The 254,997-nt window shown below is 38.1% G+C and overlaps 2 protein-coding genes and 1 pseudogene across 3 annotated transcripts; all 3 read right to left on the bottom strand.

The window, feature by feature from the left end:
* Positions 1-37,510: 37,510 nt before the first annotated feature.
* Positions 37,511-38,447, bottom strand: LOC113897533 (annotated as a pseudogene).
* A 4,862-nt stretch (positions 38,448-43,309) lies between these two features.
* On the bottom strand, positions 43,310-155,957 carry SAMSN1 (SAM domain, SH3 domain and nuclear localization signals 1). Of its 2 annotated transcripts, XM_027548097.1 has the most exons (10): positions 155,937-155,957; positions 141,670-141,796; positions 139,863-140,212; positions 75,546-75,617; positions 70,773-70,922; positions 66,267-66,396; positions 63,454-63,605; positions 58,211-58,414; positions 55,499-55,649; positions 43,310-44,096 (listed from the first exon to the last, which is right to left on the bottom strand). In XM_027548097.1, the coding sequence occupies exons 2-10, from the start codon at positions 141,692-141,694 to the stop codon at positions 43,912-43,914; spliced, it is 1,419 nt and encodes a 472-aa protein (XP_027403898.1). In that variant the 5' UTR covers positions 141,695-141,796; positions 155,937-155,957; the 3' UTR covers positions 43,310-43,911. The 2 variants fall into 2 exon arrangements, with proteins under 2 accessions (XP_027403898.1, XP_027403993.1); XM_027548192.1 differs by lacking the exons at positions 139,863-140,212; positions 141,670-141,796; positions 155,937-155,957 and adding an exon at positions 101,368-101,519.
* A 4,289-nt stretch (positions 155,958-160,246) lies between these two features.
* On the bottom strand, positions 160,247-225,360 carry LOC113897529 (putative uncharacterized protein ENSP00000383407). The gene is made up of 10 exons (XM_027550282.1): positions 225,244-225,360; positions 224,648-224,768; positions 222,910-222,983; positions 208,306-208,425; positions 202,262-202,393; positions 179,849-179,886; positions 176,945-176,982; positions 170,392-170,478; positions 162,187-162,266; positions 160,247-160,264 (listed from the first exon to the last, which is right to left on the bottom strand). The coding sequence occupies exons 1-10, from the start codon at positions 225,358-225,360 to the stop codon at positions 160,247-160,249; spliced, it is 825 nt and encodes a 274-aa protein (XP_027406083.1).
* Positions 225,361-254,997: the final 29,637 nt, after the last annotated feature.

The following is a 254,997-nucleotide window of genomic DNA, read 5'->3' as shown; positions in this document are numbered from 1 at the left end:
AAAAGTTGGCCAAGTTCACAGTTTAAAATTTCTTGTAAAAGACCAATGTTGTGTGGCATTTATCTAAATAGACATTTCCTGTAACCACTTACCCCAGTAACGAATCAGCAGCTTAATGGGGGTTGTGCAATCTTGTCTATTGGTTAGGCTGTCTTACTGAGAATCTTCATTTGCTTTTTCCAGTTCTTCCTATCCCACCTTGCTTTTTATTTAATTTTTTTCGAGATTCAATACTTTTCCGAGGTACATAAAAGTACTTTTTGGTTTTCAAAGCTCAAGGTCAATTTAAAGACTGGTCTCTGAGGAAATGAGCATTTGTGATGGGGTCATCTATTTCCCTGAATCTGTTACAGCTTTTGAGATATGTGTGAGGAGGAGAAAAACAGATAAGCCAAATTGGTTTTTGAGACAAGGGGCACCTATAAATGGAGAGCTATTGACCATGAAAATGTAGCATACCAATATTTATTTGGAGAAAAGGTCTATCTGATTATTGTATTCTCTGTCTTGAAACCAAAATGTTTTTGTACTGTTTTTATTAAAAATTTCATCATAATGTAAGCCATCCCCACCCCCTTCAGCCACACCCCAAACCACTCAGCCCCAGTTCTGTCTATGAAATGCATGCCATTTTGAGGTCATTATTTTCCCCAAGTTTCCCAGAATTACCACACATACCCCCTCCCAAAGCTGTTTTAATTTGTGTAGCCAGGCTCTTGCAGAAGGGATATTTGCTAGCAGTGGTATTGATTCTGTAATGGAGTTGCAGTTCAATTGTGGTGACAAGAAAACTGATTTTTTTTTTTTAAGGATCATCAAAATAGGTAGACTCCAGAGGATAAAATTTGTACATAAAATCATCTGATCTTTTTTGTGCCCTTTCTTTTTACCACTTAGGCAATACACTTGTCTTAGCACTTTGCTGGAAGTTCACACATTTGCACCTTTGAATTACTTTCAAAAAGAAGGCCGGCATTGCCTCGTTTGAAAATAAAAATTGCCTTCTAACAAGTGGGAAGTCGATGTTCCCCCTGAGACCACCAGTCTCCTCATAAGTGACAATATTCCCATTACCACTCTGGGACTCTTACTGACTTTATCTGAAGCACAGTCTGCTGGAGGGAGGACTAATTAGGAGCCAGGAGAACTAGATCTGATAGCTGCTGAAATTGGACCTGTACTTAACCTTCGCAGGTATCCTCTTCCTCTGCCATTTGAAGCAGGAATGAGGAACCCTGTGATCTTATGGGTCCATTTTAGTTCAAAAGGCAAAAGTATAACAAGCCTGAAATATTTAGCTTTGTTGTGAATCTAGAATGCACAGTGTCAGAGGAAATACTTAAATTTTTTTTCTTCTGTTTAAATGTACTCCTTAATGTGGATTTATATGACTGATTTCTTTCATCTGAGATTTTTTTAACCAAGAGCTGGTCCTATCTGCCTTGCTTCTCTGATGGGCTACTCAGAGAACCTGCACGGGACGGGGGGCGGGGTGGGGGGGAGGTGGGGGGGTGCGTATGGGCAATGCTGAGCTGCTTTTCAAGGCTCAGTCACCTTCACTCCACACGGCAGCATTTCCAATCAGACTCATGTTCACAGTTCTATTTCTGGCGGCAAACTGCTTGGCCACAGGGTTTGTACAATTTCTCTTTTCTTTCTTTTTTTCCCCCTCAACACAGCACTTTCCCAGTTCATGTAAACTCTGTGTTAATTATTTTGGCTGTTAGCTGAGAAAGAAGACGAGCTCCACATTTGCTAAATCAAGAATGACAAAGTGGATTCAGAAGTGCTCGCTCCACAAAATGGTTTACACTCTGGAACTAATGCAGACTCTCTTTGTTTCAATGTGTTGCACACAAATATCGATTAATCGTTTTTCTTTATTAGTTTATGTCCCCTTGGTAGTATAATGCATTTGACATTCCTTCCATATTGTAGAAGGAGCGGGCTGCTATAAACCCAGGCTGACACTGTCAGCAAAAGGATTTCAGCAGTTTCCAGAGGTGGGGAAACAGATAATTAATGCTAGTCTCCTCTGCTAAAAAAAAAAAAAAAAAAAGAAATGTCAGAGAGGAATGGTGTTTTTTCCCATATCCTATAAAACTTTGTGTTGTGAATGTGTGGCCAACAGTGAAGCAGGCGGCACTAGTGGCATCAGCTCAAGATTCTAACCTTGTGTTGTGAATGTGTGGCCGACAGTGAAGCAGGCGGCACTAGTGGCGTCAGCTCAAGATTCTAATTCTTCTGTTAGTTCCACCCTGCTCCCCAGCAAAGACTTCTGTGCCTTCTGAAGAGGGACCAGAGACGAGTTCTAAGACGTGCACAGCTGTCAAAGAAACATACGTGTCTAGGCAAAGGAGAGGGTTTTCATGAGGTCTTTAACTACCTAAGAAAGGTGTATTTGTAGGTGTGAAGGAGAGAATTAAACTGCCTTTTTAGGTCCCAGTAGATAAGTATAGTTTTAACAGTCAGAACTTGCTGGCTCTGAGTCTGGAAAAGTATTAGTTTACACATTTAAGAAGATGAACTTCAGAACCAGGAACTGGGGTGTTAGAAAGACCCGGGACGTGTCTCTGTGTGCACCTGTTTTTTTCCTCTCTTGTCTCACACTGACTTTTGTTATTTAGTCAATACTATGGGGAATACAGACACCTCGCAGCTCCTAGGATCATGCTGTCTTACAAAAAACAGAAACAAAAAAAGCAACACCAACAAAAAACAGATCATGCTCTGCTGAGTGTCTTTTAGTCTCAACTCCAAAATAAGGAGCAAGGAGTTTCTTTTGTCTTAGCTCATGTTGGTTGAATACTCCTCTGTGAATTAACTGTGGTAAGCGGGGTTGGTAAGGAACACATATCTGGCTGTTAGGAATGTCCTCCCCCTATGTCTTCACCTCCTCCTCCATTGTGCATCAGAGAAGCCACTCAAGTGTAATTACCTAAGGACTTCTGACCGTTAACAAAAACCTGAACTTACTCACACCTATGAAAATAAAACCTGTTTTATTGTTTTACTGTTCTCCATTGATGTGCTTATTAAGAGGGGCTTTTCTTTTGTGGCCAAAAAGAAAATAAAGCTGAAGACAAGACAAACTTCTTTTACTAATTTTTTGAATTTTAGGCACTATTTTTTGACGTTCCACTGTGGAGGAGGGGACTTCTGTACTCTTTGACTCCCAGCCTCTCCACCACATAAATATATATGCCTCACTCGCGGACCCCACACAGCACTCTCACAAAACGCATTTCCTATCCCTGCCATAGAGTTATAGTTTTGGATAGAACAATCATCACTGTTTTTATTATTATGAACATGCATTCACACATGTTCATATCACAGTAATAGACAACACCAGAATCCTAATGGGTTTGGCTCATGCAAAGTCCATTCCAGGATTAAGTGACTCGCCCAGGTAGTTGTCCTTACAACCGTTGTCACACACTTACAAAGCAGTCCACAGTGTCCTCACCACGTGACTGTGCCAGCTCAGGTAACAGTCCAAGACAAAGAAGAAAGAATGGAATAGAAAATCCAGGGGCTTTTCATTGCTTCAGACCAGAAGTATTTAATGTATTTACATGTATTACATGTATTTAATGTATACCACACTTGCTTACCTCTCTGGCTGAGACTAGTCACATGACCTTGTCTAACTGCAAGAATATTGGGATGTGGAATTTTTTTTTAATTGAATTACAGTTGATTTATAATGTTTCAGATATACATAATAGGCAAGTTTGGCCTTGCAGTAAAAATGAGGCTGGGCAAAGTCTAACAGAGTTTTGCCAAGAAAACGCACTGGTCATAGCAAACACCCTCTTCCAACAACACAAGAGAAGACTCTACACATGGACATCACCAGATGGCCAACACCGAAATCAGATTGATTATATTCTTTGCAGCCAAAGATGGAGAAGCTCTATACAGCCAGCAAAACAAGACCTGGAGCTGACTTGGCTCAGATCATGAACTTCTTATTGTCAAAATCAGACTTCACTCAGGGAGAACCACCAGACCATTCAGGTATGACCTAAATCAAATCGCTTATGATTATACAGTGGAAGTGAGAAATAGACTCAAGGGATTAGATCTGATGGACAGAGTGCCTGAAGAACTATAGACAGAGGTTCATGACATTGTACAGGAGACAGTGATTGAGACCATCCCAAAGAAAAAGAAATGCAAAAAAGCAAAATGATTGTCTGATGAGGCCTTACAAATAGCTGAGAAAAAAAGAGAAGCTGAAGACAAAGGAGAAAAGGAAAGATATACCCATCTGAATGCAGAGCTCTAAAGAATAGCAAGGAGAGAAAATAAAGCCTTCTTCAGTGATCAATGCAAAGAAATAAAGGAAAACAATAGAATGGGAAAGACTAGAGATGTCTTTAAGAAAATTAGAGCTACCAAGGGAATATTTCATGCAAATATGGGCACAATAAAGAACAGAAATGGCATGGACCTAACAGAAGCAGAAGATGTTGAGAAGAGGTGGCAAAAATACCCACAAGAACTATCTTCATGATCCAGATAACCATGATGGTGTGATCACTCACCTAGAGCCAGACATCCTGGAGTGCAAAGTCAAGTGGGCCTTAGGAATCATCACTGTGAACAAAGCTACTGGAGGTGATAGAATTCTAGTTGAGCTATTTCAAATCCTAAAAGATAATGCTGTGAAAGTGCTGCATCAATATGCATACTCAATATGCCAACAAATTTGGAAAACTCAGCAGTGGCCACAGGACTGGAAAAGGTGTTTTCATTCCAATCCCAAAGCAAGGCAATGCCAAAGAATGTTCAAACTATCTCACAATTGCACTCATCTCACACACTAGCAAAGTAAGGCTCAAAATTCTCCAAGCAATGCTTAAATGGTATGTGAACCGTGAACTTCCAGATATTCAAGCTAGATTTAGAAAAGGCAGAGGAACCAGAGATCAAGTTGAAAACATCTGCTGGATCATCAAAAAAGCAAGAGAATTCCAGAAAAACATCTACTTCTGCTTCATTGAAGGAGAGAGATGGCAACTGGCTCCAGCATTCTTGCCTGGGAAATCCCATGGACAGAGGTGCCTGGTGGGCTACAGTCCATGGGGTCACAAAGAGTCAGACATGACTTATCAGCTAAACAACAACAACAAGATTATAAGGAGGAAATTTGATTCGTTTTCAGATCTGTTCACTGCTACTTTAGGATTTAATTTCATATGGTTTCTAAACATTTATTATCCATTCTGCTATTCCAAATGTTGTGGCTTTTTTCATGTACTATTTTATTTGTGCATTTAAATTTTAAAATTCTTATGTTGACACAAGAATTTTATTATGGAATTTTCCAACATGTGCAAAAGTAAATATAATGCACAATAAATCTCCAATTTTCACCATCAGCTACAATAAATACCAATATTATAGCCAATATGACCTCAGGTATTCTGTACTCCCTTCTCTCACTACTCCAGCTCCTCACTAAAATATATTAAAGCAAATCCTGGATTCATATAATTTCATTTGTAAATGTTCCTAATGCTAATGTAACAGATGAGGACTTAAAACATATTTGAAGAGCAATTATCACACGCAACCAAATTAACAATAATGGTGCAATATATCTAATGCCCAAATCTATGTTCAGTTATTTCTATCAAAAAAAGTTGTTATCCTCGCATTTTTTGTTTATTTTGAACAGAATTTGCATGCTATTTAGTTGAGCAGTAAGTGAGCACAGTTGACCCATTCATCATACGAAGAAATGTGACTGCACGATTTCTGCCATTTCTGTGCCAGAGTGGTGTAGTAGGCATGACCACATATCCATGATCACTTTAGACAGCCATGGTTTAAGCCTTATATACAAGCAAAATTATCATCAGTACCCATGCTCATGTTCCAGAAGTGTCTTGGTTTGGGCAAGCAATTATGTGGTCACTTTAAGCACAGGGACAGGTCTTGTCACCAAAGGAGGTGCCTATATTGAATTTCAATCCTTTATAATTATTTCCTCTACAAGTTTCAGGTCTTCAAAAGACTTTACTTAAAAAAAGTTAGGAGTGGTGCTCAGATCACTGTTTCTGCTGGCTTTCCTCAAGATTTGAGTGGGGTATAGCATATACCCCTTATAATGAGTGCATTTGTTCTCCAAGGTACAAGACCCCAATTTTTCAGTCTAGAAGTTCAGTCTTGTCATGGAATTCTCATTCTACTTCTCTGTACTTGGGAGCAGAGATTCAGTAATTTGGTAGTGGGAAGAATTCCTGGCATAGCGGTTTAAACATTCTTTGTTTAACTATCCGGACAGCTCCCCATGGCCAGCACCGTCTCTCAGAATAGGCTCTTTTGTTCTTTATGTGATTTGGTGCTTAAAAGAACTCATCTATTTTGAGCTCCTCTTTGACTGCCTAGGATTTAAAGTTCCTCAGCTTTGTTAGGTTTGACTGTCAGTCTCTTCCCACTTGTTTTATAATATCTTCCAGGAATTCTTCACTTTTCTGGTTTTTAGTAGCCTACCACCCAGCTTTCAAGTGCTGTTATGGATTTATTTTTATCGTTTTAGTTCTGTGTTATTAGAAAAGGGATTTAAGGGAGCAGGGAAGTTAAACTCAAGAGCCTTTGATAAGCCATCTTGAGTGAGAGCCTCTATGTCTTTTTTTCTTATTTTTCCATATAGACTTCTTGAAATATTCCCTGCTTCCTCATCCCGCTTTTCCCAAACATGCTTTTAAAAAAAAACTTGCAGAGACAAATTTCTAATGTAAAATCTACTGAATATGGCAACAAATGTACATAGACCCAATTCATGACTACTCACATGCCTCAACTAAGGAGGAAGATAAATTGTGACTGTAGAGGTAGGTTTATTCTTTGTCATTATAAGAAGAAATTCTACCAGAAAATTGAAGTTCTTGCTCCTGGCAAGATAGGTACAAGTGATGTGATTCAGGAAAATGCAAGTAAAAATGGTAATGAATTGTACACACATCAAAACAGCTAAAATGAAAAGAGTGATGTTATCAAGTGTTGGCAAGGCTGTGCAGCTACTAGAACTCCTTTACCAGATGATGGTAATGAAAACTAATAAAAGCATTGGTGAAACTGGCATTGTCTACTAAACATGCACATACACAAAACCTGTAACCTGGAAAAGTCACTTTGAGGCATACATTCAGTAGAAATGCATATACAGCTACAGCTAAAGACCTTTAAGATAATGTCATATCAATATTATTTTTGGTTGTTCCCAAACTGGAAACAACCTAATGTCCAGCAATCACCAGAATAATGTATAAATATATTGAAAATACTCATATTGGGCTTCCCTAGTGGCTCAGTTGTAAAGAATCCACCTGCCAATACAGAAGATGTGGATTCTATCCCTGGGTCAGGAAGATCCCCTGGAGAAGGAAATGGCAACCCACTCCAGTATTCTTGCTGGGTAAATCCTATGGACAGAGGATCCTGGCAGGCTACAGTGCATGGAGTCTCAAAGAGTTGGACATGACTTGGTGGCTAAACTACAATAACAACTTATTTATTATTAATGGTATATACAGCATATGACTGCTGTAGAGCAAGGCAATTGGCAAACTGCTGTTACACACAGATCAATCTCACAAAAGTTACAGTGAACAAAGAAAGTCAAATAGAAAAGGATATATATTGTATGATTTTATTTAGAGAAAGTTTAAAAGAAGCCAAACTAATCTATGGCATTAAATTTCAGTATGGTGATCCCCTCTGGGGAAGAAGAAGAAGAGTGGGTGTTCAGAATGGGTATAAAGTGAAACTTATGTTGCTGGAAAGATTCTATTTCTTAACCTGGATGGAGATTTCATGGGTATCAGTTTTGGATAATTTATGTTGTACATTGATTAGTGCGCTTTTCTGAGTGTGTACAATACTTTGATTAAAAAGTTACAAAAGAAACCACCCTGCTTGAAATAAATTCCCAATATGTCTAATATACATGAGCCAACCCTATCTCTAAATTATTTCCATAGATATAGTAGTGATACTCTGTACTTGTACGATATTCAAAATTTTTTACAGAACTCTCAAATTATCTCACTTGACTTCATGAAATTATAATGAAGTATCCTGCAAGTAATCTTTGACTTCTTGAGTTAGAATAACTCAGAATTGTCCTCTGCCACATATGGCAAGTAACAGAACTGAGACTGGAACCCAAGACTAATGGCTCTTCTTTCAGTTTTCTTTCAATATATTTAAGGACTCCACCCTGGAATCTTGGGACCTTGGATAGATTTTTTTTTTTCTTAGCTTTCATTCCCTAATGAGTCTTTCTGTTTCATAGCTATTCTACAAAATTAGACTTTTTTTTTTTTTTAGTGATTGTAAGAGTTAACTATGTTTTGAAAGAAATCATAGAAAATTTTTCTCACTCACAGGTGAAATCAAGCATGATATTATTTGATCACAGTCATGAGGAATACTGTGACTTTTGCTGTGTTACTTCAGATGTATGGCCTTACTAACACATTATAATAGCTAATAGCTATAGCTAATAGCTATAATAGCTAAAGGTCATGTGTATGTGTAGACTCATGTCTGCTTGAGCAAATCATCCACAAAAGAATACCTTTGTTACTCTGAATGCTGTAAGGTAGCTGACCTTTTCCACTCCAAACACCCGAAGTATAGAGTGAAGGAAGTGGTAGTGGTTTAGTTGCTAACTCATTTCCAACTCTTGAGGCTGTGTGGACTCTAGCCTGCCAGGCTCCTCTGTCCATGGGATTCTCTAGGCAAGAATACTGGAGTGGGTTGCCATTTCCTTCTCCAGGGCATCTTCCCGACCCAGGGTCAAACCTGGGTCAGGAAAGAGGTCAAATACAGAGGTCCACATTCTCTAGCCATCCTGCTCTAGGTATACTTGGATCTTAAAAAAACATTCTTCAATTTACATTTAAGTTAAAATATCTGGTAGGAGGTGATACTAAGAGAGGATAGAGAAATAAATCCTAACTTGGGATGAGGTTGGGAATGCTTAGGAGGTGGGCTATCAGAGGGCAGGTAGAAATGAGGAGGCTGGGAGGCTATATGATACTTAAGAGTTGAGGTTTACATGGATACAAATAAATATGTTTATACTTTGCAAATAAACTAGGCCTATGGTGGGGGAGGGGATGAAGGAGGGCAGTGGGAAAGAATGTTCCTGCCAATGAAGGAAATGCAGGAGACTCCAGTTTGATCCCTGGCTTGGGAGAAATCTCGAGTAGAAAATGACAACACACTCCAGTATTCTTGCCTGGAAAATCCCATGGACAGAGGAGTTTAGTGGGCTACAGTCCATGGTGTTGCAAAAAGTTAGACACGACTGAGCAACTGAGCATGCACACAAAATGAACTAGAGTTTTTAACTGTACCGATAACTCATCTAGATACCGGGAGACAAGTACCATTGTCCTTTTCTTTATGTTCCAAGTTCCTCTTCTCAACATTCAAAGTGTTCCAAAATTGTGTCCTGTTTTCCTCTTTAAGAATTCCCTTGATTCCTCTGTTTCTTGTCTTCATGTGCATGGTATGTCCCTACTACGGCTGAATTTGCTTTAGACTCTTGGGAGACACCTGAATTTAACAGTATTTCTGACTTAGGAAATTTCCAGAGAAAGGCTTAAAGACAACTGGGCTTAAGATTACCAAAACAAGTAGATGCATGGTTAGGCATCGGTTTGTTTTGTTTATACTGTTCTGCTGCTGCTGCTGCTAAATCACTTCAGTCGTGTCCGACTCCGTGTGACCCCATAGACGGCAGCCCACCAGGCTCCCCCGTCCCTGGGATTCTCCAGGCAAGAACACTGGAGTGGGTTGCCATTTCCTTCTCCAATGCATGAAAGTGAAAAATGAAAAGGAAGTCACTCAGTCGCGTCTGACTCTAGCAACCCCATCAGCTGCAGCCCATCAGGCTCCTCCATCCATGGGATTTTCCAAGCAAGAGTACTGGAGTGGGGTGCCATTGCCTTCTCCGTTATACTGTTCTACTCCTCATCAAAAATTGTTTAAGGACCATTGTTTTATAAAAGAAATGTGAACTAACAGTTTTATAATGCTTTGTAAATCTTACAAAGAGGAAAGACTTATTAGAAGTGTAATTCAGTTTGTAATATTCAGAATCGATGCCCATATGATTTAGTCAGATTAATGACATAATCAGAATAATAGCCTACAAACTAAGGTGGGGTGCAAAGGGGGTGGAAGGGAGGTTAAAGAAGGAGGGGACTTATGTATATCTATGGCTGATTCATGTTGATGTATGGCAGAAACCATCACAATATTTTAAAGCAATTATCCTCCAATTAAAAATAAAAAAAGAATGAATCTTACTCTCAAATACTACCTGAACCTTATGTTATCTGCAGCACATTTTTTACTGCTTTCATACTGAATGTTTTTTCTCAATCAACCTCTGAAGCTCTGAAGAAGCCATTATAATTTTACAAGTAAAAAATGTTTAAATCTAAGTGCAATGTTTATTCTCAAATATAAATTTGAGTCTTGGCATCGTCATTTTAGTCTGATTAAATGTGAATTTCTCATGTTTAGTTCTAGATTAAGAAATAACTGTGAAATTTCTTGTTTCCCCTGTTTCTTTTCCCTTGTTAAATTATAGGAAAGCAATTAAGTGTAATTTGTAAATAGTGATCATAGTGATTCAAAGCATGAGAAATTCAAACTACTTACATACCTTATTTCTATTTTGATTTCTTACAGATCAACTTTATTTTAGTGTCAGATTTAAAGATGAGTTTGAGCTTGTGCAAACTTCGGGAAATAGTGAAGGACAGGGAAGGCTGGCGTGCCGCAGTCCATGGAACTGCAAAGAGTCAGGCACAACTTAGCGACCGAAAAACAACTCTAGAGACTGCAAAATGGAGGAAGGGGGAAAAGATGAAACTCCATGAACTGTTCCTGCCTTCAAAACTTCTGCCAATGCTTGCAGCTCCAGAATCCTAAATTCCTTGGCAGTTTCCAGCCCATCTGTGGGTTTTGTGCCTAATTCAGGACACGAGAACAGAGATAAAAGGGTGAATTCTGCTTTGTTTGCCTTAAACTGTGGCAGACTGAATCAATGAGAAAAAAATAGACAAGCTTATCTTTGAAAAATCATTCTTACTGTAAAAGAAATACATGTTCACATAGAAAAACTCAGAAAAGTCTAAAAAAGAAAATAAAAGAAATATCTATAACGTATGTCCTGGAGAACCACTGTTAACATCATTTTTTCAATTTCTGTACAGGTTCTTTTTTTATGTATGTGCATGAGAAGAATTGACTCATTGGAAAAGACTCTGATGCTGGGAGGGATTGCGGGCAGGAGGAGAAGGGGACGACAGAGGATGAGATGGCTGGATGGCATCACTGACTCCATGGACATGAGTCTGAGTGAACTCCAGGAGTTGGTGATGGACAGGGAGGCCTGGCGTGCTGCGATTCATGGGGTCGCAAAGAGTCGGACACGACTGAGCGACTGATCTGATCTGAGATATATATATATATATATATATTACATAATGCATCTACATTTCATATATATATGCACATATATAGGGCTTCCCTCATGGCTCAGATGGTAAAGAATCTGCCCACAATGCTGGAGACCTGGGTTTGACCTCTGGGTCAGGAAGATGCCCTGGAGAGGAGAATGGCTACCCACTCCAGTATTCTTGCCTGGGGAATTCCATGGAGAAAGGAGCCTGGTGGGCTACAGTCCGTGGTGTCACAAAGAGTCGGACAGGACTGAGCGACTAACGCATACATATAGGCACATACACACACGCACACACACACACACACACACATATATATATATATGCATTTCTTCAACTATACATTTTCATCATCTTAATAAATTATTAATAAATAGTGGATATATTCCAAGATTGTTATATACAGTCTAAATAAACAAATTAGCCAACCATTTCTCCACTGCATATTTTAGGTTATTACACATTTACTATGTGTTGGATCTTTACTCAGTGCTAAGGATACAATTTTGCTCCAGAGAGCAATCAAATTAATAGAGTAAACAGACAATTTTGCAAGAGTGATACTTCTGTAGTAGAATGCCCAAGATTATATGAGAGCACAAGGCAGGGGTTGTGATTTACACTGAGGGTATGCAGGTTGTCCTTTTAGAGAAGGTTAATATCTGAGCTAAGTCTCAAAGGCTGAGTAAGAGTTTCAGTAAAAGGAGTGGATGTGATATATGGAAGGGAAGTGGATTAGTTCAAATAGTATGAGAAAAAACCACATTGGAAAAATTGAAAGCAATCTCCAACACCAGAGGATTGGGTAATGAGGTGGGAGTGGTAGAGTGATGAATGATAAGGCTGGAGAATTAGGTAGGAGCAGATAATTAAAAATCAGTTTAAATGTTTGAATTTCATTTGGAAAGTACTTGAGAGCCAAGGAAGAATTTTCAACTGGGGAGCGATGTAATCAGATTTGCATTTTAGAATGTAGTCTGGGGAATGAATTGGAGGAGATCAAGTATGGAGTTAAGTTAGAATCCTGATGATAATAACTCTGTGAAAGGAGATGATTCCAGGTCCTGAGGCAGACGAAGTGGAGATAAAGGGTAAGGAGCAAACTTGGAGAGTTATGCTTTGGAACTAATATCGATGGGACTGAGTGACTGACTGTGTGTGAAATATGAGGGAGAGGGAAGAGTCGATGGTCTTTTCTGGATTTTTAAATGGATAGTGGAGCTCTGAGTAGAGGATAAGATTTTGGAATGAAAATGATGAATTTAGTTTTGAACAGGCTGAGTTGGAGATTCATGTGAGACACTGAAAATAAGTCATTGGAGAGAAAGTCTGGGCTGAAAATTTCGAGTGGATAGAAGCCCTGGTATCAGTGGAAGTATTTTTTTCAATGTTGGATACATACCTAGGAGTGGAATTACTGAATCATAGAGTAACTCTACACTTAACTCTATGGGAACTCTTTCTGAAGAACTACCAAACTGTCCTCCAAAATAGCTACACCATTTCACATCCCCACTGCAATGCACGAAGGGTGCAGTTTCTCTGCGTTCTTAACATTTTTATCTGTCGTTTTGATTTTACCCACCTTAGTGTGAGTTAGTATCTCAGTGTGATTTTGATCTGCATTTTTTGAAGACCAGTAATACTGAACATGTCATGTGTTCATGGGTTGTTACATATCATCCTTGGAGAAATGCGTGTTGAAATCTTTTATATATTTTAAAACCTGGGTTGTTTCTTACATTGTTGAGTTGTGAGAATTCTTTGTATTTCATGGATACAAGTCCATTACCAGATATGTGTTTTATAAATATTTTCTTCCAATCTGTATGTTGGCTTTACATTTTCTTCCTGGTATCCTTTGTAACACAGAAGTTTTCAGTTTTGACGAAAACCAGTTTATCTATTTTCCTTTTATTGTTTGTGCTTTTTGTGTCATATCAAAGAAACTATTGCCTAATCTAAGGTTTGGAAGATTTACTCCTATGTTTTCCTCTAAGCATGTTATAGTTGTAGCTCTTGCATTTTTGGATATGATCCACTTTGAGTTAATTTTTATACATCGTGTCTAGTAGACTCAGGCTCAATTTTATTCTTTCCATGTGGGTATATAGTTGTCAAGCATCATTTGTTAAACGCAGTATTCCTTTCTTATTGTATTGCATTAGCACACTTGTTAAAACTCAGGTGGCCATGAATAGCGGCTTCCTAGGTGGCGCGGTTGGTAAAGAATCCACAGTGGTAAAGAATCCACAGTGGTAAAGAATCCGCAGTTGCTCAATGCAGGAGACACAAGAAACACAAGTTCAATCCCTGGGTCAGAAAGATCTCCTGGAGGAGGGCAAGGCAACCCACTCCAGTATTCTTGCCTAGAGAACCCCATGGGCAGAGGAGGCTGGCAGGCTGCAGTCCTTGGGGTTGCAAAGAGTTGGACACAACTGAACAGAATGTTCTGTTTGGACTCTATATTCTACTCCACTATGTGTTATATGTATATATGAATATATAATCTTATGCCAGTGTTGTGAAGTCATGAAGGGTGAGTAGCTCAAATTTGTTTTTTTTTTCAAGATTGCTTTGTCTACTGTGTCAAAGCAATAGACAAAGCAATTTTCATATGACTTTTAGAATCAGTGGGTCAGTTTCCCCCCAAATGGTAAGGAATGATGCTAAAGCTGAAACTCCAGTACTTTGGCCACCTCATGCGAAGAGTTGACTCATTGGAAAAGACTGTGATGCTGGGAGGGATTGGGGGCAGGAGGAGAAGGGGACGACAGAGGATGAGATGGCTGGATGGCATCACTGACTCGATGGACGTGAGTCTGGGTGAACTCCGGGAGTTGGTGATGGTCAGGGAGGCCTGGTGTGCTGCGATTCATGGGGTCGCAAAGAGTCAGACATGACTGAGCGACTGATCTGATCTGATCTGATCTGATACTGCTTTGGATTGCACTGGATGCATAGATCATTTGAGGGGGGTTATTGCCATCTTAACCATGTTAAGTCTTCAAATTTGTGAATGTCCATATATTTCCATTTATTTAGGTCTTAGTTTCTTTCAATGATGTTTTGTGATTTTCAGTGTGCCTATCTTGCACTTTAAACAAATTAATTGCTAAGTATTTTATTCTTTTTCACACTATTACAAAGGGAGTAGTTTTGTTAATTTCATTTTCAGATTGCTTATTGTTGGTGAATAGAAATGCAATTGGCTTCTAAATATTGATCCTGTTTGCTTCTACCTTGCTGAGCTAATGTGTTCATTCTAATACTTTTTAATTTTTTGGTAGATTTCTTCTGTGTGTGCTCAGTCTCTCAGTCATGTCCAGCTCTTTGTGACTCCATGGACTCTAGCCTGCCAGGATCCACTTCCCATAGAATTCTCCAGGCAAAACTAGTAGATTTTGTAGGATTTTCTGTATAGGAGAACATGTCCTAGGCTAATAAATACAGTTTTACCCCTTTCAATCTGGATGTCTTTAATTTTTTATTACTCCTATAATATTAAACTCCTATAATAATACAGTATTGAACAGATATAGCAAGAGCAAATATCCTTGTTTCTGATCTTAGGAGGAAAGAGTCTTCTATCAGTATATGTGATGTTCAGTTCAGTTCAATTCAGTAGCTCAGTCGTGTTGACTCTGTGACCCCATGGACTTCATCTCCTTGCAGTCCAAGGGACTCTCAAGAGTTTTCTCCAAACCACAGTTCAAAAGCATCAATTCTTTGGCACTCAGCTTTCTTTATAGTCTAAATCTCACATCCATACATGACTACTGGAGAAAACATAGCTTTGACTAGACAGACACTTTTTGGAAAAGTAATGTCTCTTCTTTTTAATATGCTGTCTAGTTTGGTCATAGCATTTCTTCCAAGGAGCAAGCATCTTTTAATTTCATGGCTGCAGTCACCATCTGCAGTGATTTTGTAGCCCAATAAAATAAAGTCTCTCACTGTTTCCATTGTTTCACCATCTATTTGCCATGAAGTGATGGGACCGGATGCCATGATCCTATTTTTTTAAATATTGAGCTTTAAGCCAACTTTTTCACTCTCCTCTTCTTCACCTTCTTCCCTAAGGGTGGTATCATCTGTGTATCTGAGGTTATTGATATATCTCCCAGCAATCTTTTTTTTTTAATTTTATTTTATTTTTAAACCTTACAATATTGTATTGGTTTTGCCATATATTGAAATGAATCCACCACAGGTATACCTGTGTTCCCCATCCTGAACCCTCCTCCCTCCTCCCTCCGCATACCATCCCTCTGGGTTGTCCCAGTGCACCAGCCCCAAGCATCCAGTATCGTGCATCGAACCTGGACTGGCGACTCCTTCCATATATGATATTATACGTATTTCTCCCAGCAATCTTGATTCCAGCTTATGCTTCATCCAGCTCAGCAGTTTGCATGATGTACTCTGCATATAGATTAAATAAGCAAGTTGACAATATGCAGCCTTAATGTACTCCTTTCCCAATTTGGAACCAGTCTGTTGTTCCATGTCCAGTTCTAACTGTTGCTTCTTGACCTGCATACAGGTTTCTCAGGAGGCAGGTCAGGTGGTCTCATATTCCCATCTTGAAGAATTTTCCACTTTGTTGTGATCTACCCAGTCAGAAGCTTTGGCATAGTCAATAAAGCAGAAGTAGGTGTTTTTCTAGAACTCTCTTGCCTTTTCAGTGATTCAATGAATGTTGTCAATTGACCTCTGGTTCCTCTGCCTTTTCTAAATCCAGCTTGAACATCTGGACATTCACACTGAACATTCACAGTTCATGTTTTGCTGAAGCCTCCCTTGGAGAATTTTGACCATTACTTTGCTAGCATATGAGATGAGTGCGATTGTGTGATAGTTTGAACATTCTTTGGCATTGCTTTTCTTTGGGATTGGAGTGAAAACTGACCTTTTCCAGTCCTGTGGCCACTGCTGAGTTTTCCAAATTTGCTGGCATATTGAGTGCAGCACTTTATAGCATCATCTTTTAGGATTTGAAATAGCTCAGCTGGAATTCCATCACCCCGACTAGCTTTGTTCGCAGTGATGCTTCCTAAGGTCCACTTGAATTCACATTCCAGGATGTCTGGCTCTAGGTGGGTGAACATACCATCATCATGAAGATCTTTTTTGCATAGTTCTTGTGTGTATTCTTGCCACCTCTTCTTAATATCTTCTGCTTCTGTTAGGTTCATACTCTTTCTGTCATTTATTGTGCCTATCTTTGCATGAAATGTTCCCTTTGTATCTCTGATTTTCTTGAAGAGATCTCTAGTCTTTCCCATTCTGTTGTTTTCCTCTATTTCTTTGCATTGATCGCTGAGGAAGGCTTTCTTATCTCTCCTTGCTATTCTTTGGAACTCTGTTCAAATGGGTTTATCTTTCCTTTTCTCCCTTGCCTTTAGCTTCTCTTCTTTTTTCAGTTATTTGTAAGGCCTCCTCAGAAACCATTTTGCCTTTTGCATTTCTTTTTCTTGGGATGCTCTTGATCACTGCCTCCTGTACAATATCATGAACCTCCGCCCATAGTTCTTCAAGCACTCTGTCTATCAGATCTAATCCCTTCAATCTATTTGTTGCTTCCACTGTATAATTGTAAGTGATTTGATTTAGGTCATACCTGAGTGGTCTAGTGATTTTCCCTACTTTTTCAGGAAATTTTCCTATTGCTTGAATTTGGCAACAAGGCGTTCATGATCTGAGCCACAGTCAGCTCCTGGTCTTGTTTTTGCAGATTTTACAGAACTTCTCTATCTTTGGCTGCAAAGAATATAATCAATCTGATTTTGATATTGGCCATCTGGTGATGTCCACGTGTAGGGTTTTCTCTTGTGTTGTTGGAAAAGGGTGTTTCCTATGACTAGTATGCTCTCTTGGCAATGCTCTGTTAGCCTTTGCCCTGCTTCATTTTGTATTCCAAAACCAAGTTTGCCTGTTACTCCAGCTATCTCTTGACTTCCTACTTTTGCCTTCCAGTCCCCTACAATGAAAAGGACATCTTCTTTGGGTGTTAGTTCTAGAAGGTCTTATGGGTCTTCATAGAATCTTTCAACTTCAGCTTCTTCAGCATAACTGGTTGGAGCATAGACTTGGATTTCTGTGGTATTCAGTGGTTTGACTTGGAAACAGAGATCATTCTGTCATTTTAAGAATGAACCCAAGAACTGCATTTCAGACTCTTTTGTTGACTATTAGGGAAACTCCATTTCTTGTAATGGACTCTTGCCCACAGTAGTAGATATAATGGTCATCTGAGTTAAATTCACCCGTTCCTGTCTATTTTAGTTCGCTGATTCCTAAAATGTTGATGTTCACTTTTGCTATCTCCTATTTGACCACTTCCAATTTACCGTGATTCATGGACCTAACAGTCCAGGTTCCTATGCAATATTGCTCTTTACAGCATCAGACTTTACTTCCATCACCAGTCACATCCACATTTAGATGTTGTTTTTGCTTTGTCTTTGTCTTTTCGTTCTTTCTGGATTTATTTCTTCACTCTTTTCTAGTAGCATATTGGGCATCTACCAACCTGGGGAGTTGATATTTCAGTGTCCTATCTTTTTGCCTTTTCATACTGTTCATGCGGTTCTCAAGGCAAGAATACTGAAGTCATTTGCCATTCCCTTCTCCAGTAGACCACATCTTGTCAGAACTCTCCACCATGACCCGTCCATCTTGGATGGCCCTATATGGCTTGGCTCATAGTTTCATTGAATAAGACAAGGCTGTGGTCAATGTGATCAGTTTTATGTGATTGTGGTTTTCATTCTGTCTGCCCTCTGATGGAGAAGGATAAGAGGGTTATGGACCCTTCCTGGTGGGAGAGACTGACTGTGGAGGAAACTGCATCTTTTTCTGATGGGCAGGGACATGCTCAATAAATCTTTAATCCAATTTTCTATTGATGGACAGGGATGTGTTCCCTCTGTGTTTTTGTCTGAGACCAAACTTATGATGGAGGTAATAAAGATAATGGTGACCTCCTTCAAAAGTTCCCATGCATGCAGTGCTGCATGCAGTGCCCCCAACCCTGCAGCATGCCACCACTGACGCAGGCCTCTGCTGGAGACTCCTGAAGACTCACAGGCAAGTCTGGGTCAGTCTCTTATGGGCTTACTGCTCCTTTCTCCTGGGTCCTGGTACGCACAAGGTTTTGTTTGTACCCTTCAAGAGTCTGTTCCCTCAGTCCTGTGTAAGTTCTGGTGATTCTATGGTGGGGTAAATGATAACCTCCCCCAAAGGGCTTATGCGATACCCAGATCTACTGCACCCAGAGCCTCTGCCCCTGTGACAAGCCACTGCTGACCTGTACCTCCACAGGGGACACTCAAATACTCAAAGGCAGGTCTGACTTATTCTCTGTGGGGTCTCCAGGTGTATACAAGGTTTTGTTTGAGCCCTCCAAACATCTCTGGTGGGTATGAGATTTGATTCTAAACGTGATTCTAAGGGCTTCTCCGTTGCCCTCAGACATGGGTATCTTTTTTTGGTCTGATCCAATATTCTCCTGTTGATGGTTGTTCAGCAGTGAGTTGTAATTTTGGAATTCTCGCAGAAGATGAGCGCACATCCTTCTACTCCACCATCTTATGTAATGTGATGTTAGCTGTGGGATTTTTATAAATACTCTTTTACCATATTGAAGAAGTTCCCTTATGTTTTTAGCTTAATGAGTATTTTTTATCATGAAAGAGCTGGATTTTTTCCAATGCTTTTCCTGTTTTTGTTGAGATTATTGAAAAAATTTTTCCATTCTATTAAGGTGATCTATTACATAGACTTATTTTCTTATGTTGAACCACACTTGCACTACAGGGGTAAATCCCACTTGGTCACGGTGTATAGTCTTATTTGTATACTGTTGGGTTTGTTTTGCTGATATTTTGATTGAGGATTACTATCTCTATGTTCATAAAAAATATGGCTCTGTAGACTTCTTTCTCTTGTGGTACCTTTTCAGCTTTTGGTATAAGAATAATTCTGTCCTTACATAATGAGTTGGGAAGTATTCCATTCTTTTATTTTTAGTATAGATTTTGGGAATGTGTTAATTAGTCTTTAAATGTTTCATAAAATTCACTGGTAAAGCTATCCTATTGTGGACTTTTCTTTGTGGGAAATTTTTGGATATTAATTCAGTATGTTAACTTGTTATAGGTGTATTCAGGTTTTCTATTTCTTCTCAAATATGTTTAATAACTTGTTTCTTACTAGGAATTTTTTTCATTATGGCCAGAGAGCATAGTTTGTATTACCTTAAATTCTAAATTCAATCTAGTTTATTTTACCACCTAACTGTATAATGAAGAATGTTCTAACTGCACTTGAGAAGCATGTGTATTCTATTTTGTGTGGGGTGAAGATATATTTGCTCTGAGATTTTGAAAGCCAGTTCAGTTGTCTCTGGTGCACTATTTGCATGGTATCTTTTCCCATTCTTTTACTTTCAACCTGTTTGTGTCTTTGAACTAAAAATATGTCTCTTGTAGACAGCATATTGTTGAATCAGATTTTAATCCATCCTGCCAATTGCTGTCTTTTAATTGCAGTATTTTAATGATGTAGTTAATGGATTGAAATACACTGATTTCAATGATCTAAAAGGCACTGTGATCTTTGAGCAATTGCAGTGGTGGGTCAAATTCCTGACTATATTAAATTGTGCCATAATTAGAAAATAGAAAAGAGAAAACAAGTTTAGACGACTTTGAAGAAACTGGGCTGTGAAAGGAAAAAGAGATAATATAGGCCAGTCACTGGAAAAGAATGTGGATTCAAGAAAATTGCTTTCATCCAAGATTCAGTTTAACCTCTTTATTTATTATTCTCTTTTGTCTTCCACCTTTAGATCATAGGGCCATCACTAGTGGTTTGGATTCACAATGAGAAGGATGACCTTTTTTCACATGGGATTGGAAAAGAAATGTGATCCTAGATAGATTAATTATGCCTCAGATCCTCAATGAAACTGTATGACTGTATATTGATGAAGGACATTGGACTGGAACATACATGAAGTCTGAGAAAACTGAGATTAAACCTCAGCTCCACCACTTTACTGGTACTAACTATGTGACTGAGCCAAATTACTGTATTCTCTTAGCTTTACTTTCCTCTTATGGGTAATACCAGTCTTTCAAGATTTTGTGTGGAATAACTGAGATAAAGCCAGGAAGTAATAAAGAATCCCAGTTCTGCCTCTTGGATGCTATTTGGGAATGGAAATGTTAGCTTTGGTTTTCTTATCCATAAAGTAGAATAGTTGGATTAGATAATCTCCATACTCCCTTCCAGCTCTAACCAAATAGTTGTTGTTCAGTCCCTAAGTTGTGTCTGACTCTTTGCAACCCCATGGACTGCAGCACACCAGACTTCCTTGTCCTTCACTATCTCCTGGAGTTTGCTCAAACTCATGTCCATTGAGTTGATGATGCCATCCAACCATCTCATCCTGTGTCATCCCCTTCTCCTCCTGCCGTCAATCTTTCCCAGCATCAGGGTCTTTTCCAATGAGTCAGCTCTTTGCATCATGTGGCTGAAGTATTGGAATTACAGCTTCAGCATCAGTCCTTCCAATGAATATTCAGGGTTGATTTCCATTAGGATTGACTGGTTTGATCTCCTTCCTGTCCAAGATACTCTCAAGAGTCTTCTCCAGCACCACAGTTCGAAAGCATCAATTCTTTGGTGATGAGCCTTCTTTATGATCCAACTATTACATCCATACATGACAAAAATCATGGCTTTTACTATATGAACCTTTCTGTAACCAAATAGGCCTCCAATATCTTTTCATTTAGTATTATTTTTCATACACTTTGTGGGCTTGGATTGATCTGGAACTTAAACCAATCTGTGTAAGATAGTTTACATTAGAAAAGACATCTAAAATTCCAAAGGGTCTTTGTAAGATAGCTTGCGTTAGAAAAGACATCTAGAATTCCAAAGGACTGATTTACAAATAAACTTTGGAAGGTAGCTCTTCTGAGCTGGGGAATACTTTTAAACAGATGAACTCATCCCAGAACATATAAGAGAACACTTAGCAAGGCATGTTGTAAGATCCCTTAGCAATGAGCTTAGTGGAGAGGCACATCTATCATGACATCAGATCCCAAAGATTAGGTCTGTGTTTTGGGGGCTCTTAGATTGATTGTTCTGCCTAAAATATTTGTAAGGGTTTGTAATTTCTGGGTTTCGGTGGCTAAGGAGACTTTGAAACAATAAGCTGCAAGGAGAAAGGCAGTCTGGAAATAAACCAGGTGGTGTTCGGGGAAGAGGTGAACAGGGGAAATGAGAGCAAGCCATTGGATGCAGGAAGATTGGTGAGACCAACAGAACATAATGAGACCAGGATTAGATAAGGGACTAAGAGACACAGGAAAAGGGGGGAACTGGAGGCCAATTAAGGCTGAGCTGGGCTGGAAAGGAAGAACACAACAAAAATGATTTTTCTCCTCAGAGACTGATTTCTTTGTCCCACCAATTCTCTCAGCTTGTTTTGTCAAATCCACTGATATATTTTGGTATAATTTATTTGGATAGACATAGTCAGTATGAAATTTAACCTCTCATTTCAAGGTAAGAATCGAAACCTTGCACATTTTCTAATAGATTAATGCTTTGAAAGTTAAGGAAAACTGGTTCTGTTTTTTAGAGATGAAATGATGAGGAAATAAGAATACTTAGAAACAAAATCATGTTTATTGTGACTTTATTAAAAATTATTTCCCATACAACTTTCAACACATGGTGTCTCATCTGTGGTCTCTGCCAAAATTGTCAAAGAATTGTGAAAGAATTTTGTGCTTTGATTTTAAACTCCCCCTGCTTATTACTCCCAAGTGGCCTGTGCCATAACTTTATTTTTAGAGTTAAAATTGAGTGTGTTAGTTGCTCAGTCATGTCTGACTCTTTGTGACCCCATGGACTGTAGCCCACCAGTCTCCTCTGTCCATGGGATTTTCTAGGCAAGAATACTGGAATGAGTAGCCATTCCCTTCGATCTTCCTGACCCAGGAATCAAACCTGGGTCTCCTGCATTGCAGGAGGATTCTTTACCATCTGAGCCACCAGGGAAGCCCATTGAAAATGATTGGCAAATTTTCCTTTGGGGATATTCCAGTTCCACAGTGCTTGAGATAACTGGAACTGTCTAGAGGGACCTGGGAATCCTTCATCAACACTGTCTGCTTTTAGAGGCTACATATCCACTCAAGACACTGCTCACTTTTGCCTTTTGGCATGAGAGAATGACTGGCAGGTCATTGGATGGCCTATTGTCTAAGTGGACTCGTTGGATGAGACCTTGATCACTAGGGACTTTGTAGGTAGCCAGGCAGCACTGCAGCTCTAGAGAGCTTCCTTTGCAACCTGCAAATGACAGTAATGTTATGAAAGATTTCTCCAAAGACAGACATTTTCAATTAGCCAAATTACTCTAACAGGGCGTAGCTCAGGAAGATTTAAGGCAGAGCTAGTTGCTGTGCCAGCCAAGAGGCCTGCTCTGCCAGTTGAAAGGCTAGCACATCCTCCCTGCCAGCTTGCAATGAAATGATTCTTGCAGTGACAGCAGATCTACTCTGCAGGTTTGATTTAGGGCCTTCAATTACCATACCTTTGTAATTATCATTGGGCCATGATGAATCCTGGGGAAAGCATGGGTCTAAAATGCAGGGATACAGGAGCTTAATCAGAATGCAGTGTGTAGAATGAATTTTTCTTCTTGATGCCTCACCTCTTTTCAACCAATTGTTCTTGGTTTGAGTAAAACTGTAACACAACTCTTTGCCAGTAATTGTGATTCATCTTCACTTTGCTAATCAAAATGTTGTTTCACAGGCTCTGATGGTGTTCAAAACACCGTATAGGAAGTATGCTATTGCTTTAAATTGGCTAGCATAGATCTAGTATTTTGCATGAAGTGGTGGGAAAAATTTTAAAGCCTCCTGTAGCTCATAAACCCTTTTATTCTGACATAGAACACTCACAAGGATTCTAAAAGACAAACATTATATTGCTGATATATATATACATGTATATATATATATTTAATTTTTCTGTTACTAAGATCAATGATATCTGGGCTAGTGATTCTATTTTCTTTCTACTTAGGGACCATATCTTATTTAGGAAACACGCATTTCAGAGGGTTTGCAAGTACTAGAGAAGTTGCTTGGTACTGATGGGCCATAACTTCAAATAGCAGTATTATGTTAAATATCCAACTTTGTCCAGTGACCTGTGTTTCACCTAGGGTGAAGCAGAATAGTATGAAGGAAGGAGAGTGGACTTAATTCCAGAAGATCACAGTGCAAATCTGAATTATTCTTATTTGTGAACAGGTGTGACCATGGATATATCTCTTCACCCTTCTAGGCCTCAGATCTTTTCTACAATGTGGTTACATTGGCATAGATCCTCTCCAGGACCTCTCCGTCTCTGATATCTATGATTCCATGAAAACAGGACTCCCTCTTCTTGACCATCAGCATTAAAGTACTTTGTATGCAATTTTTGGAAAACAGTTATTTATGATACTCAAGTTACTAATGTTTATAAATTCTCTTCTCCCAGGATTTCACCCCTGTCTTATATTATTGCAGATAATAGAAATTTGGGGAATTTGAAATCAGAGAAGGGTGTATCAGCATCATTCCGATGTTCACAGAGTCAGTGAAGAATGGAATCAATTCCTTTTTGGTTTGGGAATATTATAAACATTGAGACACCTAGTTCAATAGAATTCTTTGGCCACGTTGTATCTTTGTATTATTATATTGCATATAAGTCCTGACTTCCCAGTTAAATGATAAGTCCCTAAAGGTATAGAATATATTTTTGGCCTCTAAATATCCCTTTCACCTACCATCTAACAGGGCCCTGTAACTAATCACTGAGTAAGTTATACAATATAATTTTTAAAACCTTATGAAAAAATTGTATAGGCTAAAAATTTCCTAATTACTAAAAAAGTAAGCAGTTTTCCACAAAACTCAACAAAAAGGGTATATAGAAATGAATCATTGATCTTCTGTTGTAAACTGAAACTCATTCTGGTGTAATTAGTGGTTATTTGATTTCTAATTGACAGTACCCCCCATAAATCATATTGTATACAGCTAAGTAGTTGTTACTTCAAAAATAGCTTAGCTAGTATATGATCATATTTATTACAATTTGATATATTCTGAATTTATGTATTCAATTTAAAGTTTTAATGCACTGAAAGTGGGGACTACACAGCTACCTAGTATATTTATGTGTGGTTTCCCCTTCCCTCTAAAACTATAAATTGAGAACCAGAATATCTCAGTTTAGAAGGTAAGTGTCCAAATCTTATAGTCTTAGGGATACCTTCCTCTCTGAACTCTACAGCTACCACTCTGTCCTGTAGGTTTGGCCTTTTGTTACAGGGCTGTTATGCTATTTTAGTCTTTGGTATTTGTCCTACCTCCCCAGCCAGATTACAGATTTATTGAAAGCAAAGACCACGTATCTTACAATTCTGTATTCAAAGAGTTTAACAGAGTTTTACTTATCCGGAAAGTAATCAGTTAATATTTTCTGGAATCTTACAGGTAGGTCTATAGACACATTTCCCATTGCAAGTGTAAGTTTATTTATTGAACTCCCAATTCATGAAAAAGGAAAAGGAATAGGAACCATAGATCAAATTGCCAACAACTGCTACATCATAGAAAAAGCAAGGGAATTCCAAAATAAAATCTACTTCTGCTTCCTTGTCTGTGCAAAAGCCTTTGACTGTATGGATCACAAGAAACTGTGGAAAAGTCTTAAAATAATGGGAATACCAGACCACCATACCTGTCTCCTGAGAAACTTATATGCAGGACAAGAAGCAACAGTTAGAACCGGACATGGTACAAACACAGTGGTTCCAAATTGGGAAAGGAGTACATCAAGGCTGTATATTGCTACCCTGCTTATGTAACTTACATGCAGAGTACATCACACAAAATGCCAGTCTGGATGACTCATAAGATGGGATCAAGAATACTGAGAGAAATATCAACAACCTCAGATATGCAGAGGATATGTCTTTAAGGGTAGAAAGTGAAGAGGAACTAAAGAACCTAGTGATGAAGGTGAAAGAGAAGTGAAAAAGCTGGCTTAAAACTCAACATTCAAAAAACTAAGATCATGGCATCCGGTCCCATCACTTTATGGCAAATAGATGGGGACAAAGTGGAAACAGTGACAAATTTTATTATCTTGGTCTCCAAAATCACTGCAGATGGTGACTGTAGCCATGAAATTAAAAGACACTTGCTCCTTGGAAGAAAACCTATGACAAACCTAGATAGCATATTAAAAAGCAGAGACATCAGTTTGCCCACAAAGATCTGTGCAGTCAAAGCTATGGTTTCTCTAGTAGTCATGTATAGATGTGAGAGTTGGACCATAAAAAAAGGCTGAGAGCTGAAAAACTGATGCTTTTAAACTGTGGTGCTGGAGAAGACTCTTGAGAGTCCCTTGGACTGCAAGGAGATCAAACCAGTCAATCCCAATGGAAATCAACCCTGAATATTCACTGGACAGACTGATACTGAAGCTGAAACTCCAATACTTTGGCCACCTGATACAAAGAGCTGACTCACTGGCAAAGACCCTGATGCTGGGAAAGACTGAGGACAAAAGGAAAAGAGGGTGACAGAGGATGAGATGATTGGATGGCATCACTGACTCAACGGCACGAGTTTGAGCAGACTCTAGGAGATAATGACAGACAGGGAAGTCTGGTGTGTTACTGTCCATGGGGTTGCAGAGAGTTGGTTTTTGATCAAACAACAGCAATTTATGAAATAATCTTAATGCAGAAATAGCTGTTTTCCTTTTATAATAATTTAACTGCTCTAAAAATATTTAGGTCTTTTAGTTACTGTCATACAGTTTAGTCTGTGATCTTATGCAGATGTAGGATGTTCAAGATTTAAATTGCCTTTAGTTCATCTAAAATAAATTTATTGGATAACTGAATTTGTTCTTTATCAACATTTCAGTACACATTAAAATATGTTGGCTTTTTAATTATTGAAAAAAGATAGTATATTTTCTTAATAAAAATTTATGTGTTGCCTGACTCACGGGGGCAGAAATGTACTTATAATCCTTAAATTTATGTAATTAGCCTAGATTTTGAAGAATTCGGGGGCTTTGTTCAGGGGAACCTGTCCTAGAGCTCTGAAAGTATAGTAAATACAACATTTATAAAGGCTGTATAAAAAAAACACTGTGAAAAACTATATAAATTGGGATCCACAGAGTCCTTTTTAAGATTTAGGATAAGGACATAATTTCTCTCATTAAACTCCTTTGGTATGGATATGATAGTTCAATATTTCATAAATATTTAATGAATTATTTCCTACAACTTTTGAGTGTTTGGACAACTGAAGTTTTATTTGGAATATAAGTCTAACTGCTAGGGGAAATAGGTAATTATGAATGCTTGGCACTGTGTCTGGAAAAATAATTTCTAAGTTTTAGAGTGGTCAGGAAGGATGTTTAAGGGTATTCTTTATGGTATAAACTTGAGAGTGCCCAGCAAGAGTACTTCTACATTCTTAATTCTTAAAGTATTACTCTTATTAAAAACAATATCACTGACACAAATAGTGAAACTGACAGAAGTAAAATGTTGTAGAAATCATGCCAGGTGTCTTTACTTGTTTAAGCTACAACTCTGCCTCTGCAAAGCATTAACATCTTTTTGGTTTTTGTTTTGTACATTGGAATAAATTAAAGGTTAGATGCCTAAGAATTGAAGCAAATAAGTCCTGAAACTAAGTCTGATGCTAAATCTCTCATATTTCAGAAACCTGGGTTCTTAATTGCTTCACGTTGATTTCCTGTGCTGAGGAAAAGTAATTTTTCCTCTTATCTGCAGTATAGGTAGATCTTTGCATACTAGTTCTGGCACCATATCATACAGGAGCTTCCAATAACTGCCAGTCACATGGTGACAATTATGCTTGATTAAGCAGATCCAGTAAGTACTTGATCGACTTTTTCCCATAAATACTGACATTCTGCAGCCAAAGGGAAAAGAACACTTGCTATTATTCTAAGCACCTTGGCTATCTCCGCTTGTCCCTAACAATAATACCAGGCTCTGAGTTTCCTGAGAACAGTATTCCCAGATTCTTGCTTCAGCCTGATTCCACGGTGTCTATTTCAGAGTAATTTGAATTTCTGAGGTCTGTAAGTCTACCAGCAGACAGTGATGATTTATGAGGTTTGCGGGGATGTTTGGCAAAGGGTCATTGTTGTTATTGGTCATTCTATCCCTGATAATTCATTTTTTTTTTTAGAATCCTCTAAAAATATATAGGAAAGATGCTTTGAAAATTACATGTGCTAAGTTGCTTCACTAGTGTCTGATTCTTTGCAGCTGTAGGGACTGTAGCCCACCAGGCTCCTCTGTCCATAGGATTCTCCAGGAGAGAATACTGGAGTGGGTTGCCATGCTCTCCTCCAGGGGATCTTCCTGACCCAGGGATCTAACCCGAGTCTTTTGCATCTCCTGCATTGGCAAGTGAGTTCTTTACCACTAGTGCCACCTAAGAAGTCCTTTGAAAATTATAAATGTATGCTATTATGAGAATCTAAGCGACTTCACAACCCACTCCAGTATTCTTGCCTGGAAAATTCCATGGACAGAGGAGCCTGGTGGACTACAATTCATGAAGCCGCAAAGAGTCAGACACAACGGCACAGGGCAGGCAGGCAAACAACCTCAAAAGATAATACGAATAACACACTGACTTACAACCCACCGAAAAGATGACGTTAGCAATGGTTTTCAAAAGTTGTATCAGAATTTCTTAAAGGACTTGATACAGCTCTGGGTACTATGCTCCCTGCCTCAGAATATTATATTCTCAAACATAGAATATTAAGGGAATGCATGCATGCATGTGTAGTCAGTCATGTCCAACTCTGTGACCCCAGGGACTATAGTCTACCAGGTTCCTCTGTCCATGAAATTTCCCAGACAAGAGTACTGGAATGGGTCGCCATTTCCTACTCCGGGGGATCTTTCTGACTCTGGGATTGAACTCACACCTCTTGTGTTTCCTTTGTTAGCTAGCAGATGAATTCTTTACGACTGTGCCACCTGGGTATCCCCAGGGGAACATAAGTGGCTTAAGATAGTATTTTATGTGGCACTCTAGCACAGACCATGTCCATTTCTAACTGTTGCTTCCTGACCTGCATAGAGGTTTCTCAAGAGGCAGGTCAGGTGGTCTGGTATTCCCATCTCTTTCAGAATTTTCCACAGTTTATTGTGATCTACACAGTCAAAGGCTTTGGCATAGTCAATAAAGCAGAAAGAGATATTTTTCTGGAACTCTCTTGCTTTTTCCATGACCCAGCAGATGTTGGCAATTTGATCTCTGGTTTCTCTGCCTTTTCTAAATCCAGTTTGAACATCTGGAAGTTCACGGTTCATGTATTGCTGAAGCCTGGCTTAGAGAATTTTGAGCATTACTTTACTAGCATGTGAGATGAGTGCAATTGTGCAGTAGTTTGAGCATTCTTTGGCATTGTCTTTCTTTGGGATTGGAATGAAAACTGACCTATTTCAGTCCTGTGGCCACTGCTGAGTTTTCCAAATTTGCTGGCATATTGAGTGCAGCACTTTCACAGCATCATCTTTCAGGATTTGGAATAGCTCAACTGGAATTCCATCACCTCCACTAGCTTTGTTTGTAGTGATGCTTTCTAAGGCCCACTTGACTTCACATTCCAGGATGTCTGGCTCTAGGTGAGTGATCACACCATCGTGATTATCTTGGTCGTGAAGATCTTTTTTGTACAGTTCTTCTGTGTATTCTTGCCACCTCTTCTTAATATCTTCTGCTTCTGTTAGATCCATACCATTTCTGTCCTTTATCGAGCTCATCTTTTGACGAAAGTGAAAGAGTAGAGTGAAAAAGTTGGCTTAAAGCTGAACATTCAGAATACTGAGATCATGGCATCTGGTCCCATCACTTCATGGGAAATAGATGGGGAAACAGTGGAAACAGTGTCAGACTTTATATTTTTGGGCACTGTAATCACTGCAGATGGTGACTGCAGCCATGAAATCAAAAGACACTTACTCCTTGGAAGGAAAGTTATGACTACCCTAGACAGCATATTGAAAAGCAGAGACATTACTTTGCCAACAAAGGTCCGTCTAGTCAAGGCTATGGTTTTTCCAGTGGTCATGTATGGATGTGAGAGTTGGACTGTGAGGAAACCTGAGCGCTGAAAAATTGATGCTTTTGAACTGTGGTGTTGGAGAAGACTCTTGGAGAGTCCCTTGGACTGCAAGGAGATCCAACCAGTCCATTCTAAAGGAGATCAGCCCTGGGTGTTCTTTGGAAGGAATGATGCTGAAGCTGAAACTGCAGTACCTTGGCCACCTCATGCGAAGAGTTGACTCATTGGAAAAGACTCTGATGCTGGGAGGGATTGGTGGCAAGAGGAGAAGGGGACGACAGAGGATGAGATGGCTGGATGCCATCACTGACTCAATGGACATGAATTTGAGTGAACTCCGGGAGTTGGTGATGAATAGGAAGGCCTGGTGTGCTGCGATTCATGGGTTCGCAAAGAGTCGGACACAACTGAGCGACTGAACTGAACTGAACACAGACCAAAGCAGCATTCCTCAATGGCTCTCTCCAAGTATAACTCAGTGGTTCAGACTTTTCCTGTAGTCTCCACAATTCAGAGTTAATTGCTTTCAGGTATATAGCTAAAGCGGAGAAGGCAATGGCACCCCACTCCAGTACTCCTGCCTGGAAAATCCCACGGACGGAGGAGCCTGGTAGGCTGCCGTCCATGGGGTCACTAAGAGTCAGACACGACTGAGCGACTTCACTTTCACTTTTCACTTTCATGCATTGGAGAAGGAAATGGCAACCCACTCCAGTGTTCTTGCCTGGAGAATCCCAGGGGCGGGGGAGCCTGGTGGGCTGCCGTCTATGGGGTCACACAGAGTCGGACACGACTGAAGCGACTTAGCAGCAGCAGCAGCAGCATATAGCTAAAGGGGTAGGGAAGCACAGAAAGAGTGTGGAAAACCTAATGAGGGGAGAAGATGAAGCCCAAAGAAGATCTTATGGTGCAAGCCCTAATTTTACTCAGAACTGGTCACATGGACTGAATTGAATGCAAGAAGGCTCATGATATGCCTAAGAGCCTAATAGGCACAGTTTGGTGAACACATGGCCTTTTCTCTGCCTTATGGATTATATGAGTAAGGCTGGATAGAACAGATAAAAGCAAAATCAAGTAAGCATGAAAACTTTGGTCATAATAGAATTTTAATGGATGCCCAACAATGCCTTCATAGTTAATATAGGCTGGTGCAAAGACTATTTGATCATAATGTGACTTTTGGGCAGGTCATTTTCATTTTCATCACCTGTAGTATGGTCCTTGGGAGAATGCAAACAGAGACTATTGACAAGGAATACCTGAAACCAGGGCTGGCTTTATGGGCATGTAACCTGTATTGTTGCATAGAACTCTGTTTTTACAAAGGCCCCACATTCAGATTAATCCTCTGCTATTGCTTCCCTGGTGGCTCAGATGGTAAAGTGTCTGTCTGCAATGCGGGAGACCCGGGTTCAATCCCTGGGTTGGGAAGTTCTGCTGGAGAAGGAAATGGCAGCCCACTCCAGTATTCTTGCCTGGAAAATCCCATGGACTGTGGAGCTTGGTAGACTACTGTCCATGGGGTCGCAAAGAATCGGACACAACTGAGTGATTGTACTACTGTACTACATTGCTGTCTTAAACTTCTCAGTAATTTCGAACAAGGGGCCTTGCATTTTCGTTTTGCACTGGGCCAATATTCTAAGCACTCTGGCCATCTCCCATTATGTAGCTAGTCCTACTTGAAATTCATGTCTAATCAGAGATTAGAACTAGGTTCAATGATAAAATGAAGATACAATCTTTATGATGAAGTTAATGCTAATCGACCTTTTAAAGAAGACAAGTTACAATGGCAAAGCTTTGTGTATGTGTGTGTGTGTGTGTGTGTATGCATGCACACATACACTAGCACATGTGAAAACGTGCATAGGCAGGATGTATTTTCTCTTAGGACAAAGTTTATTGGGAGCAATTTGTTTTAATTGATATTCATTGAGCATCATTCCATTGTTTATTGTTAGCTACTCATGTGAAGAGTTGGTTGATGTCTATAGCACAAACATTTGTTTCAGATAAATGGGCGTTTCAGTTGGGTAAGTTTTAATTAAGCAACCTTTATTGGACAAGAAGTTGTTTTTGAAACTATGAGAAAATTACTCTAGTTTGCTAATTCTGTTTTCCAGAAACTAAAAATATTGAATCTTATCTACTACAACACTGAATATGATTTTGACTACAAATGACCCAAGTATTTGGCATCAAAATAAGGAATAAGAAACTTTTCCAATGTAATGTGTTAAATATTTTTCTACTGCATCTACCTAGACACCATTTAACTGTTCTCAAGCATATCGAGCCATTTGATTCTGAAATGAATTACTTATTTTTAAACCCTACTTCCACACCACTTACCTATATTGCTATTCTAGCATATCACTTTTCATAGGTATTTATTTATTTACACATTTGCCAAAAGAGAACACTGAACTCTTAACTCTTTCAGAATAGAAGCTGTTGCCATTCATCTTGCTATTTATTCCCAGAGCTGAGTAGAGTTTCCAGAACTCTACTAGAGTTTCCAGAATCTAGAACATGTTTAGTAAATATTTAATGAATAAACTAAGAAATAAATCCGGAGAAGGCAATGGCACCCACTCCAGTACTCTTGCCTGGAAAATCCCATGAATGGAGGAGCCCGGAAGGCTGCAGTCCATGGGGTCGCTCAGGGTCGGACACGACAGAGCGACTTCACTTTCACTTTTCACTTTCATGCATTGGAGAAGGAAATGGCAACCCACTCCAGTGTTCTTGCCTGGAGAATCCCAGTGGCGGGGGAGCCTGGTGGGCTGCCGTCTATGGGGTCGCACAGAGTCAGACACGACTGAAGTGACTTAGCAGTAGCAGCAAGAAATAAATCATTATAAAAAATGTCATTTTTCTTTCAGCAAAATAAATATTTCCAAGGCTTAAAGGAAACTTCTGTTCTTAATAAAACCAAAATCAGGATATTTTTGATTTGTGAGAACATTTAATCTTACGTTATGCTCTTAAGTCCATAGCAGTTATGTTCCACATTGGGATGAAAGAAAGCATATTCTTAAAAAGTGAGATCCTAAATCATCTTAAGGGTAAAAATAGCAAATACTTAACTGTCATATTCAGGGGCTTTCCAGGTGTCTCAGTGGTAAAGAATCTGCCTGCGAATGCAGGAGATGCAGGAGACTTGTGTTTAATCCCTTAATCAGGAGGATCCCCAGAGGAGGAAATGGCAATCCACTCTAGTATTCTTGCCTGGACAATCCGGTGAACAGAGCACCCTGGCAGGTTACAGTCCATGACCTTGCAAAGAGTTGGACATGACTTAGTGAATGAGCATGAATGTCATATTCAGAAGTTAATTATTTTATTGAAGGAGATTTTTGTCCTATTTAAAAGAAATGGTTTGCTTGAATACATTCACACAACACATGTGTAAGTAAAGAATAATATATATATGTATATATAGTTTTCAAAGGATTTATATGTTGGTATACTTTGGTATTAAACTTGCTGCTAATAATATAGTTTTTCCCATGGTCTACTAGTAATGACCATGGATAGTGTCAGTATCCTTTTGTTTAAGACTAAACCTGGTTTATTTACTGTATTAGTTTACTGTGACTATAACACAAAATCCATAACTTAAAACAACAGAAATTTCTTTTCTCCTAGTTCTCAAGGGCAAAAGCCCAGGACAATATCACTGAACCAAAATCAAGGCATATCTGCAGGGTCACACTTCATTTGGAGGGTCTAAAGGAAAATCCTTTCCTTGCCTCTTCCAGCTTCTGATAGCTTCTGACATTCCTTGGCTTGTGGACACATCCAGCCATCAAAGCCAGCATCCTCAAATCCGTTCTGTGTCTTCACATTGCCTTCTCTTTGTGTGTCATATCTCCTTCCTCTCTTTTACAAGGACACTTGTGATTGCATTTAGGGCTCGCTCAGATCATCCAGGATAATCTCCCTGTCTTGAGATCCTTAACTTAATCACATTTGCAAAGACCCTTTCCCTAAATAGGGATTCCCTGGTGGCTCAGAGGTAAAGCCTCTGCCTGTAAGAGACCCGGGTTTGATCCCTGAGTCAGGAAGATCCCCTGGAGAAGGAAATGGCAACCCACTCCAGTACTCTTGCCTGGAAAATGCAATGGGCTACAATCCATGGGGTCGCAAAGGGTTGGACACGACTGAGCAACTTCATTTTTTCACTTTTCCCCAAATAAGGCAACACTTTTGAGTTTCTATGGATTAGGATCTTCTGTCTTTGGAGGCAGTTATTCAGCCTGCTACATTTGCTCTGTTTACTCTTGTATTAATGACTATGTAGTGCAATGCTGGCTGATGTAAAATGGTGTACTTTTCTCTATGCTCACTGACACAGGAATGAGGATGCTGTATAGAGAATTATAAACTAAATAACACTTTAAGGAAAAATGCTGCCTAAAGAAGTAGGCTTTGGCAAGTAGAGCTCAGAGAGGGAGCTCATAACTTCATGATAATACCTCACATAAATTAAAGTAATGTTAATTGTCTCCCCCACAGCAAGGCCATTAAGCAGTTTATTGCTCCTACCTTTAGAATTTATTCTGGTATTTCTTGTGGTCCTACCTTTTCAATGGTATTTTACTTTTTACCCAGAAGGGATATAAACACTTCCTTGACAGTCCTTTCTGGTATATTTCATCTCTAAGTATAACAAGAGGAGGAAATAAATGACCAAATAGGTGCTGATAAGCTCTGCAGCAATCAAAGATAAAAGGCTCCAGAAAGACATCAGGATGTGGAGTTTCATTTTGAAACACAGTTCCTAACAACTGGAGAGAATAAGTGTGTCTACATTCCCTAGTTATGAACAGCTAAACTGTCAGTGACCTTGTCACTAACCAGGGAGGAATTTTCTATTTCATTTTCCCTCTGTGTTGAGGTAGGACCCTCAGCACCAGGAAAAAGGAGGTTGTATTCCTTCACCACATTTTATTCATCTCCTACTATGTGTCAGATATTATGTATGAAGCCCTGGCTCATACAACTCCCTTCTTTCTGTTGATAGCTTTCCACCTAATTTTCACGTCTTCAGAACTTAGCCAGATTCTATGCTTGGACATTTGCAATTGGACCAAGGTCACAAAAGGACAGCTTAGTTGGAAAGGGGGAAAAGGGAGAAAAAAAAATGCTAAGAAGTTACATAAATGTCCTCTAGCACATTCCCTGTTCTGAGGGCTAATGTACTGTAGCAATTCATCAGTCATTCTAATAGTCTTTTAACTTCTGTCTGAAAGCCTACTAAATGCTAACATCTTAAATGTTTAATATTCTAAAACATATTTTCATTAATCATGCAAATTATCTAGGCATCTATATTTTACTATAACTCTCTTCGGAGATTGCAGCCTAAGGCTTTGTGTATGAGAGACCCACATTGGTGAATGATACTGTAGATGAAATATAACATACAGAATTTTAGAAATGAAAAGTTGCTAGTAAAGTTTCAGTAGCTATATGTTGTCACAGTTATTAAAAAAAAAACCAAAATGATATTAATGTCATGTACTTCTGATTAAGTAGCAAGCAACTAAAATATGCACTGCTGCTGCTGCCAAGTCATGTCAGTCGTGTCCGACTCTGTGCGACCCCATAGACAGAAGCCCACCAGGCTCCCCCGTCCCTGGGATTCTCCAGGCAAGAACACTGGAGTGGGTTGCCATTTCCTTCTCCAATGCATGAAAGTGAAAAATGAAAGTGAAGTCGCTCAGTCGTGTCCGACTCTTAGCGACCTCATGGACTGTAGCCCACCAGGCTCCTCCATCCATGGGATTTCCAAGGCAAGAGTACTGGAGTGGGGTGCCATTGCCTTCTCTAAAAATATGCACTAGCTTCATTCTATTCTATTACTTAGTTGGTGGATGGGTATTAATGGGGTAGAGGTTTTTTTTTTTTTTTTGGTGAAGTTGTCGGTCATGTCTGACTCTTTGTGATCCCATAGACTGTAGCTTACCAGGTTCCTCCATCCATGGAATTTTCCAGGCAAGAGTACTGGAGTGGGTTGCCATTTCCTTCTCCAGGGGATCTCCCTGACCCAGGGATCAAACCCAGGTCTCCCACATTGCAGGCAGGTGCTTTACCATCTGAGCCACCAGAGTAGATGGTATATTGTCCTAATAGAAATGACCCTATGTTTCCTCACAAAATGGACTGTGGACTCCGTTGTTATAAAAGGATAGAATATGAGTCCCTTGCAGTTAGGTTGGCCTGAACAGCACCATGAAAGCTTCCCTGTATATACTGCCAGTCACCCCAATACCAAGGATTCTTAGTTGCTTGGGAAAAGGAGAAATATAGTGGTGGGCCCCCTGAAACAGATGAATGAGGAATTGAAAGAATAAAGGCCATGAGTTTTGGTAGTGTTAGTGGAAATGCTTTACCTTGAAACTATTTGATTTCAGCAGGGATGGAGGTGGGTAGTGAAATAGAAATGACCTGTGACCATGGAAATGTAGAGCCACGGAGGAGGGCTCACTGGACTCAAGAACATGACCTAAGTAACTGGAACTGAGAGCGATGGTAGTGGAGTGCACTTGCCCACCTCCCAAGAGGAAACAGATGGCACAGTGGCATTAGGACAATTCAAAAAAGTCTTCTTTATAAAGGGACTAATTACAAACGCGTGGGCAGAGTGGAGAGTAGGGGAACCATTTGTGGCCATGCAGGTAGTGAAAGCTAACAGCTGTTGTTAAATACAGGCCTTAGGAGATGAGAGAAAGGAGCAACTACCAGAATTTGAAGGAAAGGGAGTCATTATAAAAAGTCACCTCTGAGGGTTTATTGACCTTTGATTAAGGGAGACGGCCAGCACAAGGTGATCTCATGCAGAGAAAAAACACCCTGACTTCCCTCCTTTCTCTCCCTTCAGTCTTCCTGATGGGACTTTCCATTCATTGAACCAAACAGGAACCTGAAAAGACAAATTAAGAATGTGGTCCCCACAGATTAGCTTCCCTGAGTGGATACCAGGGCTTCACATACGGAGAGTGGGGGTGATACAGGGAGTCAGAAACAGTATGAATACCACTTGTTTAGTTATGTGACCAAAACCATAACCTCTCTTTGAATGCTTTTCTTATGTTTCTTTTCCTAAAGCATTCCTTGTATGGTTAGTTTCTTTCACAGTATCACCTGATACTACATATCTTAACAAAATTTCTAGTAGCAGTGCTGCTTCCCCAGTACATAAGCATGAACTACCTTAGCCTCTGAGTAATCAGCTATTTTAAGGAAACACATAGCTACTTGCCATCCAGACAGTTCTGAACTTTGTTCTGAACGTTCCTATACCGTTTGGTATGACAGTGTGCGTCTAAATATCTGTTGTCTGTACCACTAAAGGAACTCCAAGGTCTTCACTTTTTTACATTGTTGGCCTTCTCTATTTTTCTTTTTTTTTCAGAAGTATGGAAGGGCTTTATGGGGCTACTCTGAGCCCCTCACAGTGTTCCAGGAACCTACTGGTTTTGCCGTTGCCTTTGCTCTTTGGATATTTGGGAGGGAAGGCAGGAAGACCATCCTTCCTGGGAGAGAGAAGGCCCTTCTTGGGGACTGAGACAAGGTGTGGGAAAAGTAAAAAATTCAATGGGAGCAGAGTCTGGTGGGGCCTGGAAGTGGCCAGGGCTTCCTCTGGGAGAATGGAGGTCATGGAGTGTTGGCTTCATGAGAGAGAAGGTGGCAGTAAGAGGGCCTAGAGTCAGGAAGAGCAGATAGGTGGCACTTTGGGCGCTGAAGGTGCGCACCACTCAGGACATAAGGGCCATGACCAGCTGTGGCCAGAGAGTGTGCTTGTGGATGTAGAGAAGGCTGATCTGATGAGAGTAGCCCAGCCAGTCCAGGGACCCAGCAGCCCTGTGGCCAGTGCAAGGCAAGCTAGCTTCTGGCCATGTCCCAGGTGTACCCGCCATACCTGGGCATGGCAGGGAGAGTTCAGGGTTCAGGGAGAGTTCAGAGTTCCCAGGTTCAGGGAGACAATGGGCTGACTGTCAAAGTGTACCCACTTGGGCTGTTTACACCACTTAGAGACTAGGTTGATGGACCAAGAAAGATCCAGGCCCAGTGTAAAGAGAGTCAATAGACATGGCTGGCAGCCAGTGAGGGCACCGGTAGGAGCTTAGCTTCCATGCTATGGGCACGCAGGGGGCATCAACCCAAGACAGCACCAGTTATTAGGCCAGTCAAGCCCTGGTGAGGGAAATATGCTAAGAGGAAGACCTAGGACAAGCCAATTGCCAGCAGGATGGTCAATAAGCCAAGCTAGGTATCACCCTCACCCAATGACTGTGGATCCAAGTGGCCACCTGGGAAGAGATAGCCATCGTTATGGGCCAGAGGGCTGTTCCCACAGAAACAGTGTGGGAAGGGCTGCCAGGACCAGTTTCATAAGAAGAGGGGAACAGGTGAATCTGGGCTGGAGTCTAGCTCAGACTCATCGACCCACCAAAAGGGCCTGTCTCAGAAAGAAACCACTTGAAGAGGAGGTTGAGCCACTTGGTGAAGAGGCTGATCCATACCACCATGATGCCCACCTGGTGAGAGGAATAGTAGGCCGTGGGATGGAGAACAGAAAGAGGCTCTTGGAGTGTCCCAGAAAGGTGATCCAGAGCCACACGTTCTCCAATCAGGGCAGCTGGTTCGCAGCACCTCAACTATCATGATCCCTGTGCCTGGCATGGACTCCATGGCCACCAAAGAGCTGGCCTGACCAGGGTTTGGTCTGAGGTGGTGCATCCCTTGTTTGCTACTGTGAAGATGGAAATGTAATATCCAGGGCAAGATTCCTTCCAGACCAGACCTTTCTCCTCCAGTGCTTTTACCCTCCAAAGATATTTCGAGATCTCTTGGCGAGAAGGCTAGAGGCTACTCCTATTTTGGGGAGCCAGGCATACCCAGCAGGTGCTGAAGTGGGACCCTAAGTTTGCACACACAACTGGTTAATTGGTCCGTGCCTTCCTCCCCCCAGCTCAAGACTCTCATGCTTGAGTTCATTCACTATTGATTTGGAAGCTGACAGATTTGGAAGCCTCTTAATTTTTAGGGGTTGTCCCTAAAGTCTTGAGAGTTCTTATATATAGCACAGAATAGTCACACTTCTTCCCAGTCTAAGCTTGATTGCTTTGCCCCTCTCTTTTCCATAGTTTGCTTCTAATTATATTTCTCTAGTAAAATATTTAACCATTTATTCCTGAATCATGGGTTCTAAGGTGCAATAAAAGTCCAAAGGGAAATATATATGTTGTTATACAGAAAGACAGATTTTTTTTTCCCCCAGAGCATTTTCAGTCATTTCTGCAGGAATGAATGAGTAAAGGTTTCAAGAATGAATAGTGGCAGAAAACCAACTTACTATTGTATACAAGTCTCTGCAGCCCCTGGGTACAAGTACTTCTGTATCTCCTTTTGTTGAGTTCTCTATTTTTTTATGAATATGCATATTGGGGAAAAAACTTCCATCTGCTCCCTTTTAGCTGATTCTATCACTTTTTGGAGCTGTGCATCATTATGAAGCTTCAGAGAAAAATGATCATTTACATTACATACGGATGTAAAGGAGAGAAGGAGTTGATGAATTGCAAACAAGTATAATCTATATGGACAAATTGTGCCGGAAGTGATGTCACCCCATTTTACTCTGCAAATAGAATGATTCCTGCCCAATCATTTGGCCAAGTGCCCATGAACTCAGAGAAGAAAACCATCCTGTTGGCCTGTGCAGCAGGATTTCACCTCTCCCTATGAAGAAACAGGGACTTCCCTGGTGGCTCAGACAGTGAGGAATCCTCCTGCAATGCAGGAGACCCAGGTTTGATCCCTGGGTTGGGAAGAGGCCCTGGACAAGGAAATGGCAACCCACTCCAGTACTCTTGCCTGGAGAATTCCATGGACAGAGGAGCATGGCGGGCTATAGTTCATGGGGTTGTGAAGAGTCAGACATGACTGAGCAACTAGCACTATATGAAGAAACAGTGCTTTGCACTAGGGCTCACCAGGGACTCCAGAAGTCAAAGGAAATCTCTGAACATTCTAATGTTATTCTCTATAGGTTCTTTTGTCATGGTTTCTTAATTTATAACATCATGTGGACACATTGCATGATGGAGTAAGAAATGTAAAGTAATGAAAATATTTTCATGGTAGCCTCTCCCCCTGCACTTTGTTTCCCAGGGTAGATCATTTACCTAAGTGTCCAGGTAGCGCTAGTGGTAAAGAGCCTGCCTAACAATGCGGGAGACGTAAGAGATGTGAATTCGATCCCTGGGTCGGAAGATCCTCTGGAGGAGGGTATGGCAACCCACTCCAGCATCATTGCCTGGAGAAATCCCATGGACAGAGGAGTCTGGCAGGCTACAGTCCATGGGGTCACAAAGAATCAGACACAACTGAAGCAACTTAGCACACATGCATGCACCATAAAAATTTAAAAATATATGCCTTACTTTCAGCATGTCTTTCTACAAGGACTTTTCTGTTGGCTATATCACACTCAGCTGTGACCTATACTGTATACACTAAGGCCCGATGTGCAGCCATAATCCCAAATCTTTTATTGATTTAATATGGGCATTCATTTCTATATTTAGTCATTTATCCTTAAAAGATTATTCCTATCATGTGACAAGAGTGAAGAATCAGAGCTAAATGCAATAAAACCTCTTCCTTAACTAACAGGAGTAAACAAAGAAATATTCTGTCATGACAGAATGGTCCTCGGCTATGAAGGTCTGTTGAATCAGCTGACTCTCTCCTTGATGCTGGAGAACACAGCTGTCTTAGCCCTCAGGCATTTGTGTTTGAAGGGTTTCAGATCTCTACAAGACCATGCCAGTGTTGTAGGAGCGTGCGCACTGCCTTGATTTGCTGTTCAGGCATCAGTTTTTATGCACATACTGCATGCCTTGTGCTGAGTGTTTTGCACACATTGTCTCATTTAATTGACAAAATGCTATGGAATATTAGTACAACAATTGTGTATATTTTGCAATGGGAACAAAACGAAGCTCAGAGGATAAGTGACCTGCCCAAAATCACACAGTCCTCAAACCAGGATCTCCAGTTGATGTGCTGAGGTCAACACTGGGTGTGAGGAGATGAATTCAGTGTTAGGACAGGACGTAGCATAAAGTGAAGGTTACTTCTATCTTATTTCCATAGCCACAAAACCTGGTCGAATTTAGAAACTGCTGTTCTTTTGCCTATATTTAGTCCCTATTCATTTTGCTTTCAACCTCTACATAATTTTAGCATGACTTCCCACTTTATGAAGGAGTGCTTGAAGTCTGCCTGCTGATTAGTTATACAATTTTCTTTATTGGCGGTGGTGGGGTGGGTGGGGATGGAAGTGCATGTGTGGGGTGATGGAGTATCTAAAATTTCATCATGTTATTTTCTCAGAACTTATGCCTATAACGGAAGTTTCTCAACATGAAATGTCATCAGTTTGGCCTCAGTCAGGAAGTTGCAAGGCACTTGACTAACCTCAGTGAGTTGGATGTTATCTAAGACCTGAAAATCTTTAGCTGCCTGGCATTTTAGGACTTTCAAAAGTTATCTTATTTTTTAATGAATTATTTTCTTAGTTTAGTTGATTTAAAAAAATTATGATAAAATACTTCATGGTGAAGGTATATTCCTGTTTATGTAAGCAATAGAATGGTGTGTGTGTGTGTGTGTGTGTGTGTTGGGGGTGAGGGGGGGAACCAGGATTTAAATAATCTAATTTTTGCTCTTTTCAAACAGTATTGTAAAGATTTTATCCAATTATCTGAAATAAAATTTCTCTGACCATGCATTCTGTCACAACAAACTTGAATCTGTAAACCATAGGCTCTCCCTGGGACCAGAATAATCACTGAATTACAGAACATGTAAAAGTTTTACAGCCTTTCTATACTGAAAGATTCAGCTGGTTCCAGTGGAGAGGCTATGGTAAGATGATGGTGTGCTTAGTCGTGTCCAGCTGTTTTACAACCCCATGGACTATAGCCCACCAGGCTCCTCTGTCCATGCAATTTTCCAGCCAAGATACTCAAATAGGTTGCCATTTCCTCCTCCAAGGGATCTTCCCTATCTAGGGAATGAACCCACGTCTCTTGCGTCTCCTGCAATGGTAGGCAGATTCTTTACCACTGTGCCACCTGGGAAGCTCATAGATTGAACAGATTGATTTAAATGTAGATATGGAATGTGTATGGGAATAATAGTTATATTTAATGCACTCCAGCAAACAACTCCTAAATGCCCACTCTGTACCTGGTTTTATACCAGCAATTAAAAAGACTAAAGAAAATAATCTCTGTCACAAGGAGATCACCGTGTCATGGAAGGGCAAGTGTCATAATAAATAAAGTATAAGATGATAAGTGTTTTAACCAACAGAGACACAAATTGCTATGGAAACACAAAGAGAAGAACACCAAAGGGAATCATGGAAGGCTTCACAGAATAAGTGATTTTGGTGGGGAGTCTCAAGACAGAAAACAGAGGGAGGCTTCTGGATATAGAAAATAGCAGGAGCCACTCCAGGAAAGTAAATAATGTAAGAAAAGTCCAAAAGGGAATAGTGAATTCAGGACACTGCAAGTGTATTGCTTTGGCTGGAGAGTATAGAGTGAGAGGTAGGAGAGGAAAGATATGACTCATAGGGTAGGTTAAAACTTGTTGGGGAGGATTTTATATATCCTGGAAGGTTTAAATACTCTACTAGAGACAATGAAAAGCCATCACACATTTTTAAGCTGAAAGTATGTGATTTAATTTTTGTGTTAAATCACATAGTGAATTGTGCCTTCCCCATCCCCTCAAATTCATATGTTGAAGCTCTAAACCCCATCGTATGGTATTTGAAGATGGGGTCTTTGGGAGATAGGTTTAGATTATGTCACAAGGGTGAGGACATCATTATGGGATAATGAGAGCCTGCTGTCTCTCTTTGCCTTGTGAGAATACAGCAAGAAGACAGGCCAGGAAGAGAGATCTCAGCAGAACTCAACATGCTGGCAACTTGATCTCAGATTTCTAGCTTCCCAAACTGTGAGAAATGTTTCTATTGTTTAAGTCACCAGTCTATAGTGTTTTGTTAGGGCAGCCTGAGCTGATACATACAATTATTCAGGAAGTTGGCCAAAACAGATGTGAAGTTCAGGAAAGAGACTGAGGTAAGGTGATGGCTTACCTGGTGGCTCAGGGGATAAAGCGTCTGCCTGCAATGCAGGAGACTTGGGTTCGATCCCTGGGTTGGGAAGATCCCCTGGAGAAGTAAATGGCAACCTACTCCAGTATTCTTGCCTGAAGAATCCCATGGATAGAGGAGGCTGGCAGACTACAGTCCACGGGGTCACAAAGAGTCGGACACGACTGAGAGACTTCACACACACATATATGTTTTATAAGTGTATATACTGACAGTAAAATCTTATCCGGTAGAAATTTTTTTTTGTCTGAAGTTCTAAGGTGACATATACTTTAACAACAGTCTAGAGAACACCAAATGCGTACAGTTTTTTATCATTAAAATTAGAGTATTTCAAAATTAAAAATATTTACACTTAAAAATGAGAAATCTGTACATTTATTAAAATTAGTTTTACTAAATCAGAACTGACAATATGTTTTTATCTATACTTTCATACAGAAAACAGTGAAGAAATCAACAAAAAAATAATTACTAAAACTCCATTGTGGATTAGGATAAAATGTCTCCAATACTAACTCACACTTTCCCAGTAATTATAAAAATGAGTATAAATGCTGCTTGGACAATTAAGCAGACATGCTCTGTTACTATTCACTCAACAATATAAACAAATTGAAAACAGGCATGTATAAAAAAAGGGAGAGTCTTTTTGCAGAATCACATTTGCACTTATAAAATAAAGCTAAATAAACATACCCCAAACTTACTTTATCCTTCTTCTGATACAGGGAAGTGAAATATTAACATTTTAGCATTTAAAGACATAAATATACATATTATTTACAATAACTGGGAATGTTAGAGATATGGGGTTTTATTTACAATTATTCCCATTAAAACATTTTAACTTCAGGTAGTATCTGCAAATACTTCTTTTCCTCTCCTATTTGAATTTTTAGCTCAAGAAGAGTTAAAATAGAACACATCTGTAGATACAGAGTTGATAATGTATATTCAGTCACTTGGCTCTCTGATGGTAATCTTCTGTACCATGTCAGACAGATTTTCAGACTCCAGGTCTTCTTTACCATTATCTGAATTTTCTGATGAGATGTAACAACCAGAGTCCCTTGGGCAGTCATCTAACTGTGACTTATTTAAGGAGAGGGGCATGGATTCACTTTCTTGCTCTTGAATAGCTGTAAATGGAAAAGAGAGAACTGGTTAGGCAAAGCCAAGAAAAGTTTTGTTCACATATTCATTCATCTTCAAGTTATTTTAGCTGTTTCAACTTCATTACAGTGGAAACTTCTGTAAGTAAATGATGTATTTGTTCATCATAAATGAGATGTTTGTTCTCAAATATTCGAGCCACTATTTCCTTAGAAGATAAAGTTTGCCCTACGTTGCTCACTTGGAGTTTCACAGAATTCATGTGAACTGCTTACAGAAGTGAAAATCAATATGGACTCTCCTTTTACACTGATGATAAGTTGCCAAAGAAAGCAGATTGTAGCCACAGTGTGACTGATGCCTTGTCCAAATACTCCTTAAAGTAACATCAAAAGAAGTCATTTGTAGTTTAAATGTACAGTCCTACTCAATAGTCATTTTTGCGAACAATTTGAGAATCATGATAATGTTGATTAATGAATAAAAGATCAATGTGAGAAATAATATACAGTAGAATTTCAATAACTTGGAATTTAACTAATAATTTCCATGTTTGGAAAACATAGAATTCTCCTATGTTTGAATTCATCAGAAAAGTAGACATAAAAGCAGACATTGCTTTTATTTTTTGGCTATGCCCCATGGCTTATGAGGTCTTATTTCCCCAACCAGGGATTGATCCCAGGGCATAGCAGTGAAAAGTGCTAATTCCTACCCACTGGACTGCCAGGGAATTCCTCAGGTTGCTTTTAGATAGTATAGCATTGTATCTATTGAATCTGCTTTTTGTAGTCTGCTACATCTTTGTTTATATTTCTGAATGACAATTATATATATTCAGGGTGGTAATCCTGTGTCATCAAACCAGTATTCTTAATACAACAGGCATTGTCATTTTGGGTAAAAAATAATATCAGAGATGTAATGAAAGATCTTTCTAAAGAACCTAAGGAGCCCTATAGTTTACTCTTCTCAAGAATTTTTAGCCTAAGTGTTCTCTTTGTCAATGCAAAGTTTCTTTCTTTCCTGAGGAGAGGAGATGGATCTTAAGCCACCATGTCTCAGCTATATGAGCACGCCTTGCTATTTCCCCTTCTAAACCTGAGACTGCTCTACTTTGGACATTGGAATAGCCCTACATTGGAAGAACATACATTTCAGGGTGGTTTAAGATCTCTGCCTTCAGAGGCTATGCATTTCATCTCATTCCAATGAGAAGAAAGTAGATCCAAACTTCAAAATCCTTGGAAGAAGGAAATTGTGTACTGGTGTAATTTTCCTCAATTGACTCAAGTAATCCACGCTTTATCTTGTCTACATTTCTCCTGCTTTTAAATGCATTTTAAAGGCTTCTGATAAATTGTCAACATTCGTTTATGGTCCACTGAATATCTAATTGCTATCAACCTCCATTACAAGAGAGAATTGAGCCTAGCATCCTTGTATCTAGTGAATTAAGTTCTCCTCAATGTATCTATAATGGTACTTGTTATGCCCCTTTCATGGAGGTATGGAGCAAAGAGTCACTTAATTATTTCCATATTCTGTGGTTTTATATGGGAAACATAGGTTGAGAAAAGTTGGAAAAAATGATAAAAATAATTTCTTAGTCTACTCATTTTCAAAATGAATCATAACAATTCTTTTAACCTTTTTTCAAAGTTTTTATTCGCCACAATGAAACCACATTTATGCTAGTCTTCTGAATCTTCTCCACATTTGCCACAACTTTAACGGTGGGCTCAATTATCAGAAATTTAAGCCTAGTGATGTTATAACTAGTTCTTGGTATAAGGAGCTTCAACTTAATGTGAACCTTTTGTGATTATTGTTTTAAAATGTTGGCTATTGTGAAGCATTTTGTCTTTATTAGTTATAAGCCTTTTAGCTTTAGGGGAATCTACTTAATCTTGACTAGTCTTGATAAGTATCAGTCATTCACTTGTGGTTCCAAGCCCTTCTTTTGTGAAAAGGCAGCACTGGAATGGGACCCCGGTCTTTAAGAAAAAACCTTCTCCTCTTCCTTTGTTTTTTTGTCTTATTGCCACTGAAATGACAGAGCTGGCTCTGTGTTCCATTATCCAAGTGTTTCTGGAAAAGACCAGAGAAATTAGCCTTTTTGCAGTGCTTCCTGCCACATCAGCAGTGATTACCATATTCAGAATGTGATCCTTTTCGTCAGAATGGCGGTGGGGATAAGACCATATGGGGATAAGACCATATTTCCCCAGATATATTTGGGCTTATTACCTCAACACAAAATTGAAAGAACTGAGATCCCTTCCTCAGACTGGCATCCTAAAAGCGACTTAGCATAATAACTACTTCCAACACTGTACTCTGTTTAGGTTGACTGCTGATTGTGGGACTCGTCAAGATATAAAACTTAGGCTTAAAGAACCCTGATTTCTAAAATTAGCTCTTTTCCTTTCCAAAAAATAAGTACTTAGGTTGTTATTTCACCCTCAGAGAGGTCTATATGTTCACCCCAAAGGGCAACAAAGTAAAGAAACAATAAATCTAACTTTAAACAGAGAATATGCCTTTTTAATATTAGTAATAAAATGTATCTGTTTTTGTTTCCACCTGAGAAATGCTGTATCACATTCTCCATATTCTAGGAATGGTTCATTTTAAATACAGGTTATTTATTGTAGAAACCTTTCATCTGCAATTTTTATGGAAAAGGGAAATAGTTTCTCAGTATGAAAGTTATGCAGCACAGTAATTTACAGAACAGCAGTAATTTGCTAAATGATTTCCTAGTGAAATGAAAACATGACTATGCCTCCTCAAAAGCTTCCCACCAGGCTTGCAATATTTTCAGGCAGGTGATCAGCTGGAGCCCCTCAACTGTAACTATAAAAAGAAAAGGCAGGTCATTAAGTTATATGATGGAAAGGAAATCTATCTAGTATTCAGTTTTTGTATTTGGAAGGTCAAGATTTTCCTCTTGTTTTTTTGTTTTGTTTTTTTCATCTTGACAGTAATGACTTAAGGATTGGCATAAGCCTAGGTCTTATGCTATGGGTAGTTTTTCCAGCAGAGGAAATGAATTCACACTAATACATTCACATGTTCTTTCTAAGTCATTTAGTCTCTTCATGTGGTCATGAAGCAGAGTAAAGCTAACTGACCTACCTAGAAATTGAAACTATATCCTTCATCAGTTTTGTCCCATGGTCCAATCATCTGAGCTAACCAGGTAAGTAACACATTGGAATAAGAATCAGTTTGACTATAAAATTATAGACTTTCCTTAGGATATCCGAGTGCATCTTTTTATACAAAAACATTTCTGATACTACATGAAGTTAAAGAATTAGCATATATAATTTTTATACTTTTAAAATTATATAAAAACATAATGGACATCATATAATTCACACATGAAAGTGTTAGAATTTTAGAGTTCTATATTTCTGAGATTGTTTACAATGTTTTGTATTTTATTTTAATAAAGAACAAAACATTAAAATGGTACCATTTTTTAATAAAGCCCAGAATGGTTTGCAAATATCCTGAAAGCTGTACATTTGAAAATCTGAGTATACTGAAGAATTAGTAAATAATCTGAAAAAGGGTATATCTTATTGCTACCAACTACCATCAGGCATAAAGGAGTACAGAAAGCAGCTCCAAACAGTTCTGCACTCTATGTAGTGAAAATAAAATGATCATTTTAAGAAAAAATTATTTAGAAGATATTTTGTCATAAAGAACTAATTTGAATATTAAAATATTTCATTTCTTACCAAAATTCTTATGGAATTGTATACAGCCCATGGTTCAACATAAGGTAGTGATCAATGGAGATAAAAAGTGATGTGGCGATTAGAATATAAGACAGCTAATATAATTATTCATAAAATAATTATATTGAGTTGTGACATTTAATTAAATATTGGCCATCTCAATTATACTAAAAGTGAAGAAAGCTTTAAGGAAATCAAACTAGGTCCTAATTCTTGGAAAAAGTTATCATGCCCTGAAGAGAAAAACCTGTCCTATATTCACATATTAGAAAGTTGAAGATTTAATAAAAAATGTAAACTACTAGTTTTTGCTTGAATTTCCTAGTTTTCTTTACTCAAACATTTCAGATTTTGACTTTATTATCTTGTTTGTCTTAAATATGAACCTTCTGTCCTTTATACCATGTACTATCAAATAATGCAATCCCGAGGGCATAGGAAAATAGCTGAGCAATGAAAGTGCTCAATAAGCAATGTATTTAATAAAAAGAATGCAATATTTAGGTTAATTAAAGGAAATATGAACTAAAGAAAAGTAAAAAATTCTGTTGCAATTCAAATGAAGACAGCTCTTGGGCCTTTGTATTACCCTCCTCTGTTTTCTCTAGTCCAGTACCATCTTCAGAGAGGAAAAATGAGGCTTATGCACCTCTGTTGTTTAGCCGCTAAGTTGTGCCAGACACTTCTGTGACACCGTGGACCCTAGCCCACCAGGCTCCTCTGGCCCTGGCATTTCTCGGGCAAGAATACTGGAGTGGGTAGCCATTCCCTTCTCCAGGGGATCTTCCTGACCCAGAGATTGACCCGAGGTCTCCTGCACTCCAGGCAGATTCTTTACCATCTGAGCCACACGGGAAGCATTTTAAGATGGCTCAAAATCTCAGCCTCATTTGTAGCTCCATATCAGGTCCTCAAACCTAGACTCAAGCGTTCTCCAGATCACTGTGGCTATATTTATTTGGCCAGAGATAGAATTGCCCATGGAGGGGAACATTCACTAGAAAATATGGCATAACCTACTTATTTCTGATTTCATCTTAAGCATGTCCTTAAATTACCTGAACATTTTAATTTTCTATTTAGTGAATATTTGGTATTTATTTTATTTGAGTACTAGTCCACCTTTTGAAAAAAACAACAAAAACAAAGTGAATACAAAATCTTTTCATGGGAAACCAACCAGTGACTGCTTTCCTGAAGCCACGAGAGAATATGGAGTTGAAACGACTCTCCCTCTGTTTGCTAACCTCTCTTTGCTAACCTCTCTTTGCATTCAAGCATCATAGTCACCTCTCTAATGAGCTGTGTTCTGGAGAGTATGTCTTTTCACTTACACTCACAACAGCTGCTCACTGTGCAGGCTCCTTCAGTGGCACAGAGTCACACTCACTTGAGATCTAATTGCTCCGCACCAATGGGGACCTCACGTCAGGCTACCACTTCCTCAAGCACACATCCCCATGAAAGGCATTGGTCCCAGGAAGTATCTACCCTTGGTTGAATTGTTGTCCTATTAGACTATTTTGATGATGACCAAATAATATAAAAAACTATTATCATACTGCTTCATTAGGGGTCTTGGGAAATCAATATCACATTTCTTAATATTAATTTAATCCTGTTTACTTGACATGGTGAAATGATAACTTAATTTCATTATTTTAAAATTTATTATATTTGGCAAAACAGGATTATGTTACATATTACTAATCTACCATTTACTATATATTGGGCATCTTTTCATGTCAGTCTGTATTTCATTCTCCTGATATCTTCATCCTGGTTTTGCCTATATCTTGTCCTGTTTGCCTATATCTTATTTATAACAAATTAATTACTAATAGAAGTTCATATTAGTTTTAGTTTTGAACTAAAACTCCTAGTAGTTTTTAGTTTTAACTAGTATTTTTATGCATTGTAGAAGTTAATCAAATTCCTAAAACTTGGAATTTCTAGATTCAAAAGTATACCTATTTTTTTTATATTTATTTTTTAACTTTACAATATTGTATTGGTTTTGCCATATATCAACATGAATCTGCCACAGGTATACCTATTTTAAACTTTGATAGTTTTTTACATTTTTAGAAATCTACTCACACACTTTCACCCTTACCTGCACACATGGCTAATGTATGCATGAAATGAATCTTAACAACACATTCCAAGACCCAGCTGCCTGTTACAAAAGCTTTTATGTGTAAAGTGGGATTGCAGGGGACCCTAAACTTTATAACCAGAAAAAAAAAAAGTTGTGCTTACTATTTACAGTTCTCTTCATTCTCTCATTCAACATATATGCTTTCCACAAGCATTTGTTAACTATGGATTCAATGCCAAGCGTGACACTAGGGGCTTTGGGAAGGCACACAGTGATATAGGATTGTGTCTGGTTTGACCAGGGTAATCACTACAAGGCCATGCCCAGTACACAATCACAGTGCAATATAAAGACAAGTACAGGAATGCCCTGCATGTACAGATGTTACAAGTTCTCTAAATGACTGAGGTGAAAATTCTATGAACTGTTTTCTCTGGAGATGGTGCTCTGAAGTATAATGTTTTTATTTCATTTTTTTGTTCTTTGTAGTATATGGAATATGGCATTTATCATAATTTAAATTTTAGGGGATAAAACTAAAAAAAATTTGAAGAAATTTTACATGAGGCAAAATGGCTATGACTAGAAATAGATATTAAATGCATATTTATAAATACATAAAAGCAAAATGCCCATGTGCCTCCTCTACTCTGTCTGGGGAGATAGCATATATTTTCTTAAAAGCTGCATGTTTCTTGAATCTCAATCCAAATCATATGGCAAGCGTGTTGGAAACAACAGGCACGCATGTCAGGGGCTAAGGCACCAGGCAACCCTGGCACACTGTCAGGCCAACTGCTGGACTGCTGCTTGGCATCACTACAAAGCTCCCCTGCTGGCAGCTCATGTTCCAGGCTCCTGGCTGGGCTTTGCCATTTGCCCTGCATCGTCGTGGGCAGGTAGGCAGGCAGGAAGGCACAAGCGGGGATAGTTGAGCAATGTGGGGCTGCTGTGACCACAGCTGGTGCCAAGGGCCTGGCATACAAGCCACCCTTCCCCCTTCCTCCTCACTGAGTACTGTGAACAAAGGGTGCAGGTAATACCTCCAATATGTTATATACAGGTTCCGATAGAGTTTGCTTGTTCTGTTTCGAGGTTGTTTTTTGTTTTCAATTTAAATTTTAATTATCCCTGGGCTATAGGGAGAGCAAGATATTTCCTTCACCTATTTTCCCCGAGGAGGATTGTACACATTCTCACAGACACACTTTTAAGACACATCAAAGTGCATGTCAGCATAGGAAAAGAGAAATGAGTTCTGAATAAAAAGAAAGTATTTACTATAAATAGCAGTTAACTATCTTATTATTTTAAAGAGGCATTTCTCAGCAAGGCAAAGGGGTCTTGAAGGTTGTGTTTATGGAAAAATACACACACACACATATTCTCTATCCACTTTTTTCCTTGCTGGGAATATTTATTCAAAGTAAACAAACTGTTTTAAAATTCAGATGATAAATAGAGAAACTCTAAAGTGCACAAAATAAACAGATTCCACTCATTGGCTCCTTCATGAGCCAAGTAGTTGCCTTAACTTTTCTTCTCCTTCTAACCTCATCTAGATTCCCAGCTGAAGGAGCCAGTAGCCTGATTCTGCTCAGTTCTAATGTGTTGTGAGAAGAAATTCAGAATCTCTCTGTGCTTGGAATTGTAGAACCCAAAGTTGCTATTCTGCTCTAGAGGTCATGCAAGGATCAGTCCTAACACCACTCAGCCCTCCTGTTAGTTTGTTGGAGAAGTGTCTTTACCTCCTGTCAAGCAATGACCTAAAAAAGTTTAATCCGATTAACATTTTCAAGGTCAAAGAGGGTACAATGCTGTCTATTTTGGCCTAAGAGAAAAGGGAAACTGCTTGTTCTAAGTCTAGATTTCTGTTTGTTCCAGTTCCATTCCCCACCCTTTGGTCCCTCTAAATGTATTAAAGGCTCACATTGGAGTTTGTGGTCTTTTCTACATTGTCTCAGAGCTTTCACTCCTGTGATCAGAACTGGTGCACACTCTGCTCAATTTTTATACTGAATGATAAGCAAAGCAAAACTTTGCAACCTAAATAGCAATGAAATGCTAAATTTAGCGAGGAATTTATTGACATTCCCCAAACTGACATTATTCAATGATCAAAATAAGATGCATACATAAAATCCTGTTCAATTTGCATACCCCCTTCTTCCACATAAGAAAAAAAAGCTATTTTAAACCTATGACTGTGACATGCATTTGTTTTTAATAATGTTATATTTTTAAACAACCATATATTCAAGGTCTTTATCATTCAAGGTACATGAAGGTTGTGCATTTAATCTTTAGCATGGTTGTAGAAGATATGATTCACAGAGTAGAGAATAGATAAAAATAAGCATGCAGCAGCATGGTGCCAAATCATCAGAACTCACCATCTTATCAACAAATAGAAGTCATTCTTCTTTATTTCTTGAGCAAAGCAGTTTCATATAAGATAAATAGCTTTCAGTCAGAATAGCCTAACATGCAATATGCATCTTTTTGACATGTATATTCTAATACTATTTTAGACCATAAGATTAAAAGAGGAAAAGTCTTGGGGTTGTGTATTGAGAACAAACACTGGTTGAATCTGCATTTTTTTTCCATTTTTCATTTCCTAGAATTTGGCTCTGTATGGGTATGTTTGTACATTACTGGATAGTATTAAATGGTCAACCTCTAGTGACCTTCAAGTACTGTTTTCTAAAGAGAAATAATTCAGGGAATTTTTATGCTTTTTATATCAGACATGGAAAGTCACATCATAGTTTGGAGAGATTGTCTTTTGTTTTCAGAGACCAGGGCATAGTAGAAGTGTTTCTGATAGGTTTAGGAGACTGGGTTCTAGATGTGTGACCTTGAAAAGGCTACTCCAGTTCTAGTTTCCTCATCTTGTAAAGGAAGAATTTGAGTCAGATGGTTTTTAAAATTATACCTAGCTCTAAGATGATATCATCTATAAATTGCTGTGCTTTTGTTAACAGAGAAGGTACATGGATGATGTGGAAGGCAGAATAAAGAAATTCAGTGGATACCTTACGTGGCCCAGGCCTTTGGACTGGACTGATCGTCCTCTGTGGGTCTCTGCTGAGCGCACTTCCATGACTTAAAGCCCTGTTTACCAAGCCTCTCTGGCCCATTCCATTCACAAATCCTGTTTCAATGTAGCTATACAAGCCTTTGAACCTTTAAGGCTGTCATGCTGTTACAAAACTTCCTTTCTCACTTAAATATTAACTTCCACTTTCTGAGATGGACAAGTGAACTGAAGTTCTTGGGGAAGTCGACAAAACAGTAGAAAGCTTGCATTTTCAAATAGTCATTATTCTATTCATATTTACTGGTTTGTATGTGTGGAAGAAAGAACTTGTTTTTTTTTTTTTTAATTGTTTTTTAAGAACTTGTTTTTTGGAGTAGACTGCCTTTAATTAAAACTCCAACTCTACTACTAATCTAGCTGTTTGGCCTCTTTGAAATTCATCTCCGAAATATTTTCTCATCTGTAAAATGGGCAAAATAGCTACATGGATGTTATTGTAGAAGAAAAGCAATTACTTACGAGTGTTCAAAAAATACTGTTTTTCCTCCCTCTATTTCAGTATCAGCTTGTTCGGGAGAGTACTGATAATGATACTGAAAATCATCACTTTCAAGACAGAATCCATTTCTTAGTATAATATTGCATAGTGAGGATCCATGTTTTGAAATGACAAGATGTGAAAGGATTCCTATACCAGTTTACACTGATCAGTTTTGTTTTGGCTTGTAAATAGGTTCCTTTCTTAAGTCTGACCCTGGTTTGCCCCTGTGACCTGATTCCTTTCTCTTCTGCATCTCCTAGCCGCCACAACTTCAAAGAAGGCATACAAACTCCTAAGCCTAAAGGATGAAATCAGTTCTGTGGGTGTCAAATTAGTGGTGCATGTGAAAACTCCTTGAGAAGGATGAGAACCTTTGCGAGCTCAAGAGAGCAAGTAAGGATTCAATAAGGTACGGTTTCTATAAAGTAAATTAATTCTTACTAGACAAAAGGCCCATGTATAATAAATATGTGCAGTTCAACACTGCCATTTCATGAGACATATAAGGGAGAATAAAGGAAAGCTCACGAGGGGACCATCAGGAGGCCTGGGTCCTATGTAGAACTTTTCTCTTGAATCTCAATCTGGGCTATTAATTGCAGTATAAGAAAGTCTAACAGCATCACAAACACTGGTCCTAGCTTCCTAATTCACCAGGTGCATAAACGTGGACAAGTTTTTTATCTTCTCATTTCTCATTATAAAAATAGGGATGATACCAACTTGGAGAGTTGTGGACAGCTTTAAAGAAGATAGTAAGTGTAAAGACCCTGGCTCAAAGTTTTAGAGAACATGTTCAAAAAAATAATTATTGTTATTATTCATATTACTTTGTAAAGAGAAGGTTGGATTAGGGGATATAAGTTCTTTTTCATCTTTAGAATTAGATACCATCCCCCTTTTTTTTCTAATGAAATACTCCTGACAGAGTTCGGCACTCCCTGAGCTCAGGGTTTTTGGAGAAAGCAATGGCACCCCACTCCAGTACTCTTGCCTGGAAAATCCCATGGACGGAGGAGCCTGGTGGGCTGCAGTCCATGGGGTCGCTAAGAGTCGGACACGACTGAGCGACTTCACTTTCACTTTTCACTTTCATGCATTGGAGAAGGAAATGGCAACCCACTCCAGTGTTCTTGCCTGGAGAATCCCAGGGACGGCGGAGCCTGGTGGGCTGCCGTCTATGGGGTCGCACAGAGTCAGACATGACTGAAGCGACTTAGCAGCAGCAGCAGCAGCAGTAGCAGCAACAGCAGCAGAGCTCAGGGTTTAGGGAGCCCAGTCAGATTTGGTAAGAATAATGGTCAGATTGGGCAGTTGTGAAAACAAAGGCTAGCTTATCTTTATAAACGCAATTGGTGTGGCCAATCAATATTCAAGTGAATCTGCTTGTGTTACTCCATCTTTAGTTTATACTTACAAATACAGAGACAACCACCTCAGATAATAAAAGTAAGTGCTGAATATTTTTGCAAACTATTATAGCATTTTGAAAGAATACTATAAACACGTACAAGATGTGACTATATGGTAATGAAATGAATTTTCTTGTGTGGCGCAAAGGCTCATTAGCTCAGAGCCATGCTCTCTCTGTGCAGTTCTGCAGAAGTTGCGTATGACAGTTCTCGCTAATGGCTCATGCTGTCACTAAATATTTGTCTCTGACTCCCCCAGTCTTAGGGAATGCGGACATCCTCTTGCGTGTAAATTAATAGGTCTGCAGAATCTAAATGAAGTACCCAGTAAAGCCCTTTCATTTTCTGGATCCAGTAAGCAGCAAAAAAAAAAAGAAAAAAAAGTAAAGGTCCTCTTTCTATTTGTAGATTTGACCAGAGTTGTTTCCAAATGTATAAGAAAACACTTTTTTTTATTGGAAAGAATGCTTTATGTGATTCTCAGTAAATAAAACTGGGAATTTGTTTTTAATTATTTTACTATTTACATTAACCTTTGATTCTCAGTGAGGGAAAAGAGTAGCTACACATACTTACTTTCTTCATCAAGGAGATTTTCAGCAGCTGATAGTAACCTCATCCTGTCTTCTGGGTTTTTAATGTTTAATTCAATGAGATGACTCTCTTTTATATCCTTTAAATCTTCTAGGGTCTCGTAACCATTGAGCAAAAGTGTTGAAGTATATTCCTGTGGGGAAGAAAAAACTTTGTACAATATAAACTACTCTGAGCAAACATTTTACTTTTAGTTATTTTTAGATTTTTAAAAAGTATAGAAATGCATGGAAACAATGCATTGGAACCAAAAGATGCCAACAGAACTTTTGCTTAATTTTGTTTTATTTGTACTAGTTTTCTACAGATGAACACAGGACCTTTAAAAAGCATGTTGTACATTTCTCACCTTCTGGAAGGACAAATGTAAAGAAGAAATGATTACCTTAAGCAATGCAATGCTAAATCATGGATCAATTAAATAGCTGGATCACTTATCCCATCTGGCACATTTTCACTTCTCAAATAGCAAAATTGACAAAGCTAGTTTTTTTTTTTTTTTAAGTCTATCAATAAAATGCCTCTCATAGAGTATATTATAATAATATTTCTGGACTGTATCTCTTCCTGTTTGCTTGATCGCAAAATTATCTACCCTCATTAACTTCTTGGGGCAGGTCAAAAAAGGCATTTGAAACAGACACAATTTATATAAGTATACCTAACATTTTGGTTGAAAGGTATTTTATAAACCTAGGGCGTTCCAGACTTTCTATTTAATTAAAAGCTTTTATTAAGCATTAGAACACTGTGGTAGGGAAAAGTATTGTTTCCTTTTCTTAGCATGTATATTTTGTCCATCATTTGCATTAATATATATTAGTTTAAAATTCATAAGCTTCTGATTTCAAAGTCTGTATGTTATTTATGTAACCTCTGTTCTCTGTAACAAAATAAAAATGCAAAGTGAATTTAAATGCTTTTCAACTTCCTCAAATATTCTTCCCATTTTACTTGATCATTAATCCAGTATCCTTATTTTAGTTACTAAAATTGAATAAGAGGATATAAAAGTTTTAAGTAATCAGAAAGAACTTATTACTAGCCCTTTATTTATTTAGAAAAAGGAAAGAAAGAGTAGCAATTCTGTTTTAAAATAATGTATCCTAGAAGGATCACAGAATCAGAACAAGAAAAAAAAAAAAAATCCCAGTCTGATGTAACTAACTGAGAGTTCTTGAGTAAGTTTCACGTTCTCAGACCTTGGTTTTTTCATAGGTCACAGAACAAACAAGTAGCTGAAGTAGGATTCAAACATGTGCCTCCTCCAAAGAGTAATATCATTTGGAGGGTACCAATTTGCTTTTGAACTGTGGTGTTGGAGAAGACTCTTGAGAGTCTCTTGGACTGCACGGAGATCCAACCAGTCCATTCTAAAGGAGATCAGCCCTGGGATTTCTTTGGAAGGAACAATGCTAAAGCTGAAACTGCAGTACTTTGGCCACCTCATGCGAAGAGTTGACTCATTGGAAAAGACTCTGATGCTGGGAGGGATTGGGGGCAAGAGGAGAAGGGGACGACAGAGGATGAGATGGCTGGATGGCATCACTGACTTGATGGACGTGAGTCTGGGTGAACTCCGGGAGTTGGTGATGGACAGGGAGGCCTGGCATGTTGCGGTTCACGGGGTCGAAAAGAGTCGGACATGACTGAGCGACTGAACTGAACTGAACTGAATAGTAATATTGAAATGTCTATGTAGTGTGTCTACAGATAGGAATACAACTAGGTAATTCAGGAAAAACAGTTAAGGAAAGATTAATTGGTTATTTTCTTGATGATGAATTTTGAAAACTGTCGAAATACTGCTGTGTTATTTTTAGAAGTAGATTGCAAAACGGTAAATTTAGTGAGATTAGGCATAGTGGATGTACATGCCATTTAACAACATAGAAATACTTCATAAAAATTTCTCTAATATAACAAGAAAATAACTGGATTATAAATATAGACAACAGTCTCCCTAACACAATCATTATGGGGGCTTAATGATCATTGTTTTCTAACAAATTTCTTTAAAAACAAATTTGGTTACCTTCTGTTGAGTTGTTTTTGATCTCTGCTCTGTAGGAAATATATTTTCTTATCATTCTTCCTTTCAATTCTTTGAATTTTTACCTTCACTCTTTATATTCTCTTTATCATTCTCATTACCATGTTTTCTCTGAGTCTTTTATTCCCCCAAGTGTATTTCACTTTCCACTGCACTTTCTTGTTCTAATTTCTAGGTGTGACATGCATGTTTAATTGCTCAGTTATGTTTGGCTATTTGCGACCCTTTGGACTATACCCTGCCAGGCTTCTCATTGCATGGGATTTTTCAGGCCAGAGTACTGGAGTGGGTTGCTACAGGGGATCTTCGTGACCCAGGGGTCGAACAGGAGTCTCCTGTGTCTTATAGTATCTCCTGCATTGCAGGCAGATTATTTATAAGCTGAGCCATTGGGGAAGCCCAATTTCTACTGTGAATGCTAAATATCATTAGAATTTAGTCTAAGTGATGTTATATCAAGACCTGTCCATGCATAAAGAAGTGGTTATGGGTAAATAAGAGCTATCCTTGGAAAACAGATTTTCCCTTGCTGTAAATCATGTATTTTTTTTTTTTTTTTTAGCAATACAAACACTGATCCATTCTTCTCAGTTATTGCATCTGTATGCCATCAAAATCAAACAGGCCATGGGTTTGCTAACCTGAAGGTGAATCCTCTCTAAGAACTCCTGTAGAGTCTCAGGCTTTTCCACTCCACTCCTTCTTTGTGTCTTCATTTTCTTGGGGGCTGCTTCTTCTGATATGACATCCACATAAATGAATTTGAAGTTTCCCACCTTATTGTTCAACATTCCTGTCCACATCCCCATTGGCGTTTTGCAGATAATGTCTATGATATCTCCTTTCTAAAGACAAAGAAATATAAGTTAGATTTCAGAGAACTCTGATGCTATGACAATTGGTAGGAAAAAAAAAACTGGAATCATTGAAAATTAGAATGAGGGCATACCATTGAAGAGATCTAGAGTTAGAAATAAATCTAAGAAGAAATTTCTTTTAAAAGTTTAAGGAAGCTATTTGCTAGTAATGTTGAAGAAAACACCAACATGCTTGAGAAAACCTCCTAACTGTATTTGATGATGTGTTTATGTTTTTGGAATTATATCAATTTATCAGCTTACATTTGTAGAGCATCCTGTAGTTTACAAAACATTTTGCATACATTAAGCTCTTTTATGTCCATAATACATCTCTTCAACCTATATGCTAGGTATAATTATTACTCTAAATATTATGGAAAGAGAAATGCAAGCATTAATTTCTCAGGAACTCACAGCACCAGAACTCAAGCCTAAGTTATTTGAATTAAAAAATGATGCTCTTTTTATTTATCCTGTAAAAACAATATACATTCAGCATCATCCCTGGAGGGGCTCCCAAGTTGGGAAGGGGAAGAGAGAGAAGTCTATGGCTCTGTCTATGCTTCTAATTCATCAGAAAAATTCATATACTTTGTGAAATGAATCTATCTAAAGTATTGCATCCATCTAAAATAATGAAAATGTTCAGAACTTTGTACATATAAAATATGTAACAAAATTATATATGTACTAAGGATAAATTATGCTATTTATTCTAGATTAATTAATACTTAATCAACTAGTAGTTATTTAATTAATACTTAGATTGAGTTTCACAGCAATAGTTTAAAATATGAATGGAATGCATTGGGACTGATAGAATAATTGGTCTGTCTCTTTATTCACCTCTAAGACTAGGACTGCAGGAGTAATTCTTAAGCACAAAAAACTTCACAGGGGTATTTTTTTTTGGTAAGGAAAGTTGATTTCTATGTAAATACAGTGTCTACATTTAAGAATCATAATTACTCCTTTAAGACTGTTAGCTGTCTACCTTAGAGATTACATTATAGATTCTGACATTTTTGCCATTTTAGAGGTCTACCATCAAACAAAGCATTAAATCTGCTACTAAAAATATTTTTTTCTGCTGCTCTTAAGTGTGCATTCTTCCATCTAATACACAAATTGTATTTGTAAAAGTAGAAACCAATGTGATTAAAAGATCAGGTCTTTCCAATTTATTGACAATTTGACATTCTGATCCTATGAGTTGCTCATCTAGTTTTTCCTGCCATTAACTATAGGGAATCAAATCCTAGGCTAGACATCAGGTAAGCAGACCTAGAAAATCCCCAGAAGCTCTAGGGGGTTATCTCAAAGTATTATAGTCTTATGCTGCACCCTTCTTATTATCCTTTAAACTTGTAAAAATACATTACAGGTAAGCCCACAGGCTACAGGCAAAAATCCAACTTCATTTCGGATAAGACCCTGGCTGGGGACAGTAGTATCCATTACCCTGTGGTGTCTGTGGAATTTTTATTGTGTCCTGCAAGAGCTCCACAAACGTCCCCTTAAGCAGCGCTAGGGGTAGTACGCTGCATGGCATTATAGGGAAATATGAAATCTATCCTGAATCAAAATGTTTTCAATGTATTCCCTTCTACTGCCCTCCCTCCACAATGGTTACTTGGCTATAATCCTCCTTTCCCCAAGACTTGGACTTCAAATCATTTCATAGAAACAAGTAAGGAGCTAACTGTGGAAAGAAATGTTTTCCTCATTCTCCAGCTGAGGTTATTCTGATTTGATATCTTAAAAGGGATAAAGAGAAGAGCTGAGTGCCTTGAATGTACAATAATAATATTAACACTTCATAGTTTATAATATTTATGGTTAACATTGGTTTGGTATTGACAGTATCAGTTGAGTTCAGTCGCTCACTTGTGTCCGAATCTTTGTGACCACATGAACCACGACACGCCAGGCTTTCCTGTTCATCACCAACTCCTGGAGTCCACCCAAACCCATGTCCATTGAGTCAGTGATGCCATCCAACCATCTCATCCTCTGTTGTCCCCTTCTTCTCCTGCCCTCAATCTTTCCCACCATCAGGGTCTTTTCAAATGAGTCAGCTCTTTGCACCAGGTAGCCAAAGTATGGGAGTTTCAGCTTCAACATCAGTCCTTCCAATGAACACCCAGGACTGAATTCATTTAGGATGGACTGGTTGGATCTCCTTGCAGTCCAAGGGACTCTCAAGGCCTTCTCCAACACCACAGTTCAAAAGCATCAATTCTTCGGTACTCAGCTTTCTTTATAAACCAAATCTTACATCCGTACATGACCACTGGAAAAACCATAGCCTTGACTAGATGGACCTTTGTTGGCAAAGTAATGTCTCTGCTTTTTTAATATGCTATCTAAGTTGGTCATAACTTTTCTTCCAAGGAGTAAGCGTCTTTTAATTTCATGGCTGCAATCACCATCTGCAGTGATTTTGGAGCCCCCCAAAATTAAGTCTGACACTGTTTTCACTTTTTCCCCATCTATTTCCCATGAAGTGATGGGACCAGATGCCATGATCTGCATTTTCTGAATGTTGAGCTTTAAGCCAACTTTTTCACTCTCCTCTTTCCCTTTCATCAAGAGGCTCTTTAGTTCTTTTTCACTTTCTGCCATAAAGGTGGTGTCATCTGCATATCTGAGGTTATTGATGTCTCTCCCAGCAATCTTGATTCCAGCTTGTGCTTCCTCCAGCCCAGCGTTTGTCATGATGTACTCTGCATATAAGTTAAATATGTAGGGTGACATACAGCTTTGACGTACTCCTTTTCCTACTTGGAACCAGTCTGTTGTTCCATGTCCAGTTCTAACTGTTGCTTCCTGACCTGCATACAGATTTCTCAGGAGGCAGGTTAGGTGGTCTGGTATTCCCATCTCTTTCAGAATTTTCCACAGTTTATTGTAATCCACACAGTCAAAGGCTTTGGCATAGTCAATAAAGCAGAAATAGATATTTTTCTGGAACTCTTTTGCTTTTTCTATGATCCAGCGGATGTTGGCAATTTGATCTCTGGTTCCTCTGCCTTTTCTAAAACCAGCTTGAACATCTGGAAGTTCATGGTTCACGTATTACTGAAGCCTGGCTTGGAGAATTTTGAGCATTACTTTACTAGCATGTGAGATGAGTGCAACTGTATGGTAGTTTGAGCATTCTTTGGCATTGCCTTTCTTTGGGATTGGAATGAAAACTGACCTTTTCCAGTCCTGTGGCCACTGCTGAGTTTTCCAAATTTGCTGGCATATTGAGTGCAGCACTTTCACAGCATCATCTTTCAGGATTTGAAATAGCTCAACTGGAATTCCATCATCTCCACTAGCTTTGTTCATATAGATGCTTCCTAAAGTCCACTTGACTTCACATTCCAGGATGTCTGGTTCTAGGTGAGTGATCGCACCATTGTGATTATCTGGGTCATGAAGATCTTTTTTGTACCGTTCTTCTGTGTATTCTTGCCACCTCTTCTTAATAGCCTCTGCTTCTGTTAGGTCCATACCATTTCTGTCCTTTATTGAGCCCATCTTCTCATGAAATGTTCCCTTGGTATCTCTAATTTTCTTGAAGAGATCTCTAGTCTTTCCCATTCTATTGTTTTCCTCTATTTCTTTGCATTGATCGCTTAGGAAGGCTTTCTTATCTCTCGTTGCTATTCTTTAAAACTCTGCATTCAAATGGGTATGTCTGTCCTTTTCTCCTTTGCTTTCGCTTCCCTTCTTTTCAAAGCTATTTGACAGTACTGACAGTATAGAAAATTAATAATTTCTACTCTTTAGCTATAGCGACTTTGTGTCACTAAAATGAATAATCTAACATCTATAAAGTATTTTACCACTAAATCTTCCTCTGTTTGTACTATTGTAACACCTCCTCCTCTTGAGTACAAACAAAAGTATGAACATGATGAATTTCAAACCTGTGATTATGTTATATGACAGGAGGGGCTATGCATACATAATTAATACCCAAAATTTATTAATTTGGGAATTAAAAAGAAGTTATCTGGGTACTTCTGACTTAATCAGGTAGGACCTCTTAAAACAGATTTGAAGCATGGGTGAGCTTTTCTGCTATAGCTATTGAAGGAGTGAACTGCCATGTTAAAGAAAATCATGGCTGGCAACCTCAGGGGACTGAGAATGGCTCCCAGTTAATATACCTTAGGAAAGCAGAAAACTCAGTGCTATACGCAATAAGAACTGAATTATGCCAACAGCTGGTGAGCATGAAAATGGACCCTGAGTCTCAGATAAGATCACAGCTTCAGCTGACACCTTGATTTCAGCCCAGTGAGACCTTAAAAAGACCACCCAATTGAGCCCACATGTAAGACCTACAGAACTGTGAAATAATAATATATTTGTGTTGTTTGAAGCCCTTACAGCAAAAGAAAATGAATAGAGAAGGCAACAGTGAAGAAAAGGGAATTCAGAAGGAAATATCATTGAGAGAAAATTGTCCAGTTACTCGTGGCATTTGCAAGCACTGACTCAAGTATTGAAATTGCCTGACCAACTCTGGCTCCTAAGGCCTTTACTCTCCTCGACTCTGCCTGATATTTCCATTTTCTTTCTGTCTCCTTCGGTTCATTATTTTTACTCCAACAAGTATCAAGTACAACTAGGCACTTCTAATAACTTGTGAGGCTTTTGGTAGTCAGAAAAAATGTAGACAGTTCCTTCTCCCTTAAAAGGCTATGATTCTAGGAGGTGGGTCATAGAGGATCTTGCTTTGATTCATGTCATCGAGTGTCCTATAAAGCAATTATCCTTCAATAAAAAATAAATTAATTTAAAAAGGCTATGATCCTGCATTATCTACAAAACACAACTTTTGTGAATAGCCTCGAAAGACGGATCGCCCTACCTTACCTCTTGTGTGTTGTTTGAATTCCTGCCACAGTAAACCAGTCCTCATTTCTCCTGTTGGGAAGATACACTCATCCCTAGTTCCCCATACTTGTACTTCCTGAAAGAGATCATACACCCAGCCATAGACAAACCATACAGAATGCACACACCTTGATTTTGAGGGAATCAGTGTCATAGGGGCTTGGTGTGAAATCGGTGTGTACTCGGGCACGGCCACAGAATGGTCCAGAGTAGGGGCTGTCATCATCAAGTCGAAAGCTGTCCCGGTTACTTGTACCATCTGAACAACTTGTTATTCCACCTGATGAAAGCAAAGCAGACATTTACAGTTCTCATTGAAGGTTCATAACATTCTGAACCGTCACCTGGACATAACTAAGCAGAAACAATGCTGAACAATTGGATGCCAGCCTCCTGCGGGGGTTCTAAGTGACTGACTGCTTATTTTTGCTCCCAGTCCTTCTCCATCAGTGACTTCTGTCCTGAGCCATTTCTGATCTTTATTCAGTCAATCTGATCCTTCTTTCCTCAACCACCAATTCAAGCACTCTCTTACTTCGGCCTCTGTGATCTGATCCAGTAGCACAGTGCTTTGAGCATTGGCTACTTGCTAAAGAGGCAGGAAGTATATAGCCCTAATGCCCTGTACAAGGCAGATAATGAATTTTATACATGTAAACAAAGACAGAAGCCTATAATAACAGTTTGATTTTTGTGTGCTATTGATCAGGAATGGTCAAAGCATAAGCCACAAATCTTCCTACAACTTACTATGATGTAGCAAAAATGGTGTTTCAGACTTCCTCCTGTGTACCGAAAGCCATTCTGAGACAACAGCTCTATGCATAAAAGGTAGCGTTTTTGCTTGTAGTGTGAATGACAGGGAAAGAGAAAGTGTGTTATAGTATCTATACTCCTAAATGGTTCAAACCTGTTCTAAACTGGGCTATTAAAACGGCTCCAAAACCTTGTTCTCTGGTCCTCTTCCTTTCTGATCTGGAACCTCAAGGGGGGAAAAAAATAGATTTCGTATTTGCTGCCTAGGGGCAAGAATGGTTCACAGGGGCGGTTACTCTGAGTCTCCTACCACTCTCAGTCGTCACCTCTCTTTTTCCTTTGGTGCGGTCCTTTGGTGCTCTGTTTCATGAGGGAGCAGGCCCAGTATCTCTACCATTCATTCAAATAAGTGTAGAAATAAGATAAAGATCCCTAAGGATGCTTCATTTTTTATATAATGAAAGTTGCTCAGTCGTGTCTGACTCTTGGTAACCCCATGGACTATAGCCTGCCAGGCTCCTCTGCCCATGGAATTCTCCAGACAAGAATACTGGAGTGGGTTGCCATTCCCTCCTCCAGGGGATCTTTCCAACCCAGGGATCAAACCCAGGTCTCTGCATTGCAGGCAGATTCTTTACTGTCCGAGCCACCAGGGAAGCCCTCATTTTTTATATGGACTGGTGTAAAAAAAAAAGTGAGTTGCATCTAGTCACAGATATTAAGCTGTGTTTGATAATGGCTAAGTGGACTCCCATTTCCCTTATTCTCTCTTCCATGACTACTTCAGGCCCTGGCTTTTCATGGTATATTAAAGTTAATAAAATTCTACCCACATTTGGCACCCACAATTTTGAATTTTAAAACTTCCAGCAGAAATGAATACTAATGATATCTGAATTTCACACATGCAAAATATACCCTTCAAATGTTTCTGTATTAGCTTTTACTTCACAAAATAGCTATTCTACAGCCAATAGGCAAGCAGGAATAAAATTCAGGATATTTTCAACATCTGGTCTTTGTGATCCATCTTCAAATAACAGAAGCAGCTGATTTAGAATGGAATGGAAAATAAACTTTGCAAAAAACCATTTAAAAGCCCTGAAAAGATTCAAAAGACATGAAACAGTATACATATAAAAAATTTACAAGGCATCCTGTAGTATCAATAGTTTCATTAAAATATTGTAGCAGGACATATGACTGAAGCCTGAGTGACTTCTTTGTTAAAATGATATTTTTTTAGAAAATTCTTATTGAACGCATGCTGATTCTTTTTTGTCACCTAATTGATATGTGCTCAGTCTCTCGTTTGTGTATGACTCTTAGGAACCCTATGAATGATAGCCCCCCAGGGCCCTCTGTCCATGGGATTCTCCAGGCAAGAATACTGGAATGGGTTGCCATTTCCTCCTCCAGGGGGATCTTCCCAACCAGAGATCAAACCTGCGTCTCTTATGTCTCCTGCATTGGCAGGTGGGTTCTTTACCACTAGCACCACCTGGGAAGCCCTACCTAATTGGTGATATTCCTACTATTTAGTATTTATATACCACCTCACTTTTTACTCCCTAATGCTGGATGGATACCTAGAATTGATGCAAATGTCCTGTTCTTTTCAGAATATTCCAGACAAAAAAAAGGAAAGGAAGGAAATAGTGAGAGGGGAAGGATAGGGAAGAAATAAATAAAATATGGGGGAAAAAAATGAAAGAAAAAGAAAGAAAGACAGGGAAGAAGGGAGAGGTAGTAAGATAGAAGGGAGAAAGAAAGGAAGAGAAGAGGAAAGGAAGGAGTAAGTGGGGTATGGAGAAAGGGAAGGAAAAAAGGCAGAGAACAGGATTTTAGTTTTCTGAATATTTCAATTACTTTAAAAAATCTGGATTCAAAATAATGCTAGTTCTCTCCAGCATACTATATTGTAGGATTCAGATTTAATCACCCAATGTGATCTTTTTAAGGCCTATCCCAAGAGCCCTGCTGACCACAGTGCTAAAATTTTCAAAGTATTCCATAATCCTAATATACTATGTATTATTTTAAATAATAGCAATTCCATAGATTCAACATGCTAATCAAATAGCTGGAAGCTTGTTGCTATTTTCACAAGCCTGAGAGAAATCAATTCGTTGTTTTTAGTTACTCAACCCAGATCTCCCATCTTGTCACTTTTCTATAGCCTTACTTGATGAGCTCTGCCCACTGTAGAGACTGTCCAAGGAGTCACTGGTTTTGAGGGAGATCTTCTCAATGTGGGTTCCAAGCGTGGGGTCACTGTTCCGGTATGGGAGGGTATCCTCTCCATCTTCCTCATCCTTCAGAAAATCATATCAGAAGTTAAGTGCAAAGAACTGATTTCCTTGGAGACTTTCACTGTGTGCATTGATTTAGCAAACAAGACAATACTTTAGCAACAAAATACTTAGGAATACATCAGCATCAAATATGAGTGTCATTAATCCTTAGCTCAATTTCTAGCAAAACGTTTTTTGGTATTCTTGGAAAAATTCTTTAGCTGAAACAGTCCACATTTTGGAATTTAACTGAAATTATCCAGTTTATTTTTGTAATTAGAATGAATATCATACCAAGACTATTTAATCAGAAATGTTAGGTTTATTAACATTTATGCTTTATCTGTTAAAGTGCTTTTGTTTCTTCCTGTTCTTCTTATCATCTGTTTACCACCATTACTAATCCTTTGAGATCTGATATTACAAGTTTAAACTCTGCATAGTTGCTTCATGTCACTTATTTGCACCCTACCAGATCACTAGATATGAATAAAACATGCACACTTTGCAATTCTAAAGCAAAGCTTATCTAAGAAGCTTTACAAATCTCATACGGTGCTTGCCACCTAGTCAAGTGAAAAGCAAATCTTGCATAAAATTAGGAAAGACAGACAATCTCAAAAGAAATTACATCTGCTTGAAAACACCTCAAATGTTTTCCATATTTAGATAGTTTCAACAAAACCTATGAATTTCTTAATACTCATTAAAATATAATTCAATATTCCTCATTTTTTAGCATTTCTAAATATTGATAAAACTTCAGAATAAACATATGATATATGCTTAGTTTGATTCTCTGCTTTTATCCATTCCTTTATTCATTTGTTCAATCATTCAGTACAAGCCTGTAGAACATCTTCTAAGCAACTGGCATTGTTTGGGGGAACTGAGGATACCATGGTAAACAAAATTCAGGGTCCTACCTTTAATAAGGTACATTTTAGGTACATTCTTAAGCTGTGTGTGTGTGTGTGTGTGTGTGCACACACGCACGTGTGTGCATGCATGTGTGTGCATGTGTACTCTTTGGGGAGGTTTGTGTAAACAAAATGAACAAGACAATTTCAGAGAATAAGTGCTATGAAGGAAATAAAACGGGATGAAGTGAAAGGTTTAGCTATTCAGATTAGGTTTGGAGGAAGGTTGACTGATTTAGAGGGACCACCAAAGACCTCCTCCAAATGGTAACAGAGTCAGCATTATTGATCTGAATGATAAGACGATGTGACTTATATGAAGATTTGGAGATAGTATCCCACTCAAAAGAAATAGCAGGAACAAAATAGCTAAACAAAGAATTAACTTGAGTTATGCAGAGGAAAGGGTTTTCCAGGGGGCTAGCAGGTAAAGAATCCACATGCAAAGCAGGAGGTGCAGGCAGACAGTTTCATCTCCTGGTCAGGAAGATCCGCTGGAGGAGGAAATGGCAACCCATTCCAGTATTCTTGCCTGGAAAATCCCATGGACAATGGAGCCAGGTAGGCTACAGTCCACGGGGTTGCGGAGTCAGACATGACTGAAGCAACTGGACATGCACACATGCAGAGGAAAACAACAAGGCCAGTATAGCTGGAGCTGAGTGAGAGCAAGGAGAGTATTAGGGTATGAGCTCAGAGAAGTAGACTGGAGCCAGATCAGAAGGAACTTCTGAAGCCACTTGAAGTGACCATGCAAATCTCTTGCTGTGGGACCCTTCTTTACTGACATCTCTAACTACTGGCCCTCTGTATTCACCACTGTGTTCGCAAGGAAGCCATGTACCAATGACTTAAATAGTGGGGCTACCATTTGAGTCCATGCTGGTGGGATGTGGGGCTTCTTTAATGAAAACCTTGGGTTCGAGGACTTCCTATCAATCTGGCCAAATCTTTCTTAAAACAGTGCTGAAGTGTGAGATTTGAATGATCCTTCTTCTTTCTTTGTCTCCTTTTATAGTTATCAGACTTGCATTTTATTCTAAAGGATTTTCTAGCTCATTTTTTCTTTCTCTTCTTTATCCTTCACAGGCATTTTCTCCAGTAAGTCTTTGGTGTGTCTATTCCTTTCTTGGGGTCTACTTCTCAGAGGACTGTAATGAACACATCATAGTAAGGGAATGCATTTTGGTACTGTAAAATTTTAACTGGTACTGTAAAATTTTAACTGGTACTGTAAAATTTTAATTTCAGAACTTGACTTCTCAAATATCTTTCTGGCTTTCATGTGGAGAGTGGCTTTTATGGAGGAAAGAGTGAAAGAAAGGAAACCAATTAGGTAATCTAGGCAAGAGAGGTCGTTTACTTAATCTAAAGCAGAAATAACTTACATGGAGATATTAAGAGTTTTTAGATATGCTTTGGGGTTAAAACTAGAAGGATATGCTGATTAATTGCTATGAAGAGTGGGAGAAAGAATGAATTTTGGGTGATCTCCGGGAGTTGGTGATGGACAGGGAGGCCTGGCGTGCTGCGATTCATGGGGTCGCAAAGAGTCGGACACGACTGAGCGGCTGAACTGAACTGAACTGAACTGATAGGCTTTCTTCTTTTTTCCTTTCCTTCTCCTTCTTTCTCTCTCTTCCCCTTCCTTTCTTTCCAACATCTACCATTAGTACAGTTTTGCTTTTACTTGGAAGACTGGACAAGAAACAAACTCTTTGTACAGCATAGAGAGTCAGTAATTCCATTTTAGGGATATCAAGTTCTAGATATCTATTATGCATCTAAGTGATAATATCAAATAAGCAACTGGTTGTATAACAGATAAGCAAAGAGATCATAGCTAGAGATGTAATTGTGAAAAACAAAGTCATGAGACAAAATGAGATCACTTAGAAAGACTAAACTGAGTAAAGCATCTGGGAACAAGCCTCAGGAAGACTCAATATTTAGAAGGACAGGAAAGAAAGCATAGCCAAGACAGGAAACTACGAGAAAGAAGGAAAACAAGAATGCCCAAAGAAATCGTAAAAGAGAATGTTTCATATGTAATGAAGTCATCACTTGCATCAGACACAGCTGAGAAGTATGTAAGAAGAAAGAAAGGTGACCATTTGATTTGGCAACACAGAGGTTAATACTGACCGTGACTATTCTATTGTTTGAATGGAGTACTGGGGAGAGAAATCCTGTTGAAGTGGGTTAAAAACAGACCAGCTCTAAGACATATAGATCAACAGAATAGAACTGAGCCCATAAATAAATCCATATATTTATGATCAGTTCATTTTTCAACAAAGATGCCAAGGCAATACAGTGGGGAAATAATTGCCTTTTCAATAAAAAGCGTTGGGATAACTGAATATCCACATTCAAATGAATGAAGTTGGACTCCTACCACACACCATGTAGAAAAATTAATGGGCGATACACCAAATTTTAATACCTACAAGTATAAAACTCTTAGAGGAAAACACAGGAGTAAATCTTTGTAACCTTAGATCAAGCAATGGTTTCTTAGATATAACACTAAAAGCACAACTGATGATAGAAAAAATAAATCGGTCTACTCAAAATTATAATCATATGTGCTGTAAACGATACCATCAGGAAAGTGAAAATACGATCCACAAATGGGAGAAAGTATATCATATTGCAAATCACATATCTCATAAAGGATTTGTATCATAATATATTGTTTTAAAAATCATAAACGTCAACAATAAAAAGACAACCTAATTAAAAAAACAGGTAAAATATTTGAATAAACATTTTTCAAAAGAAGATATGCAAATGGCCAATAACACATGAAAAGTTTCTCAACATCATAAGCCACCAGGGAAATGCACATCAAAGTACAATAGTTCTCTTCCTACCCATTATGAAAGACTAACATAAAAAAGACAGACAGTAACAAGTGTTGACAAGCATGTGGAGAAATTGGAACTCTTGCACACTGGTAGTGGGACTGTAAAATGATGTAATTTCTTTAGGAGATACTTTGCCAGCTTCTCAAAGTATCAGACAGAGTTACCATGTAACCAAGAGAAATGAAGAATTTTTCCACATACAATCTTGAACAAAGACATTCATGGCAGCAATATTTAATATAGCCCCCAAGTGAAAGCGACCCACATGTTCACCAACTGATGAAACGATCAACAAAATGAAGCCTATCTATAAAACAGAGTATCATTTGCTAACGAAAAGAAATGAAGTATTACTGTTTGTTCCAACATAAATGATCTATGTTCCTCACATACAACATGCGGGATTTTTCTGAGCCTCTTGTTTCCTCTATTAAAATGTGAACAATAATACTGTCTTCCACCCAACTTCTGGGCAAAATTATCAAGGAAAAAAGTATATTGAAGTCCTTCATAAGCTACCAAGTACTTCTATATCTAGAAAAACCTGTTCCGTATTTTAAGAAATACATTAATAGAAAAATACAAATGATTAACCGAGGACGCTTACCTTTTCTTCAGAAAGGGCTTTGATGTACTTTTTGCCCGCTTTTTTCTTCATTGTCCAGGAAATAGCTCTCATTTTTTTACCTAAACTTGCTCCATTATGTGAAGTTTTGTTTTGTTCTCCACTTTCATTTATGGGTTCCCCTTCGCATACCTAGTTATAATTGTTTACAAAAGACAAAATAATGAAGCAATGAAAAGCATTGATCTGAAAACATCATTAGAAGATTCCAAATTTGTGGGCTTCCTGTACATTCTGTGTAGCAGTGTTCAAAATTTCAAACAAAATGAAAATAATGCATATTTTTAAAATTGTCTAGCTCTGGTTACCTGTATTACAGACTCAGAAAGTAAAACTTGTTATCGAAAGACATGAGCTTCACATCTGATATTATTAAAGATAATTTTAGCTACATTTTAATAGCTGTATAGTAGAATTACTTTAGTCCTTCCTGTTTATGAGATGGACAAAATAGAAAAAAAAATGCCAAGCATGATGAGTGAATATCTACTTAGATGAGAGATATTTTTTGGAGGCCTTAGAAAGGCTGCAGCATCTATCCATGCTGAACAGGTACTAACATACCTTCTTGCTTCTTATAAATTGAAATGGTAATGGTTATTTTTTAAATTTTGGAGTTAATTAAATCCACAGAGAAACTGCAGTTTTTCCATCTTACAGGTTATGAATACGTGCACATTTCCAACATTCTCAAGTAACATTAATTATGAACTTGTTCCCGCCATTAGAACAGAGATCTTTATGTATTCCACATACTAATCAAATCTCTATTTAGACTGCTTCTGATTTTTGCCTATTAAGAATTTTGTTAAACCAGTGATTTCTCATCTAACTCAGAATAAAACAATGTTTACAGCTCACAAGGCTCTATAACAACATAATATAATGTGATATAATGCAATTATTATAATACATATTGCAATATAATATTGTTGTTATTTAGTCACTAGATTGTGTCTGATTCTTTTGTACTCCATAGACTGTGGTCCCCCAGTCTCCTCTGTGCCTGGGATTTCCCAGGCAAGAATACTGAAGTGGTTTGCCATTTCCTTCTCCAGGGGATCTTCCTACCCAGGGATTGAATCCACATCTTCTGTATTGGTGGGCAGATACTTTGCCACTGAGCCACCAAGGAAGCCCATAATATAATATATATATTACATTGTATACAGTGTATATGAGATAAAGAATTCAAACCATCTCACCCCTTGCTACTTCTCAAATTTTTCTTGTTCACTATAGGAATGATTCTCAAAATGTGGTTCTAAGACCAGTAGCAACAGAATCACTTGGGGCCAATTTGTGTTTTAACAAACTCTACAAGTGACTTTGATACATGCTAACATTTGAAACAACTGTAACTGAGTACTGCCACACTAGTCCCTCTGCCATTTCTCTTTCATATTCCCACCAATGTTTGTACTGGTTTCAGCCATTGGCTTCCACCAGATATCTACAGATGTCTTCCTTCATTCATCCAGGTTTCCACCCACATGCCAAGTAATGGAAGAGAAATTTTCTGACTGATCACCCCATTTGCAATAGCCCACACATGTCCACACTCCCTGTATGTTTACTATGATTTATTCTTCTTCTAAGCACTTAACAGTATCCAATAATATATTTGTTTGTTCTTTATATTTTACTGCCTGCATCTCCCACTATGATATATGCTCCATGAGACTTGAGACTTTATCTGCTTTATTCATCCTGAGCATCTAAATATTTCCAAGAACATAACTGACCCTCAATAGTTTTTAATAAATAGAACTTCTTACGTAGAACTTTGGCATTTTTTTCCCCTTGGAGGACATTTTTGGGTGACATATACATAATATCCCAGATTTGCAAGAAAGGACCCTTGAAGGTCATCTAGTCTAGTACTGTCCACCATCTCCAATAGGTGGGTGGCCAGTCATTCCCTGAATATAAAAAATCATGGGAAACGTCTGTTTAGTGAACTTTAATATTTTAATATGAAGGTGTAACCACATAGTTAACATCATTGTTAATAAATATTATGTTTTACTTCACATCTTACCCCGAATTGCCTATGATAAATATGAATGGACAGCCAATTTAAGTCCTCATTGCACTTTATTAATGTCTACATTCAGGGTTATAAAGGCAAAGATTCTTTGCCTGAATCTTTGCCTGAATAAAATACAACTGAAGCACTGAATAAAATACAACTTGGAACTACTTAAAAATTTTAGTGTTAGGCCTTTTATTTTCTCTTTACTTAAACTTTTTCTATCTTCATCGTAAAGCTATAAACTAAAATAAGAAAATATATTAGTTTATTACTATCTGTGTTAACTTACCATTGCCTAAGTTTCAAAAAAGGGCCATAAATATTTTTAATTTCAGGCTTTTCCATAATTATTTACAGAAGCTTTGAGGAGACTCTGTTGACATATATTTAATTTCAATATTTTTCTGTGCTTTTCTCTTTCATAGCCTGAATCTCAGTTTATTTATATACTTACTTATGGGTTTTTTTTTTTGTTGTTGTTTTAAAGTCTGTCTCCCCCTAGACTCTAGGCTTCATGAAGTAAGGATTTTCACCTGTATTGTAACAGTACTTTCTGAGCGCCTAAGGGAGATACTCAAGTAGATGCTCAATACACATTTATTGAATGAGTGAATGACGGTTTGCTAAAAAATGTACAAACTGCTTTATCAAGTTCATTAAATTCTCTCACAAATTGCTAGGCCACCATTACTAATCAACAAGTTTGAATGAGCCTGAGCAACTTTTATAGGTCAACTCTAGAAGAAAAACTTAATAACAGTAAATATACCTACATAGGATTATAGAAAGTATAGGATTATACAATATGGGAGTTTGGGGCTGACATGTACACACTGTTATTTAAAATAGGTAACCAACAAGGACCTACCATATAGCACAGGGAATTCTCCTCTATAACAATCTAAATAGGAAAATAATTTGAAAAAAAAAGATACTAATATATGTATAACTGAGTCACTTTGCCCTGCATCTGAAACTGACACAACAGTGTTAATCAACTACACTTCAATTTAAAATAAAGATTTAAAAAAAGATCAACAGGAAATCCCTCATGCTAAAAAAATTATATCGGTCTTCTCACTGTATACCATTTGTAAAAGAAATACGTTTGGGTTCTCACTATTTGTGTTGTATAAGGCTTCTCACTATTTGTAAAAATTGTATAGGGTTTCTCATTATTTGCATTGTATTATTTACAATTATGTAAGTGTTGATAGACCATAAAGTTACATACAATTTTATATATTTATATCCATGTAGCTATAAAGGTTTATTCATAAGTTTATATATATAAATGTATAGGTGAATAAAATAAGATATATGTAATGTATATATACATATAAAGGGATATAGTATGCACACATGTACATATATATGTATTAACAGAGGTATTTATAAAGAAGTAATAGATGTCATTTTCTTTCTACTTTTGTCTAGAATATCCGTTGCTGAAATAAACATATTTAAAGATAATATAGATAGATACAATATAGGAATCTGAAAGATATTCTGAGAAATTAGACATGATAAAGAAAATTCTTTGTAAAAAATAATAATGCAATATCTAGAATGAATAAGATGTGAATAATATCTAAAGCCTATTGATCTAAAACAAATCTACCACATGAATACATAAATCAGGTTCAATGATAAATATATACTTTCACTTTTCTCAGTATATATACCTCCTCTCTACTATTTTATTAGTTGTTATTCCTTCTTTAATCAGTTTTTACAGTTGGCCCATGACTTATGAGATAGTATAACAGAATAGCAAACTTTGGACAAGATCTCGCTTTCTGCCTTTGTCATTTATGACATGTATGATTTAGAAGTAATTTTGTTCAAACATATTTCTTCAATGATAAAATAAAAATAATAATATTTCCTACTTACAGTTAGGTAAAGTGCTTAATGTTGTGCTTACTTCCTGGTAAGTGCTCAATTAAATGTAGTGATGATGATGATGTCAATAAGCTTATAGGAAGCTTTTCTTAAGCTACACTTTAAGGTGTTCATGGTTTGTAAATGTATATGGAGCTTCCCGAGTGGCACTAGTGGTAAAGAATCTACCTCAATGCAGGAGATGTAAGAGACATGGGTTAGATCCCTGGGTCAGGAAGATCCGCTGGAAGAGGAAATGACAACCCACTCCAATATTCTTGCCTGGTGAATCTTATGGACAGAGGAGCCTGGTGGGCTACAGTCCATAGGGTTGCAAAGAGTCAGACACGACTGAAGAAGGGACTTAGCACAAACACACTCATGGAATGGTCACCGCTGATTTCATGGTTAAATGGTCACCACCATTTCAATGTGTACAAAGGTGTGAAAGTGTAAATGAGCAGAGCAGCCTATGCTCTCCTTAACTAGTTTCCAATGAAGCCATTTAATCACTTCCTAAATTTAAACAATTATAACTTACTTAAAATTTAACATGTATGTCATTTCATATGTGTTACTTTAAATTATAATTCTCTTCTTAAATTGATGTTCTGCCTTCCCAAACATCTCTAATGTTTCTTAGATAGCTTTTTACTCTTAATGCCCAGCATGGTGCTAGGTACTAAATAATTGTTCATTTGTCACAAAAATGTATGCAAGGCTATGGATTTTAAATATATATATTTTGCTTACTGTAATTTGCAAAAGTTATATTGGCTTAATAATTTTTCATAATGCTTTGTATAACACTCATAAAAATGGAATGGAATACTAACCCCAGTCGAATCATCTGGTTTTGCTGTGGAATTATTCCAAAAACGATCAAAGTTCCCAAAACTGCTGCTGCGCTGTAAAATAGGAAAGAAAAAGCAAAAGAAACAGGATTTGTGACTTTCATTGATAAAACTGCTAAATATATTAGATTATGGCTTAATAAGCCCAAGTCTCTTGTGAATACAGGATTAAAAAGACTCTTCTTTCTGGAATATCTAAAGGTGCTGATGGTGTGTTATTAACATTCTAATATTTACAGTTCATAAAATGTCTTGTATGTTTATGATATAGTGTTAAGCGCCTTGTAGAAAATCTATTAAATTATTTGGACTTATAGTGTTAATTTTGCTTTTAAGAATGACATGTGTTGCTAGACAACCAGGCAACTAATAGAAAACAACAAAACAAAAAACCAAAAGCAAGCATTTGAGTAGATTAACCATTGTGCCTCATAAAGATCATATTTGTCAAAAAACTAATGCAAATGCATTTCCCAATGCTGACCCTTGATAATTTGAAACTCTCTACTAGATATCAGAAAGAGAAGGCAGCATATACACAGACCTATTAATAAATTGAAAACAGCATTTAGGTATGCACACTCTTAGGTTGGGGGTAAAACTGAATTTTTACACATTTAACTTGAAATTACAATGAGACCTCTAGATCAATTTCATTCACTGGTTTTGAGAGAAAGCTCAATATGTTAATAGAAACCTTGTTCTCTTGGATACTTTTTGCCTATAAGGCTAAATTTTTATTCTTATGTAACTCATTCTAGGCAGGTAATTATAAGCAATTCCTGATTACTACAAACTAAATGATTCTTCTAAAGACATTTTTCAAAAATCTTTAGTCATGGAATCAAAAATTGATATTTTCTCACTATTTAATTTTATATATTGTTTGAGATGGTGGATATCGGACATTACAGACTTTATATATGTTCTATCTTAAGAACTTCATTTCATTTCAAGCTTATAATATTTTCAAAATAGGCTGGTGGTACTGAAAAATAACCTGATAATTAGAAAAGTTAAAAATGGGAGTCAGTAATCTGTAAAACTTTGTATGTCCTTTAAAAGTCGCACACCGTTTTAGTTCAAGACGGCGTCAAAGGTACTTAGTCCTTGCAAGCACTCTTATTCTCAGATCTTCCTACTAGCTATCTTTAAAACTCCTTGTTTCTCTTTTAAATGAGTTTATATAAAAAGATCCTGGCATGTGACAAGGGGTGAGCTTGATAGACACTGTGACACAGAACACCACCCCAAGGATGAGGGCTGTGTTAGACACAATTAACACCTTTTTCTGACTTGCTACCCTTGCTGAAGAAGCCCTTCAGCTTGTGGCAAGAGGAGAGAAAAAGAAGGACTGCAATTGAAAACTACTCTGGAAAATACAATCTTCTCATGCAGGGCTTACGGACCTAGAATGATTTCTGAGAGCATTAATCACTTCAACTTGCCTAGTAGGCACTTCTGCCAGGCCATCATTGCCCGGAAATCGCGAAAGGGAATTGAGTGTGTTCTTGTTCTGCTTATAAACAATCTGAACACAGGGAAAGCTGTTACTTTTTTATATACTTGAAGCATTCTTATGGCCTATTGGAGCCTGTGCTTAGGGCACTTTTGTAGCCTATAACCAGTCTATCCCCTGCCTATTAAATATTAATTAAGGTTACATTGTGTTATCCACCTCTGGATAATGGGTCAGGTTGCCCAGAGGGGCACAGAATAGGCTCACCTCAGCACTTCTCCACAGTATCTTCTGCCATTAAGTAATCAATAGTCACCACCTTTTAAAATTAATTCTCCCCTCATTATATCAATAGAAGCAGATTGAGAAGTAGTGGTTTTCAGAACTATTACTTTGGGTTTTGTCAGTCATCTCATTACAAATCACTCAACAGATTCAAGCCAGAGGAGTAAAATATCAATCCATGCTAAGAAACCCTTAAGAAGCAAATCTAAGTATTTAAAATAATGTTTTTACAATTTCATTATTCTCTTGTCAGAAAGTGACTTTCTGAGATGGTTTCATAATGTATAGGCTATGGCTTATGATGAAAAAAGACTAATGTCTACTATGAGGTATGGATAATGAACAAATGTGTAATTTCTACTCTTGTTAACTTTCTAATGAAAAGGTGAATCATGTGGAGGTAAGCTGGTTTCATAGATGATAGTCCTTTACCAATGAGAATATATTTCAATACTGATAATTTTGCAGTGTATAATTATAGAGGATTAGACTTGGCAAATATTATTTTGTAACAAAGCTCCCATCAAGACAGAGCTATTATATAAACAAATAGATATCAACAAAAGAGTAACTTAAAAAAGCAATTCGTATTTTAGATAATTATTTGCTTCTGTTGGCATTAGATTATATTTAGTCTTCAACTATAAATCTGTATAGTATTTCCTTATCCAGTTAGATGTGTTTGTAAAATGACACACCTGTGTAAGATAATTTGGAAAAACTAACAAAATTACATGCAATTGACCTTTGACCCAAATTTTCATTTCTAGACAACTATAACAGATACACTTGAATATAAATTGATTTGCACATACACATTCAATGGAAATTTTTTATAGAAAAGCTATAAACCTCAATGTTCACCAGGAGAGGACTGATTGAATAGTATATGGTAAATTCAAATAATAGAAATGTGTACATCTGCAAAAACCAGAAATATATCTCTTATCTGATGTGAAATGATCCCAGGATATAGTGTGTATGATAAAAGTCAAACATAGAAAAATGTACATAATAAACTGCTTTTTATCTAAGAGTGGAACTACATCTGTATGTTTCAATACAGGCAAATATGTATTTTCTTTCTTAGAGAAATTGGGTAAAATAAGCAAAGAAAAAGAAAAGAGAAAAAACAATTTTCTAAATATGCCTTATTTCACAGATTTGACTTTAAAACTATTTATAAACAAATTTAAATAAAAATAAAGGCAATCCCTAAAAATTCCAAATAAAAATAATTAATCTAATTTTATTTTGAATTCATGGCTTAGAGAGAGGAAATATTTTAAGCAACTAATAAAAAACAGTAATTTGATGGTTTAAAGAACAACAACAAAAATGACAAATTTTAACCAGTTTTCCAATCCCATTTACAACTGCATCCAAGAAAAGTACCTAGAAATCAATCTGACTATGGAGGTAAAAGACATGTACTCAGAAGACTGTTAGACACTCATGAAAGAAACTGAAAAGGACTCTTACAAATAGATATACCATGCTCATCTATTGGAAGAATTAATATTGCAAAAATTACCATATTACCCAAGGCAGTCTGTGAATTCAGTGCAATCCCTATCAAAATATTAAAGGCATTTTTTACAGACCTGCATGAGTTCACAAATAATTCTAAAAATTGCATAGAAACACAAAAGACCTTAAATAGTGACAGCAATCTTGAGAAAGAAGAACAAAATTGGAGTAATCACACTGGCTGATTTGAAACTATACTACACAGCTACAGTAGTCAAAATAGTATGGTATAGACACAAAAACAAGCACATAGATTCATGTAACAGAATAGAGAGCCCAAAGTACACCACACTAAATGGTCAATTCTACAACGAAAGGAGCAAGCATATACAATGAAGAACAGACAGCTACTTCAACAAATGGCATTGGTAAACTGGAAAGCTATATGCGGAAGAATGAATTTGGATTATTTTGTCACAATGCATAAGAAACTAAACTCAAAACAGATCATAGACTTAGATGTAAGACCTGAAACCTTAAAACTACTAGATGAACTCATAGGCAGTATATTCTTTGACATTGATCTTAGCAACATATTTTTTTGGATATGTCTCCTCCTACAAGGGAAACAAAACAAAAATAAATGGGACTACATAAATCTAAAAAGCTTTTTCATAGCAAAGGAAATCATCGACAATACAAAAAGGCTGTATACTGAACAGGAGAAGATATTTGCAAATGACGTATCCAAAAAGTGATTAATATCAGAAATATACAAAGGAGTCATAAAAGTCAGCATCAACTCCCCTCCTAGAAACCCAATTAAAAAAATGGAAAGAGTACCCGAGTAGATATTTTTCCAAAGAAGACATACAGATGGCCAACAGCAGCACATGAAAAGCTTCTCAATATCACTAATCATCAGGGAAATGCAAATCAAAACCATTTGACATTTGATAATGTCACATGACTATTGTTAGAAGACAGCAAATAACAAGTTTGAGCAAAGATGGGGAGAACAGGGAACCACTGTGCACTTTTGGTGGGGTTGTAAACCGGTGCAGCCACATTGGAAAACAGTAAGGACGTTCCTCAAAAAATTTAAAAATAAAACTATTATACCATCCAGCAATTTCACTCCTGGGCATTAATCTAAAGTAAACATAAACATTAATTTGAAAAGATACATGTGTCCCTTTGTTCATTGCAGCATTATTTATAATAACCAAGATGTGGAAGTAACCTAAGTATATATTCATATATTAATGGGTAAAGAAGAGGTGGTATACAAATACACACACACACACACACACACACACACACACACACTGAAATAAAAAAGAAGGAAATCTTGCCATCTGCAACAATGTGGATGGACCTAATGGGTATTTTTTAAATTGAAGTAAGTCAGACAGAGAAAGACAAATACTGTATGATTTCACTTACATGTGGAATCTAAAAATCCAAAACAAATGAACAAACACAACAAAACAGAAATAACCATACATACAAAGAACAAACAGGTGATTTCCAGATGGGTGGGAGTGGAATGATGAGAGAAGTAGATGAGGGAGATCAAGCGGTACAGATTTCCAGTTAAAAAAGAAATGAGTGAAATTGTGAAATAGAGGCAATCATTCAATAATAGCGTAGTGTCTTCATATGGTAACAAATGCTAACTAGACAGTGTGTTGATAATGTTGAAATATATAGAAATATTAAATCCAGTTGCTTGGGGTTAGTGCACTGGGACGACCCAGAGGGATGGTATGGGGAGGGAGGAGGGAGGAGGGTTCAGGATGGGGAACACATGTATACCTATGGTGGATTCATTTTGATATTTGGCAAAACTAATACAATTATGTAAAGTTTAAAAATAAAATTAAAAAAAAAAGAAAGAAATATTAAATCATGTTGTACACCAGGGATTAACATAAAGGTGTAGGCCAATTAGCTTCCCCAGTGGCTCAGGGGTGAAAAAAATCTGCCTGCCGATGCAGGAAATGCAAGAGATGTGGATTCGATCCCTGAATCAGTAAGATCCCCTTGAGGAGGAATGGCTACACACTCCAGGATTCTTACCTGAAAAAGGCCATGGACAGAGGAGCCTGATAAGCAACAGTCCATGGAGTCGCAAAGGTGGGACTTGACTGAGCACGCACAAGCACGTAGGTCAATTATACTTCAGAAACTAACTCAGAAAAAGAGATCAGACTGTGGTTACTAGGGGTAGGAGGCGGGGAGACGGGGAACTGCATGAAGGTAGTCAAAAGGCACAAACTTCCAGTTATAAGATAAATAAGTCCTAGGGATGTAATGTACAACATGATAAAAATAACTAACACTGTGGTGTGTTATATACAAAAATTAAGAGTTCTCATCACAAGGAAAATAGTTTTTAAATTTTTGTGTCATATCTGTATGATATGATGAGTCTCACTAAACTTATTGTGATAATCATCTCATGATGTATGTAAGTCAGATCATTATGCTGTGCACTTTAAAGTTACACAGTGCTATATGCCAATTATATCTCAATAAAGCTGGAAGGAAAAAAGTTTTTAATTTTAACCTGTTTTCAGTATTCACACCATTATTAATGATATAAGTATATATAAGTGGATATGTTAAGGGATAATGAAAATAATGGTGTTAATGATATTTGAAATCAGACTTCTTAGTCTATATTCTCAAAATTTTAATCTTGTCATACCATAAAGCAGGGAGGCTTTCAAAGACTCTGGGGCCATGCCAAAACAACACAATGGCCATATTAAAAATATTGTCCCTATGATAAATTGTATCCAAATATGGGACAAGTGGAGTATCAGTAAGAATAATAACTGAGGTACCTTGAAATATATATGTCTAAATTCATGAGTTCATAATGATACTAACTCAAAAGAAAAACACCAGCTGTTACTTTTGAAATGTTGCATCCAGATTATTAAAACTGACAAATAAAAGGAAAGACAAATATTTAATCTGTCCTTCTTGTATGAAACATATTTTAGAGTAACAAGATACTTAATTAGGGAAATTTTTTCTCTCCATGTATATGTGTGTGTATAATCTAGCTAATCAATTAAGTGATGAAATTACATACCATTTTGTAAGTCCCTAATGCAATAATGGGACTTCCCAGGTGGAACGTGGTAAAGAATCCACCTGTCAATGCAGGAGACACAAGAGACAAGGGTTCCATCCCTGGGTTGGAAAGATCCCCTGAAGTAGGAAATAGCCATCCACTCCAGTATTCTTGCCTGGAAAATTCCATGGACAGAGGAGCCTGGCAAGCTACAGTCAGTGGGGTCGCAAAGAGTTGGACATGACTGAGCATACACATCAGACAACCTATTTATCTATCCATGCAATAGTATCACTGTAGGAGGAGACAGAAACTAAATACATAGGAAATTTTTAAAAATGAATAAGACAAGTGACTGGGTCTAAAATGGAGTGAAGTGACACTATAGATGGCAGTGCAATAATGGGTCTAGGCAACGATCGTCAGTGGCCACTAAAATCACAAAAGGAATGAACCAGAATATGTGCTTCATCATGGAAGCATCTAATATCATTAATGAAATATTCTTAAAAAAAAAAAGTGCAATCACACCAAGCTTCTGGATCTAACTAGCAGGTCACAACAAATAAGATAGAGGAGCATACCAAAGGACACCAACAATATGATGTCAATCAGAAAAGTTTAGGCAATGAGAAAATCTACCGGACAGATAACCCAGTTTCTTCAACCAATCAATAGAAAGAAAGAAAGGAGGAGAAGGAAAGTATAAATTAAGAATGTTTAAGCATTGTATCAACTACGATATAATCCATGGATTGTGTTTAGATCAAGTAAAGTATTTTAGCAAAAACATCCAGGAGACAACTGAGGAAATTTTTAAATAAGTAACTATATGATGTTATTAAGGAAATTTTTTTTTTGTAATTCAAAATAATCTAGTGAGGGGCAGGAAGTATGTGGGCATAAAGAAGACATGTGACCTCTTGTTATTTAATGATTAATTAGGTGATGCATACATGGGGTAGATTATACTAAACTGTGTTTACATATGCTTCAAATTTTCCAAATAAAATGTTGGGTTAATAAAAGAACCAAAGGTACCTATATAAAAGCCAAAAAATAATTTACAAAGAGTTAATAAGGTGTGGGGATAAGAGGGGCACACGGGAAAATTGTATCTTCCTCTCAATTTGCTGTGAACCCAAAACTGTTCTTTAATAGATAGTCTTAAAAATTAATGGTTGCATAACTTTCTAAGGAACCAATTTTTAAAGATATCATTAACATCGCTTAGGTCATGTTTGTTTAGAGGTATGGACAAATTTAAGGAGAAAATAAAGTTTTGGTTTCTAAATTTATTTTAGTACAACAAATGTTTCAATATAAATGTGTATTGTGTTATCTTTTAAAGACTCTCTGATTACGTAGTACAGATTACCCTCTTTCATATAGTCTACTTGGTGTACACAAAAATAGAGATGAATAAGTGGCACTTGGGCTTCTCTGGTGGCTCAGTGATCAAGAATTCACCTGCCAAAAGATGCAGGTTGGATCCCTGGGTCAGAAAGATCCCCTGGAGAAGGAAATGGCAACCCATTTCAGTATTCTTGCCTGGGAAATCATGGACAGAGGAGCCTGGTGGGCTACAGTCCATGACATCTCAAAAGAGTCAGACATGACTTAGTGACTGAACAACAACAAAAAATGGCATTGGGGTGTTTGAACACATTTGTGTGTTTTGTGTTTGTGTGTGCTCTTACACAATGCAATGAACGATATATAAGAACTTAAGAATAGATTCTTTTTTGTTAGCCTCATTTCTTGTCTTGTTTTGTATAACAATTCTAATCATTATAGAATGTGTCTTCATATGAAGCTTGTAGTATTCTTGAAAATCATAGAGCCCTTCTCAATTAGGAAATTGTCATGGGAACCAGAATTTGCAAAAAAAAATTTTTTTTCCAATTTTCCATCCTGCTGTACTCTCTATTATATCATTCAATTACAACGTTTTAATCCTGTTTTTTGTTTTCAAAGAAACTTGCTACTAAGCTGGATGAAAAGTATATAAACTTAGCTTGATAGATAGCACTGAATTGGTTTCTTAAAACAATGACCATCCTAAATTTATCAACATGAAGAACAATTAGGGAGTCTGTCTTTTGGAATGTAAATCAACCTTTTGAACAAAACCAAAAGAACTGAACCCTTATTTTCATTTTTTAAGCATTCTCCAACTTCTGGGATCTTCAAGTAAAATCTTATCTCCAAGATGACTTAATATTTGGGTAAGGCATCAGCGGAAAAGTTTCACAGTCTATTTCAAAGAAAAAATTTGCATATGTGAGTCAGACATCCGCAGCATTTTGAAATACACTGGCAAATAAGAATTACACACACTGTGCCAATGAGTTCTCACATCATCTAAATATTGCACATAGAGCCTTCATTGGTGATATGCTTTTAAAGTTCAGAATTATGTTTCAGCACGTGCTTGCATGAATATTCTATAATATGCCCAATCTCAATAAGCTTGTCAGCCTTTATCCAAAGGCATTCCAGGATCTAATTGTTCTCACTAATTCAGGTGCTGAGGTCTTTTGAAGAGTGTGAAACAAGTTTAACTCACTTAAAATAATCTGTTAGGATTGCCTCAGTGTTAAATAATTACACTATCATGTGGTGATGATGGAAGACAGTTGTTTGGGTGCCAGGGGCCCGAAGGCTGAAAGACAAGCAGAGTGTGAAACGTGACCTTCAACATTAACATTAACCCCAAGTAAAGGCAACTCAGTGCTCAAATATGTATCAAAGCTCTAAATATTTTTACATCTGGATTCTTAGAACAAAAGTTGGTCTATTTGATCTCTTTGGTTTAGTATCTTTCATTATCAACTGCACAGACCATCTAAAGGAAGTGCAGATTTTTACTCCACCATAGTGTTTTAAAGTTGTGTCAAAATTTCCATGCTAAAGCTTTATTTTCAGAAGTTGATGTGCCGAGAGATGTTTTCAGCAAATTGAAACTACCTCAAAGAAGATTACCGAAAGGAAACTATAAAAACAAACAAAAAAAATCATTGTAGAATGAGCCATACCTGTAAAAGTGGTTATCATAACAGTCTATTTAATGTAACAAAAACAAGTTTCATAAATAAAAAGAACTCAAACTTTCAGAATTCTCAATCATACCCCTGCATTACTTATTGCCATATCTCATGATTTGCATTGGATACATTGACTGTAAGTTATGCTGCACTTTTAGGAATTGAATAAAAATTAAGATACTCTTTTGTCAGAAAGGAATTCTTAAATAATATTGATATGTCTTAAATGACTTTTCAGGTAAAAAGCATAACACAACAAAAGTTGTCACTTCATATTACCAACTCTTTTAAAACCATATAGAATACAAAGGAAATGGAAAACTTTAAAAAATGTGACCATGATCAGGTTATCTTAAATGTCTCAGCTCCTCATTTTTCCTACTGTAAAACTTCTGCTTGACTTACTCACTCCTGCATCATTATTATAGAACTTATTTTCTATTCCTTCTCTCTTTCTAACTGCTAAACCCATAAACAAGTACACTAAATGGTCCCTATTGACACCCCCCCGCCACCTCGAGAATTGTTTCATTATGACCCTTCTTGGAAATCAATTTCCCTAGGGTATCCACTTGTGCAGCTGCTGTAGTTTACAGTAGCTTCTCTGCCTGTCTTCAGGCTGGAAGGCATATGTGTGAACAAAAATCTCTCTCTACTTATGTCCTCTTACCCCTGAGAGTCTGTGTTGATTCTGCCTTCTGAACCTTGCACCTAGACTGTTGGAAACCCATATTTGCTCATTCCTCTCTTTGGGGAGTTTGGCCACATAATGCAAAATAATGTAAGATACCACACACACGTTCTTTCAGCCTCCACATCTGCTCAATTCTTTCCCCAAATCTCTGTTGTAGGCATTTGTTCTCATTGTTGTTGTTCAGTCATTGAGTGGTGTCCAATTCTTTGCCACCCTATGGACTGAAGCATGCCAGACTTCCCTGTCCTTTACCATCTCCCAGAATTTGCTCAAACTCATGTCCATTGAGTCAGTGATGCCATCCAACCCTCTCATCTTCTGTCCCTCCCTTCTCCTCCTGCCCTCAATCTTTCCCAGCATCAGGATCTTTTCCAATGTGTCGGCTCTTCACATCAGGTGGCCAAAGTATTGGAGTTTCAGCTCCAGCATCCTTCCAATGAAAATTTAGAGTTGATTTCCTTTACCATTGACTGTTTTGACTTGCGTTTGTGTGTGTGCATTCTAAGTTGCTTCAGTCATGTCTGACTGTTTGCGACTCTATGGACTGTAGCCTGCCAGGCTCCTCTGTCCATGGGATTCTCCAGGCAAGAATACTGGAGTGTGTTGCCATGTCCTCCTCCAGGGGATCGTCCAGATCCAGAGATTGTACTCACATCTCTCATATCTCCTGCATTGGCAGGCAGGTTCTTTACCACTAGCACCATCTGCCACCATACAAATATGTCATTTCTGCATCAACGAAATAGCTTTCAGCCCCTTAGTCCCAACTCTTGACTCTCCAATCACCTAAAATCATACCACTGGACTCCTAAAGTACCAGTTCTTATCATTCCATTCTTCTCAAAAAGTAAAGCTTGCTCCACATTGTTATGATGGCCACTGAGAGCTTGCTTTATGCCAAGTGATTTATCCATAATCATTTCATTAAACAAATACAACTCTCCTTTGAGGTAGTGCTTGATTTTTCCAGTTTACAGATAAGAAAACTGAAGCTCAGAGAGTTTAAGTGACACTTCTTTAGTTATCACGAAGCCCTAACTTAGCATGTTGTACACTCATGATTCCTCATGGGATCAGGCAATGCTAGGCAATCTGATTAAGCAGAACTGACACTCCTTGCTGGCCAATGTGGACACATTCAATTACGTTTCTAAGCTGTTTCTCATGCTATTTTTCTCTCAAGGAATGTTCTTCTACTTTTCTTCCTCCTACTCAAATCCAGCCCATTCTTCAAGATCTCAATCAAGTCACACCTTCCCTATGAGACCACTTACCAACCTGCATCATTTTAGCACACACTGATTGCCCCTGGTCTTAAGTGATGTAGGACTGAAAGAGAAAATCCTACAGTTGGGAGGCTTGAGAAAACCACAGCAGATGAGAAATTTCACACGTTTCGCTTCAAGTTAAATGACAAAAAACATACATTTCCCAGTTATACAAAAGCAAAGTATAACATGTTATAGTCAAAGAAAATGACTTGCTGATGTTTAATTAAATAGCATAATGTTTCTACATTATGAAATTTGGTGTAAATATACTAAGTGACTTCTATGGCTAATCTTTGTGCTTAGAGTCAGGGTTGTTTGTATGAAAGAGTTAAGAATCTCTCCTGGAAGAATTTACACTCTATTGGTGGTATCAATTGATTTCTATTGAAAAGAACTAAACAGAGCCATTTTCAAATGAATGCCATACAAATATAGAAGCAATTCCTAAAAGCAGATTATATTTACACACACAATAAATTAATAATGTATACTAGATGTCATCTTGGAAATTTATATTCATCATTATTTATATTTGCACTGACTACTTAATATGCAAAAGGCATTTTGTATGCATAAGTCTATACCTATATTATTGATAGTCTAAAAACAAGATACATTAACATGATCTCAGATTTTGGACATGAAATTAGCTGAAATCAATACAATTTGAGTTTGCTTAAACATCTTCAAATATTATTTACTCTAAGAGATTGTATAGTTATTGACTGAGGAACAATTTAGACATTGTCAAGTCTGAAGAAAATAATTGCTAAAATGAAGATAAAGTATTAGAACACATTGAACCACACACTGTGTTAAAAGGAGCAAAGGATGACAAACAATATGTCTAATATGTCTGAACTCTTCACTTGAACATAGTCACTTGGGGACATTAGAAAGGTGTTGTATGTTCACAAGAATGCATCACTAGGATTCCCCATTTTCTGGATGGACTATCTTTCCAAACCAAAATCGGCAGGAAGTTTTTTTGCAGCAGCATGGATGGTTTGTTAGGACCTTCATGGAGAAGGCTATGTTGAGAAGCATTCTGAAGCTATTTTCAGGCTTGGAATTAGAGGTCATGATAACCGTGTCTACCAGGTTTACAGAAGATGGTATGTGCTTTAGGGAAGATGGTGGGAAGAGGATGAGGAGTTACAGGTAATATATTTTATGTATTTATCATCCCTACTTAGTGATAAGTGTTTTCTGTGTGAGAAAATTTCCATTACTAGTTTTGTTTTCTAGGCACCTTGATAGAATAGGGTGTAAAAAAATTGATTCAAATTTTCCAGTTATAAGAAAGATGTAAAATCCTCCCATAAATTTAGAAATTAACTTTCTATTGTGTACATATTATATTTTTCTACTTATAGACAAATATTAAATAATATTTTAACTATGGTCACTTCATTGTCAGTTATTTTAATCTTATAATCTTTGAAAGCAAATAAATAATTTTGCATAAATAATTATCCAGAGTAGTATACAGCTAACAAAGAAGATAATATTGAATATCATGGTTAAAGAATCCAACAGTTATTTAGAAGAATAACTTTGAAGTAATAATTAGGAAAAGCCTTATTATATTGATCATAATCTTAATGATAAAATATACTAATCTACTCTTTGTTTTACCTACCAATGAAATGATATCATGTATATTATGCATAGTATCATTAATCTAGAAGACAAACTATTGAAAACATAAAAGTTATGCTTATTCAACTTTATCATCAAAGAAATTTTTAAAAAGCAAGATAACTTTTTATTAGCTAAATTAAACTGAATATTCTCTTTCAAGGATTTAGATTTAAATCTTTTTCCTTTTCAGTAATCCGAGAAAAGGTTGTGAAAAATTTTACTAGTTAACATGTGGTGGAAGAATGTATAGTACCTTTAAGTCCATTAAGATATTTATTAACATATTTAACAGTTGACTGTGTTGACCCAAACTTGAGGTTCCTGAGAAATTTCTTTTTTTTTTTTGACTAATATTTTATAATAACTTTATTTTTTTTTTCTTTTTTTTTTAATTTTTTTTTCTTTAATAGAAAATTATTTAATTAGTATACATGTGTTCCCCCCAACCAAATTTACTAGCCAAATGTTTTTGCCACTAAATCCAATTACTTCACTTTTTAAAATAAAATAAAATCATCACAAAGAGGCAAACAGTCATAGTACCCATTGCTTTAAATTCACAGTTAAATAAAAGTGTGAAAATTAAGCTGGGAAAATAGAATCCATTCAATAAACTTTCCCATCAAATTCTCTGGAACAAAAACTCTCCTTTACCTCCATTAGCCTTCAGTTTCCACCACATTCACTTGGCCTCTGGGTACATAATAACCTTTCTAAAGTTCTCCCCAGGAGATATTTTAGTCATGCAGGGATCTCCTTGAACACAAGTAATGACAAACAATAAGCTAATTCTTGAAAAGTTTTTTTTTTTAAGTCATTTTTACTACTTTTAAATGAGTGTGTTTGATGCATGATTTTGGTCCCCCTGATTAATGGTCACCGCCAGCCCAGCTTCTGGAGTTGTAATGTTTCTGTGAGCTTCCCTCCAGCAGAGCTCGACCATTAATCCAGTGGCATATGTCAGCCCAGCAGAGCAAGGTCACTCTTCTGCTTCAAGGGGAACCTTTTTAGAAATAATAAAACTGACAGAAAGTTCTTTTTTGCATGCTTTATGCCACCTGAGGTTGAGTGCTGCAGTTAATATCATAAAGCTTATAAACATTCCCATCTCAGGCAGCACCTGCTGACACTATGCTTAGGGATTTAAACGTTTTTTTCTTAGTAAGAACAGACATGTTTATGTGGGGCAAATATACAGTGTGTAATCCCAAACAGGAAAAGAATAGGTAGAAAAAAATAGCTGTAAGTTCATGCTAGGCTATTTAGAAGAGACATTTAGGTTCTATAACTTCTTCACTGTCAATTACATTTATTTTCCTTTCATCATATTTGGATTTGGCTATAAAATATTTCAGTCTACTAAGAGATAAATAGTGGTGTTGGAAAGTCATAGTACTGGCAGAAATGAACTCAGTACATGATTATTCCTAAACCTACACTATGTGTTCTGATAACTGCAAAACATCTATCTTTGAAAGAATTTTATTTTAAAAATTGTTACCCTTTGTTTCATTGGTAGTGGGTACATTAAAATTGGTAAATAATTATAGTGAGATATTTGTAGTCTTAAAGTAGATGGCGTGAAACTTGTAGACAGCTTAGTTTAGAAAAGATGATGACTAAATAACAGCTAAAAATATAAATAATATAAGCATTACAACCTTTATATATTGAGTTATTTCTCTATTACTCGTAATTAAAAAAATCAAAGTTACTCAGTAAAACCATGTGGTATTCAGAAAAAAAATTTAATATCCAGACTAATGTCATATCACTATGTACTGTTATACTGCTAAAGGTAAATCTGTCTTGAATCTTATTCCAGGAATTTAAATTGTTAAAATTATGAAATGTATAGAAAAGAAATTTCATTATTTAGTTGTCTTTATTTTATGTATATAGAGAAAAGGTGGGGCCAGTTGGCAACTTAGGCCAGACTTTCCAAGAAGCCAGTGCCTTGGTTTGGTCCCCATGGCCAATGTCAAACTGTCACATTGACAGGTACAAGAACTTCAAGCTTTCAAAAATAAATGACTGAGGGGTTGCGGGGTACTTACTCATAAACTAAACTGATAGGATACTAAAATTAGCAATATCAGGAGTTGATTAGTTATGAGAAATTCAACTGCCAAGAGGAATGCATATTCTTGTTGACTAATCAAAGAGTTGTCACCCCTAGAGACGTGGAACACAAAACCATTGTTGGAAGTTTGTTTGATTAGTATAGCAGAGACAAAGAAAAGTTGTATTCGGTTGTATTAAGGGCTAGAGACACAAAGTTATAATAGCCTGAAATATATATTTCACCCAAGTGAGCAAGTCTGCTGAGCCTAATGGAATATTTGCTTCTGCTGATATGCATTATTCTGCAGACTCAATGGTAAATTCTATTCTCCCACTCCTTTCTAAGCACCCTGGAAGCAACACTCTTTGCAAATGTTTCTTCCCCCGCTTCAGACAGATTACAGCTTTTGATTACTGTTTTGTCTCATTACATTCTGATTCTAAGAATGGTTACTTTGTTTTATGTGGGTGTTGCCCACATCTTTACCAGTGACCCATTTGCACACTATGTCTTGAAGTAGAGTACTACTTTACATGACTCATATTATCCATTAGTCATTTCACAAGTATTGTGCATATATTGAGAAATCATGACTATATTCCATATTATAAATATTTTTGATGGTAATCAAAGTATAACAGAAAGCACATGGAGTCTGAAAGTTAGATAGAGTTCAACACCCTTTGTTCCTCAACAGAAATTGCAGAGATACACGTATGGATAAGATACATTCCTTGTTCTTATCCATTTGGTAAGATGGTAACTCCATTTGGGAGGACATATTAGAATAAACTATGGTAAAAGAAACAATAGTGGAACAAGTTCTATTAAACTACAAAGGAGGGAGAGAGTATTAATCAAACATGAACATTATGCTAGGAAATTTACACATGGTAATTTATTTAATTTTCTTATCAATCTTCTGTGATGTGCTTTAACACCCCCTCTTCTTCAGATAAGCACATAAAGCCCAAAAGATGTTTAGTAAAATGTTCAACATCCCATAGTTAAATAGTACCTCAACCCTGATCTAAAAGACTTTAGTTCATATTCCCCCCTGCTCTGCCAGAATGCTCTCTTTATGTACTGCCTTGGGTTAACTCTTGGAGGCTTCCTTGAGGGAAGGTATTAAAATAGAGATTTAAGTTCATGAGTTGCGATGAACAAAGGCATTCTAGGCTAAGGAAAGCACAAACAGGAAAGTATAAGAGTGTTCAGAGCCTTTCAAAGATGAGATCTGGATATACAAAGAGAGACACGAGGTTATGTACACAGAGGGACTGAAGGGGAGGCAAGTAGTGGCCAACTGCTGGCCTAAAAGAAGCCTAGAACAGATTCTTCCCTTATGACCCTCAAAGAAAACCAGTTCTGCCTCACCTTGATCTTGAACTTTGAACCACCAAAACTGTGAGAAAATAAATGGCTGTTCTCTAAGCCACCTAGCCTACGGTATTTTATTATGGAAGCCTTAGAAAACTAACACAAACCAGGTGAAAACTTCCAAAGCTTTTTAAATGAGGGGAGAAATGGGACATGACCAGCTGTGTTGACAAATGGCTATCTTTAGAAGAATCACCACCAGACAACTTAAAACTCTCTTCTATTCTTATTAATCAGTTCTTAATGGAGGATGTTTTTGTTCTCTCCTAAGAAGCTAATTAAAAATGTCTTGTTTCTAAAAGTTCACCTAAATCCTTAACACTGGAAAGAAAGAGAAATGAATCAGTTTGGGAATGCTAAATTTGGAAACTTAGATATTTGGAGCATGGGCTTAATTCCATTGTAACACACACGCACACACACACACTGCACACACACACCGTCTTCAGGGATAATGAAGCCATTTGTCTCCTTAGCAAGGCAAGGAAAGATTAAAGAGGTAAGTGTTTCATTAAATTGATTTTTAGCAAATCCAGTGCATTGGTAGTCAAGGTAATGACTTTGTACCTTCCTGTAGGATATAATGGAGAAGGCAATGGCACCCCACTCCAGTACTCTTGCCTGGAAAATCCCACGGACAGAGGAGCCTGGTGGGCTGCAGTCCATGGGGTCGAGAAGAGTTGGACACGACTGAACGACTTCACTTTCACTTTTCACTTTCACTTTTCACTTTCATGCATTGGAAAAGGAAATGGCAGCCCACTCCAGTGTTCTGGCCTGGAGAATCCCAGGGACAGGGGAGCCTAGTGGGCTGCCGTCTCTGGGGTCACACAGAGTCGGACATGACTGAAGTGACAGCAGCAGCAGTAGGATATAATACCTATATTTCCAAGGGGAGTCTACACTTCCATCATTTCTCTCAACCATTTATTTCCAGAACTTTCTATATACCATCTGGGCACAGTGGGTTTTTTCAAGGATAGCCAGTCTATTTGTTACTCAACCTCTGCTACTTGCCTGCATAAAACTTGATTACAGATTCATATTCAATAAAATGGGAAGGCTAGAGTGAATTGATACTTTGTTTGAAGATAATTTTTCAAGCTTAAAATTATTTACCACTTTCAAACAATTAAACAAGGTGAGATAAGCAAATTATTAGTTCTTCTATTCTGATTCAAGGTGCCCTAGAAAGGAAAATCAAATCTAACAGAAAATTGTGTTTTGAGGAAAGATGTAGAAACTTTTGAGAAGTAGGATATCCATATGGGCCTAAGTGTCTGGTGGCTATGAAGAGAGGGATAAGGGCATTTCTCCTTGATGTGTGAACACAAGATAGAAGCAAGAATGGGGCAGGACAGTGGCAGCCTTTCTGTTTACTACCATTAGAGCCCATGTGTAAGTTCATTTTTTATACCTCCAAAAGTTTACAGTATGTACATATAGATCTCCAATTCAACATCTTCTCAACACCCAGCCTGCCACTTCTCTTGTGTGAGTCACCATTATCCTTTCCTGATTTCTGTAAAAACTTCCTAAAGGGTCTCTTTTCCCTGCTTCCTCCCTCACTTTCTTCAGTGTATGTGAAACACAAAAGCAAGAATCGGCCCACTAACATGTAAGCCAGATTTTTCTCTGTCCTTCTCAAAATCTTTTAATACCAGCTAAAATCCTTATAATGACCATGACCAAGAGGACCCTCTACATCCAACTCTTAGTGACTCCTCTTCCCTTTGTATATTCTGATTTATTGTTTCTCAAATACACCAGGGACACTCACCCCCACCTTCAGAATTTTGATCTTGCTCTTCCTGTGGCCTAGAATAAGATTTCCTTATTCAGTGTCATGGCCAGCTCTTCATTTCCTTCATATCCTTTTCAGATGTCCCACTTTCAGCAAGTCTTCCCTAGTCCCAAATATTTCATATTCTTCCTTCTCTTCTTAGCACTTATCATTACTTAGCACACTTTGTATTTAACATATTTATCTCATTTATTGTCTGTCATCTCTAATAAATATAAATCCTATGAGGACATGAATCTTTGTTTTATTCACCACTGTATTCCCAAACACTCAATAGATATTTACAGCTTTGAAAAATGAATGAAAGAAAGAAAAAATGAATTAAGTTCTAAGTCTTTTGAAGAGATAAGTAGGAAAAAATATCTCCAGATTGGAAAACCTTAAACATTCTTGATGGCACATTCCACATTAGGTAAATCAGAATATTTGAAGATGGAACCCAATAATCGGTATTTCTTAAAACTCTTCAGTGATTTAAATGGGCAACCTAGGCTAAAAGCCATCAATATAGACATCATTTCCAAACTTTAAAGATCTTACAGAACTTCTGGTTATCTCATAGGCTTGGGGTAGGCCAGACAGTGTTTTTCTAACAAACTTCTAGAATGCCAATATTGCTGGTCTGTAGGACCAAAATCAGTGGCAAGTACTTAGAATCACCTTCAACCCAATCTTGGTGGCTCAGTGATACTTTTTACCATGGTCTATCCTCTCTCTTCTTCTGATTTATGCTATTTGTTTTTAGGTTTGCATTATAATTTACTTTAAATATTAATTAGAAAACAAATATGGCATAAATACTAACTAAATACATAAGTGAAGAGAACATTTTGAGAGATTTTTTAGTGGCACAGAGAAATAATAACCAAAAGTAAAAATAAACATTTATTTATACCCACCATTTTTTAATGGAATAAATGGATTTAAAGTATTACCTACATCGTATATTGCATACCTTACTTGGAATCACGTTCTTTCAAAATCCAAAATGTTTAACTGAAAATGCATAAATTAAAATCTGAAAATTATACTTCAGATGCTGATGCAAAAAGAAGTGCATGCATGCTGAGTCACTTCAGTAATATCTGACTCTTTGCAACCCTATGGACCAACCCTATGGACTGTAGCCACCAGGCTCCTCTGTCCATGGGATTCCCTAGGCAAGAATACTGGAGTGGGTTGCCATTTCCTCCTCCAGGGTATCTTCCCCATCAGGGATCAAACTCATGTCTCTTAATGTCTTTTGCATTGTGAGGTGGGTTCTTTACCACCAAGGCCAATTGGAAAGCTGCAAAAATAAGGAGCAAATGGGAAACCCCCAGATTTAGAAGAAAAAAGTTGTCTTGTATACTCTCAAATCAACTTTTTTTTTTTTTGCCAGCTATGCTATCCTGGGCAAAATTCTTCATATCTACAGGGCTGTTTTCTTTTCTGTAAATTGGAGGTTAGGGGAAGGAGTTCCATAAGCCCCTTGTGTAATTACTTGGTCTAAAGTAAGCACCAGTTCAAATAAACACTTCACCTTTTTTCTTATACTTGGTTAGAAAAGAGTTAAAATATATCTTAACAGTCTTGATAGGAAAAGCAATGAAGAAAGCTCTTTAATGCCACAACTATGTGTCATCCTTGTCTAGGAGCATAAATTTGCACAGCGGGCAGTGCGGTGAAAACAACTCATAATCAACTCATCACCTCTCATCATTGCTAGGATCAAATGCAAATGGGAAAGAATGCCACTTCAGTCATTGCTAGTGAAAATTAGCATCTGTGACACTAATGGTGTCTCATTTAGTATGCACTTTAGATTTTAAAAAATGGTAAAAAAAAATAAATAAATAAAAGCGCTATTTCCAGAACTGCCATTATTCCAAAGTTTTCCTTTAAAATAACAGCGGTATTTGAATCTCCTTTACTAAAAGAAAAACCTCAGTTAAAATTTATTAACACAGATCATTAATCCCAGCCAAATAGAGGTCAACTTGTTCTAATTACAGTGTCAGAGCCTCTGTGGGGTCTACTCCTTCTCTATTTTCAAAGTTTCTACCATATTTCCTGACCTGGAACAGTGGTCTACTTGTTAGGTAACAATGGGACACTCTAGGGATTCTTGCACAACATATTGGAGTCTTTCTTAAAACTTAAATAAAACTTAGAAATGAATTACATGTATTTACACACAGACATACAAACTTTCTTATGTACACAGTAATAGACTTGCAAACAAGAATAATGAAAATACATAGTACTGGTCAGTTTTCATATTTGAACCAGGTTGCATACAGGAAATCAAGAAAATTCATTCCTTTTACAAATACTTATTAAGAGCGTACTTCATTGAAGGTATTATACTAGATTTAGGAGGGAAATACATGCTTTTACTTATCTCAATACTAGATCATGATATTTTTGACAATCTGAGCACTTGAATACTAGCAAAGTTGTTCTTATTGTTATTTTACAATTTAAAGTTTTAAAGCTTGGGTGGGCATCTGGAGGGATTTGACAGGTGGAATTCTTGCATTAATTAGAGACAGGAATGGAGAACCTCTAAATTCCTTTCCAACTTACAGAAGCTCTTAAAGATACATTGTCCTAGCTTTCCTTAAAATTCAGCTGGTAACTAAGACAGAAATATTAATAATATCTACAGTCTCTAAGCTTGTAATTGTGGCATAATAATGAAGGAGGACCAGAAATTGACATATGTATTTCACACTACACAGTTTTGCTTTTTTCTGTGTATATTTGTGTTATGTTTATTAACCTTCTCTACACCTTCTCATCTACAAGGCTAAAAAGAGATATTCTGTCACAGAAATGTTACAAATATTAAATAAACATACAAAAAGTTCTAAACACTGGTATGTAATAACCCCATAATAAATATAGCAAACTAGCACAGTTCAGTTAGAAAAAATAGTTAAGGAAAATCTCATTCTATAATTTAAGCATTTATAGAGTGTAATGAGATCATGAGCTTCCCTGATAGCTCAGTAGGTAAAGAATCCGCTTGCAATGCAGGAGACCCTGGTTTGATTCCTGGGTCAGGAAGAGCCACTGGAGAAGGGATAGGCTACACACTCCAGTATTCTTGGGCTTCCCTAGTGGCTCAGCTGGTAAAGAATCCGCCTGGAATGTGGGAGACCTGAGTTTGATCCCTGGGTTGGGAAGATCCCCTGGAGAAAGGAAAGGCTACCCACTCCAGTATTGTGGCCTGGAAAATTGCATGGACTGTATAATCCATGGAATCATAAAGAGTCAGACAAGACTGAGTGACTTTCACTTCACTTCACTGAGATCATATATTTTGAACTCTGAGTCCTAGATGTGCTTAGATTTTTTTACATCACAATAAATAGTAGATACTAGTGATGAGAAGGTAAAAACAAAATTAAAAAAGGAAAGTACAGTACCTATCTAATATGTTAAGCAAGGCTATTATGGACTGACTAATCTAAATGTAGAATACTCAATCATTTATCAAAAAGAAATTTATCAAATGTCTTTCTTAATTTGTACTTACTTATGCCCCATAATGGAGAAGGCAATGGCAACCCGCTCTAGCACTCTTGCCTGGAAAATCCCATGGATGGAGGAGCCTGGTAGGCTGCAGTCCATGGGGTCGCTAAGAGTCAGGCACGACTGAGCGACTTCACTTTCACTTTTCACTTTCATGCATTGGAGAAGGAAATGGCAACCCACTCCAGTGTTCTTGCCTGGAGAATCCCAGGGACAGAGGAGCCTGGTGGGCTGCCGTCCAAAGGGTCACACAGAGTCGGACACGACTGAAGCGACTCAGCAGCAGCATGCCCCATAAAGAGTTCCCTTGAGGTAGGAAATGGCACCACTCCAATATTCTTGCCTGGAAAATTCCATGGACAGAGGAGGCTTGCAGGCTATAGTCCATGGAATCACAAAGAGTCAGACAAGACTGAGTAACTGAACGCACACGCTTGCGCGCACACACGCACATGCACAAAGAGACTTGTGAGACATGAATTATAACAGACATGAATTATAACATGAATTATAACAATTATGGAATATTTCTGGTTTCTCCTTCTTAACCTACAATATGAATCTGTTATAATACATGTGAATGCAATTGGTCCTATTTATGAACTATTTGAAGAAAGGAGTCCATACCAAAACTGGAGAAATAGAGAAATAAAGGATGAAAAAGAAGACATACTAATCAATTATAGATGGTAAAACTGTACTTTGATATGTTTTGATTTTTTTTGATATATGGACATTGATAAGCCTCATAAGAAAATAATAAATTATTTTGTATCAGTTCAGTTCAGTTCAGTTCAGTCACTCAGTCGTGTCCGACTCTTTGCGACCCCATGTATCGCAGCACGCCAGGCCTCCCTGTCCATCACCATCTCCTGGAGTTCACTCAAACTCACATCCATTGAGTCGGTGATGCCATCCAGCCATCTCATCCTCTGTCGTCCCCTTCTCCTCCTGCCCCCAATCCCTCCCAGCATCAGAGTCTTTTCCAGTGAGTCAACTCTTCACACAAGGTGGCCAAAGTACTAGAGTTTCAGCTTTAGCATCATTCCCTCCAAAGAATACCCAGGGCTGATCTCCTTCAGAATGGACTGGTTGGATCTCCTTGCAGTCTAAGGGACTCTCAGGAGTCTTCTCCAATACCACAGTTCAAAATATAAGCTCATAAAACCTATTGCTGCATTATATATCCATGGAAGTTTTGAACCATCTTACAACCATAGGACATATTTTAAAATATATTTTAAAATACGAATAACAAAGTCCTTCTCCATTATTTCCATTTCAGATGAACAGCTTCATAATTCATATTTAAGGAACAATGTTTGGTATAATATGCATTCATGATTTGAATTGGGTATAGGGGTTTCCCTTATGGCCCAGTGGGTAAATAATTTACCTGCTGATGCAGGAGATGGGGGTTCCATCCCTGGGTCAGAATGATCCCCTGGAGAAGGAAATGGCAACCCACTCCAGTATACTTGCCTGGAGAATCCCCATGGACAGAGGAGCCTGGTGGGCTACAGTCCATGGGGTCACAAAGAGTTGGACACAGCTGAGCAAGTAAGCCCAGCAGCACATTAGGTCACCTGGACTGTAAGCCACAGGAGTTAACATGAACTGCGTGACTAAATAATAGTTTCCTCATTTTTAATGTGGTTGCTTCTTACCTACTTTAGCACTTACAACTGAAAAACAAGGAAATCTCTCTCAGAAATTTTGAAAGAATACAGCACAAGGGGGCTTCCCAGATAGCTCAGTGGTAAAGAATCAGCCTGCCAATGTAGGAGACAAGCTTTGATCCCTGGGTTGGGAAGATCCTCTGGAGGAGGAAAAGGAAACCCACTCCAGTATTCTTGCCTGAAAAATCCCAGGGGCAGAGGAGCCAGGCAGGCTACAGGTCGCAGGGTTGCAAAGAGTCAGACACGACTGAGTATGTAATGCTAAAAGCTGCAGCACAAAGTGTACGTTTCTGGGTCAGGAGACGTGCATGATTGTCTGGATGCAGTTAATCCATGTAGACAGCAATTCCCTATATTTCAGACTGGTTTCTTGATGGTTCTATTCTATCTTTCTAAACACAGGCCCTATATTCCCTTCTAGTCAATGAAGGATTTGAAATCCTCATTCTACTAGTCATTTATTTGTAGGAATCTCCACCATCTCTTCTGGATTTGGCTTTTTGTCCATAAAGTACATAAAGAAAATTACCCAGTAAAATAAACATGAATTAAAGCAAAGTTATTTCTAAGACAGAATTATAATAATTGGAAAAAAATATTAACTCCATATTAAAAGGAAAGGATTTAGCTGGAATGTATGAACAATACTTTTTCATATACATTCACATATCTCTTTAAATTCATATAAAATGAAACCATCCATCTAAAGAAAACAGGAATCCATTCACAACAAAAAATGTTTCCAATGTGACTATTTTCTGTGATACATTTTGCTCTCAAATATATACTTTATCAAATATATTTTTACTTTTATGAGTAAGAAACTCAGTAGTATGAACAATATTCTACTTCTATTACAATAGCCCCTGCAATTAAGGCAAAAGATAATCATAGACTAAAATATCATTTTGAAAGTTGTTCCATGACATAAATATGATAGCAGCTCACTACATAATAGGGTTCTTATGAGGTACTCTAACTTTAAACTGTAAATACTTGGATGAAAACCACTGCTTTGAATTAATTTTTGTGAATTAATTTCCCTAAAACCTAGTTTTGTCAACTCAATGTTGGTTGCATTTAATCAAGCAAATTTTGTAGAAAATTAATCTTAAATAGAAAGGTAAGCAATGCTTGTTGTACTCTTTGGGAAATGTTACCTTGCATTTGCATTTTTATTCTACTAGGGGAAAAGACAGAAATCATGATATGTTATCCAGCTATATTTAAATAGAAATGCTTGCCTATCCTTTACCAGGCCTTTTTGTCAGAAAAAATTAATATTGAAAATCATTTATTCTCAGTTTCCAAATATCAGAAATCATTTATTTTTAGTTTTCTTCAGAGAGGTTTTGTGGTAACTTGCAAAGAGTTATAAAATATAAAATATTGACTATTGTTCAATGCCATGACAATTCAAAAGTTCACAATCAATTACCAATTCCTTTCTGTCTGGAAGATACCAAGCAAATAAATTCCAATAATAGATAATAAATCAACCCTCTAAAAAAGACATTTGACCTCAGTTATTGTTTATTTACAAGCATATTTAAAATGTTTACCTAAGAAACTAAAAAAAATGTATAGGTTTTGGAAAAATTCGCTGACACCAGTATTTCAGAGATATTTTCCTTTATGATACTAATGAAACTAATTTAGAGTCATACAATAGAATCCAAACTTTGTTATCTCATACCTTTTTTTTAAGTAGTCATTAACAATTATTTTCAAGACAAAGAATAGAATAACATTTCAAATAGAATCAGTTCAACGAATCTATACATTATGGAGTTTTGATGTTTCCCAAACAACCCAATCCTCTCTCAAGTAGTGGAGCTAGTTCAAGAGAGAAAGTAGTAAAAATAGCCTCTATAATAAGCTATCATATTTTAGTTTGAAGAAATGAGAAACATCAAATATTCAATCAAAACATCTCTATTTTGTAACCTTCTCATAATGCATTATGAAAAGTTGAGACTGTAAGAAATACAATGCACTTGGTAGATTATTAAATAGACTTTGCCACCTTTATTGTAAAGTAATTAGCCTCCAATTAAAATAAATAAATTTATATTAAAAAAAAGAATATACACAAAGATTTCATAATGTCAGTCTTTCAGAGATCACCAAAATGATTTCCATGGAGCTGACAGTATGAGCTCAGAGTTCAGTTACAGTTGTAAATAATAAAAAATGCCCTATAAGATAAAATTACATAGACAATAATTGTCAGCTATCATTTAACAGCTAATGTTCGATTCAGTTTTTCCCATATTTGCCATGAAGCTTTCAACCATATGGTTGAACTGATTTCTTATGGGTAGATAAAAACCATGTGTCTCTGTGTGCATTCTATTAAATACATTGGTTTTGTTTGACTATGTATGAAATCACCATACCTTAGGCTTTTGATGTTTTTCCTTCTCTGAAGCATTGGATGGTTTTCTCTTCAGCATTTTGAATTCACACTACTCCAAATGAGTGCACTTTCTGGAGTTACAGAAATGACTGAAGACTGTCAGCAGTGTGCTCTCTAATGTGTACAGCCACAGAGAAGTTTGAATCTAGTAACCTGCCACTTCCTCTTTTTGGTCAGGATATGACTTCACATCTACATGGGTAAAGTTTTTTTTTTTTTTTTTTTTTTAACAGTAATTCTTTGGTAACTTTTAACATTCTGTTCTTGCTATATTCTATGAGGTAGATCCCTAACTAAACCTCACACATCAGCATCCCTGCAGTTATAAGGGCCATGAAGATTTCAAAATAACACATTTTTTCAGTTTATAAAAAAATAAAAATCTGTAACACATTCCATGAGATAGATAGGTAGAGATAAGTAGAGAGAAGAAAACATCTGAGCTAATAAATGAAGCAAAACTTGAGATATGAACTTTATAGTATGTAAAAAATGAAGAGAATACTCAGGGTAGTCAACTTTGCATTCCCATGTAAACCTTATTGGAAGATGTAATAAGCTAGATTTTAAACAATACTAAAAAGAGTTCCAGAAAAACAACTATTTCTGCTTTATTGACTATGGAAAAGCATTTGACTGCGTGGATCACAATAAATTGTGGAAAATTCTGAAAGAGATGGGAATACCAGACCACCTGATCTGCCTCTTAAGAAACCTGTATGCAAGTCAGGAAGCAACAGTTAGAACTGGACATGGGACAACAAACCGGTTCCAAACAGGAAAAGGAGTACATCAAGGCTGTATATCGTCACCCACTTATTTAACTTATATGCAGAGTACATCATAAGAAACACTGGGCTGGAGGAAGCACAAGCTGGAATCAAGGTTGCTGGGAGAAATATCAATGACCTCAGATATGCAGATGACACCACCCTTATGGCAGAAAGTGAAGAAAAACTAAAAAGCCTCTTGATGAAAGTGAAAGAGAGTGCAAAAGTTGGCTTAAAGCTCAACATTTAGAAAACTAAGATCATGGCATCTGGTCCCATCACTTCATGTGAAATAGATGGGGAAACAGTGGAAACAGTGTCAGACTTAACTTTGGGGGGCTCCAAAATCACTGCAGATGGTGATTGCAGCCATAAAGACGCTTACTCCTTGGAAGGAAAGTTATGACCAACATAGATAGCATATTCAAAAGCAGAAACATTACTTTACATTACTTTGCCAACAAAGGTCCGTCTAGTCGAGGCTATGGTTTTTCCTGTGGTCATGTATGGATATGAGAGTTGGACTGTGAAGAAAGCTGAGCGCTGAAGAATTGATGCTTTTGAACTATGGTGTTGGAGAAGACTCTTGAGAGTCCCTTGGACTGCAAGGAGATCCAACCAGTCCATCCTAAAGGAGGTCAGTCCTGGGTGTTCATTGGAAGGACTGATGCTAAAGCTGAAACTCCAATACTTTGGCCACCACATGCGAAGAGTTGACTCATTGGAAAAGACCCTGATGTTGGGCGGGATTAGGGGCAGGAGGAGAAGGGGACGACAGAGGATGAGATGGCTGGATGGCATCACCGACTTGATGGACGTGGGTTTGGGTGGACTCCGGTAGTTGTTGATAGACAGGGAGGCCTGCCATGCTGTGATTCATGGGGTCACAAAGAGTCAGACACGACTGAGCAACTGAACTGAACTGAATCCTATTTAAAGCATATATGCACATTTTAAAGAACAGTATGGATGAAATTCATATAAATAGGAATATGAATCCAGAAGTAAATTATTATGCATAATGTTACTTTGTGAACACATTACTAGGCTGTAAAGTGAAAGTGAAGTAGCTCAGTTGTATCTGACTCTTTTTGACCCCATGGACTATAGCCTACAAGTTTCCTCCAGCCATGGAATTTTCTAGGCAAGAGTACTGGAGTGGGTTGCCATTTCCTTCTCTAGGGGATCTTCCCCAACCCAGGGATCAAACCTGGGTCTCCAGCATTGTAAGCAGACGATTTTACCATCTGAGCCACCAGGGAAGCTCCTTATGTTGTAAATTCCTGATTAATAAGGAAATGAATTAAACAGAACCCTCAATTAACCAGATGTCTTTCTGCTACAAACTGCATTGCCATATGTTGATAATTGCTAATAGAGTGGTGATCCAGTGGATCAATGGTACCTTCAAATGAAGCATCCCAAGTCCTTATTTAATAGTCCTGGAGTAGAGCTAATATGACTTAGAAAGAATTTCCCCATCAAACTACAGGATTTAGCATTTTTTATTATAATGTCAAAACCAACATAGCCTGGAAAGTAAAAGCAAGAAGTTCAAGCTTTCTTATTACTTAGGGATTTACCAAAGGGAGACTTGTAAAATCTCTGAAACTCCACTTCTATTAAAACCAGCTTGTTAAGGGAATCAAACTAGATTTTGTTTATAAAACCCCTGGGTTGAAAAACAGTGGTACCATATTCTTAATGAGCAGCTTTTCTAGGTGAAAAATCAACTGACCTTATTTCTCAGTCTTTACTCATACCTCTAAGCCCTTCCTCCCCAAAACCCAGTTCTAGTGTTCAAATTTCACTGATTCATTTAACAAATATTAAATTGTCTGTTTTGTGCTGTCTGATAATATATCAAGCCACCTGAGTAGCTAAAATATAGTTTATGATCTGTAACAGAATTGAAGGAATACACCTGTTAAGATATTATGCTTCTTCTACTGGATATTAAGAGCAGGTTTATATTTTTCAAGAGTTATCAGGCTGGTAGTTTCCAAATAGTGACAGGGTATGACACTAAAGAACCTGAGTACTCTGAAGTTGGGTAATTCCCTAGAACTATGCTTCTTTTCAAACTTTCTGTTGGTGCTTAAGTTAAAGAAGTGATCTAAGTAAAACAACAACAACAACTTCAGAAACTGAAAGTCATGAAAAAATGTATTTCTTATTGAAACACTTACAACCTCTGTGCCCCCATTTTTTCATCTGTGAATAGAAATTTAACTCAATTGCGGAGTTTGGTCAATAACATGGGAATGATAATGTGCTTACTACATGTTAGGGTTTTGGTGAGAATAAAAGGAAATGCCAACAAAGAATTACTTACGTAAAAGATGTTTTATATCAAGAAATGTTCATGGATCTTAAAGACGCAGAAGCTTTTAATAGTTTTGCTCGGAATAATGTTTTCCATAGATTATATTTCTACAGTGATAACTAAAGAGTAGAAAATAGTCACATTCATGGTGACCATAGCTGGACTATATGCAGTTTTTAAAAGTGCTGCACTCTAGCAGCTTCTGCATTGCACTCAGTTGTGCCCACCTCTTTGCAGTCCCGTGGACTGTAGCCTGCCAGTCCCCTCTGTCCATGGGATTTTCCGGTACAAGAATACTGGAATGCATTGCCATTTCCTTCTCCAGGGGACTTTTCCAACCCAGGGATTGAACCTGAAGAAAATCTTACTTTTATGACCTCTAGGCATTTTACCATCATCAAGACTCTAAGAAATATTCAAAATGTAAATAATACTTGAACTTGATCCTCAGAATTAAATATGGGAGAAGCAATTTTCCAACCTTCTCTTCTACTCAAGAAAAAATGTTTTCTGAAGACTAAAAGACATATATGACATTTGAGGTTCTGTTACAATCTGTATTAAACACCTTAGCCCTCAAAAAAACCTCAGTTGACACAGTAACGAATGTTGTGACCAATTATCTTCTATTTTGTGGAATTCTGGATCCATGGAAATGTTTAATGACTCACCCAGAGTGATATAGCAAGTTCTTAAGTCAAAGGTATATAGAGCAGGAATGAGGTAGAAAGTCAGTACAGAGCACAAAAATTTCCCATCATGACTGAACTAAACCACATGTTGCTTAAAAAATATTCTGAAACAGGGAAATTGCAAAAGAGCAAAGTCTTGGTGCTTTGTTTTCACACATTACCTTAATGGTCTTAACCCAGGCAAGGTGAAAAAAGGCTGGGACTTTGTGGCGTGTATGTCAATTACAACCTCTGCGTCATAGTGGGTAAGTCAAAATTGTAAAGAAATTGCAAATTGATGACAGCTATCGTGGTGTATTTGATGAGAAAGTAAAGTGAGACATAAAAGAGTTGTTTCAGCAGTCCAAAAAATATTTACTGGCAGATTGCTAAGATGTAATAATCAAATTCAAATCAAATTCAGATTCAGATTAATTCCCGTCAGCAGAAAGAGAATGCATTGTTCATAAGGACAACAAGTCCCTGAAACTCTGCAGTTGCTGTTTCTCACTATAAATATTAAAAAAGTCATGGTGGTTAATCCCACAAGGTTATCCCAAAGGGTCCACTCTTGGTGTGCTCAAAACATTATGTTTCTGATAGAGGAGAGTTGCTGGTCGCACCCTAGGTATCTTGGGAAGCGTCTTGGGAGAGAACTTGGCCCTGTGACAATATTTCTTATTTTAAATTTCTAAAGAGATAATGTAGTGCATTATCTCCCTATCTTAGCTCTAGGAGAAATAGAGATGTGAGATAAACAAAGAAGATTAACAGTCTGAGATGCATGGTGAACCTAAAGAATCATACAGGAAAAAAAACTGTTTTGAAAGAGAGAACATCTTAGATCACATCTATGCATGACAAGATGTTTGAAACAATATAAGAGGAGATTCAGTAAAAAAAAAAAAAATGAGGAGGACCAGTCATCAGTGACTAAACCAATCAGGGGATCTGATTAAAATATATGCACATTTGTTGTCGTTGTTTAGTCGCTAAATTGTGTCTTACTCTTTTGCAACCCCATGGACTGTAGCTCGCCAGGCTCCTCTGTCCAAGGGATTTTCCAGGCAAGAATACTGGGGTGGATTGCCATTTCCTTCTCCAGGGGAATTTCCCAACACCAGGAGTGAACCCATGTCTCCTGCTTGGCAGACAGATTATCACTGAGCCACCTGGGAAGCTCTTATATGGAAATTACTTAGGTTATTCAACAAATTATAAATATATATTTTCTAAGTGGTTGCCACAATAAGTAATGATAAAACAAAATTTCATACCTTTATGATTAAAGGTTTAATATTCATGAAGTCATTCTCAAAGTTAAGTATAATAATGATAGTTATCATTTTGAATGCTTATTATATGCTTGGCATTGTGCTCTGTGCTTCGTTCATATTTCCCATGTAACTCTCAAAAAATCTCTGTAAGCTGGTACTAACATTATCATTCCCAACTTCCAGGTGAGGTTAGGTAACATGTCCAGTTTGCACAGCTAGGAAGTGGTGGAGTCAGGATTCAATCCAAAATCCTACTTCATAAACATCACTCTGTACCATAGTTATACCTAAAGACCTGACATAAAATAGGAGTGATTTATAAGGGTGGGAGAGAGTAAGCTGAGCTACTGATTGGAAAGTGTTTCAACCTTTCAGTTCAGTTCAGTTCAGTCGCTCAGTCGTGTCCGACTCTTTGCGACCCCATGAATCACAGCACGCCAGGCCTCCCTGTCCATCACCAACTCCCGGAGTTCACTCAGACTCACGTCCATCGAGTCGGTGATCCCATCCAGCTATCTCATCCTCTGTCGTCCCCTTCTCCTTCTGCCCCCAATCCCTCCCAGCATCAGAGTCTTTTCCAGTGAGTCAACTCTTCCCATGAGGTGGCCAAAGAACTGGAGTTTCAGTTTTAGCATCATTCCCTCCAAAGAACACCCAGGACTGATCTCCTTTAGAATGGACTGGTTGGATCTCCTTGCAGTCCAAGAGGCTCTCAATCTTTAGCTGTGTATAAAATGTGAAACCAGGAAGCATGTAACTAGTCTAAAGCCCTGTTCTTCAATTAAGACTTAACATCACATGGACAAACCTTCTAGCTTTTCAGGGTCCTTCCCCAAGCCATGCTACTTTGTAGTGCCTCTAAGAAGAATCAAAAGCCCCCCAATGCTGTCATTAAAATCATTTTCTCTAATTTCACAATTATTAAAATCGAGGTAGGAGCACAGATTAGATTTGTCTTCATGTTATGAAATTTCCTAGGTTCTGAAGTTCCCTATGATGGCTTTTGATAAGGTATCCATCTATAAATTGATCTCCAGTTACTATAATAAATGTATTCTATTTCCTCCTTGATCTGGAGCTATAGAAACCCACTTTATGTTTCTAAAAATTATTTATTATTCTCTTAACCTTTGACATTTCATCTCATTAGTTTTTGCTTGCTTCAGTATCACACCCAAATTATGGTCATAATCTTCACATTTATATAGTTTCCATTTTACACTTCAAAATGTCATTTCATATTTTGTAGAAATGAAAATGCTTACCCTAAAAAATAAAAAAAAAGAAGCTCCCTGTCACATCCTTTTATTTTTCCCAGACTTATTTCAATTCTTTGTATGATCCCTCTAGTATTAAAACAATTTTTCTCATTAGTTAAATTAATTTTTTTCTATAAGATAGGCCCATAGTTTCTTGACTTATGTATTAGACATTATCTATTGGTTCCTGTTTTGTCCTTGAGGATTTTGTACTCCCTTCACTTCCCAACTTCCTTTTAATTATTTAGTTAAATCAATAGTTATTATCATTTTGTAAATATTGTAAATGAATAAGTAAAATTAGGTATAGTGTTTTGTGTTCCCTTTGTTGTTTATTTTTGGAGTTCATAATGGGTAACATATCCCAAATTAATGCCCACAACAAATTAATCAACTGATTTATTTTGAACATTGAAGTTTACTCACCATATTTATAATTGTAAATGACCAAACATTTAAATTTTCTTTTTTCCTTCATTGAGTGGGGTTTGATTGTTTTCTAAGGATGCAATCCTAAGGCTGAAATAGAAATTCTCAACCACCTCTTGGTTTGGATTCTCTTTGACCTCAGTCTCACATCATCTTTTTTGTCTACTCTTTCATTTATAGAAACATAGCTCCTTAATGGAAATGCTTTAGGACCTTGTAGATCCTTCACATTCGAACACAATTTTGAGTTGGTATTCTAGCTTCATTCTTCCTTAGAATCTAGAAGGCCTCTCCATTGTCATCTAGCTTCCAAAGTTGTTGTTGAGAAGTCTAACGCTATTTTGATTCCTGGTTTATTGTTGATGGATTTCTCCTAACCGTCTTGCCCCCACAGAAAGAATATATACATATTATTCCTTTTATTTTTGGTATGCCTTAAAATGTCATAGTATATGTCTTAATATACATTACTGTTTCATTCTCTGTACTGCTCACTCAATGGTTCTTCAAACTGGAAAAACACAACCTTAACGTCTATTTAATTAATAAATGGTTCATCTCTTTCTCTGTTCTCTCTTTCTGGAAATTTTAATAAGACAATGTTAGAAACCCTGATTGATATTTTCATTTTGATATATTTCTCTGTTTCCTTCTTTTCCTTCTTCTTCTTCCTTTTTTTTTTAATCTCTAGGAAATTCAATTATCTTTCTACTGATCATTATAATAAATATTTTCTTTTAACTATAATGTTGTATTTTGTAAAACTTCTGATTATTTTCTTTCATAACACTTTGCTCTTTTTTTAAAATATAGCGGTAACATGTAATGAAATCAATTAACATGCAACAATATGGATGAATCTTAGAAATGCAAGAGAAGAAGAGTTCACAAAAGAATTTTAAATGACATGAAACTCTTTAGAAAATATACATATATAGTTTTAAAAAATAAAATAAATGAATGAGGAACATAGTGCTTAATGTAATGATTACTTGAGTGGAGAGAGTCGGGGAGATGGAAAGGAGGTTCAGTGTAGATGGGTACAGGTTATTTTTGAGGTCCTAGCTTTATTTCAAGGGTATATTTTAGTAATCTATTTTAAAAACTAACTAAACAAAAGTAAAGCTTTGAGAATATTCTATTCTTAATTCTTGGAAAGGAGGTAAAATATAATGGGTAAGAGGGTGGACTTCAAACAGACTGCTGCTGCTAAGTCACTTCAGTCGTGTCTGACTCTGTGTGACCCCACAGACGGCAGCCCACCAGGCTCCCCCATCCCTGGGATTCTCCAGGCAAGAACACTGGAGTGGGTTGCCATTTCCTTCTTCAATGCAGGAAAGTGAAAAGTGAAAGTGAAGTCGCTCAGTCGTGTCCGACCCTCAGTGACCCCATGAACTGCAGCCTTCCAGGCTTGACTCAGATCAGATCAGGTCAGTCACTCAGTCATGTCCGACTCTTTGTGACCCCATAAATCGCAGCACGCCAGGCCTCCCTGTCCATCACCAACTCCCGGAGTTCACTCAGACTCACGTCCATCGAGTCAGTGATGCCATCCAGCCATCTCATCCTCTGTCGTCCCCTTCTCCTCCTACCCCCAATCCCTCCCAGCATCAGAGTCTTTTCCAATGAGTCAACTCTTGGCATGAGGTGGCCAAAGTACTGGAGTTTCAGCTTCAGCATCATTCCTTCCAAAGAAATCCCAGGGCTGATGACTACTTGGGTTCAAATCACGGTTCTGCAATTTTCTAAGATGTCCTTGGCTATACTTAACCAACTATACTATACTTAACCTTTCTTTAAAATGGACAGTAGTTGCTACCTCAAAGGAATTGCTATGAGGATTAAATAACAAACCATATTAAGTTAGTAGAAAAGTGACTGGCATATACTAAACACTAAGAACTAACTAAATAAATGGAATATATTCTCTTATCTTTCTGAGGTGATTGATTACCATTTTATAATTTCCTTCTGTTCCTTTTGTTGTCTTTGTTTCTTTCTGATTTCTTTCTTCTGTTTGCTTTGACCTCTGGCTTTCACCTTTGAGGCTTTCTTCAAATGTCTAGTGATTTTTGGCTATTGATACATTGCTAAGAGCATCATATAAAAATCAAGCCATATTATCAGAAAACCCTAGATGACAGGTTCTGGAATTTTGTTCTGAGATCATCAGGATTATTCTATTAATAATCCTCCCATGTCCTGAGTGAACTCTGGGGAGTAGGGGAGCTTCCTTGCAGGCTTCAAATGCTGACGCTCTGAGGTGCTCTTTGGTGCACATGGACTCACTTCATTGCAGCATCCTTTCCTGCAGGTTCTGAGACTGACTTTCTCTAATCCTCCATTCACCCTCCATCATCACAAACATTAGTTGGCATCTAGTCTACTCTTTTATCAAATGCCTTTGTCTTATGGGTTTGCATCTTTTTGGTAGATATTTATGGATTATATGCTATGTTTAAGCAGAGTCTAGTTTTTCCAACTATTCATATTTTTATCATCTCCACCTGTCTTCTTCATTCTGCCCTTGAAAACATGTGTGTCTCTATCTTACTTGCTAAATTCCTAATTACATGGAGCATGTAGCTAATTACATAAAGCTGATCCCTGTCCTGCCACTTCAAATTTATAACATTTAAGATTGATATAAAACATGGCTACTGCATTACACAGTAGGAAGAAGGCAGGAAGAAATATGAAGTCTTTCAATAGAAATCCATTCTCACATTTAAATAACTGTGTTCTCTCCATATTTGTAGATTCTTCTCACAAGCACAGAAATACAGTATCCTGTGAAAATAGTTTACTTTTTCATTATTTATAGCCTAAAACAATTAACCAATGTTTTATTGAAAATCTTCAAAGCAATTTTTAAACTAAGAATATAATCTAGTACTTCTTGAATCATATCTTATTAGGCTAAAAGGAAATTCTGTTCGTAATATATAATACTGACTGAATAAATTGAATTAACTTTGCACAAAAATATTTTTAAATTAATTATTATCTGAGCATAGTACATGTACTATTAAAATTCCCTGTTTTTCTTTAAGATCAGGTATAAGATAAGTATGTCCACTCTCACCACTTTTATTCAACATAGTTGCAAGTGTTAGCCACAGCAATAAAAGAAAAAAAGGAAATAAAAGGAATCCAGATTGTAAAAGAAAAAGTGAAACTGTCCCTGTTTGCAGATGACTTGATCCAATACATAGAAAAGTTTAAAGATGCCACCAGAATACTACCAGAGCTCATCAATGAATTTAGTAAAGTTGCAAGATACAAAATTAATATACAAAAGTCTGTTGCATTTCTATACACTAACAATAAACTATTGGGAAGAGAAATTAAGGAAACAACTCCGTTTACCATTGTGTCAAAAAGGATAAAATACCTGGGGGTAAATCTACCTAAGGAAGGATAAGACCCATACTCAGAAAACTATAAAACACTGCTGAAAGAAATTGGAGATGACATGAACACATGGAAAGATATTTCCAATGATTGGATTGGAGGAATTAATATTGTTATAATGACCACGCTATCCAAAGCAATCCATCTATCCAATACAATTCCTATCAAAATATCCATCATGTTTTTCACTGGACTAGAACAAATAATTTAAAATTTTGTATGGAAACACAAAAGACTGAGTAGCCAAAATAATTCTGAGAAAGAAGAATGGAGCTGGAGGAATCATACTCTGACTTCAGACAATATTAAAAAGCTACAGTAAGCAAAACAGGATGGAATCAGCACAAAAACAGATACATAGATCAATTAAACAGAACCAAGAGCCCAGAAATAAATCCACACACTTATGGTCACTTAACTGATAACAAAGAAGGCAGGATTATAAAGTGAAGAAAAGATAGTCTCTTCAATAAATGGTGCTGGGAAAACTGGACAAATACATGTAAAAGAATGAGTTTAGAACATTTCCTAACACTATCTACATAAATAAACTCAAAATAGATTAAAGATCTAAGTGTAAGATCAAATACTGCAAAACTCCTAGAAGAAACATAGGCAAAGCATTCTTTGACATAAATCACAGTTCTATTTTGGGGGTCTGTCTCCTAGAGTAAAGGAAACAAAAGCAAAAGTAAATAGGACCTAATTAAACTTAAAAGTTTTTGCACAGCAAAAGAAATCATCAACAAAACAAATATCCACTGAATGGGATAAGATATTTGAAAAGACTATGACTGATAAAGGATTAATATCCAACACATATAAACAACTCATACAACTCAACAGCAAACAAAATCCAAAGAACCCAATTTAAAAATGGGTGAAAGAGCTGAATAGACATATTTCCAAAGAGGAAACGCAGATGAACAACAGGCACACGAAAAATGCTCAGTATCACTAATCATCAAGGAAATAAGGTTCAACACAAAAAAGAGATATCTCCTCACACCTGTCAGAATTGCTATTAATAAGGAACATAAATAGCAAATGATGGAGAGGATGCGGAGAAAAGGGAAACCTCTTACCCTGCATGTGGGAATGTAAACTGGTACGGCTACTATGGAAAACAGTATGGACAGTTCTCAAAATCTAAAAGCAGAACCACCATATGACCCAGCAACTCTATTCCTGGGTATATATCTGAAAAAAGTAAAAACACTGATTCAAAAAGATATATATGCACTCCAATGTTCATAGAAGCATTATTTACAATTGCCAAGGTATGCAGGCAACACAAGTGTCCATCAACAGATGAATGAATAAAGAAGATGTAGTAAGTATGCCTGATGGGCGACTACTCAGCTATAGCAAAGATTAAAATTTTGCCCTGTTTAGCAACATGGACGGACTTGGAAGGCATTATGCTAAGTGAAATGCATCAGACAGAGGAAGACAAATGCTGTATGATATCACTTATATGTGGAATCTAAAAAGTACAATGGGCAATTTAAAAAAAAAAGAAGAAAGAGACTCACAAATACAGAGAATAAACTAGTGGTTACCAGTGTTGAGAAGGAGGGAGGAAGTGGCAATATAGGGGTAGAATAAAAAGGATTATCATAGAATTATACAAGATTTGTGTGTGTTAAACTTTTGAAAATTATAAAGCATTGCAGAATTTTAAAAAGTCTTTCATTTAGTTTAAAAGTGTAGGCTTAAAAGTACTTCTAAAGTCAAAAAAATCCTCTGCTTAATTTGTACTTTTTTCCACAGAAGCACAGGAGGAAGGTAGACTATGCTGATCAATAGACCATGATTTCCTCTAACTACTGAAAAAAAGGTAATTAATAAAATATTCCTGGAGAGATATATAAGAGCTTCCTTTCTTCAGAAATCTATTCTTAAATAGGAAGTACAAAATTACTTTTTTCCTTTCTACTTACACTTGCCAGAAAAATTTATAGCAGATTCAAGAGTGATCAGAATATTTTTCATTCCTTAACATTTGAAGCTATGTTAAAACTGTAAAGCTGTAAATGTTAGTAGCTGTCTAGCCTCTTACTTATACAACCCAAACCCCTAATGTGATCATCTCTTCAACTCTGACTATAATTATGAGATAAAATACTTTAATTGCATATCAGTTTAATTACAAAAGAAATGGAGTGGAACATGATTATGGTGAATGTTTTTAATGTCTACTATAGCAAAACCAAATTTCATAATATTATATATGTATACACACATCATATATATGCATATATATATATTTATAAAGTATGTATACATGTGTGTGTATGCATGTATACATGTGTTTTATTTAAATGGAATTCCATTTTTACCTTTTAATTCAAAAGTAATGGTAGAAGGTCTTAAGAGAACAAGTATGTTATAAATAGCACACACTGCCCTCCCTTACCCAACACATAGACTGAGGTTTCCACCTAAAGCGTGAAGCCACAGCAAGGCACAGGTCCTCAGAAACCTTTCTGCATTCTAATTTTAAAGCATTTGTATTGTCATTTCTGGGAAGGGAGAAATCAAGTGATCATTTACAGGAGTTTACAAGTGTATTACCCACAATTCAATTCCATTCTCTTCTTGAATAAGAAAATTTTCCATAACTTTTGCAATTATACTTGTGAGAAATGAAAGAAAAGTCTGTTTTTCTTTGTCAATCAAGTAGTATGGTGAAGCAAATAATTTCCTTAACATCAATGCCCTGCAACCTAAGAAAACTAACTGGTTAATTGAAACCTGATATCTCTTTGGAAAGAGAGAGAATTCTTTGTTTGATTTTTAAGGGCATGGGATTCCAACCACCATAAGCAACCTCTAAAGCAATCACAGCCTCTGGTTACTAGACCTCTGCTGAGCAAGTCTGGCTTGGGGGTCCACTTTTCTACCTGTCATGGAGGCGTGTGATGTGATGAGAGCTTGTGGACTTTAGAAGACTGACATAGCTTTGAGTCGAGTCAAGCTATATAAACTAGAGCGCAACATTTGACTTCTCCAATTTTGAATTTCCTGATGGGTAAAAGGGAAAAATAATGTTTCCTCATGAGATTATTGTTGGGATTAAATGAGACAATATGTATAAAATTCCTGATACAAAAAAAGACCTCAGCTAATGCTACTTTCATGCTTTCTCCTTCAAATGCAAAGGCAGAAAAGCAGTAGATCCCCAGGCTTTCAAGTCTTACTTTCATTCTAGATTGTGGTCACAGTGTGACCCAACTTGTTGATACCATGTCTGGCCACTGATTTCCAAAGCTGATACATGCGTAATGACTAGTCTAACCTGCAGTTCTCTCATCGTCACATGCTGGATGATATTTGAATATGCTGTTTATCCTTAGCCACCAACCAAGGGAAATTTCTACAGAAGAATTCAGTTCTGCTTTCACTTAGATTTGGTGATAACATTTAACTGTGGATTTGTAATTGCACTTTGAAAACAAGCTCTGTAGTCTTTCTCACGAACAGAAAGGCCTGGACATCTCTGGCCTTGGCCTGTGCATGCCAGTCTCCTTTCTTTCCCTGATCCACTCACACTGGTCTTCTCTTTGTGCTTGGACATTGTTCAGTTCTTTTCTGTCTTGGGCTTCTGGTCAAGTCCTCTCTTTTGTTTGAAGTGCTCTTCTGTTCATTTTCACCTGACCAGCTCCTTTTCATTCTTAAAGTATCAGGCTCCATGTCACCTCCTTAGAGGGCCTTCTCCAACTAAATGCACATAGGTACTTGAGGGTTTTTTTTTTTAACCTCTTTTATTTGTTTGTTTGTTTTAAGCCAGCTCTGTTGCTAGCACTAGTGTAGTATCTGGCACAGAAAGAGGTCAGGAAGTATTTGATGAAAAGATGAGTAAGTCAGCTCTATCAGTTCAGTTCAGTTCAGTCGCTCAGTCATGTCCGACTTTTTGCGACCCCATGAATCGCAGCACGCCAGGCCTCCCTGTCCATCACCAACTCGGTCTGCACAATTTAGGCTATTTCTTTGGATTGACAAATGTCAGGATCAAACTCAGAATTAATACTTCTTCAAAACCAAAAGGTATTATGCCAGGCAGAATAAATGTTTAAGTCAGATTATCAGAGAAAATATCTTGCAAAAATTTTGAAACATACAGACTATAAACCACTTTCACAAAATTCTTTCTCTTTTATGGAGAACTCAATGAGATATGTCAACATACCTTACTAATGATGATAATGATCTATTATTGATTTATATAACATTCTTTCTTAATGTTGAACATATTTTAACATAACTTTTTATCCTAACAGCTTTCCTATGAAGTTCTTATCCTGATTTTATGCACATGAGCAACTGCATTTTCTTTTCTACCAACTCAGCTCCTGATTCTAGGACATCTAATCCTGAGCCTAGGAACCCCCCTGCACAAGATTCACTGGAGTGAAATAGCTCCTTTACTATTGAAAGAAATTATATTGGTCCTATCTCCACTACAAACCTGGCTCTATAATTCTCTAAATATTAAAGCTTGTAGAGTATCATCTACAAAGTATCATCTTTGTAGAGATGATACTTTAGAAAACTAACACTTCTCCTCTGAAAGAGAAAATAAACTTTCTTTATAAAATGATAAATACTTAGGGGGAAATGTGTATTTTTTTTTTTTTTAGCTCTAACACAATCGGTAAGTATGTCATATGGTTCATGCAGAGCCAACTTCTTTATTTCAGCCTGCAAAGGTCATCTCCTCTGCTGAAAATCAGCAGGTGAATACAATCCACTCAGTATCACCTTGAGAAGGTACCAATTTGGAAACTAGAAGTCTGGTGTTAATCTTTAAGCCAGTACACGTCTGGCCACCACAAGCTTAGGAAACCTCTGCATGCTTTAAGGCCTTTCCTGTGACTCACTGTCTTGCCCTGGGGAGAGAGATTTGGCAGAATCCCTCCATCAGACAGACTCAGAGAGGACTGAGTGGGACCTGCATGCCCCACAGGCATAAAATATTACTTATACAGCTCCTCTCATCATTATTGTTGTATTCCAAGATATGTTAAGCAAGTATCTTATTTGTTTAACAAATATGTCTTGAATGTCTGCTGTGGGCCTGGAGCTCTACCAGGTGTCCGAAGATGGAATGTCAAGGGCATTACCTGCTGAGAGTTACCAGTTCAGTGGGAAGACAGACCAACAAACTGAGAATTCAATATAATATGTTCTGTATCAACCCAAGAGGCACGAGCAGAGAAAGCATAGAGGGCAAATTGCTAATATGACTGAATAAGGAAACATTTTACTCAGGAGGTAAAATCCTAAAGTGGACTTGAGTAATAGTGAGTGAAATAGGAATTGGCCAGGCAAACCAGGGGAAATCCAGGGGCATTCCACCAAGAAGAAGAGTATATGAGTGGGTGAAAGGCCTGAGAAGGTCTGGTATGGTCTGGGAGGGAGGGGTAATTCACCACAGAGAGCAGTTACGCCTAACAGGGTGAAAGACAGATAATGGGGCAGGCGGGTGGCTTAAGGCCAGACTGTGAAGGACTTGGAGATCACATGTAATGGGTTGAATCATATCTTTCCAAAAAGATGTGGTAAGGTCCTAACCCTCAGGATCTCATAATGTGACCTTATTTGGCAATAGGGTTGTTGTAGACATCATTAGTTCAAGTGAGGTCATCCTTGATTAGAATGACCCCTTGATCTAACATGACAGGTGTCCTTAAAAGAAAATGGAATTTGGACACAGACACATATACCTAGAAACTCACAGGGAGAAGATAGCCACTTGAAGGTGGAAGCAGACATTGGAAGTATGCTGCCACAAGCCACGGAATACCTGGAGCTACTAGAATCCAGAAGAATCTTAAGAATCTTCCCGTAAAGTTTTCTGAGACATCATGGCCCTGTTAATACTTTGATTTTGGACTAACCTCCAGAAACGTGAGATAATAAATATCTATGGTTTTAAATTGCCAAGGATGTGTATTGGATTATTGAAGCCCTTGGAAACTGATGAAAAGTAAGTGAAAAGTAAAAGTGTTAGTTGCTCAGTTGTGTCCAACTCTTTGTGACTCCATGGGCTGTAGCCTGCCAGACTACTCTGTCCATGGGATTTCCAGGCAAGAATGCTGGAGTAGGTTGCCATGCCCTCCTCTAGGGGATCTTTCCAACCCAGGGATAGAACCCAGGTCTCCTGCATTGCAGGAAGGTTCTTTACCATCTGAGCTACCAGGGAAGCCCTAGGAAACTGATACATCATATTAAATAAATAGTGTAGATTTGAATGTAATGCGATTATGATCTATAGGGAATGGAAACTACTAAAGAACTGCTGTCAAAGCAAGAGAGCAACTTGACCAGACTTGTGTGTTAGATAAAAGGTTCCGGCTGAAGTGTGGAGCATAGATGGGGGATGGAGAGAATCTGCAAAGTTTCCAAAGCTTATTCCTCAGTGTCTCCTACAGTTGCTCAGAATGTCCTCGTCTATGAAACAAACACAAAGGATGGAGAAAAGAACATCCTTCTCCACTCAGTTTGGTCCAAGATATTATATTAGAGCTCTCCTTTCTGCATAATGTCACCTGGATAAAGAAATGGGTATATTTTGAAATTCAATCCTACCAGATCACTTTACTTAGTGATGGGAATGTCACAATGAAAAATGATGATATAATTGGACACTTAAAATGATGTTGACATTGAGATCTTGATTTAAAAATTCAGTTAAAAAATCTTAGAACCATGATATGAATAAAATTAATTTTCCAGTAGCAAGCCATTTAAGTTTTCTCAGAATTGTTTTTCTTGTTCTTTATCTTAATTGCAGAATCTGGTTTATATCCACATCTTGAAATGTCTGTTCCCCAGCAAAAAAACTTGTTAAGAAGCATACTATCACTAAGATCAATACTAAGGATGCTGGATTACAGCTGTTATTTCTGTTGAGGTATTTCCTAGAAGTGTCATAGACTGCAGCAATCAGCAGCTTTGACGCAAGCAAGCGACTTTCTCTAATTGGAGTAAGTGGCGTTCAAACCGATGACACGTACACTTCCCAGGTCATATACTCTTTAGCTGTTTCTAAACTTGACTAGTATCCGTTTCTAATCTTGACTAGTTTGAATAGATCCTAAAATAAATACAGAAGTCTTGTGTGTGTTTTCCGTGTTTCAGGCAACATAAATGCACACGCACATACTTTACAAGGGATCTATTTTTACTGAAGCCACAGAATTCACTAACGAACAAGACCCTGGTAAGGCATTCTGATTCACATTCTGTAGTTCCCTTATAACCTCCTGAGACACATGTCATCCTTGCATAGATAAGTAGATAAACTAATGAATATAAACCATCTCCATGTATCTTTCATCTCATCGGCTGAATACCATAACTGATAATGTTACAAAATATTACATTGCATAACTCAAAATGTAAACTATATGCTTCTAATCATATTATATTGATGAAGCAATTTAATATCATTTCATTTTGAAAAATACGAAGGTTGCAATATAACAAATGTAAAAATCAGTGAGATGATCAAACACAGAGTACTAAAGAAACATGAAAAACTTGTATAACAAGTTAATGCTCAGATGTCTTGGACACTGATATGTAAAGATCATGATTCACTTGGGAAAGTTAAGGCTTAGAGAGATGAGGAATTTCGGTTTAAGGAAGCAGCTAAGGGCAGTACTGGACCTAAGGGAGCCCCTGGCCTCTTCATCTGTCATTTGTCACGAGATGTAGTGTTGAATTCCTGTCATGTGACCTTCTTGCCCACTCATTAAGCCCTGGATACACAAACAGCAAGAATTCTCTGTTAGTGTTTCCTATAAAAGGACGTTTTAGAGAGATCAGAGGCCTTACATTGTATTGTATCTCCTGTTTTACCCTGCAAAACAGGAGAGGACAGATATAAAATATTTGGGAGCAGTTGTGAACGTGTATATTGACAGAAGAGTGCCTTATCTCTCTGTGATTGACGTGTCTCAGCACCCATAGTGGTAGAAATTTTAAAATAGGACAAGACTGAACAACTAATACAAGCACATTTAAGAGTGGTAACAAAAGTAAGCCGAAAGTTCCCTATGTCTACATAGGTTACTGATTTAAGTGTACTTTTCCAATGGCATTCATTCGTTTATTTTTCATTCCTTTCTCCAAACACCGTGTTTTAGTTCCTGCTTTGTTGCCTAGCATTGGAAATTATCTCCACTTTAAAAAGTTTTTGATTTGCATGTATTATTTGGACTCATGCATTGGTTTAAAATCAGATCATCAAAGATAGGAACTTAGATGCCTCCAAAATATTACTTCAAAGAAGAGTTGTATGGATATAGTTTATAGTTGAAGAGCCAACATTTTCCATACTCATATATTCAGTCTAGTTTGTTATTAAAGTATAGAATGAGATGAGAAGAAGACAGATTTTGGAAGAAGAAAATGAACAAACATTTATTGATATGCTACTATAGATCATTACATCTCACTCAAGCCTCTTAACAGCTATATAAAGTGTTATTATCTCCTATTTTACAAAGAAGAAATGGAGATACAAAGCAGCTCCCTCACCTAAAGTCAGAAAGCTGACAAGTAGTCAAGAATTGAACTCCAGCCTCTCTGTCCACTATACCATGCAGACAAACCCTTTATGTAGAATAAAATTCACAAGCCAATTAAGGGAGAAAAGAGCAAGCCAAAAGCAACCCCACTTATTTCTTTAGCAGGCAGCTGTAAATACAAATGTTAGCTTTAGAGCTAGGGAATGGGCCACCTTCCCTTCTTCTGATCTCTTCCCTTTTCTCACTTTCTATTTTGTTATTCTTTTCCAATGCCTCACTACACTGTCACTTCCTCCTAAGAACTCAAAGGAGTGTATTTCAGGAGCAGTCAAAGAAAGAAACTGAGAGCAGACAAGGGTGACTCAAAATCAACCCAGGAGGAGACATTGTAGTAAACACATACTTACCAGATGATGCTCAGGCTTCAAAGGGATGGAAAAGGGACTGGGGAACAACTGAAATTCAGTGGAGGTAATGGACACACCACAGAGCATGTAAAGCAGAGAAGAAAACAAATTCTGATTTATATATACTATATGGATGATCTTCCCAGATGACTCAGTGGTAAAGAACCTGCCTGCCAATTCAGGAGACTCTGGTTCGATCCCTGGGTCAGGAAGATTTCCTGGAAGAAGAAATGGCAACTGACTCCAGTATTCTTGCCTGGGAAATCCCATGGACAGTGGAGCTTGGTAGGCTACAGTGCATGAGGTCGCAAAGAGGTGTACAAAACGTGGCAACTGAGTGCGCATACCATACAGACCCCTTGGAAATATACAGTAAATATTTCAACTATTTATCATCTATGGATAAAGTTAACATCTACTCTCGGAGCAATACTGAAAAGTTTAGACAATAGTAAAGTTCAAAGCAGGTCAATGAGCCTAACAAAATGCTTCGTTTATACCTGAATCTGTAATCGCCACCCTGGCTTTGAGGTACAGCTTTCTAAAAATGTATTTCTTTCCTCTTAAACTTGACTCTTGGGGTCTTGGTCACCATCTATATGCCAGGTGGAGAGCTAAGCACCTTTACATAAAATATCTCTTGCCATCCTAATGATTAAGTCTGGGAGAAAGGCTATATTTTTCCCACTACACAGTAGAAGCAACTGGGACTCAGACAGTAATGTGCCTGTGTATACTATGGATTCCAAATTTAAACTCAAGATTTCTCCCTTTAAAGTCGAATGGCCTTCCTCTTTTACAGTGTTGCAGAAACTTCTAAACATCATGGTGAGTACAATGCTAGCCACACAAAAAATGAAAACTTCTTCTGTGGATACTGGGGGGTTAAGAAATACTGGTTTGATTGGGTGATTGTTGACCAGTTTCATTTTAAAAGGCAAAGTAATGTACATTTGCCAGTGGGGTGGGGAGGGGGCAGAAATGTAGACAGTGGAAAGAACAGAGAAATATCACAGCTTATTCACTCCCATTTCCATATATGCAGACTGGAGTTCTTGTTAGTTCTGCTTTTGTTACTGGTAAAGACGAAAGCTCACCTTTCCCACAATTTGCCCAGATACAATGACCAGGATGATGGCTGGCAACTCTTTGGGAGTAACCACACTTGTACTGTGGTTTCTTTGGTTGAGTTTAAATTCAGCTTGCATTTTATTCAAAGGAGACTCTTTCCTACTTTCATCTGAACTGAATTAATGCACAATAAATATAGGCATCAAATTTTCTAACTGTGGTGAATAAAGGATATCCAAGGGTTATAGACTGTCAGTAAAAGCACATTACAGAACCTAAGTACTCAATTTCAAAAAGCCTTTTAACATAAATATTTCAAGATTATCAGCTTTGTTATCATTTCACACCAACAATTTTCATTTCCCAAATCTATTCTGACATTTGAAGAAACATTAAAGAAAAAAAAAATCTTACTGTGTTATATCTGGCTACCACCATATAATGCCACTTAAAAGTTGGTTTAGAATAAAGATAAAGGCAGAGGAAGGTTGGCCACAGTGACTCAAATGAAACCTTTTCACTATTTCTTTTTGAGTAATGTTAGTGTTATCTGATGCAAAGAAACACAGACACACACAGATCACCTCAAGATCCCATTCAAACCTATTAATTTGGTTCAAACACTTCAGGATTTAAAGATCCTGACCAAATGATATTGGAAACCATTACTAAAGTAAATGGGCTGTGTAATTAGCAAAACTGGACATGTCTTTGACCCTCTGACAGAATGGATGGTTTTCGCTCCTCAGCAGTTGGGTAGAACCCTGTGTTAGGGGCCTTAGGTCACACAGAAATGTTGGCAGAGTTCCATGCCACTGGAACTACAGGAAGGCAATCCAATGCATCTATTAAAGGAGGAGTTGGCAGACGAGACGACTGATGAATGGGAGCATAAAAAATAAGCATCACTAATAAATTGGGGAAAATTTCACAAATGAGTAAGGTGAATGATTTTTACCCAGCTTGGATATTAAACTAGAAAGAACACAACAATTACCCAGTAGAGAAAATCAGACTCTATTTAGAAAGTTACAAAAATAAATAATAGTTATGTTATTATCATAGAAGCTACTTATATTCAAAAGCATTTTATAAAATCTGGAAAATATATAAGAGGCCTGGTCATTTGTTATACCCTCTGTCTGGGAATCTTTCTACTCTCTGATATATCAAAAGTTCCAAATACTCTTAAACTGGAGTTTCAACCAAATCAGTTTGGAAAGCACAAAACTATCTCTGGGGAAATGTCAGCTGCCCCCATTAGAGGCCTTGTACACTTTCATACAGGCTGATCATGGGAGTCTTTAGTACTGAAAAATCCCTAGGGCTGCCCAGTGCATTCCTTTGCTGTGTTCTCAGTGTGAGGTCCCACGGTAATTTGACTATCTTACAGAAATGGGATTTGGAAGACTGAAAACCCAGTTTGACCCTGAAACACAGCTTGGGCAACTTCCTCAATCCTCCAAGTCCTATTACCTCATTAGCTGTTGTTCAGTCACTCAGTCATGTCTGACTCTTTGTGACCCCATGGACTGCAGCACATCAGGCTTCCCTGTCCTTCACTATCTCCTGGAGCTTGCTCAAACTCATATCCATTGAGTCAGTGATGCCGTCCAACCACCTCGTCCTCTATCGTCCCCTTCTCCTGCTACTTTCAATTTTTCTCAGCATCAGGGATTGTTCTAATGAGTTGGCTCTTTGCATCATGTGGCCATAGTATTGGAGCTTCAGCTTCAGCATCAGTCCTTCTAATGAATATTCAGGATTGATTTCCTTTAGGATGAATTGGTTTGATATCCTTGCAGTCTAAGGGACTCTGAAGAGTCTTCTCCAACACCACAGTGCAAAAGCATCAATTCTTGGTCACTCAGCCTTCTTTATGGTCCCAACTCTCACATCCATACATGATTAATGGAAAAACCATACCTTTGACTAAATGGACCTTTGTCGGCAAAGTAATGTTTCAGCTTTTCAATACACTGTGTATTGAAATACACAGGTTTGTCATAGATTTTCTTCCAATGAGCAAGCGTCTTTTAATTTCGTGGCTGCAGTCACCATTTTCAGTGATTTTGGAGCCCAAAAAAATAAAGTTTGTCACTGTTTCTACTGTTTCCCCATCTATGTACCATGAAGTAATGGGACTGGATGCCATGATTTTAGTTTTTTGAATGTTGAATTTTAAACGCTCCATTTTCACTTTCACCAAGAGGCCCTTTAGTTCCTCTTCGCTTTCTGCCATAAAGGTGGTATCATTTGAGGTTATTGATTTTTCTCCCAGCAATCTTGATTCCAGCTTGTGCTTCATCCAGTCTGGCATTTCACAAGATGTACTCTGCATATAAGTTAAATAAGCAGGGTGACAATATACAGCCTTGACATACTCTTTTCCCAATTTGGAACCAGTCCACTGTTACATGTCCGGTTCTAACTGTTGTTTCTTGACATGGATATAGGTTTCACAGGAGGCAGGTAAGGTGGTCTGGCATTCACCATTCCTTTAAGAATTTCCCCATTTGTTGTGATCCACACAGTCAAAGGCTTTAGTGTAGTCAAGCAGAAGTATGTTTTTATAGAATCCTTTCTTTTTCTATGATACAATGGATGTTGGCAATTTGATTTCTGGTTCCACTGCCTTTTCTAAATCCAGCTTGAACATCTGGAAGTTCATCTGGAAGTTGAAGCCTTGCTTGGAGAATTTTGAGCATTAATTTGTTAGCATGTGAAATGAGTGCAATTGTGCAGTAGTTTGAACATTCTTTGGCATTGGCCTTCTTTGGAATTAGAATGAAAACTGGTCTTTTCTAGTTCTGTGGCCACTGCTGCGTTTTCCAGATTTGCTGGCGTATCAAGTGCAGCACTTTCACAGAATCATCTTTTAGGATTTGAAATAGCTCAGCTGGAATTCCATTATCTCCACTAGATTTTTTTGTAGTGATGCTTCCTAAGGTCCACTTGACTTCGTAGTCCAAGATGTCTCACTCTAGGTGAGTGATCACACTATTGTGGTTATCTGGGTCTTGAAGATCTTTTCTGTATAGTTCTGTGTATTCTTGCCACCTCTTCTTAAAATCTTCTGCTTCTGTTAGGTCCATACTGTTCCTATCCTTTACTACCTCATTTGGAACACTGAATTATCTGCTTCATGGGATTGTTGTGCTTATGGTATTAAATAACTTCTGAAAGTGATATGCGTGTGAGAGCTTCTCCAGAAGACTTCCTGGACTGGTGAAGATGGAACTGAAAAATCAGGGAACAAGGAACTCTGTAGACATAATTCTCAAACTTTGGTGCACATAAAAATATCATCTAAAGAGCTTGCCAAAGAATGTTGATTTTAAAAATTCTGATTCAGTAAATCTGGACTAGGCAAACCTTGGTAACAAATACCTTAGGTGAATCTGATATAGTTGGTTTATGAAGCCATACACTGATAAATAGATTTGGAATAAAATACTCTAGCCAAATTTGAAAACAGATTGATTTATGTGGAATCATCAGACATTTCTTTTTTTTTTTTAGACATTTCTTTCAATATCTTTCCTCTCCTTCAAATCTTCAGGCTTCCAAAGCCCCCTAATTCTCATCTAGAATGAATTCCCCCAGACCCCCTCCTAAATAGAACTATATCAACCTTGCACATCCAAGCAGTAAGACATCCAAGTTTAAAGAACACTACACATTTTCTCTTGCCTATTTATTGTAAAATTAGATAATAATAGGGGCTCACCATTTTACAAATTAAAATGTAAGACTTTGAGTTTGGGAATACTTTCATGGGAATCAGGTCCTATTGCCCAGATGATGTGTTAATATAATTAACTACTGTTACTTATTCCTTCACAGAGTTGAGTCATGAATATTTATCCTTGGAAGAGATCTTAGTGATTATCAGTATTATTCATTTGTTTTACAGCTAAAGAAACTGTAAGCTATACTATCTGACTTATCCTCCAACCTAGAAACTTCTCAAATGAAGAAGTTTCCCATCCAAGGGAAGCCTACTGAGAGGCAAGTCTACATGAAGAAGAATTTCCCCAGTGAACCATGTTTTGTTTTCCTGTGTCAGAAAGGAATGCAGTGTCTTAGGGACTTCCCTGCTGGCCCAGTGGGTAAGACTCCATGCTGCCATTGCAGGAAACATGAATTAGATCCCTGGTGGGGTCACTAAGATCCTACATGCCATGCAGCACAGCTAAACAGTAAAAAAGGAATCCAGTGTTTTAAATTATAGTCATAATTTCTTCATATAAATAGAACACAGGGCATTGGAGTTATTAACTTCTTTCATAATGTCTTAACTCATGAGATATGAAAGTATGATCATGGATTCATCCCACAAAGGAATAAACTCCTCCAATAGAACAAAATTACCCAGAACTCTTTTTTACTTCAAGAATTGAAAGTCTAGCATTCAAGAGAATTAAAAGTTATTTTCTCTGAAAAAGAGTTTCTCTGCCACGTTCCATCGTAAAATCTGAATGCTTTTGGATAATTGCTGCTTTGGGTTTTTCCTCCATTTTCTTTCCAAGTACACAGAAAACTTAGAGCGGATGCTATTTTTAATATGAATCCCCATGTGCTGTTTTCATAGATTACCTTTGCATTTTTCAGAGTAGGTTTTTCTAACCCAGGCCCATGTAACTACAAAGATCCCTAGAACTCTTGCTTCCAATTCTTTTCACTGTGAACCTTTGAAAGATATTGATTCTGCAAATGTGAAAAATTAATTTATCAAAAAATAGCACACATAAAATGGGGACTGGCAAGAGAAATCCTAAGAATATTGTTTTAACTGGAAGTTGTACCATTAACTGCTACAACTTACTGTATTTCTGTTGCGGCTCTTTGCAATGTATTTGTCACTGTGTGGGAAGAGTTTAATCTACTCCATACAGAGAGCAGTAGGAGTGCTCAGTTTGTCTCAAAATATGATGTCCCTCGCCACAAACAACTGATCTAAATTTCTTGCAGGTGGCAGGTCTCACTTTTTTCTTTTTTTCTAAAAGGAAATAACCCTTCTCTGAAAGTCAAATTTGTTTTTAAAGTTGCGGTGTCTTTAACCACTTTTTTTTTTTTCCAGTTTTTCAGTTGACACCTTGTCGTGACTTACAGTAGGTTGCATCAATCATTCTGGGTTCCTACAGAAAATATTTTGTGGCGGTGACTATCCTAGGCAAGAAACTAAATGCCCTTTGCAGGTGAGTGCGCAGGTACCTCTGATTTCTTGCCAAATCATTCAGAATGCCACAAATCCATTAAATCTCTCCACAGGGAGGAAAAAATTCCTGCATCCTAGAGAGAGAATTTATGAGTTCATTTCAATCACCACAAATGAAAGCCACCCTTAATATTCATTAGAGATTTTACGGTGGCAATATGCATTATCTATTCCTATGCCCCTCTGAAAGGCCAATTTCTCTTGAAACCTTACATGGCTCCAAGCCACTCTTTGTAGAAACAATGGCCTATGTCCAAGTGAAGTCAAAGGAGGCAAATGGATGACATTTCCTCATCCACTGGTAATGATTCCATTAAGGCATTGTGGTGGTTATGAGTTTCTAAGTTTTAAAAATGAAAAGACAGATTTGCAAGGTGCAGTGACATCACTGGATCACTTCTCCACTGTCATCTGTGACCATCTGTCCTAAAGCGAAAGGGGCTTTTCTATTTGCATCACAAAAGATGACTTTCAAAACTGGCATTTCTTTCCTTTGGAGAAATGCGTACTCTGGAGACACAAGTCTGTGAGCCTGAGAACTGTTCATCTCTTCTTTCTACCCATTATAGTTCAAGGCACCATTTTCTGGCATCGATTTTTCCCTTCCAATCTATTTCACTACTGTATGGAAAGCAATCTTGTCAATTTAAGCATATATCTCACGAAGTGAAGTGAAGTCGCTCAGTCATTTCCGGCTCTTTGCGACCCAATGAACTGTAGCCTACCAGGCTCCTCAGTCCATGGGATTCTCCAGGCAAGAGTACTGGAGTGGGGTGCCATTTCCTTCTCCAGGGGATACCTCAACAAATAAACAAGAAACAGACAAAACCCCCAAACCATTAGCTTAAAACATTCCTTGCATAGCTTCCCATTGCTTTTAGGAGATGGACAACAAAATTCTGCATAACTTATGAGGCTGTAAGGGGTCCATCTGGTCCTTCCTCAGTTCTTCAGAACTGCCTTGCACTTCATCTCCTTGCTTTCTCTCCCAGTCATGCTAACTCTCATTCCAGCCTCTAACTCTCATAACTAGCCTCTTTTTGGCTAGTTCACTCCTGCTTTTGACATCAGATTGAAGCTCAAACATCATCACTCCTGAGAGTGTTTCTTGACACCTTGCCCAGATCAAATTTACCTATTACAGGCTTTCCATAGAGCCATGTGGTGCTCACAGATTTCATCAAAGTTATCATTCTTATTTGTGTGGTTATTTCTATTTTTGTCTCTCATTGGACTATGAGGATGGCAGTGTTTGTTCTGCTCAACGTTTTATCTTCCTTATCTGGCACACTGTAAATACTTCAAAACAAACTGTTGAGTGAATAAATAAATGAGTTCCTGACTTTAATCTATTTTGTGCCCTGGCTGAAAATCTCTTTCAATCGGTGAGATGAGGGCTTCAGTTTGGGTTGAGCTTGAGATGAATGGCAAATAGGGTGTATTTCTAATCTAATTATTCATCAATATGGTTGTATTTAATAGCTAGGAACCATGAGATGCATAAAGATCCTACTCTGAATATTCATAAGGGTTTTAAGAGTGAATTCAACCAGTTGCTTTACAACTTCCCAGGAAAGACAGGGGACATGATTTCTTTCCATCATTTTTCATTCTCTTAGGAAAAAGGTGTGTTTTATCTGAGAGTTATATTCTGACTCTAAAATAAAATATGACATGCATAAGTGATATGATTATGGAAAAATATATGACAGGAGTTTTAAAAAGCTAAAATCATTTTACATCCATAAGATGCTGCTGATATACTGATGCAGTGATAATCTGGGGAGTCAGAAAAGGGCCATGGAGAGCCCAGTACGTGTACCCTGAGTCCCACTTCCTTTTGGTCTGCATGTCTCAGAGATCCACAAGCCTGGGGTCACATACTTCTGGGGAGCTATAAGCAGTGGTCTCAATGCTAGCAGAGCTAGGCAGTTCTGGCTTTCTTATCTATAAGAAGAAAATAGGGCAAGCTATATTTACAAATCTTAAAAATTAGTGAAAACTAGTAAATGTGCATTTACTGTAACATTATTGCATATGATACAAAATGGCTGAGAACTACTGATGGAGAGACTCCAACATCAGGTGTGTGTCTTGGTTGGCTTTGTGGCCCTGCAGCCCAGAGCAAGAACTGATGTATCATAAACATAATGTTTTTCACTGAATGAAAGGTAAATAATTATAAACACATAATTATATAAATATATATATAATTTTATATTTTATATTATATATATATATAATATATATAAACACATCTACTTCTGCTTCATTGACTACACTAAAGCCTTTGACTGTGTGGATCACAACAAACTGTAGAAAATTCATAAAGAGATGGGAATACCAGATCACCTTACCTGCCTCCTGAGAAACCTGTATGCAGGTGAAGAAGGAACAGTTAGAAAAAAAAAACAAACACATAATTATAATTTGTATTATAATTAAGGAGTAGTAATTGTCACTAGAAATAGTAGCTCTTCTTCATCAAGTTCCAACTGTGTGTCAGGTATAATTCAATGCTCTACATCCAATTCTTTGCAAGTACTCCACAAAAAAATCTTCATTGTATCTATCTGGATAAAAAACTGAAACTCAGAGATATCAAGTAATTTAGCAATTGCAGAAGGCAATGGCACCCCACTCCAGTACTCTTGCCTGGAAAATCCCATGGACGGAGGGGCCTGGTAGGCTGAAGTCCATGGGGTCGCTAAGAGTCAGACACAACTGAGCGACTTCACTTTCACTTTTCACTTTCATGCATTGGAGAAGGAAATGGCAACCCACTCCAGTGTTCTTGCCTGGAGAATCCCAGGGACGGGGGAGCCTGGTGGGCTGCTGTCTATGGGGTCGCACAGAGTCAGACACGACTGAATCGACTTAGCAGCAGCAGCAGCAGCAGCAGCAGCAGACATAGGACTGTAAGCAGTGATGCCACAGTTTAAGACCAGGCTTATTTGGCTCCAAGACTTGTAGTTTCTACCATGTACAGCTCCTCTTTGCCACCATGTTTATTTTTCTTTCTGCGGAACCATTTAAAGACAACTTAGTGATAGGAAAAGCCTGGATTGAGAGTTAGGAGGTTTATGTAGTACCACCTCTCCCATCATCTGCCATGGGACCCCAGGTAATCCACTGAATCTTCATGTGTCTCAATTTCACCATTTCTAGGATGAAAGAATATTTTTTCCTAGTAACAAAGCTAGTATAAAATGAAATGTGAGGGACTTCCCCAGTGGTCCAGTGGTTAAGAATCTGTCTGACAATACAGGGGATACATGTTCGATCCCTGTTCAGGGAGCTAAGATTCCACATGCTGTTGGGCAACTAAGCCCACGTGCCACAGCTGTGGGAGCCACAACTGCTGAGCCCACATGCCTAGAGCCCATGCGCTGCAACAAGAGAAGCCACCACAGTGAGAAACCTGAGCACCACGTGGAAAAGTAGCTCCCACTTAGCAAACTAGTGAGAGCTCATGCACGACAGTGAAGACCGAGCACAGCCCAAATAAATAAATGCTTTCCCTAGAAAGTACATTTTAAAAAAATGAAATGTGAGAAAAGTTATATTGCATCTCAAAAACAGGAACTTTATTTAAGCAATTAGGCCCCTACGTTGAATCATTTCATTTATGTCAAATCATTTCACTATATTTTATATCATCTCATTTTATACTGCAAGGTAGGAACTAACGTCTTCGTTTTTCACAGATCAAGAAGTCTAGATACACTACTTGCTTAAGCTCAAAAGTTACAGAGCCACGATTTTTGCAGGAAAACTTTAGATACTTACAGATTTGGGCTTAAAATATAGTTCTGCAAGCTATTGTTACATTACATAAATATTTATTCTCTTTTATCATTAAAATGGGAGTAATAATACCACCTAACTGAATCGTAACACAAAGATACATGAAACGCTTGAAATAGAGTCAAGTGATAAGTCAATGGAGACTATGGTTGTCATTATATAGACATGTCTACATGACTAGACATATCTACTTTGGCCACCTGATATGAAGAACCAACTCATTAGAAAAGAAGCCTGATGCTGGAAGAGATTGGGGGCACAACGAGAAGAGGGTGGCAGAGGATGAGATGGTTGGATAGCATCACTGACTCAATGGGCATGCATCTGAGTGAACTCTGGGAGATAGTGAAGGACAGGGAAGCCTGGTGTGCTGCAGTCCATGGGGCTGCACAGAGTCAGACACAACTTAGCAACTGAACAACAACACAGGATCAGAACAAGATCTGAAAGGTGGCACCTAGTGTGTGTGTGTGTATGTGTGTGTGTGTGTGTGTGTGTGTGATGACTGATGGCAGCAGAAGAGGCTGTCTCATTTCAGCCCAGCACTCTCTATACCACAAAGCCCCCTGCTCTTCTGCCCCTGCCTCACAATCCTATTTAAACTTCACCCACCCATTTGTCAAAGCAGGATTTTGTCTTTTGAAATGGCACTCAAAAGGATTTTAAGAAACAGTTTTTGAGTGACGGAAGCCTTCTTAGCTCCTGAGAATAGAAAATAGACACTTTGGCTCATGAAGAAGTTTTCATAATCAGAGGAATCTGGCTGTAACTCAAGTAAAGTCTGTATTCACATACATGGTTGCTAGTTCAGAATATGAGGAAGTACCCAGGACAGAGGAAGTGCAGTTGGTCAGGAAAACAAAGAACAGTAAAAACCGAAACCTAAAATAGCTTACGTTAAAAAAAAAAATCATAGAAATAAGGTCAACAATGGACATCTGAAAAGTGAAAAGAGAGCTAATTTGAAAAAGCTGAAGGACAATCTTTTTGTACTAATCTCTTTCTGCACATAGGATATACCTTTCTTGGTGTCCCCTCATAACCCAAATACTGAAGATAGAAAAGGGCCTTTAAGATCATTAATGGCCCTCTTTCTGAAGATGAAGATGCAGAAGACTATGGAGATTAAGCAGCCTGATCCAGAGAGACGCCAGTAAGTGACAGCAGTGAGTTCATAATTGGCTTTCCTGGCTCCAACCTGTGCTCCTTTGATGTGCAACATAACTTCTGACACATCTGGCTGTGCACTCAAAATGAGGCATGGTCTTTAGCTTACTTAGCAATATTTGAATTATGAGCTTGTTTCTCTGGCACAGAAAAAATTCTACCAATACTTGGAACATTCTCCAAGGCTCATTATATAAAATGTCCTAACATTTACACCTCTCTCTTTGCAAGGGTCAAGGTCCAGCTTTAGATTGTCTTTATTCTGCTAATACATGCAGAAGAGTTAAACTCTCAGGAAGGAGGAGCTTGAGGTTTCCCATGGTCAACAAGCATAAATGGGTCCCCTTCAGACTGATATTTGTTTTCTGCCTTTGTCTATTTGAGAATCCAGAGAAACAAATTTCATCTTGATTGTAGAAGCCAAAATGTAGTTATAATTGATTATCATGGATCCTATATCATTATCATAAGAGCTATTGTAAATTACAAACATTTTATGATGACTTTAGAGAGATTTTATTATGGAGTGTACCAGTTCAACTTTCTCCTTAATTTGATGCACTTGAATGCTGCTGCTGCTGCTGCTGCTGCTAAGTCCTTTCACTCGTGTCCGACTCTGTGCGACCCCATAGAAGGCAGCCCACCAGGCTCCACCCTCCCTGGGATTCTCCAGGCAAGAACACTGGAGTGGGTTGCCATTTCCCTCTTCAATGCACGAAAGTGAAAAGTGAAAGTGAAGTCACTTAGTTGTGTCTGACTCTTTGTGACCCCATGGACTGCAGCCCACCAGGCTCCTCCGTCCATGAGATTTTCCAGGCAAGAGTACTGGAGTGGGGTGCCATTGCCTTCTCTGATGCACTTGAATAAACAAGCACAAAGGAAAAACAACAACAACAACAACAACACAGAGAAAAGTGAGGCAAAACTTTAAGGCCATTCATGAAAAAGAGGGATTCTTGGTTTCTATAACAGTTCTAGGACTAGCACAGATCTGTTGTTTTCACTGATATTCAGAAGGTTTGTAAAATTGAGAAAAGCCAAACACCAACCCAAATAATTAAATTTGTTTGCATTCTACATTGCTCATATTCAAAAGTCTAGTTTAATGATACCTCTACTTATCCTGGACTTCTAGAATACAATTTTACACTTATAGAGCAATTATATTTTCTCATTTTATTTTTATATTCATTATACAGGATTTTATTATAAAAGACATTTAAACATTTCATAAACATTTACAATTTACTCTCTTCAAATTCAGCCTAAATAATTTCCATAAATCTGATATCTTGCACTATTATAATATCTCATAATTTAAGTGTTTCTTCTATGAACTCTTTTTTTTTCATGTAAATGTGCTTGCACATCTGGCTGGATCTTTTCCAGGATTATTTTATGTACAATTACTACTGTATGTTTCCCATCTTTGTGAATTTTTATACAAAGAATTGTGATTAGTTGTTTTTCTTTTTACCTTTTTTAAATAAGACCCTCTAAACTCTCAATGGGCTTCCTTGGTGGCTCAGCTGGTAAAGAATTCACCTGCAATGCAGGAGACCTGGATTCTATCCCTGGGTTGTGAAGATCCCCTGGAGAATGGAAAGTCTACCCACTCCAGTATTCTGGCCTGAAGAATTCTGGGGCTATTCCATGGTGTCACAAAGAGTCGGACACAACTGAGCAACTTTCAGTTTTACTTTCAAACTCTCATTACAGATATGAAATGGTAGATTTCCCAGCCCTGCCCCCTGCCCCATACACACACACATTTAGAGCCTAAGTGACTTAGGAGGCACTTGATATAAGTTAGCTAAATGAGTGAATACATGGGTGAATGAATAAATGAATGAATGAACAAACTGTTGCAGCATCTTCTGTTTTTCAAATTCTTCTCTTGAGTAAATATTAATTATCCTTCCTTCAAACATTATATTGGCTATAATTTAAAATTTTTCACATAAAATACTCATTATTTTTTCTTGTTCATTTAGGGCCTTAAAATTATTTTTATTATCTTGACTCTCAAGTTAATTGATTTCAGCACAAAGTGTAGCAGGCATAAATATCTTTCGGTACTTTTCTATCCCATTTTCCTATTTTTCCTTTGGAATTTCTCAGTCCAAATTATCATTTATTCTGCCTTCCTTTTCACAAGTTGTCCAAATCTATTAATTAAAACCTGTTCTCTTTCCATACCACCATAAATCCAAGGTAAACAAATAAAAGTTTAAAGCTGTTCTAACAAATAGCTTTTGCTGTTAGAGTTGGACACAAGGGCATTAAACTATGAGGAATTATGCATTGATGGCTCAGAGCCTGTTTTCCTCTGGGTGGATATGGGAGCAGTCATCTTGGTATATCATACACTGAACCTGTAAAAATATTAATACCCTCATCAGTGGGACCACAGAGACTTTTTGTCAGGAGTCTAACATCACTAATGTACAGAGAAAATAATAATAGAATCTATGAAATTAACTTTTCTTTTTTCCTAAACCATGCCCCTCCTTATTTTCTTTTTACTGGTCCTCTCAGTCCTCATTCCTTTTCACACATTTTTTCCTTCAACGTGTACACCATGAATTCTAACTTGACTATATATATATTTTTAAACTTCCATATTATTCATCAAATAGAGAAGAAAAGAAGATACAAATGGGAAAACAGTATAAATAAAGCGATAAAGATGGGGAAAAATCTGGATTTAGCAAAATGATAGTATAACTTTGGTAATAGAGTGTGCGTGTGTGTGTGTGTGTGTGTGTATGTGTGTGTGAAGGAGACTTGTGAGGATCTAGTTATAAGGTAGATTACGTCAATGAGTTTGCTTTTGACCCTGTAGGTGTTGATGAGACACTTAAAGGTTTGTAAGGGGAGCAGTAATATTATTGAGCTTCAGAATCATTATCCAGGCAGCATTAATCAGGTAGATTAGTCAAGTAAATTAATCTGGTAGATTAATCTGGTAATGATGTGTCACGTTGATTGAAAGAGGTAGGCTAGCATCAGAGAGATGGAGAGTTTGCCAAGGTTGAGACTAGGAAGACGAAAGTAGAAGATGGGCACAGACCATTTCTCCCATAGTGCGGTAGTTTTGGAGGGAGAGTATTGAAACTCTGAAATCACTTGAACATTTTCCCATGTCAATAATTAGAGCACTCAGTACTCCCTATGGAGAAGGCAATGGCACCCCACTCCAGTACTCTTGCCTGGAAAATCCCATGGACGGAGGAGCCTGGTGGGCTGCAGTCCATGGGGTCGCCAAGAGTCGGACACGACTGAGCAACTTCACTTTCACTTTTCACTTTCCTGCACTGGAGAAGGAAATGGCAACCCACTCCAGTGTTCTTGCCTGGAGAATCCCAGGGACGGGGAAGCCTGATGGTCTGCCATCTATGGGGTCGCACAGAGTCAGACACGACTGAAGCGACTTAGCGGCAGCAGTATTCCCTATTTGAATTAGAAGATTAATGTAAAATCTTTGCTCCTTTACTTCTAGGTTAACGTTAGCACACATTCGTTCTTCTCACTAAAATGGTTCAGTAAAGAAATCTTCCACTTTCCACACTCTCTTTTGGAGCAATTTTGAAGGGTTCATGTAACACTCCAATAAGACCTTCTAGCTTCACTCATCTCATTCTCTTCTTACACATATAAAGATGCTTTAAGTAGAGATTTTTTTTTTTTATTTTCACCTTGAGATTTTGTATAGAAACTTCATTCATTTTTCTTTGACCTCTATGAAATTTTTTGTTTCTCATTCTCATTTTTCCGTCTATACTACATTTTAATTCTTCTATGTGTGGGTTTCTGTTATATTCTTTGAGGCCTTTGACTTTCCTTCTTCCTGAAAACATTTGTTATTATCATTTTTAAATATATTACACTATTTTTATATAATAGATTGCAAAACGTTTTAGACACTTAAAGTGAAAAATGGATATCTGTTCCCCTTTTTCATGTCAAGATTATTTCCATTTCTTAATCTGAAAAACTGTTTATTCTTAAAAATCTGGAAAATAATCCCAGATTTGGAAAAATATATTAGCTGCTATTGATTATTTTTTAAAATATAAGATTAAAGGAAGACCTCATCACCTTTGGAACATGCAAACTTTATTCTTTCTTGTCCTTATTCCCACCAAGCCTATGGCTCATTCTTCTCTTTTGTTATGTTTCAAGTTTTTAGCATGCAGGATTTCGTAAGTACTCTTCAATCACTCTTCTTGTAAGTTGATTGTAAACACTTGGTTTCAATATTATTTTTGGTTGCGTTCATTGATATCTTTCTTAAGATGCATCTGAATTCCCTCTCAACACCACTCATCGCGGATATTAGAAAAGACTGGCATCCTTATATAGCTTTTCCTTTCACATTTCTCTTGTGGGGTATTTGCTTTCATAAGTCTCATCTTTTGTCTTTCTCATTTTCTAGCAATTCTATAATCACATCTCTCTCCTCACTCCTCAGATCCCATAGACCTTACCAACAACTAAACCACACATGAAATATCTGTATGTCTCATTCTCCCCCTCTTGACTTTTGTGAAGAGCTCTTCACAAAGAATATATTTCCCTGTCTGGATTCAGCTTGTTTATGGTATTTCAACTGAGTAAAATATTGCTACTTTCCAAGCCCAGCACAAGCTCTGGACTCTTTGATTTGGGCATAAATATCACCCGCTATTGACAGAGTCCTGACACCATTTCATTTAATCATCCCAACATCCCTTGTGTAGTAGACCTTGATAACCCTGTTTTACAAATGAGTGCTTTCAGTATGCAAAAAGTCACTCAGAGGAAAAGCAATGAGTAGGATCTGAAACCAATACAGAATTGAAATTTGTTCATTAAAGAGGGTAAGGAGTTTGCCCAATCTCACTCTGCTAGTGATGTCAGAGTTGGCATTTACACCCAGCTCTAGAAGAACTAGAATTGAGAGTTTGAGCCTGAAGTTGGTTAGCAGAGATGTATCTGGAAGAATGAGGACTGTCTGAAGACAAGCCAATTTCAGGCTGCCTCAAAACTGATACAATGATGAGATCAAAGACACAGGAATCCACTATTGTTGAGATTTCTGAGATCAAGAAACTAATTTGTGGATTAGTTTTATTTCCCCCCAAATGTGGGGTTTAGGCCTTGCTCCAACGAATCTGCATATGTTGGTACATTTAGAAAAAAAAATCTGGTAACTACTGACTACCTGTCATTGATGTAACACTCATTTGAGAAGGCTTTTTCCTTGACACTACCTGCCTTCTGTATCTTGCCTAGAATGAAAGTGAGTATAACTCAAATAAGAGCCCTGCAATTATTACAGAAAAATATTAGATACGCTAAAATGAAACTAGATAGTTTTACTTGCTATTATTATAGAATATATATGTAAAATATAAAAATAATACTTTGCCCTCATTCAACTTCTTTTACTCTATGTCTCAAATCCCTGAGTGCAAGTGGTCTCATTAAATTTACCAAACCAATTTAACTCTAACATGTTCTTGAACCCTCTGTCCAAGTCCACTGAGGTTTTCCTGTTACAAATGCTGAACATTACCGTCTGAAATTCTGAGCATTCTACAGATGTTTGACTTTCTATAGATAAAACTTATTTACCTTAGCTATGTACTAAAATAGACAAAATTACCTAAGTAAAAGAAAAACATTACTATGCATACACACCAAAACCAACACACATCCACAAACACTCATACTATACACACATGGTAATAGAGTTCATATATGATGCTTTCAAATTGTGGTGCTGAGGAAGACTCTTGAGAGTCTCCTGGACTGCAAGAAGATCAAACCAGTCAATCCTAAAGGAAATCAACCCTGAATATTCATTGAAAAGACTGATGATGAAGCTGAAACTCCAATACTTTGGCCACCTGAGGCAAAGAGGTGACTCACTGGAGACGACTTGTTGCTGGGAAAGATAGAAGGCAAAAGGAGAAGAGGGTGGCAGAGGATGAGCCACCATCCTCTGGATAGCATCACCAACTCAACAGACATGCATTTGAGCAAACTCTGGGAGATAGTAAGGATAGGGAAGCCTGGCATGTTGCAGTCCCTGGAGTCGCAAAGTTTCAGACACAACTTAGCTCTGAACAACAGCAGTGACTGCATTAATATAGAACAGTTAGACAATGAAGAAGTAATTTTTTTCTCTAGATCTATGGTAACAAAGTCTATTGGTTTCTAAAATTTCTATTCATTTAGTCAGCAAATGTTACTCAAATATTTGAGTGCCCATGACTTCTGCTTCCCTGGTGACTCATTGGTAAAGAATTACTTGCTAATGCAGGAGACGTAGGTTCTATCCCTGAGTTAGGCAGATCCCCTAAGAAGGAAATGGCAACCCACTCTAGTATTCTTGCCTGGGAAATCCCATGGTCAGAGGAGCCTGATGGGCCACGTACAGACATAGGGTCGCAAAGAGTTGAACATGATTGAAACTACACAATTTTAGTTTCTCTATTACCCCCTGAAGTAGGAAATGGCAACCCGTTCTAGTTTTATTTCCTGGAACATTCCATGGACAGAGGAGCCTGGCGGGCTACAGTCCATGGGGTCTCAAAGAGTTGCAAACAGCAACATTCTAGAGACTAGGGAGAATATAAACATAAATTATTTATAGCAAGTAAACTAATGCCCAGCTCGTCCTGCTACAGGATGGAGTGTGATAAGCTCCATGAAGATAGGGCCAATGCATGTATTATTTGGCTCTGTGTCGTCAGTGTCTAATATCGTGATGCTAAAGTAGATTTAATGCCTATACAATGAAAGAAGAATACCCTTAAGTAATCTGGAAGTTCAAAGGAAAAAGAGATTGCTCCTATCTGGTATGACCCAGGCAAGTTTTCTAGAGGACAAAGTATTTGATCTAAGTATTATGGGTTAGGATGATGGTTTTAAAGGAAAGAGGAATATACCAGGCAGATGAGTAACTCATCTGTAAAAAAAAAATATTCACACTCTTAAATCTTAGAATATCTATGCTATATAATTTTAGTTTCTCTATTAACCCCTGGAGTAGGGCATGGCAACCCACTCTAGTATTCTTGCCTGGAACATTCCATAGACAGAAGAGCCTGGGGGGCTACAGTCTCTGGGATCACAAAGAGTCTGGCATCACTGAACTACTGAGCACCTTCCAGTTTACAATTGAGAATAGTAAGCTTAAAAGGGTTCAATAATTTGCCCAAGTAGCAGAACTGGAATTCAAACCCAGATTTCTCTAACTCCAGATCATTGCTTTCTTGTGTGCCATATACCATTAGTTTAGTACGTGGAAAATGCTATAATATATTAGCTAAAATCAGGATCTGTAGCATAGGACTGTGGAGGTTCTAGATTTTGGCTTCACAAATTGTTAGATTTGTGATATTATACCTGTTACTTTTTTATACCTCATCTTTCTCAATTGTAAAACAGGAAAGAATTAATATTAGAACATCACTCCCTACATTATAAGGTTGTGAGATTTAAATGAAATAATACATATGATGTACTTATGAGAATAGCAGGCCCACAGAAAATGCTCATTTAAATTAGTGGGATTCTTTACCATCTGAGCCACTGAGTGACTCTTTCATGTATTAACTATCAGTGAAACTTCAACACAACGGCAATAATTTAGATAATTCAGCAAACAACATCCTTTATTTTCTTTTAGTTAAAAAGAAATCTCTGGAAAACATTGTGTTAGTCACTCAGTCATGTCCAACTCTTTGAGACCTCATGGACTGTAATTTGCCAGACCTCTCTGTCCATGGAATTCTCCGGGCAAGAATACTGGAGTGAGTTGCCATGCCCTTCCAAAGGGGGATCTTCCAGACCCAGGGATAAATCTGGTTCTCCAGCATTGCAGGCAGATTCTTTACTGTTTGAGCTATGCAGTAGTTTATTTGAACGCGAAGGAATATATGCAATAGCAACATGATAACAGAAGTCACTAGAGTTGCATTGCTTTCTGGAAAGACAGCTCTAACTCTGGCAACTTTCCAGAGACTGGTAAATTTGACTGATTAGCACCTTTGTTATCTGTTTCTTTCCTGCTAGTACAAACATCCAGATAAGATGATACATTTCCGTCATTTTACAAACTTACCCATGAGTGTGGGAGATCCATATCTGTACAAGAAGACTTGAGACGGGGGTGGTGAGTGCAGTGGAAACAATTGTCCCACAGTCCAGTCTGGTCAATTTGGAAATCAACATATGTCCACAACGGGTTTTCTGGAAAAGGTTTCCAGTTGTTCCACATCTGAAATTCCCCTTCATTATGGGATAGCATTTCTGCCAAGCTGCATCCATTTGAAGCACTGGATCGAGCCAATGATGGAGAAATAGAATCCAGTCTAATTTCCATTCCTTCCTTCCCCCTTGCATTAACATTAACTTTCTTTTCTTGGCTTTTGGCTAATTTCATACAGGAAATCAATGTTTCATCTTCATCTTCTGAATGATAAAGAAAAATAGGTTAAAGAGGCAAGTCTGTCAAATAATTTTGCACATGTAGAAATTATGACTATTATAATTCCCTTTATATAATAGAAATGAATGAACATCACAGGTTAAATCAGGAAGTCATATAATTTTACCAAATAATTTTAAATTAGCATTTCTTTAAAGAGTATGTCTTTGGTATATTAAGTGATTTGTTTTGTAAAAACGGATTTACCTAACTTTTTTTGAAGTTGTGTATAAAGATTAAAGCCAGTTTGACTGGAATCCATGTGGAAATAGTGTACTGAAAGATACTTTAGAAAAATAACAAATTAAAAAAAATCCTCATATTTTATAAACATGATATGGTGTATTTTTATTCTTAAGTATTTTTTTTAATTTTTTGAGGTCACACGTATAAGACATATAAAGAAACAAATCAGATTTTTGTCTTAATTAAAAGAATGAAATCTCAGTAGAGATTTTCTGAAGTTCTCTTGATAACCTAAAATTCTCTAACTTAATATCAATCTGCAAAGAGATTTATGCATGATGTGTTTCTCATAATGAAATATTTTGGAAAAGAGAGAACAAGACTGAGAAAACAGAGAACAGTATATCTTTGGTCCCATAAAGTTGATCAGTAAGACCTATTTTACATGTACTGTAAGGTGTGATGAGATTTTTGGTAATGTATAAAAATTTATAGGAAATAGAAATATATATAACCCTTAGTAAATTACACCATTCATTGACTCTATTTAAGTTCAAATGTTTAGTGAGTGTAAACACAAGATTATGATTAATAGGGCATTCTTGTAAATAAATAAATGAAAGTCAAAGTTGCATGACCTGCCAGTGGCATTCACATCAAAACTGAATTGGGCTGCTTTGTGAGGGCAAGGAATGCAAAAAGTGGACAATGCGGGTCCTTATCATCTTGCTGAGCTTTACCTATAGCTTTCTCTTACTCTACCCCGAGTCTGATTCTGAAGAAGAGAGATGGAGTGGCACAGATACTAAGTGAAATTCAGGAACAGTGTAAGGATATTTGTTTCACAAATACCTTGGCAATAAGAAAAAGCCCTCAATATTTAATAATTTTAAGACCTTATCAAAATGTTCTTCATTAATATATACTATCTGAATTCTTCCTTAAGACATTTTTTATCAGCTCATTGAGGTTTTTAAATTATTTTTATTGGAATATAGTTGCTTTACAATGGTATGTTAGTTTCTATTGTATAGCAAAGTGAATCAGACATACATATACACATATCTTCTCCCTTTTGGACTTCCTTCCCATTCACTGAAAAGCAGAAATAGACACATGTTGAGAATAAATATATGGATACCAAGGGGTAAGGCAGGGCACAGGGAAAGAAACTGAGAGATTAGATGGACACATATACACTACTGATACAATATATAAAAGAGGTAAATAATGAGATCATTAAGTTCTTACTTACGGAGGTTTATTGATGTAGGTTTCATCTCATTCAGACTGGGCACTCTTGCTTTCTTGGTCCAAACCAGTTTCTGCAATCTCTTTAATGTCCCTATGGATTCCACTGGGTCATCACCTGATTTTACAGACTAGCACAAACATAGCTCAGGGTAAAGAAAAATCTCCACCAAAAAAATATATAAAACGTGTCGAGGTCATAAATGTAGGGAAATTCATAATGTGACCTTAACCTGTACCCTGAGACAATTGAAGCGATATCTTGAAATGGCACCACATTTTGGAGGTTCAAATTTATAAAGTGCATTACAGCTGGCCAATCATAATAAAGCAGAACTTTATTTTTTTTACCATTTCTTTTCTTTTTACATCAAAATGTAACAAAATGGATTGAATCCAGAGCCATCTATAAAGGAGGTACCCCTGCTCAATGTGAAATGGTGAAAAAAAACAAGCCTTTTGTAGCATAACATAGATGGAAACAGAAATTGAAAGGTGCTATTTACGTATGTTGGAATAGACTGATGGTGTTCAAAAAAAAAAAAAAAGCATTATTCAAATTTTCTTCATTTTTCCTTAGAAATTTCTGGTAAAACAGCATTTAACTTCTACTAAAATATTTTCAAACAATATACTTTTTTAAAAAATAGCCTCTTGTTTTCTAGAAGATACACAATGAGAAAAGAAAAAACAGGCATCATATTCTATATTATGTTTTAGCAAATAAGCGTCATTGGCTTATTGTGGGAAAAAATGTGTAAAAGAATTAACATTGCTTTAAAGACAAAGTGTTTTGGAAGATGCACAAATATTTGTCACTAGTTGAATGTTGATTAATTTGCATTTACACTGATTTTACTTATTATTTTTAAGATACTGCTCTCTTAAAGACTGCAAAATATTTTGGCAATTAATACTTTACATGCTAAATGCTATACTAGTGGGTAAAATAATTGCATTCTGTTGTATTAATAAGATAAGAAGTAATACATAGAGGAATACATCTTTTTCATCCAGAAAACTCAGGATTCAGAAATATTTCTCTGCCTGCTTCTCCCTCATTTCTTTCCATCGGACAGCTGATAAATGACATCCAAATAGGTACTGCAATTTTCAAAAGGCGAATGATTTGCTTCCTCATTAATGTTTGGATGAGACACATTTGTAACAGTGCTTCCCATCCTTTGACACAGACTATAAGCCCAAAGAAATGTTTGGAAGAAAAAGGTCTCTGGCATGCAAATATTTCCAATTATTAAATTTAGTTCTTATTCTTGATCTTTAAGAATGACTTTGAACAACCAACATAAACTTGATGTTCTGTCTCTGCATGATAATACCTAAGTAAGAACCGTGATGTTTTGTCAGAGAAAGCCGTACCTATTTGCATCAAGTAAATGAAAGAAAATACTGAATCCTCTTAATCTTTCAGAGAGGACTGTGATGAGATTTTCTTAGATATGCAAAATCTTTCTTCTTTTTCCAAAGGTCATGCTCAGCTCACCACAATTTCTGTTGCTATTTTTTCTTTGTATAATTTTTCCTAGTATTCCTTTTCAGTACTTTCTGAGTTGCTCAGTTTTATGCTGCGGCTGCTATTCAGTCACTTCAGTCGTGTCTGACTCTTTATGACGCTATGGATTGTAGCCTGCCAGACTCCTTTGTCCATGGGATTCTCCAGGCAAGAATACTGGAGTAGGTTGCCACGCTCTCCTCCAAGAGATATTCCTGACCCAGGAATGGAAGCCCCATCTGGAAGCCCCATCTCTTGCCTCCCTCACTGCAGGCAGATTCTTTAGCGCTGAGCCACCAGGGAAGCCCACTTGGTTTTATAGGTCTACTACAAGTCAGGAAGAGGCATTTTCTAATCTTTAGTCCCTTCCAGAAATGAGCTGGAGTAATGGGCTGGCATGGCACAACCACTGAGCACGATATTTTGGTTTGTTGTTGTACTTATTTTCTTACGGCAACCTCGTTCTCCCACAGACAAAGCCTAATGTCTCCACTGAAACACTGGCATCAGAAATAAACTTTTCTCTCCTCCTTCTTTGTGAAAAAGACTTACACTTGATTTGGGGAAAAATGTTAAGATACCATGGTAACTGAATTCTATGTTAACAATTGTGCCTAGGAGAAATGGAAGCATTTGAATAGTGTCTAAATTCAAAAGAGTGAGTTCCATGGCCTAGAGGTGTTCAACCAAACAGACCCCTTATTATTTTGTTTATACTCTAACATAGCTTTTTAAAAGCACAGTGTTGTTAACTTTTTTTAAAATTTTATTTTTAAACTTTACAATATTGTATTAGTTTTGCCAAATATTGAAATGAATCCACCACAGGTATACATGTGTTCCTTTATTCACTCACTCATTTTTGAGTTATTACATTTCATTCATTTTTGTGCATAGCAATAAATGTTTGTAAATATAAATACATTCTTGATTTCATATATGTGTTTTATCTATGAAATGGATTATCCGTAATAAATTTATTATATTAGTCTGGCTACTTTCTAAATGCAAAGTACTTCTGAGAAACCTTCTCCTGCTATTAGATAGCATACATACCTAATGGATGAAAGTTAGAGTTAATATTATTATAAGAGATATGGAATCATTAGGATCATCTATTAAAATAAATTATCTATAATATTTTAAATAATGTTATTCACTACGATCTTCCAATCAATCACTTGTATATCTGTACTGAATTTGATTAAAATTTTAATAATGTGGCTTTTAATTTCTAGATGTTTTCTAAGAAGACTGACCTGTAAATTAAACTTACCATTCAGCAAACTTTTATTGCACACCTACGTGTGCCAAGCACTATCATACATTCTGGAGATATGGCATGGAGCAAGTAAGATGGGATCCCTGCTTTCACAGAGCCTATATTCTAGAGAGAAGTGACATGCCATTAACATATAAACAAGTACATGAACAGTAAAATGTGGCACAAGAAGTGCTGTGGCAAGAATTCTCAGGGCGATGGCTTGGGGATAGGGGTGTTACTAATTTATAGTAGGTGATCAGAAGGGTTTCACTGAGGAAACAAATGGAGGTTTGAATGAAAAGAAGGAACCAGACGTGAAAATTTGGAGATCATTTTGGATTCAGTGGATATTCAGGAACAACATCTCAGCTGAAACTTGAATTATGGAAGAGTGAGTCAGGGAAACAGCAGAGGGAAGAGAATTCCTGGAAGAGGACGCAGATTGTGCAAAGATTGTAAACTGGAAATCATGGGAGAATTCTTAGTGTATGAGAAAGGAAATGAGGGAAGGGAAGAATGGCACAAGATAAAGCCAGAGATTTAACTAGGAGGCTTTTTTAGAGCAGGCTGGGGAATATGTATTTTATTCTAACCAGATGAATGACACAAGTTGGTTTATATTTTCATTCATCTTCCCTCTTTATTGAATTTTGATCATCTTCTTTTTTAAAAGATGTTTCCCAATAGCCTTTACAGGTGTTCTGATCTCATCCATCTTTAATTCACCATCTTTTATATACCACTCTCTACTCCCTTTCCTAGGCATGCTTCTCAAAAAATTTAACTATATGCTTTCTTTAATCTTTTTAATTTCTCATCCTTTCAACCCACCTCATGTACTCATCAATCAACTTTTGTCTCTCCTATTGCATTTAAATTGCTTTTGTGGTCCAATGAACTCCACGAACTCATTACTATCTGATATTCAGCAATATTGACCACGATGACCTTCAGGCAACATTGTTTTTGCTTGGCTTCTGTGACATCATGTTCCTGGATTTCCTTGCACCTTTTTTGGCTGTTCTCTTATATGCTGACACCTCTTTTTCTCTCAAAATTAAATTCCTTTAGAACTAGCTCTGGATTTTCATATAATATTGCATCATTTTTTTTCAACTACACACACACACACACACGGCTTTTAATAGAAAGTATATGCTGAGGATTCCCAATTTATTTTTGTAGGACTTTCTTCAGAGCTTCACACTCAACATATCCAAATTTCCATTTCAAATGATTTATAAGCATGATCATGACTGTCCTCTAGCCTCCTCCAGACCTGTTTCTCATCTGGTCTTCTTCAACTCCCTGAATACCATCTTCATCCATCCTTTTGCACATTCCATAAATCAGATTATCACCTTTCTTATTTACCTCTCCTCGGTTTACTTGTATTTATCCCATTACTGAGGTTGGTTTATTCTCAAAAATGTATCTTGAATCTCTTTCCTTTTTCCATTTCCACTGTTCTCATCCATGTTTAATTTTCTCTTATTGACACTATTGGCAAGTCTCCAGCTGGTTTTCTTTTTTTTTTCTAATTTTATTTTATTTTTAAACTTTACATAATTGTATTAGTTTTGCCAAATATCAAAATGAATCCATCACAGGTATACATGTGTTCCCCATCCCGAACCCTCCTCCCTCCTCCCTCCCCATACCATCCCTCTGGGCCGTCCCAGTGCACCAGCCCCAAGCATCCAGCATCGTGCATCGAACCTGGACTGGCAACTCGTTTCCTACATGATATTTTACATGTTTCAATGCCATTCTCCCAAATCTTCCCACCCTCTCCCTCTCCCACAGAGTCCATAAGACTGTTCTATACATCAGTGTCTCTTTTGCTGTCTCGTACACCAGGTTATTGTTACCATCTTTCTAAATTCCAGCTGGTTTTCTTTTAGTCTTTGTACCCACCCCATTTAGTTGTGGGCTTCCCTGGTGGCTTGGTTGGTAAAGAGACCACCTGCAACGCAGGAGACATGGGTGTGATCCCTGGGTCAGGAAGATGCCCTGAAGGAGGGCATGGCAACCCACTCCATTATTCTTGCCTTGAGAATCCCATGTACAGAGGAGCCTGGTGGGCTATAGTCCATAGGGTCGCACAGAATTGGCCACAACTGAAGCAACTTAGCATGCACGCACACACCCCTTCAGTTGATTTATAATATAATGTTAGAGTTCCCTCTGAAAAATGTAAATCTGGTGATATTACTACCTTAAATTACTTCAGAAATCCCAAATATTCTCTTAATAAGGTCTATAATACTTAACTGGATCTATGAGGGCCAAGTCTTTAGGGTCCCCTCTGGCTCACACGGTGCAGACCTCTAGGTTCCCAAACTACACAATTCTCCTTTCTCAAGTATTTTATATCTGCTGTTCCTTCTACCTTGAATGCTCATTCTCCTTCTCTTGACCTGATTAATTCCTTCCTACTCATCCCTGGAACCTCAGTCTAATGTCATTTTTTTTTTCCCCAGAGATTGATCCTGACTCCCAAGTCCAAATTAGGTCCCCATTCTTCTTCTTCTTGTTTTTCACTGCAATTTCAAGATTATGTAATTGTGTCATCATTGGCTAAATGTCTTTCTTCTTCAGCAGGCTCTAAACTGAAGGACGGCAGGAACCATATCCTTCTGTACAGGTATCATGCAGCATCCTTAGTATCCGTAATATTGACAGTTAGTACTCCATATGAAGTAGTTAAAATAATAACATGATGAGTAAATGGATGAAGATTTGATTTGGTAAAATCTACCTATTTCTTTAAAATGTAAAGAATAATGCAAAAAACAGAATGAGGAATCAAGAAATTAGGGGAAATTTTAAAATTATTGTATTTAATTTACAGCAATTATATGTGAATATAAATTAAATATTTCATACATGTATTTTAATATGTATATGCTATATCTTTCGGGCTTCCCAAGTGGCTCCATGGGAAAAGAATCCACCTGCAATGCAGGAGACACAGGAGCTGTTGGGTTCGATCCCTGGGTTGGGAAGATCCCCCTGGAGGAGGGCATGGCAATCCACTCCAGTATTCTTGCCTGGAGATTCCCACGGACAGAGGAGCCTGGCTACAGTCCATAGGGTCGAAAGCAGTTGGACATGGCTGAAGCAACTGAGCACACACATACTATATCTTTTATATATAAATGTGCATATCTTTTAGTTCACTTGGCTCACATTCCTTAAATAATGTAAAATTTTTGTTACAAGTGTTAGATTAAATGCACCTCATTTTCTGACACTCTGCTTGACTATTAGTATGACAGAATAATTTTTAGAAAATAGCATCAGTGAATTATTGAACTAGATTAGTCCTACAATCATATTTTATGGGCCAGGATGGAACTTACAGAACATCTAGTCTACCAGCCTATTTAAAAAATGGGAAAACCCAGAGAAGTTAAGTGGCTTATCCAGGGAAAGATAATTCATTAATAACAGAGCTAGGATGAGAATCAAGTATTCTGACTTCTAATCCAATGTTCTATCTCACAAGAATTTTAGGAGCCAACATAATTACTAGTTATCTGGTGTTGACAATCGAATTTAAGATCAACCAAATTCCAGCTTTTGATTTATAAGTTAAATATGGTTCTCCAATATAGAGGATAAGTATCAGGTACACACTTAAATTTATAGGCCTATCCAAATATACATACATATATATTGTATCTTCTTATATATATCTTTATATATAATATATATGAATATTTAATGTTTCATATGCATACACACATATGTTCTCTTTTGTATGTATATTTTGCTCCAAAGGAATTTAAATATCTTCCAATTGTATCCCCTTATTTGTACACAGGAGAAATTTGGGCTTTTGGAGGCTAAATAAATCCAAATCATTTTAACTATTTGAATTATGTTCTCTCCCTACTAAGGAAAAGGAAGTTGGAAAGTAACATGATAGACCTTGAAGAAAAGTAATTTCCTTTTGTTCTTTTTTTGTTCTTAATTTCTGATTTAGAAAAAGTTTCCTCTCTGGTAAACTCTTTAGCAAGTATTCAAAAGGAAAAAGCCAGATCACCTGATACGTATATCACAAAATTTCTTCAAGAGAGGAAACAGAGGTTTTTAAAAAAAATATTTCCTTGGTTTATTTTAAAAGGAAGCTGTAATGAGCACCCTGAAGTGAAACTTCAAGTATTTTCATGTATTTTGCATGAAACAGAAAACAGTTTCTCTGTTTTGTAGTCTTATGACTCTTCACTTAGTTACAAGATTTACAAGTTCTTAAGACTTTGCAGAAGAGTTATTTTAATGCTCACAAAACACTCTTAAGGGAAAAATCAGAATGCAACTTTGTATAAAAAGTGTAAATACCACTTAAGTGGCTCCTTTATTCTTTATATACCATGAATTTTCCATGTTTTCTACAATGAAGATATATTACTTCTATAATTGGGAGACATTCTATCATTTAAGAATATAGGTTCTTTTAAATTAAATCTATTTCTGCCAAAACTAGATCCCCATTGTCTTTTATATGAGAGTCGGACACGACTGAAGCGACTTAGCAGCAGCAGCATGACCTAAAATAAACTCTAAAAGGATAATTTGTAAGGTCCAATGATCAATTAACATTTAGTAACTCATTGGAGAGCAATAAAACCAAGAGGATTATGAACTAGGATCAATCAATCCAAACACATGAAAATAAACAAGTTTTCTTTTAGAGGCTTATTTTACTGCTTCCTTGAAACTGCAACTAACTAAAAAGACAGTTTGAAAATTCATTTATGCAAATGAAATATTGATTGAAGAAATAATTAGTGGAAAAATTGCCAAGTTGATGTTAGAGTACTTGCTGCTGCTGCTACTAAGTCGCTTCAGTCGTGTCTGACTCTGTGCGACCCCATAGACGGCAGCCCACCAGGCTCCGCTGTCCCTGGGATTCTCCAGGCAAGAACACTGGAGTGGGTTGCCATTTCCTTCTCCAATGCATGAAAGTGAAAAGTGAAAGGGAAGTCGCTCAGTCATGTCCGACTCTTTTCGACCCCATGGACTGCAGCCTACCAGGCTCCTCCATCCATGGGATTTTCCAGGCAAGAGTACTGGGGTGGGTTGCCATTATATAATCACAAAAAGTATTATTTCTGTGATAGAAGTTAAATGAACACTAACTGTATCAGCATTTAAAATAGTGTTTAGCACAATAAAAATGTCATTGAATGAATAGGCAGTTGAATACATTCATTAATGAAATGGAATATATTCTCCTAGAAGGTTTAAAAAGTATTTATTTATTCATTCAACACACATTTACTGAACATCTAACCTGTGGGAGAGGTTTCCCTGATAGGTTAGTTGGTAAAGAATCCACCTGCAATGCAGGAGACCCCAGTTCAATTCCTGGGTCAGGAAGATCCTCTGGAGAAGGGCTAGGCTAACCACTCCAGTATTCTTGGGCTTCCCTTATGGCTCAGCTGGTAAAGAATCTGCCTGCCATGCAGGAGACCTGGGTTCTATCCCTGGGTTGGGAAGATCCCCTGGAGAAGGGAAAGGCTACCCACTCCAGTATTCTGGCCTGCAGAAGTCCATGGACTGTATAGATCATGGGGTTGCAAAGAATTGGACATGACTGAGCAACTTTCACTTTCACTAACCTGTGGGAGATGCAAAAGAGAATAAAACAGTCTGTCTTGTGGTGCTCATTTCTTACTATGAGTGATTTTGAAAACCAGTCATCTAAGTTTTTGTGTCTGTCCCCTCCACTGAAAGTTGTGATCTTTGGAGTTCCAGAGCTATTTTGTACATCTCAACCAGGGTCTTTAACATGCTCAATACATGGGAACTGAAGAGCTGGTCAAAAACACATCTGGAGGAAAAGGCATGTCATATGAAAGATACAAATAAAATGTTATGGTTATTCACAGGAAAGAAAGATTGCACTGGGTAAGATGGGGAAAGGAAATGCAGGCATTTGAACAGCTAAGCAGTGTAATTTACCATGTCTAATATATCCCTTTTTGTAACAGTCTTTTCCCACTAAATAAAGATAAATCACTTACTGAAGTTCTAATACAGGTTTCTGACTCCTCTTCCTTACAATTACAAAACGTATTATTTCTGTGATAGAAGTTAAAATCAAGCAGATTTGGGGAGGCATAATTCTGATCCTGGAATAATGTGCCAGCTAAGCTCTATTTCCCAAGGATCACAGAAGTTACCAGTTCGTGGCCATCTCTCCCCATTTCTGTATGAACAGCCAAAAATGTTCTTTGCTCATTGACCCATAGGCTGGGGTCAGTCTTTTACTGTGGAGGCGCTGCCAAGTCAGCTGGAAGCTGCCAGGATTACACAAGTCAGAGATGCAAATAGGGTTGTGTTGGTTTAAGGGGAAAGGCTGCAGAAACAATATCTTTCTTACATCCACATAATATCCTCTGCTTTGAAATTTTGAAGAAGTTTCTGAAACTCATCATAAAAATATTTTTGAGGGTTGACCTCAAAATGACCAAAAAATGTGAATGATGGACTCTGTGGGAGAGGGAGAGGGTGGGAAGATTTGGGAGAATGGCATTGAAACATGTAAAATATCATGTATGAAACGAGATGCCAGTCCAGGTTCGATGCAGGATACTGGATGCTTGGGGCTAGAGCACTGGGACGACCCAGAGGGATGGTATGGGGAAGGAGGAGGGAGGAGGGTTCAGGATGGGAAACACATGTATACCTGTGGTGGATTCATTTTGATATTTGGCAAAACTAATACAATTATGTAAAGTTTAAAAATAAAATAAAATTTAAAAAAAGAAGAAATTTAAGAATCAGCATACAAATTAATGGACTTCCAGGTGGCATGAGTGTAAAGATCCTACCTGCCAATGCAGAAGACATAAGAGACTCAGGTTCAATCCCTGAGTCGGGAAGATCCCTTGGAGGAGGAAAGGCCAACCCACTCCAGTATTCTTGCCTGGAGAATCCTGAGGACAGAGGAGCCTGGTGGACTACAATCCACAGGGTTGAAAAAATTGGATATGACTGAAGTGACATAGCATACACACATATAAATTAATAAATTTTTATTAAGCACCTGTTGAATTCCTAGCAATATAAGGACTTATGGGTATAGGGAATTACATAGAAAAAATACACCTGTTGTATGTAGGAGTTATAATTTAACATAAACAACACATAAATGAAAATGTCTGGAAAACCTAGTTTAATAGGACTAGACTTGATCTGCAGATAAATGGCTGCTCTGTTGCAATGCTCTGCTTTTTGACCAGCCACGTGCACTTGAGCAAGCCACTTCACTTCCCTATGCATCTACAAAATGAGGAGCTGGAACACAGGAAATTGTTGATGCTGAAATAGATTATAGAAGTATCCCTTTTGTTACTTTATATAAACTCGTGGACCTCAGAAGAGTATCAAGGAAAAAATGGGATTGGGCTCTTATTAATTGTGGATGATTAGCTTTTGAAAAAGAGTTTGAGGACTTCTCTGGTGGTCCAGTGGTTAAGAATCCACTTTGTAATGCAAGGGATAGGGGTTCAATCTCTAGTGTAGGAACTAAGATCCCACATGCTGCAGAGCAACTAAGCCTGTGCACTGTACCACCGAGCCCGTGTCTGCAACTAGAGTCTTCCTCACACTGCAAGAAAGATCCTTTATGACACAATCAAAGTCCTGCATGCTGCAACTAAGACCCAAATACAACCAAATAAATAAATAAATATCAAAAAAGAAGAAGTTTTTGTATTCATTTAGTCCAATACATTAAGAGTGAGAAACTGAGGCACAGAAATACGAATTTAATAGCTTAAGAGCCAAGTCAGTGGTAGCTCCAGGTCTTTTGATCTAGTTCTTTCGCTTCTGTTTCTAATGATTTCTTACTCCTCCCAAACACATAGCCTTCTTTTCATCTGGGAAGTCCTTCCAGTATTCATTGAGATTCAGTTGTTTTTTCCCCACAGCTCTTTGCTATTTTAACTAGTCATTAAAAACTTAGAAGGCATCGAAAACAGCAAAGGTAAGGTACAGTAATTTTTTCAGGGAACAGAATATTTAAATAGTTATTTTTTTATCACCTCTTCCTACCTAGCATAACTATTCCTTAAGCAAGAATCTCTATTAAGATTATTATTGAAACTTCAATGTTAATATGTTAATTATCTTTGGGAAGAGAGGGCCATGAATGGAGATATCTTGAAACTGGGCTTCTCTCATAGCTCAGTTGGTAAAGAATCCTCCTGCAATGCAGGAGACCCTGGTTCACTCCCTGGGTTGGGAAGATACCCTAGAGAAAGGAAAGGCAAAAAAAAAAAAAAATGCTGGAAAACACTCAATATTCTGGCCCAGAGAATTCCATGGACTATACAGTCATTGGCAAAGAGTCAGACATGACTGAGAAACTTTCGCTTTCACTGTATTTGTACTTATATAAAGAAACATGATTTTTTTGTAGATGGTTACATTCCATAGAATCTTAAGCTTATATTGCATTCTGAGAAATAATGATTAAATAAAGTTGTATAATTTATCTTACAGCCTTCCCAATCTAGAAAAAGAACTTCAAAAAGGACTTACAGTCTACTCAAGCCCGTAATACTTCAAGACTTGCTGCTGTACATGAGTGTCCTGGAGATTTTCCACACCTGCTATAAAACATTTTCTTTCCCTGAACCTTTGTTTAGCAATAGCTCAACCAGGAAAGGAAGGTGGTTCATGTGATCTGAAGATTTCAGTGTCATAAGAGAGAACCGGCATACAAAGGATGCCAGTTATACTTTATAACACTAAAATATTTTCCATGCCCTAGGAGAAATTGCTAAATTTTAAGGACTTTTTTAATATGAAAAACTCATCCTTCTTTGAAGGAAATGCTTTATGTTTCTCTTAGGTCAGGAAATTTCTCAATAAGGACAAGTCATTTTATGTTCTCTAAAAACGTTTCCATGTGGCAGCTGAAAACCAATGTAACAAAGAACTATAGAACACAGTGCTTATGGCATTAACATTTTGGGGAAAGAGAAAAACCACTTAAATAGAACACAGTAGGCTTAATGTGTTTTTGACAGAGAGATGGACTTCAGTATTCAAAGGTCACCCTCTTTAATGTTAAAAAAAAGAAAAGATTGATGTTGACGTTCTTTAAAAAAAAAAAACTGTACAAAGGTATCAGCATAATTGGGAAAGGATTCATTTTCTCAACCATGATTATCATATTACCAAAGTACACTAATTTATGTTTCACCATAATTTCATCTCCACATACATTATACAAAGATGAATATGTATGTTCATGCATGCTTCAGTCATGTTTGACTCTTTGCAATCCCATGGACAGAGGACCCAGGTGGGCTCCAGTCCATGGGAGTCTCCAGGCAAGAATGGAGTGGGTCGCCATGCCCTCCTCCAGGGGATCTTCCCAACCCAGGGATCGAACCTGCGTCTCTGTGTCTCCTACACTGGCAGGTTCTCTACCACTAGCACCACCCAACCAAACACAGGTTTGGTCCCTGGCATTAAAAACAATTTTTGTCTGGGACACCACAAGACTGCAGCAAAAGGCACTGGATAGAATTTATAACAGAAAATAGACATGAATTTCAGTCTTTCTGTCAGATTAAGAGGAGTTTAGGGAGAGAACATAAATGTTCATTGAACATTTTTAGGGGTAGTATACATATGCTGCTTCATTTAACATTTTTAACAATCATAAGAAGTTTTTCTTTCATCATTTTACACATAAGGGAACTGAAGCATAGAGAGTTTAAACAAGTCCAAAGTCAAGAGTTATGACTCAAATAAAGGCAAAGCAAGTTTGGTTACTATACAGTTCAAAGCTAGGCAGAAGTCCCACAAGGTCTAGTCTAGGACCAAGAGGCAAAAAGTGGAAACCGACAGTGTAGCTGAAGTGACTGAAACCAGTGCTGAGGGACTGGATTTTATTCTGCCACTGAGTGCAGAGTGTGTGTGCTAGGTCATTTCAGTCATATCCAACTCTTTATAACCCCATGGACTGTAGTCCGCCAGGCTCCTCTGTTCATGGAATTCTCCAGGCAAGAATACTGTAGTGTGTTGCCATGCCCTCCTCCAAGGGCTCTTCCCAACCCAGGGACCAAACCAGTGTTTCTTATGTCTCCTTCATTGGCAGGAGGGTTTTTTACAGTGCTACCTGGGAAGCCCACAGATTTTTAAAGAATTAGGCCCATGTTTTCAGGTTTGTGTTTCATTTTAAAGACATCAACTAGCTTGGCACAGTTTAAATTACCAGGATGTGTTTACTATCCATTTTAAAAATTATACAATTCTTTTAAAAATTGAAATAATACTAAGAAATACACAAATAATTCCTATCAACCTTTTGAAATGATCAAGAAGTGAAAACTCCCTTAGGTATTTAGAATTAGAACTTGGCTAGATAAGATAGCTTGTTCATATTTTTTTTTAACTTTACAACATAATATTGGTTTTGCCATATATCAATATGAACCCACCACAGGTATACATGTGTTCCCCATCCTGAACCCTCCTCCTTCCTCCGTCCCCATACCATCCCTCTGTGTGGTCCCAGTGCATCAGCCCCAAGCATCCGTATCGTGCATCGAACCTGGACTGGCGACTCGTTTCATACATGATATTATACATGTTTCAATGCCATTCTCCCAAATCATCCCACCCTCTCCCTCTCCCATTTGTTACTACTAGTTATTTCCTTTTCTGTGAATAAACTAAAGTTAAAATGAGAGTCACTTAAGCTCTTTTCCTTGCTTTAAAAGGGACAATAGATAGATAGATAGACAGATCTAGAGACAGATAAAGTATAACTGGATACTGATACAATATCTAGTCTGATTTTAATTTACCAGTGACAAAGATGTGTATTTCATAACATTCCATGTTCTTTGAATACCAATTAAAGTCACTCTTTAAAGTCTTACATTTTTTAAAAAAAAGAGGTTATATTTTATTCTCACTTCAAAATAGAGTTCTATATACTATTTGCTAAAAGAGTTGTAATCTCACTCATGGGATACAGAAATCCTCCTTCACCTGTCCACTTATAGCTTCAAAATATTATTAGGGTAGCTCTGGTGCTTTTAAAATATGCCCACAAATTGTTTTTACTGCTCTCTTCAAGAGATGGGTCACAATGTTCCTCCCTTTAGTTTGAGTTGGATTTAATAATTTGCTCTCAACAAATAAAATAAGGTGGACATGATGGTGTATGACTTCTGAGAATCGATCTTAGAAGGCACTTCAGTTTCCTTCTTACTCTGTTTCTTGGATAACACTCTGGGGGAAGCCAAATTCCATGCTGCAGACACTCAAGCAGCCCCAAAGGCTAACCTGATGAGAGTCTGATTCCTCCAACCACCCCTGCCCCCAGCCCCTGCAAGGAGCTGAGGCCCCTGACTGCAGCCATGAGAGGGAGTTTGGAAGCAGTTTCTTCAGCGATAGGCAGACTTCAGGCGGCATTTTAATTGCAACTTCATGAGAGACCCTGAGATAGATTCACCCAGCTTGCTGCTGCTGCTGCTGCTAAGTCGCTTCAGTCATGTCCGGCTCTGTGCGACCCCATAGACAGCAGCCCACCAGGCTCTGCCATTCCTGGGATTCTCCAGGCAAGAATACTGGAGTGGGTTGCCATTTCCTTCTCCATTGCGTGAAAGTGAAAAGTGAAAGTGAAGTCGCTCGGTCGCGAGCACTCCCAAATGCCTAACTCACAGAAACTGTGATATAATAAAAGTTTGTTGTTTTAAGACCCTGATTTAGGGGTAGTTTGTTATGTAGCAACAGATAACTGGCCTTCTTTTCTGGCTCAGTGGGTAAAAAATCTGCCTGCAGTGCAGGAGACAGAGGACCTACAAATTTAAATCCCTGGTTTGGGAAGATCCCGTGAAGAAGGAAATGGAAAGTATTCTTGCTTGGAGAATCCCATGGACAGAGGAGCCTGGCAGGCTATAGTCCATAGGGTCCCAAAGAGTCAAACATAACTGAGCGACTAAGCATGCAAAGCATGGACAACAGATAACTAATACAATAGCTAATGGTATAGAGAAGAAAGTACTTAAAAATAAGAGCAATGTACAGCATTAGTAGATTATCTTTAAATGATCACATCGTACATAAAGACTATTTTTTAACTGACACTTTCAGGTACTATTTGAACAGTGTTATTTGGGCCTCTTTCCACCACCCCCGCCCCCACCTTATGATTTGTTCACAATTTTGCTTAGAACCAGAAAAAATTTGTCTGATGAAACCTAATAAGAGACCTGCCTCTGCTGCTTGTTAACGAGATCATAGCATAACCTTAAAGTTCTTCTCTACTCACCTGGTGCCATGACCTCAGTAAAACTCACCAAAAAGTAATTTTACCTTGATCTAATCTACATAACTTTCCCAGCAATGGTGTGCTGTATTGGATGCAGTTTTAATTGTATATGTAGCCAACGAACTGTATGCAGTCAATTGATTTTTTTGTTATTAATCTCATTTTCATTTTACAGACTAAATGACTAACTCAACTCTACTGCTGCTACTGCTAAGTCACTTCAGTTGTGTCCGACTCTGTGTGACCCCATAGACGGCAGCCCACCAGGCTCCCCCGTCCCTGAGATTCTCCAGGCAAGAACACTGGAGTGGGTTGCCATTTCCTTCTCCAATGCATGAAAGTGAAAAGTGAAAGTGAAGTCGCTCAGTCGTGTCCGACCCTCAGCGACCCCATGGATTGCAGCCTACCAGGCTCCTCCATCCATGGGGTTTTCCAGGCAGGAGTACTGGAGTGGGGTGCCATTGCCTTCTCGAACTCAACTCTAGGTGTTGCTTATACTGCTTGAGAATTGAAGGAGGCTAATCTAATTGTACAATCAGAGCTGAGTCTAGATGTCATCCAACTCTATGAGCACAGTTTGGTCTAATGTCTTAGGTCAATTAGGATTCAGCATTAACAGAAGTTAACAGTTTTAAAAACAAAGTATATCAGTTAGGAATATACTCAGCTTTGAGGAATAGAAAACCAAGAATAGTGGCTTAAACAAGTATGGGACTTACATTTCCACACAACAAGAAGTCCAGATATAGGTGGCCCAGTGTTGATGCTGTTACTCAAGAATGTCATTGATGAATAAAGTCCATGTATTTGCCTGCTTCATCATCGTTGACACATGCCTTCGCCCTTATAGTTGCAAGACAGTTGCTAGCTCACCAGAAATCAAGTCCCAGCTCCAGGGAGGGAGAAGGGCAAAGGACAAAGCTGTCTCCTCATGAAGCTTTGCTTTTATTTTTTTCAAAAAAGATACAGAAAAAAAAATGTAGGAATATCAAGAGAGGATGGGGAAGGGATAAATGGAGGTTGGGATTGACATATATATACTGATATGTATAAAGTAGATAACTGATGAGAACCTACTCTATTGCACAGTGTGGGGGGAGAAAGTTAGATCTGTTTGTAGGACATATACTAAGTTAACCTTAAAAATACATTCCAATATACAGTGAAAAGTGAAAGTGAAGTTGCTCAGTCATGTCCACCTCTTTGCGACCCCATGGACTGTAGCCTACCAGGCTCCTCCGTCCATGGGATTTTCCAGGCAAGAGTACTGGAGCAGGTTGCTATTTCCTTCTCTGGAGATCTTCCAGGGATTGAACCCGGGTCTCCTGCATTGTAGGGAGATGCTTTACCATCTGAGCTACCAGAGAAAGTCAGTAAGTGAAGATAAATACTATTTGATTCCACATATATAAGGTCCTTTGAACAGTCAAATTCATAGAGTCAGGAAATACAATGGTAGATGCCAGAGGTGGGGGTAGAGGGTGGGAGGGTGAGGAGGGGGAATGGGGACTTAGTGTTTAATGGGGACAGTTTCAGTTTAGGAATGAAAAAATTCAGGAGATGAATGATTGTGAGAGTTGCATAACAAAGTGAATGTGCTTAGTATCACCAGATTGTACAATTAAATATGGTTAAAATAGTTGTTTTATATAATGTGACTTTTATCTCAATAAAAAAGTACATTTAAAAATTTAAAAAGAAAGAAAGCCCTCCCTAGGCATTTCTGACTACATCTCATTGGCCAGAATTGCATTTCATGACCACCCCTAACTACAGAGAAAGCTGACAATTCAAATACTTATCTTTACAGTCTGCATAGAAGAGAACATCAAGAAAGAAATTGAAAGGATGTGGAGTGATCTAACCTTTAATTCTTTAATAACTGCCACAGAAGGGAACCTAGGGTTTCAAGGAAAATACATATATTTTGATGAAAATATATATATTTATTATAAGTCTATATAACACAAATAAATATATTTCTGTATTTTATATAAAGTATATTAATTTTAACATTAATTTTAAATTTAATATTTCTCCCTGAGGTTGCTCAGGGAGAAAATGTTCTGGTGCATTCCTTTGTGGGGGGTGCTTGACAGTGCTGAATATCACTAGCACCGAAAGTAATAAATGTTATCCTTCTTTTCTATCATGAATATGAATAATGCTCTGAAGGTTGAATGCAACCAAAGAATTTACGTGAGAAATGAGGCATGAAACATTTTTGAAAATATATTAGCCCAAAGTCTGTATTACTGCATATTTTATACCCTTTTCAATATGCTACAAAAGGTTTGAGCCATCAACTGAATGCTGCCAGAAAAGAACAAACAAGAACAAGGATACAAAAATAAATGTTGGGAGTCAAGTTACCCGGAGATGTTCTTTATGGTCATTATAATGATCAAAGGACCAGACAGTCGGTTTTGCTTCAAACTCCCCCCATTAGCACTTCTTCTGCAAGCCTGGTTCTCCAAAGAATTAATCCCAGGACAAGTCAACAAAAAGCTTCATGAAGTGAAGTCAGTTTGGGGAAAGCATTCCATAAACATCTTCCCTCCACTCCTGCCCCTTGGTTCCTTGTACTTTCTTTTTAATACGTCTGAGATCTTCTCATTTTGAGACCATGAAAGGAGCATGTCTGGTTGAGTGTTTTCTGACTGGAAATTCAGTTAATGTTTAAGTCTTTTATTCTGAATGTTTTTTATTGTACAAAATATATTTTGTAAGCATGAAGTACAGTAATGATAACTATAATATGTTTTACATCTTATGAACTTTATCCCATGTTAATGATACTCAGTAAAATGGCCAGTGGTATGAAAATATTTACCTTTTTAAGATAGTATTCAGTATTTTAATCTTTTCTACTCTTATATAGTTCTAAAAAGCTCTGTAATAAATGCATATCATTCCTATAATATGAAACAAATATCAACTTTGGTTTTCCAAAAGGTCTTGTCTTCCCAGGCCCGACCTGAGCCAAATTTGGGCTTAAAAAGTAAAAATGGATGAGACATCAAGGCCACAGACAAGTAGTCATCAATCATCTGATTCCCAGAGTCTCATGGTTCATGTCCTGAGCCTCCTCTGAAAATTCACATAAAAATACTGATTCCTGGACCCCGGACATGATAATTCACTTGGAATGGGATGTGGCTTAGAAATCTGCATTTTTAACAAATACCCTAAATGAGTCTGATATAGATGGTCCTCAGGCCACACCTGGAGAAACATTGCTCTCCTAAGTCATGTGCTCACGTGATGAGAAGTCACAGTCTGCAAAGTCCATTCCACCTACGGGTCAGTTTTCCCTTCACACCAGAGAATGTTTGCCTCTCTCCTTCATTTTTCAAAGAGTAAACTCATTCTACTTTTCCTCAGTCTCAAGGAGTTAATAGATTAATAATTTGCATAGTACTGCTTAATATTTAATAATACTCTATTACACTGAAGTATGCTGTCATACAGAAAATGTGTTTCTTAATTAACTAAGCTCCACTGAATGCCTGTTATGAATAAGAAGGGGGATATTAAAGATAGATAAGACCACTCCCCAACTCTCAAATGAAGATTTCTAGATTAGCTAGTTCCTGCCTGTCTGTTACTGGGTATGAATTTCCTCAACTAATCTTTAGTGATAAACTACATGGTACATTTGAATGGTTACCATTCTAGAAGGCCAATTAAATGTACAAGAAGTTTGGTGTTACAGGGCAAGGATTTATCTTTAACCCTTTCTTCTAAGGACATTCTACATCATTTTCTTATTTTTAAGAGATGGTTCTATTTTTTTTTTTTTTTTACTAAAATCCTAAAGAAGAATTTCTCTGGGCATAAAGCATGTCAGGGGAGCTCTTACTGTAAACCAGTTATTTTTTCCTGGCTATCAGATGTTTCACTAAGATACTATATCTGAGGTCTTATCTAAATTTGGGAGGATGAGACTGCATGTTTCAGAAATGATCTGCCAGCTGTGCTTGTGACAGTGTCATTAAGTTCCTGCAAAAAGCAAGAGGAGGAGGAAGGAAAAAAATAAAAGAAGAGAGGAAGGTCTATGGTAACAACTGAATTTTTAAAAACATCTCCGAAATGCCAGTCATGAAGCTAAGCGGTTTAATAAAATATCTCATGTAATCCTCATGACAGCCAGGAAATACAGGTTCTTTATAGACTGACTTTACAGATGATGAAAACTGAGGCAGAGAGAGATTAAGTAAATTGCCAAGGTCATGTTGCTACTGCTGCTACTGTCATTTAAGTTGTGGCCGACTCTGCGATTTCATGGACTATAGCCCACCAGGCTCCTCTGTCCATGGGATTCTCCAGGCAAGAACACTGGAGTGGATTGCCATTCTCTCCTCCAAGGGATCTTCCTGACCCAGGGATCAAACCCATATCTTTTATATCTCCTGCACTGGCAGGCAGATTGTTTACCACTGGTGCCACCATGTACCTACGAGGGCAAATTAAGATGCAAGCAGAGCTCTGTTTTTGGAGCTCTCAACCACACATGGCAGGAGAACCCATTGGTAGATGGACTTTGCAGTAAAGTGTAGTTGGGTAGAGCTGCCCTCTTGGGAGCACAGTTCCACGACTCAGGCAGCATCAGAGCAAACAGCAGAAACTGTACTTGATCAAAAGTTATGATCCACTGTCTAGGGGCTTCTGACAGCCTCAGAAGTCAGGCTGGCTTTAGAAATTCGAGTTCTCTTTCCTCACCAAATCAACCCCTCCTAATTCATATGCTACATATCCTCTGCCTATTGATCAATCCAGTGCATTGAGGAAGGTCAGTTCTAAATTTTCTAATAAAACTATCAGAATGGTTAAAGAGAGCTCTGTGGCTGTCAGAAAAATATCAAAAATCAGCATGATGCCTGAGTTGGCCCTATTGACTCAGACATGATTTTTTTTTTTACAGGGTGAATAATAATTATTTGACTGGTAATTAATGTTATATTATTGTTATTAGGAAGGCCCAAGGTTCAGACATTCTTAATTGCTTGAACTCCTGGGGCTAATTAGTGCAAGCTTTAAAGGGATATGTCAAAAATCACAGAATATGTTTTTATATCAAACATAGAACATGAGGAACATGCCCCTCACTGAAGGTTGCCAGACAGTTCTAAGCACTTAGCACAGGTCTTGTCAGAGAAAGTCCCAGTATATTAATTTACCAAGTTCAGAGTTCCTTATCAAAAGGCTGTGGAGCATAGTGTTTTGCATAATCAAAGTGGCTTATTAACTCATCATCATTTACTTTTTTCATTTATAGTCCAATTCACAGAGACATAGTCATATCAGTTACAAAACATCCTGCAGTATTTAAATACAAATAGCTACAAGACTAAGTATTGTAGACTATGTACACATCAATAACAAGATGATTTTCACAAAATGCTATATAAATGTTGATTATTTACATTACCTGATAAGAAATATGTTGTAGTTTTTTTCCTTGAAGAGTATGTGCATTATGACTCGAAAGAAAATCATCTTCATTTAGATCTATGAAAAGAGGTGTTATATGAAGATTACCAGAAATTACACAATTTAAGAAGTTTAAGTGCAATTGAATACTTATATTTTTCTTTAGTCTATTAAGGCATTATATTGACTAGATCATAAATATTTACTTTCCTAAAGATATGCTGTTCTTATAAGAAACAAGTCAAACTTAAATAGAAATTAAACAAAATATAAATGAAGAATGTCTCTGACCAGTTGTGTCCTTGAGCAAGTCATGAAATTTTTCTGGAATTCAGTTTCCCCCCATCCTATTTTATAAAACAGTAGCATCCAAGCTACTAAACCACTTCTGACTCCAAAATGCTATGATTTCATGGAACTATCACCTCACTTGTTTCTGTTAAACTCAGCTTTCCATCCCTGGCATTTTGAGCTTCATTAGCTTATGTCTTCGCAACATGAATTATTTATGCTAAAATTGTTCTCTGCCTGCTTTGGTAAAAGCTTTGGAATGTGTCATCCATTCGCTTGCAGCTAAATGAAACCTTTTCAAAAGACTAGAATTCCCTTTCAGGCCCTGAACAAGGGGTCCATTTATTTAAATTTGAAATACACCATGTGCTAAAAGAAGACAGGACTTCATGGATCACTTAATCCAAACCTGCTCGTTTACAGATGGGGATACTGAGACCCACAGAAGTCACCCGGCAATCAGTCCAGTGACTTCTTTTATCACTTTTACTCTGTATTACTTCCAGTCACTACTTCAATTTTCTACTGTTTTTCATTCTTGCATTCTTCAGGGGAGGAAGGGACAGGCAAGGCCTATCCTCTTTGCAGAAAACAGGAGCAAAATTTTCCCCAAATCCCCATTATAGCTATCGTTACAAGCTAAGGTAAATTCACAGCTCAGTCTCAGAGTTATTTACACCAATAAGTTAATGTTTTACATCCAAGTTACCACACCACAGGGTTCCAGAAAACACTGAAATTTTAAAATGAGCTGTTTTTGTGATCTGGCTCTTCGAAGCAAGATCTTCCATCACAGGGTCAGGAAGCTAGAAGCAGAGTCTTTACAGCCTTTAAAGTTTCTGTAGTTGGAAAAAAAAATGTTCTTTCCTCTATTCCTTTATTTCTTTTCATTGCTTTTCTTTTTCAGATCCCTTTAACCTGAATTTTGGAGAGCTCCCTCTATAATTTTTCTTCTGGGTGCAGGAAAAGAAAGTGAGGTGGACTCCTGTACTCTTGAATCTGGAAGCGTGTGGGTGAGAAATGTGCACACTGGATTTACCTCCCTTATATACAGTGTGAGGCAGTAAATGAGTGACTCAGACACTACTGTGGGGCGAGAACACTAAGCCCCACTGAACTCATGGAAGAGGCAGGGTTGCAGTGGGCTTGAAGAATGGAGGTAGTCTGGAAACACAGAAGAAAAGTACAAGTTACAGACACAACAGCAATGCTGTCAGCACTAACCTGTAGTGTGGAATAAGAGCAACAGGCTTAATTAAAAGTAGAAACTGAGACAGGTCACGTCAGAAGGCAATTATGGATACTGTACGGGAGGAGGTGAGGCTGGGTGGGTGAAGAAGGCCAAATGGTAATGGGCCTTGCGTGCTAGGCAGAGAAATGTGGACATAACCCCCTAGACCAATGTTGCAGATATAAATGCCTACGGAAGGCAAATAAGTACTTTAACTAAATGAAGTGAATTTTGACAAGGAGACACGTGGAGATCTCTGGTGAGGCGAAAGTCCACCATTGCTAATGGGCAGCCATTGTTCTGAGCTCTCTCAACCGAAATCACCTCAGATGTTGGACCCAGGATGGACGATTTGTCCCTCATGTTTTTCAAGAAAGTATAAACATATGAATTTTAAGGTGAAATTTCCTGATTTTGAAAATGTTGTCTGACCTAAACAAACTTTTTCTTTTTTTTGTATCAACATTTTCTTTTTTTTTTAATTTTATTTTATTTTTAAACTTTACATAATTGTATTAGTTTTGCCAAATATCAAAATGAATCCACCACAGGTATGCATGTGTTCCGCATCCTGAACCCTCCTCCCTCCTCCCTCCCCATACCATCCCTCTGGGTCATCCCAGTGCACTAGCCCCAAGCATCCAGTATTTATTTGTAAAGCTAGCCATGTGTAGCCTCAGCTTAAAAATTAGGAGAATTTGAGGGTTTTGAACTAAGAAAGGGACACCGGGACAATGGCATTTTATGAAGGGCAGCTATTTGTTTTGTAATCTTATACATTTTATGTATTTGTTATCTCCTGTATGTTGCATCTGTGCATGCTAAGTCGCTTCAGTCATGTCTGACTCTTTGGGACCCTATGGACTGCAGGCCGCCAGGCTCCTCTGTTCTTGGGATTTTCCTGGCTAGAATACGGGAATGGGTTGCCATGCCCTTCTCCAGGGGATCTTCCTGCCCCAGGGAAGGAAATGACATCTCTTTTGTCTCCTGCAGTGGCAGGTGTATTCTTTACCACTAGTGCCACCTAGGAAGCCCTAACTCCCAACTGTTACCCTACCAAAAAAAAAAAAATTATAAAGATAAGAGCAATTTGGTCCTAACTATCAACAAAGGCAATAACTGAATAAGGTAATATGCAAGTTACAGTTTCCAAAGACAGCCACAACAATATGTTGTTCTGCAGTGTGACCTTGGCATGCCTCCACCAAGAAACATAATTTAATTCTCCTATTAACTTGAACTGGCCATAATGATCTGTTTGTCAGAGGAGAATGCAGCCAAAGTTGTATTTTGTCAGAGGAGAATGCAGACCTCCAAGTCTGGGTCAGAAGAAGCTGGCAGCTTCTACCTGGATCTTCTGTGATGCTCACTCTCCAGACACTTCCTTGTGTGATATGTGAAGCTCCCTCTGATGTCTCTCCCTCCTGAGACCCAGCCTTTAGCCTGGGAGAAGCTCGAGCTACATGGAGAGGCCACATATTGGTTCTCAGGTGATAGTCCCAGCTGAGCCCAACCTGCAGTTATCCCAAACAGGCACCCAACACGTAAGTGAAGGAACCTCTAGATGATTACGGCCATCAGACATGTAAGTCCTCCTCAAGTAGCCATGTATGGATGTGAGAGATGGAACAAAAAGAAGGCTGAGCACTGAAAAATTGATGTCTTCCAATTGCAGTGCTGGAGAAGACTCTTAAGAATCCGTTGGACAGCAAGGAGATCAAACCAGTCAATTCTAAAGGAAATCAACCCTGAATATTCACTGGAAGGAATGGCGCTGAAACGCCAATCCTTTGACCTCCTAATGAGAAGAGCCAACTCATCAGAAAGACCCTGATGCTGGGAAGGATCGAGGGCAGGAGAAGAAGGAGGTGACAGAGGATGAGATGGTTGGATGGCGTCATCAACTCAATGGACATGAGTTTGAGCAAACTCTGGGAGATGGTGAAGGACAGGGAAGCCTAGCATGCTGCAGTCCATGGGGTCACCAAGAGTCAGACATGACTGAGGGACTGAACAACAGCAGCGACAGTCATTTAAGTCTTCCTAAAAGAAGCCTCAGATGTCGGGAAGTGCTGCTGCTGCTACTGCTGCGTCACTTCAGTCGTGTCGGACTCTGTGCGACCCCATAGACGGCAGCCCACCAGGCTTCCCGTCCCTAGGATTCTCCAGGCAAGAACACTGGAGTGGGTTGCCATTTCCTTCTCTAATGCATGAAAGTGAAAAGTGAAAGTGAAGTCGCTCAGTCGTGTCCAACTCTTCGCAACCCCATGGACTGCAGCCTACCAGGCTCCTCCGTCCATGGGATTTTCTAGGCAAAAGTACTGGAGTGGGGTGCCATTGCCTTCTCCATGAAGTGCTAATTTGACTGAATCCCTGACTTGCAAAATCTATGAGTCTAATGAAATTTTGCTTTATGTCATTAAGGTTTGGGTTGGTTGGTTTGTAGCAGTAGATTATCTGCACATGCATGGACTACATCAGCAGGTCACAAATGGCAGTGTACTTAAGAATGTATCTTTCAGCATAAACATTCACATTCCAACTGCCCTTCAAATGCAGATGCAGAAAAAAAAGGGATTTGGTTAAAAAAGCAATATCTCTACTCAGCTTTGGAGAAGGCAATGGCACCCCACTCCAATACTCTTGCCTGGAAAATCCCATGGATGGAGGAGCCTAGTAGGCTATAGTCCATGGGGTCGCTAAGAGTCAGACACGACTGAGCGACTTCCCTTTCACTTTTTACTTTCATGCATTGGAGAAGGAAATGGCAACCCACTCCAGTGTTCTTGCCTGGACAATCCCAGGGATGGGGGAGCCTGGTGGGCTTCCGTCTATGGGGTCGCACAGAGTCGGACACGACTGAAGCGACTTAGTAGTAGCAGCTACTCAGCTTCTAGGTGATTCTAACGGAAATTAGATTTCTGACCATAGGTAACTCTGAAGAATGGAAGGGGTTTCAAGATTCTTTTGTACAAAACACTAAATCTTAGAATGTTCACACTGAATTCAGATAGACGTCCTTAAAATTAAAAGAGACTGATTTGGCAGGAAACCTTTCCTCTGGAAGTTTATTCATACATAGCACACAGACAGAGATTCAGGTGTGAAATCAGGCTTCTTTCCATCATTCCTCACATAGTCCAGTCTAATCTGAGTTAAATCACATGCTCTTGGGAAATAATATCTCAATCAAATTGTGGTTCCTGAAAATTACATAGAATGGTAAATACACTTGTGACTATATACATTTACTATCTTAAAAATGAGGGTAACATGCCAATAAAGAAGAAGACTTAATAAGATCCAGAGAAGTTCAGCCAAAATATTTATATGCTTGCTCAGAAGAGGCTGGCCAAATAATGATACTGACTACAATTCAGGAAAGAATATTTCAAGCAAATGGCAATTCCACTGTTAAACTGGAAGGTCCTAATGTCTCTACCAATGGGATTTTTATAATGAATCTCATCAAAATCATATGTAAAAAGGATTCATTTAAAAAATAATTTTGCAGTAGTATGAGTGGAGTTAATTCTCCTTGCATTACTAACCGTATTTCCTGAATGTATCCAGCTTCTTACAAACTGTACAAAAATATACCATTTTTTAAAACATATTTTCTGTTTCATTCATGGTATAGTCTACCACATCACACTGTTTGAAAAAAATCTCTAAATCTGCAAATATGTTTTGTTTCTTTTATCTTTTTTTAAAAATTTGGCTTTGTTTTTGTTCTTTGTACTTTCGGGTACACAATAATGAAAGCCCTCTTCTTAAAAAATGTCTTTACTTAAATCATAATTTGATCTTGGGTAAATTCCAATGCATAGATTTCAAAAAGTCAATTCTTTTCAGGCTTTTTCCCCCATAAAATTAAGGCCAAAATATATTTAAATTTTTAAAAAATCAATCTTAATTTACTAAAATGAATATTACTAATATTCTGCCTGTTTAGAGTGCTGAAAATAAAAAAAAATTACAGATTAATTTCCCTTAATTAATTGGCAAGTTATGCCAATCTTTCAGTTGTAACGTCCTGAGCATTCAGTTTAACCCACATGTATTTTACAGATGTTGTCTCAGTAGCACGTATGCATATTGAGATAAAAGTATTCCTAGAAGAAGGAAATGGATCACATCAACGGAAAATGCTTCCAGCTCTTAACTTATTGTGATAAATTTTTGTCTTAACCAACATAACACAGTCATATTTTTGGGTTATGTGAATATCTTTATGGATTAAAATACCAGGCACAAATCCTTAGCTTAATATTAATATAACCAGTGGAAGTGTATTTTGTCAGGACTCCAGAGGACTAAATTTTTGCTGTTAATATAACTTGTGTCATGTGGAAACATCATTTTGTAATTGAAATTGAGAGAAATGGAACTTTTTTGGTTCTTGGAGTTTATAATATATTATTTATGTTAATGTCACTCTTACAATTTCCCTACATATTTTCTTCTGTTTTATTGAAAGATGATTTTTACAATTTCATCTTTAGTGTTCAATAAAATCATGGGCTGTGGATATTGGCAATGATGTACCTACCTGTCTTCATCTCAGTAAACCTCACAGACTGCCTATCCTCAGGCCCAATAAACCACTCTTAAGTAATTATTCAATTAACAGCAAAAAATAGTGTTTAAAATGAGAAAGAAATATTATAGGTTGATATGTAGGGCACTAATTGCTTAGAAATATTCTGAGCCTTCCAAAGGAAGCTACTACACCCATAAAATTCAAGTCCACACTTGTGGCTCATCCTTCCCTACTAAATTTCTCCCTTCAATTTACAATGGCACCAACAGCGTTGGTCTCAGGCCTAGCATTAATCCGTAGGCGATGTCCTATGACTCAGCTGGTACTGCTGAAATGTCAACTGAACTTCTTAGGCACATTCGTGAATGCGTGTGTGCATGCGTGCGTGCACAAACAGATTGAACACAGGAGCACTTAAGAATCTGAGAAATATCGAAGTGGAAAAGTCTGTAAAAGCATTCCTTTTTGTTTTCTAACAAAAAGATCACTAATCAGAAAACACCTCACCTTTGGCCAAGATTTTTTCTGCTTTGTCAATATAACTGTAATAGAATTACTTACCTATGACTGCTAATTTTATTTTTTAACTTTACAATATTGTATTGGTTTTGCCATGTATCAACATGAATATGCCTCAGGTATACATGTGTTTCCCATCCTGAACACTCCTCCCTCCTCCCTCCCCATACCATCCCTCTGGGTGGTCCCAGTGCACCAGCCCCAAGCATCCAGTATCCTGCATCGAACCTGGACTGGCAACTCATTTCATATTTGATATTATGCATGTTTCAATGCCATTCTCCCAAATCATCCCACCCTCTCCCTCCCCCATAGAGTCCAAAAGACTGTTCTATAAATTTAAAACAAACACCACAACATTTTACAGAAAGGAAGTTTAAGAAAATAGAACATTTGAAGAAGTTTATGGAAAAATTTATAACAAAAATATTCTATAATATAGTTATAATTTCTTTATTCATAGGTTGATGTGGAATAATCTAAAAGTAACGTGCTTATTACAGAGATGGATGAATGAATGGATGGGTGGATGAAAGTTTAATTAACTAACCTAGGTGTGAATGAATATCACTAACATTCATGAGGTAAAGACAGAATTTAATCAAACACAATATAAGTAAAACATTGCCTATCTTATAATTTTTAAAAAATGTCTAAAATAATCCCCAAATGTTTCACTTGTTTATTTATTTATAATGGAGAAATCTGTAAGTATTGAAATTAAGCTCAAAACTATTCAGTAGAACATTATTCAATCTTGGATAAAATTGAAACAGTTCAAAGGAAAATGATTATTTTCATAAATGATTACTTTGTAAATCTATGAGCTCCTTCACAGCACTCAAAAGGCAAAATTTGAACAATCATACTATGTAACTCCTAACTATAAAAATATTTGTCCCCAAATATTAAAATATCTTTTAAAATTAAATTTAAAATTCAAATTAAATTTAAAAATACAAATAGTTAAATAATCAATAACTAATATGAGCAATTATTTATTGTTCCAGTAACACTGAAGGAAAATACCAAGGATATTAATTTTTTATGTTATTGTCCATCTTTGTGAACTCTTAAGACTTTCTGTTTTATTCATAACCTTTCCAAAGTTAAGTAATTTTAATTATGAAATCATTTATTATTAATAAAGCTTTTTACACCTGGCTGCTAATTTGCTCTTCTTAAGACTTTTTTTAAATAAAATGACATAGTTTTGCATTAATAGTCAAGGGTATTTCTCTTAAATATTTAAAGAAAATCTAAAAATCACAAAGGTTAATATATTAATGTTATTTTTATAAGGTTTTTCTATGTGCTGAGTTTTAATATATTTTTGCATTATTTTAGACATTAAAGGATTTCAAATTTTTTGTAACTGATTCTTTGCTTCAACAGGGAACTTAATTAAATTCTACTTTCCTTCTGCATGTCTGTCCACTTACACACACAAGTATACATTCTATTAATAATATACAAATTCTATTCTTTTAGTTTTTCCTTCTTAAGTAGACTATAATGCAATGCTTATTTTAATGAAGAAAGATGTAAATTTTTCTTACTTGCCCTTTATACTACTTTGGGAAAATGCAAAGTCAGCGGGAACTAAATTTAGCAATTACCTTTCAGCTGACAGAATCTTCTGATGTGGGAGTCATTCTCAGATTTGCTGGGTTCCTGCCAAATTGTGTCATTCACAGTTTTTCCCTCTAAAGTAAAGCAGAAGATTGGTTAGAAGTCACAGTAACATCTGTCCAGTAAGTGTAGGAAATTCGATATCAAAACAAATTAGCACACAGGGGTAGCATGGTAAGTAATATGTTGAGAAAGCATTGTGGTCCATTCTGGAGAGTTCTGGTCCCTCATGAATACAACCAACGTCCTGTGGGCTCCCGCTCTTTTTTTTCCCTATGAACTAAATAAGGACCTACACGTAGATGGTAGAAGGTTGCTACTGAAATACTCTTGAAAACTTTTGATTACATTATTCTTGGAGTATTTTTCTTGAATTAATAACCATTTATTTTTTATATATCAAAGTAGCTCCATCCTCCACATTCTTCATTTCTTTTTAACAAAATGGTTAAGGAAGTGTATCGAGAGAACATTGAGCTATTTCAAGAAAGTCTAAGACCCTTGACTGGGAGAACAATCAATTTCTTCTAAGTGTTAGCTTTGTTCTCCCAACACCTGGAGCAGGGTCTAAACATGCTGTAAAGAACTGAACTGCACCAGAATGAAGAACTGGAAGCCCTTCTAGTGAATGTCGCTCAGTCGTGTCTGACTCTTTGCGACCCCATGGACTCCGCAGTCCATGGAATTCTCCAGCCAGAATGCTGGAGTGGGTAGCCATTCCCTTCTCCATGGGATTTTCCCAACCCAGGGATTGAACCCAGATTTTCTGCATTGCAGGAGGATTCTTTACCATCTGAGCCACCAGGGAAGCCTAACAATACTAGAGTGGGTAGCCTAACCTTTCTTCATGGGATCTTCCCAACCCAGGAGTCCAACTGAGGTTTCCTGCATTGCAGGCAGATTCTTTACCAGCTGAGCTACCAGGGAAGCCTGGAAGCCCTTCTAACCTGCTTACAAAGACTAATCATCCCACATGTTGTACCACATCATTGATAAAGCAAAGTTTAAATAATGCAACCAAAGTATTACACAAACTCAGCAGGCTGGGCTGGTTTTTATTAGAGTGTAATTGCTATACAATGTTGTGCTTGTTTCTGCTGTACGATGAAGTGAATCAGCTATATGTATACACATATTCTGTCCCTCTTGGACCGCCCTACTGCCCCACCCACATCCCACCCATCTAAGCTCTCTGCATTCTACAGCAGTTTCCCACTAGGTATCTATTTTACATGTGGCAGTATATACAGATAGGTCAATGCTACTCTCCCAATTCTTCCCACTCTCTCCATCCACAAGTGTCCACAAGTCAGTTCTCTTGCTGTGCTGTTTTTAAAGTCACTATTTCCTTTGATATTTGACTACAGAGAAGGCAGGTGATCATCAAAAACTATGTTATAGAGTCTTGTGAGCACAAACTGAAAACACTATGAAAATGGCATATATAAATGGAAAACAGAAGTTGGCTTGCTTCCTTTCATTTCAGGCCATACACTATTCAAATCAGGGCTGACATTCAAAATACTTAGCAGCTACTGCTCACAGGGCCTTGACAAATGAGACAGAACTCAGCTCCTGTGGATATTACCACTGGTGGAAGATCAGACCCTATTAAAATGCAGATGTCCTTAGTAGGTGCATCCATAGATGATCACCACTTTGGTCTGAGCGCTTTTCATACCCTATCCAGGAAACTGGCTTTCAAAAGAGGAAGACTGGGGTTTGAGTATCCAACTCCTAAGCCCTGCTGGGAAGAAAGTGTGCCCACCACTCTGAAAAACTCCATAAAAAATGAATTATTGAGTGAATAATCCAGTTGTCTTGTCACTACAAATGCTTTATAACTAGTGACCCCCTATCATCTAAATGGCAAAGAGAAGCATCATCTATTAACTTTCTAAAAATAATTAGATTTTTACTTCAGAATCTGCCTGCAATGCAGGAGTCCCAGGAGACTCAGGTTCAATCCCTGGGTTGGGAAGATCACCTGGATGAGGGCCTGGCAACCCACTGCAATATTCTTGACTGGAGAATCCCATGGACAGAGGAGCCTGGCGGGCTACAGTCCATAGGGTCACAAAGAATTGGACAAGCCTGAAGCGACTTAGCATGCACTAGAATTAAAATACACATCAAACCAATTGCTTCTGTTATTACTATGTATACTATAGCCACAAAAACTGAAGAAAATCGCTGGTACTTGAGATGCTATGATAAGTCTTTTATAATTCAACCATTGTTTATTTCATTCCTAAATTCCTAGCTATGAAAATATAGCTAAGAGATCATCTTGACTATGGGCCCTCCAAGCTAAAGTTGGGAAACTGGAAGGTAATCAGCCAATAAAAGGTTTGGTTTTTTTTTTTTTTTTTTTGGTATAAAAGGAAATAATTCTGAATAAGCCAATAGTTTTTTGTCTTCAGTTCAGATCAATTGCTCAGTTGTGTCCAACTCTTTGCAGCCCCATGGACTGCAGAACGCCAGGCTTCCCGTCATCATCCCAGACCTTCTCAGATTCATGTCCATCAAGTCAGTGATGCCATCCAACCATCTCATCCTCTGTTATCCCCTTCTCCTGCCTTCAATCTTTCCTAGCATCAGGGACTTTTCCAATGAGTCAGTTCTTTGCATCAGGTGGCCAAAGTATTAGAGTTCCAGGTTCAGCATCAATCCATCCAATGAATATTCAGGACAGATTTCCTTTAGGATTAATGGCTTTGATCTCCTTACAGCCCAAGGGACTCTCAAGAGTCTTCTCCAACACCAGAGTTCAAAAGCATCATTTCTTTGGTGCTCAGCTTTCTTTATGGTCCGACTCTCATATCATATATCTCATCCATATATGACTACTGGGAGAACCATAGACGAAAACCTCGTCTATAGATGAGCCTTTGTTGGCAAAGTAATGTCTCTGCTTTTTAATATGCTGTCTAGGTTGGTCATAGCTTTTCTTCCAAGGAACAAACGTCTTTTAGTTTCATGGCTGCAGTCAGCATCTGAAGTGATTTTGAAGCCCAAGAAAATAAAGTCTCTCATTGTTGCCATTGTTTCCCCATCTATTTGCCATGAAGTGATGGGACTGGATGCCATGATCTTAGTTTTTTGAGTAATGAGGTTTCAAGCCAGCATGTTCACTCTCTTTTTTAACTTTCATCAAGAGGCTGTTCAGTTCTTATTCATTTTCTGCCATTAGGGTGGTGTCATCTGCATATCTGAGGTTACTAATATTTCTCCCTGCAATCTTAATTCCAGCCTGTGCTTCATCCAGCCCAGCGTACATTCACATGATGTATGCTGCATATAAATTACATAAGCAGGGTGACAACACACAGTCTTGAAATACTCTTTTCCCAATTTGTAACCAGTCCATTCTTCCATGTCTGGTTTTACTCTTGCTTTTTGACCTTCATAGAGATTTTCCAGAAGGCAGGTAAGATGGAGAAGCTCTATACAGTCAGCAAAAACAAGACCGGGAGCTGACTGTGGCTCGGATCAGGAACTCCTTATTGCCAAATCAAGACTTAAATTGAAGAAAGTAGGGAAAACCACTAGACCATTCAGGTATGACCTAAATAAAACCCCTTATGATTATACAGTGGAAGTGAGAAATAGATTTAAGGGCCTAGATCTGATAGATAGAGTGCCTGATGAACTATGGATGGAGGTTTGTGACATTGTACAGGAGACAGGGAACAAGACCATCCCCAGGGAAAAGAAATGCAAAAAAGCAAAATGGCTGTCTGGGGAGGCCTTACAAATAGCTGTGAAAAGAAGAGAAGCAGAAAGCAAAGGAGAAAAGGAAAGATATAAGCATCTGAATGCAGAGTTCCAAAGAATAGCAAGAAGAGATAAGAAAGCCTTCCTCAGCAATCAATGCAAAGAAATAGAGGAAAACAATAGAATAGGAAAGACTAGAGGTCTCTTCAGGAAAATTAGAGGTACCAAGGGAACATTTCATGCAAAGATGGGCTCAATAAAGGACAGAAATAATATGGACCTAACAGAAGCAAAAGATATTAAGAAGAATTGGCAAGAATACACAGAAGAACTGTACAAAAAAGATCTTCATGACCAAGATAATCATGATGGTGTGATCACTCACCTAGAGCCAGACATCCTGAAATGTGAAGTCAAGTGAGCCTTAGAAAGCATCACTACGAACAAAGCTAGTGGAGGTGATGGAATTCCAGTTGAGCTATTTCAAATCGATGCTGTGAAAGTGCTGCACTCAATATGCCAGCAAATTTGGAAAACTCAGCAGTGGCCACAGGACTGGAAAAGGTCAGTTTTCATTCCAATTCCAAAGAAAGGCAATGCCAAAGAATGCTCAAACTACCACACAATTGCACTCATCTCACACACTAGTAAAGTAATGCTCAAAATGCTCCAAGTCAGGCTTCAGCAATACATGAACTGTGAACTTCCAGATATTCAAGCTGTTTTAGAAAAGACAGAGGAACCAGAGATCAAATTGCCAACATTGGCTGGATCATGGGAAAAGCAAGAGAGTTCCAGAAAAACATCTAGTTCTGCTTTCTTGACTATGCCAAAGCCTTTGACTGTGTGGATCACCAGAAACTGTGGAAAATTCTGAAAGAGATGGGACTACCAGACCACCTGACCTGACTCTTGAGAAACCTGTATGCAGGTCAGGAAGCAATAGTTAGAACTGGACATGGAACAACAGACTGGTTCCAAATAGGACAAGGAGTATGTCAAGGCTGTATACTGTCACCCTGCTTATTTAACTTATATGCAGAGTACATCATGAGAAACTCTGGGCTGGAGGAAGCACAAGCTGGAATCAAGATTGCCGGGAGAAATATCAATCATCTCAGACATGCAGATGACATCACCCTTATGGCAGAAAGTGAAGAGGAATTAAAAAGCCTCTTTTTAGTAAAAAGTGAAAGAGGAGAGTGAAAAAGTTGGCTTACAGCTCAACATTCAGAAAACTCAGATCATGGCATCTGGTCCCATCACTCCATGGGAAATAGATGGAGAAACAGTGGAAACAGTGTCAGATTTTTTTTTTTTTGGGGGGGGGGGCTCCAAAATCACTGCAGATGGTGACTGCAGCCATGAAATTAAAAGACACTTGCTCCTTGGAAGGAAAGTTATGACCAACCTAGATAGCATATTCAAAAGCAGAGACAGTACTTTGCCAACAAAGGTCCATCTAGTCAAGGCTATGGTTTTTCCATTAGTCATGTATGGATGTGAGAGTTGGACTGTGAAGAAGGCTGAGCACCAAAGAATTGATGCTTTTGAACTGTGGTGTTGGAGAAGACTCTTGAGAGTCCCTTGGACTGCAAGGAGATCCAACCAGTCCATTCTAAAGGAGATCAGTCCTGGGTGTTCTTTGGAAGGACTAATGCTAAAGCTGAAACTCCAGTACTTTGGCCACCTCATGTGAAGAGTTGACTCATTGGAAAAGACTCTGATGCTGGGAGGGATTGGTGGCAGGAGGATAAGGGAACGACAGAGGATGAGATGGCTGGATGACATCACTGACTTGACGGACATGAGTTTGAGTGAACTCCAGGAGTTGGTGATGGACAGGGAGGCCTGGCCTGCTGCAGTTCATGGGGTCACAAATAGTCGGACACGACTGAGAGACTGAACTAAACTGATTCCTATCTCTTGAAAAATTTTCCAGTTTGTTGTGATCCATACAGTCAAAGGCTTTGGTGTATTCAATAAAGCAGAAGTAGATGGTTTTCTTGAACTTTCTTGCTTTTTCTATGATCCAACGGATGTTGCCAATTTGATCTATGGTTCCTCTGCCTTTTCTAAATCCAGTTTGAACATCTGGAATTTCTCGGTTCATGTACTGTTGAAGCCTAGCTTGGAGAATTTTGAACATTACTTTGCTAGCATGTGAGATGAGTGCAATTGTGTGGTAGTTTGAACATTCTTTGACATTGCCTTTTTGGGATTGTAATGAAAACTGACCTTTTCCAGTTCTGTGGCCACTGCTGAATTTCCAAATTTGCTGGCATATTGAGTGCAGCACTTTCACAGCATCATCTTTTAGAATTTGAAATAGTTCAACTAGAATTCCATTCCTTCCACTAGCTTTGTTCATAGTGATGCTTCCTAAGGCCCACTTGCCTTCACATTCCAGGATGTCTGGCTCTGGGTGAGTGATCACACCATCGTGAATATCTGGGTCATTAATTTTTTTTTTTTGGTATAGTTCTTCTTTGTAGTCTCGCCACTTCTTATTATTTTCTGCTTCTGTTAGGTCCATACTGTTTTTGTCCTTTATTGTGCCCACCTTGTCATGAAATGTTCCCTTGGTATCACTATTTTTCTTGAAGCGATCTCTAGTCTTTCCCATTCTATTGTTATTTGTCATAGCCATTTAAAATTAGAATAAAACCACATTTCTTTTTTAAATCTCTTCTATATAATTCAAAGACAAATCAATTTGTTTTCATTCATCAATTTCGGTTACTTTATGGCATTAACAGAAGAAAATCACTCTTAGAGAAATAGAATGTATCATGTGCATGAGAAATCTTATGGATTACTCACCAAATACTTTACTTTCAGACATAGATCTCCGGATTGACCTAGAAGAATAAAAGAAACAGATATTTAAGTCTAGATTTAATAAATTATGTTTTAAGTGAAATAGAAATTAGATCACTTAGACATGAGTGCAAAGCCATGGTGAGCAGAAATAAATTCTACCTCTAAGTAAGTTTTACATTTGGACCTGAATTTTCCTGAGCCTAGATGACAAAGTGTAGTTAATCAAAGTATAATCTTGGATTGGAAATTTTCATGCAATATAAAGAAACATTCACAAATCTCAGCCCTCCCAACCCTGCAAAAAGAAAACAGTAGGCCATTCTGTATGAGTGTACCTCAAAATAATCAAATAGTTCTTCTAAAAATAACTATATTCAATAAATACAGAAAAATACTGCAATTTGAATACAACCACTGTATAATCCCTAATAAAACAATGAAAAATGAAATTCCTCAGTCGTGTCCAACTCTTTGCGACCCCATGGACTGTAGCCTACTAAACTCCTCTGTCCGTGGGATTTTCCAAGCAAGATTACTGGAGCAGGTTGCCATTTCCTTCTCTAGGGACCTTCCTGACCCAGGGATCGAACTCAGGTCTCCTGCATTGCAGGCAGACCTTTACCCTCTGAGACACCAGGGAAGCCCAATAAAACAATAAATGTGTGCAATAATCGCCAATTCTAATTAAAGTTTTTAATTGAAAGGCTGATGGGCAACGTGTGCTGGATGGGTCAGTCTGATACCATCTGAACCCAATACGCAAGTTTACAGTCATAAAAATAGAGACAAGCCGATATATGAGCTTCCCATGTAATGCAACAGGAAGTATAAAGTCACTGATGACCTACTTTAAAAATAAATACATAAGACAGAAATAACTTGGATCTTATCAAGCCTTATGAAACTTTAATCTTATCAAGCCTGGAGATCTAACTAAAAATTTACAGTAAACAGAACAGAGAACATGTGTTTAAAACACACACACACATAGGATGCAATCAGTAAAATTCAAACTATAAAAAATTCCTCAGAAAGAACAATTCAGTTTTTTCAACAAATAAATGGGAGGAGAGACCTATAAATTGAGAAACACGAACAAAATGCAATGCATGAGTCTTCTTTGGATCACGATTCAAATAAACTAGCTACTATTAAAAAAAGCACTTGAGGCTACCAGACACATTTTAACACTGACTCTAGACTTGGTGATATTTGATTATTTTTCTTATTTTGTTCCAGTGTAGTAGTTATGTTTTTTTCTAAATGTGATGTTGTAGTTATGCTTTCAAAAATAATTCTTGTGTTGTTAATGATATCGTGGAACATGAAATTGTATGTCTAAGAAATGCTTTATAAAAATCCCAGTGTGGGTGGTGAGAATGGTGAGTCAGGTGGGTAGAAATGAAATAAGATTGACTATAAATTGATACTTGATTGTGTTAGTCAATTTACACCTTCGGTGAACATAAGCATATTGTGTATGTATAAACAATTTTGTTATAACTGGGGTGTTTTCCATTATTCACCTTTTTTAAGCTCAGGTTTATAAGCAAACTCCTCCATATAGAGTGTTTCTTTTTTCTTAACCATGTTATTTTGTTTTGTTTTAATTTTTTACTGCAAAATACTTATTCAGGACATCTCTTGGGAAGTAGCAAGTGTTCCAAAAAAAAGCTACTTATAATATTATAAAGTGAAGTAGGTGCATAATGACAAAAGGGATTATTCTTTTTAGGGGAGTGATGGGCAAAAGAATTGAGGGACTGAATAAAGTTTTCAAGTTTAACTGGTAGGAATTTGCAAAGCACGTTAATTGATTTGGCTTATGTTTGAAAAACCTAGTTTAGTCATCATCGGGTGCTTTCCCTCTCATTTATCCTGCTTCTGCCCCTCCGTGTTTGGGTATCATCTAATCCGTAGAAGCATCAGTCATAAACCAAAAGCTGCAATTTTGTGTAAGTATTTGATTTGGGATTAGCGAGTTCCTTATCCGTGGATAGAATAAACAGTTACATAGGAGGGGCGACTTTTAAGACTGATAAGAGCCCTGATTAAAAAACCCTTCTTTATTCCTACTCATGCTTAAAATGCCACTGATGTAGTTTAAGTAGCTAACTATGGCTGAAATACAACTACCCTGGCAGGTGCTCTAAGCTGTTAATCATGCAATTACCTACTTACTATGGATGCATTTTATATCCTTACTGGGAGAAAGCTTTTAGCAAGAAAGGGAGGAAAGACTATGAAAGCACAAAGTGCTTTGTGGGTGGAGGTGGGGGCAGAGGGAGGTTTGGGGGCTGGTAAGAGCTGTCAAAAAAGACTACATCCAGAAGAAGTTCACATATTGACAATTTAGTCTCAGACCATTCCGGGGTGCAAGGAAGTTGTTCTTCTGTATCATCAGCAACCAATCTGGAAATTTCCCCATAAACCAACTTCCTGCTTCTATGTATTTCCTGCTTATTAGTTAAAAATCCCATTACCTTATGCAACATGTGTGTGTCGCATCCTCTGGCAGCTTGATGTGCTGAATATAAAGCCAAGCCTGACCTAAATAACCCAAATCTCTTTGCAAACACATTTTTATTTGGATTAGAAGAACTCCAGAAGATTAATAGGTCACCAATAGAAACATGTTTTCGAGTAGGCTTCCACTTTAATCTGAACCTAGTTTAGACACGTTTCTTCTTCTGAAAATTTAATTTTTGCATCCTTGTCTACAGCAATGTCACAACACCAGTTTCCTATGCATCAGCATAAATATAAATGGTAGCAGAGTAAAGTATACCTAGATTGGTAAGTGACGATTTTTAAAAAGCACTTTGACAGGAAACCCACTAAAATATTCCATTCAACATTACAGAACTAAGAGAACATAAAGTTTTCAAAGTAAATTTGACTTACTTTCTTTTTGTTTTCCCATTCTCAAAATTAGAAACTTCCTGTAAAATAAAATAAAAAGTAGAATAAAATAATACCCCAAGAAATCATAAAGATAATTCAAGTATAGTTTATCTTTGAGTATAATCCAAATGGAGTTCACTTTGCCTTGTCCTACTAAAATGACTGTATTTTTAAATATATTTAGTATAATCATGGTTCTGGTTTTTACTTTTTTCTCTATTTGTAACTTTGATACATGTTTACCTTAGTGTAAGCCCTTGACAGTTAATAAGCAAATCCTTTAAACAAAAATCTGTAGTTAAATCCTTGTAACCTCAACTTTATATCCTCCATCAACCCTTCAAGACCACAAGGAAAGATATATATGAGTATGTTAATTACATTCTCTTCTTTTGAGAAAGATGGACAGTAGCTTACCACAAAACCCCAAGTGTGCTGAAATACACCTGTGATTCATCCAGGCTTTTTCTTCAGAGAAGCTGATGTCATATCCCTTACACCCTGGCAGAATACAATGTCAACATGTCTTTCACCATCCATCTTTGAAAGGGCTTAAATTGCTTCTAGGCACCTTTAAGAACTCTCTTCAGATTTTCTCTTTACCATTCATCCAGTCCTTCATCCTAAAACCATTTATGTATTTGGTGTCCAAAGTGTTTTTTGAACACATGTTATATGATAGGCAGCAGATCATGTTCTGAATAATTTTTTTGGTGTGGTAGGAATTTTTATAGTAAAGAATTTGGGGACCAACATTCCATATAAGGAGAAAAACATAGAAGCTAAGGCTGAAAGGAGTGGTGAACAAAAATCAGAAGAAGGAAAGTACTTTTTTTTTAAAATTAAAGTGTGCTTGATTTACAGTGTGGCATTTGTTTCAAGTATACAGCATAGTGTTTTTTGCAGATTTTACTCACAATTGGTTTTATTACTGCAATGCTTGAGAGCCTGAGTACTGTAAAATCCAAGATAAGCTTTCCCCTACATAGTAACTGAGGGGGCCCTTCCTCAAACCCTTATTATGTTTTTATCAAGATTTAACTTCAAGGACAATTTGAATTACCTATTTCAAGTTGTTGAGTAGAACTGAAAACCCATCTGCTGAAGCAGTCAGTCCCCAAACTTGAACTACTTTTGCCAAATTAAGATGCCTATGGATCACCTAGAGGACAGTCTTGTAGAAGAGAGCTGGGCCAGAAGTAAAGATGAGGGAGTCATAAACCAAGCCCTGACATGAGTTGGAATAGCAACAGAACCTTGAGGAGTTAGTGGTCAGATTGATCACTCCTTCGATTCTCTATGCTTTGTTATCATGTGTCCTAAAAGTAATCAATCTCTATTCATGGTCTTTTTATGAAATTTAGTCTTGGTCTAAATGCCTCTGACCCTCAGCCCAGAAGCTCATTATGTCTTTTCCCTCACAATCAGCAGACACACCAGCTTTGTGAGGGTCATCAGGAAAGGGGATGGCCACCTATCTTTGTGTGGCCGTCATATATGTGATATATTCCTATCATATATATTTGGAATTTAGCTAGGAAGGACCAAACTTCCCGTCCCCATAAGCATGCAGTTTGGGTCAATTATGTCTCAAAAATCTGAATCCATTGTCCCAGAGTCACATTAATTTGTGTACATGAGTGTAGATAAATCTCTTCAGATCACAAATCTTATTCTCTTCAGAATAATTCTGTCTCTTTTGAGTATGTTGAGAAATGGTTAACTCTAAACTCTGGTTTAGAGTTAACCAATACCAAAGACGGATTTGAAACAAGAAAGATAAGAAATGTTAAATATCTTTCATATTTGTTATCACTTGAAACATATTCTTTTTGAATCCACTTATTGTATCAATAATTCACTGTTTTTTTGCTACCAAAGAGATTAATTCCAGATGACACAAAACTTGTGTGAAACTGAGCTCCAAGTGTTTGAATTGGGGAAGAGGGCATATTATTCAAGCAGAGTCTCCTGCGTCACCTGGGTGAAGCCTTGGCTAAGTTAATATAATCAGATTTCAATCCTACACAAAGCTGGTTAAATATACATGGCTACTGATGTGGTGAAAGGGACACAGTTACATTAAGAGATGAGGTTTAGAGGTATCTGGACCAAGATTGAAAAAATTTCATGTAACCATACTCGGATACTGGTAATTTTTAAAACAAATATTGTCACAACATTCTCTAGAGACTGTCTACTTTATTCTGTTTTACTGGAATCCAGGTCATCCAATTTTTGCTTGTAATGAATCAGCTTAGGTTTGGGGATCTTTTACTAAAGAGTTTTCTTTTACTGACTACTTTGAAAAAGATTTTGAGCTAGAATTTCTTTGGAATCTCTATCAAAATGAAAGAGATAATGTGGTGCTTCTTAGGGAACCTGTGTCCTACAAGAGAGTAGGAGAGTGAAGCACACGAAATGTGCTTTCAAGTGTGATGATATGAAGGAAAAGGATTACTCAAACAGGGCAGAAGACGTCTGTTCCCTGGTGTTGCTTAGTAGTAAATGACTACTGAACTGGTTAAGCAATTTTTAGTACTGCTTGTACCGAACAGTCTGCTTACGTAAGCAGACTGTCACATGCTTCGGAGTTCAGACCCTAGGGTCTTTATTCCTGGAGGGGCAAGTCCAGAGGCCCTACACACAGCTTTATTTCAGAACTATATCTGTGTGTGTGTCTGTGTGTGTGTGACACTCTGAACTACAAAAGGAAAATATCACTTCAGAGAGTCAATGAAGTCCTTCTGTCTACTCCATTAATTTGACACTTGCCATAAATACCAGGTAAAGCGTGCTCCTATTAGCCTTTATTATCCCTTCAGTCAAGTACTAATCATTAGTCTTATCTTTCATTCATTAGGGAATTTGTAGCTTAATTTAATTTTTACCCCTGGCAATTTTTAGGAAAATAAAAAAATGAAATGTAGACAAATTATTATGAATGGGCTGGTAGAAACTAAAAAAGTATGTCCAAGCTGTGTTATTTTTCAAGTAGAAGAGGGTAGGCTCTAGGAGCAAAGCGCTTTCACATAACTATGAAACTAGATCAAATTAGGGAAAATTTTAAAACAATTTGAAATGAAAAAAGAGAAGATGCCTTTTAAAAGAATACAGAAATTTTGGATACCAACTGCCATCTATCTAGTCTCATACTGTGGGGTTGAGACTGTCCTTTGGGGTTGAATCTAATATGTGCATGTTTCTTGCATTATTGGTTTTTAAATCTTACTTTCAAATCACAAAGTCAAAAGGAAAAATGAAGTGAATATGTCAGGACTTGTTGTTGCCAAGCTAATGGAAATGTGAAAAGTATTTCTGTACAGAGAATATTGATTGACAGTAAATGATGGTGTAAATCCCATGGTGAGTTTTTAAGACTGAAGAGTTGATGAGATCTGACCTTTGATTTGCAGATGAATAAATTGAGGTCCCAGATGGTAAACTGACTTGTCTAGGGTCACACATACAGTGTTTACCTTGGTTAAACGCTAGGCATTTTCATCGCTCCCATATATTCCTTAAAATAATATAATTAATTCATTCATATATCCACAGTTGATTTAACAAACATTAATTGAGCATCTATTATGTACCATACACTCTTTTAGAGTCAAAAAGGTATTGCAACTGGTTCTTCTCTCAAAAGCCATAATCAATGACTACTGCTCTCAGCAGGGGGGTCCTGTTGGATTTCATGATTTTTCTAATTTTGAAGATTAAATGAGCTAGCCTTTATAAAATCTCCAAACCAATGAAGGTACTTACTGATGTTATTTCTCATTAGATTAATTATTCATTGACGGTTACATAGAATTCCGATATTGAGGCAGGAGTCGAACATAAATATGATACACATAGTTGTATACATACATATACTTCTAAGTCACTTCAGTCGTGTCCGACTCACTAGGCTCCCCCGTCCCTGGGATTCTCCAGGCAAGAACACTGGAATGGGTCGCCATTTCCTTCTCCAATGCATGAAAGTGAAAAGTGAAAGTGAAGTCGCTCAGTCGTGTCCGACTCTTAGCGACCTCATGGACTGCAGCCTACCAGGCCCCTCCGTCCATGGGATTTTCCAGGCAACAGTACTGGAGTGGAGTGCCATAACTTCTTATTAAAATAAGCTAACCCAATTTCTTTTATTTCAACTCATTCTCTTGCAAGAATAAAGCTAATTCACTTGCATAATTAAAATGATTTTAATATCAAAATGCCATTATTCCAAGATTGCTGCACCCAAACTGAATGAGCCTATGTCTGGACATTTGTTAGCCTTTTAGGCTTCAGTAAAGGTCCCACAGATGTTCAAAAAAAGACATGGAAATTCACAGAAGTTCCTTTAAGAAAATTCTAAAAGGCATCTAGCAAAGAGGATGCTTATGATGCTTATAAAGTGGGTTAATTTTGCAGTGCATTGAAAGTCACCAGAGAGATGAAAAAATATGTAGCCAGCTTTCAGCTCTGTTCTGAAAACAAGGAGGAGTTTTTTGTGCTGGATAACAAACCATCTCCCTGTGAAGGAGGCCTGCAACCCATGAGTTCTTCCATGCTGTCTCTTTACCAGATTACAAACATGTGGAGAAAAATCACATGAAGAAGTCTCCTAAATTATTGAATAGACAACACCACAAAGAAAATGTTAGTAACTATAGCTAGCCTGAGCCCAGGAGGTTAAAGCAAGTTGCTATTGTTTTTTCTAATTTCTTGATTAACACAGTATCAGAATAACAATGGCAGAATACTCATGGATTATCAAGCATAGTTCCAAATGTTTTATATGTAGTAATTCATTTAATCCTCTCAACAATCTTATGAGGTTTATATTGTTATAATCATCTTCAATGTACAGATGAATAAACTGAGGAACAGAGCAGTTAAATTGCATAAGGTCACATAACCAGTAAGTGGTAAAACTGAGATTTTATGCCTGATGCCTTAATGAGTACACAATACTACTTCTATGCATGCATGCATGCAAAGTCACTTCACTTATCTCCGATTCTCTGAGACTCTATGGACTGTAGCCTACCAGGGTCCTCTGTCCATGGGATTCTCCAGGCAAAGATGCTGGAGTGGGTTGCCATGCCCTCCTCCAGGGGATCTTTCTGACTCAGGGATCAAACTCACATCTCTAAGTCTACTGCATTGGCAGGTGGATTCTTTGCCACTAGCGCCACCTGGGATTACACAGATAGAAAATCCACCCTTCATCTAGATCAGAGATCCCATAAATGAACGCTGTTGGCCAGAAGGGAGAGTGATGTGAAAAAGAAGAGAAAATATAGTGCTATGTGCCACAACTGGGCTTCCCTGGTGGCTCAGATGGTAAAGAATCTGCTTGCAATGCAGGAGATCTGTGTTTGATCCATGGGTTTGAAATACTCCCTGGAGAAAGGAATGGTTGCTCACACCTGTATTCTTGCCTGGAAAATTCCATGGACAGGAGAGCCTGGCAGGCTACAGTCCATGGGGTCACAAAGAGTCGGACATAACTAAGTGACTTTCACTTTCACTTTTCATATGCCACTATTAAACAGAAAACTCAGAAAAAAATATTCTTAACAAAGCAATAATATGAATAATTTAGTATTTTTGCACATAACCTTTTACTTAATTTTTGGTGGAGTATAGTTGCTTTACAATGTTATGCTACTTTCTGCTGTATAGCAAAGTTATACACATATCCACTCTTTTTTACGTTTCCTTCCCATTTAGGTCACCATGGAGCAGAGAAGAGTTCCCTATACTGTACAGTAGATTTTCATTAGTTATCTATTTTAGAGTAGTGCATCCTAGTCTCCCAATTTATCTCATCCCCTTTGGTAGACATGTTTACTTTCTACATCTATATCTACTGTATTCTTGCTTTGCAAATAGTTCATCTGTATTGTTTTTCTAGCTTCCACATATAAACAGTATTATACAGTATTTTTGTTTCTCTTTATGACTTACTTTACTCTGTATAACAATTTCTAGGTCCATCCATGTTGCTGCAAATGGCACTATTTCATTCCTTTTCATGGACAAGCAATATCCCATTGTATATATGTACCACATCTTCTTCACCCATTAATCTGTCGATGGATATTTAGGTTGCTTCCATGTCCTGGCTATTGTAAATAGTGCTCCAATGAACACTGGGGTGCATGTATCCTTTCAAATTATGGTTTTCTCCAGGTATTTGGTCAGGAGTGGGATTGCTGGATTATATGGTAGCTCTATTTTTAGTTTTTAAACAAACCTCCATACTGTTTTCCATAGTGACTCTACCAATTTAGAGTCCTACCAACAGTGTAGGAGGGTTCCATTTTCTCTATTCATTCTTTAGCATTTATTTTTTTAATATTTCTGATGATGGTCATTCTGACTGGGGCTTCCCAGGTGGCACAGTAGTAAAGAATCTGCCTGGCAATGAAGGAGATGCAAAAGATGCAGGTTTGATCCCTGGGTTGGCAAGATCCCCTGAAGGAGGAAACGGCAACCCACTCCAGTATTCTTGCCTGGAAAATTCCATGGACAGAGGAGCCTGGTGGGCTACAGCCCAAGGGATCGCAGCAAAGGAGTTGGACATGACTGAGCATGCATGCACGTATTCTGACGAGTGTGAAGTCATATCTCATTGTAGTTTTGATTTGAATTTCTCTAATAATTTATGATGTGGAGCATCTTTTCATGTATTTTTTGACCATCCTTATGTCTTCTTTAGCGCAATGTCCATTGAGGTCTTCTGCCAATTGTCTGATTGGGTTGGATTCTTTTTTTAATTGAAATACGGTTGACTTAAAATGTGTTAGTTTTAGGTGTGCAGCACAATGACTCAGTTATATTTCATTTTGGACACATAGCATGTACTCTTTTTCAGATTCGTTTCCCTTATAGGTTATAATGAAATATTAAGGATAGTTCCCTGTGCTATACAGTAGGTCCTTATTGGTTATCTATTTTATATAGAATGAATATGTAGTTTTATTTGAAGACAAGTGTATGAATAGTAGTGTGATGCATTTTAAATGCACTAATCATTTTGTGAATGCCATCATCATAATCATCAAAGAATACCCAGTAATTTATGATGGCACATTTAATTAAAAACCGGCACTTCAGGAATCATTGAATTTAGATACCAGACTTCACATTGGAGCCCCCACAGTATATGACTATAATAAACCTATAGTTCTCAGGGAAAACAGATTTAATCCCCCCATGAGAATGCATTCAAGAAGAAGAAACAGAAGTAACATCAGTTCATTCTGATGTGAAAAGTAGACTTTCTTGCCAGCCCGTCTAGCTCCTATCAAAGAGTAATAATCCTATGTGCTAATGAATTCTGATTGCCTCAAGAGAAACAGGTGGTGTATGGTATCCCCACAAGGCTCATCATCTCAGGGTAGATCTTAGAACTTGCAGCACCTGGAGAATGCATGAGTACTATGTCTAACCCATCAGGGACAGGGCTGGTAAACTGCGGAGAACTTGGCCATTTGTCTACTGGTGAGCTAAGTGAGCTTTCTATCAATCCTGAATCAACAAACTCCTCTCACAGTGCTATGAACATCCAGGGTGGTGAGACAGGTTACTTAGAAGATGGTTATTTGAATTACAAAAGATTCTTCCTTTTCAAAAAGGTTCTTTTCAGATTTTTTTTTCATGGAAAGACATCTTATTTTAAAGCTAGCTATGCGTAATGTGTCAATCCCAAATTCCCAGTCTATTTCTCCCCCACCCACCTTTCTCCCTGGTAACCGTAAGTTGGTTCTCTAAGTCTGTGAGTCTGTTTGTTTTCTAAATAAGTTCATTTGTACCATTTTTCAGAACTTGCTTTTGTTTATTATTAGAACTTCCTTGAAGTGAAAATGTTAGTAGCTCAGCTGTGTCTGACTCTTTGCAACCCCATGGAATGCAATCTTCCAGGCTTCTCTGTCTGTGGAATTTTCCAGCAAGAATACTAGGGTGGGTAGCCATTCCCTTCTCTAGGAGATTTTCCTGGCCCAGAGATCTAACCTGGGTCTTCTCCACTGGGGGAGCCACCTGGTAACTTGCTTAAGTATCCTTAGATGTGTTGTGATTCATGAAATTATATTTACACAAGTCTTTAGATAGAAACAAGTTCCGATGCTGTAAAGAGCAATATTGCATAGTAACCTGGAATGTTAGTTTCATGAATCAAGGCAAATTGGAAGTGGTCAAACAGGAAATGGCAAGAGTGAACATCGATATTCTAGGAATCAGCGATCTAAAATGGATTAGAATGGGTGAATTTAACTCAGATGACCATTATATCTACTACTGTGGGCAGGAATCCCTTAGAAGAAATGGAGCAGCCCTCATAGTCAACAAGAGTCCGAAACGCAGTACTTGGATGGAATCTCAAAAACGACAGAATGATCTCTGTTCGTTTCCAAGGCAAACCATTCAATATCATGTTAATCCAAGTCTATGCCCCAACCAGTGATGCTGGAGAAGCTGAAGTTGAATGGTTCTATGAAGACCTACAAGACCTTCTAGAACTAACATGCAAAAAAGATGTCCTTTTCATTATAGGGGACTGGAATGCAAAAGTAGGAAGTCAAGAAACACCTGGAATAATAGGCAAATTTGGCCTTGGAGTACAGAATAGAGCAGGGCAAGGGCTAACAGAGTTCTGCCAAGAGAATGCACTGGTCATAGAAAACACCCTTTTCCAACAACACAAGAGAAGACTCTACATATGGACATCACCAGGTGGTCAACACCAAAATCAGACTGATTATATTCTTTGCAGCCAAAGATGGAGAAGCTCTATGCAGTCAGCAAAAACAAGACCAGGAGCTGGCTGTGGTTCAGATCATGAGCTTCTTTTTGCAAAATTCAGACTTAAATTGAAGAAAGTAGGGAAAACCATTAGACCATTCAGGTATGACCTAAATACAGTGGAAGTGAGAAATAGATTTCAGGGACTAGCTCTGATAGACAGAGTGCCTGATGAACTATGGACGGAGGTCTGTGACATTGAACAGGAGACAGAAATAAAGACCATCCCCAAGAAAAAGAAATGCAAAAAAGCAAGATGGCTGTTTGAGGAGGCCTTACAAATAGCTGTGAAAAGAAGAGAAACAAAAAGCAAAGGAGAAAAGGAAAGATATAAGCATCTGAATGCAGACTTCCAAAGAATAGCAAGGAGAGATAAAAAAGCCTTTTTCAGTGATTGGTGCAAAGAAATAGAGGAAAACAATAGAATGGGAAAGACTAGAGATCTCTTCAAGAAAATTAGAGATACCAAGGGAACATTTTATGCAAAGATGGGCACAATAAAGGACAGAAATGGTATGGACCTAATAGAATCAGAAGATATTAAGCAAGAGGTGGCAAGAATACACAGAAGAACTGTACAAAAAACATCTTCATGACTCAGATAATCACGATGGTGTGATCACTCACACTCACTTAGAGCCAGACATCCTGAAACATGAAGTCAAGTGGGCCTTAGAAAGCATCACTACGAACAAAGCTAGTGGAGGTGATGGAATTCCAGTGGAGCTATTTCAAATCCTGAAAGATGATGCTGTGAAAGTGCTGCACTCTATATGCCAGCAAATTTGGAAAACTCAGCAGTGGCCACAGGACTTGAAAAGGTCAGTTTTCATTCCAATCCCAAAGAAAGGCAATGCCAAAGAATGCTCAAACTACTGCACAATTGCACTCATCTCACACGCTAGTAAAGTAATGCTCAAAATTCTCCAAGCCAGGCTTCAGCAATACATGAACTGTGAATTTCCAGATGTTCAAGCTGGTTTTAGAAAAGGCAGAGGAACCAGAGATCAAATTGCCAACATTGGCTGGATCATCGAAAAAGCAAGAGAGTTCCAGAAAAACATCTATTTCTGCTTTCTTGACTATGCCAAAGCCTTTGACTGTGTGGATCACAATAAACTGTGGAAAATTCTGAAAGAGATGGGAATACCAGACCACCTGACCTGCCTCTTGAGAAACTTGTATGTGGGTCAGGAAGCAACAGTTAGAGCTGGGCATGGAACAACAGACTGACTCCAAATAAGAAAAGGAGTACATCAAGGCTGTATATTGTCACCCTACTTATTTAACTTATATGCAGAGTACATAATGAGAAACGCTGGGCTGGAGGAAGTACAAGCTGGAATCAAGATTGCCGGGAGAAATATCAATAACCTCAGATACGCAGATGACACCACCCTTATGGCAGAAAGTGAAGAAGAACTAAAGAGCCTCTTGATGAAAGTGAAAGAGGAGAGTGAAAAAGTTGGCTTACAGCTCAACATTCAGAAAACTAAGATCATGGCATCCGGTCCCATCACTTCTTGGCAAAGGTAGATTTGGAAACAGTGGCTCACTTTATTTTGGGGGCCCCAAAATCACTGCAGATGGTGATTGCAGCCATGAAATTAAAAGACACTTGCTCCTTGGAAAGAAAGTTATGACCAACCTAGACAGCATATTAAAAAGCAAAGACGTTACTTTTTCTACTAAGGTCCATCTAGTAAAGGCTATGGTTTTTTCAGTAGTCATGTATGGATGTGAGAGTTGAACTGTGAAGAAAGCTGAGTGCAGAAGAATTGATGCTTTTGAATGGTGGTGTTGGAGAAGACTCTTGAGAGTCCCTTGGACTGCAAGGAGATCCAACCAATCCATCCTAAAGGAGATCAGTCCTGGATGTTCATCTGAAGGACTGATGTTGAAGCTGAAACTCCAATACTCTGGCAACCTGATGCGAAGAGCTGACTCATTTGAGAAGACCCTGATCCTGGGAAAGATTGAAGGCAGGAGGAGAAGGGGACAACAGATGATGAGATGACTGGATGGCATCACCAGCTCAATGTACATGGGTTTGGGTGGACTCCGGGAGTTGGTGATGGACAGCGAGACCTGGCGTGCTATGGTTCATGGGGTTGCAAAGAGTTGGACACAACTGAGTCTGAACTGAAGGCTTTAGAAAGGAGAAAGACAAGTAATGTTTAAATTTCATGTTGCCTGCCACTTATATCATTCTTATTTATTCCTCACAGCCCCAAATGGAACAAGAAGAAACCTGTGAAAAGTGTGATAGGAAATAGATGGGTAAAGCTATCAAGCTGCATTCTTACAATGAACAAGCACTGGACTGGCACTCCAGAACCTGGCTTGATTTCCCAGTGGGTGTGTGTGCTTGGTTGCTCAGTCACGTCTGATTCTTTGCGATCCCGTGGACTGCAGCCCTCCAGGTTCCTCTGTCCATTGGAATTCTCCAGGCAAGAATACTAGAGTGGGTTGCTGGCTGCCCTCCTCCAGGGGATCTTCCCAAACCCAAGTCTCCTGCATTGCAGGCAGATTCTTTACTAACTCAGTTGCCTGGGAAGCCCTGATTTCCCAGGTCTGCTACTAAACTAGGTAAGGTCCAAGAACCTTCTCAGAACTTTAGTCTCTACACCTATAACATGAAGGTTGGTGAACAAGAACTTGAAAAAGTCTTCCAGTAGAAACAATCCATGTTTCCTTTTCTACAATATTTCAATCCAAAGTCAATAGGGATGACAGAAGCTTTTAAGAGAAAATTAAAATGGGAATGGGCTTTTTTGCTTTACAGCCTTTTCTTTAAAACATGATTAAAGAGATAACATGGCTTTCATTCGATTCAATTAGTAATTGTATCCTGAGCTTAGGAAATAAAAAAGAGAATAGGGAATAATTAACCTTAATCTATTGATTTCATTTTAATTTAATATATGTCTCTATTTACAGGAGGAAACTATTTAAAACCACCAGAAATGGTTCACATACGAAATGGTGGCAGAAGAAAAGTGATATGTGACTAGATATAATGAATAAAAAATAAAAATGAAAGAAAAGTGCAGTGTTTTTAATGAAGCTGATCTGTGTTTTATATGTCAACTTGTTATGAGTCATTTCACAATCTAGAAATCAAGAAAAGGATTACATGCATTGTTTTGACACTGATTCCTCTTGTTCATAGTTTGATGAAGGCCTGGCTGATAGGATGTCTTTGTTAATCTCATTTTCTTCCTTTAGTATCTATGTTATTAATAGCTATGTCAATGCTGATGCTAATATGGAGACAGAACAAAAAAATTCCCAATTTTAGTAGTTTGGAGGCAAGTAAGAAATGCAGTTGAATGGTTAGAATACCAACCTGGGAGTTACCTATTTTGACTTCATTACTCACCTATTCTAAGATGACATGTCACATTTCGGTGTGTTCATGTATCCATTTATAAGACACTCAGTTCTAAGTGCTTTTTAAGGCCTTTTGTGGAAGATGTTAAGACAGGGTGCAGCATTAATCTATTACTTATCCCTTCACCATTTTTTAACCCTAGCTCTTCCTTTTCAAGCCCAGCTTAAATTTTACCTTCTCCACTGAACTTGTACCATTAAACCACAAACCACAATCATGTTCTTAGTGATAACGCTTACTATTGACCATCTATTTTGTGCCTGCCACTGCGCTAATAATGTTAACTGGGTTGTCACCTTTTATTTTCAAATGATGAGTGAAAGTAACAAGCAGTTTATTTTATAGGAGAAGAAACTGGGTTTAAAGGACTTGTCTGAGATTACATAGCTGGTAAATTTAAAAGCTGGGACTTTTATGTTTGACTCTCACATTTTGTGCTCCTATTGTATTATTTTTTTGAAATTCCTTCTGAGAATTATTGTAGAAGTTGGGCTTTATACTTATAATGCAGCATTTAATTACATGGTGTTTCATGTCATCTCTAGATATTTTTGATATATATATTTCCTGCTGTAGCCAACATCTGTCATTCACTAATCCTAAAATCAATGTGTAGAAGAAGGAGGAGGCAGGAGAAGGAGGAGGAGGAGAGAGAAAGAGAAGGAGAAGCAAAGGAGGGAAAGAGATAAGGAAGGGAAGAAGTAGAGAAAGAGAGAAGAATCCTTTCATTATTAGGGTAAGATGTGTGTCTTAAGTCCTATCCATCACATGGACCAACTGAAAACACTGATTCAAAACTGACTAACATGAGAGAAAAAACAAGGTGGGTATCCATTTTTATTATCTCAAATCTCAGCAGAGATAGTGTAGTTATGAAGCCTGCTGCTATAATAGTGGCATCTGGATTTCACCACTTATGATGGATGATGCTGGAAGCAGCGGCTCTCTTCCGGATGGCAAGTTTCGCAGTGTGCTTCTCAGTCATTTCTTCAAACTCAGCTAGAGGATCTGTCTTCAACCTCCCAACAATTTGGAGAATTTTTAAGCCTGCAATCCATTTCTTTCTGTTTAAATGAGCTAACTTGGATTTTGGTTATCTGCAAAGACCTCTGACTGATAACTTATCAAGGTAATTTTAGACCTGCATTAGTTCGACTTCACTTTCACTTTTCACTTTCATGCATTGGAGAAGGAAATGGCAACCCACTCCAGTGTTCTTGCCTGGAGAATCCCAGGGGTGGGGGAGCCTGGTGGGCTGCTGTCTATGGGGTCGCACAGAGTCGGACATGACTGAAGCAACTTAGCAGCAGTTATCTATTACTATACAATATATTACTTCAAAATGTAATGCCTTAAAACAATACAAATGTATCATTTCACAAGTTCTTTGTGTCAGGAATATGAGCATGGCTTATGGGGATCCTCTGATTCAGGTTTGCATTCAAGCTATTGGCCCAAAAGTCTGAGGTCTCATCTGAAGGCTTAGCTGGGAAGAGAATCCTCCTCCAAGCTCTCTCAGCGATTGTTGACAGCATTGTTTTCTATAGATTGTTGAAGTGAAGGCCTCTGCCCTTGCTGATTGTAGGCTGAATGCTGCTCTGGGTTCCTGGCCACACGGGCCCCTTCTAGATGGGATCTGGCTTCACGGTAACGTGCAAGCAAGAAAGCAATGGAGAGAGTCGGCTTGTAAGACAGACGTTATAGTCTTTTATAACTTAATCATTGATGTGACTTTCTATCACCTTTGCCAAATTCTGCTGGAATCAAGTCACACACAAAGAAAGGTGAGTATTACATAAAGACATAAATACCAGAAAGCAAACGAAGGTGAATTCTGTAGGTCAATTTGGCTAGGCCACAGAACCCGACACTTGGTCAAACACCAATGAAATTAACACTGAAATAGACTTTGAGTAAAGCAGATTACTTTATATTATGTGGCTGGACCTCATCTCAACAGTTGAAGGTCTTAAGAAGAAAAGACTGTAATCCCCAGTGAAGAGGGTTTTTGCCTCTAGACTACCTTTCAACTCCTTATTACATCAGCCCTTCCCTGGGTCTCAAGCCTGCTGGCTTGCCCTCCAAATTTCAGACCTGCCAGCCTCCCTACTGGTCAAGTCCTTAAAATAAATTTCTCTTTCTATATATCCACGTCCTATTAGTTCTGTTTCTCTACAGAACCCTGATTTTTTCAGTAGGGTTTATTAAAGGCCATCTTAAAAGTCTGCCTTCAGTTTCAGAAGGAAAATATTAGTGTTTTATCTTAAAAAAAAACGTTCCTTCCAAAAAAATATTAAAACGTACCCATGGAACCAGCAGCAAGGGGACTTGGAGAACATCTAGTCTAATCCTATTATCTTATAGAGGTGGCAATGAAGAGTCAGATTATGTAATGATTATTCAGTGCTATTTAAAAACAAAGCCAAGGCAAGAACTCAGTTTTCTCTTTTAATGCCCTTACCATTGCCCCATGATGAAAGTTGCTCAGTCATGTCTGACTCTTGTGACCCCGTGGACTATACAGTCTATGGAATTCTCCAGGTCAGAATACTGGAGTGTGTAGCCTATCCCTTCTCCAGGAGATCTTCCTGACCCAGGAATCGAACTGGAGGTCTCCTGCATTGCAGGTGGATTCTTTACCAACTGAACTATCAGGGAAGCCCACCCTTGTCCCATAAATTCTGCCAAGTTGAAAGCTGAGAATTGCACTAGTGGCCTGAAGACTGATTATAGGGAAGTAAAACCTTCATGGGCAGATAAACTATTGGTCAGCTGGGTTGTTCTTCCCTTCAGTGGATCTCCGTGTAGTGGGTGATGGTGCCACCTCATCCTCTAACCCAGATTCCTTAATGATCAATGGCAGGCATGGCCAAGATGGCAGGCTGGGTCATGGATCCTGCCAGTGGCTATGGAACAGAGCAAAACCAACTGGCCAAGAGGGGATTAAACCCTTGACCTTGGCCTCATTAGTGCTGAGCTCTAACCAACTGTTAGACATGCATCGTATCATTTGTCTTTAAAACTCTGTTTGAATCTGCTATATTACACTCTCATTAATATCTGGTAGCTGGGAGCAATTTAATTGATTTCTCCAGTGCTTTTTATCAGTGCTGAATGTTGATGAGTAAGAACATAAAAATAAAGAAATAAATAAACTTGCATTTAAAAAATATTTAACTTAAAATGGACCAAAGAAACACCTGAAATATAAATTAAGATAATAAGAGTCACTGTGATAGATTTTCTTGTTTACTATTATTTACACATGGAGGGAAATCTCAGAATGAATGTCAAACATTGCACTCAAACCAGTTGTTCATGATTTGAGGCAATTTGTGGAGATTAAAATCTTGGGTTTTCTAATGCACATCAACAATAAATCCTGTTGCTTCTTCCTGTCCAGCCTGGTAAAAAAATCAATGCTTTTAGGTAAGCAGTGTTGATTACAAATTTTTTGAGCAGTTATTTTAAAACGACATCCAAGCTCAAGTGAGAGTTTGACTTAAAGTCATTTAATCAAGGATATTAAATTAAAGGATCACTCTGCCCTGGTGGGATGGGTTGTAGAAGGAAGCAAAGTGAACATTAACATACATTATGCCAGGTGCTTAACGTGTGTTATAACATTTGATCCTCACTACAAACCAAGAGACAGACATCTTTATCCATATTCTATTGCTCAGAAAACTTAGGGTCAGAGAAGTTCAATAACATTTTCAAGGATACAGAGTTTTCAGCTGCCTGGGGAGCAGGAATGAAACTCAAGTTTATTAACTTCATTGCCCATCTCAAGTTCTCTCTGCCATGTCATATATATTAGATTATATTCAGTGTATATAACAAGGTTGGATTCTTTATCTTTCTGTTTTCCCCACCTCTTCACTTCTCATCTCCCCAAAACATATTCTCCCACTCAGCCTCTCCTACTCTCTAGCCTACTCTCTTGCCTAGACATGCAAAACATACACACACACACACACATGCTTGGACAGAGAGGTTAAAGAACAAGATTAGTATTTGAGAAGCCAGAACTGCAGTCTTGACTCCATCCATTTCAGACACATCACTAATCTCAGCCTCCTCGCTGGTTAATACACTTATTCCCTATAGTCTTGTCTCTTAAAAGTATATAACTGTTTATCATCAAGTATTTTTATACTTTGTATTTCCCGAAGTAAAGTGGGGAGTTAATATTATTTGGTTACTTGGATACCTCAACATCACCAGCAATTTCAAGCCTCTAATTCTACACTGTCCAGGTCAGTAGCCATTCTGACTGTATGTGGCTACTGAGCAGTTGGTATATGGCTAGTCTGACTGAGGAACTAAATTTTAATTTAATTTAAATTTTGAAATTGAAGCTGGCTCAAAAATACACGTTTTATTGTTTCATTAGGAGCAGGATTCACTTTAACCACTGAAGTTTTAGCATCAAAATTGAGATGTATAAGATACACATCTTATTTCAAAATCTATGTGAATATAAAGTATCACATTAACTTTTCAAAATAATTACAAGTTGAAAGATTAAATCAATAATCTTTTACATATACTTAAGTACAATATTATTAAATTAATTTCTACCTGTTTTTCTTTTTAAAAATGTTGCTTGCTAGATCAGCAAACTTTTTCCATGAATTGTCAGATGGAAATAGCTTAGGCTCTGTGGGCCACATACAGTTTCTATGGCATGGTCTTCTTTACTTTTGTTTTTATTTATTTTTTTAATCTTTGACAATTTTATTCACTAATATATGCCAACTGACTCTAACAGTGCCTCACACAAAATAAGTGCTAAAAAATTAATTAGAAGCAATTAGCTGATAAAATTCAATAGTGACAATTATCCCAACTCTTTGGAATTCTTACTAGATAGATATTTGAGATAATTTATTTATCAGTGTTTAAAAATTAAAGGAGTGGCCCTTCTCATCTGACATCAGACAGTAGAATTGCTGCAGGGCTGAGGGTAAGGGGAAATAGTTGTAGCCCACTTATGGGCTCCCCTAGAAGCCCAGACAGTAAAGAATCTGCCTGCAATGCAGGAGACCCAGGTTTGATCCCTGGGTCGGGAAGATCACCTGGAGAAGGGAACAGCTACCCACTCTAGTATCCTTACCTGGAAAACCCCATGGACAGAGGAGCCTGGCGGGTTACAGTTCATGGGGTCACAAAGAGTTGGACACAACTGAGCGACTAACACTTTCCCTTTACAATGGGCATACTTAATTGTTTTACTGTAAAAACTGTTCCTAGCTCATGGGCAGTACACATACAGGCTACCCAGGACAGCAGTTCTAGTCACAGCTCTATTGTAATACATCTGTCATTCTAACTTGAGCACTCAATGGAAAGCCAGGATGCTCTTCTCTGAAAATGAACTAGGCTGAATCCATACAGAGGATTGTTGTCCTCATTCTACAGAGGAGGACATTGAGGTCTAGGGAATTTTAACAGCTTTTACAAGTCAAATAGCTAGTAAGTGCAAAGTTAGAATGCCCACCTCCAAAGCTCATGTATGACACTGCATCATACTTTCTCCATAATTAAGACTTTCTTTAGTGTGACTAATAAATTTTCACTGATTCGTTCATTTAGCTTACCAATATTCATTGAATGAATATTTATTCATTCTACAAATAATAGAGATACATCCCCTGTTCCACATTTAAGCTCATTTTTGAGAAGGGCTTCCCTGGTGGCTCAGCCAGTAAAGAATCTGCCTACAATTTGGGAGACCCAGGTTCTATCCCCAGGTTAGGAAGACCCCTGGAGAAGGGAATGGCTGCCCACTCCAGTATTCTTCCCTGGAGAATTCCAAGACAGAGGAGCCTGGTGGGTCCCAGTTCCTGAGATCACAAAGAGTCAACACAACTGAGCGACTAACACATTAACACTTAAAAAGGCTTAAATATCTTACCGACTTAATTTATGAGATACAAAATGAAGTGGAAAACTGACAATTATTGGCTTTTTCCAATCAATATAGATGGCAAGCTTGATAATTCAGGCTTGATCTTGTTAACCCCAAACTGGCAGAGGTACAAACATTTTATGTTCTCACTTTTTTTCTAATTCAAGATCATTTATTAGCTTAAGACATAATAAAGTGGTGCTAAAATAGGTACAGAATCAAGCAGTAACAACCGACATTTTAATTAACGTAATAAAGTAATCAGTCTTTAGCTAGGCTAGTATGTTAGTCTATTTTCTTTCAGCATATTTGCTTAGCTGCATGATTATTCACTCTATCAAACTTTTTAGCTATTATTATTATTGTTAATCTTTTTTTGGTAGTAGCCCTCCAAAACTCTCTGGCTTTGCTATATATTATAAATGAACCACTTATTATTATCTTTATAAAATTTAGTAAAGTCTCATTTAAAATAAGTTCTTCTTTATAGACTATTTAGCTCTCCATTACCAATCCCTCCTAGAAATTCAATTAAAATGTAAACTGGATATTTTTGACGTTTTTCATTTAAAATCCCAACATTACTTTTTTTCCCTTAAACATCTCTCTAATTATGCAGTTGGTCTACACCTGATCTTCTCTTTGGGGGCCCTGGAACATCTTACAACCCTTCTCACTTCTAATAAGTATGCATAAATAAAATAGATTAAGAGAAACCTAGAGGCCTAGGATTCTTCTCTCCTTTTGTTTTTCTTTTCAATTCATGTGGCAAATGACATTATTTTTAGTATGAACTATAAATTTCCACTCTATGTATGCTGTTGGGTTGGGTGTAAAGTGTTTAAGTTTGAGAATACCTCTCCCCTACAGGAAAATTACAAACACATTTGGGCTGAGGACTCTCAGAGTTGAGGAATAATTCCATTAAGTTTAGACGTCTTTTCATAGTATTTTCAGAACATTAATCCATAAAGAAGCATCTATTTTCAATACTATTATGACTGGTCCAAATATTTTCCCCCTTGAATTAGAAAAAAAAAGGGGGGAGAGTAGTAGGAGAAAAAAAGGCTCCATTCTTCAGAAACTTGGATGGAAAGTCAGGAAAGTTCTAAAATCACTAAATTTCATGATTAAAAGACTAATTTTGTTTTATCCAAGCTACGGAATCATTTTCATCAGAAATAAAATAGGTGTCCATAATAATCTGACACAATTGGTGTAATTCAACAATTGAATACTGGAATCAATAATTGAACCAGTTGCTTTTCAGTGTGACTGTGTGTATATATACACATAAGCATGTGTTAGTTGCTCAGCTGTGTTCAACTTTTTGTGACTCCATGGATTGTAGCCCACCAGGCTCCTCTGTCCATGGAATTCTCTAGGCAAGAATACTGGAGTGGGTTGCCATTTTCTTCTCCATATATACATTCATATACTGGCTTCCCAGGTGGCGCTAGTGGTAAAGAACCTGTCTGCCAGTCCAAGAAACATAAGAGACACTGGTTCAATCTCTGGGTCTGAAAGATCCCTTGGAGGAGGGCATGACAACCCACTCCAGTGTTCTTGCCTGGAGAATCCCATGGACAGAGGAGCCTGGTGGGCTACAGTCCGTAGGGTTGCCAAGAGTTGGACACAATGGAAGTGATTTATCACAAGTGGATATTTATATACATATAAACATTTATGTTGATATATATGCATATATTTTAAAGTTAAATTGTGATACATATATATTTATTGTATACACATATATAAAATGTATACATTTACCTGAGTAATATATATATTCCATATATATATTCCATATATATGGAAATATATATAAATAAATAAATATATATATATATATATATATATGACTCAGCTAGTGAAGAATCTGCCTGCAATGTGGGAGACCTGGGTTCAATCCCTGGGTTGGGAAGATCCCCTGGAGAAGGGAAAGGCTGCCCATTCCAGTATTGTGGCCTAGAGAATTCCATGGACTGTATAGTGCATGGGGTCACAAACAGCCGGACACAACTGAGTGACTTTCACTTTCACTTCCACTTTCACATATATATACGGAAAGAGAGCTGTAACAATTTAAATCATGTTTTATTTTCATCTACTTTTGCAGTGTAAATGAAGTTCGATAACAATCCTAGTGAACTAGTTGGCCATGAACTTGTTTATTTTTCTTGCATACTTATTAAATTCATACATTTAAGGAAATATCTTGAATCTCTTAATCCTATTCACCTTTTCTTTTTAATTATAGAGAAAAAAATGCTTACATTTTGCAGTGTCAATTGACATGCCCCATGTAAACGGTCTCTCTCTCTCACGTTGAGATGTAAAAATACTGCTGCTTCCTCTTAAACATATCTTCAGTTCAGTTCAGTTCAGTTCAGTCGTGTCTGACTCTTTGCAACCCCATGAACTGCAGCACGCCAGGCCTCCCTGTCCATCACAAACTCCCAGAGTTCACTCAAACTCACGTCCATCGAGTCGGTGATGCCATCCAGCCATCTCATCCTCTATCGTCCCCTTCTCCTCCTGCCCCCAATCCCTCCCAGCATCACAGTCTTTTCCAATGAGTCAACTCTTTGCATGAGGTGGCCAAAGTACTGGAGTTTCAGCTTTAGCATTAGTCCTTCCAAAGAACACCCAGGACTGATCTCCTTTAGGATGGACTGGTTGGATCTCCTTGCAGTCCAAGGGACTCTCAAGAGTCTTCTCCAACACCACAGTTCAAAAGCATCAATTCTTTGGTGCTTAGCTTTCTTCACAGTCCAACTCTCACATCCATACGTGACTACTGGAAAAACCATAGCCTTGCATATCTGTCAACATCAATATTTTAAGGATATTGAAAAGGATACAGAGCGGTGTTTCCACTGCACTGAATTTTTAAAATTATATTTACTTACTGAGACTTATTATTGAACTTGTTTATTGGAGGAAATGGCAAACCACTTCAGTATTCTGGCCTGGAAAATCCCATGGACAGAAGAGCCTGGTGGGCTACAGTCCATGGGGCCACAAAAGCGTCAGACAGGACTGAGCAACTAGGCACACATGCATAATAGTCTATTAGCCTTTAGTTGATCTAGGTTTCTGGGAAACAGAAACATTCGGTAAGCTGGGAAAATAAGTTTCCAATGTCCCCAACGAATAAAATAGGTAGCTGTGCAGGTTGGTGTAACATTGGAAGGTATTTTAATCTAATCTTTTCTCATCCTCTCTTTAACTGGGAAAGTTATTTAGCCTTTCTCAACATTTCTAAACTTCTATAATGTTACTGTGAGGACCAGCACAAATAACTTCATATAAAACACCATCCAGTATAGTCCCTGACAAAAAGAAAGCACTGAGTAAATAATAGTTGATATTATTTTTTGTTGCTGTTATTGAGGAAATATGTGATTACAAAGGTAAGAGGTGACTTCTACATCTGTAAGTATAGAAAATTTCGTTATTTGCTGCAGACATAGGACTTTTTACATCGTCCTAAGTCAAAGTAGAAATAAGTTTATTAGAATGGGATTAATTTAATTACAGCACAATTGACTAAGAAAACTGCCTGCACTGTAAAACAGGAACAGGGCTAATTTTGCAGAGCATGGAGAACTCTCTGCCTCTGGTAATTATAAATATAATTCACAAAACTATTTGCCTTTGCATCCTAATAATACTCAACATTTTGTAAGTTGGTATGTGTCCATAAATTTAAGCAGCAGCTTAGTAAAGAAGTAGCACAGATTTTAAAGCAGTGAGTGGTGTGCTGAAGTTGGTGCTAGAAAGAATGAATAATTAAATATTCAGGAATTGTAAACCTGTTATTAAACCATTGGCAGCTTGAAGTCAACCATAGTAGGACCATTCAAACCATGGGAATTGGCAAATGCTACAAATCTCAGGTTCTCCCCACTCATCCCGAAGACCTGGTTTACCAGTAAACTTCTGATGTGGACATATATAAATGTGTATTTAATTGCCAGCTTTAACACTAAATGGTTTATAGACTTTAACAAGTTATGTTGTACTTCTCTCCTGCAATTTCATCATCTGGAAAGCAATACAATTACTTCTTTGTCATAAGTTTGCTTTTGATTAAATAATTTTAGCTACATGATCATCTAATACATACTTTGTAAGTGGTAGCTCATACTAATAAGCCAAAATCATGTAAGACAAAACAATGAAAAGTAGAAATTAAAAGTAAATGAAGTTTCAGAAAACAGGGTCTTTTGCCAATGTACATGCTTCTTTAAGGAAGAGATTCTACATATACAATAGAAAGGAGGTGATTCACTCAAGTTTCACTCACCGTGAAGAGAGTGCTGTGTGATCTTCCACTCTCCTCAGAGCGTGAGAAAAAAGAATCAGCTCTACCCGAGCTCCTCTCTTGGTGAGCTTGTTGCTCTGGGACTGGCTCATATAAGCTGTCCATAGAGCCTTCCTGCAGTAGAGAGATTTCTGAGTTAATTAAGGAATAAGGAAATGATAATTTTCATTTGGAAAGTTGTCTAACCATCTACCCACCTTTATACAGTACCCTATCTAAATGATCCTTTGCACTGGGATTATACTTTATGGTATGTCAGTGTTCAACAATGAGCAAGACAGCAAAGAGAGGCATTCTCAGCACTCACTAGAGAGCCAGGAATTAAAATAAAACTCTAAGTGTTGGTGAAAATGAAAGGGTTAGTTGCTCAGTTGTGCCTGACTCTTTGCAACCCCACAGATGTCTGCCAGGCATCTCTATTCATGGAAATCTCCAAGCAAGAATATTGGAGTGGGTAGCCATTTCCTTCTCCAGGGGAATCTTCCTGGCCCAGGGACCAAACACAGGTCTCCTGCATTGCAGGCAGATTCTTTACTGTCTGAGCCATGAAGGAAGCCCCAAATGAGGCAGTTTCTCAAGAAGCATGATGAGAACATAAAGTTCTAGGTAAGAAAAGACCTCTTTGGACACCAATAAACTTCACTGGCTGTCAGGTCAGAGTTTTTAGTTATATGCATCCCTCTGATGGGAATACCAATTAGTACTATGTCCTTGTATAAGAAACACAATCTGTACTTCAGCTTTCTCAATTGTAAAGTTGCAGTTTCATTCACCTTAAAAGAAGAACTCGGAATAAAATTAAATACAGTGTATGCTTTGAAATAGCAAAAATATCTCACAGGTACAATAAAGGCATTAACATTTATGTTTAAAGTATTTATATTAATAAGTTATATTATTCACTTGTTTTTATCTTTTTGGAATAATGAATTTTAAAATGTATGACTCTACATGTAACACTATTGTGAACTCTATGCTTCTTTGTATTTGGGAAGCAAACTTACTGACTAATTAACTTGTTATGATTTTTTTCCTTTTAAGATTAAATTGTATTGTGTGGCATCAGCTGGAGACAGTCTTAAGGGAGAGAGGTATACACTCAATATACTGAAAATTTCCAGTGATAGTAACTGGTGATGCTGATAATGATGTCATCAATATAAATGTCTGCTGGATTACAAAAAAAAGCTTTCTTGCTTGAAACAATGAGTGAGAAATCATAGTATTGTACAACAAATGTTCTCATCTTTAAAAATACCTTTTGTTAAGATTCAAACAAAATAAAGATTGAATTGTATTCACATTGTCTACCTTTAGAAATTTCAACCAATAAGCTCTGTGCTACAATTCCATAATTCAAGCAACTTGAGCTCCAAATGAATTATTGAGAAAATTTAAAAGACCTAGGTTAAGTCCTAAGACATGTGTGCTCTAAATGCCTAAACATGTAGGAAAGTTGAAAGCCTAACAGAATCACAAAGTGGTAATTGGAGGTTAAGCTTTGAACCTATTAAGTGTCTGCCCATAAACAGGCAACACTGCCGGATCTTGAATCTTGTGGTATAATGTGTGATGGTGGTCCTCCGCATGAAGCAAGCACCCTGATGAAATCCAGGGGCTGTAGCAGCACCCACAGGAGGCTGAAAAATGAAAGGAGGAGGCGGGAAAAATCTCCTTCCCAAAGCTGCTGAGGCTGTTGCTTCTAGGAAGCCATAGGCCAGAAAAGTAAAATTCAATGCAGCCAGCAAAGTGGGATCAGAGACAAGCTGCCAACTGATTCAGTGACTGGATCAGTAATAAACCAAGAATCACCCTGGGATGAGATACCTGGACCAGCAATGCAAACCTTGTTTCTAAACTGGGGCTTCAGAAAGACTGGAGATTTTTGCCTCACAGCTAGATGGAGAAAGGTAAAGAGGCCAGGAAGGAGAGAAAAGAGAGAGAGGAGGATGGAGGTGAGAGGCAGAGGAGAGGGAAAGACAGACCGAGACACTCGGAGACACTCAGAGAGAGAGAGATGAGAGTTATGCTCCAGCACCGGCCAGAACACATGTAGGGATCAAAAGCTGAGAAAAAGTCAACTGAACTGACAGTCTGAGAATAAAGCCATTTCCATTTCCATTCCATTGCATGAATGTAAAATCATAAAACAGGTGAAAAATAATTTAAAGAGAACATTTATCATCTTCACATGAGCTAAATAAAAAAGGAATATTACAATTAAAATAATTAACCCATGATGAAACCAAAACAGGCAGAGACAAAAAATAAAACAAGAAGTCTTGAAAATAATATAACCACAGACATTTGTATTAAGTAATCAAAAATTGGGATGAACTCTAGACCTCTCAAAAGAATTAGAAAATGCTGACGAGTTCACCCAAAGTACATAAAAGAGTAAACAGAAAACCCATGAATCATGCGGGTAAATATGTGGAGGACATATTGAGGCATTACAACATCAGATTATCAGGAATTCTAGCAAAATAAAGTGAGAGATTTTTCTTGCCAATCAAGAAAACAAGGGTCCAGTTTTACTTATAGTTTTAAGAACTCCTAAATGCAATGTTAGCAAAATTAAATTTAATAATGTATTTAAAAATTCACCATGGTCAATTACAGGAATACAAGGATATTTCAACAGTTAAACATAGTGTAACATGCTTAAAAATTTTTTATCACTTCAATAAATATTTTAAGGCTTTAAACAATGTATTATTCATCTTTGATAAAATCTCAGCAAATTGGGAAAAGACAGGACTTCCTCAACCTCATTAGGGTTATTTATCAAAAACCTCAGGAAGACTCAATTAGAAGTAATTACATGAACATTAGAAGCAAGACTAGGATGCCTGCCATATAGTATTTTTATTTGTCAATGTTATAGGAGAGAGAGAGAGAGAAGCTGAGAACGATATAATTGCTACAGAAGAGGAAAATTTACAGATTATCTAAATAAAAAGTACTAGAAAAAAACATAGATTGTTAGAAGCAGGAAGACCAAGGTTCAATTCCTGGGTCGGAAAGATCCTCTGGAGAAGGAAATGGCAACCCATTCCAGTATTTTTGCCTGGAGAATCCATGGACAGAGGAGTTTGGCAGACTATAGTCCATTGGATTGCAAGAGTCAGACATGACTTAGCAACTAAACCACCACCACTTCCTTGCAATATCAATATTTGAAAATCAATGACACATCTACAAATCAGCAAAAACAAATTAGGAAAAAAATCACAATAGCAACCAAAATTCTTTAGACTACTAGCAATAAAGTTAGCAAAAATGTACAAGAATTTTTTAGAGAAAATTATAAAACATCTTTAAAGGCCATGAAAGATTAGAATAAGAGGAGAGTTATACACGTTTGTGGATGAGTGAACTCAACCTCAGAATGAAGTCAATTTCCTCTAAAGGTGTAAAATTTAAATTTATTTTAATCAAAATCCCATAAAAATCTTTCACATAACTTGATAAGATGATTCAGTATATTTATAGAAGCAAAGAGATTTAAAAAGTCCACATTATGAAGATGAACAAGAAGAGGACATTCTTAGGAGTAAGATATCTGCTGGGCATTAGAATTACCTTAATAGGTATGTAGAACAGTCAAAAATAAAAGGATGGAGATATACCAATGGGATAAAATATATAAACCAAATAAAGATAGGGGCAGCATTGCAAATCACTGAAGAAATGGTGCACGGGAAATTGATTTGTAACCTTACTGGGTTACAAAGTCAAGCTAAGCTCAATATCTCTATGATGAGCTCAACAAAAAAATCATCCTGCTTCTAATGAGCAGGTTTTCTAAAAGCCTTATCACCATGTAAAACTCTAAAAAAAATTCTGGATTCAGAGTGGCCCACATAAAAGGATAATCCTGCCTCCCTTTTGAAAAATAGACCCCATTTGGAGTTTATAGATCCAAAATAATAGCAATCACCTTTAATGGATTATTTATAGTATCCTTGGTTAAAAATGGGTAGTTCATTAAGTTTGGCTTTATATTTCTCTTAAAAACCCCATTTACTAAAAGATTTACAATTTCCCCCTACACTTAAGAGAATGTTTAACTCATTCATTGACTTTCCTAATGCTAATCTTTATGCGATGCTTATTATTTAGCATCACCTATTTCTTAAAGATTTAAAGGTCAATATGTTTATTTACACTTCCATTTTTAAATTCTACAATCTCTCCACTAAGTCAGTAGTTTTTAATCTCTTCTTTAAAATGCTGTGCCCCATGTGTTCACATTCCTATAGGCACAGATAAAATGTGTTTTGAATTATGCACCAATTCCTGGCAAAAACTGTGACCCCACCCCTTTTTCACAGCTCATAACAGCATGGTAGGGTGTCACAACACCCTGATTGGGAGCCCATATGCTAAATAACTTTATTTATTTATTCCCCAAGAAGGAATAAAAATATCTAAAATAGTTGTAATTTTTTTTTAACCAAGTACCTTGTGGACATTTTCTTATTATAGAAATTACTTTTAACCTTATATAAACTTCGGAATGCTTACCCACAATAAGTCAGTGTTAATGATGGTTAAACCTAAGCTAATACGTTTCTGAACAAGGCTGGTTTAAAGAGATGGAAAAGAGTTGGCAGTTAAACTGAGTACATGAGGCATGTCTTTGAAGCAATCCTTTTTGAGGGCATGCCACTTTCCCTATATTACAGAGAAAGACAATCACACTCATTATATGGTTATGTCTTTACTAGCAGGATTACAAAGCATATGCCATGCTATGCTGAGCTCTGCTATGTTATAGAAACATTAGCATACTGCTTATAGCACCATTCAGCCTGATTTCAGAACAGGGTCGGCTCTGCCGCTACACTGCCTATTTCCATGGGAAGTATATTCCTGTAAACCACATATAGCTCTTTTAGAGCAACTAGAAGCAAATGCATAATACCACTTAAATCACCTGAAATGGGATTTCTCCAGTCAGATTTATATGGCACAAAGCAAAGTTGAGCACTGGCGGTTATTTTGTAAATTAGGAGTATATAGGCAAGCTGAACTCGATGATTCAGCCTGCCACAACTCACAATTCCATTTTATTTTTCAAGATGCTCTAAGATTAAATCCCATATCTTGGCTTAAAATGCTTCCTGTTTAGGTATTACAACTATGTCAGCACCATCTCTAGCACTTATGTTAATCTTATTTGCAATTTGGAAAGAAAACAAACATCAAAGTAAACCATTTTATTTCCTCAAATGACAGGGATCTCCCACTGACATCTTGAAAAACCAATGAATAGGCATAATACCGTGCTGTAAACACAGATAGAAATGAATAAAATTATTTTTGAAATCCATTTTTAGCATTGGCAGATGGTCACAACTGCAGGTTGGAGTTATAAAATATTTCCAGATCTATGACTACCTGCTAACTTCCACTGATCCACTTCAGGCTAAAAGGAAAAAAAAGCCATAATGTAAAAAAGAATTTGAGAGCTGCCTACTCCCTTGAATGAGTGCATCTGCAGGACTGGATTAATCTATTGTATCTTGCATTTACAGGGCTGTATAACTCAGAAAGCTGCCTCCATGGTGGGTTTAACCAAACCAACATTGAACTGAATCCATTACTCAAACAATAAAGGAGGAATTTTGATTACTCAGAATGTCCCAAAGCAAAACCAGTAAGCCCAATGCAGCATATTTTGCAAAATAAAAACTCTTGTGCTCAATAATGAAAAGAAGAAAATAGTTCCTCAAAAAGACTATCTACATCTCACACTTAGAAATTCAATATCAAACTGTTAAGTAATTAATCATTGTTATAGATAAATATATGCTGCTTTTGTAAATTACTTGCCTCGGCACACAGTTGGCTAAAGTTCTTTAATGAAAATGTTTCCTTATTTTTCTGACATAGACTTTCTTATGAAATCCTACAATGTATCCTAAAATATCACCACTTAGGGGGTTTAGGGTAGACCCTAGTTCCAGACAATAAAATAAAAATGAGGATATAAATGGTACATGTATTAAAAATCTTACCAGCGAAAAGCAGAAAAGATTCATTTTGGTCAGTTTCCGCTCCTTGTTGCAGTGCACTCTCTTGGCTTCACAGCTGTTTGGACAGTGCTCCCGGGAGATTACTCCAGAGTAAAATCCTTGCTGTAATCCCAGGGATTCACAGACCATTATCAAATGAAACAGGTCTTTGTTGAACAAACAATTTTCTAAATTAATGAGGAGCCCTGACTAATAAAAAGAGAGAATGAGACTAACCATGATCTTTGTAAACAGATTTCAATGGTGACAATAATATTCCTAAAATCTGGAAGAAAAATGCAGTGGAAACAACCATAGGCCTATTTGAGTTAAAAATATGAAGCATACCCTGGAAAAAATGGCATTCTCCAACGTGAAAGCAGCCCCTTCCCTTGAAAGAACTGGTTCAAAGCTCAGTACCAGGTGCGCCCCATCACCCATGTCTTCTTCCTCTTCCACTGATTAAAATAATGTTGGATCCCTTACTCTTTTTATGATGGTAAATTATGCATCATTTAAAGTTTCCCATTTTAACCATTTTTAAGTGTACAGTTTTGTGGCATTGGGTATACTCGTGTTATTGGGCAAACATCACAGCCATCCATCTCCAGAACATTTCCGTCTTATAAAACTGAAATTCTGTACCCATTAAACACTAACTCTCCTCCATTCCTCCCTCCCCCCAGCCCCTGGTAACCACCATTCTACTTTTTGTTTCTGTGAATTTCACTATTCTAGGTACCTCATTTCGGAGAGGGCAATGGCACCCCACTCCAGTACTCTTGCCTGGAAAATCCCATGGATGGAGGAGCCTGATGGGCTGCAGTCCATGGGGTCACTAAAAGTCGGACATGACTGAACGACTTCACTTTCACTTTTCACTTGCATGCATTGGAGAAGGAAATGGCAACCCACTCCAGTGTTCTTGCCTTGAGAATCTCAGGGACAGGGGAGCCTGGTGGGCTGCTGTCTATGGCGTTGCACAGAATCGGACATGACTGAAGCGACTTAGCAGCAGCAGCAGGTACCTCATTTAAGTGAAATCATGCACTATTTACCTTTTGTAATTAGCTTCTTTCACCTAGCATAATGCATGTATCAGAATTTTATTTTAGTGTAATTGAGAGTCCCTTGGACTGCAAGGAGATCCAACCGGTCCATCCTAAAGGATATCAGTCCTGGGTGTTCATTGAAAGGACTGATGCTGAAGCTGAAACCCCAATACTTTGGCCACCTCATTCGAAGAGTTGACTCATTGCAAAAGGCCCTGATGCTGAGAAGGACTGGGAGCAGGAGGAGAAGGGAATGATAGAGGATGAGATGGCTGGATGGCATCACCGACTCGATGGACATGAGTTTGAGTGAACTCCGGGAGTTGATGATGGACAGGGACGCCTGGCGTGCTGTGATTCATGGGGTTGCAAAGAGTCGGACACGACTGAGTGACTGAACTGAACTAAACTGAATGTTCATTGGATGAATGTACCACATTTTTTCAACAGAAATGGAGATGATTAATTCATTTATTTATTCATTCGTTCGTTTTTATCAGAGTATAGTTGATTTACAAGGGCTTCCTTGGTAGCTCAGTTGGTAAAGAATCTGCCTGCAGTGCAGGAGACCCGGGTTCAATCCCTGGGGTGGGAAGATCCCTTGGAGAAGGAAATGGCAAACCACTCAAGTATTCTTGCCTGGAAAATCCCATGGAAAGAGGAGCCTGGTATGCTACAGTTCATGGGTTGCAAAGAGTTGGGCACAACTGAGCAACTAACATTGCTGTCTTAGTTTCAGGTATGCAGAAGAGGAATCAGTTATACATATGCATATATCCACTTTTTTAGATTCTTTTCCCATATAGGCCACTACGGAGTATTAAGTAGAGTTCCCTGTGGTATATGGTACGTCTTTGTTAGTTATCTATTTTATGTATGTGTGTAAATGTCAATCCCATCTCCCAATTTATCCCTCCTCCCCCCCAAGATGTATGTATCACAATTTGTTTATTCATTTATGTTGATGGACACTTTGGTTACTTTTACTTTGTATCTATTGCAAACAATGCTGCTTTGAATATGAGCATACACGAATCTGTATGCATCCCTGATGTCAATTCTTTTGACTGTTTACCCAAAAGTAGAAATCTTGCAAAGTTAAATTTAGATCTTGCAAATGTGCTTTTATTTCAGCTGGCCTTGGACTTATTTTTCCTTTAAATTATATGTATTTCTGGTTCCCCACTAGAAATGGCATCTACAGTTGTCCCTTGTCCTTTAATTAGAAATACCTGGAGAGTTGCATGGTAAACTTCTACTTTGGAGTGTTATTATCTAAGAATACTTTGAGTTCCATGTAATAGACTGCAGGATAGACTGCTTACTCATGACTAAGAGCTGTTCTTCTCATATAAGTGTTGGTCTGTTGATTCACAATTGTTGGCACTAATGCAGAGCATTGCCTTTGACTGTGTGGATCACAATAAACTGGGCAAAATTCTTCAAGAGATGGGAATACCAGACCACCTGACCTGCCTCTTGAGAAACCTGTGTGCAGGTCAGGAAGCAACAGTTAGAACTGGACATGGAACCACAGACCGGTTCCAAATAGGAAAAGGAGTATGTCAAGGCTGTATATTGTCACCCTGCTTATTTAACTTATATGCAGAGTACATCATGAGAAATGCTGGGCTGGAAGAATCACAAGCTGGAATCAAGATTGCCGGGAGAAATATCAATAACCTCAGATATGCAGATGACACCACCCTTATGGCAGAAAGTGAAGAGGAACTAAAAAGCCTCTTGATGAAAGTGAAAGAGGAGAGTGAAAAAGTTGGCTTAAAGCTTGACATTCAGATCATGGCATCTGGTCCCATTACTTCGTGGCAAATAGATGAGGAAACAGTGGAAACAGTGGCTGACTTTATTTTTGGGGGATCCAAAATCACTGCAGATGATGATTGCAGCCATGAAATTAAAAGACATTTATTCCTTGGAAGGAAAGCTACGACCAACCTAAACAGCATATTAAAAAGCAGAGACGTTACTTTGTTAACAAAGGTCCATCTAGTCAAGGCTATGGTTTTTCCGGTAGGCATATATAGATGTGAGAGTTGGACTATAAAGAAAGCTGAGCGCTGAAGAATTGATGCTTTTGAACTGTAGTGTTGGAGAAGACTCTTGAGAGTCCCTTGGACTGCAAGGAGATCCAACCAGTCTATTCTAAAGGAGATCAGTCCTGGGTGTTCATTGGAAGGACTGATGTTGAAGCTGAAACTCCAATATTTTGGCCACTTCATGTGAAGAGTTGACTCATTAGAAAAGACCCTGATGCTGGGAAAGATTGAGGGCAGAAGGAGAAGGGGATGACAGAGGATGAGATGGTTGGATGGCATCACTGACTCAATGAACATGGGTTTGGGTGGACTCTGGGAGTTGGTGATGGACAGGGAGGCCTGGCATGCTGCGGTTCATGGGGTCGCAAAGAGTCGGACACGACTGAGCAACTGAACTGAACTGAATTGAACTGATGCAGAGAATCAGTGAGGTCAGAGTCATGGCCACAGGCCACAGTTCCCTTGCCCTTCCCATCAAGGTCTGAATCTGGATGCACAAGCTCAAAGCATGAAGCTCTCACACTTTTAGATGAAGGCATCAGACAGCATAGGCATGAATGTCAAGTAGCCCTCTGTGTTTGGCTGCTTTTTTATGATCCTCCCTAGAGCCTTGGCATCCCTGTAAGTTACACTATTTCTGCATGCTTTCTTAAGTTAGTACTTTTGGGGAGTATTATTTAAGGTATATTTTGAGAAGATATAATATTAAAATTTAATCAAAACCAGATGAAACTAGGACTTTGAGCCTCTTCTTTAAGGTCTCTTTTAGAAGCTATAACATTAATTCAAGTGCCAATATTTTTAAAATTTCATTATGAAATTTTCACACATCCTCAAAAGTAGAGTTCAATAATCCCTTCATATTTCCATCATCTATGTGCAAAAAACCATCAAGATGCCCTGTTTTATCCTTCTCATTTTTCTTTCCTGCCAAAGTGTTTTAAACCCCAGACACAATGTCATTTCACTCCTACATACCTTCACTTTGTATCTCTAAAATGTTTTTTGACATTTTCTTAGATAATCTAAGGGCTATTGCTACACCTAAAAATTATTCCACGATAACGTCAGATATTCCTTGTGTCACACCTGCCTTGGAAAGAGAGAGTCTCTTCTCCAATCTCTTGACTATGAGCTGAGGCTGGAACTTGATACATAGAACATGGCAGCGGCATCATTGTGCTAGATCTAAGCCTTGTCTTTAAGAGGCTGCCAACTCCCCCTGCCTTCTTCTTTGAACGCAGCTGTTTCATGCATGCAGAGACCTGCATGAAGCAACACTGAAGACTCCTGTGAAAGCCCCAACTGCTCTTCAAGCTAGCAGGCAGCACCAATACGCTAGCCCTGTGACCAAGGCCATCTGGGGAGTAAGGCCCAAGTCCCTGGCGATCCACATTAACTATGCCAGATGGAGCAGAGAGCTGTCCCTCAAGAGAGCTGACCGAGTTACAAAATTGTAAGGAAATAAATTACTGGGTTTTTTTAAGCCACGAAGTTCTGGGGTGGTTTGTCATGTGACAAGATAGCCAAAGCACTTTCCATAATTAAATTCCCCAATGATCTTTTTAAAAAAACAGTGATAATTTTCATTTGCTCCATTTGAGTCAAGATGCAAACAAGGACCACATGTCACATTCGGTTGTCATGTCTGGCAAGTTTCTTTAATCTCCCTACTAATTCCTCTGTTTGTCTGACTCTCTCTGTCTCTATCTTTTTCTATTTCTCTTTTTCTTCCTTGCTATTAACTTTTGCAAAAATTAGGTGCTGTAAAATATATCACATTCACATTTTCTTTTTGCTTTAAAATTTTTCTTTCTGTACTTTTCCCCTCAACTTGAAGTTCTCCTAACCTATATCTTTTAGAAGCAATCAAAACAATAAAATATACTTTTTTATTTTTTTTTGGAAAAAGGTCTCTGAGGTGTTCATGTTACATGAAGACACTACCCAAAAGTCATGGCTAATTCAAAGAGCAGAATAGGTCCTGATGGGGACAGCAAATCCTTCTATTGCCTCCCCTCACATTCTTCTTTTCTCAAATGCTGAAAAAAAAACTGTTTTTTATCTATTTCCTCTGAAGATAGAATTTCTATACTCTGTAAGTTGATAATTACTTTTCATTCCAACAGGTAGTTATCACGATAGTATGCAAAGGACATAAGTTTTGGAACCAAATAGACCTGAATTTGAATTCAGTAACTTGCTATTAAATCTTTGACAAGTCACTTAATTTCTCTGAATGTCAATTTCCACTTCTATTAAAAAAAAGTGATGAAAGGATCTTTCTTAAAATCTGTTTATTTAAATTGATGCATGTGTGATAAGTCACTTCAGTCGTGTCTGATTCTTTGCAACCCTGCAATGGCACCCCACTCCAGTACTCTTGCCTGGAAAATCTCATGGATGGAGGAGCCTGGTGGGCTGCAGTCCATGGGGTTACTAAGAGTTGGACACGACTGAGCGACTTCACTTTCACTTTTCACTTTCCTGCATTGGAGAAGGAAATGGCAACCCACTCCAGTGTTCTTGCCTGGAGAATCCCAGGGACGGGGGAGCCTGGTGGGCTGCCGTCTATGGGGTCGCACAGAGTTGGACACGACTGAAGCGACATAGCAGCAGCAGCAGCAGGACTGTAGTCAGCCAGTCTTCTCTGTCCACTGGATTCTCCAGGCAAGAATACTGCAGTGGGTTGTTATGCCCTCCTCCAAGGGATTTTCCCAACCCAGAACTCAAACCCACATCTTCTGTAGCTCCTGCATTGCAGGCAAATTCTTTACTGCTGAGCTACCAGGGAAGCACACATAAATTGATACCAATGTATGTAAAGTGAATTGCAAGAGGAATTCAGCAAATGCTATTGTGAATTAGTTTGGTCACCTCTTTGAATTGCAGTGTGTACCAAGAGCAGCCACTAAATTCCACTGTCAAACTAAAAGAGAAGGAAGAAGGGCTGTGTCATGGTCAAAACACATCACAGCAGAAGCCACAAGATCTGGATAATTTTATACCTAGCTTTAGAAATAAGGAGCTCCCTGACAAAGTCTCCCAAATTTAGAGGATTTTTTAGCTTCTTAATCTACAAACAAAACCTATAGACTAAGCCTTTCTCAACATTTTTCACATTAAAGAACACACACCAAAAAATGGGTGTTTCCTTAAGGTTCCATTGATCACTGCAAGTTCCAAGGAGGTGTTATATTAACATATATGTAACCATTCTTAATGTATCAGCAGCTCACTACAGAACAGTTGGGAAACTCTGGTCTGAAAGATATCTAAAACTCCTCTAGCTCATGACACTCATGGTGGATATTTCAGAGCAGTAAAAATGGTAAAGTTAGAATGAGGGAGAGGAAAAACCTTTCAAATTACATAGAGGTAAATCTAATACTTATATTCAAATTTACTGCATGAAACTATAGTACAGACAATTCTGAGACCCCACCTTATCCCCAGGTGGTACTTCCTTAAGTTAAATTGAAGTAATTATAAATTACCCACTCTTTTCATTGAAAAGGAATGTCTTAACTCAATAAATAATCATTTATTGTTTCAAGTCCATTTCTAACATTTCATAAACAAAGGACAGGAATAAAGTCATGGATTTTGAAGAAGCATAATTAGAGTAGTAGAACATAAAGTATGTATCATTTTGGAAATTATCTGTAGACAGGATTACCATCATATCTATTAATTTATTCACCCAGATAACATTGTTCTCCCATTTTTAAGTCATCAAAGGAAAAGGGAGGAAAAGAGAAAGGGAAAGGAAGAGGGAAAAAGAGGGAGTCAGAAAAGGGGGGGTGGGTACTCTTACAGTACGTATATTCTTATGACAGACAATAAGTATCTTAACTTTCATGGACTGATTTTGAAGGACAGCTATAGTGTTCATTGCTCAGGCATGTCCTACTATTTGCGACCTCATGGACTGTAGCCTGCCAGGTTCCTTTATCCATGGGATTCTCCAGGCAATAAATAATAGTAGAGTGGGTTGCCATTTCCTCCTCCAGGGGATCTTCCTAACCCAGGGATTGAACCCAGGTCTCTGGCATTAAAGGCAGTTTCTTTACCCTCTGAGTCACCAGGGAAGCCCAACCTTGGGGTCTAAGTAAAAGTACACAGTAAAGGTATGGATCAAAATTCCCTCAAAATCTATGATATGACAGACGAGGTTAGTAGTTCTAATTCCCCAGACAGTTACGGAATGGTCAAAGATGTTGAAAGTTGAAAGTGAAAGTCACTGTCCTGTCAGACTCTTTTCGAACCCATGGACTATAGTTGGAATTCTCCAGGCCACGATACTGGAATGGGTAGCCTTTCCCTTCTCCAGGAGATCTTCCCAACCCAGGGATCGAACCCAGGTCTCCCACATTGCAGGTGGACTCTTTACCAGTTGAGCCACAAGGGAAGCCCTTGTCTTTAACAGAATGGTCAAAGAGACCAGGAAAAGCTCACCAAAGAAGGGAAGTTCAGTCTACACACTTTGCCCATGGGCTATCAATAACTCACACACACACTGACACACCATAGAGTTAGTAAAATAAAGCAGAAAATGTGTATACTGAGAAAGCAGAGAGGCTAGAGCTCTGATTGTTCTTACCTTGTCCTGAAGATCCTGGACGAGCCCCCAAGATGATAGCCTATGGTGAACAATGTCGAATCCATGATCTCTGAAGAAAAACATTTAGCTATGGGATCAGGGACTAGGCTTGATCACTCAGAGCTTTTGTGTGGCAGAAGTTTTATTACAGTGAAAAAGGTTCAGAGAAAGCTTCTGACCTAGACATCAGAAGGGGGACGGAGAGTGCCCCCCTCACTAGTCTTATCCAGGCCTTATATACTTTAGCCAGACCCACTCCCACAACATATATCTTAAATTAACAAGATTAGAACAATAGAAATGTTTTACCAGACCCACACCCACAATATATGTCTTAAGATAACAAGATTAGTCAGGTGGTTCTTGTTAAGGAGAAACCTGTCCTCAAGTAAGTACATTGTTATATTGATTAAGACAAAAAATGTAGGAAAAAAAAGTTTGTCCTTTTCTCCTCCTTGAGAGTCCCAGCTAAGGGACAGCTAAGGAGCACCATATTTGTTAAATAAGAGTTTACAGGAATATGTTGGTTTTGAAATTATGAAATTTCTAGCTTTGTCTGATAAAGATTTTCAGTGTTTCCTGCAACCAAAGTAGAATTTTATAAAGAATAAACCTTTAGGAAGTTTAAGATATTCGTTTTAGAAAGTAGCTATTTGCAGATATGGTAGAGAAGAAAAATGTTGCTTAAAAGGTATTCCAGGGGTTCAGTTCAGTTCAGTTGCTCAGTCGTGTGCAACTCTTTGTGACTCCATGAACCGCAGCACACCAGGTCTCCCTGCTGCTGCTGCTGAGTCACTTCAGTCGTGTCCGACTCTGTGCGACCCCATAGACGGCAGCCCACCAGGCTCCCCTGTCCCTGGGATTCTCCAGGCAAGAACACTGGAGTGGGTTGCCATTTCCTTCTCCAATGCATGAAAGTGAAAAGTGAAAAGTGAAAGGGAAGTTGCTCAGTCATGTCCGACTCTTTGCGACCCCACAGACTGCAGCCCACAAGGCTCCTCCGTCCGTGGGATTTTCCAGGCAAGAGTACTGGAGTGGGGTGCCATCGCCTTCTCTGCCAGGCCTCCCTATCCATCACCAACTCCCGGAGTTCACCCAAGTCCATGTCCATTGAGTCGGTGATGCAATCCAACCATCTCATCCTCTGTCGACCCTTCTCCTCCTGCCCTCAATCTTTCCCAGCATCAGGGTCTTTTCAAATGAGTCAGCTCTTCTCATAAGGTGCCCAAAGTACTGAAGTTTCAGCTTCAGCGTCAGTCCTTCCAATGAATATTCAGGACTGATTTCCTTTAAGATGGACTGGTTGGATTTCCTTGCAGTCCAAGGGACTCTCAAGAGTCTTCTCCAACACCATAGTTCAAAAGCATCAATTCTTCAGTGTTCAGCTTTCTTTATAGTCCAACTCTCACATCCATACATGAACACTGGAAAAACCATAGCTTTGACTAGACAGATGGAACTTTGTTGACAAAGTAATGTCTCTGCTTTTCAATATGCTGTCTAGTTTGGTCATAACTTTCCTTCCAAGGAGTAAACATCTTTTAATTTCACGGCTGCAATCACCATCTGCAGTGATTTTGGAGCCCCCCAAAATAAAGTGAGCCACTGTTTCCCCATCTATTTGCTATGAAGTGATGGGACCAGATGGCATGGTCTTCGTTTTCTGAATGTTGAGCTTTAAGCCAACTTTTCACTCTCCTCTTTCACTTTCATCAAGAGGCTCTTTAGTTCTTCTTCACTTTCTGCCATAAGGGTGGTGTCATCTGCATATCTGAGGTTATTGATATTTCTCCCAGCAAACTTGATTCCAGCTTGTGCTTCTTCCAGTCCAGCATTTCTCATGATGTACTCTGCATATAAGTTAAATAACAGAGCGACAGTATACAGCCTTGACGTACTCCTTTTCCTATTTGGAAACAGTCTGTTGTCCCATGTCCAGTTCTAACTGTTGCTTCCTGACCTGCATACAGGTTTCTCAAGAGGCAGGTCAGATGGTCTGGTATTCCCATCTCTTTCAGAATTTTCCACAGTTTCTGGTGATCCACACAGTCAAAGGCTTTGGCATAGTCAAGAAAGCAGAAATAGATGTTTTTCTGGAATGCTCTTGCTTTTCCCATGATCCAGCCAATGTTGGCAATTTGATCTCTGGTTCTTCTGCCTTTTCTAAAACCAGCTTGAGCATTTGGAAGTTCATGGTTCACATATTGCTGAAGCCTGGCTTGGAGAATTTTGAGCATTATTTTACTAGCATGTGAGATGAGTGCAATTGTGTGGTATTTTGAGCATTCTTTGGCATTGCCTTTCTTTGGGATTGGAATGAAAACTGACCTATTTCAGTCCTGTGGCCACTGCTGAGTTTTCCAAATTTGCTGGCATATTGAGTGAAGCACTTTCACAGCATCATCTTTGAGGATTTGAAATAGCTCAACTGGAATTCCATCACCTCCACTAGCGTTGTTCGTAGTGATGCTTCCTAGGGCCCATTTGACTTCACATTCCAGGGGCAGAAAAATCCATATATGATATCTCTGTCCCTCAATTTCATCAGTAAAGCATATGGCATAGAATTGAATAATCTCAAGTCTCTTGCATCTTTTCCCAAACTCTTGTAGAAAACTGCAAGAAATGAAAGATAACTTTAAACTTTGTGAGCAAACTGGAATAAATTAGAGTTTTAAAATATCTGACAACACTAAAATGAATGGGGAAAATGTATTTAATTTAAAAGGATGCTCTATGAATACAAATAAAATTGTCAGTTTTTTTCCATTGATAATTTTTTTAAACAATTTAGTAGCAAAGTTATAGATTGGTAATAGCAAATATAACTAGTATTTTCTACCCAAGAGATTTCAAGAGAAGGTCTTGGTCACTAGCCCCAAATAGCTCTCCGTGTGAACTGCATGATGCTGATGACTCTGGAATATGGCCTTTTACCCAACTGAATTGAAATGCTTTTCCTTCATAAGATTTCATGACTCTAGGAAGTACTCATTGCTGTTTACTGTTAATCTCTTTGCTTTTGGTATGGTACAAATTTAGTATCAAGGAAAATATGTGCCACAAAAGGGCTGTCAGGGTGCTCGATGAATTCCTCCTTTTGCTTATGTAGGCTTTATGTCCCATTATCCAGAAAACCTCAGACTGTATCTGCGTTTATGCCAAGGCTTTGTTTAATGATGCTAAAACAGCGTGCATTTTCTTGGAGTTGGCCAAACCAAAAATACTGATATGCCTCCAGGCCACCAGGCAGGGCCTCAAGGGACTTGCGATCCCAGACCTGTCCCCTCCAGCTATATAGAGTGTCGGGTGTCATAAATATCAGCATTATCTGTGTGTGCCATAATGACACAAGGGTTGGGAGCTATGGTGGTGAGATGACAAGAGCAGATGCTTGAAGTACTTTATTAGCCTACAAGAAACGAGGCAAATTTTTCTACATGATTTCTTAATGATAAATTATTTGTTTCAGGAAATAACATCATGTACAACTTTAAAAAATTGAGCTATAATTTAGCTTCTTAATTTTAGCTGTTCTGGAATATGTGTTTTAAATGTGGTTTTAATGACATTGAACTTCTTTTCATGTTTCTTAGCCTTTTCAACACTGAGAAATGTTTATTCAAATCTTACCTCAAATTCTTAACTGAGGATGGTAATTCAAATACAAATATATAATTCAAATACAAAAAAATACAAAAAAAAAAAAAATGTAGGCCTTCCTAGGTGGCCTTCCTAGGTGGCCAGGTGGCTGGCCTTCCTAGGTCAGCTGGTGGTAAAGAATCCAGCTGCCAAGCAGGAGATGTGGATTCGATACCTGGGTCAGAAAGATCCCCTGGAGAAGGATAAGGCAACCCACTCCAGGATTCTTACCTGGGAAATCCCATGGACAGAGAAGCTGGTCCATCTATAGTCCATGAGGTTGGAAAGGAGTCGGACACAACTTAGCAACTAAACAACAACATATTAAGGGGTGTTTCCAAGTGGATATGTTTCTGGAATCCCATCTTATTCCATTGGTTGACCTTTGTGCCAATTTTGTGCTTTTTTAATTACTATAGCTTTAGAGCAAGTCTTGCTATCTGGTAGTGGATGTACTCCAGCTTTCCTCTTTGTCTCTGATGTCATCTTGGCTATCTTAAGTCCTTCCATCTATTTTTAAGAGCATGAGATTGAAAACCTGGAAAGAAGTTTAAGTTTCATCTTGGGCACTGTCTAGCTATGACCTTGTGAGAGACATTTAACCTCTCTCTCTGCTTCTTATTTGTAAAATAGGCAGGTCCTGAATTTGACAAACCCAAAACCTCTTCTTGCATTTGTGATTTTCTAGCCCAATTCACACAGAAAAGGAAGGCAATTGATGTTCATAAATAAAACACAGGAAACATCCCTTGGAAGGATCATTGCTTAAATGCAGCCAGTTTTTTCTTCCACAAATATTACTTCATGTTTAAAATAATGCATCTGGAAGTGGGTTTAGAGATCATGTTTAATACATTATCAAAGGATTTACAAATTCATAAAGTTTCTAATCTGATACTTTAACAACAACACAAAAGGCATGGGGGTTTGGGGGAAATAAAATTTGGATAATGTTGGAAAGATTGGATCACATATATTTCTCTGTTATTAGGGCAAGAATTGAAGTCTACAGAAACTGGCACCACAGTCTTACCCTGCAAGCCATCGTCTCCATTTCATCATGTCAGTGGCCCAACGTCACACTTCGTTTTGCTCTTAGGCATTTCCCCATGTAATTCTTCATACCTAAAACATTCTTTTGCCCTGTTTTCAACAGTTCATGTCTCTTAATTTCCTACAAGTCACTACCTGCTTGGCTTCGTTGCATAACCTTACTTCATGCGTTTCACCTTTTCACTTTGTTCTCTACCTGCACTGCCTCCCATACTTTGTACACAAATTATATGAAACATGTCATTCTCTACTGCTTCCGTGGCTCCTATGCCTCCTGCATTGGCAGGTGGTCCTCCACCCCTAGCACCACTTGGGAAGACGAGTGAGGGTGTTAGTCTCTTAGTTGTGTGAATCTTTGTGACCCTGTGGTCTGGAGCCTGCCAGGCTCCTCTGTCCATGGAATTCTCCAGGTAGGAATACTGGAATGGGTAGCCATTCCCTCCTCCAGGAGCTCTTCCCAACCCAGGGACTGAAACCAGATTTCCTGCATTGCAGGCAGATTCATCACCTTCTGAGCCACCAGAGGAGCCCAATTAGAGTCTAAGATACTTCTATTTTAAATTGTCAGCAGGATGGGGAGTGTTGCATTTAGTGTTGTACAGTTATACCCAGGTCTTTGGGAAGAACTCTTAGGTTGCATGTGCTTCTTCTGCACCAGTCATATGTGCATCTCACTTCACAAGATCTGGTGAGGCAGTTTGCAGCCAGTATCCTCTTATTTTATAAGTGAGGAAAGATTTATTACAATTAGGTAACATGCTCAGTGTGAGTGTCTGATTCTCTTCTTCCAAAAGCAGAGATCCTCGAGGATGGGAACAAATTGAATTAATGGTTATTTAACAAATAACCAGCCTATTTTTACAAATAAGGACAGAGAGAGGGAGGTTAAATGTCTTTCATAAGGTCATAGCTAGATAGTGTCCAAGATGAAGCTTAAACTTCTTTCCAGGTTCTCAATCTCATGCTCTTAAAAATAGACTGAAGGACCTAAGATGGGAACAAACCGAATTAGCTGACTATTGGGGTTGACTATTGGTTGTCCTAAGGGACACAGACTAGAAACAGGATGTTTTTCTTGCCAGAGACAAGAGACCCTGGGACTGGTGAGAGGATTAAGAGAAATCAATCAAATCTGGTCAAGGTCTAGGCTGAGAGATCCAAGAAGGATGCCAAATCCTGAGGAGCAGAGTTTGAAATAGAGCGGTTATATGAAACAAGAACTGGTTTGAAACACAGGGATGGGGCTGAAAGGACGAGGATGTGCAGCAACAGAAAGAGAGTGAGTGATTAGTAAGTATCTTCTGGGTGCATAAACTCATATGTAAGTGAATGCCTTATAAGGTATAAATGAGAGAGAGGCATCAAAAACTTATTTTGAGATTTAAAACCTGGACAATTGGTAAATCTTAGTATTTGTTGGACAGAACTAGAGAAGTCTAGAGAAAATGAAAACTTCAGTAGACAATCTGGAAACAGAGATTTTAGTTGTGGGACATCCAACCTAGAATGTCCAATAAGTAATGGAAAATGCATAGAGTTCAGAAGAAGAGATTAGAGTTGGCAGTTTAAGAAATGCTTTACATGCTTCACCTTATCCTCAAAAAACAAATGAACAAAAAACTCTAAGTACATTGGAAATTTAAAATAAAGAAATTTATTAAGCGAAATTATTTGTTCTAAGTGACACATCTAATAGGTGGATGGTCTAGAATCTGAACTCACATTTCTAATCATAAAGTTCAATAGTAATTCTATTATGTCATACTTCTCCTTTCTCCCCCACCCTCCCGTAAGAATGAGTGTGTGTGTGCATGCCAAGTCATTTCAGTTGTGTTAGACTCTTTGTGACCCTATGGGCTGTAGCCCGCCAGGCTCCTCTGTCCATGGGATTCTCCAGGTAATTCTGCCATGCCCTCCTGATCCAGGGATTGAATCTGCGTCTCTTATATCTCCTGCATTGGCTGGCGGTTCTTTACCACTGAGCCACCTGGGAAGCCCAAGAATGAGTACAGCATCCAAAATAGATAGAGGCTTTCAGATACCATGATTCTATTTGGGCCTCAAACATGATAAAGTCTTATGCTAATACACATGGCTCCAGGTAACAAAGAACTGAAATTTATCAAACACAGAAAATTGACCTCCCCCTTGGTTAAAGTTTTTTTTTTTTTTTTTTTAATTCATACTAAGAGTTACTCACTTGCTGCAAGTTGCCTGCTACTACGGACATAGCTGACCGCATCAGCTGTCTGCCAAAAATAAATGTGCTGGAGGCTGTAAGTGGATTAAAATGTTGTGCCACAGCATAAGGCCCAATAGAACCATCAAAAATTCCACCTCACCCAAAGATGTTCCTAAAAACTGAAAATCAGAGAAGAACATATTTAGAAAGCCTCGTGAGACAGAAGATCTAAAAGAAATGACACAATATACAAGCAAAGAAATCAAATATTTGAAAATTTGCAAAGTACCTGGAAGTGGAAGTTCAGAAAAAAATCTGACTACTGCTGATTTTCTAGAACACTCTGGGCATTCTTTTTTAAAGTAAACTAGAACAAACTATGTATTAGTTATCTATTGCAGTAGAATGGGCATCTTTATTTCTCCTGCCTTCCCTTAGCCAAAGGAAGTTACAACGCAAGCACAGATTCAGTGTGTGGGCAAGTAGATGCCTCCTTTTAATGGAAGCAGCTGAGAAATCACATGGCAATGGATGTAGATGCCAAGTGGCAAGAACAATTACAACCATGTTGCAATTGGTCTGCCACAACTGGTAACAAGCTGTTTGAGTTTAGGTAGTTCACTTTGCCTCTCTTGGCCTCAGGTTTCCTATCTCTAAGAGTCAGGACCAGAAGTTCCCTGCGATTTCTTACAGTTCTCTATTTCTAATGCAATGACTTCCAAAACTGCCTTTATGGCAAATCAGAGGATTTTTAGTTAACTTGAAGAAAAGTAATTTAAAAACAAAGTGGCCTGTATGTGTTTGGTGAAAGTCATTTACTAAAGTGCAAAACTATGTAGAATATAAAAGCAAAAGAGAATGTCATATAATTAAACAACATTACAGAAGTGCAAGCTGGATATGACTAAAAATTACCATCTTAGCCATTGGACAAGACTAATATAAGTCATCCAGAGTGGTTCCAAATACTTTTTGTTAGAAATTGAACTGTCTACTTTGTGTCCTAAATGACTCATCTCAGCACTGTTTCATCATCAATATGCTGCTTTATAGATTTGTCTCCATCAATAGTTCAGGAGGTGAAAGTGTTGGATGTTAGACTTACTTAGATTGACTGTTAACATGATTTAGATTAAGTGGTTAATTGTTTTGTCTTCTATCTTACTTGGACCACTGGGATTTAACCAAGTTTAGGAAACCCAAACTTTAGCCAAGCAGATACTAAGAGAAAGAAGTCAGTCAGTCAAGGGCACTCTGGTTTAGTTTGTAGGAAAGTAGCAATGGCACCCCACTCCAGTACTCCTGCCTGGAAAATCCCATGGAGGAGGAGCCTGGTAGGTTGCATCCATGGGGTCGTGAAGAGTCGGACACGACTGAGCGACTTAGCAGCAGCAGCAGCAGCAGCTAAAAACCCCAACTTTAAGAGGAGACAAAATGCTCTCTTTTCACAGACTGATGAGGAAACAATGACTAAAATAGAAAGTATTACTGTCTAGAAACAAAAACAAATCTTCTTTGAATGCTAACAAAAAGATTTTAGTATTTTCCATTGCTGTAATATGCAAAATATCTGTACGCTTTGTTTTTCTACAGAATACACAGTTAAAATGTCAAACGACTGGAATCTGGAGATGACTTTAATTAGATCTGGCCTGTTTTAAATTAAAGCAGGCTAAAGAAGTTAACCTTAACCACCCCTATCAGCAAGAAACGATATGTCTGAATTTAGCGCTAATTGCAGTTTATGAAACTCTACCATCAGGCAAGAATGAGGACATGCTCAGAGCTGAATAGAGCTGTTGCTGTAAGGAAACCATTTCCTGGATATCTGCATGTTCATCGTCTTGGCTCTCAGGCCCCCAGACAGCCGTCTTGGACTTTAGGAAATTCGACACCAAAAAAGAAGATCTGAAAAACTAAAACCCACTAAGTCTGTACATGGCAGACAGAGGTCATGCAGAGCTATATTTAGGATATATATTGAGAGCTCTTTTCTTTTTCTTTTGGTAGGAAGGAGTGGATGTTAAAAGTGCTCACGTACACACTTCGAATTTAGAGAACTTAGCAAGTTGACGTAGAGTAGCAACCTACACTATTAAAACTTAGAGTGTTCATCTACTTGTTTACTGCTAGGGTGATGAGTAGTACTAATCCACACACATGGTGCAGTCTTTATACTTCCAAAATACAGAAATTTAGATGATGTTAGCAAGGGAAAAAAATGCATTTTAGAAAAAAATAAACTCATTTTCTTTTCATTCTTCTCTCCATTGCTTCTGAAAATGTTTGAAAATCACTAGCACCATAAACGTTACAGTTCCATTTGCCAAATTGACTCTTTTCTTCCCTCACTCTCAATCCTTGGTTATATTCACCTTCTGTTTCTGTAGCACACAGATGAAGACACAGCGTTGCATTGGCAACAAGCACTGTGACTTTCTTCATGAGCATGAGCTTTCGGGAATCCATCATAACAATTAAAAGAGGAGATTTCACAACTGACATCCGTCTTAGAACAGCTTCCTGACTTCCTTCATCCCCTGAGGTGTCTGGCATGTAAACAATTTCTCTTTAACTTGGCAATGTGAGGTTAATCTCCTTCTATGTTCTTGATTCACCCTCTCCGCACCATCTCTTCCAGAGCAAAGACCTTACACTGCTAACTGATACACTTTCAGCCCTCTCACCTGTGTTTGTTCTATCATTGCAGTCCATGCATCAGGGTAAGCCGCCCCTGCCTTTAAAAACAGAGGAATGAATACAGAAGATTTGCTATATATATCTGTATACCATGGATTATTACTCAGCCATAGAAGGAATGAAAGTGTGCCATTTGCAGAGACAAGGATGGACCTTGAGATGGTCAGACAGAGTGAAGTCAGAAAGAGAAAAGGAAATATCATATATTAAAGCATATGTGTGGAATCTAGAAAAATGGTACAGATGAACCCATTTGCAAGGCAGAAATAGAGACACAGACATAAAGAGCAAATACCAAGGGAAGAAAGGGGGGGTGGGATAAATTGGGAGACTGAGATTGGCATATACACACTGCTATGTATACAATAGATTACTAATGAGAACCTCCTGTATAGCACAGGGAACTCCACTTAATGCTCTGTGGTGGCCTAAATAGGAAAGAAATCAAAAAAAGAGGGCATATATGTAAATCTATAGCTGATTCACTTTATTGTATAGCAAAAACTAGCACAACATTATAAAGCAACTATATTCCAATAAAAATTTTAAAACTACCCTCTCTGACCTTAAACCGCTTCTCATTAACCACCACTCTCTTTTCCTTATTTTTATAGCCGAATTCTTCTGAAATTGGTTTATAATCACTTGGTCAGCTCCACTGTTCTTTAATCTGCTACAAACAGAATTCTTTCATCATCATCCTATGAACAGGGATTTGTGGAAGATCATTAATGATTCAAATTCCCAATCCAGTGGAACCACCGCAATGCCATCTCTGCATAGCTCCTGGCACAGTTGGTTGCTTCTTCCCTCCTAGAATGGACAACCCTTTCTCCTAGCCTTCTGCTATTCCTCTGACCAATCCCTATCAGTCTCCTCCAAGGCCTTGATTCTACTCTCTCCCCATCTACTGCTGTAACACCTGCCCAGTGTCTCCACATTGGTCTCCACCCTCCAACTCTCGGGTGCCCTAATTCTGCCTTTACAATCTTTCCTTAGACTCTAGCAATCTTCTCATCAAGAGTCTTGTTGCCCCTACTTTCTTCCAATTCTACCTCCTGTGATCCCTGGCTGTGAGTGTGATATCTCAACATTACTTTTATCTAAAACCTTTGGACTCCTTCCTAGCACTTCTTATCATCATGTGCCTTGGCTGGAAATTCCCCAGCAGCAGAGCCTGACATAAGGGTTCACATGATGATAGCTGATTTGGGAATACACGGAATACCAGTAAGAGAGTGGGAACTCAAGCAGAGACAGGAAGGCAGGGGGAATGGAGTTTAATCCTGTTGGAATACATGGGGCAATGCAGCAAAACTCATGTCTCAGAGCTACCCCACTGGAGGGTGAGGTTTGTGGGGGTGGGTGCACATCACCTCCAGTCAGTCTGCTCCTTGAAGAGACCCTCACTTTCCTTGGCACTTCTAGTCCGCTAGAGTGAGCAGAATGACCCTCTACAGATGCACCCAAGCCTCAGTCACAGCTCAAAATCTGCATTAGAGCACAATGAACTGATTGAGGTACAAAGGATGTGGTGAGGCTCTGACGGCACCTGCTACAAGTGACTTACAGATGTCTTAAACTTCCTTCATAGCGCATCTTCTTCCCTTACTGCCTGTGGCACCCTACCTCACCTGCTTCTTGCACACAGTGCTTGTACTCTCAGGGAGTACAAAATTGAGAGAGAGAGAGAGACCAGACCACCTGACCTGCCTCTTGAGAAATCCGTATGCAAGTCAGGAAGCAACAGTTAGAACTGGACATGGAACAACAGACTGGTTCCAAATAGGAAAAGGAGTACGTCAAGGCTGTATATTGTCACCCTGCTTATTTAACTTATATGCAGAGTACATCATGAGAAATGCTGGACTGGAAGAAACACAAGCTGGAATCAAGATTGCCAGGAGAAACATCAATAACCTCAGATATGCAGATGACACCACCCTTATGGCAGAAAGTGAAGAGGAACTCAAAAGCCTCTTGATGAAAGTGAAAGTGGAGAGTGAAAAAGTTGGCTTAAACCTCAACATTCAGAAAATGAAGATCATGGCATCTAGTCCTATCACTCCCTGGCAAATAGATGGGGAAACAGTGTAAGACTTTATTTTGGGGGGCTCAAAAATCACTGCAGATGGTGACTGCAGCCATGAAATTAAAAGATGCTTGCTCCTTTGGTATGACCAACCTAGACAGCATATTAAAAAGCAGAGACCTCATTTTGCCAACAAAGTTCATCTAGTCAGGGCTATGGATTTTCCAGTGGTCATGTATGGATGTGAGAGTTGGACTGTGAAGAAGGCTGAGCGCCAAAGAATTGATGCTTCTGAACTGTGGTGTTGTAGAACACTCTTGAGAGTCCCTTGGACTGCAAGGAGATCTGTCCAGTCCATTATAGAGGAGATCAGTCCTGAATATTCATTGGATGGAATGATGCTGAAGCTGAAACTCCAATATTTTGGCCACCTGATGTGAAGAGCTGACTCATTGGAAAAGACTCTGATGCTGGGAGGGATTGGGGGCAGGAGGAGAAGGGGACGACAGAGGATGAGATGGTTGGATGGCATCACTGACTCAATGGACATGAGTTTGAGTAAACTCCAGGAGTTGGTGATGGACAGGGAGGCCTGGCATGCTACAGTCCATGGGATCACACAGAGCTGGACATGACTGAGCAACTGAACTGACTAACAGAGAGAGAGAGACAGAGGAAAGATTAGAGGTAGGGAGGGAGGGAAATAAGGAGGGAAGGCAGAAAAAGTTTTCTTAATAAAATATTATTCTCAGGCTTTAGAACCAGATACGGTAACTTGTTCTTGTTCTCAGAGTTGGGCACTGAGCTACAAATTAGTGGCAAATTTGAATTTGGTTATTTTCTCATACTACTTGCACTTACTTACTATATAATCCAGCTCCTGGTTATCAACATTAAAAAAAAAACTATATGTTTTAAGTTAGAAATAAATAAATGATTGATTTTGTTGCCTTAGGAAACCAAGAACTACTAAGTCCATCACCACATGTATCTCAGAGCATTCTTTATACCTTTTGGGATAAATTTTGTTGCTAGAAAATGAACCATCAATGGTTTCTGTGTAGTGAGGCATTGTAATGAATATCTTCAGAACAAAGCCAAGAACCTTAGTATAGAGGGAAAGGCCCCTCATGACCCAGTCCTGATGTCCTCTGCTCTCCCAATGTCCCCAGCTCTCCTGCACACTTCATGCCCTGCCACGCCATCTTCTTTTGGGTTTCCTTAATGCACCATCTCTCCTGTCTTTGCATGTGCTGCTTTTCCTTTCAGGGTACCCTGCTCTTTCATCACTCATAACTTCAGCTTCCTTTTGAAAACTTATTTACAGGTCACTTTTTCTCTGAAGTCTTCTCTGTCTCACTTTGATAGTATTTTATGATTATCTTCCTTGTAGGTTGCCATGGTTCCTAAGCAAATCTCTATCATAGCGTTGATCAAATAAGATCATAGGTGTCTGTTTACACATCTGTCCCTCTGTAAAGGGTGAGCCTCCAGAGAACAGAAGTTGTCTTTTATTAACATTTGTGTTGGTAACCTCTATGCCCAACAGTGTATGGTGTGAGTAGGTGTTCAGTCAAAATTCCCTGAGTGAAAGAACATAAAGTCAGCTGAGTAAGAAGATGGAGAATTCAGGGAAGTAGAAAGCTTCCCGGTCATGTTTCAACCAAGGGAAACTGTCCCTCAGGCAAGAAGTAATTAAGAGCATGCATTTGGCAGAGCTTGACGCTGAGTGAACCCCTTTAGAAACATAAAAGATAGAACTTCTACTTAAAGTACACTCTGAACAATTATATAAGCAAAGGCAGAGAATTGTCTACTTGTAGCAAAAGGAACTTGAAGTATGGAAGAAACCTCCCAGGGCAAAATCTCCTGTTACCTAAGAAGTTTGGCAGAATTTGAGCAGTAGAAAAATGTAACCACTGAAATCAACCCTGAGCAGAATTCTTTTCTTCTAATTAACTAAATAAATCTACTCACAAGGCAAGATTGGAAATTAATATTATACATACCTATCATTCAGTTTATTGCAAAAATTATGCTGAATTTTATTATATGTTAAGTTTTAGTTCCCAGTCCATTGTTATTCTTAATGAATCATTTTGTTGTTTTATAAAATATCCTGTTTAAAGAAAACCTAACCTCACAGTCAAGATTGGAGGCACCAGAGTGAAATAAACCAGGTAAGAAGGAAATGATTATTAGTGATTATTATTCTGTAGTGATTATTTCTGTAATGAAATTTATCCCCACAACATGTTAAACTTTTACTCTTAGCCCATGTAAAAGGGATTTTCATTTTTTTTTAATTTATTTATTTCTTTATTTTTTGGAGGCTAATTACAATATTGTATTGGGTTTGCCATACATTGACATGAATCCACCATGGGAAAAGAGGCCAAGTGCAATGATTTAATAACAAAGAGAATAGCCAGCATCCTTAAGTTGCCAGTGGAACATGGTTCTGCTGAGCTGGGGAGAATTTTGATAGTTCTAAATAGATCATGGAAAACGTTCCTCGTGAGTTACTATTCCTATGAGACGTGTGATAGGAAGATGTGGGAAAGAGGATGTTTAAGAAATGTTGCAACTCTTATTGCAAGATTCAGCACGCCCTTGCCCACTGGTGTGCCTGTGAGGGAATGATGTGAAGGTTTTAAAGGCCTTGTGAACATTCCCAGTGCCAGAATAAAGGCTTTTCAAAAGAACGCCTCAACAGTTGGATGTTTTTTAGGTTAACACACCATTTTAGATGTTCTATTGCGCTATGATAATATCTGTTTGCTGCACCAAATTTTGGGCTTCCCTGGTGGTTCAGATGGTAAAGAATCCACCTGCAATGCAGGAGATCTGGGTTCAATCCCTGGGTTGGGAATATCCCCTGGAGGAGGGAATGGCTACCCACTCCAGTAGTCTTGCCTGGAGAATCCCATGAACAGAGGAGCCTGGCGGGCTACAGTCCATGGGCTGTAAGAGTCAGACACGGCTGACACGGGCAGAGTCAGACATGCCTGAGAGACTAAGCACACACACCAAATTTATGCTGTCTTTAACAAACAATATTGTGTGTTCCCACCGCCCCCCCCCACCCATGTCTTATTCTCTGACCTTCCATGTAGGCTCTCAGAACAAAGATTGACAGCACAGGCTGTGCACCCAGACTGCAGCCTGGCTTGCTGTCTGGGTGACCATGGGAGACAGGTTATGTTACTTCGATTCCTTATGTGTATAATAGGATGGTAATAGTTCCTTGCAGGCTTATTATAAGGATGAAGAGTTACTATGAAGTTACTATGAAGAGTTACTCCAATCAGTTCCTAGAACATCATGAGCCCTGAATGTGCTTGTTCGAGAAGGTAACATAAGGCAGTGAATAAGCCACATCTTCACAGTGCATAAAGAAACCTTATGGAATACCCACCCTGTGACTTAAACACGTCTGCTCATACCCTGGGTAATAATGATACAGTGAGGACAGTTATCATTACTATTTCCACCCCTAAAATGAGGAAAATCAATCACAGAGAAACCAGACGATGTGTTACCATCTCACACACCAAGACACAGATAGAACTGGGCACCCTCAAACGGATGCTCTGACTCCTCACAGGCTCTAAGGGGCCCTGCTGAGATCCCTGCTCCAACATCCATGAGTGACTCATACAAGACTCCTCCTTCTGTGGCCTCCCTTCCTGCAAAATGAAGACTTCAGTTCCCTTCTTGAAATGTGATGCATGGAGAACTTGATGAATCATAGAAAGAGGGCCAGGCAGACTATTAGAGCTCTTAAAACTCTACCATTTATTTTTAAGATAAAGAAACGCAAAGAGTTAAGGAACTTGCTTTGCCCCCTGGTTCTGCCAAAACATCCTAGAGTGGCTTAGACCAATAAGTTTTCCAAATGTTCTGATTGTAACAGCTAAAACATTTTAAGAACATGTTACATAAATTATTTAGATTATTTCAATTGATAAGAAAATTTGTTTCTGTTTAAAGTAGCTGAAAGTAAGCTATTTAAAAACTCAGTCCTTAAATTTTGAAACTCTATAGGAGCACATAACTCTGTTCACTTTCTTTGGTGTCATAATTTGCTTTCGGAAATTCTTGAAGTGATTTGGTTTATTGACTCTTTTATTTTAATATCTAATATGGCACATAACACTTGATGAATATTTTTCCTTACTAAGATCCCTGGAGAAGGGAAAGGCTACCCAGTCCAGTATTCTGGCCTGGAGAACAGTCCATGGACTGTATAGTCCATGGGGTCGCAATAAGTCAGACATGGCTGAGCGACTTTCACTTCACTTTTATGTATATATGGCCCTTAAACTTTGCTGAGCATGAGAATCATTTAGGATGTCTTGTTAAGAAGGTGGATTCCCTGAGTATCGTCCCCAGAGGAGGCTGCCCCACTGGCCTGTGGGCCATTTTTAATAAGCTCCTCCTGAGTCTGAGGGAAGCAGCTTTACATAATATTCAAATTAGAAATACAAATAATAGCCTGGATCAATTTGCCATTTTTCTTCATTATTTTATCCAAACTTTCCATCCCCAGGAATACTTCCCAAGGCTCTCCTACAAGCAGTCTCACTCACATGACACAGAGATCTCAGTAGTGCTTTCTTTTCCTGGCTGGAAATGCAATAAAACTTCAGAGCGGTATTCTCTTCATGCCTCAACTCTCTCAACTATTCATTATTTTTTCATTTTTTATTTTGCTATTGAGACTTTTGATTGAGAGAGAGTTGTTTAGAAAAGTGTTGAAGGGAAAAACTTGACATTTTCAGCACAATGGAAAACGTGAGTCCTCCTGAAACCAGGATGCAGTCAATATATCCTCAACTCTGTCTTTTTGCCAGTTTCCAAGTATTTTAAATTAGTACAATGATCTCAGAGTCAGGCTCACACCCTGAGAGACTGAGTGATAGAAGAGCAATTAAATGACTAATACGAGTCCTGGAGGGCAGGCATCCACAAGAAAGGTTGTCTGGGGTCAGTTTGAGACATCCTGAAAAGAAGTGAATATTGCACATAAACACAAGTACATGTTTAGACCGAAATTCTTCAGATTTAAAGGTCTATGTGAACTTCACGCACTGTTCTCAGAGCTCTTTTACTACTTGGTCTGGCTCTCACGGCAAGTAACAAGATCATGGCTAGGACTTAAGTGAGGCTTATGTAGAAGATGACATCTACATGATGCCTTTTCTCTCTTTCTTTATTTTTGGTTTGGAAATATTTGTTAAAAAATGTGGTTTTGGTTTAATTGTCATCAGTAAGTAACTAAGAGACTGGAGACATAATATCGTATTATAAATTAGACAACATAATGTAATAGAAAAGTGATATTTCTGGAAACTTACACGGTAAATACAATAATAGACACAGCTGCTGCTGATGAGTATGTGAATAAGTAAGACTCTAATATTTTGGACATAAATGCAGAGTCAGGCATCTGTTGGGTAAATGGGAGATGAGAGAATTGTGAATTTGCCTCTTATCTTACATTTTCTCAGTTTTCCAAGCATGCCCTTGTTACCTGAATCCATCCACAGCATGCTTTTGTTAAGACATGAGACGTGTTAAAACTTGAGATGGAGACCTGAAGAAACAGCAAATGTAAAAGATTAATCTGAGTTCAAAGTGATATAGTCTACCCAAGCTTGAGGGGACAGCCAAGGAACATGGTATTTGCTGGGTGTAAATGGGACTGGTAGTCAATGACACTGATAAGTCCTGCACTATGATAATAAAAAAAAAAAAAAAAAGAAAGAATATTGTGTTCCTATCCTTAAGGAACTTACAAACCATTGGTGGAGAAGAGCATGACATAAATGTGAATTTTTTTAAGTATCAGAAACATATATACACATGAGAGAAGACAGAATAAAGTTTTAAAAATTAAATTTGGACAGAAATAGGTGACCTGGTTTCATGGAAAGGGGTGGGAGTGATGTTTTAGGTGAGGACAATGGCAAATCTTCAAGAAAGAAAATAATAAAGGAAGCAGGATGGAAAATAGTTTATGTTCAGCTGCAGAGAAGTGGGGAGAGCAGTGTACAAGGCCAAATCAGAACAGTGAAGCACAGGATGGATGAAGAAAGCCAGACAGAGCATTGTATTTTAATGCAAATGAAAGCTAGGCGTTCTTTTAAGTGGCATAACCAAAAGGATGATTGCAGAAGATAGTTTCTACTACTTATAATTGGAGGAAGGAAAAAGAATATTGAGGTCTGATGACTTTAAAATTTCATTCATTTGAAAGCCTCCATGGAGGACAAATGTAGATAAAAAACTTGAAAAAACTTCCCAACCTTCATCTCAGAGTTTTTGGCAGGAAAAGTGAGGACACCTCTGTACTAGACCATGACACCAGATGAAAACACACACACACACACACACACACACACACACACACATCCTTCTTCCATGGGAACAAATAATGTGTTCCACTTCTGCCAAGGTCATTCTGCTTATACAGATGGCTTAGGTGGCTCAGTGTAGCTAAGTCTTTTGGCAGAGGGAGACAGATTTCCATCAAATCCTTCCCCTGCTTGCCGATATCTGGCCCCCAGCCTCGCTTGATCTTGACATTTCAGGCAAACTGTGTTGCGTTGTTTGTTGCTGTTCTTATTTTTTGTTTTTTCCAGCCCCAATATCTACTGTTGCAATTATTAGTGGTAACATAAAGGGGAAGCCAACTCAATATTAACCTCAGAGAGGTAAGCCATCTATCTCTGTCTCCACCGCCAAAGTGGTGTGGTTGGGGAGAGTCTGTTAACACAGCTCTCCTTGGCTAGGATTCACTTCAGTGTTCATAATTTCTCTGAAGACCCATTGAGCAACCTGGCCTGAGTTTGAATTTGTGCAGAAAAGCCTCTAACCAGGTGAGTCGCATATTGCTTCCGGCTCATTAGAGAGGTTTTGGACAACTTCTTTAATGAGGTTTGACATCTTACTACCACCGCATATGTGACTTTCTTCACGTCTCCCTCCCCCCACTCTTCCACTGCTTTGCCTCATTTTTTGTGAGTGAATCATCTGATCCTGTCCCTTCTATGACCATGCACTCGTTTGATTAATCTCCCTCATCAACCCTCCTTCCTGAATCCTCTGATTAAATCTGGTCTTCTCCCTTCCCCCCAACTCTAATGCATGAGACCTTTTAGCAGCTATTCATTATTTAAAAGAGCGGCTTCTTTTCTTTCATGCCAGTCACAGTTTTCTGTCCACCATGTAGCCTCTGTTGAAAATTATTAAACCTTACTAAGAAAAACTTTCCAACACCAAGTTCTAAAAGCTAGAAAAATATTCTTTTTCTTTTACATTCACAAAACTGCCAGGCTGGAGGAGGAAATAGACACAATATGAGAAGAAAATCCATTTCTTCCTCCAGTCCTAAATGGCATACTGTACTCACCAACAGATTGAGGAAATGTGATTTAAATCAAACTATCAGCAGGTGAGTGTAAAAGCCCTAGAGGTCATTCCCAAGGAGCTTTACTGTGGGTGTTTCTGATCCTGCTGCTGCTAAGTCGCTTCAGTCATGTCCGACTCTGTGCAACCCCATAGACAGCAGCCCATCAGGCTGCACCGTCCCTGGGATTCTCCAGGCAAGAACACTGGAGCAAGTTGCCATTTCCTTCTCCAAGGCATGAAAGTGAAAAGTGAAAGTGAAGTCGTTCAGTTGTGTCCGACTCTTAGTGACCCCATGGACTGCAGCCTACCAGCCTCCTCCATCCATGGGATTTTCCAGGCAGCCACAATTCTAGTAGCATTCCACCTATATTAGACCTTTAGACAATATTATTTTATTAAAAATCCAGCAGTTATTGAAAAGTGACACAATAAATTAATCAGTTGCTTCATTCAAAAAAGCTGCACAACTGACTGGACTGACTTTTCACCCATTCCGCTAAATCAATTGAATATTGATCACAGGATAGACTCTTGCCAATGCAGGAGACACAAGAGATGCAGGTTCAATCCTGTTTTGGGAAGATCCCCTGGAGTAGGAAATGGCACCCCACTTCAGTGTTTTTGCCTGGGAAATCCCATGACCAGAGGAACCTGGCAGACTACAGTCCATGCGTCCACAGACACGACTGAGCGACTAAGCAGCAAGGTATAGATATGGTCTTTGGTGAATCTGTTCTCTAATTCATTTTCAGATGGCTATAAATTAGCCAAAACCAGTTACGATAAGACATGACTTTTATAAGCTGAAATAGCCCATGGGTCTAATAGGATGAAGGAACAAGGCGCAGCTCATGTCAATTAGGTAAGGAGCAAGAAAATATCCAGAGAGAGCTGAGCTGACTGGTCTAAGAAAGGCATTTGAATTCAGAGATGACCCCACTGGAAACTTGGCATAATAACACAACACCGTAAGTAAAAAAAGCATCATTCTTAGCTGTATTACTAGGCGAATAGCTTGTCAGGAAACATGCAGAAATCTTCATCAACAGTCACCATGCAGAGCTAATATTCAGCCACTAAGCACCAGAATGACACACAGTACAGGCAAGGGCAACCATGTCAACTTGTCAAAGCCTTTAGTGTTAATATTTAAGATTTTATAATACAGTGTTATGAGGAAAGTTCGGGAGACCTGGGTTCGATTCCTGGGTCAGGAAGATCCCCCGGAGAAGGAAATGGCAATCCACTCCAGCACTCTTGCCTGGAAAATCCCATGGATGGAGGAGACTGATAGGCTACAGTCCATGGGGTCGCAAAGAGTCGGACACGACTGAGAGACTTCACTTTACTTTCACTTTCATGAGGAAAGTTAGCATTATAAGAGGATATTCTTCTGACAGTAATTAAAGGGAAATAATGACCACTTTAAAATTTGTGAAAGACATGGATACCAGTTTTGTCTCTATCCTTAATGAGAACCAAGTCCTAGTTATTCCTGTAGATCTTTATTCTATACAGAGGGTTAGGCTAAATAATACTAATGATCACTTCCAACCCTAAAATTCTGAGTCTAGGGAAACTTGTTTTAGGATTTCTCAAACTAAATAATTTTAGAATATGAGATAAGGTGTATGCCATTCATATAAGACTTGCATCTGAAAAACTCCTGCGTTTTAAATATTTAGTAATATTTAACTTTTTACATTACTGCTGTGTATATACGTGGGTGAACTGTATGCTTCTCCCTAATAGTAAAAATGTAAATAGATAAAATAAAACCTTACTGTCACTCAGTAGTACACTGGTTGGAAGCACTAATGTGAACATATAATTTTACTGTTCTATTTTTAGTTGATATTTGTTTCTGTTTCATTGAAGAGATTGTGTGCTTGGGGGTGGGGAGGTGTGGATATACTGGTTTGGATGAAGAGAAAGTCACCTGCAGTCAAATTTACAGAAAAAAGAATTCTCCTTATCCTTCCTATTGTCCAAATGATCATTCTATATAATCATTTAACCACATTTCATAAATCATAATGTAGAAGAAGCAGCACTGATACCAAATACAGTTTTGGCCAGAAATTTTCCTGCAAATGCACATTATTGTTAGTGTAGTTGAAAAGTGTAGAGAACATATCTTTTAGGAGAGAATAAAGCCGCTTCAGGATGCCCCTCTAGTGTAGCTCATCTGTAGAAGTGAAAAGCCTCCTGGGTCTGAAACTTTTTTTTTTTTTAGTCACTATGCCTGGGGATCTTAGTTCCCTGACCAGCAACTGAACTCCCATATAGGACAGAGAGAGTGTGCAGTCCTTACCATTGAACTACCAGGGAATTCCCCCTCGTGGGCCTTGCAGCATCCCAGTTAAATACTTTCTCAAGCTTTGTCCAAGTATTGCCTCAGAGGTGTACTAATTAAACAAGGCTTATTAAGCTGCTTTTTAAATACACATATACTTAGTTATAAGAAATGGAGAAAGAATCATATAAAGGAAAATAGTTTTTATGGTAAACATTTGGCAAGCAAAGTGGATTTCCACACATACACACACTCATGTGTACACACACACATGCATACACACACATACACACAATATGATGAGAAATATCAAATAGGAAGAAATAAAATTAATTCTGGCTAGTAAAATTCAAATTTATTTGAGATTCTTTTCTTCTTCAGAAGAGGTGAATGAGAGAAGGATATGACATTTTCTCCTTAAGAACTAAGAATTACTGAACATGGAGGATTTATTTAATGCAAAAAAGTCACATTATTGAGATTAGACATCTCTTTTTCAAGGTGCTTCTGGGAGATAGTGGCTCTCATACCTATAATTCAGTGGAGGCATCTTTGCCTGGTAAGAGAAAAATGGACCTGAGGACTAAAGTTAACACCTTCATCTCTGCATAGCACAATTTTAAGAATAACTCTAGAACATATTTGCTGTCTTACATCACTCTCATTTCTAAAATTTTCTTTTAAGGAGTGGACTCTGTGAGTATTTTCCCTAAAAATATGGCCAATTTTAAGACAAACAAAAAAACAGAAAATATCTCACATTTTCTCTAATCCATGAAAGAATAACTTATAATACTGTTGTATTAATAACTACAATTAAGGTAGGAAAAAAATGAAACTTCAATATGAAATGGGCAAAAGAATTGGAAAATAACTCTTCATTTGTATAATCAGTATGATGTAAAACCTTATTTTAAAATTAAAAAAAAAATAAGAAGGCAAGTGATTTTATCATTTTTTTGATCACCCTAAACATGCTTACTCCAGGAAGAATGAGTACAAAGAAATGTTGATTCTCAGGAAGTATTGGGTTGGCTGAAAAGTTGGTTCACATTTTTCCATATCCTGTATAAAGACACGAACCAACTCTTTGGCCAACTCAGTAGATGGTGTGCTTGCTCACCTCATCAGCCTCTGCCTCCACCCTGTTCATTTCCTGTTCATTTCCTGTTCATTTCCTCTAACAACTGAGTCCATTACAATCTTCTTTTTTACTTTCATTACACTATGGTTATAACCTAATTATAACTTCCTCAATCTTATCTCTTCACAGTGAAGGACATGAGTCAGAGGCTCATTTTGCCCTTGACCCCAGCCTGGAAGCCTAATTGAACCTGGAAGCCTAATATAGTGTGGCTAGGTCACCTGTCCCAAGCACCCTGGCCCACCTTGCACAGTCCAATCTTAAGACTGTGAGTAGGTTTGGTCAACATCTACCCCTTTTTCAAGACTTAATTCTAATTCCATTTAACGCCAACATGATTCCCTAGGTTTCTCCAATTCAGAATGGCTGCCTCCCCTGAATTAACAGTGCTTAGATGCTGTGCATGTGGAAAATTACCCTGCCTTTTGATACCTACCAGGTGATATTCTAAAGTGTTACTTGTGTTTGACATCTGAACTTTGCAATAAGACCAGTGATGATCACACTTGCCATTTTTGAGTCTATTATGTGAAAATTCTAGGGACAGAGGAACCTTGTCAGCTACAGTCCATGGAGTCAGAAGAGTCAGACACAGCTTAGTGACTAAACCACCACCAAGCGTTAAGGGTCATTTATTGAGCTTCCTTGGTGGTTCAGTTGGTAGGGAATCCACCTGCAATGCAGGAGACCACCTGCAACACAGGAGAGCTGAGTTCAATCCCTGGGTCTGCAAGTTCCCATGGAGAAGAAAATGGCATGGCACTCTGCCAGGGACCAGCCCCGGCTGATCCAGGGTATTCGAAGGAGAGACGGCATAGGCGAGGATCAGGATACGATAGCTTCAATTAGATATTAATTAAAGATATAAAGAGTAATAGAATAAGGATAGCTCAGTAGGAAAATTCAGTGGAGAAAAGAGGCTGAGTAGCTTGGTTTACGCAGGAGACCAATAAAACTTCAAGACAAGAAGTTTGCACCACTTACGTAGGCCGCAGGCGTCCTTCCATTCTCCCGAAGGAGAGGAGACACTGAGGCCTCCCCGGTCGGATCTTAGAAGCCCAGGCATAATTAGTAAGCATGGTGGGTTCCGCGCTCCAGATGGAGACTCAGCCAGAGTGAAAGAGAGAGAGACATGGGGAGACCAGTATTTCGAGAAACTGATCCCAATTCTTTATTTTCCAGAGTCTGTTTTTATACACTGAGATGTTATACAAAAGTCACGCGGGGTCAGCAGTCCTGACTTTTATCAAAGTCAGGTGCTTCATACAAATGTATACAGAGGTCTTAGGGGTGTTACATCATCTTCTGGCCAGGGGGCCTGCTGACAATTCACGACCCTCTCCTTGTGACAGTGGTCAGTCAATCAGGACACTTATTTCTCCAGGGCTGATTATTCTCAAAACAGACGCCACCCAAATAAAGTTACATTCCTACAGGGTGAGGGTGTAGTGGGTTTTAGTTAAGGAAAGAATTTACTTAGCCTAAGGTCTAAAGTGATTAATATCAAAAGTTAATACTTATTCCTTCTATATATTCATTAATGTGTGTAAGGGCAGGGGATGTGGAGACTTAGCAACAAACATTGGCTCAACAAATGAAAAACCCTTCACCAATACAATTTCTAATCAGCCCATTATACTTATACTAATAGTTTTCTAACTTTTCTAAGGAACCTGTTTTTAGAAGGTTTAAAGCATCTCATGCCTCTCACGGTTGGGAGGCTGTGAGCAATCACATGTGGACGGACAAGCCTGTCAGGCAGGCTAGAGAACCTTCAGAGGAGTTTGTAGGTTAAAACAGTCTTATCACACCCAAGAGTTTTTATTGACTGGAGCTCTAGGCTAACTCCTTCTCCAAAAGAGGTGGTGGGGGACAGCCACCCGTAAAGTCAGAGGTGTAGGTAAGAGCACAAAGTAGTAAAGTAGGCAGGCTCTGGTTATGGGGGTAGACGCTCGAGGAGTTCCAGGGGGACTCCTGAGGCTCGATCCCGCCTTTGCGTATGTCGAGCCTCCTTCCTCATGACCTTTGTCACGGGCGGAGTACCTCACTCTGGCCCCCAACAGCACTCCAGTGTCCTTGCCTGGAAAATTCCATGCACAAAGGAGCCTGGTGGGCTATAGTCCATGGGGCTGCAAAGAGTCGGACACAACTTAGCAACTAAACCACAGCAATGTATTTGAAAGTTTACATCAAATCTGCACAGTAGTTATTATCTTCACTTTACATAGGAGTAAATGAGACACAAGGGTTAACTCACTTGCGTGGAACTACATAAGTACTGTGTTCACACTTGGATTGGAATCTTACATATTTAGAAGGCAGAGATCATTGCCAAAATTTTGGTAGATCTCCTTGGCCATTTTCATAGTGCTTTACCTATAGTAGCTACTAAAATATCATTTTCTGATTGATTGGTTTTAAGTACTGACTTAAAACTGTCCAGGCCATCACAACTAATGTTCTATAGTATCAACCAAAATTAATATTTAATGCTGTCTAACCGGCCATGCAGTAGACTGGCACTAGACCAATGCAATCAGTGATGATAAGAAAAATAATTCCTGAGGCAGAAGACAAATATTTGTATGGATGCATGATCAGGTATATGTACTTTAGAAATAAGCAATGATTTTGGCCAAGACAGTGTCTTTCTTTGAAATGCTAATGAGCTGGGGAGAAGAGACATTAAGAAAAGAAACATGCAAGAATATAAGAGCATTCTCTTCAGATCTCAGGAGCCAGATCCAAGCACATATGAAATAAAGGAGTTAGACAAAATAGTTTTGAGCATGGATAATGTGAAAATATTTTAAAAGGAGGAGAACATGGGCATGCACCAATCAGTACTGACAAAAGAAGCTTTAAAATGGAAAATAATGATTTACAACCACCATGGACAACTGGGCCAGCCATCCACATGCATGTTGCCTGAGCATCAGTCCTGGTTACGTGGTACGGACTGGCTAAAACACTTTTTCAATACATGCCTTTCTCATCCTCAGAATAGTTCAACTCTAGTCTCCTGAGATTTTCAGATTTCTGGAATTATCATACTCTGCAACCAGGCTATGTAGACCATGGTGATTCATTCAGTAGACATTTATTGATTACCTACTCTGTGATGTGCATTGTACTGGGCACTAAATAGAGAAAGACAAATTAGACATCATCTTGCCAGGGAGTGAACATTCTCACTGACTCTTTACCAAAAGTTGTCTCTGGTGAAATTCAAGGAACTGTTTTACCATGAAAGGATGAAGATAACATGCTTTCCTATGAAGTCTATGTCTCGTTTGGCTTCTCTCCAGGAGCAGATCCTAAGGCAAGGATTATGCACAAACTTAGCTTGCTTGATTAACAGGTACTTCTGTTGTTCAGATGGTAAAGAATCTGTCTGCAATGCAGGAGACCTGGGTTCGATCCCTGGGTTGAGAAGACCCCCTGGAGAAGGAAATGGCAACCCACTCCAATATTCTTACCTGGAAAATCCCATGGAGAGAGGAGCTTGGCGGGCTAAAGTCAATGGGGTCGTGAAGAGTCGGACATGACTTAGTGACTAAACCACCACCACCACCTGTTGGCAATGTGAGGAGTCAAAACCAGTAACCTAGCAGTAGACCCTCTTAGTTAGACACTGCAGGGCAAAATCAATTTCTATTACCTGCAAACAAAAAATTTTAACTAAATTATGGCCATTTTCAGACATGTTTGAGGAACATCATTTTGTGCATAACTTTTCTCACACAGGGTTTCCCAGCTGGCATCAGTGGTAAAGACCCTGCCTGCCCATGCAGGAGACATAAGAGACACGGGTTTGATCCCTGGGTTGGGAAGATGCTCTGGAGGAGGAAACGGCAACCCACTCTAGTATTCTTGCCTGGAGAATCCCATGGACAGAGTAGCCTGGAGGGTTATGATCCATGGGGTCACAGAATCAAACATGACTGAAGTGACTTAGAATGCATGCATACACACATTCTTCATACAAGAGGGGGATGGAGAAGAGATAGAGGGAAGGCAACAGTGAGAGTGCGTTATTAAGCCAGTAACCATATTGGATGACTAAGATTCAACACCTTGACAAACTTGGAATCACCCTGGCCAATAATCCCTCCATGTTCATTAGTTATTGGTTAAGAGTTGCCTCTGCAACAAATTTCCAAGGGCAGACCCGCACCAAGATGCTAAAGACGTTACTCAGGAATCATAGACTGTCTTCTACTGAAATGTAAAGAGGATTCAAATAGGTGATACTGAAATAACGTAAACTGCAGGATTTTATTTAAAAGTTATGGACCTCATGAAATTAGCACGATGACCATTGTCAAAAAATAAATATCAGAGATTCACTTTTATTTAGACAATATGCTAGAAACTGAGAGACAAGAGATGGCACAAAGTAGTAATTCTATTTCCTTATACTCTACATTATTTAATGTTAGCCCCCAATATGACATTTTTTGCCCTCCAGAAATTTATTCCATGAGCATTTATTATACTACATTAGACAGTTTGTAATTTTTAATTTCAGGCAACAGAAATTAATTGCATTCTATTATATCCAGAAAGTAATACACGATTTATTGATTGTTTAGTAGTGTTGAATTTTGGCTTCCCAAAAGATCACCAGAAAAATGTGTTGATCAAGCAAAGCTAAGTTTATTAGACTACTGCACTAGAAAAGGTCAATATTTACAGGTTTTTTAAAAAATTAACTTAATTTCAATTAACTTAGCAAGATTCACTTCAAGGCCCTGTCCTTTTAAGTCCACCAAGGTTAAACTTTTATGTCATAAATGTTAGCAGGGACCAAACAGTTCCCCACCATGTATCACCTACCCTAAGACTCAGACTCCAAACCCTGTAAATATCCTGTCCTAACATTTGGCTTCTTAAGACACTTCAAAGACCCAATATGGTATTGTTCTCCCTTAGTCTGTGCTCTGCTTAGTCACTCAGTCATGTCTGACTCTTTGAGATCCCATGGACTATAGCCCACCAGCCTCCTCTGTCCATTGGGATTCTCCAGGCAAAAATACTGGAATGAGTTGCCATGCCCTCTTCCAGGAGATCTTCCCAACCCAGGGATCAAATGCTGGTCTCCCGCATTGCAGGTGGATTCCTTACCCTCTGAGCCACCAGGGAAGACTTCAGTCTAGTAGGTAAATAAACTTAGCCTCATTTGTCAACATATTGGTGGGGGTTTTTTTGTTTGTTTGTTTTAGAATTTATTACTTGATAGTTGATTTAAGGACTACCACAAAACAGGGACACATTCATGAAATTGAGAACCCTTGGTTGAAAGCTGAGTTGTACCTTTCTTGTTCTTCAAAGACAAATAATTTCAACAGATACTTTTTAAAGCAACATGACATTTTTGCACTTCTACAACACAAGAAAAAGAAGACCATCAGCCTTAGATACTGTGACTATCAAGCACACAAGTCCAATTGATTCAAGAATCCAATCATGCAGAGGTTTTCAGACCATGATGTATATAAAAATATCAGAGGGACTTGTTTAAAATGCTGATGAAAGCCCAATTCCCAAGGCTTATTCAAAGGTCTTATTCCAAGGCTTATTCAGCTGGGATCAGACATCTCCATATCAAATGAGCTGGCAAGTGATTCAAAGTCAAGAAGATTTTTACCTAATTCTTAGAATCCACAGTCATATCCAAAATGCAGTCACCTAAAATCATTGCTATCACTGGTCAGTTCCCTCAATGGATATTTCTTGTAAAATTCAACTTTCTTTTGACTATTTTTGTATTTATCTGGTTTTCTTTTTGTTTCTCATCTTTTTGATACATTAAGGATTTCAAATACAGTGGAAGAAGGAAGGGTGGGAAAGAGAGACAGAAACAAAAAGAGAGAACTAGAGGTGGAGAAAGATTCATCTTCAGTTCAGTTTAATTCAGTCATTCAGTCGTGTCCGACTCTTTGCGACCCCATGGACGCCAGGCTTTTCTGTCCATCACCAACTCCTGGAGTGTGCTCAAACTCATGTCCATTGAGTCGGTGATGGACTCCAACCATCTCATCCTCTATCATCCCCTTCTCCTGCCTTCAATCTTTCCCAGCATCAGGGTCTTTTCTAATGAGTCAGTTCTTTGCATCAGGTGGCCAAAGAATTGGAGCTTCAGGTTTAGCATCAGTCCTTCCAACAAATATTCAGGGTTGGTTTCCTTTAGGATTGACTGGTTTGACCTCCTTGCAGTCCAAGGGACTCTCAAGAGTCTTGTCCAACACCATAGTTCAAAAGCATCAATTCTCGGTGGCGAGCTTTCTTTATGGTCCAACTCTCACATCCATACATGACTACTGGAAAAACTATAGCTTTGACTATACGGACTTTTGTTGTCAAAGTAATGTCTCTGCTTTTTAATATGTCGTATAGGTTTGTCACAGATTTTCTTCCAAGGAGCAAGTGTCTTTTAATTTCATGGCCGCAGTCACCATCTGCAGTGATTTTGGAGCCCAAGAAATTAAAGTCTGCCACACTTTCCATTGTTTCCCCATCTATTTGACATGAAGTGATGGGGCCAGATGCCATAATCTTCATTTTTTAAATGCTGAGTTTTAAGCCAGCTTTTTCATTCTTCTCTTTCACTTTCATCAAGAGGCTCTTGAGTTCCTCTTCATTTTCTGCCATTAAGGTAGTGTCATCTGCATATCTGAAATTACTGATATTTCTCCCGGCAATCTTGATCCCAGCTTGTGCTTCATCCCCAGGCCAGCATTTTGCATGATGTAGTCTGGATATAAGTTAAATAAGCAGGGTGACAATCTACAGCCTTGACCTACTCCTTTCCCAACTAGGAACCAGTCCACTGCTCCTGGTCCAATTCTACCTGTTGTTTCTTGACCTGCATATAGGTTTCTCAAGAGGCAGGTCAGGTGGTCTGATATTCCCATCTCTTGAAGAATTTTCCAGTTTGTTGTGATCCACGCAGTCAAAGGCTTTGGCACAGTCAATAAAGCAGAAGCAACGTTTTTCTGAAACTCTCTTGCTTTTTTGGTGATCCACTGGATGTTGGCAATTTGATCTCTGGTTCCTCTGCTTTTTCTAAATCCAGCTTGAACATCTGGAGTTTCACAGTTCACATACTCTTGAAGCCCTGCTTGAACAATTGTGAGCATTAACTTGCTAGCGTGTGAGATGAGTGCAGTTGTGTGGTAGTTTGAACATTATTTGTTATTGCCTTTCTTTGAGATTGGAATGAAAGCTGGCCTTTTCCAGTCCTGTGGCCAGTGTTGAATTTTCCAAAATTGCTGGCATATTGAGTGCAGAACTTTAACAGCATCATCTTTTAGTATTTGAAATAGCTCAACTGGAATTCCATCACCTCCACTAGCTCTGTTCATAGTGAGGCTTCCTAAGGCCCACTTGACTTCACATTCCAGGATGTTTGGCTATAGGAGAATGATCACACCATCGTGGTTATCTGTGTCATTAATATCTTTTTTGTATAGTTCTTCTGTGCATTTTTACCACCTTTTCTTAATATCTTCTGCTTCTGTTAGGTCCACACTGCTTCTGTCCTTTATTGTGCCCACCTTTGCATGAAAATTTCCCTTGGTATCTCTAATTTTCTTGAAGAGATCTCTAGTCTTTCCTATTCTATTGTTTTGCTCTATTTCTTTGCATCAATCACTGAGATTCATCTTACCTAATTTTATTTTTCTGTTATCACATGTTCTGTATTTTACAAATTATAGTGACTTATTTTCATCTTGTACATTGAACTTTTGTGTTTGTATTGCAAACATTTAAACCAGACTTTGAAAAACACTTCCTTAAAATTACAGTTTTTCTAGCAATATAAATTTACTAGCAGTATAAAATTACTAATATTGTTCTTGAAAATAGTTGATGCTATGTTATGTATAACTTTTCTAATAAAAGTTGTGTTATAAGCTGTAAAAATAAATAAATAATTTACTAGTAATACATAAAAATAAATTATAATCAATTGCCCAGAAATGATAATCAATTATATTTGAAAAATGTAGTAAATTTATTAGGTATTTATTTGGTTTTAGGAAATGTATTCTGTTAGCTAGCTTATTATAAGGATGTCAAAATCACTTTTCCTGTTGCATCACAAAACTTTCGATTTTGTACAAGAAATAAAGAAAAATAGATTCCCTATCCTAGATATACAGTGAGGGCTGAAAAGACAGTACAGAGGAGAGAAAACATGGAGAAGCATTGCAAATTATTGAACAGGAATCCTTCCTTCTTGAATCTGCCTGAGGCCAACTCTGAAAGCCCCGTTTGAGCTCGACTTTTCAAAGCAGTTCTTCTGGACAAACGATAAGAGATGGTGAAATAACTCCAGGAACATTGTAATCAATGTTTTATTTATATCTATATGACTAAAGCATCTGTTAACAACTTTTTTCTTGCAAAAGCCAATGCCTTATGTAGTTCATCCAATACAAAGAAGAAAAATGAAAATATTTACACATCAAAGATAGCACCTTTCTTGCAAAGCAATATGCTTCCCCCAAAACATTTTTAACCCCTTTGGATGAAATTTTATTGTTATTTATTTTTTTTTTTTAAATTTTATTTTATTTTTAAACTTTACATAATTGTATTAGTTTTGCCAAATATCAAAATGAATCCACCACAGGTATACATGTGTTCCCCATCCTGAACCCTCCTCCCTCCTCCCTCCCCATACCATCCCTCTGGGTCGTCCCAGTGCACTAGCCCCAAGCATCCAGTATCGTGCATCGAACCTGGACTGGCAACTCGTTTCTTACATGATATTTTACATGTTACAATGTCATTGTTATTTATTTTTATTGTTATTTATTTATTGACACCAGCTTTTCTGGGAGCATGCTCTATTGTATTCATTTAGCAGGAACTGTACTAACTTGCAATGCAACTTTTTGCATTATGGTTGTATTAGGTGATTGGTTTAAAATATATATACTTTCTAGCTTTTATAATGTGTAAGCCAGATAAACTAATGCTTTAGAACTCTCTATGCTGTATAAATGATGGAGATTTATGTGTTATCCCTGATAAAGTTGAGGATACAAAAAACAGTTTTAATCCTTTTTATACCATGACTGTCTATCTGCAACAAGTTCAGAGAATGGCTATACAGCACGAACAGCCATGGGACTAATTTTCAAAGCCTGGTAATATTACTTGGTCACATATTTTGTATTTATTTAAAATATAAAATAACTAAATAAGCTGATACAGATCAAGTGACTGTTACGCGAAATGAAAAGGAGTTTTTTTATAGGCTGAATTCAAGCCAGGTAAAATTTCCATTTGTTAGCATTGTGGCTGTTCAAAGTGTCAACATTTAGGAAAATTCTAATCTTTCATTAAGAATAACCAGTACTTTTTATGCTAGAAGTGACAATGATAAATATAGCCAGAGACAATCTTTTAATTGCACCTTTAAGTGTTCTGTCACCTAGATCTAATGTCTTCACTTCAGCTTTATGCTTCGGATTATATTCGCCAGATGCATTTCTTCTAATTACAATCAGGATATGTCTATATGAAGTGGAAAATGTGAGCAATTATTTAGATTTTCCAAAAAAATAAAGCAAGTTCAGCTGAAGATATGCAGTAAGTGGTGTAGAATATTTGAGGGTGAGAATTCTATTAAATCACCCCCAGCTCTCTGTCTTACTTCTATAAATAGTTTCTCTCTATTTTTATTTTCTTCCAGTTTATGAATTTGTCAATCTGGCTGCAGATCCTCTTTAAATAATCTTGAGGCATTTTTCTTATAAACTAATGATAGCAAGGTTATCTGTTTTCAGACCCTACCCTCAGAAAAGTGAAGACTTCTGTGAGTGCTTGGTGCCAAGGATGCTCTGTATAACTTGTTAGCAATATTTATAGAAATAAAGCATCACTCAAAGGAACCAGCTTCTCTTTGCCATATGAAAATATTATTCACTCAGTCGTGTCTGACTCTGCAACCCCAAGGACTGTATATGGAATTCTCCACGCAAGAGTACTGGAGTGCGTAGACGTTCCCTTTCCCAGGGATCTTCCCAACCCAGGGATTGAACCCAAGTCTGCATTGAAAGAAGATTCTTTATGTCTGAACCACCAGGGAATATAAATGAGTGGTATTCAGAGGTATTCTTTATGAGAAGGCAGTATGAAGGCAAATAACTCCTTCTACCCACACGACCCTCACCACATTCCAGATTACCCACCCTGTGTCTCATTCCTTCAGGGTTCTGGGAGGTAATTGATTTTTTAACTTCCAGTCACCTTTACTTCTCACTTCCTGGCGTTTTGTTTTAAGCCAGTGTTTGCAACATGACATCACTGGGAGCTTTCAGAAAACACATCTCTTGTTGAGATAGATCCTATCTCAAACTTACTGAATCAGAGTCTGCATTTTAATAAGATTCTCAGATATTTGAAAGGATGTTAATATTCGAGAAAATCTGAGTTAGATCTCGTTAAGCCATAGTCTGACTCAGTTCAGTTCAGTCGCTCAGTTCAGTTCAGTTCAGTCGCTCAGTCGTGTCCGACTCATTGCAACCCCATGAATTGCAGCACGCCAGGCCTCCCTGTCCATCACCAACTCCTGGCCTTCACTCAAATTCACATCCATTGAGTCAGTGATGCCATCCAACCATCTCATCCTCTGTCGTCCCCTTCTCCTCCTGCCCCCAATCCCTCCCAACATCAGAGTCTTTTCAAATGAGTCAACACTTCACATGAGGTGGCCAAGTACTGGAGTTTCAGCTTTAGCATCATTCCTTCCAGAGAACATGCAGGACTGATCTTTAGAATGGACTGGTTGGATCTCCTTGCAGTCCAAGGGACTCTCAAGAGTCTTCTCCAACACCACAGTTCAAAAGCATCAATTCTTCGGTGCTCAGCTTTCTTCACAGTCCAACTCTCACATCCATATATGACTACTGGAAAAACCATAGCCTTGACTAGACAGACCTTTGTTGGCAAAGTAATGTCTCTGCTTTTGAATATGTTATGTAGGTTGGTCATAACTTTCCTTCCAAGGAGTAAGCATCTTTTAATTTCATGGCTGCAGTCACCATCTGCAGTGATTTTGGAGCCCAGAAAAATAAAGTCTGACACTGTTTCCACTGTTTCCCCATCTATTTCCCATTAAGTAATGGGACCAGATGCCATGATCTTCATTTTCTGAATGTTGAGATTTAAGCCAATTTTTTCACTCTCCACTTTCACTTTCATCAAGAGGCTTTTTAGTTCCTCTTCACTTTCTGCCATAAGGGTGGTGTCATCTGCATATCTGAGGTTATTGATATTTCTCCAGGCAATCTTGATTCCAGCTTGTGCTTCCTCCAGCCCAGAGTTTCTCATGATGTACTCTGCATATAAGTTAAATAAGCAGGGAAACAATATACAGCCTTGACATACTCCTTTTCCTATTTGGAACCAGTCTATTGTTCCGTGTCCAGCTCTAACTATTGCTTCCTGACCTGCATATAGGTTTCTCAAGAGGCAGGTCAGGTGGTCTGGTATTCCCATCTCTTTCAGAATTTTCCACAGTTTCTGGTGATCCACACAGTCAAAGGCTTTGGCATAGTCAAGACAGCAGAAATAGATGTTTTTCTGGAACTCTCTTGCTTGTTTGATGATCCAGCAGATGTTGGCAATTTGGTCTCTGGTTCCTCTGTCTTTTCTAAAACCAGCTTGAACATCTGGAAGTTCATGGTTCACATATTGCTGAAGCCTGGCTTGGAGAATTTTGAGCCTTACTTTACTAGCGTGTGAGATGAGTGCAATTGTGCGGTAGTTTGAGCATTCTTTGGCATTGCCTTTCTTTGGGATTGGAATGAAATCTGACTTTTTCTTGTCCTGTGGCCACTACTGAGTTTTCCAAATTTGCTGGTATATTGAGTGCAGCACTTTCACAGCATCATCTTTCAGGATTTGAAATAGCTCAACTGGAATTCCATCACCTCCACTAGCTTTGTTCCTAGTGATGCTTTCTAAGGCCCACTTGACTTCACATTCCAGGATGTCTGGCTCTAGGTCAGTGATCACACCATCGTGATGATCTGGGTCATGAAGCTCTTTTTTGTACAGTTCTGTGTATTCCTCCCACCTCTTCTTAATATCTTGTGCTTCTGTTAGGTCCACACCATTTCTGTCCTTTATCAAGCCCATTTTTGCATGAAATGTTCCCTTGGTATCTCTAATTTTCTTGAAATCTCTAGTCTTTACCATTCTGTTGTTTTCTTCTATTTCTTTGCATTGATTGCTGAGGAAGGCTTTGTTATCTCTCCTTGCTATTCTTTGGAACTGCATTCAGATGCTTATATCTTTCCTTTTCTCCTTTGCTTTTCACTTCTCTTCTTTTCACAGCTATTTGTAAGGCCTCCCCAGACAGTCATTTTGCTTTTTTGCATTTCTTTTCCATGGGGATGGTCTTGATCCCTGTCTCCTGTACAATGTCACGAATCTCCGTCCATAGTTCATCAGGCATTCTATTGATCAGATCTAGTCCCTTAAATCTATTTCTCACTTCCACTGTATAATCATAAAGGATTTGACTTAGGTCATACCTGAATGGTCTAGTGGTTTTCCCACTTTCTTCAATTTAAGCCTGAATTTGGCAATAAGGAGTTCATGATCTGAGCCACAGTCTTATTTTTGCTGACTGTATAGAGCTTTTCCATCTTTGGCTGCAAAGAATATAATCAATCTGATTTCGATGTTGACCATCTGGTGATGTCCATGTGGAGAATCTTCTCTTGTGTTGCTGGAAGAGGGTGTTTGCTATGACCAGTACGTTCTCTTGGAAAAACTCTGTTAGCCTTTGTTCTGCTTCATTCTGTATTCCAAGGCCATTTTGCCTGTTACCCCTGGTGTTTCTTGACTTCCTACTTTTGCATTCCAGTCCCCTATAATGAAAAGGCCATCTTTCTTGCGACCCCATGTCTGCAGCATGCCAAACCTCCCTGTCCATCACCAACTCCCGGAGTCTACTCAAACCCATGCCCATTGAGTCAGCGATGCCATCCAACAATCTCATCCTCTGTCATCCCCTTCTCCTCCTGCCCTCAATCTTTCCCAGAATCAGGGTCTTTTCAAACGAGTCAGCTCTTTGCATCAGGTGGCCAATGTATTGGAGTTTCAGCTTCAACATCAGTCCTTCCAATGAACACCCAGGACTGATCTCCTTTAGGATGGACTGGTTGGATTTCCTTGAAGTCCAAGGGACTCTCAAGAGTCTTCTCCAACACCACAGTTCAGAAGCATCAATTCTGTGCTCAGCTTTCTTTATAGTCCAACTCTCACATCCATACATGACCACTGGAAAAATCATGGCCTTGACTAGACAGACCTTTGTTGGCAAAGTAATGTCTCTGCTTTTTAATATGCTGTCTAGGTTGGTCATAACTTTCCTTCCAAGGAGTAAGCATCTTTTTATTTCATGGCTGCAGTCACCATCTGCAGTGATTTTCAAGCCCAGAAAAATAAACTCAGCCACTGTTTCTACTGTTTCCCCATCTATTTGCCATGAAGTAATGGGACCAGATGCCATGATCTTAGTTTTCTGAATGTTGAGCTTTAAGCCAACTTTTTCACTCTCCTCTTTCACTTTCATCAAGAGGCTCTTTATTTCTTCTTCACTTTCTGTCATAAGGATGGTGTCATCTGCATATCTGAGGTTATTGATATTTCTCCTGGCCATCTTGATTCCAGATTGTGTTTCATCCAGCGCAGTGTTTCTCATGATGTGCACTGCCCTCTATTTAAATCACACTGTAACTGGAAATACAGAGTAATGACCTCTGATACTCAGGTACAGTTCTGTAATTCCACAGGAAATCTGTGTTCACATTTCCTGATCCTCTACTGTGTCTCAACAGCATGGGAATATTTTAAGTGTTTTCTCCTGACATGGACAACTTCTTACTCCAAATACCTGTTTCTTCTACAATGATGAGAATTTGGGATGCAAGTAAGGGAACAGGCAGGCAAGGCTTTTGAAGTTGTTCCTTAAATCATATCATATAAGCAATAATGGAACCTACCTACATTTGAGGAAATTTTTTTCATATTTGCATTTTTTGCAAAGGAAATAAATCAGGCATAACAGCCAATGTTCTACTATTGTGGACTGGTCTTGACAGTGCATGCCAAGATAATGTCTCTGCCTAGATTTTCATAAAAAGTACCCACAGTTCAGTTCAGCTCAGTTCAATTGCTCAGTGGTGTCCAACTCTTTGCAACCCCATGAATTGCAGCACGCCAGGCCTCCCTGTTCATCATCAATTCCCAGAGTTCACCCAAACTCATGTGCATCGAGTCGGTGATGCCATCCAGCCATTTCATCCTCTGTCGTCACCTTCTCCTCCTGCCCCCAATCCCTCCCAGCATCAGGGTCTTTTCCAATGAGTCAACTCTAGGTCTCCCCATTTTGTGTTGATTCTGAAATTCTTGATATTATCCTCTGAATTCCTAGACCACACATAAATTTGATCCTCAGAAGACCATTAGTTCTTTTTACTTTCTGAAAATGATGAGGAATTACTCATTCCAGCATTGAAAATACTTCTGCCAAGAGCAATTCACTTTGACTTTGTCACAGTTGAATAAATACAGGCAACTTTATAGTCCTCCTCACCATTCTGCTGCCTGAGAGAAGTTCTTTTCCTTTCCTCTCTCTCTTTTCATTGTCACAGTCCATGTTCTTATCTTTTCTAAAGTAGACTACTGCTATTTTCTCCTAATAGTTTCTGTAACTCTGATCACAAGCCATCCTCTTCACTTCCCACACTTTCTAAAATATACATCTGATCATGTCACATTCTGTTCCAAAATTTTTCAATGGCTCTCACATTGTCTGCTCAGTTATAATCAGACCTGATGGTAAGTCATGCAAGGGTTTGCTTGTCCAGGCCACTGTCTTTCTGTGCAATCTTGTGTCCCTTCTCACCCTTTCTACATAAATACCAGAAGTTTATCTTATAATTATCTTACACCTGGATTCCTTTGTCTAGAATGCTCTCCAACTTTTTTGATTTTAAGTACTTACTCATCCATCAAGTTTCAATTCAAATACTGTTTCTGCAAAGCCATTCTTGGTATGTTCCAGAAATATTAGATTATCTTCCTATTATACTTTATGTATCTTTATATGACAGCATATTTCTGTAACTGCCCACAAACTGGACTATAAACACCCTAAAAGCAAGGAAAATCTCTTTTCATTATTTAGTTCCAGTTTCTGGCAAAGGGAATAGTTGTAGAGCTTAATAAATATTACATATTGACTGCAAGGAGGCATTTATATGTAGTCAATAGTATATACTGTGTATAGAGATAGCTCTGTATTTGATGCTGTGCAGGCCACATAAACTTATTAAACATAAATCTATTTAGTGTATGTCATCATTGGTCTGGGCATTTAGGAAACAAATATAATCCGAGATACATATAATAATTTCTGGAGAGATACAATCCTTATCCTAAATTGCCTGCATTGTTTTGAAAATAAGACTTCATGAAACCATATTCTGATTAATGTGCCCTAATTAATCTGAACCCAAATTAAGAACATATAGCACAGGGAATCCTACTCAATACTCTGTAATAATCTAAGATTCTGAAAATGACTATATTAGTATGTGTATATATGTATAGTTGAATCACTTTGCTATACACTTGAAACTAACACATTGTAAATCAAATATATTCCAATAAAAATTAAATTAAAAAAGAATGTAAAAGAGACCTCTTTCAATTCCTTTATCTTTTGGTAGTTTATCAGTGCTCACACCCCAAGTTGTATGAATGAAGATTCTGATTAATTACATCTCAGTGCAACCTCAGATACTGCTTTTGTAAGAGCTTTCAAGTGATGCCCATACTACTGGTCTATGGACTACATTTTTTAAGCAAGGATTTAAGGTTTAAAGACAATCCTGAACCCTCCTAGGAATGAACCCTTCTCATATTACCAAAGCTCCAGAGTATTCTCCTGTGTTCTTCAGATCCATGGATCAGAATGCAGTAAAGATGGAACAAAGCTGACCTGAGTGAGGTACTGTGCTAGGGAGATGTAGAGACAGTATTTTCAAAGTTCTTTGGTCCATCCACCCCTGAGCAGGGGCAAGGAGGCAAGAAGAAAGGGCAGCTGGGTGATAATGAAAGTTGCTTCAGAAAGTTGCAGGAGCAGCATTCTAGAAATTAAAGCTGGTTCCAACTTAGTCTAAGCAACAGACAAAACAAGTACCTCTGGATAGCAACAAACTTATTTTAAATAGACATGTCATTGCCCACCTTCTGCAGGACAAAATTTTACATATATTTTTCTGCATTTCTCTCAGCACTAAAGATAGTGCCCTCCCTAAAATAGAGGTTAAACATACTTTGGCCACCTGATGTGAAGAGCTGACTCTTTAGAAAAGACCCTAGTGTTGGAAAAGATTCAGGTCAGGAAGAAAAGGGGGCAACAAAGGATGAGATGGTTAGATAGCATCACAGACTCAAAGGACCTAAGTTTGAGCAAACTCT

The sequence above is a fragment of the Bos indicus x Bos taurus genome, chromosome 1 (assembly GCF_003369695.1).
Source record: "Bos indicus x Bos taurus breed Angus x Brahman F1 hybrid chromosome 1, Bos_hybrid_MaternalHap_v2.0, whole genome shotgun sequence".
Classification (NCBI taxonomy): Eukaryota; Metazoa; Chordata; class Mammalia; order Artiodactyla; family Bovidae; genus Bos; species Bos indicus x Bos taurus.
The sequence above is the reverse complement of the archived record's forward strand: the minus strand, read 5'-3'. Positions and strand labels throughout refer to the sequence as shown.

Excerpts from the sequence above, each read along its gene's own strand:
- SAMSN1 (XM_027548097.1), bottom strand. The coding sequence starts at position 141,694 with ATGAAACCTACATCAATAAACCTCC. Across the intron at positions 70,923-75,545 it reads AACCAGATGATTCGACTGGG|GTATGCGAAGGGGAACCCAT; the intron begins GTTAGTATTCCA and ends AATTATAACTAG. Across the intron at positions 66,397-70,772 it reads AAGCCCTTTCTGAAGAAAAG|GATGAGGAAGATGGAGAGGA; the intron begins GTAAGCGTCCTC and ends GATTTTCTGAAG.
- LOC113897529 (XM_027550282.1), bottom strand. The coding sequence starts at position 225,360 with ATGGATTCCCGAAAGCTCATGCTCATGAAGAAAGTCACAGTGCTTGTT. Across the intron at positions 170,479-176,944 it reads GTCTGAAAGTAAAGTATTTG|AGGGAAAAACTGTGAATGAC; the intron begins GTGAGTAATCCA and ends GCTTTACTTTAG. Across the intron at positions 162,267-170,391 it reads AAGATTCTGTCAGCTGAAAG|ATCTAAATGAAGATGATTTT; the intron begins GTAATTGCTAAA and ends CTCTTTTCATAG.